Source organism: Emydura macquarii, unplaced genomic scaffold, assembly GCF_026122565.2.
Source record: "Emydura macquarii macquarii isolate MOO-44397 ecotype Brisbane River unplaced genomic scaffold, CSIRO-AGI_Emac_v2 contig_306, whole genome shotgun sequence".
Lineage (NCBI taxonomy): Eukaryota > Metazoa > Chordata > Testudines > Chelidae > Emydura > Emydura macquarii.
This window is the reverse complement of record NW_027130443.1, coordinates 821,020-1,082,711: the sequence shown is the minus strand read 5'-3', so window position 1 is coordinate 1,082,711 and position 261,692 is coordinate 821,020. Positions and strand designations below refer to the sequence as shown.

At 59.4% G+C, this 261,692-nt stretch overlaps 18 protein-coding genes and 1 long non-coding RNA gene across 34 annotated transcripts; 3 read left to right on the top strand and 16 right to left on the bottom strand.

The window, feature by feature from the left end:
• Positions 1 to 3,392: 3,392 nt before the first annotated feature.
• On the bottom strand, positions 3,393 to 13,744 carry FGF11 (fibroblast growth factor 11). The gene is made up of 5 exons (XM_067555850.1): positions 13,465 to 13,744; positions 7,907 to 8,017; positions 7,153 to 7,256; positions 3,885 to 4,083; positions 3,393 to 3,603 (listed from the first exon to the last, which is right to left on the bottom strand). The coding sequence occupies exons 1-5, from the start codon at positions 13,655 to 13,657 to the stop codon at positions 3,491 to 3,493; spliced, it is 720 nt and encodes a 239-aa protein (XP_067411951.1). The 5' UTR covers positions 13,658 to 13,744; the 3' UTR covers positions 3,393 to 3,490.
• A 4,550-nt stretch (positions 13,745 to 18,294) lies between these two features.
• TMEM102 (transmembrane protein 102) lies at positions 18,295 to 21,658 on the bottom strand. 3 transcript variants are annotated; one of them, XM_067555826.1, is made up of 3 exons: positions 21,349 to 21,658; positions 20,146 to 20,353; positions 18,295 to 19,891 (listed from the first exon to the last, which is right to left on the bottom strand). In XM_067555826.1, exons 2-3 carry the CDS (start codon positions 20,342 to 20,344, stop codon positions 18,810 to 18,812), a joined length of 1,281 nt encoding a protein of 426 aa, XP_067411927.1. In that variant the 5' UTR covers positions 20,345 to 20,353; positions 21,349 to 21,658; the 3' UTR covers positions 18,295 to 18,809. The 3 variants fall into 3 exon arrangements, with proteins under 3 accessions (XP_067411927.1, XP_067411929.1, XP_067411937.1); XM_067555828.1 differs by having other exon boundaries at positions 20,146 to 20,348; positions 21,349 to 21,358; XM_067555836.1 differs by lacking the exon at positions 20,146 to 20,353.
• A 7,576-nt stretch (positions 21,659 to 29,234) lies between these two features.
• On the bottom strand, positions 29,235 to 45,242 carry NLGN2 (neuroligin 2). The gene is made up of 7 exons (XM_067555790.1): positions 45,007 to 45,242; positions 40,824 to 41,434; positions 38,383 to 38,439; positions 33,766 to 33,915; positions 32,965 to 33,150; positions 31,995 to 32,784; positions 29,235 to 31,402 (listed from the first exon to the last, which is right to left on the bottom strand). Exons 2-7 carry the CDS (start codon positions 41,263 to 41,265, stop codon positions 30,568 to 30,570), a joined length of 2,460 nt encoding a protein of 819 aa, XP_067411891.1. The 5' UTR covers positions 41,266 to 41,434; positions 45,007 to 45,242; the 3' UTR covers positions 29,235 to 30,567.
• Positions 45,243 to 47,767: 2,525 nt separating this feature from the next.
• On the top strand, positions 47,768 to 207,281 carry TMEM256 (transmembrane protein 256). Of its 2 annotated transcripts, XR_010921307.1 has the most exons (5): positions 47,768 to 47,875; positions 48,279 to 48,316; positions 48,565 to 48,645; positions 49,264 to 49,498; positions 207,266 to 207,281. XR_010921307.1 is itself a non-coding variant. In XM_067555774.1 (4 exons), the coding sequence occupies exons 1-4, from the start codon at positions 47,794 to 47,796 to the stop codon at positions 49,405 to 49,407; spliced, it is 345 nt and encodes a 114-aa protein (XP_067411875.1). In that variant the 5' UTR covers positions 47,768 to 47,793; the 3' UTR covers positions 49,408 to 50,668. The 2 variants fall into 2 exon arrangements, 1 of the variants encoding a protein (XP_067411875.1); XM_067555774.1 differs by lacking the exon at positions 207,266 to 207,281 and having other exon boundaries at positions 49,264 to 50,668.
• Positions 54,014 to 64,876, top strand: PLSCR3 (phospholipid scramblase 3). Of its 4 annotated transcripts, none has more exons than XM_067555694.1 (8): positions 54,014 to 54,085; positions 55,122 to 55,223; positions 57,968 to 58,215; positions 58,711 to 58,753; positions 60,014 to 60,234; positions 62,483 to 62,644; positions 63,161 to 63,322; positions 63,727 to 64,876. In XM_067555694.1, the coding sequence occupies exons 2-8, from the start codon at positions 55,211 to 55,213 to the stop codon at positions 63,787 to 63,789; spliced, it is 912 nt and encodes a 303-aa protein (XP_067411795.1). In that variant the 5' UTR covers positions 54,014 to 54,085; positions 55,122 to 55,210; the 3' UTR covers positions 63,790 to 64,876. The 4 variants fall into 4 exon arrangements, with proteins under 4 accessions (XP_067411795.1, XP_067411821.1, XP_067411804.1 ...); XM_067555720.1 differs by lacking the exon at positions 54,014 to 54,085 and adding an exon at positions 54,502 to 54,607; XM_067555703.1 differs by lacking the exon at positions 54,014 to 54,085 and adding an exon at positions 54,627 to 54,674.
• TNK1 (tyrosine kinase non receptor 1) lies at positions 65,610 to 73,605 on the bottom strand. 2 transcript variants are annotated; one of them, XM_067555672.1, is made up of 14 exons: positions 73,524 to 73,605; positions 71,755 to 71,925; positions 71,575 to 71,648; positions 71,079 to 71,267; positions 69,640 to 69,792; positions 69,085 to 69,353; positions 68,754 to 68,880; positions 68,309 to 68,455; positions 68,047 to 68,141; positions 67,644 to 67,844; positions 67,199 to 67,275; positions 66,640 to 66,992; positions 66,327 to 66,422; positions 65,610 to 66,229 (listed from the first exon to the last, which is right to left on the bottom strand). In XM_067555672.1, exons 2-14 carry the CDS (start codon positions 71,915 to 71,917, stop codon positions 66,107 to 66,109), a joined length of 2,067 nt encoding a protein of 688 aa, XP_067411773.1. In that variant the 5' UTR covers positions 71,918 to 71,925; positions 73,524 to 73,605; the 3' UTR covers positions 65,610 to 66,106. The 2 variants fall into 2 exon arrangements, with proteins under 2 accessions (XP_067411773.1, XP_067411782.1); XM_067555681.1 differs by having other exon boundaries at positions 71,755 to 71,928; positions 73,524 to 73,599.
• Positions 73,972 to 76,926, bottom strand: TMEM95 (transmembrane protein 95). The gene is made up of 7 exons (XM_067553939.1): positions 76,541 to 76,926; positions 76,118 to 76,174; positions 75,921 to 76,001; positions 75,588 to 75,608; positions 75,093 to 75,173; positions 74,787 to 74,874; positions 73,972 to 74,549 (listed from the first exon to the last, which is right to left on the bottom strand). The coding sequence occupies exons 1-7, from the start codon at positions 76,815 to 76,817 to the stop codon at positions 74,522 to 74,524; spliced, it is 633 nt and encodes a 210-aa protein (XP_067410040.1). The 5' UTR covers positions 76,818 to 76,926; the 3' UTR covers positions 73,972 to 74,521.
• On the bottom strand, positions 78,828 to 82,723 carry KCTD11 (potassium channel tetramerization domain containing 11). The gene is made up of 2 exons (XM_067555660.1): positions 81,272 to 82,723; positions 78,828 to 79,798 (listed from the first exon to the last, which is right to left on the bottom strand). Exon 1 carries the CDS (start codon positions 82,285 to 82,287, stop codon positions 81,355 to 81,357), a length of 933 nt encoding a protein of 310 aa, XP_067411761.1. The 5' UTR covers positions 82,288 to 82,723; the 3' UTR covers positions 78,828 to 79,798; positions 81,272 to 81,354.
• Positions 84,085 to 90,683, bottom strand: LOC137158078 (asialoglycoprotein receptor 1-like). Its single transcript, XM_067555645.1, has 9 exons — positions 90,585 to 90,683; positions 90,244 to 90,327; positions 89,770 to 89,886; positions 89,068 to 89,163; positions 88,763 to 88,834; positions 88,372 to 88,458; positions 87,994 to 88,145; positions 87,578 to 87,684; positions 84,085 to 84,374 (listed from the first exon to the last, which is right to left on the bottom strand). Exons 2-9 carry the CDS (start codon positions 90,314 to 90,316, stop codon positions 84,224 to 84,226), a joined length of 855 nt encoding a protein of 284 aa, XP_067411746.1. The 5' UTR covers positions 90,317 to 90,327; positions 90,585 to 90,683; the 3' UTR covers positions 84,085 to 84,223.
• On the bottom strand, positions 93,651 to 146,160 carry DLG4 (discs large MAGUK scaffold protein 4). 4 transcript variants are annotated; one of them, XM_067555618.1, is made up of 21 exons: positions 145,779 to 146,160; positions 117,727 to 117,891; positions 108,276 to 108,329; positions 107,745 to 107,795; positions 107,342 to 107,466; positions 105,600 to 105,769; positions 104,046 to 104,182; positions 103,337 to 103,481; positions 103,012 to 103,150; positions 101,582 to 101,738; positions 101,368 to 101,470; positions 101,047 to 101,161; positions 100,481 to 100,657; positions 100,174 to 100,210; positions 99,373 to 99,400; positions 99,158 to 99,205; positions 98,897 to 98,998; positions 98,580 to 98,752; positions 98,322 to 98,431; positions 97,453 to 97,544; positions 93,651 to 97,033 (listed from the first exon to the last, which is right to left on the bottom strand). In XM_067555618.1, exons 1-21 carry the CDS (start codon positions 145,806 to 145,808, stop codon positions 96,927 to 96,929), a joined length of 2,265 nt encoding a protein of 754 aa, XP_067411719.1. In that variant the 5' UTR covers positions 145,809 to 146,160; the 3' UTR covers positions 93,651 to 96,926. The 4 variants fall into 4 exon arrangements, with proteins under 4 accessions (XP_067411719.1, XP_067411710.1, XP_067411729.1 ...); XM_067555609.1 differs by lacking the exon at positions 145,779 to 146,160 and adding an exon at positions 125,409 to 125,539; XM_067555628.1 differs by lacking the exon at positions 145,779 to 146,160 and adding an exon at positions 125,409 to 125,539 and having other exon boundaries at positions 117,826 to 117,891.
• Positions 151,349 to 153,426, bottom strand: LOC137156917 (uncharacterized). 3 transcript variants are annotated; one of them, XR_010920948.1, is made up of 3 exons: positions 153,359 to 153,426; positions 152,751 to 152,917; positions 151,349 to 152,000 (listed from the first exon to the last, which is right to left on the bottom strand). It is a non-coding gene; the product is annotated as an uncharacterized lncRNA (long non-coding RNA). The 3 variants fall into 3 exon arrangements; XR_010920946.1 differs by lacking the exon at positions 153,359 to 153,426 and adding an exon at positions 153,217 to 153,336; XR_010920947.1 differs by lacking the exon at positions 153,359 to 153,426 and adding an exon at positions 153,268 to 153,332.
• DVL2 (dishevelled segment polarity protein 2) lies at positions 154,679 to 166,810 on the bottom strand. The gene is given in 16 exon segments (XM_067555595.1): positions 154,679 to 157,373; positions 157,532 to 157,756; positions 158,225 to 158,401; positions 158,613 to 158,744; positions 158,840 to 158,974; positions 159,497 to 159,564; positions 159,829 to 159,905; positions 160,308 to 160,447; positions 160,853 to 160,922; positions 161,018 to 161,037; positions 161,040 to 161,107; positions 161,598 to 161,730; positions 161,919 to 162,028; positions 162,742 to 162,878; positions 163,153 to 163,222; positions 166,473 to 166,810. Coding segments are annotated over 16 exon segments (2,247 nt in total). The 5' UTR covers positions 166,658 to 166,810; the 3' UTR covers positions 154,679 to 156,873.
• On the bottom strand, positions 167,509 to 174,918 carry PHF23 (PHD finger protein 23). Its single transcript, XM_067555585.1, has 5 exons — positions 174,790 to 174,918; positions 172,934 to 172,965; positions 172,468 to 172,560; positions 171,074 to 171,677; positions 167,509 to 169,314 (listed from the first exon to the last, which is right to left on the bottom strand). The coding sequence occupies exons 1-5, from the start codon at positions 174,809 to 174,811 to the stop codon at positions 169,106 to 169,108; spliced, it is 960 nt and encodes a 319-aa protein (XP_067411686.1). The 5' UTR covers positions 174,812 to 174,918; the 3' UTR covers positions 167,509 to 169,105.
• On the bottom strand, positions 175,848 to 179,467 carry GABARAP (GABA type A receptor-associated protein). The gene is made up of 4 exons (XM_067555572.1): positions 178,879 to 179,467; positions 177,074 to 177,152; positions 176,520 to 176,638; positions 175,848 to 176,264 (listed from the first exon to the last, which is right to left on the bottom strand). The coding sequence occupies exons 1-4, from the start codon at positions 178,966 to 178,968 to the stop codon at positions 176,199 to 176,201; spliced, it is 354 nt and encodes a 117-aa protein (XP_067411673.1). The 5' UTR covers positions 178,969 to 179,467; the 3' UTR covers positions 175,848 to 176,198.
• On the bottom strand, positions 180,360 to 195,700 carry CTDNEP1 (CTD nuclear envelope phosphatase 1). Of its 3 annotated transcripts, none has more exons than XM_067555741.1 (8): positions 194,849 to 195,691; positions 188,343 to 188,409; positions 187,688 to 187,806; positions 187,216 to 187,287; positions 184,553 to 184,669; positions 183,969 to 184,080; positions 183,586 to 183,670; positions 180,360 to 182,594 (listed from the first exon to the last, which is right to left on the bottom strand). In XM_067555741.1, the coding sequence occupies exons 1-8, from the start codon at positions 195,629 to 195,631 to the stop codon at positions 182,534 to 182,536; spliced, it is 1,416 nt and encodes a 471-aa protein (XP_067411842.1). In that variant the 5' UTR covers positions 195,632 to 195,691; the 3' UTR covers positions 180,360 to 182,533. The 3 variants fall into 3 exon arrangements, with proteins under 3 accessions (XP_067411842.1, XP_067411834.1, XP_067411850.1); XM_067555733.1 differs by having other exon boundaries at positions 194,840 to 195,689; XM_067555749.1 differs by lacking the exon at positions 183,586 to 183,670 and having other exon boundaries at positions 194,840 to 195,700.
• On the bottom strand, positions 197,380 to 211,370 carry ELP5 (elongator acetyltransferase complex subunit 5). Its single transcript, XM_067555762.1, has 9 exons — positions 211,338 to 211,370; positions 201,120 to 201,193; positions 200,521 to 200,581; positions 200,194 to 200,274; positions 199,575 to 199,801; positions 199,216 to 199,409; positions 198,806 to 198,904; positions 198,184 to 198,284; positions 197,380 to 197,767 (listed from the first exon to the last, which is right to left on the bottom strand). The coding sequence occupies exons 1-9, from the start codon at positions 211,355 to 211,357 to the stop codon at positions 197,659 to 197,661; spliced, it is 966 nt and encodes a 321-aa protein (XP_067411863.1). The 5' UTR covers positions 211,358 to 211,370; the 3' UTR covers positions 197,380 to 197,658.
• A 2,291-nt stretch (positions 211,371 to 213,661) lies between these two features.
• Positions 213,662 to 221,194, bottom strand: CLDN7 (claudin 7). Its single transcript, XM_067555560.1, has 4 exons — positions 220,740 to 221,194; positions 216,038 to 216,202; positions 215,618 to 215,702; positions 213,662 to 215,110 (listed from the first exon to the last, which is right to left on the bottom strand). Exons 1-4 carry the CDS (start codon positions 220,960 to 220,962, stop codon positions 214,945 to 214,947), a joined length of 639 nt encoding a protein of 212 aa, XP_067411661.1. The 5' UTR covers positions 220,963 to 221,194; the 3' UTR covers positions 213,662 to 214,944.
• A 6,184-nt stretch (positions 221,195 to 227,378) lies between these two features.
• SLC2A4 (solute carrier family 2 member 4) lies at positions 227,379 to 240,177 on the top strand. Its single transcript, XM_067555377.1, has 11 exons — positions 227,379 to 227,660; positions 232,707 to 232,832; positions 233,108 to 233,268; positions 233,514 to 233,638; positions 234,112 to 234,227; positions 234,341 to 234,503; positions 235,335 to 235,522; positions 236,001 to 236,105; positions 236,211 to 236,312; positions 236,459 to 236,662; positions 238,061 to 240,177. Exons 1-11 carry the CDS (start codon positions 227,625 to 227,627, stop codon positions 238,262 to 238,264), a joined length of 1,530 nt encoding a protein of 509 aa, XP_067411478.1. The 5' UTR covers positions 227,379 to 227,624; the 3' UTR covers positions 238,265 to 240,177.
• A 4,618-nt stretch (positions 240,178 to 244,795) lies between these two features.
• YBX2 (Y-box binding protein 2) lies at positions 244,796 to 257,719 on the bottom strand. Of its 2 annotated transcripts, XM_067555420.1 has the most exons (10): positions 257,452 to 257,717; positions 256,210 to 256,273; positions 252,907 to 252,940; positions 252,181 to 252,270; positions 251,775 to 252,071; positions 251,454 to 251,566; positions 249,213 to 249,387; positions 246,945 to 247,124; positions 246,131 to 246,221; positions 244,796 to 245,763 (listed from the first exon to the last, which is right to left on the bottom strand). In XM_067555420.1, the coding sequence occupies exons 1-9, from the start codon at positions 257,594 to 257,596 to the stop codon at positions 246,171 to 246,173; spliced, it is 1,149 nt and encodes a 382-aa protein (XP_067411521.1). In that variant the 5' UTR covers positions 257,597 to 257,717; the 3' UTR covers positions 244,796 to 245,763; positions 246,131 to 246,170. The 2 variants fall into 2 exon arrangements, with proteins under 2 accessions (XP_067411521.1, XP_067411530.1); XM_067555429.1 differs by lacking the exon at positions 246,131 to 246,221 and having other exon boundaries at positions 257,452 to 257,719.
• Positions 257,720 to 261,692: the final 3,973 nt, after the last annotated feature.

Below are 261,692 nucleotides of genomic sequence, written 5' to 3'. Positions count from 1 at the left end.
TGGGGGTGGATAACGCCAGGGGGCCGGAGCCGGGTAAAGCCTGGAACCGGATTCCCTTAGGCCCTGGACCGGCGCCTGGGGCGGATTCCCCCCTCCTCGCCGGCGAGCCGGACGCCCCGGAACAGGAGCCGCGAACGAGGGGCCTGGGCTGGGATCCGCGGGAGCCACTTAGCTGGGAGACGGGGAAATCCCGGAGCTGGATTATAGCCGCCGGCCGGACGGGGGGGAACTGCTCTCCCCTCCCCCTGGGAATTAGGTAAATCCCGGCGCCGGAGCTCGGCTCGGAGCCCCGCCCACGGCCCCGCCCCCCGGGAATTGGGTAAATCCCGGCGCCGGATTCGGCTCGGAGCCCTCCACAGAGCCACATGGAGCCGGTAGGATCATAGAAATGTGGTTTATTCCCTTGGTTGTGCAGGTCGGGGGGCCCTTCGTACGGGAGGGGAATGGGGAAGGTGGGGGGAATTTATTGAAGAAGGGGGGAACTCATGCAGGGACCCAAGGGGTGCAGGGCAGGGCCTTATTGCTATCTGTGCAGGGAGGGCGGGGGCTATAAAGGGGTGGGACGTAAGAGGCGGGGCCAAAGAGGGAAGGAAGGGGGCGGGGCCAGTGAGAGGGAGGAGCCGGGGTGGGGCGGAGCCAGGGGAGGGGAGGAGGAGGGAGCAGGGCCGTGGGGGGAGGCCCAGAGGATATGGAGCGAGGAAAGGGGGAGGGACGCAGGTCCCTAGTTCCCCGCCCCCACCCCGTGCAGGGGGCGCGGGGCAGGTTGTGTCCCGGGGGATGGGAGCTGTACAGAGAAATACACAGTGTCGGTCAGGCGTGCAAAACGTGTGTGCAAGACAGATGGAGGAGCCCCCCAACCAGATTGTTCCCCCCTCCCTCCCAGCTGTGCATGTGACCTGAGTCCCCCGGCTCTGCCCCCCCCCCCACGCCCTCCCATGGCTCGATCCGGGGGAGCCAGCTCTGATTGCCAGGGGACAGCGACCCCCCCAACCCTCCCTCTTGAACCCCCCGCCACACACCCCTCCTGAGCCCCCTCTGCCTGAGCCCCCTCCTGAGCCCCCGAGGCACGTCCCAAAGGGAGAGGGAAAGCGAGAAGATAGAGGCCACTGTGTGTGTGTGTGTCTGCTGCCCCTGCTGGAAGGGGTGGACCCTGTTCTGTGTGTGTGTGTGTTTGTGTATCTGCTGCTGGCTGCACCCCCCACTTCTCCGCCCCCCCCCCCCCCCGCCAGACGGACTCACAACCTGCATAGCAGGGGCTCCACTCGCCAGCCATGTGGCTCCCTGGCCCACACTCCCACGCACCTTAAAACCAGCCCTCAAGGGGGCAATGGCCCGGGGGGGGGGGCAAAGGCCCCCCCAATATTCCTGAGTTCTTCCAAGCCCCTGGGGTTGCCTGTCCCAGGCAGAGGGTGGACGGGAGACCCCGGCTGCGCCCCGACCCCCCCAGGGCTTTACGGCTCTTCTGCCTCTCCCCCCAGCCAGGGGGGCTGCAGCTATTTGCCCCAGTCCGGCTCCTGGCAGGCCCAGCCCGGCCCGGCCCGGCTGGGTATTGCTGGCGGTGTCCAGGCCACTTGCCTGGCGGCACGGCTCGGAAAATATGGAAGCGGGCGGTGGAAAATCACAGCCTGAGACGCCGTGGCAGTTGGGTGCGGGGACCAAGGAGGGAAATTTGGGGACGGGACCCAGGAGTCCTGGCTCTAACACACCAGATCCCCCTCCCCTCCCAGAACTGGGGAAAGAACCCAGGAGTCCTGGCTCCCAGCCCCCCCTGCTCTAACCCCTAGACCACACTCCCCACCCAGAGTCCAGGAAAGAACCCAGGCATCCTGACTTTAGGAAGGGGATGGGGTGCATGGGCTATACTGGGAGTGGGGGCTGGGTGGGGCTGGGGCTCTGGGTGGAGCAGAGGGCGGGTTGGTCAGAGGCAGGGGGAAACCGCAGCCCGAACTTCTGGGTTCTCTCCGGGGGTGGTGGTGGGGACTGGGCGTCCAGACTCCTGGGTTCCCCTCCCTGGCTCTGGGAGCTGGATGAGACATGGAGCAGGGGTCCTGATCAGTCACACCCTGCACCATGGAGCCAACGTCCGGCCTCAGGGGACTGGAAAGTGGCTTCTACCCCCCCACACACATATCCTCCCCCCCCCCCCCGCCACTAAGCAATGAAATACAATAGGTGTTCATCCAGGATAGAAACCCCCCGCCCCCCGCCCCCCATTGTCCTGGTGTCCGGATCGAGAATCCTCGTCGCTGGCTTTGTTTCCTGTTATTGCAGAGCCATGTCCTACAGAATTTGGCATGTTCGAGAAGGAGGGGCTTGTGGGAAAAGGGGGCGGAGTCTCCTGGCATCCCCTTTCCCCTTCCCCAGATTGGCTTCTAATATCCGTCGAATGATGAAGAAATCGGGAACGGATGGCTATCGTTTTTTCTTCCCCTCCCCCTCCCCCTTTGACAATGTCACCACCCGGTGGTCGGAGAGGGTAGAATGCCCCGGTGGGCGTTGCCACAGAAGGTGATGTCTATAACACTCCCTCCTGAGGTGACAGTGCTGCCCCCTGGTGGGGAGAAGAGGGCGTCAGAATAGAAGGTGGCAGGTGGAACAGTCTTGTCCCAGTGTGGCAATGTTGCCACCCGCTGGTGGAAAAGGGGAGCACACATTTTATTGCAAGGGAAAGTGGCACACGGGATATTCGCTCCCGATGGCTGGCCGAAAAATGGCATCATACCAGGAGGCAGCCTGATGTCCAGTGTTGCAATGGAAGGTGACATGTAGAACATTATTCCTGAAGCGCGACAGTGTGGCCCCCTTGTGGCTGACGGGCATATCGCACCCAGCGTTGCCATGGAAGCGGGCGGGTGGGGATGTTTCTTTACCTGTGTCTCCCCCCCGGCGGGCCAAAAAGGATCCTGTACTTTTTGTGGGAATGGAAGCCAGCGGCCAGGCCATCCTTCCCCATGCGTCTGGGTGAGGGCCTGCTGGCCTCTTATTGTGGAAAGGAAGGTCGCACCTAGAACATCCGGGCCCAACATGACAATATCGAAAAGTAAAGGGTGCGTCAGGCGGGGCGAGGTTGACACCGTTCTGTCCCCATGTCGCCCTCTGCTGGTGGGAATGGGTGTGGCGCCCTGTTTCCCTCACAGTGGTGGCTGGCAGCCGAGTTGTCCGTTGCGGGTCACAATGAAACAATCTCCCCCCTCCTGACACACACACACACAATTGAACAGTGTTGCCACCTTCTGGTGGGAGAAGGCGGCGCCACCCATTGACTGCGATGAAAGCTGGCATAGAGAAGGGCATCACGCCCTCCGCTGACCTGGAAGACCATGGAGACGCCCGCCCATCTGATAACATCTCAATGTCGCCCCCTGGTGGCGGCGAAGGGTACAACGCCCTCCACGGCAGGTTCTTTTTTTTTGGTGAGGTCCAGAGGTTGCACATAAAGTAGGAGCACGTCCTGAGCAGAAAGGGGGCAGGGTCAGGAGGGTGGGGGGGGTTACGTCGTCGCGGGCGTGGTTGTCTCTTTGCCAGGGGGGCCGGCCTCGTCCGGTTTCCGGGCCGCTGATGGTTCCACCAAGTTGTGGAGGGAGGGCTCACGGTACAGGGCCACTGTGGGGGAAGAGAGGGGACAGAGAGAGAGACACACACAGAGTGGGGGACAGCTTGGGACTGGCTGCTCCCCCAGCTGCCCCATCCTCCAGGGCCCCGAAGGGGGCAGGGCAAAGACAGATAACCTGGGGGCATGGACTAAGTTTGCCGGGGCTGGAGGTGGGGTGGAAAGCAGGTGCAGGGATAGGGGGGCGCTGGGGACACATCTCCGTTACATGCCCCCTTTTGCTTTCTCCAACCCCCCTGCCCCCCGCTGGCCCCGGCTTCCTCCCCCCTCTCACCTTCCAGGAGGTTGGGCAGGAAGTGGGCGGCGGCTTTGGTCTTCTTGACTCGGTTTCCCTTCATGACCTGGCCCTCCCTGTTGATGCCAAGGTACCAGGAACGGCCAGACTCACGCTGGCGGTAGAGGGTGGAGGAGTAGGTGACGTAGTAGTTCTCAAAGACGCACTCCTTGAACCGGCACTCGAGAGTGAAGTGAGCCTGGGGCAGGGACATGGAGATGGGGTGAGTGGGAGAGAAAGAAAAAGTCTGTGTGTGTGGGGCGGGTGTGGGTCTGTGTGTATGTGAGGGTGTGTGTGGGGAGGGTCTGTGTGTGTGTGTGTGTGAGGGTGTGTGTGGGGAGGGTGTGGATCTGTGTGTGTGTGTGTGGGGGTCTGTGTGTGTGTGTGTGAGGGTGTATGTGGGGAGGGTGTGGGTCTGTGTGTGTGAGGGTGTGTGTGGGGCGGGTGTGGGTCTGTGTGTGTGGGGGAGGGTGTGGGTCTGTGTGTGTGTGTGAGGGTATGTGTGGGGGGGGAGGGTGTGTGTGTGTGTGAGGGTATGTGTGGGGCGGGTGTGGGTCTGTGTGTGTGTGAGGGTATGTGTGTGTGTGTGTGTGGGGAGGGTGTGGGTCTGTGTGTGTGAGGGTGTGTGTGGTGGCGGGTGTGGGTCTGTGTGTGTGGGGGGAGGGTGTGGGTCTGTGTGTGTGTGTGAGGGTATGTGTGGGGGGGGAGGGTGTGTGTGTGTGTGAGGGTATGTGTGGGTCAGGTGTGGGTCTGTGTGTGTGTGTGAGGGTATGTGTGGAGCGAGTGTGGGTCTGTGTGTGTGTGCGAGGGTGTGTGTGGGGCGGGTCGTGGTTCCCCCCCATGCTCCTGGCATCCTGGCACCCCCTAGCGCCCCCCGGGGCACTGCAGCCAGCCCGGAGGCCTGCAAAGCCGAGGCTCAGCTCATGTGGCCTCAGTTCGCCGTGGGGCAAGCCCAGCGCACGGGGCCAGGGAAAAGGCGTGGCTGTGCCGGGCCGCCCGGGGGCTGCTGTGTGTGTGTGTGTGTGTGTGTGTGGGAGGGAGGTGGGTTAGGGTTAGGTAGACGGATGGATGGGACCCCCCATGCCCTGACCACCTCCTCTGACCCCTCCTCTGTCCAGGGTTTAATGCTCTTTCTGCAGTCCAGTGCATAACGGGGGATGGGCAGTGCCGGGGGGGGGGGAGGGGAGGACCGTTTGCCCCCCCCAACCCCCACCACACTGGGGATCTGTCCGCCCGCTGCTGCCGCACTCCTCACCCCGGAATTCTGGAGACGAAGCCCAAGCTGGGAGCCTGGGGAAACGGGGCAGGTCACCTCCGTGGGTCAGCCCCACCCCACGATCCCCGCCATGGGGCACCTTGCCACCAGCTGCCCATGCAGGCCCGGGTCCCCGCCCCGGCTGGCATGCGGCCAGTGCAACCACAGCGTCGCTGGGACCGTCGCACAACCGCTGGCCACCATGCATCGGTGCACACCGCCCGCCTCCCTTGTGAACGGGCGCCCTGGCTTCACGCCTGCCCGTCCCGTCACTGTTCTCCTGCTGCGATTCCACATGCGGATCCCCGTGATTTTCACTAGCCGTGTCCCCTGTCACAGCACCACGTTCACCGTGATTTTCACTAGCCGTGTCCCCTGTCACAGCACCACGTTCACCGTGATTTTCACTAGCTGTGTCCCCTGTCACGGCACCACGTTCACTATGATTTTCACTAGCCGTGTCCCCTGTCACAACATGATGTTCACCATGATTTTCACTAGTTGTTTCCCCTGTCACAGCATTACATTCACCGTGATTTTCACAATCAGTGCCACATTCTACATTGTTATCCCTGTCGGCATCACATTGCCATATTCACCGTTATTTTCACTAGCAGTACCACATTCACCATAGCTTTCCCTATCAGCACAACAGTGTCACATTCACTGTTATTTTCACACTCAATGCCACATTCATGGTTGTTCTCCCTGTCAGTGTCATGGCACCATGTTCACCCTTATTTTCACTAGCAGTGCCACATTCACCATTGTTTCCCCTGTCAGCACCACATTCACCATTATTCTCCCTGCCAGTGTCACGGCACCACATTCACTGTTATTTTCACTAGCAGTGCCACATTCACCATTGTTTCCCCTGTCAGCACCACAGCGCCACATTCACCATTATCCTCCTAGTCAGCGCCATTATTTTCACAATCAGCACCACATTCACCATTATTCACTGTGTCGTTGAATAATCACAACAGTCACAGTCACACGGTGCCCCACACACCATTATTTTCACTAGCAGTACCACATTCACCATAGCTTTCCCTGTCAGCACAATAGTGCCATGTTCCCCGTTATTTTCACACTCAGTGCCACATTCACTGTTGTTTTCCCTGTCAGTGGCACGGTGCCACATTCACCCTTAATTTCACCACCAGCGTCACTGTGCCAGTTTCACCAGCCGTTTCACTGTCAGTGTCCCAGCGCCCCGTTCACCGTCACTTTCCCTCCTGTCATGCCATCCCCAAAGCCGAGGTTTGGCCCAGTGCCATGCGCCCACGCCCCAGTTTTCACCGACCTTCACGCCACGCCGTGACCCAAGGGTGTGTGTGTGTGTGGGGGGGAACAGTGGCAGGTCCCGGTGGGAGAAACACCTTGGCCTCTTTGGTGGAGGGTGATAGGGGAAGCGACGCAGAGACACAGACAGACACAGCATGCACGGTGGGGACACACAGACGGACGTGGGCCGTGAGGATAGGGGCACCCTGTCTTTGAGAGATGGGGGCTCAGTCTGGGGGGCGCGGCTGGTCGGTGTAGGACACTCCCTGCGGGGGAGGTGGCAGGTCCCAGTCTCCCCCATTAGGGGGTGAAGAAAGATGAATGTAAGGGGGGTGGGAGATCAGTGTTGGGGGGGGGGGGGACAAAGCATCTCTGCTCACATGATGGGACCCTGCTGGGCTGCCCGACCACTCTGCCCCCTGCTGGCAGAGAGAGGGCACCCTCTTCCAGCCACGACCACTGTGGCTCAGGCAGACTCCTGAAATCCCATGGCTAACACCAATGGGTGCTCTGTTCTGCCCCCCACCCCCTGCTCCCCCCACCAGGGAACACGTTGTCACCACCCACCACTCGCCCCATCTTGCAGGCAGCACCACCTGCGGGCAGCAAGAGGATCGTGCACCCTGCTGGCCACCTCACCGCCCCGACCACCCTGAGATCCCACTTCTCACACCAATGGGCACTGTAGTTGGGTGGGTTGGGGGCTGGGAGGGGGGTGATACTCACGGAGGTATAGAGGTAGCCCTCGGCGTTCATGGCGATATACTGCCCCGACTTCGTGCCCTGGATGGCGACTACGCGCAGGCCCACCGGGATCAGGTTAAAGAGGGCTGCAGCAAACAAGACGGAGAGATGGAAAGGCACCCCGGCTGGCAGAACCAGCAGGTGGGCAGGGGACACCGGGGCCTTCCCCCCCCCCCCCCACTCTAGCGGGCGCCGGCTCCGATCCCCATGGCCTGATTTTGCAGAAGCACTGCTCAGAGCCAGGACTTCTGGGTCCTTCTCCATACAGCTCCCCTCTCCTCCCCCTTCAGAGCCAGATTTTATTCTTCCTCCCCGTGTCAGCCCTTCTGGGGGGCGGGGGAAACTTCTTTGTAATCCTCCATGAATATTCAGGACTCTCCCAGACTGGAGCCAGCTGGGAGGGGGAGAGTGGGGCTAGGTCACACACACAAACACAACAGGTCCCATGTCCATTCCCTGCTCCCTGACCCAGCCAGGCGGGGTGGGATCTAGGGATCACAGAGGCGGTGGGGCAGGGATGGGGCAGCAGAAAGAAGGTGGAGGGGCAGGATGGGGGAGGTGGGAAGAGACGGGGGTGACGTGGGAGGGCTGGGATGGAGGGAGCCTTCTCTGCCCTCCCCAGCACAGCTCCTTAAGCTGCCCACCCCTCTCCCTGCAGCCTGGGAGGCCGCCCCCTCCATGCACCCATCTGGCCTAACCCCACTTAACCTCCTGGCCTTGCCCTGGTGTCACTCACTGAAGCTGTTGGTGTCTTCTTTTGTCCCGTCGATGTTGCCATCTGGGTGCATCCGGAGATAGAAGCCGTGTCTGCAGAGAAGCTTGGTGACGATGCCCTTCAACTGCGGCTCTGCGCCATCCCCAAGGTGGACGGATGGACGCGGAGACAGGGGCCAAGGAGGGGACAGAAAGCCAATTATTACCATCACTGCCCCAGGGGGAGTCCTGCCTTATCAACTTAATTACAGCTGAGAGCAAACATCAGTAACTGTAACTCTGCAAATGCAGAATTTTGTATGGCAAAACGAAGGCGATGCCTGAGACAAATCATGGGGCAATGAAGAATGGAACTTTAAATGATCAAATGTTGAAATTTCATACAAAAAAAAGCGAAAAAAAAATTCCCAGACATGACGCTTAGTTGGCGTCCAGAAAGCAGCAGTACATTAAAATCAATAAATAGAGGTGGTCAAAAGGAAAACTAAGGAAATTCCCGAACAAAAACTTCGTTAAGACTGAGAAGGCAGCAGTAGATTTAAATCAATAAACGTAGTCTTTCGTATAAAAAAACCTAAGGAGAGTCCAAACCCAAAACCTTGTGACTGTTGACAAAATATCAATCACTATAACATTTCATATGAGAAGCAAAGAAAATCCCCACACAAAAACACTTTGTTAGAGTCCAGAAAGTCGCAGTAACTTTAAAATAAATAAATATAAATATTCAGATGAAAAACTAAGGAAATTCCAGACCCAAAACCTTGTGACTCTTGACAAAATACTAGTGATGACGCAATTTCATCTGAAAAACAAAGAAAATCCCTAGACAAAAACCACTTTGTTGGAGTCCAGAAAGTATTGGTCTTTTCAAATCAGTAAGCAGGGCTGTTTGGAAGACAAATTAAGGAACTACCCAAACAAAAACTTTGTTAAGCCCGAGAAAGCATTCGTAATTTTAAATCAATGAATATCGTCTTTTTGTAAGGAAAAGTAAGGTAATTCCCAACCAAAAACCTTGTGAATGTTGACAAAATATCAGGCAGTATAAATCAATAAATAAGGAAAAGGAATATTAGCCAAGAACAGAGGAATTGCCCAGACAAAACGAAAACAAACCCTTTGTTAAGACTGAGAAAGTATCAGGAACTTTAAATCGGTAACGATTCACTTTCATATAAAACAAACAAACTCCTAGACAAAAAAACCCCCCAAAACAACTGGAATAGCCTTCATCTTCCAGATGTTCATCTGAGCCGCTAAAGCTATTCCAGCTGAAAAGCTTAGGCAGAGGACGGATCCGTAACCATCAAGCTGTAAATATAAACTGTCATATGAAAAAACGTAGGAAATTCCCAGCTCAAAAAACAAAAAAACTTTGCTGAGCTGAGTAAATCCTGGGCGCAGCTGAGGAAGGGTTCGTTTTAGGTCTGGAAGGGATAGAAAGAGACGGCGACTCTCGGGTCAGGTGCGCTCGAGATTTACTGCTGAGAAAGCCTGAGGACTCATTTTCGAGTTATATGATGTTCACCGGGACGACACGGTTTTCACGGAGGGACACACCGTGTCTGTGTGCGCGGGAAATTAGAATGAAAAGAGGCCCTAGGGACGGGGTGCGTCAATGCATCAAGAGGGAAGTGAGATAATTAGCCTTTATGCTCCAGAGGGATTTGGGCCGTCAGAGGATGCTATTGGGGGAAAACCATTCCTTGGCTGCGTGACAGATGGGGAAACAGAGGCACAGTGACCTGATGTGACTTGCTCAAGGTCACACATGAGGTTTGCGCCAGAGATCGGAATGTAACCCAGGAGCCCTGGCTCCCAGCCCCCCCAACACCCCTCATCCTTTCCTCGCCCCCCCAACTCTGGGCACAAGAGCCCCTTCCCCTGGCGTCCCCGAGCCCCCGGCAGAAGCAGTGTGTCCTGGAAGATGGCTTGTTTGTGTTGCTGTGAAGGGCACTGGAGTGAAATTAGCTCTGACAGGGCCCCCCATGGGACCCCGGAGACCGGGAGAGACAGCGATGCAGAGAGCGCGGCACGCAGATAAATAAAAGATGCACCATAAAGTCTCTCCTGTCCCTTTTATCCCAGAATCCTGCAGGGGTCCCAGCAGCCCCCCCACCCCACTCTAACCACTAGACCCCACTCCCCTCCCAGAACCAGGGAGAGAACCCAGGAGACTTGGCTCCCAGGCCCCCGCTGCTCTAACCACTAGCCCCCACCGCCCTCCTGGAGCGAGGGAGAGAACCCAGGCGTCCTGGCTCTCAGCCTGGAGCGAGTGAAACACGAAGGGACGCCTTAATGGGCTGGGTTTGTATAATTCATAGCCTGGCGCCCGGCCTCGATGGGAGATCTCTGAACCGGCCTGCAGAGCAGCTGCGTTTCGGCGTGCTGTGCACACGCGTGCGAGCCGTGTGCGTGCCGGCTCACGTGTGCGTGCTCCGCGGGTGCACGCCTGCGCATGTGTCGCGCTGGGCGGGCGCCGGGGACACAGGGGCGCTCTCCGGGCACGCAAGCCGCCCGTGCACGTGTGCCTGTCCGTGCGTGTGCGGGGGCTTTGGGTGTGCACGCCTGGCCACGTGTGCGCCGTGCGACTGTGTCCATGTGTGTGCCAGGGGGCAGGGCGTGGGGGGGGGGCGTGTCTCCACCCTCCCCTCCCCCCCGTCCTCTCCCCCTCTCCCAGCCTCCTCTGGGCTTTCCAGCCAGCTGCAACCATGGCCCCCCAGACCCGGCCTCCCCAGCCGACAAAGCTGGGGGGTCCCAGGGCCGGGCTGGCAGGGGGGCTGCGGGGCGGGAGTGAGGGGCACCGGTGGAGCTGGGGGGTGGGGTCCTTCCAAGCGTTTCAGGCAGGAGGGACTCTCTGAGCAGGCCCAGGTGGAGAATTTTCCCTCCTCTCATTTAGGAGCAGCCGGTTCCCAAGTGCCCCCCCCCCCGCTTGTGCCCCCAGCTGCGCTCCCAGAATGCCCTGCTCCTCGCCTCTTAATGTATGCAAATGTATTTAAATGCCTTTAATTTATTTGAATGTGCACACACTGCCTGGCAGGCTGAAGGGTGATTGGCGGCGGGGGGCGGGGGGGACTGCGGGCTGTTGAGTGGGTGCTAGGACGGGTTCAGGCAGGGCCAGGCTGGCAGGGGCTGCGGGTCGGGAGTGAGCGGCACCGGCAGAGCTGCCCACCCCCATCCCTGCCGGCCCCCCCCCGCCCAGACACAGCCAGGCCCGGCCCGGTCGCCTGTTCCATTTCCCGGCCCTGCCCCCTGCCGCGCAGTGCCCCCCCCCCCCCGAAAGCCACTCCTGGGTTCTCTGCCCGGCTCCGGGAGGGGAGTGGGGTCTAGTGGTTAGAGCAGGGGGAGGGCTGGGCGCCCGGATGCCTGGGTTCTCTCCCCGGCTCTGGCAGCGCAGGGGGGTCTCGTGGGCAGCTCCTAGACTCCTGGGTCACTGCGGCGCACGTGGTGCTTGGCCGGTGGCCACGGGCGCCGCGGTTGCCGGCAGCAAGGACGCAGGAGGACAATGAGGTGCAGGCCGAGGGCCAAGGTGGCTCCGGGCCCGGCGGATCCTCGTAGTAACTGCAGAGAGGGGGGGGGGGCGAGAAAGCTGCTGAGGTGACAGGAGGTGCTGGGGGGAGGGGAGGCTCTGGAATTCCAGCCGGGCCTCACTGGCCCAGGATAGACCCCTCTGTCCACCTTTCCCCCTCTAGGGGGCGCCGGCTCCCATCTGGCCCCATGGCGGGGGACTGGCCGGTTTGGAGTGGGGGGCTGGGAACGGGGCCGTTCCCCTCTAGGTCTGAGCTGGAGGGTGGTTGAACCGGGCTGGGGAGTGGGGAGGGTCAAGGGGGAGACGGTGCCCCCTGAAACCCAGCTGAGAAGCCCCCCAAAATGTTTGCAGGGGTGGGGTCGCCCCGCGGGCCTTGCAAGCGAAACCAAGTTGGCTTTGACCCAAGCCAGGTCCGGCAGGCACGGGGCCGGGGAAAGTGAGGAAGGACAAACAAACCCATGGGGAGGGGGAGTTGTCACACTGCGGCCCCCTGGGTCCTCTCCACCGGGACTCCTGGGTCCAATCCCTCGGTTAGCGCCCCCTCCCTCCGCCGCAGCCTGCGCAGCCGCGGGGCACATGGCTGGTTCCCCAATAAAAGAGTGGCTCCTCCCTCACCCCCATCAAATCCCTGGGTGTGGTTTATCCACAGGAAACAATGGGTCAGTCCCAGTTGTGCGCAGCAGGGGGCGCTAGAGGCTCTGTACAGACTGGTCTATATAAACACCACCACGCTGTAACCCCGCATCTCTGCCCACCTGGATTCATTTCTCCAAAGGAAATGATTCCTCAATGGAGGTGTTGCCCCACAGGATATTAGGGGGAGAACCCAGGAGTCCTGGCTCCCAGCCCCCCTCCCCCACTCTAATCACTAGCCCCCCCTCCCCTCCCAGAGCTGGGGAGAGAACCCAGTCACCCTGATCTTGCAGTAGCGGAGAGCAGCGTCATGCAACACATCCCAGTCCACAAATTTCCTCCAGGAAGCTGGGGGGGGGGGGGGCACTCTAGCCCAGTATGGACCAGTCCGTATAAAACATCAGTGTGACTGGAAACCACAGTGCTTCTCTCACCAAGGGAATGGGCTACTTCAAAACAGGTTTAATCCAGCGAGGAGCAGTAAAGTCCAATACGGACCAGTCCCTATAGCCCATCCCATGGTTTTAAACCCAAGGACCAGTGGGGGTTTAATCAGTCTCAGGGAAACAACAGTCTGTGCTCAGGGGAGGTTGGGGATGGGAGAGGGGGAGGGCATTATTACCCAGTATAGACCAGTCCATATAAATATCACCCATGCTGCAAATTAAACACTCACTGGCATTTCTCACTCTGAAAACAAAGATCTCAGGGGAACACACATTTTGGCCCGCAGGGGGCATCCTAAATTAAATACAGCTCGGTCCATATAAACATTACATTCTCTGTTTCTACATTAGATACAGCCCGGTCCATATAAACTCTATTGAAACCTTTCCACCTCCTACCCTGTCCCCCTCTGCCCTTGCACACACTAACTCCTCTGCAGCTAACCTGGGCAAAATGCCTCTTTTGCCCCCAGAGTGGCGGTCCATATACAATATTGGTTCATGGTTCCCTTTGCCGTTAGCACCCGGCATTGCAAGGAAAGACGGTCAATATGGGCAGTATATAGCATTATCGACTCGGTCAGAGCCCCCCCTGTTGTTAGCACCAGGCATAGCAAGAACAGTCAATATACGCAGTATATAGCATCCCTGGCTCAGTCACAGCGCCCCCTGCTGTTAGCACCCGTCATAGCAAGAACAGACAGTCAATATAGGCAGTATATAGCATTATCGACTCGGTCAGAAAGCCCCCTACTTTTAGCACCAGGCATAGCAAGAACAGATGGTCAATATACACTGTATAGAGCATCCCCAGCACCCCCTGCTGTTAGCAGCAGCCATTGCAGCCCGGGGCATTAACAGGAAATACCCCGAGGCTTGCACCGCACCCCGGCTGCTGGTACCAGGCCGTTACAAGGCTATACGGCCCCGCCCCACTCCCATGCCCGCCCACCATCGGCTCTCACTCACCGGGCGTTTTCTCCAGCCGGCCCTTCCGCCCGCCGCAGAGCCGGACTTTGGAAATCAAAATGAGCAGCTGCTTCTGGCAGAGGGACTTGGTGCCGCGGGGGCAGACTTTCCGCTGGGGGGCCACGGGGCGGCTGGCCACCGGGTCCCGAATCTCCCGCTTCTGCCGGATCAGCGAGCTGGCCAATGCCGCCATCCTCCCGCCGGGCCAGCCTCGTGGGGGGGGGAGTGGTGGTGGTTTCTCACACCGTGCTCATCCCAGTGAGACCCCGAGCATGCAGCGACGTGCTGGGGGGAGGGGGATTATACCCCTTTGGAGAAGGCAAATGGGTCAATCTCACAGCCTGCCTCCCGGCTTCGTTAATCTGCCTAACGAACTTCGCCCGCTGGCCAGCGGCCTGCCTCGCCTTTCCAGCAGGCCAGATCCCGGTTGAATAAATCCCAAGCGTCTCCCGCCGCCGCGTCCTGTCCCCCCCCGGCGCACGCCAGGGGGAGAGTCGAGTCTTTCTCGTCACGGTCCGAAATTTCTCGGTCAAGGTACCATGAAGGTCCAGCCGCTGGCGAAAAGGAGCCGGAGGGGAAGAATGACCGTGATCCCCGCTGGATTTCGGGGTCCGCGCAGGCCCCCCGCACCCTCCCAGCGAGACCCCACGATCCCAGGAGCGACGGAGCACGGGCAAGGGAGCCAGAGAAACCCCCCCCCAACCTCCAAAAATCATGCACCGGGGCTGGGTCGGCACCGAAAACGAATCTAATCTCTCTCCCCGGCTGGCTGGATCCGTCAGGGGCGAAGGACGGGGCGAGATTCACAGGGGGTCGAACTTCTTTTATTCCGTCCGTCCGTCCGCCACGGCCCTTCACGCTGGAGAAGGGGGTGGGTGGCTGCCTCCCCCCCCCGCGCACACACACACACACAGACACACACAGCCACAATCCCTGCCGTCCTTCAACTGGCGAGGTTAACTTGCCGGGAGAAAGGCTGGTGTGTGGAGTAGCGGCTGGAGGAAGGGCGGGGATGAGAATATAAAGGGATGGAGAAAACACACTGGCACACACACACACAGACACACAGACTCACACTGTCACACAGCCTCACACACTGACACACACACACACACACAGACACACACAGACATACAGACTCACACACTGTCACACACTTTCTCTCACATACACACAGTCACTGACTGTCACAGCGACGCGCACACACTGGCGCACACACTTTCTCACACACACACAGTCACACTCAAACACAGTCGCACATTGTCACGGACACACACAGAGTCACACAGTCTCACACACACACTATCACATTGAGACATACACATTGTCACAGAAACACACAGCCTGTCACACACACACACAGAGACACACACAGCCGTGAGCGTTTGTCTCCCCCTCTCCCCACAGCTGTGGGAGGGGTTTGAATACAGCCTTGAATTGGGGGGGCCCTCCTCTAGTTTAGCTCAGTATTGGGGTGCCCCTGCCCGCCCAGGCCGGGCTGGACTCGGGGTCCCCCCACTCTCTGGGCTGGCTGAGACTGGGGGACCCCTGAACCCCGCCAGAGCGAGCGCGGGAAAAGCGTGTCTGAGGTGGGGTGATGGGCGATGTGGGGGTCATGGCCCGAAAGCACCACAGCCCCCCACAATTCAGCAGGTGACGGGCTTGGAATGAGTGCCCCCCGGGACGCAGAGGTGGGTGAAAGCAGGACAGGGGGCTCCCGGTTTAGGGGTCAGGGCCCCCCCAAAAAAGCCCAGGGGCCCCCCAGTAGGGCACCCACCAGAACAGGGGTTTGCAGGGAAAATCCTCGAGCTGACCCCACAGATGTAGGGCAGGAAGCCGCCAGCAACGGCGTGAGCCCCCCCCAAACGTTTCACGCCTGCAACGACTGGGGGGGGTCGTCACCACCCCGGAGGAAGGCAGGACTGAGGGGGGCAGAGCCGCTGCCCCATCCCTGCCCCCCCCAGCTCCGCGGTGCCCCTCACTCCCGACCCACAGTCCCTGCCCCCCCCGCCAACTCTCCCGCTCATTAAATGTCCACGCTCCAGCGGGCGGCCGGGGGGGGCTCGGCTGGTGACACAGGCTGGTTCCCCCCCCCAGCCCTGGCGGCGAAGGGTGACATTTGTCGGGTTCACTCCGCTGCTGCTGCCTCGCTGGAAATCGGGCCCCTCCCCCCGGCAGCGAGAAGGGGGGGGGGGGACTCACATGCCAGGAGCTCGCCCCAGAGCCGGAGAGAGAACCCAGGCGTCCGGGCTCCCAGCCCCCCCTCCCCCGCTCTAACCACTAGCCCCCCCTCCCTTCCCGGAGTCCTGGCTCCCAGCCCCCCCTGCTCTACCACTGGCCCCCCACTAGTGCCTCATGAAGCAGGACACCGGGGGGGGGAACTGAGGGAGTGGGGGGGGGTCAGCAAGGTCGGGGGGGCAGAGAAAGGCAGGGGGAGAAGGAAGGAGCTGGGGGGACGGGAGGGGAAGGGAGCTGCATGGGGGAGGGGGACAGGAGTGGGGGCGGGAGGCGAAGGGGGAGATAGCGGGGGTGGGGCAGAGGAATGGAGGGAGCCGAGGGGGGAGAAGTGGGGGGAGGGGTGGCAACAGCGCGGGGGGGGGGCGGCTTCGCTCGGCTGGTTTCCTAGGACAAGCGCTCAAGGTTGCAGCAGGTATTTTTAGCTGCAGCGGCAGCGCTGCGCGGGGAAAGGGGGGTTCGTGGGGGGGGGGGCAGCGACCCCAGCTGGGCCGGGGGGGCATCAATGGGGGGCCACCTCCTGAGAAACAGGGAGCAAAGCATTTATCACCATAGCTGTGCAGCGTTCCCTGGGGGGAAACTGAGTCACAGAGACGCCAGGGAACCCAGGAGTCCTGGCTCCCAGCCATTCCCCCTCTGCTCAGACCCCCTAGACCCTACGCCCCACCACGAGGTGGGGACAGAACCCAGGCGTCTGGGGCAGGGGCCTGGCGTCTCCGCTGCCAGTGCCCGCGGGCTCCATCTGGAAGGTGTTGCTGTGGGTTGGTGAAAGAGCTGCAGGGACCCACCCCAGAGGTGGCCGCATCTGGGCACCAGTCGAGAGGTCCCTGTATAAACATCTCTGGGGTGGGGCGGCCGGTTATAGAGGGACCCCTCGCCTGGCGCTGAGATGCGACTGCTTCTGGGGTGGAGCAGCTCACTGCAGCGCAATGGCCCCTAGCGCCGCCCGGGGGGAGAGCGCCCCCTGCTGACCTCCACCCCCCCCCCCACACCCTATGGCACGGTGCCCCCTAGGGACAGGATTTGCTGGGGGGAGGGTAAGTGCCCCCTGGTGGCTCCTGGGGGGGAGGGGGGCAGCTTTTGCCCTGGGGGCTGCTTGGTAATGGGAGAAAGGGGCAACGAAGCTGGGGTTGGATCGGTGCTGCCACCTGCTGGCGGCTGGCGGTACTGCAAGGGCCTGGGAAATGACACACACACAACCCACAAGTGTAACCCCAGATGCACTGTGGCTACACGCACACAATTGTGACCGCAGCCCACCCTGGCCCATGGAATCCAACCCCCTCCCCCCAGCTTCCTCCCCCTGCCCCCCGAGTCCCAGCTGCACCCCAGGCTCCAGTTCATGGAAAAGGCACCTGGATCCTGCTACCGCTGGAAGTAACTTAGCCAGGAGATCACGCCCGGTGCTGAGATGCGGCCACCTCTGGGGCAGAGCAGCTGGTTATGCAGGGACCCCTCGCCCGGCGCTGAGATGCGTCCACCTCTGGGGCGGGGCGGCTGTTCTCCTGCAACATTCCCCAAGAGCAGAGGATGGGAAGCCAGGCAGCCTTGCGCTGCCCCAGACCCGGCAGCGCAGCCGGGGAGCTCAGTTGGGGGGGCAGAGCCTGCCCCAGCTGGGATTCAGCCCCGATGCCAGGGTTCAGAGCCCAACCATAGAGAGAAAACCCAGAGGGGCTTTAAAGATTACGGGTGAAAAGTGAGACCAAGGATTATGACTCATGGGGTGTCCCCCCCCAGCCCCACCACACTGCTTCCTGTGGCCCAGAGCAACCCACACGCGCCAGGCTGGCCAGTTGGGGGAGGGGCAGGGGGTCTTGAAACTGACTTTTCTGGCTCTGTCTTGAAAGCTGAGCCAATTTGCATCCTGATCTGCATATGCAAATCCAACCGCTTCATCTGCCAAGCCAGACAGAAGCCATTCCTGAGGCTTTAAGAGGTTCAGGATATTAATCTGCCTCCCGCCTCCCCCTCCTCCCCCAATGAGCAGTGATTGACAGCAGGGATGGGGGGAGAAGGGTGCACCCCCCCACACTCTGCCCTCCCACCTCGGCTGGTGCCCCTCACTCCTGATCCGCAGCCCCCTGCTAGCCCGGCCCTGGGACACCCCCTCCCCCCCCACTGCAAACTCCAAGGTTAGGATTTCCTATTATCATCAAAGTCACACGGAGGGGGAAAAAATATAAACGTCTCTTCCCCACAGCTACAGACGCAGCAGTCCCAGAAACACCCCCTAACCCCTCCCCCATTATCCTTCCATCAGGGGAAATATGCCCCCCCCCCCACTGTTCCCTCCCCTGAGAATCGCAAACCCCAAGAAGATCCTTCAGGGCTGCCAAAGAATTACCTGGTTTCATTCGCTTTTACCAAAAATCCCTCCGTGTCCCCCAAATTTAACGGGGGGGGGGCACTTTGCCAGGTCCACATCCTCTGGGAGCGGATCCAGCAGGGTCCCCTCCCTCCCAACCCGCAGCCCCCCTGCCCCACAACACGCCACCACCGCTCAGCCCCCGTGAACACCACACTTGACGGGTGTCGGATATCCAGTGTCCCAATTTTCCAGCATTCGCCCCCCACAAAACAGAGGAAAGCAAACTCTCTGAGGAAACAATGACGCTAATATTTTGGGGTTCACAGGCCACTGAAAAGAACTGAATGCATCCCACACCTCCATAATGCAGAGGTTCCCCCATCTGACAGCTCTCACATTTTACAAGCCTTCCCCCAACCTGGTAGTCAGCCCAGAAATGCTGTGCACCCACCGCTATCCAAGAGATGCAAAGCCCCCCCCTTGATCTGCCCCCACCCCAAATTCCTGGTTTCTTTGGCACATTTAAATGGCACAGAAAAAAAAATCAGTAGCCCAAGTTGGAGTTTTGAGTTGCCTGGGGAAGGCAGATTTTGATTGTAGTAGTAGCCGTCGGGCATATTTTCCCCCTGCTCTAACCCCTAGACCCCACTCCCCTCCTAGAGCTGGGGAGAGAACCCAGGAGTCCTGGTGCCCAGCCCCCCCTACTCTAACCACTAGACCCCACTCTCCTCCCAGAGCCCGGATTGGAACCCAGATGTCCTGCCACTAGCGTGTGAACAATGGGGTGGAAGTCCGTCCCCACCTACTCCTCAGCAGGGGGCCCCATGTCCAGGCCCCGGCCCAACTTGCTGGCCATCTTGGCCCTCTCCACGGCTTGCCGGAGGTGCCCAACGGGGTCCCCCCTCACAGCAGCGACCGCCAGCGCCAGGTCCGGCTCCGAGACCCCCTGCAGCCTGTTGCACCCAGGCAGGAAGTAGTTGGGACAAGACCCGGTGGCCAGGCCAGCAGCCATGTCATCCAGAAGGCCCAGCAGGCAATGGGCAGTGTTCTCCTCCCCGCCCAGGTAGCGGGCGGGCAGGCGATCGCAGGCCCACAGCACCCAGGTCCACAGGTGGTAGGGCCCAGCCTGGCCGCCCCAGGCTCCAGAGAGGGCGGCCCGGGCGGCCCAGTAGGCCTGGAGCAGTGGGGGTGGCACCACCTTCTTGAGATGAAGCTCACTCCGGGAGAAGGCCAGACGCCAAGCAAGGCCAGACGCCTCCCCCGGGCCCGTGGCTTCACACCAGCCTGGGCCCTGGGCAGGCAGGAGGTAGAAGCCCCCGGCCACATCCTCCTCCCTCAGCTTGCCATCCCAGAAATGGCCACGGCCGAGCCAATCTCCAGCCACTGCCGGCCACCCCTGGAAGGCCACCACGGGCACCACGTCGTAGAGCGCCCGCCGCCTCCCGTGGCTTAGCAGGAGAGTCATCAGGCCACCGTGGGGGGTCACCCGCTCCACGGCCGGCCCTCCTGGGTGTGGGGCGGCCTGGCTGGCCACGGCAGCCAAGGCCTGGGAGAACCACGCAGAGACCAGGCCCGGGGCCAGATAGGCATCGTCAACGTGCTTCCGGCAGCAGTCAGCCCAGCGGTGGCAGGCCTCGGGGCCAAAGGGGGCCACGGGGAGCCAGGCATGGCCCGGGAGGCAACGGCGCATGTCCAGGGTGACAGGACAGCCGCGGGCCTGCAGGACAGGCACCAGCAGGGTGTAGTCGGCGTCATAGTCGGTCCCCAGGGCGTAGCAGCCCAGGGCCCTGGGGTTCAGGTCCACTGTGCCCTGGCGGGCCCCACCAGAGAGCAGGAGGTATTCGTTGGGCAGTGGGAGCTTCCCATCCAAATCGTGCATTCGACCTGGCAGGAGAAAGAACGGGAGGGGCGGGGAAGGGAGGGGCTAAGTATATTAAAAAAAAAGGGGGGGGGACCCAGGAGTCCGGGTTGACTAATCCACTGGCAACCGCTGTACCCTCAGAGTGGAGGAGAGAACCCAGGAGTCCCGGCTCCCAGGCCCCCGCCTCCCCTGCTCTAACCACTAGCCCCCACTCCCCTCCCAGCACCGGAGAGAGAACCCAGGTGTCCGGGCTCCCAGCATGTCCCAGCTCACTCACCCAGCAGGGAGAACACAAAGTTCTTGAGCACCACCAGCTCTGGGGCGGCCCGGATGCCTGGGTCCCGCCCGGCCTGCTTGCTCAGCTCCTGCACCAACTGGTTGAGCTCCGTGATCCGGGCTCCCGAGTGGAAGTCCAGGTCCGTGAGGGGCTTGGCCGGGGACGGGCGGGGGGCAGCGCCCCCCTCTGGGGTGGCCATGAGCCTGTGCTGGGGAAGGGGAAGGGGTAAGAGGGGGCCACTGGGGGGGGGGAGGGCTCCCACCTTGCCTCCCTATTGCACCCCTAACCTGGACGATGCCCCACCACTACGGTCTGCCCCCTGCAACCTAGCCCCTAGCCTCCACCACCGCCTGGCCCCCAAAGCCTCTGCCCCATAACCTACTCCCTGCAGCTGCCTCATAACCTGCCTATATCCTGCCCCGACACGCACCCTGCCCCATAGCCTCCCCTATATCCTGCCCCGACACACACCTGCCCCTATATCCTGCCCCGACACGCACCCTGCCCCATAGCCTCCCCTATATCCTGCCCCGAAACACACCCTGCCCCATAGCCTCCCCTATATCCTGCCCCGAAACACACCCTGCCCCATAGCCTGCCCCTATATCCTGCCCCGAAACACACCCTGTCACCCTCCCGTGTCAGCAGTGCCCCTTGGGCTGGGTAGCAGGAGCTGCGGGTTGAGAGTGTGGGGCAACGGCGGGGCTGGGGGGTGCAGGGGGCTGCAGGTCGGGAGTGAGGGGCACGGGGGGGCAGGGGGCTGCAGGTCGGGAGTGAGGGGTACTGGGGGGGCAGGGGGCTGCAGGTCGGGAGTGAGGGGAACGGGGGGCAGGGGGCTGCAGGTCGGGAGTGGGGGGCACTGGGGGGGCAGGGGGCTGCAGGTCGGGAGTGGGGGGCACGGGGGGGCAGGGGGCTGCAGGTCGGGAGTGGGGGGCACGGGGGGGCAGGGGGCTGCAGGTCGGGAGTGGGGGGCACGGGGGGCAGGGGGCTGCAGGTCGGGAGTGGGGGGCACGGGGGGGCAGGGGGCTGCAGGTCGGGAGTGGGGGGCACGGGGGGGGCAGGGGGCTGCAGGTCGGGAGTGGGGGGCACGGGGGGGCAGGGGGCTGCAGGTCGGGAGTGGGGGGCACGGGGGGGCAGGGGGCTGCAGGTCGGGAGTGGGGGGCACCGGCGGGGCTGGTTTTTGGCAGTCACACTTTTTTTTACCTCCGAACTGTGCGTGTGACCCGCGCCGGACGCCTGGGTCCCCTCTGGAGGACGGGGTGTTTTGGGGGCTCACACCCGGGTCCAGCCCCTGGGGGGGGGGGGAGGAGGGGCAGGGAAGCCGCAGGTTTTGCCCCTGGCCAAATCCCGCAACAACTGGGAGCGAAACTCTCCTGCTTCCGCCTTCTGCCGCGCCCCCAGGGACAGGTAAAGCCCCGCCCCCGGCCAGGTGTGGGGAAGAGCAGCCCCTCCCTGCTGCCCCCGCCCGCGGGTGGGAGAATCACACACCTGGTGCCCCAGTGCCCCCTGGGAACTGTAGTCCTATCCTGCCCCCACTGCCCCCTGGGAACTGTGGTCCTGCCCCACTGCCCGCTGGGAACTGTAGTCCTGCCCTGCCCCACTGTCCCCTGGGAACTGTAGTCCTGCCCTGCTGCCACCGGGGAACTGTAGTCCTACCCCTGCCCCAGTGCTCCCTGGGAACTGTAGTCCTCCCCAGTGCCCCCTGGGAACTATAGACCTGCCCCTGCCCCACTGCCCCCTGGGAACTGTAGTTCTGCCCTGCCCCCACTGTCCCCTGGGAACTGTAGTCCTGCCCCAAAGCCCCCTGGGAACTGTAGTCCTACCCCACTGCCCGCTGGGAACTGTAGTCCTACCCCACTGCCCCCTGGGAACTGTAGTTCTGCCCTGCCCCCACTGTCCCCTGGGAACTGTAGTCCTACCCCACTGCCCCCTGGGAACTGTAGTTCTGCCCCTGCCCCACTGTCCCCTGGGAACTGTAGTCCTTCCCATGCCCCAGTGCACTCTGGGAATTGTAGTTCTCCCCCCCCTCCCCCCATAACTGCCTGGCCCAGTTGGGGAGGTAACATTTTCAATTCCCCATGGCCGTCAGCGGAAACCCCAATGCAGCCGATCCTGAGCCCTGCGCAGCCTGCGAGCGGACACTTTCTTGGGGGTGGAACCCTCCTGCAAAGCATCCTGGGAGGTGTGGTTCTTTGGTTTTTCCCCCACTCCCCCAAGACATTCCCATTGTGGGGTGGGGTGTGAGCTCCTGCTTCCCCCCCAATACACTCCAGTCTCATGGGATTTGCAGCCAGGACTCCTGGGTTCTCTCCCCGGCTCTGGGAGAGGTGTGGGGGCTAGTGGTTAGAGTGGGGGTGGAGGCCCCGGGCCCCAGGCACTCACAGACCACCGCTTGGGTGGCTTTGCTCTTTATTTTCCCAGCTGGGCAGGGACGGAGGGGCGGGGGCAGGGCTCCGCTTCACCCCGCTTGTTTCCAGTCCCACTGCGGTCCCTTGATGGGCCGATAGACCCAGTCCGCCGTGCTGGGCTCCTCCGCTTGGTAGTACCGGGCGCGGCCACCGGGTGGCGCCGTCTCCACCGCCCCATCACTGGTGTCGGTGGCCACCTCCCGGCCACGGGTGTTTCCCGCGCCCTCTTTGGGGCGTGGCTCCCAGCGGCCGGGCGAGGGGTCGCGGCTGGCGGGCGGTGTGGCAGGGTGGACGGGGTAGATGTAGACCTTGGTAGGCCGCGGGTTTCCCGATGAGGCTGGCTCATCCTGGTGGCCGGGGCGGAAGCGGACCCCAGGGGCCGGGCGGGCGTCCGTGCCGCAGGAGACGCTGGCCGGGCGCGGCTTGGGGCCGGCGTCTCGGCGGAGGGCAGATGGAGCCGAGGCCCGGGGGCAGATGCAGTTGTGGTAGGGCCCTGGGGCCCCGGGGCGGTGCTGGGGCAGCTCCCGGTGCAGGTTGACGTCCATGGTGAGCCGCAGGGGCCGCTTAGGGCAGAGCGGGCAGGACCGCAGCAGGGCGAGGTCCCGGGAGGGGCAGCGCCCCGCGGCCGGGGGGTGAATCGGGCAGCAGGATTTCCTGACGGTGGCGGCGGGCGACGGGGACAGGGGTGCTGTTGGGGACAGAAAGAAAGGACGGACAGACAGACAGACAGAGGGTCTGAGTGAGAAAGAAGCCACGATGAGCGCCCGCCTGCAGCCTCTAACCCAGTCCCTGGGGGGTGCAGAGTTCAGGAGGCCCCCCCCCCCGGTTTCCTTGCAGTCCTCCCGGCCCCACCCAGGTCACAGACCCACCCCCCGACTTACCCTTGGGCAGGAGCCTGTGGCCGAGCCCCTTGAGCAGCCTCCAGAGGCGGGCGCCGACCTGTGGAGGGAAAGCCAGGGTAGAAATGCAGCCACTTCTGGGGTGGCGCCGCTCCCCCCCCACCCCACTCCCCTCCGCATGGTGCCTCCTAGTACTGCCCTGGGGCAGAGTGCCCCCCCCCCCCGCTGAGCCGTCCCCCACCCACTGCAGCCCGGCACCCCCCCTGCTCCCCCGCCCCAGTGCCACCCACCGCCGCTGCGATCTTCAGGGCGACCTGCACCAGGACGCTCAGCGCCACCAGCAGGACGAGGGTGTCGTGCAAGTCCAGGCAGCAGCTGCCAGGCGGGAGGCAGCCGGGGCAGGGGGTCTCCCCCATCGGAGAGGGGGTGGGGCGGGGCGTTGGCGAGCCGGGCCCGGCATCCCAGCCCCCCACCTGCAGGCGCAGCTGACTGGGGAAAGCCGGGGGTGGGGATGGGGGTGTGTGTGTGCGGAGGGCGGGGGGGTAGCTAGCCCCAGCCTGGCGCATTGTGATGCAGTTCCCGGGGCATCCTGTAGGGGGAGGCAGATACCATTGTGACATGTTGGGGGGGGGGAGGCAGTGCTGCCCCCTGATGGTGTCTGGGTGTATGAGTTCCCGGCTAGCCCCACAGCGGGGCACCAGCTGGCTCGGGGAAGCGGGAGGGGGGCAGGAAATGGGGCAGGGGCCTTTCCCCTGTAGGGGGATCCAGCTCCCAGTCCTCCCCGGTCCAACCACTAGTCCCTCCCCTCCCCGAGCCAGGGAGAGAACTGAGGCGTCCTGGCTCCCAGCCCCCTGCTCTAACCATTACCCCCCCCCCGAGCTGGGGAGAGAACCCAGGAGTCCTGGCCCACTCAGTGTCACCCCGGCTGTATCCCAGGCTGTGCCACGGCTGAGTCGCAGTGGGGGGGAGGCAGGATGAGGGGCACTGGGGAGAACCGGGGGGGAGGGGGGCGAGAACAGCTGACTGGGCCTTGGTCTGGAAGAAGCCCTGAGCAGCAGCTGCTCAGTTTCTGCGCAGTATCACGGCCCCCCCAGGGCCTGGGAACTGGGGCACGTGGGGGCGATGCCAAAGCAAAAAGTCGGTGCGCATCCCCGCGGGAGACGGGTCGTATCCTCTGTCACAGACCCTGCCCCAGAGGTGGCTGCATCTTGGTGCTGGGCGAGGGGGTTCCTGTATAACCAGCCGTCCCATCCCAGAGGTGGCCGCCTCTGGTGGAATAGAGCCGGGGGGGGGGGGGGGCAGGGAGCCAGGACACCTGGGTTCTCTGCCTGGCTCTGGGAGGGGGGGGGTGATGATCTATCCCCTGCCTCCCCCTCGCGCCCTTTCAGGGACCCCCCGGCCCCAACTCGGGGTGATTTATAACCTGCCTGGGAGGGAACTGGTGCTTCCAGGAGTGGGGTGGTCTGCTCCCAGCCCCCCCCCCCCGCTGTAACCACCAGCCCCTCCCCCCCCTTCCGGCCTCAGAGCTGGGATAGAACCCAGGAGTCCTGGCTCCCCGCCCTCCTTTCCCCGCGTCCTCAAAGCTTGGGGTGGGGGGGGGAGTGAGCTCCTGGAGAACAGTGTTGCCATGGTTACCACTGCCAACCTCCTTACCCCCCCCCCCCCCCGCCGCCCTTCCGCTGGATTCGCCTGTGACGGGCGCGGGCGGCTAAATATAGCAACCGGGGACGGGGAGTGAATGTTAACGAGCGGTGCCCCGCACTCCCGACCCGCAGCCCCTGCCAGCCCTGGGAGCTGTGGGGCGGGCTGTGGCAGGTGTGGGTCAGGAGCCACTAACGCGGGAGGAAATTCTAGGCGCGGCATTAAATGCAGCTGCTTCTGGGCTGGAGCGGGCCTCGCCCCGCAGGGCACCGCCCCCTAGTGCCGCCTGGGGCAGCGGGGCGGCCCTGAAGCGGGGGGAGCGCGCCCCCTTCCCCCCCCCGCTCCCTGCAGCTGGCGTCACTCCAAGTTGCTGCTTCATCATCATCATCATCATCATCGCCGGTGTCTCGCTCCGTTTGCAGAAGTATCTAGGTCAGCGCCGAGCCCCGCTTCCCCCAAGGCGATGGGGTAGAGTGGGGGCGGGGAGCCAGGACTCCGGGGTTCTCTTCCCGGCTCTGGGAGGGCAGTGGGGGCTAGTGGTTAGAGCGGGGGGGGGGGGGCTGGGAGCCAGGACTCTGGGGTTCTGTCACCCTCTCCCCTGCCTGCAGAAGGCAGCTCCGCTGATTTGGGGGGGCCGCGGCGGGGCCCGGGGCGCAGAGTCTCTGACCCCCACCTGCCAGTCCCGGAGCGCAGCAAAGCTCAGAGGTGTCAGGGTGAAAGGGACTAGACCTCCCCCCCCCCGACCCCCACCTCCACAAGTGAGAAATGCGGGGCGGGGGTGGAGAGCAGCGAGGCTCCGCCCATCTTGTCTCTAAGCCCCGCCCCCTCCAGCAATATGCACCCCCGAGAGAGGAAAGGCCCCTGCCCCATCCCCCACCCCATTGCCTGCCCCATGGTCATTAGTCGGTGTCGTGGGTCCAACCCAGTTGGTGGGGTGGCGGGGGGGCGTGGCTTTGACCCAGGTCAGTGGAGGCTCTGATCGAAAGGTGGAGAGGGAGAGGAAAGCCGTGGGGGGCAGGGCAGCAGGTTGGGGGGAGGGGAAATGGAAGCATGGGGGGGACCCAGGGGGGCTGTGAGGTGAGGGGGGGGCTGGCTGTGGGAGGTGAGAGGGTGGGGGGCTGGGAGGTGAGGGGTCTGGGGCTGGCTGGCAGGTGGGGGGCTGGGATGGGGGGGAAGGGGAGTACCCCATGCCAAGTCACCGAGTCCAACCATTAAACGTTTTTGGTTTTATATTTACAATACGTTTCATTTCTTGCAATGTTTTAAAAATGTGTACAGCCCCCTGCACCCCACGGCTCTGCCCTCAGGGGGGCGGGGACATGCCACCACCCGCCCCTCCCCCGGGGCACAGTTCCTGCCAAGAAAAAAAAAGTCCCCTTGTCCCATCTCTTGTATCCCTCTGCCGGGCGCCAAATGAGTCCCTCAATCCTGGTTCGCGGAGGAGGGGGGGTGTATCCAAAATCTTGGGGTCTCTCGCTGGCAGGAGGGGAGGGGTAGGGGGGACCCCCAAAATAGCTGCCCCCCTTCAAGTCTCAGGAATAAAAATAGACACTCACTGATTCATGGGGAGGGGGCACAAAGGTAGGTGGGCGGCGGGGCGACTCCTCCCTCCTCTGCCTGTGGGAGTTGGCGTCCCTGGTGGCCATCTTGATTTTAGGTTGAGAATGGCGGCCATCTTGACTGTAGGCTGGGCAAAGGGCTGCAGGGGTGGTCATCTTGACTGTAGGCCGGGGAAATGGCCCCCACGGTGGCGAGGTCAAAAGATAGACTGAGGATAGATGGGCGGCCATCTTAGATTTTCACACCCAAAGTGCCACCTTTGATGATCGACCAAGGAGTGCTCGCCAGGGCGGGACCAGATCTGAGAATGGAGGGGCCCACGGATGGCCAGGGACACACCATAGGCAGTCATGTTGGGTTGTAGATCAGGAAGGGGGCCCCCCAGCCCCAGTGGCCATCTTGGATTTATGAAGAGGAAGTCCCTCCTTGGCAGCCATCTTGGATTTAAGAAAAGGAAGTCCCTCCTCCATGGCCATCTTGGAATTTAGAACACTGGCGGGTCTTCGGCCATCTTGGATTTCAGTCCTGGGGCAGTCATCTCTGATTGTAACGTACAAGCCGCCCGTCATGGATTTTTGCACCCCCGTGGCCATCTTGGGAGTTGAGCCCATGGGCGGCCATCTTGGCTTTCACCACCGGGGCAGCCATCTTGGAATTCACCGCACTTGGATTTCCAAACGAAACAAGTGTCGTCTCCCGGCAGACGCAGGGCCGGGTGGCTGGCGCAGCAGGGCATGCCAGGGCGGAGGGGGGCAGGGGTGGGGGGTGGGAGTGCGTCGGTAGAATTCCTCCCTGCCGGAAAGCCGGCCATCCTCGGACCCGTGGCACAGAAAGCATGAGGCCCAGCCAACTCGTGCCGCACGAGAAACCAACCCCTCCGACAAGAGAAGCTCCCCACTGGGAACGGAGGCCTCTGCGGCCGCCCCAAAGCTGCTGAATTTGGCACAGATTTTACAAAATACATTAAAAAAAAAACCCAGGCCCTTCCCCCCCCCCCCCCCCGATATATTAAAAAACCAAAGAGAAAGCAGAGACCCAGGTTTCCAGCACGGCTTTGTTGTAAGGAGACGACCCTGTCTTGAGTTACGGTCCCTCCTGCCCCATCGTTTACTGGCCCCGGTCCCCCTCAGCGCTAGCCCCATAGCACAGAAAAGCCCCCTCGGCGGGAGAGAGAAACGGAGGGAGGGCAGTCAATGAACAAGGTGCCTCTTGGATTGCATTCTCCCACTGCCGCTCCCCGTGGGCCTACGCCTTCTCTGGGCGTGGGCCAGGATGCAGAGGGGCGGTGTACAGCACTGAGCGGTGGACGTCAGGGCGACGGGATCTCACAGCCCAGCATGGGAACTGGAGAGAGGGGGAGACCCACAGAGCAGAAGGAAGGAAGGAGAAGCGTATGGCCAGCTAGATATGTACGGGAATAGACAGACAGACAGACATGTATGAGAATAGATAGACAGACAGACGTGTATGGGAATAGCTAGCTAGATATGTATGGGAATAGATAGACAGACAGACAGACGTATGAGAACAGTGGGCTAGATTGATAGCTATGCATGGTGAGAGATGGACGGATGGATGAACAGACAGTTACGCATGTACCTGTCCCTAGATGGCTAGACAGAGACGGGGGTGGGTAAGGTCAAGGCTCCAGGACAATTCTGGGTCCGGGTCTTACACAAACCTCCCCCACCCCCACGCACCTCCCCCCTTCCTCTACCAAACAATCCCCAGCAGCTCCCCCCTTGCACGTGCTTAGCCGTTCCCCTCCCCTCCATGGGCAGATGGCAACTCACAGCCCCCCGCCCCGCGACACCCCAACACGACTCTTTTCTCTTCTGGCAATAAAAACACACTCCCCCACCCGAGGGCTGTTTTGGCACCTTTTCATGAGCTTATTCCCTCGTTTCTGAGGCGGGGGAAGCGGGAGGGGGCGGCGGGAGGCAGGAGATCTGCCGGCCAGAAAAGGGAAGGGGAAAGCAGCCGGTGGAGGGATAGAAAGAACAACAGAGCGAGGCAGCCGCCAGCGAAGGAGAAGCGCGAGGATGCTGCGGCCGGGAAAGAAGGCAAAAGCCTCGAGCAGACCCTTGGCAAGGTGGGAAAGAGGGAAGGGAAAAGCAGCGGGTGGAGGTGAGAAGAAGGCGATGGGTGAGAAGCATAAATTGCTCCCCCCCCCCCATCTGCTTCCCCCCCCCCTCTGTTCTTTTCCTCGGTCCCTCCTTTTTTTTTTTTTAAATCATCGTTTTTCATTACCGGGTTTGGAACATGCAACGCGCCTGTTGGTTGGTTGGTTTTTTTAAAACAATTTTCCCATTCCTTCCCCCCCAAATGTCTCTTCATTGTTAAAAAAAAAAAAATTCACCCGCCCCACGTTCCCGACCCTCCCCCCCCCCCACCCAAAAAAATTGAATCTCAAGTCGTCATTACATTCAAAGTTTGGCTTGGACAAACTATTAGAATCATCCCCCACGCGCACACGGGAAATTTCCCCCCCCCCCAGTGTAACCCTCCCCCATTTCTGGTCTCCATGGGGCAGCTGATTTCCTTTCTGGAAACTCCTAGTATTGGTGGTGGTGGGTGGGGGACGTTGGCTCCTCCACCATGAGTTGGTTTCTCCATCATGGTTTCATCCATTGTGAGTTGGTTTCTCTCAAACAGCCTATACCGCCAATACCGCATGGGGAAAGGCTCTGGTTTCCCCGCCCTCCACCCTAAAGGATTGAAGGATGGTTGTGCTCTCATTAACACACCCCCAGGAAGAGCATTGAGTATCTCCATAATGCAGCCAAGACAAACCATGGGCAGTCGGCCTCTCTCCAACGCCTCCCGGAGTAGATGCAGTGTTGGGAAAGCCATTGAGCATCTCCATCATCCAGCCAAGATGAGCGACCAACGGTCGGTTTTTCTCCAACACTGTAGAGTACATTGGCAAGGACGTTGGGTGTTTCCCACCATCCATCCATGATGAGTGAGGAACTGTCGAGTTCTCTCGCATGCCTTTCAGTGCTGATAGCGTGTTCAAAAGGACATTGGCTGTCTTCACCATCCATCCAGGATGAAGGAAAAATGGACAATCTCTCTCCAATACCCGCCAATACTGATATTGCACTGGGAAGGGTCTTGAGTGTCTTCACCATCCATCCAGATTGAACGAAGGATGGACAATCTCTCTCCAATATCCCCCCCAATGCTGATATTGCACTGGGAAGGGTCTTGGGTGTCTCCACCATCCATCCAGATTGAACGAAGGATGGACAATCTCTCTCCAATATCCCCGCCAATGCTGATATTGCACTGGGAAGGATCTTGGCTGTCCCCACCATCCATCCAGGATGAATGACGGATTGGTGGTCCCTCTCCAACACCCTCCCATGCTGGTACCACATGAGAACGGATACTGGGCTTCGCCATCATCTATTCAAGATGTATGAATAACAGTCGGATTTTCTCTAACACTGTACAGTGCCAATACCACCTTGGGAAGGCGGTTGGGCATCTCCATCATCCATCCAAGATGAGCGAAGGACAGTCAGTTTTCCCCGATGCTGACACCCCATTAGGAAGGGCATTGGGCCTCTCCACCATCCCACCGAGAGGAAAGAAGGAGGGTTGGTTTCCCTCTAACACTCCCCAGTGCTGGCATCCCACTGGGCATCTCGGCCGTCCATCCCAGATGAACAAAGTACGGTTGGTTTCTCTCCAGCGCCCCCCAGTGCCAATACCGGGCTTGGCGTCCCCACCGTCCCTGTCCGAAAGGAACCAGTCAATTCTCACCGTGTGTGGGAGCCCTCCTCATCTGATGTCTGTCCGCACCCCCCCAAAATTGTTGTATAAAAGAACCCCCCCCTCCAAATCCTGGCAGCGTGACACAAAAGATGCCACGCTCCCTCTTTTCCCCTCCACGGTCAGGGGTGGGCAGAGAGGAGGGCCCTGCCCCTTTCACCCCAATTTCCCCGTGGCCGGGGTGGCAGAGGCAGCTATACCCGGGTGGTGGAGTGAAGATGGGGCAAGGTGTTATTGTGCCCGGTGGGGAAGGTGTTAAAGGGGTGCAGGGCCTGCACGCCCGTGATGGTACTGGGGATCATGGTGATGGTGTTGGGCGTCATGAGCGGCACGTCGTCCGGTGCCCGGCGCAGCGCGAGTGTGTAGTCAGGCGGGCAGGCCGGGCGCAGGATCTCGTGGGGTCTCAGCGGCTCCAGGTCATGCTCCGCGTGCTTGATCTGCAGGGACATGAGCTCTTCCTCCGGACTGCCGTGCACCAGGTCGTTGGCCGCGTTGCGCTGGGGGCTGAGCCGCCGCCCTCCTGGCCCACCGCCGGCACCGGCGCGCAGCTCGTGCCGCTTGTCCCGCTTATAGTAGAGGGCGGCGAAGGCCAGGATGTTGAGGAAGAGCAAGGAGGCTCCCACGGCCACGGTGACGCTGAGCTCGGTGGAATAGTCCCGTGAGTCCCCAGGGAAAGGGGCGTAGTGCCGGCGGTCGTCCGCCTCGTCCTCGTCCGGCGGCAGGGTGGGGAAGGGGCGGCGGGTGGTGCTGGGCCCCACGCGGGAGCCAGGGGGCCAGCGGGTGCCGTAGGGTGGGATGCGGGTGGTGGTGGAGGTGTAGACGGGGTCGTGGAGGTGGTGGAGGTGGGGCACCAACTCCAGCCAGAACGCCACCTTGTTGGCCCGGTAGTTGTCCCGTACGCGGGGCTTCAGGCCAATGTGCAGGTATTGCTTGTCCTTGGTGTTGAACTTGGTCCACACCACCTCCTCGAACCGGTTGGGCTTGGTATGGATGAATTTGGTGTCCTGCGGCACTGGCTGGTTGGGGTCCCTGCAGGGAGGGGAGATGGAGTTAGGGGGTGGGCTGGGAGGCGGACAGGGCCAAGGGGAAAATGGCATTCGAAAGGGTGGAGTGGATCCGGTCCGGGTGGAACCACAGGAGGCGTTTTCTGGAGGGCACCAGATCTTCTAGATAGATCGGGGTGCAAGATGTTCCCCATGACTGTCTGCCCCACATCCATCCGTCCATCCCCCCACATGCACCCATCTGTCCCGCCACCCATCCGTCCGTCCATCCATCCCCACACACCCAGCCATCTATCCAAACGTCTGTCCTCCCAGCCATCTGTCCATCCGTCCGTCCATCCATCCCCCCACCCATCTGTCCATCCATCCCCTCGCCTATCCGTTCGTCCATCCATCCCCACACACTCAGCCGTCCATCCAAACATCCGTCCCCCCAGACATCTGTCTCTCCATCCCCACACATATGCACCAAATGGTTGGTAGGTTTCACCCTGCGACATGCATCACATCCTCCCGCATCCCGCCGCCGTGGCCCCTCAGTGTCCCCCACTTCCCTGCCCCCCTCCCCATCTTCCAGCCCCCCCACTCCGTCCGGCCCCTCTTCCTGGCCCACTCACCCGGTCTTGGCAAAGTTGGTCCAGTAGGTCATCACCACTGCGCTCAGCATGACGTCGTTCTTGGAGAAGTTGCAGGGGAAGAGGTCGGTGGCGCCAATCATGGGCACCCCGAAGACGTAGGGTATCTCGTCGCCGTGGGCAGCATCGGCCCACTCGGGCCGGGTGTCGGTCTGGCAGTGGTGGTAGAAGGTGTAGAAGTAGACGGGTGACTGGTATTCGGCGTGGAGCTTGGCCGTGGCCACGGCCGGTGCGACCCATTGGTGGTCGGTGAAGAGGGCCAGGAGGGTCTTTCGCCGCATCTCCCCGTTGTCGCGGTCAGCCCAGTCCGTGTACATGAACTTGATGGTCTCCCGTAGGATGTCCTTCCCTTCCGGGTAGCCATACAGATTGTCCACGAAGTTGGAGATGGTGAAATCGAAGTAGCTGGCTGAGATCCCGTCTTCGTTCTCCATCGAGTCCTCCACGAACTTCAGCCCCTCGCCCTGGTTCACCCCGATGAGGATGTCGTAGTTGAGGAACTCTCCCTGCTGCATGAGGATCTCCGGGTCATCCGGCACCACGTCGCCGTCCACCACGGGTCCGAAGGCGATGTGGTAGCGGGCGGGTTGGATGTCCTGGTCCACCAGCTCCCGGTAAGGCTTTCGGCGCAGGCAGTCCACCGTCTCGCTGGTGTCCAGGTGGTCGCAGCCCACTTTGGCAGCCAGCATGCGGGTGTATTTCAAGGGCTGGTAGTTGACCGACCAGCTGGAGATGGCCGTGCCGCTCTGGGCGATGGCCTTTTGAAAGAGACCTGTGGGGGGGAGGGGGTCAGAGAGAGAAAGAGAGGAAATGTGTGCGTGCTGTGGGATAGATGGATAGAGAGGGTGTATGGGGATGGATGGATGGATAGAGGGGGTGTATGGGGATAGATAGACAGACAGACAGAGAAGGATGAATGACTGGCTGGCTCGGGGGCGGGGGAAGCAGGTACCTTCCGAATGGTGGGAGAGGATGAGGAGGTTGACGCAGGAGGCTCCGGCGCCGGAGCCAAAGATGGTGATGCGTTCGGGGTCCCCCCCAAAGTGCCCAATGTTCTCGTTCAGCCACCGCAGGGCCTGGATCTGGTCCAAAAGCCCATAGTTGCCTTTGGCCGACTGGTCCCCGGTGCTCAGGAATCCTGGGGGGACGGACAGACAGAAATGGAGAAGGGGGTTAGGAGCCACTCCCCCGTCTAACCAGCCACCCCACCCGAGGTGGGCGCATCTCAGTGCCGAGCAAGAATCCCTGTCTAACCAGCCACCCCGCTCCAAAGGAAAGGTGCTGTTTGTCGTCTTCTCTCACAGAGGGAGCCAGAGCTTTCAACAGATCTCAGGGCATTTTTGCCTCCCAAAATTAGTGTCCCCCCATAACAGAAAAATAAATGACGAAACATTAATTCTTTTGTCGTCGTCCCCTCACCCCCCAAAGCCCGGAGCCCCTCATTAGCGATCACAAGGCCTGGCCATTAATTATCATTAGCTCTGGAGGGTTTTTTCCCTCCCTTCCCTTGAATTAAATATTCATTCCAGCCACCGGTCCATAAATTTCACCGGAGGGCTCGGAGATTTTGGGGGGGGGGGAGGTAACCCCCCCCCCCTCTGCCTCCAGGGCAGGGCTGGGGTATAAGGCGGCGGGTGGGGGGGACAATAATCTGGCGGGGTGGATGGATTTCAGGGGTTATGGGGCTGGGTGGGCACTGAGATCCCAGCGGCAGGGGGAATCGGGGGGCTGCAGCAGCGGAGGGGGGTCTTACCCAGCACCCCTAGCCGGTAGTTCATGGTGACCACAATGACGTTGCCGTAGGCGGCCAGGACGCTGGCGTCGAAGAGGTTCCCTGTCCCCTCCATATAGGAGCCACCATGCAGGAAGAGCATGACCGGTTTCTTCCCACTGTCCCGGATATCTGGGGGGCAGGGGCGGGAGGGCGGGAGGTTGGGGGGCAGAGAGAGGCAGCGTCATCGGAGGCCACGATCCATGAGTCTGCACCTCCCCCCACACCCGTCCCCGTCCTTTCCCCAGGCTCAGACGGAGATGGGTCTGGAGGGATGGGGGGGGGGGCTCTGGATTGGCTGCTATGGGGCCTGGGGGGGGGTGTTAAATAATGACGCCCCCTTAAAAAAAACCCTACTAGGACCCCATTCTTCCCTGGCCCCCCCTTATCATCCCCACCAAAGGGGGGGTCTTTGCCTCGCCAACCCTTCGCCCCCCTCCTGCCCCGGGACCCCTATTCCTTTCCCCTCTCCCCCGACAGACACGGAGCTGGGGGGGCATCCTGAGTGGGTGGTGCTGGGAGAAAGAGCCCCCCGGGTTACATCCTGGTTATTGCTCAGTCCCCCCAGCAGGGGGCAGCACCTAGGGGCCCCAGGGTGGTGGGCAGAGCGTCATGGGGGTGACTGGTCAGTGGGGGGCGGGGTCACAGGTCAGAGACATCAAGCGAAAGGATCCAGGGGGGTCAAAGGTCCCTGGGGGTCAGGGGTCAATGGGGGGTCAGGGGTCAAAGGTTGCAGCTGGGGTCAGTGGAGGACAGGGATCAGCAAGGGGGCCGTCACGTCCCTGATTCCCAGATGTGGGGCTCTGGGGTCACCCCCCCGAGAGGTCACCGGGGGGTCAAAGGTCAGGGGATCCTGGAGGTCAAAGGTATCCTGGGACCAGGACCCCCCCCCCGGGTCAGAGGTCACCACCCGGACCCTACCCTGTTGCCATGGAAACATTCTAATCTCTACCCCCCAAAATTTTGGTTTCCTTTTCTAGGTCACATCCCGTCTCCATGGCAACCGGGGGCTTAATTAATTCTGTGCCAACGGAGAGCGTTAATTAGCCGCACGGAGGCCTTAATTAGCGTCTGCCGTGCGGCCCCTCTCCCCCTGCACTGTTTCCAAGGGGCGATTGGGGGGGGGGCTGGGACCACATGGAGGGGACCCCTCGCACACTCACTGCACCTGTCACACATGCACAGAGCCTTTGCACACTCACCAACCCCCTTGCACGTGCGCAGAGTCCCTTGCACACTCACCGAGCCCCCAGCACAAAGAGGTCCTTGCACACTCAGTGACCCTTTGCACACTCAGAGCCCCTCACACACTCACTGAGTCCCTTGCACAGGCACATCTCCCTTCACTGAGGCCCCCGCACACACTAGTCCTCTTGCGCGCACGCGCACACACACACACACACAGAGCCTTTCACAAACATGCCATTCCCCTCGCACATGCACAGAGCCCCTTGCACACTCATCAATCCTGTTGTATACACAGCCTTGGGCACTTGACAAGCCCATTGCACATGCCCTGAGATCCTTGCACACTCACCAACCCTCTTGCACATGCATCACCACTTGCACACATGCTGAGTCTCTAACATAGTCATGGAGCCCCTTGGACGTGCACCAAGCCCCTCTCAGACACACAGATGTCTTTGCACATGCATTGACTCAATTACACACTCACTGAGCCCCCTCACACACACACACAGATCCCCTTGCACACACAAAGCCCCTTGCACATACACAGTGCTCCTTGCTCACTCACTGATCTCTACACACTGATTACTTTGCACACTTGCAGGTCCTCTTCCACATGTGCATGGACCCACTCTCAGAGGCCCTTGCACACCTGCAAATTCTAGTAAACAAACACCGAATCCTCACACACTCACTGACCCCATTGTACTAGCACAGAGCCCTCTCTCACACAAAACAGATCCTGTTGCAGACCTGCTGAGCCCATCACATACACACCGATTCCCTTGCACACTCAGAGGCCCACTCTTGCACATCCATGGAGACTGTTGCACACTCACCATCCCCTTTGCGTGCACATGTAATTCACAGCACACAATCTGAGCCCCTCATTTGCACACACACAAACACCCTGACTCATATATCGCCCATGTTGCACACTCATTGACCCCACTGCACAACTTGTGGGTGCCATCAGACTCATAGGAGCTCTCAACTCACCCAGCATTTTGCTCATGCAGAGATGCCCTCTTGCACACCTGTGTGTGCTGACACACTCACACACTGCCAGTCCCATTCAGTGAGGTTCTCTCGCACACCCACCAACCACACTCTGCATGTCCTCTCTCTCTCACACACACACACACACACACACTGCCATCTTCACACTGACCTTGAAATGCACCAGGTCCTTGCACAACTGCCAGCCTCTTTGCACAATCACTCTCTACATACAACCCCTACCCCCCCCCAGCTATAACTGGCTGCACAACTAACTATATTCACATCAACTACAAACAGCAACTAAGGAACACTCACTTACACACACACAGATTAACTATCTGCACACTTATCAGTGCATATACTTTTGCGCACTCACCCTTGTAGACACAATACACACACAGATATAGATCTTCAACTGTCAACACAATTATTCAATCACACACCTAAAGGCACTTCACTTATAAAGAGAACACACCCATCTGTAGACACAGACATACACCTACCGACATTCACACAATACACATAAGCTACACACAAACACACACAGATCTGCAACTATATACACAACAGTCATACCACTAAACACACTAGCAGTTAGACACAACATACACACTTTCAATTTTCAATACACCTGCCCATATATTCAGTTACCCATTCACACTTAGAGACAACACACACACAGATCTGCAACTATCCACATAACTATTCATTCATACATCTGAATACACTATCACTTATAGACACAATACACAGCCACGCAAACATCTGAATTATCAACACAACTGCCCACATACACGCCTCCCCACATATAGACACAACGCATACACACAGAGACCTGCAACGATTGACATAACTATTCATTCACACACCTAAATACACTTCACTTATAGACATAACACGCACATCTTTACACACACACATACACACACACAATCTGCCACCTAGCCCCACAAATGCCCAGATACACAACTATCCACATTCATGCTCAGACACAATACATCCTCCCCCCCCCCACACAGAGACGTGTGCAACTATCAACCCACAGAGCCCTGTGACCCTGAGCACAACTACTCATCCACACAGCAAAACACATTGCACTGAGAGACACAACACACTCCCATGCACATAACACACACACACACCATCAACACAACAGCTCGGTTATGCAACGGCCGCAGTCACACATATAGACAACAACGCATGCACACACACAGTCCCTGGCTTACCCAGCCACCAATGGAGGCGTGCACAAGACACTTGCACAACCCCCCACCCCCGGATGCAAACGCTTCACACCTCCGTCCACACTTACCTACACCCCATCTATGTCCACACGCGCACCCCCACACTGGCTGGACACACCGGCACACCCACCCCCTTCCACCTCCTTCCTTCGCACAACTACCCACACACCCATTTACACACACAAGCCCTTTCAGACCCCTTTGCACACCCGCTGGCGGAGCGGTCTAGACGTTACAGCCACCTGCCTCTCCAGCCCCACACTCACACCTGCCCTACACTAACCCCAGCCCCCCCACGATCCCCTGACTAAGGGCCCTTCCCCCCAAACACACACTCCCCCTGGTGGCAGGGGGTGGAAATGACAGGACAATGAGGTCAGAGGCTCAGGGGAGGGGTGGAGATGGGGGGGCAACCTGGGATTTATTGGGGGGGTCCTCCCTGTAGCCCCCCATTCCAAGAATCACCCCCAGAATGGCAACCCCAGCTCCCCCTGCCCCAGTGTTCGATTTAGTGACAACTTAACCAAGCCTTTGTCAGATCCTGCCCCAGATTAATTCACTGCCGAGGTCTCCTGCCCCCCCATTTCTGCCCCCCCATTTCCCCTCACCTGTGTCCCACTTCCAAATCTCCCATGGCCTCACAGACCCCTCCTGGCCCACCCCATCTCCCCTGGCCTGTATCCCCTTGGACCCAGAGCCCCCTTCTCTAGGGTGTCTGGGAGCGGGCCCAGAGGCTGGGGTAGATGGGCCCATTGTCAGACACCCCTCCTTTCCCCACCAGCTTTACGACAACCCCCTCCTCCCCGTTTTCATCCGTGAGGTGGCGTTTTTTGTTCTGTTTCTTTTCCAAGAAAAAAAAAAAAGTAAAAACGTCAAAAGATCAAGAAACGGGGCAAAAACCTTGTGTTAAAAAGTAGCAATTGGGGGAGTTTGTTTTTTTGTCAGGGTTTGGTTGGGTTGTTTATTTGTTTGTTTTTTTGAGGTAGAAAGACGAAGATTTGGGTGAAAAAGAGCCGACCCCGGATCAAAAGAACCACCCAAAAAAATGTTATTTTTAAGGTTGTTTGTTTGGGAAGAAAAAGAAAGAAAGAAACGGGGGGAAAAAAAGGAAAAGGGGGGGAAAAAAAAAAGCAAGAAATGTTGTGAAACATGCAGCCAAAAATACCTTCGTCTCCCGAGGGACTGTTTCCGGCCGTATCATCGCGTTTTTTTGTGAGTGGACCTAAGACCAAGAAAAAAGAAAAATTTGGAAAGTGGGGAAAAAAAAAGATAAAAAAGACAGAAAGAGAAAAGATCAAAAAGAAAAAGAGATTTTTTTAAATTTTTTTTTAAATGGTTTTTTTTGCTTTTTTTATTTTTTAAGAAAAAAGGAAAAAAAGAAGAAGAAGAAAAAAAAAAAACCACCAAAAACCAAAAACCTTTCCCTGAGAACAGAGAGAGACGGAACTAGCGCAACGCAAAAGGCAACGGGTTTTTTTTTCCCCCTCCCGGAAAAAAAAATGGGCACAGAGACACAGTGAGATCAGCTGTTGAGTCAAAGGTGGTTAGATGGGGGGGCTGGGGGGCTGGAAGTGGGGGCACGGTAAAGGTCGATGAATGGGGCCCCACATCTCAGAAGCCCTCCTTTGTGAGACAGGCAGGGGGCATGGATGGATGGATCGATCGATAGATAGATAGAGGGGGCATAGGGAGATGGATGGGGTGCATGGGGACAGACAGACGGATGGATGGATAGGTAGATAGAGGGAGCGTAGGGGGATGGATGGGGTGTATGGGAACAGACAGACAGACGGATGGATGGATAGGTAGATAGAAACGCTGTGGGGGGGATGGATAAAGGGAGAAAACGGGGGCTGGATATGGGGCTGGATGGGCCCTTGGATTGGATCTGGGGGAGCAGGACAGGGGGTGGGTGCCAGGGTTGATGGGTCCATGGGTCTGACTGGGGGTGGGGTACCAGGATGGGATGTGACCCCCTTCCCCGCCCCCCCGAATACACCAGCCATCTCAAGGGGTCAAACGAGCCTGCGGTGGGGGGGGGGGGAATCAGGGGGTCTCCCCCCGTCCCACTGCAGTGTTCATAGGAATTATTGGGCCCTAGGGAAGGTGTCCAAGATGGGGGGCCCCTGTCACACTGGGCATGGCACAGGTCCCACCCCCCCCACCTGAGATCAGGGCCCCTCGTACTGGAGAGACACACCGCAAGACCCGCTCTATCCACTAGCCCCCACTGCCCTCCCGGAGCCAGGGAGAGAACCCAGGAGTCCTGGCTCCCAGCCCCCAACCTAGCGAACGACACACGCACACCCAGTTAATACGCATGTGTTATTCACACCGGGGCCCCTAAGACGCGGCCTGGGGGAGGGTGATGAAGGGGTTGGAGGGCGATGGGGAGGGGGCTGTGTGGGGGCAAGTGTGATGAGGGGCTGTGGGAGGGCCTGATGGGCTCTGGGGCAGCTGTGGGATGCAGGGCGGGACGGGGACAGAGGGATGAGGGGCTAGTTGCGGGGTGTGGGGAGATGAAAAGACAGTGAGGAATGTGGGGCTCTGGGTGGGTCTGGGGGGCTGAGAGGGGATGGGATATGTGGGGGTCTGGGGGCTGGAGGCAGTGGAGTGTGGGGGAAGATTTGGCAGGGTTCTTTCCTTTTCTTCCTCAGTTTCCCCAATTAACTGCCTATTTTTGACACCCCCCCTCATTTCTCCCCTTGTTGGCATGGCAATGGGCCTGGACTTTTCTGGGGGTGGGGAGACCAGGGCGACCTCCCCCTTCCCATCAGGCCATGAGGGGTCCCTCCCCCTACAGGGACCTCTGCCCCCTCACCCCAGCTCTGCCCCTCACCCCAAGTGGGAGGGATGGTAAATGGGGGGCCTTCAGCACGCCATAGCAGGCCCTGGTCAGGGTGAAGGGGGAGGGGGGGCTGAAGGGTGCAGCTCAGAGCACCCCCAAAATAATCCTGGCCCCCCCATCCCCAGAAGCACCCCCCAACACCCGGTTACTGGGGCCCATCCTTCTCCGAGCCCTTAGACAGCGATTTTGGGGGGGAGGGGTGAAAAGTGTCCCCCAAGCCTCTTTAAAAACTGGGCTGGGGGGGGTCCAATCTGTCGTGGGTGAGGGTATTAGTGGGGCAGAGGTCCTGGGGTGGGGGACGAAGGGAAGCACGGGGGGGGAGGGGCCCCGAGCGTCACAGTCTCCATCTTCCTCGGCGCCCCGGTGGCGGCACCCCCAGGGGACCCCTGGTTCCCAGGACAGCTGCCCCCAAATTACCCCCTGGCATCTGACCTCCCCGCTTTACCTGCCAGGCCCCCCTTCTCTAGGGCCCCGATGACCCCCCCATCTCATCACTCCCCCCCTCTTTTCTCTGGGTGCAGCCATCCCCCACTTTACCTGCCAGGCCCCCCTCCTCTAGGGCCCCAATCCCCCACGACGCTCCCCCCCGCTTCCCGCCCCCACTTTTCTCTGAGTGCAGCCAAGCCTGGCTTTACCTGCCGCCCCCTGTTCTCCAGGGCCCCGATCCCTAGCGCCGCCCTCCCCACCGCTTCCCCCAATCCCTGCTGCCCCCCCCCCAACTCCCTCCGGCCCCCGCCACCCCCCCCCCGGCCCCTTACCGTCCTCCATGGGCACGTAGAGGTTGAGGTAGAGGCAGTCCTCGCTCTGGTTCTGCACGTACCCCGCCACCGCCTCCAGGCTCTCGCTGAACCAGACGGGCAGCATTATGGCGGGCAGGACCCCGTGCACGTTCTGGGGGCAGACGGGGGCGAAGGCCGTGGCGTTGCGCACCTCGGCCCAGGAGGCCGGGGCCTCGGGGGGCTGGAAGCGCCGGTCGCCCACGGGCGGGGTGGCGTAGGGCACCCCCAGATACTGCACCACCGGCCCCAGGATCTCGTTGTTCAGCTCCTTCCGGACGCCCCGCAGCTTCCCGTAGTTGGTGCTGGCCACGGGGTGCTGGCGCTCGTCCGCCTTCGGCCCCCCAGCGGCGGGGCCCGGCCCCAGGGCCGCGACCCACAGCAGGACGGCCACGCCCGCCTGCCAGCCGGCGCCAGGCGGCATGGTGCCCGCTGGGCCCGGGGCAGCGACGGCGGGGGGGGTAGAGATGCGGGCGGGCGGGGGACGGCTCAACGAGGGGTCTCTAACGGCGCCAGGGGGCAGGCGGGGCAGCCCGGGGCTCTCTGTTGCGTTCCATGGTGGGCCGGGGGCGGGCGGAGCATGGGGGCCTCTCCTGCAGGGAGAAAGAAAGAGAGAAAGATGGAGGGGTGGGGTGGGGGGGGGAAGGGAGATGGACAGACGGACGGACGGACGGAGGGCATGGGGGGGATGGATGGATGCATGAGTGGAAGGGTGTATGGGGACGAATGGATGGATGGATGAATGGACAGATGGATGGAGAGGGAGTGGGTTGTGTGGGGATGGACAGACGGATGGATGGATGGACAGATGGACGGGTGGAAGGGGTGTATGGGGATGGATGGATGGACGGACGGACGGATGGACAGGACGGGTGGATGGATGGGTGGATGGATGGACGGATGGATGGAAGGGTGTACGGGGATGGACGGATGGATGGATGAAGGGGTGCACGGGGAGGACGGATGAGGAGAGACGGATGGACAGACAGACGGATGGGGGACAGAGGTTGTGTGGGGAGGGGGACGGGTGAAGGGAAGGAGAAAAGACAAACAGCAGCACAAGGCAGCGGGGGCAGGGTGATGAAAGGGAGGCAACAGTCAGCATCGGGGAGGACAATAAACCCCCCGATTCCCCGACTCACCCCACAGCACCCCGATCCCCCCCATGCCCTAATCCCCCCCTCCCCGAATCCCCCTGTGGGACATGCCCCCAGAACCCCGAGATCTGCCCCATGGGGTGGGGGAAGAAGAGAGCAGGGCAAAGGGAGACAGGGAGTGACCCATTTTAGGGGAGAGGCAGATCTGGGGCCCCCCCAAAATCCACCCCTCCCCGGGGCTCGTCAGTTGCAGGTCACTGTGACAGAGGGCAGCGGGGCAGCTTGGGGTTGGGGGACTCAGGGCTGGGCCCCCTCAGCTGTGGGGCAGTGAGGGGGCTGGAAGGGACCCCCGGCCCGGACACACGGCCTCCCCCCCATAGCCAGCCTGCCCGGGAGCCCCCGGCACTGAGACGCGGGCCGTCCGGACGGGATCTCCCCTGGCGGGAATCTCCCGGCTTCAGGCGGGTCGTTAATTAAATAACTGGGGAGTTTTTCCGTCTCGGCTGCACAACCCGGCAATTATGGGCCAGGAACCAGTGATTAGCCCCTGTCGAGAGGCAGAGTCGGGCTGGGCCCGGCTGCGGCCTCCTTCAGGGGGGATGGATAGACAGACAGACGGGGTGTAGGGGGATAGATGGATGGATGGATGGATGGGGTGGGGGGATGGACAGACAGACAGACAGACAGGGTGTAGGGGGATAGATGGATGGGGTGGGGGGTGGATGAGTTTATGGTGGCAGTGATTGGTGGGGGGCAGGGTTCACGGATGGGTTTTGCTGCAGGGGCTCAGTGCCCAGCCCCCCAAGGGGAACCGGGGCAGCACGCAGGACATCAGCCTGTCACGTCCAGGGTTAAACACGGTGCCAGGTGGATCCCCCTCCCATCCCACCCCCAGCTTTGCCGGTGCCCCTCACTCCCGGCCCGCAGCCCCTGCCAGCCCGGTCCTGCCCCCCCGCCAGCTGTGTCTCACTGCGGTGGGGAAGGGAGGGGCGGGAAACGATGGATTCCAGCCTCGCTACTCATCCTTCTCGTCTTCCTCAAAAACCACTGCCCCGTTGCTGTGGCGATAGGATCCGGTCGCCATGCGTCTCCCTGGCAACTGGAGTTCCGGAGCAGGGAGATTCTGCTTTACTCACTGCGCGAAACCCCTCCCGCACCGCCCCCCAGGGCAGGGGAGAGAACCCAGGAGTCCAGGCTCCCAGCCTGCTCTGCTCTAACCACTATGCCCCACTCCCCTCCCAGAGCCGGGGAGAGAATCCAGGAGTCCCGGCTCCCAGCCCCCCCTGTTTTAACTACTAGCCCCTGCTCCCCTCCCCAAGCCAGGGGGAGAACCCAGGAGTCCTGGCTCCCAGCCCCTCCTGCTCTAACCACTAGGCCCTCTGCCCTCCCAGAGCGGGGAAACAACCCAGGCGTCCATCTCAAAAGCAGATACATGGGAGTTGGACAAGGCAGAGAAAAGGGCACCTCCGCTGATTCGGGGGCTGGAGAAGCAACCCTACAAGGGGAGATCAGCGTGGCTGGGACCATGCAGCTGGGAAGAGAGGCCTGGGGGAGATGCTGGAGGTTGGTGAAATCACGGCCGGGCTGGAGGGAGTCAGCACAGGTGTGTGATTTATCCCGTCTCCTAACACGACAACTAGGGGTCACCCAGTGAAACGAACGGGCAGCTGCTCGGAAACGCACAAAGGGAAGTGTTTCTTCCCCTCCCCCCTGCCCGGCCAACCTGGGGAACTCCTCGCCAGAGGATGTGGCCACAGCCAAGCCCATCACAGGGCTCAACAACCAGTGAGGTGAGTTCCTGGAGGCCAGGTCCCTCAGCGGCTATTTGCTGGCTGGTCAGGGCCGGCCAGAGGCCGGGTGACGGGGTGGGTCTAACGATGCTTCCCTGGTCCATCCATTCCCTTGCCCGTGCCTGGTACAGGCCATGGCGGAAAGCAGGGCGTTGGGCTGGATGGACCATTCGTCTGACACCCCCCTGCTCTGACCCACCAGACCCCACTGCCCTCCCAGAGGCGTGGAGAGAACCCAGGTGTCCTGGCTCCCAGCCACCCCTGCTCTAACCACTAGTCCCCGCTTCCCTCCCAGAGCCGGGAAGAGAACCCAGGTGTCCTGGATCCCCCTGCCCCCGGCTAACCCACTGGAATCTCTCTCTATCCGTTCCCTGGCTCCCCCCCCACCAAGGCCGCAGTCTCTGTGTACTGGGCCCAAACGGGCCCCACACATTTCACCCTCCAGTCTCGGGGTGGGAACTTTTCTTTGGGGGCGTGAGGGACATTCAGCTCTCCCCCACCTCCAGAGCACCCCCACCGGGTGGGTTTCCCATGTCCTCCATACAGCCCCCCGCCCGGCACAGGCGGCAGTGAGGGGTCGGTGGAGGGCAGTCCCCGGCAGGGGGGGTCAGGGAACGGAGGGTGATGGGGAAGAGGGTGAGACAGAGAGAAAAGCCACCAGCCATGGGGGGGGGAACAGGGGGGGAAGGGACAGGGGACAGAGTGTGAGGAGGTGGCAATAAAGTACAGTAGGGGGATGGGCAAATGGGGGGATGGAGGGGGATGGGCAGACGACTCCCTGGGGGGCTCTCGCTCTGGTGGGGGAGGATTCCCAGTGGGTCAGAGCTGGCAGGGAAGGCAGTGGGGGGGGGTGGGGGGGCGAGGAGGGGGGGTTGACGTTAGGGGGAGGAGGAGGCAGCGGTTGTGGGGCTGGGATGTGGGGGAGGGTTGGTGGTTGGGGGGGGCAGGGCCAAGGGGCATTTTTGGCCTTTCAGTGGCTGGGGAGGTGGGGGGGAGCGGGGGAGGTGGAGGGGCAGGGCCGGGGGGGCGGAGGGGGCTGGATGATGGAGGCGGGATGGAGTGGGGAGGGGGATGGATGGAGGAAGGGGGGTGAACGATGGAGGGGGGCTGGCGGGGGGAGGGGAAGGGAGGATGGAGAGGAAAAGGGGGAGGGGGGACGGAGAGGGACAGATAAGGGGGGTGGAGGGGGGAAGGCGGCAGCACCCCCAGCGCCCCATTCGCCCTCCCCCCCCCCCGGCCGGGCCCCCGGGCCGCGGGCGCCCCCCCCCCCCCGCTTACCTCTCCCAGGTGGTCCGGGACGGGCCCCCCCCCCGGTGGGCCCAGCCCCCCCGGCCTGGCGCCGGGGGCCGGGCGGGGTCTAGGAGCGAGCGCGGCCCCCCAGCTTCCAGCGCCGCGTCTGCCGCAAAACGCCCCCCGGGCTCCGCATCTTCTCGGGCATCAGGCGGCGGCGGCGGCGGCCATGGGGCGGGGAGGAGGGAGGCAGAGTCGCCCGGGGAAGGGGCGCAGGGGAGGCCGGCGGGGGGAGGGGCTGCAGGGGAAAGGCGCGGGGGGGGGGAGCGAAGAGGAGGAGGAAGGAAAATGCAAAAGGGGGGGGTCAGGAGAGCAGGGGGGGAAACACCTGCCCCCCCCCCGAGAGAAAATGTGGAAGAAGAAAGGGAAAAGCCCGGAGGGAGAAATGCAGGGGGGGGGGGTTGCGTGTGTGTGTGTGTGTGGGGGGGGTCAGATCAGAGGAAGGGTTGCAGCGGCGGGGCGGGTCGGAGCAAAGATTGCAGCGGGGGGGGGGTCGGATCGCAGGAAGGGTTGCGGCGGGGGGGTCGGAGGAAGGGTTGCGGCGGGGAGGGGGTTGCAGAGAAAATAATCCCGACGGAGGAAGAGCGCGACGCGAAGCCGATCGAGCCCGGCTGCAAAAAAGCCCAAGCGGCCCCTCCCCGGGCCGGGGCGCTGCTGGGGGGGGGGGGCGCACCGCGGGGGGGGGCGGAGTGGAACCGGATCGTGTCGTTCAAGGGGCGATTTTCCCTGTCATCGCTTGCGAGGAAGGGCGGGGGAGGGGAGGGACCAGCTGGAGTCGCCCGGGGCTGGGGGGGGGGGGGGGGTCGTGAGGGGGGCTGGGTCTGTGGCTGCTGCTCCCCCCCCGTATTTTAGCTCCCCCCCCCGTCCGGATGCAGCACAGCCCCCGTCACGGGGTCTTAAAGAGAACTCGTCCCTTGTGGCCCTTCTTCACCCCCCCCCCGGCAGGAGGGGGAGATTGGGGAGGGGGGGGGTGGAAAGAGGGGATGAGAGAAAAAGATGGGGCAGGATGGGAGCCCGGACTCCTGGGTTCTCTCTCCGGCTCTGAAAGGGGAGTGGGGGCTAGTGGTTAGAGCAGGGGATAGGGCTGGGAGCCCGGACTCCTGGGTTCTCTCCCCGGTGCTGACACAAGCTTTTATTTTTCTCTCTGTGACTCTGCAGGGCCTGGAGCACGATGGGTTTGGGGGGGCAGGGCTGGGCTGGCAGGGGCTGCGGGTCGGGGGTGAGGGGCCCCAGCGGAGCTGGGCCCCGCTGTTCCTGTGTGCACTCAGACCACAGTAGCTCTGACCCCTTCCCTGGATCCCAGGGGCTCCCCCACGAAGGGGCAGCGGGTCTAGACCAAAGAGAAGGAAACGTTTCCTCCCACCAGGCCGCGGGACGCCTGGAGAACTCCCTGCCGGGGGACGCAGGGAGGTAAAATGGGGTGAGAAGAAGCCAGCGGAGAAGTTCCTGGAGGATCGGTCCCTCCTTGGCTCTGAGCCAGAAGGACCAGGATCGTGACCCCGGCTCCCGCTGGCCCTGAAACTCCGAAAGCTGGAAGCTGGGACAGCGGATGGGTTGCTTGATAATTGCCCTGTTCTGCTCAGTCCCTCTGACGTGCCGGCACTGGGCCCCGTGTAACCAGCCACTCCGCCCCAGAGGTGGCTGCATCTCGGTGCCGGGCGAGGGGTCCCCATATAACCAGCCGCCCCACCCCAGAGCTGGCTGGATCTTGGCACCGGGCAGGGGTCCCCATATAACCAGCCGCCCCACCCCAGAGTGGCTGCATCTCGGCGCCGGGCAGGGGTCCCTGCGTAACCAATAACCAGATGTCTCGCCCCAGAGGTGGCTGCATTTCAGCGCCAGGCAAGGGCTCCCGGTTTAAATAGCTGCCCTGCCCCAGAGACACCAGGGGGGATGGGTTAGCGGAGGGACCACAGTGTAGCCCCCCCTCAACTCCCACGCACGCTGCCCCCAGGGGTCGCCTGGGAGCCCAGGAGGGCGGGACAGGTTCAAGGGACCCTGCCCGCCTGGGCCTCTCTGTCCAAAAAGGGGCCCACGTCCCGGGCCGGATCAAAGCCGGCATCCGCCGGAGGGGTCAGGGCCCATCCCCCCCAACCCCCCCCGCCCCACATGTGCAGGCTGCCGCAGACGTCAGGCGTTTCACAGCCCGTCCCGAGGTGCGGAATTTTGCACCTTCCTGACATCAGCCGCCCGGTGTCACAGCACGAGGTGGCGGATCAGTCCCGGCGGGGGCTGCACCCGGCCCAGCCCCTTCCCCCAAGGCCATGGGGGCGGGGTGAGGGGCAGCCCCGAGCAGGGGGCCGGGGCCGGGTTACCGGGCTGCGGGTCGGGAGCGAGGGGTACCGCAGAGCCGGGGGAGGGGCGCAGGGCTCCAGTTGTCCTCTGCCGCCCCCTGGTGGCGCTGCGTGAGCCTTTACCGTATATATTCTACCTTGGAGCCACGTGGCCCTTGCGGGCCGCAGCAAGCACAGGCTGAGCCTGACCGTAAAGCCCCTAAATAGGGCGCAGAAAACTTCCCCCCTCCCACTCTTCCGCCTTCAGGTGGGAGCCGGCTCTGGGCTGTGATTGGCCGAGCTCTGTGCGTGACAGCCCCCTTGTCCAATCGGCGGTGAATGAGAAGGGCCGTTGGGAAGGAGGGGAGAGAGGCCTCACTCTCATTGGCCACCTCCTGGTGCCTTCTGCTCTCCTGCAGGCCCCCGCCCGCCTCCCATTGGTCTGGGCGCGGGGTGGGCGGGGCCAATTGTTGGGGGGGAGGGGCAGTGACACGGCCCAGCCATGGCGGGACTGGGAATCTGGGGCCGGGTGGGGGCGCTGAGCGGGGCCGGGGCGCTGGGGGCCGCCGCCTATGGGGCGCACGGTGAGGGGAGCGGGGCCGGGGGGGCCGGGGCGGGGCTGGAGGGTGACCTGATATCCCGATTTAGGGACAGTCCAGACATTGGGGCATTGTCTGGGGTTAGCCCCTCCCCCCACCGGCGGGGCAGGGGGCGGAGCCATAATGGGGGGAGGAGCCTGGCGGCAGAAAGAGACTGGGGGCGGAGCCAGGAACAGGGGGAGGAGCCAGGTGGCAGATGGGGGCAGGGGGCGGGTCTGGAGGGGGTGGAGTCATGGGGGAGGGGTCAAGGGCAGGGTGGAGGCTGGGGTGTGGGGAGGGGTTGGGGTTCAGGGGGAGCACGATGGGCTGTGGGGGGGAGGGGTTGGGGGAGCGGGGCTGGGGGAGGAGCCCCCCCCGCCAGATTAACCCCGCCCTCTCTGTGCCCCAGGCTTTCGGCGCAGCGACCGGGAGGAGTACCTCAAGGAGGTGAGGGGTGTGTTGTGGGGTCCCTGGGTCAGCAGCTGGATGGGAGACCTCCAGGGTGTCAGTGGGGGCTAGTGGTTGGAGCAGGGGGGTGGTGCCTGGGAGCCAGGATGCCTGGGTTCTCTCCCCCCCAGCTCTGGGAGGGGAGTGGGGGCTAGTGGTTAGAGCGGGGGGGGGGGGAGTGCCTGGGAGCCTGGACACCTGGGTTCTCTCCTTGCTTGTGTCTCTGATGTTTCCCTCTCTGCCGGCAGCTCTACAAGACGGCGAACGAGTACCACTTCCTGCACAGCCTGGCGCTGCTGGCCGTGCCCCGGTGCCGCCGCCCCCTCCTGGTGTGTAGCCTGGGGGTGCCCCCCATCGGGGTGGAGGTGGGAAGGTGGACCCAGGAGCTCGACTCCCAGGGAACCCCAGGGGTCTTGTTTGCCCTCTCTGCGGCCCCCTGCATGGGTGGGTTGGGGGTCCCACTCAGATCTATGGGTCTGCTGAACCCTGTACCCCCCAAAACTACCCATGGGCCCCCCTTGCCCAGCCCTGAACCCCACCTGCTGCCCCCCACACAAGCACCCATGTTGCTCAGCTAGAACCCCCCTCCACCCCCAGGATCTCCTCCCTACCTTAATTCCACAGGCCCCCCCTACCCTACTCCCCTTGATCTGGCCCCCCCATATTCCCTCAACTCATGAATGCCCTCCCATCTCTAATACCACCCACCCGGGGGGGGGCGGGGGGGGTGGAGCCACAAGCAGGAACCCCAAGACCTTTCCCCCTCCCTCCAACCGAGGGAGCAGCTCCCTCCGCTGGCGGTGGTAGTAGGGCTTTTATCTTGTTGTGCTTAGCCCCCCGGGGGGTGGAATACGTGCATTGAGCCAGCAAGTTAACTCAGACACACCCTTCCTCCCCCGCCCTGGGACTCACCGGGCTGACGCTGTCCCCCTTTCTTCCCCCCACAGGCTGGCGCACTGCTCACCTCGGGGATGGGGCTGTTCTGTGGACCCCTCTATTACCATGCTTGGAGCGGGGACCCAGCCTTCAACAGAGCCGCCCCCGTAGGGGGTACCTTCCTCATCCTTGGCTGGCTGGCGATGGCGCTCTGACCCCCCGCCCTCCCACCAGCCCTGGGGCTGCTGGCTCCACCCCCCAGCCTGAATTATCATAGAATCAGAGAGTTGGAAGGGACCTCAGGAGGTCATCTAGTCCAACCCCTGCTCAAAGCAGGACTAACCTCAGCTATATCATCCCAGCCAGGGCTTTGTCAAGCCGCAGCTTAAAAACCTCTAAAGATGGAGATTCCCCCACCTCCCTAGGTAACCCATTCCAGTGCTTCACCACCCGCCTAGGGAAAAACTTTTTCCTAATGTCCAACCTAGACCTCCCCCACTGCAACTTGAGACCGTTGCTCCTAGTTCTATCATCTGCCCCCACCGAGAACAGCCTAGCCCCATCCTCCCTGGAACCCTCTTTCAGGTAGTTAAAGGCCGCTATCAAATCCCCCCTCATTCTTCTCTTCTGCAGACTAAACAAGCCTAGTTCCTTCAGCCTCTCCTCATAAGTCTTGTGCCCCTACCCCCATCCTCTAGATCATTAATCCGCAGCCTGAATTATATAGTCACATAAGTCCCGCCTCCTCTTTGGGGGTGTGTGGCTTCCTTCAGCAGTCATTGCCCATTGGCTGGGGAGCTTTGACTGCACCGATCACCGTTGGGTTGGACCAATAGGAGAGCTGGGCTTTACAGGTGTCCTTCACTGATTGGCCAGGCACGAAGCGGACCTGGATCTGCAGCCAATGGTCAAGCAGAGGTTCCCCCATTGGCTGAGCCGAGGGCCAATGGGGAGGCTGCGTGGCTTTATGGGCAACAACTGAGTTGGTGGGGGTGTGGTTACCTGTGCTTCCCTCCCACTGGCTAGGCTCAGATCCAATGGGCATGCGGGATTTTACTGCATTCCCCCTCCATTGCTAGGTTACAGCCAATGAGGGAGCTGCATAGGCTTATGACCAATGAGCAGCTTTTTTTCTCCCATGCCTCTTCCTCATAGGCTGGGCTGGTGGCCAATTGGAAGGCTGTCTCCCTGGCCTGCTTCCATTGGCCAAGGAAGGTCTTCCCAGTGACCAACTCTCTAGCCAATGGAAGGAGAGCTCTTCATTCACTGGCTGGCTGTGAGGGGTGGGCGGGCACTAGGCGAATCTGGTCCTAAAATTGGGGGCAGGATCATTAGCCAATGGGAGCCTGCGTGGGTTATGATTGGCTGGGTGGAGTGCCTGTAAGGGAATGGGGGCAATCTGTTGATTGGGCAATTTTCTGCCCATATTTTTTCTGTTTTTTTAACTCACGAATCAATAAAGGCTAATTTCTCCTCTGAGGCCTTGGTTGCTGGATCCTCTTTCCCCTCTATTAGGTGAATTGTGGCAGGGCGAGGGGAGGCACTGGGAGAGGCAGTCCCTGCCTCCAGCAGCTTCCGGTCAAAACCAGATGGAGGCTGGGAGGGGAAACCGAGGCACGAGATGGTGAAGTGACTTACGATCACACGGCAGCTCAGGGGCAGAGCTGGGGAGAGAACCCAGGCATCCTGGCTTCCAGCCCCTCCCCCCGCTCTACCCACTAGCCCCCACTCCCCTCCCAGAACTGGGGAGAGAATCCAGGCGTCCTGGCTCCCTGCCCCTGCTGCTCTAACCCCTAGACACTACTCCCCTCCAAGAGCCAGGAAGAGAACCCAGGAGTCCTGGCTCCCAGCCCCCCTGCTCTAACCATTAGACCCCACTCCCCTCCCAGAGCCGGCTCCCATTAAATGGCTTCAGCTAACAGCCGAGGATTACAACTGAATTGGAAATGAGGACCGGGCAGAAGCGGGGGGACTTCTGGGGGTGCCCCTGGGCTTGGTCCTGCGCTCGTTAACGTCTTAGTCGCAGCCTGCATAGGACCCCTCACCCGGTGCTGAGATATGGCCACCTCTGGGGTGGGGCTGCTGGTTATACGGGGACCCCAGCCCCAGCGCGGAGATGCGGCCAAAGGAGGTTTTGCGGGGCGCTCTGGTGGGAGAAATGGCCACATTGGCGGAGATGCCCCCAGGCGCCCATGGATAGCGGCAGGGACCCTGTGCTCTGCCAAGACGGAGGGCTCGTATTTTTAGATCTCAGTGGTGAAAAGGAACAGCCGGAGAAGGAATTGCTCCAAACAAGCAGTTTATTTAAATACAGAAGTTATACGGCTTCACAGATTTTGCAGAGAAACCAAGCCAGTTATAGACACCACTAGGACACCTATCACAAGGACTGCCGGGGGCTCACTGATGTTTAAACATGGGAGTGAGAGTACTTACAGAAAAGCCAAATTACTATGGACCAAGCTGTCAGGAACACGCAGATAGTGCGGATACCAGGATTGCTCGGGGGCCCATCTGTATGGGCCGTAGGGTATCGTGGCTACGCCCCATGCCTCCCAAGAGGGGAAGAAAGGACTTACCAGCACGAGGTTGAGGAGACCCATGCTTCACCCTCTCAGACGAGTTGCAACCAGGGAACCGATCCACCCGGGCATCCGCTAGCGCCTCGCTGGAGTCTCAGGCAGGGTGGCTCCCCTGATATAGCCCTTTTCCCCTAAGCCTTACAATGAGCTTTACTTAGCGATAAATTCCTAGATCTCAATCCCCTTAGAGACTGGGCCTTAACGCTTGTTTTCTGTTAGTCTCTTGGCAATTCGCTAGGGGCCACCCCAATAAGCTGACGTTGATCTTCAATAGCAGAAGCTGACCTTTAATGTTGGCCTCGTGGCTAGTTCTTTTAGCAGAAGCTGGCCGTTAGCTAGTCTAAAACTGACCTTGTGGTTAGTGCTGATACTAGCCAGGCTCTTTCCAGACCCGGAGCGGTTGGTTCCCCTTAGCCTTTAAAGGATATTTCCGAGCCTGGCCCATAAGGGGCCTGTTCACGCTCATAAAGTCTTTCATGGATTTTAGGCTCTTGCTAAGTTATCCTCGCGTTACAATATTCTTGTGCGCCCTACAGACCCCCCCGACCTCTCTGGAGCACCCCCCCCCCCGGCCCTGCGCCTTGGTGCCGGGATTGACGGGCACGGCCCAGGCTCAGCTGCGCCCAGCCCTGCTCTATAAATAACGGAGGGAGTCACGGGTCTCCCCCCATGACCCCCCCGTCCTGTCCCGGCTGAGGACAGAGACTTCGCCCCAGGGATGGTGGGGGCGGGATCTCGGGGGGCCCAGGGGTAGCGGCGATGGACAGGGAAATGCAGGTGTATGTGTGTTCAAATATGTGTGTGGTGTGCATTCATACTGGGACAGGCACATAATGGCGCGCTGCCACCCACAAGTACACAACAGCCCAGACACACACACCACAGGGTGATCAACACACACACGCCCGCTCGCGCAACACAAACACAACTGCACAACAGACAGACACACAAGCACTCCCCCCATACAACATACACACAACTGCACAAAAGACACACACGCACTGCCCCTCGTACAATACACACACATAAAAACAGATAGACATGCACATACCAACATCTTGTCCAGCACACACACACAACTGCACAATAACAGACATACATACGGCCTCCACCTGTACAACACACACACATGATTACACAATAACAGACAGACACACATTCACACACCCGATGTGGTCATTTGCTGTGTAACAGACCCAATTGCGCACCATACGGACACACACCCAGTCTCACCTCCCCTTTGGTTGTCTCTTGTACAACAGACACAACTGCACAGTAACACACACGTACTGTACAATACACACAACTGGACAATAACAGACACGTAATCATACATCCCATGTGGTCATCTCCTGTGTAACACACCCAAACTCACACACCCTGTCCACATCTTCTGTACCATACACACACAATTACACACCCGTGGTCCTCTCCTGTATAACACACAATTATACGCAACGTCTGGAGTCATCTCTTGAACCACAGACTCACACAATCGCACAATAACAGAGACACCCGATGACATACAGACAGCATGGTGTCATCTCCCTGTGCACCACAAACAGACACACACAACACAAACACGCACGCAATCACACAGTGCCACAGATCCACTGAAACACACGTAACCACAGACACACAGCTACGCAGACACAAGCACACAGCTAACAGACACACACGATCACCCACGCTAGAGACACACCATCACACCTCCCCAAATGGATACACCGTGCAATCTCACATGCACACACGAGACACACAATCACACCAGCGCCACACAAGCCTTCTCTCTCACACACACACACAGACCCACAATCACACTCCTGCTGCCTTCATCCTTTGCACAATTCACACACATTGCAATCACACACACACACACACACACACACACACACGGAGCTCCCCCCCCCCTCAGTACAGAGGCAACAGAGAAGAGGGGAGCCAGACCCCTCCCCCCAACAACACCCCTGCTCCTACAGCCCCTCTGCTCCCTGGGGCAGGCGGGATACCGCGCTAGATGGGCCCATGGGGCTGATGGGGGGGTGCAGGGAGTGGGGGGACACGGGGGTGGTGTTGGGGGTCTGGAGCAGGGGGCAGAGGATATTGAGGGGCGACAGTGAGTGGGAGGTACGGGGGGGTGGGCCTGGAGCAGAGGGCGGGGGACATTGGGGGGCAGGGAGTGGGGGGGACACGGAGGGCGGGCCTATGGGTCTGGCGTGGGGGCGGCTATTCCGGTTTCCTTCCTTTTCCCATCTCGCCTCTTTCCTCGTCCCCGCCCGGCGCTTCTCTCTGCACCCGCCCTGCCCCCGAGGTACGGGGCGCGGGGGGGCTGGGAGCCAGACCAGGACTCCTGGGTTCTCTCCCTGGCTTGTGAAGGGGAGGGGGGGGGGCAGTTGGGAGCCGGGACGCCTGGGTTCTCTCCCCGGCTCTGGGAGTGGGGGTGGCGGGTTAGAGCGGGGGGGGGGGGGGGAGACCACTGTGCTGCCCTGGAGCTCAGCTGACTCCGGGGGGGGTCGGGGGGCGCGGGATCTGTGCGGGGAGGGGTGTCTCCCTCTCCGGCCCCCCTTCACCGACCCATCCTCCCCCCTTTGCAGCGGCGGGGGCTGGGAGCTTGGGGAGACCCTTCTGAGCGGGGGGAGGCTCTGAGTCGGGAAAACACCCCCCCCGCATGGGAAGGGCGGGGAGCAGCTGGGGAGGGCATCTGGCGGTGGGGAGGGCCCATCCTGCCCCCCTCCCGGAATGGGGGGCGGAGCCGGGGCGGGGCGGCCGCGTTCCCCGGGATGCCCCGATCACGCCCGGCCGGCCCCGGAGTCGCTAAGGAAAAGCCTTTTACGTAAGAGCCGCTGCGGGGGGCCGGACGCCTGGGTTCTCGGGGGTGGGGCTGGCGGTCAGCGTGTGGGGTAGGGCGCCGGGCCTGTGGGTCGCGCTGGGATCGGGGGCTCTGAGGTGTCACGGGCCTGGTTGTGTGTCAGGGTGTCCCTGGGGCGCTGTCCGTCCGTCCGTCCGTCCCTTGGCAACGTTTCTGCCGCTTGCCGGGTCCGGGGGGGGGCACACACACCGTGTGTGTGTGTGTGGGGGGGTCTGAGTGTATCTGGGGGGACCTGGGGCTGGGCTGGGGGAATCAGACCCGACCCCCTGCCGGTGCGAGGAGGCAGCGGGGTCCCCCCCACCCGAGGGGGGGTAACCCCTCTTCTCCCCCCATCCACAGTTCCCCCCAATTCTCCCCCCATCCCCCTCCGGTTCCACCCATACACACAACACCCCCTGGGACTGTCCTCACCCCAGGTGACCGGGTTCCCCCTGCCCCCCAGCCTGACCCCCCGTGACCCTCCCTCTCCTCCCCACAGGGCCGTGGAGGAGCCGGGGCGCCGAGCCGAGGGAGACGGACACAGAGAGAGACGCGAGGGGGACGGGCCACGGCTGAGACCCCTCCAGGATGGCAGCCCCAGGTAGGCGGTGGGGTGCGGGCATCGCCCTAGGCTGCCCCTCTGTCTGTCTGCCCCTCTGTCCATCCCTCTGTCCATTCCCCATTCCCCCCACTCCGTCCCTCCCTCTGTCCAGCCGTTCATCCATCTCTCCCTCCACACACCCCCTTTGTCCTTCCAGCCCCCCCCCCCCATCTACCTCTCCCCTTGGGCCCCCTGTCCACCCCTCCCTCCTTCCAGCCTCCCCTCCCCCCAGACACCCCTCAATGGGTCCCTCCGTCCATCCCCACACCCCCCCCTCTGTCCATCCGTCCATCCTCACCCCCCCCCACATCTCCCCTCTGTCCATCTGTTCATCCCCACACACCCCCTCTGTCCATCCATCCATCTATGTATCCCCATACACCCCTCTATCTATCTCTGTAGACACCCATCTACCCCCCCCCCCCCCCCCGTGTCTGTCTGTCGGTTTTCCATCCATCCCCCCCCCCCCCCCCCCCCGGCATGGCTGGTTCAGCAGATCAGAATGTGGAGAATGCAGCAGAGGAAGAAAAGACAAAACCCATTTCACGATCCCGCCCCAGCACGGGAAACCGCGGGTGCCCCACCCATGCCTCAACCCGGCGCAGGCTGGCGTGGGGCCCCGCCCTGGCCTCCCCACCCCTCTGCCGGTGCCCCTCCCTCCCAACCTGCGGCCACTGCCAGCCCGGCCCTGGCCCCCCCCCCCGCCCTGCCGATGCCTCTCACTCCCGACCCGCAGGCCCCCCATTCCCCATGCACCCTAAGCCCGGGGGTGAGTCACGGCGAGGCTGGGCGAGGATGCCGGTAGCTGGAGCAGACCGGGGCGACCCTGAGTCACTCCCTCGCCCCCAGCCTGCCTCAGATGGGCTGAACCCCAACACGCTCATTGCAGCCTCAGCTGGAAAACAGACCTCACCCACCCCTTCACAGCTTCCTCCCTCGCTTCCCTGGGGTGTCACGTTCCTGCTTTCCCGGCTACCCCCCCAGCTCAGCAGCTCCCTTCTTTGCCCCCCCCCCTCCTCTGGTGCCAACCCCATGCCCCATCCTGCTGTCTGTCCTGCCCTCCCCCGGCCCCAGCCCTTCTCCTGCCGCTTTCCAGGCCTGAGCCTTGGCCTGGGGGCTTCTGCTCTGCTCTTTCTTTCTTCCCATAACACCCACCCACTTGCCACCTTTCTTTCTCTGCATTTCCACATTCTTCCTTTTTCTCTGTCTGTCTCATTTATCTGGTTTTTTTCACACCATTTCTCTCACTCGGCCCTTTTTTCTTTCTTCCCATAACTAACTAACTTTCTTTCTTTCCTACTCATCACCCTTTCTTTCTTTTTCTTTCTCTCTCTTCCTTTCTTTCTTTCATTCAACATTTATCCTTTTTCACCATCTCTTTCTTTTTTCCTCTTTTCCATTGTGTTTTTTCTCTGTCCCTCATTTCCACAGCCCTCCAGTTTCTCTTTCATATTTTCACCCGTGGGAAAAACGTCTGAGAGGAAGAGGGAAAGGATGAATGTGAAAGAAAGGACCCGTCCTTCCTTTCTCTCTCTCACACTCACCTGTTTTTCTTCACACTCTTCATTTCACTCGTCCGTTGTTTTTCTTCTTTTCTCTTTTCCCACACCCTTTCTTCTCCCCAGCCCCTTTCCTCTTTCTTTCTTTTCCCACCCCCTCCCGGCCAGCCGCTCCCCCTCCCCACAGGTTCACATTCAGGACTCAGCGCCCGGCCTGCAAAAATCCCAAAATTGTCTTTAGAAGTCATGAGATTAAAAAAAAACCCCACACAAACAAACTCACCTGAGCTAGGTGGGGCTTTTGTCATTTGCCTGCTGGGTTTCGGGGAGTCTTTAGGTCACCCCCCAGAGTCCCTTCTCTGGCTTTTCCCTACGAACACGAGGGCGAGAAAGTCACATTGTTTTGTTAAACAAGAGCCAAAAATCTCCCAAATCCCAGCATTTAAGGGAGAAACTTCCCCCACCCAACTCTGGCTTCAGGGAACCCCTTGTTGTTCACAGGCTTTTCTAGGTGCCAAGTTAGGGGGTGCTGCCCCCCAAGGCTCCCTGTGGAGCTGGGCCCCACAGCTGAGCCATGTGGGCAGAGAGGGGCTGTTGGGCGATGGCTGGGAGGGGGGTAGAGCTGGGGGCATGGCAAATCTTGGAGGTTGGGTGTCAAAGTGGGGGGGGGCATCTGGGGCCCCCCATTTCTCCAGGGCTCAGCAGCATCAGATGCTGAAGGGGAGTCTGGCCCCCAGGGCACTGGAAGTCACAGCCCCATATCTGGCTTCCCTCTGGCCCCTAACCTCCCAGTCCATCCCGCCCCCAGCAGTTCAGGCCCCAGCCCTCCCATCTGGTGCGAGGAGTGGGGGGTCAGAGCCCCCTTGATCAGCTGTGCTCTTTAGCTCCCTGGCCCTGCTTGAAGAGGGGAGGGCTGTGTGGGGAGAAGGGTGAGCTGGCCCTTTAAGACAGAGTCCTGGCCCAAGGAATTCTGGGATTTGTAGTTCCCAAGGAGCAGAAGGGTGGGGAACCACAGACTGGGCAGCAAGGCATTCTGGGAGCTCTTTATCGCCTGTTCCACTTTCCCAGAATGCCTGGCTGCCCTGTTCTGTAGTCTCCGCCCCTAATCCCTGGGAACTACAAATCCCAGAATGCATTGGGGATGGACTGAATTGCGTTCTCCCCTTAAAGGGGCAGTAACATTTGGGGAGGGTTGATAGGAGGGTGCATTGATTTTTAACACCTCCCCCTCTCTTTCGTTCACAGGTTACCCCCAGACTACATACCCCTCTGCCCCTACTGTCCCATACCCTAGCCCCCACCCTGCCCCCCCAGTTCCCACCCCGGGATTCAACGTCTACCCCTCCTCCACTCCGGCAGCAGGACAGATGGTCCATCCTCAGTCCCCACCCCAGGCATACGGGGACCCCACCACGCAACACCCCCACTCGGCCATCACACCTTATCTGCCAGTGTCCACCGGCATCCCCTCGGGGCTGGAGCACCTGATGCAGGTGAGTGGGGTCTGAATGGCAGCCGTGCCCCACCCCAGAGGTGGCCGCATCTCAGCACCTGGCGAGGGGTCCCCGTGTAAACAGCCGCCCCACCCCAGAGGTGGCTGCATCTCAGCACCTGGCAAGGGACCCCCGTATAACCAGCCGCTCTGCCCCACAGATGGCTGCATCTCAGCGCCAGGCGAGGGGTCCCTGTGTAAACAGCCGCTCTGCCCCACAGATGGCCACATCTCAGCACTGGGTGAGGGGTCCCTGTGTAAACAACTGCTCCGCCCCAGAGGTGGCTGCATTTTAGTGGCAATGAATGTAAACAGGCAGGCAAGTAGTCCTGAGTGGAGAAATAAACCTCTGAAGAGGGCCTAGTTGGCTAGAGCAGGGGGTGTGGGAGGGCTGGGAGCCAGGGGGTTAGTGTGTGAGGTGTGTGTGTGTGTGTGTTTCTCTGTCTCTCCAACCCATGCTCACCCAGCTTCTCACCCTCCCTTTGGCTCTTTTCAGATCGACCAAATCTTCATCCAGCAGAAAGTGGAGATGGTGGAAGGTGTGCGAGGGAAACACCGCACAACACACAACACACACAGCATCCTCCCTCCTCTACACAATTCCCCCTCACAACATCCTCCCAGCCACACACAACATGCACACATCCTGCACCCATACACTATCTCCTCCCAGCTCCACATAACACACTATCCTTTCAGCTATACACACCCACACACCGCACACACCATTCCAGCCATACACACAATATCCTCTCAGCCACACACAACACATCACACAGGACGTCCTCTCAGCTGTACGCATTGCACACAACATGCATACCAACGCCACACAAACCCCACACATACCAACTGCACACCACAACCCAACTACACACACCATAAATGCCCTGTCCTCTCACCCGCACACAACACAACACACACACAGCCCTACACCCCACTCAACAGCAACACCGCAACTGTAGGCTCTCCCCATCACACACAACATCCATCCACCAACTGCTCCTGATATACACACACCAGTGGCACACAACACACTCCCAATCACTCGCAACACACCGGGTGCGCACACACGCTCCCAGACCCTACCCCACAGAGCGCTGGGGGTACTGAAGATGGAGGGATGGACAGGGGCATATGTGAGGGAGGCAGCCATGACGGTTGTCATCGGCAACACTGACTGAGGCAGCCATGACAGTTGTGGCAAGCCACTGAGGTAGCCAGGGCTGTTGCCGTTGGCAACAGTGACCAAGGTAACCATGACGGTTGTTGTTGGTGCTGCTGGTTGCTGGAATCAGTTATTGAGTCAACTGGGACAGTTGTTGACATTGACTAGGGTGGCCATGACAGTGACTGGGGCAGCTGTGATGGTTGGTGACGAGGGTGGTCATGAAGGCTGGAGACTAGGGCGGCCATGATGGTTGGTGAGGGCAGCTGAGGTGGCCATGACGGTTGGTGACTAGGGCAGCCATGACAGTTGGTAGTGGCAACTGAGGCAGCGATGACGGTTGGTGAGGGCAGCTGAGGGCAGCCAGCCATGACAGTTGGTAGTGGCAACTGAGGCAGCGATGACGGTTGGTGAGGGCAGCTGAGGCGGCCATGATGGTTGGTGAGGGCAACTGGGGTGGCCATGACGGTTGGTGATGAGGACGGCCATGACAGTTGGTGATGGCAACTAGGGCAGCCATGACAGTTGTGACAGTGACTGGGGCAGCCATGACAATTGGTGACAGCAACTAGGGCGGCCATGATGGCTGGCGCTGGTGTCACTGTGGTAACCGTCTCACCTCCTCCCCTCCCAGCCTTCACTGGCTTTGAGGGCGCCAACAGGTACGAGCTGCGGGACGCGCAGGGCCGGCGGCTCTTCGAGGCTGAGGAGCAGAGCGACTGCTGCACCCGCAACTGCTGCGGCTCACTGCGCCGCCTCCGGCTGAGCGTGACCGAGCCGGGGGGCCGCCCCGTCCTGCGCCTCCTGCGCCCCCTCAAGTGCGCCAGCTGCTGGTGCCCCTGCTGCCTGCAGGAGGTGAGGGACAGGTGCTCGCCGAGGGGACCCCCCTGACCTCCTCCCTGGGACCCCCCCAGTGTCCTCACCCCAGCCCTCACTGCTTCCCCATGTCCCTCCCCCACCCCATAGCCCCCCGTGTCCCTCCTGCACCCCACGTATCCCTCCCTCAGGCCCCCTCTGCACCCCTGTGTCCCTGCACTCCCCCATGTCTCTCCTCCAGCCTGGAATTCCACCGCACCCCCTCCATCTCCCCTCCCACCTTGCACCCTGGTGCCCCAATCCCCTCCCCAGCCCCATGGCCCCCCGTGTCCCTCCCTCTCTCCCCACCCCAACAGTCCTCCCTCACCCCACCTGCCCTGATCCCTCTTTTCTCTGCCTAGGCTCCCCACTGTGATGACCCCTGCACTCAGGGAACCCACTCCCTGCCCTACGGCGCTGCCCTGGCTCCCCGCCCCCAGGGAGGGGTTCTTCCCATGACCCCTCCCTAATCTGGGCACCCCACTGCCTTCTCCCCCCACAACCTCTGGGACTCCCAGCCCTGCTCCCAGGACACAGAGTGATGGCTGGCTCTGGCAGAGGGTGGAAACATGGGGCGGGTGGGGTGGCATTGGGTGTGGGCCTGGTGGGGGTGTTAGCCTCTCTCATAGACTCTAAGGTCGGACGGGTCCAATCTGATCATCGCGTCTGATCCCCTGCAGGCCACAGACCCTCACCCACCCACTCCTGTAACAGACCCCGAACCTATGACTGAGTTATTAATGTCCTCAGATCAAGACTTTAAGGTACCACCAGCAAGTGAGCCAGAACCCATGCTACAGAGGAAGGCGAAAACCCCACAGAGCCTTTGCCGATCTGTCCTGGGGGGAAATTCCTTCCCGCCCCAAACATGGCGATCAGCTAAACCCTGAGCATGTGGGCAAGACTCACCAGCCGGACACCCAAGAAGGAATTCTCCGTAGTAACTCAGATCCCACCACATCTAACATCCCTTCACCAGCCATTCGCCACAGTCAAAGATCCGTCAATTGCCAGACTAGGCCGTCCCGTCAGACCATCCCCTCCATACATGTACCAAGCTCAGTTTTGAAGCCAGCTCGGTTTTTTGCCCCCACGGCTCCCTTTGGGAAGGCTGGTCCAGAACTTCGCTCCCCCAATGGTTAGAGACCTGCATCTAATTTCACGCCTCAACTTCCTGATGGCCAGTTTATGTCCATTCGTTCTTGTGTCCGTGTTGGCGCTGAACTTAAATAACGCCTCTCCCTCCCTAGCGTTTATCCCTCTGATGTATTTATACAGAGCAATCAGATCTCCCCTCCGCCTTCTTTTGGTCAGGCTAAACAAGCCAAGCTCTTTGAGCCTCCTCTCGTAAGGCAGCTTTTCCATTCCGCAGATCATCCTAATAGCCCTTCTCTGCACCTGTTCCAGTTTGAATTCATCTTTCTTAAACACGGGGGACCAGAACTGCACACAGTATTCCAGATGAGGTCTCACCAGCGCCTCGTATAACGGTACTAACACCTCCCTAGCTCGCTGGAAATACCCCGTCTGATGCAGCCTAGGACTGAATTAGCTTTTTTCACAGCCACAGCACATCGGCGGCTCATAGTCATCCTGTGATCAACCAGTACGCCTGGGTCCTTCTCCTCCGTCAGTCCAAGTGATGCGTCCCAGCTTATAGCAGAAATTTTTGTGATTAGTCACTAATCTTGCACTTGCACTATTACATTTCATCCAATTTCTATGACTCCAGTTTACAAGGTCATCCAGATCCCCCTGTAGGATATCCTGAGCCTTCTCTGTACTGGCAATACCTCCCCACTTTGTGTCCTCCGCAAACTTGATTAGCACACTCCCACTTTTTGCGCCAAGGTCAGTAATAAAATAAGATCGGTCCCAAGACCGGTCCCTGAGGAACTCCACTAGTAACCTCCCTCCAGCCTGACCGTTCACCTTTCAGTATGACCCATCGTAGTCGCCCCTATAACCTGTTCCTCATCCACCTTCCAATTTTCATATTCATCCCCAGCTTTTCCCATTTAACTAATAATTCCCCAGGTGGAACCGTATCAAATGCCTTACTGAAATCTAGGGAAATGAGATCCACTGCATTCGCTTTGTCTAAAAAAACACCTGTTCTCTTCTCCAAAGAGGAGACCAGGTTGGTCTGGCGCGATCGACCATTTGGAAAGCCACGTTGTATTTTGTCCCAAGTACCGTTAACCAACGACTTTCTCTTTTGAAATTTGTGTGTCTCCCCCCCGCCTAGCTGGAAGTGCAGTGCCCCCCCGGGACCACCATCGGGCACGTGGTGCAGACCTGGCACCCCTTCACCCCCAAGTTATCCGTCCAGGACGCCGAGAAGCGGACGATGCTGCGGGTGGTGGGACCCTGCTGCGTCTTCCGCTGCGGGGGGGACGTCAACTTCGAGGTACTGGGTGTGGGAGGGTGGGCCTGGGGTTGGCATCTCAGTGGAGGGGGAGCATTTGCGGGACAGGATGGGGGCACGTCTGGGCCTGGGACTGGCATCGCCGAGTTGGGGGCCAGGTGGGAGGAATATGCCTCAGCATCTGGGAGGCGAGTCCTGGCAGGTGGTTGGAAGAGAGGACACCGTGGGGGGGGGGAGGGGAGATGAGGTCGGGGAGGATGTCTTAGATGGGGGACTAGGGGCACTTCCTGTATCGGCATGACCTACTGGGAGGAGCTATGGGGGAACGTCCTGTATGGGAACTGAGCATGGAGGAGGGACTAAGAACAAGGGAGGATTGGCACTTCCTGTTCAGGCTCCGCCTAGGGGGAGGGACTTCCTGCATTGGGCACCCCCCAAAGAGCATTGGCCTACAAGGGTCAGATCCTTAGCCCTGGGGGGAATGGGGCGGGTAATAGTCTCTCCTGGGCCCCACAGGGCAGGGTCTGACTCATGTTCTGTGCTGCCCCCCTTTTGCAGGTGAAGACGAGCGACGAGTCGCGGGGCGTGGGCCGGATCAGTAAGCAATGGGGGGGGCTGCTCAAGGAGGTCTTCACCGACACCGACACCTTCGGCATCCAATTCCCCCATGACCTGGACGTCAAGATCAAGGCCGTGCTGCTGGGGGCCTGCTTCCTCATTGTGAGTGCCTGCCCCCGTCCCACCTCTGGCACCAAGCAAACCAACCTCCCCATCCCACCACCGCCACCAACTGCCTCTCTCAACCCCCTCCCCCATTTCCACCCTAACTCAATCAACCCGCCTGCCCTCCCTCGTCCCACTGCTTCCCCCCAGCCACCCTCTTCTGCATACCACCAGCTCACCCAACCTCCCCCCACCCATCCCACATCTCACCCCACCAACCCGCCTGCCCTCTTCCCCAGTTCCACCATCACCCAACCAACCCTTCTCATTGTCGGAGCCCCCAGGGATGCGGGGGCCGGTTCCCGTTTTCTTCCCCTGGCAATCCCACCCCATGACCTGCAGATTGGAGTGCCCTAGACTCTGTGTCTGACCTGAGCCTTCTTCCTCTGGCCCCATCCCAGGATTACATGTTCTTCGAGAAGGCGGGCGAGCCCAGCCAGAGGAGCACGGTGCTGAGCAGCTAGAGGCGTCTCGACCCTCCCCCCTCTTGCCACCTACGGGGGCTCCCATCCCACCGCTGACACCAAGGAGGGGGTCTCTGTGAATGGGACAGTGTGTTTCCGGGTAGTCAGGGCTGGGTGGGTGTTTGGGCAGTGAGACTGTTTACAGAGGTGGCCAGGAGGCCTGCAGATGTGTCAGGGTGTGTCCCCCTCTCTGGGTGTGCCCCTCACCATGGGGCACAGCGAGTAGTGTTGGGCAGACAGCATGATGGGATTGTTTCTGAAGAACATCAAGCCCTTAGGACCTTCACCCACACAGGAAACTCCGGCCTCCACTGGTTGCCAAATTTCTTGGGCCTTCATGGTGGGAGCCCCTCCCTGTTAGCAGGGAGCCCCTTTAACACCGAGCCAGTGGTAGGAACATACCCACCATCAAATCTCTGCCTAATGTTATTTCTCATTCTGTATTTTGTGTATTTATCGCTTATACCAAAGTGTCTTATGCTGAACTTTAAAAGAGGGGCGGGGGGAGCAACGAGGTGCTTTCTAATAGGGTTCCCCCCACTCCCCGCCCGGTTCCTCTGAATTCCTGACGCTGAGGGAGGAGAGTCAACCCGCGGTGGAGGAATGTGGGGTTGGCTTGACCCACGGAGGAGCAGTGGCCAGCGTGAAGTCATGCCAACCCACGGTGGAGTGGTGTGGACCAAGAGGGAGTTGAGCCAACGCAAGACGGTGGGTCCTTGGCCAGGATGGATTGGAGCCAACCCAAGCTAGAGGGCCGTTGGCCATGATGGATTGAAGCCAACCCAACGTAGAGGGCCGTTGGCCATGATTAATTGAGGCCAACCTAAGATGGAGAGCCATTGGCCATGATGGATTGAAGCCAACCCAACGTGGAAGACCCATGGCTGAGATGATCATGAAGACAACCTTGGCCAACTCCACTGTGTCTTTTGCCTGAACGGGAGCCACCCTCCATGGGGTGAGGGGATGGGGGAGGAGAATGGAGGGAAGGTGGGAGGAAGGGAGTGGAAGGGAACTGGACCGCGTGTCTCGAGGGACGGCGCCACGTTCCTCCACGAGGAACCCAAAAATAAAAGGCTAGACTCTGGTCGTACAAGCGTCCTCTGTGCCTGCTACTCGTCTGCCAGCCCCTGCCTCGTTCTACCTCTCCATCAGCTCCACGGCGAGCCTCTTCCTCTCCGCCCCAGATAGCCTTTCCTCCTCTCCCTCCACCCCTCATTGTCCCCCAACATCCAGGTCCCTCTGCCCCCCCACAATGCCTTTCCCCAGGACCCCGACGTCCTTCCCCAACAGCCCCTCATTTCTCCGCCTCCCACCTGTCTTGTTCTGCCACAGGTAAGGGAGGGCAAAGGTCACAGGGCCAATTCCAGGTGGGGTGAAAGGGGGGACAAAAGAGGGGGCCCCCCATGGATGCTACCTGGTACGCCATCCTCTAGTTCACCTTTATTGCTTTGCACAATATATACAAGATAGTACAACACCCGTAATGACTGTACAGTAGGTACACACAACACCCTGCCACGCATATCACACCACACTGAAACACACACCCAGCACAACCCACCCCCCCAGCAGTCACACAGCATGCTACACACCTTCATGTGCAAGTCACACGCCCCTCCTCCCACGCTGACATGGCTTTGCACGCCCCTGTGACTCACACCTGGCCGCAGACTAATCCCTGCACAAGTCTTGTGAAACTCCTGAACCCTGGGAAGGTGACAGACACAGTCACACGCCACAGACACCCAAGCCTCCCCCAATCTGTGTACACACGCACACACACACACCCCATATGCACAAGTGTGCCTCCCCGTGAAACACACACAACGGTATAATCTACACAACCAGACACAAGCCGTACAACCACACACCGGGGAACACACAAAAACATGCACACTTGTGAAGCCCCCTGAAACACGCCTGCACATACACACACAACCAGCCACTTTCATACACACATCCTAAGGCACCTCCGTAAACACAGACAAGCTAGGCACACCCAGTCACAGGACACCTGGGTTCTCTCCTGGCACTGGGAGGGGAGTGGGGTCTAGTGGTTAGAGCAGGGGAGCCAGGATGCCTGGGTTCTATCCTGGGTCAGGGATTGGAGTGGGATCTAGTGGTTAGAGAAAGGGGGAGCTGGGAACCAGGGGGGCTGGGAGCCAGGACACCTGGGTTCCATCCCCGGCGCTGGGAGGCTGGCGGGTCCAGGCCCGCGAGGGGGAAGCAGGTGCTTCAACGCAGCCAGGCGGAGGCAGGAAGCACAGTCAGTTTGTGGGCCCCGCTGGGAGTGGGAGCTGCCCCCCCCCCCATTTCAGGCCCGGAGGCCACGGCTCAGGACGTAACGGGAGGCCATGGCGAGGTTCCAGCGATGCTTCTCCAGGATGCGCCGGCACTCGTCCCGGGAGTGGGGGCTGACGTGGAACAGCTGGTCAACCTGCCGGGGAGAGGGGCACATCAGGGACCTTCCCCTCTGGGGGGCACCGGCTCCCAGCCAGCCCCAGGGCGGGGGTTGCCGGGGACGGAGCTCCTACCTTCAGTGCCTGGACCGCTCTCTGGGTGTCCCAGCCGTACAGCCTCAGCGCCTCGCGACACTCCTCCACCGTCACCCCGTGGACCTTCTCCTCCACCTGTGGTGGGACAAGTGGGCGAGAGGCTGAGCCCCCAGCCTCCGCTGGCCACCCGCAGCTCCCTCTCCCCTCCCCCCCCCACAAGATGCCTTGGAGAGGCACAAGGGCTCAGGATGCCTGGGTTCTCTCCCTAGCTCTGGGAGGGGAGTGGGGTCTAGTGGTTAGAGCGGCGGGGGCTGGGAGCCAGGACTCCTGGGTTGTTTCCTTAGTCACTCACCTCTTTGATTTTCCGCTCCATGTCGCTGCCGCCCCTTTGCCCCCCAGATGGGGTCCCCATGACCCCCACAGCAGCCCTGGGAGCCCCCCCAAGGGCCTTCACCCCTCCTGCCTCCCTTCTGTCCCTGGCACCGGGTTGCTGTGAGGGATGATCTATCCTGGGTGGTTGGCCGGGCCGAGGGGCAGGCCGTGATTTCGAGGGCGTCTCCAAGGGCCGGAGCCCCGTGTCCCAGGGCATGCGGGGCGGCGGGTTGCCGAGGTGATGAGGCAGGAAGGCGAGATCATCACCCGGACGCCGGGGTTTCATCCGAAGGACGCTGAGATCTGACACTGACTCCAGGCTCTTAGAGAGACCTAGGAAGGAGAAAAGGGAAACTGAGTCAGAACTAGCCTCCTGGGTTCTCTCCTCGGCTCTGGGAGGGGAGTGGGGGCTAGTGGTTAGAGCAGGGCGGGCTGGAAGCCAGGACTCCTGGGTTCTCTCCCCATTCCCTTCCAGCCCCAGTGGCAGCAGGAGGGTCGGGACTCCTAGTGCCCCCCCACCTGGCTGACCAAATACTCACGCGTCAGCCGGAGAAGCTGCTGGCCCCCCGGCTTGGTCCCGGCAGGATCTTTAGGGTCCCGGGGCTTCCCCTTCTGCCTGGGAGAGGGGGAGGGACAGATGGGCAGGGGAGGGGGACAAACAGAGAGGGAGGGTAAATTCCTGGGGGCTAATTCCCAGATCCCTTCTGGCCAGGGGGGGCAATTTGGGGGGGCCCTGCCCCAATTCATAGCCCACCCCCATGTTTAGAGGGTGTCATGGAAATGGCAGGGGGGGGGAAGACAGCAGAGCAGGGGGCTGAGGATAAGAGGAAGGCCCCTCCTCCTGATACAGGCCCCCCCCATCTGAGCAAGTTACCATCTGTCCCTACACACAAAACCCTGCCCCCATCCCACAGCCCCGCCCTCATCCATGACCACGCCCCCTCCCCATCTGCAGAGACACCACCTCCCTGCCCCACAACTCACTCCTCCATGCGGTCAGGGGCACCCCAGCTGCGGCCGGGGTCCAGGTCACCGTGGCCCAGGTGCTGGAAGCTGTGGCGGACGGGGAGGCTGATCCGGGGTACCCCAGCAGGGGACGCTTCCTCCGGGCTCACCACCGATGCCGGGAAGATCCCGACCCGCAGGGTCCGCTGGTTCTGGCCCCGCCAGGTCGGGGACTCGGGGCTGCAGGGACGGGAGCAAAAAGTGTGAGAACGCAGAAATCCTGGCTCCCAGCCCCTCCCGCTGTAACCCACCCGACCCCCCCACCCCTCCCGGAGCCGGGGAGAGAACCCGGGAGTCCCGGCTCCCAGCCCCCCCTGCTCTAACCACTAGCCCCCACTCCCCTCCCAGAGCCGGGGAGAGAACCCAGGCATCCGGAGCTCACCTGCCCTCAATGACAGTGATGATATCGTTGGCTTCCAGTTTCAGCCACCCTGGGTCGTTCAAGTTCTGAGCCGCTCTGACCTCCTGTGGCTGAAGCTGAGAATGGAAAGGAAAGGGTTTACCACATTCATAGGGCTGGGGGGGGCAAGTTGCTGGCCCCCTCCCAGCAGGAGGCACGGTGGGGAGCGGGGGCAGGAGCCACCGGCAGTGGGGGAGGGGGGACACCAGAGCCAGGGGAGGGGCGCGCCGTGGCCATCTCTCACCTCCTGCAGCTGGGCGATGATGTCCCTGAAGTGGGGTCTCTCCTCGGGGTTATGGGCCCAGCATTTCAGCAGCAGGGCATACAGGCCCCGGGGGCAGTCGTCGGGGCGCTCCAGCCGCCCCCCTTCCCGGTCGATCTTCAGCATGATCTGGGGTGGGGAGAGAGGGGGCAAAATGGGAATGTGAATGGGCAGGCGTGAATATTCCCACCCTTCAGCGCCCCCTTCTGGTGGGTTAAAGAATTGCAGCCCCCTCCGGGCCCCCCCCCCCCCCGGGTGTATTACCAAGGGCAACCCCTTGAGGCTGAAGGCCAGGACTCCTGGGTTCTCTCCCTGGCTCTGGGAGGGGAGTGGTGGCTAGTGGTTAGAGCAGCGGGGGCTGGGAGCCAGGACTCCTGGGTTCCGTTCCAAACTGCCCCACCCCAGGCAGCGCCTTCCCCGGTCTCACCTGTCGCCCCGAGAGCCCCATCCAGGGCTCCTCGCAGTAGGAGAACATTTCCCAGAGGGTCACCCCAAACATCCAGACGTCGGAGGCGTGGGAGAAGGCTCCGGAGCGCAGGCTCTCGGGAGCGCACCTGGGCGCCGGGGGAAAAGAGGTCAGCGATGGAGAGAACTGGGGGGAGGAGAACGCCCCCCACAGAGCCCTGCCCCGCTCCCTGCAATTCCGCCCTGCCTGCCTGGAGAGAGCGCTCCCTATAATTTATTCCCAACGGCTCCAGCCCCGGCCGCTCCCATGCGGAGGCTGGGGTGGAGGGGAAGGGGTGGGTGGGTGTCCTCACCAGGCAAAGGGGATTTTGCGATGCGCAGACATGATGTACCGGTCCCCCTTGCTTGACAGCGCCCTCATGAGGCCGAAGTCTCCGATCTTGGCGTGCTCCTCTGAGGCGAGCAGGATGTTCCGGGCCGCCAGGTCACGGTGGATGAAGAGCTTGGACTCCAGGTAAGCCATGCCCTGGGCCACCTGCAGGGCGTAGTGCCACAGCCGGGAGAGGGGATACGGCGGGCGCAGCTGGTCATACAGGGACCCCAACGGGGCCAGCTCTGTCACCTGCCAAGAGGATCACAGTAACAAACGGGGGGCAGAGAACTCAGGCGTCCTGGCTCCCAGATCCCCTTGCTCTAACCACTAGACCCTACTCCTTTCCCAGAGCTGGGGAGAGAACCCAGGAGTCCAGGCACCCAGCCCCCTGCTCTAACCACTAGTCTCCACTCCCTTCCCAGAGCCGGGGAGAGAACCCAGGCGTCCTGGCTCCCAGCCCCCCCTGCTCTAACCCACCAGACACCACTCCCCTCCCAGAGCCGGGGAGAGAACCCAGGAGTCCGGGCCCATTCACCATCTTGACCGGCTGGCTGAGTACGACCCCGTAGAGACGCAGGAGGTTGGGATGGTCCAGCCCGCTCATGGTGTTGACCTCATTGAGGAAATCAACCAGGGCACTGGGGTCGGTGCAGACGTCGGAGCGGAGCGATTTCACTGCCACGGAGAGCTGGGGGAGACAGGGCTGGGGTCAGTTCCTGGGGAGGAGATCTGTGAGCATTGCGGGGGAGGGTGGGAACAGACGGCTGGATAAATAGATGGATGAGGGGAGGGAGGAATAGATAAGAAAGAACAGAAGAGGAGAAGCAGCAGTCTGAAGAGAAGGGAGATGAGGTAAGAAATCATTCCACCCCCACACGTGTTGTTAGTTACTATGTTAGACTCCACCAGTTCGGTCCAAATGACCTTCAGCTGCCCGCATTCTCCACCATTCTGCTGTTATTATGGCCATATGGCCCGGGAATGGGTGACCCAGAGCCCTAGCGTGTGAATTGGGGATGGGTAAGTGCCTTTCCCCTGGAGCACTATGGACTGGGAAGGGCGGGGGGGGGGAGGGGGCTTTATCCAGGTTATGCCTTGAGCCCTACAGATTGGGGTCAAGGTGGGGTGCCCTAGTGGGTGGGGAACAACACAGAGCCCCGCAGCCTCCAACCTTTTTCTCAGACTCCAGGACCCGCAGCTGGGGGAAGGCGGTTGCACCCCATATATACTGCAGCTGGGAGAAACTCCAGGCCACTTTCTAATAGAGCGAGGGCTTGGCCTTCCTGGGTAAAGACCAGACACGTCCAGTCCTCGCCACGGGGACCTTCCAGCTCAAAAGCCAGATGGAAAAGAAGGTGTGTCTACAAACGGGGGTGAGGGGGTGGGGAGGAGTTGGGTTTGAAATCACGAGATTCAAATGAGCCAACGATCTCTTAATTGCTGGAGCCACTCTTGAGATTTCCTGTAGCTTCTCGAGCTGATCTCGAGATTTATGGCACTCATCTTGAGATTCTTCCCCCCCCCCGTGATTTTTTTTTTTTTAACCCTGAGAACTGATCTTCTGATTTCTGGAGGCCACCCGCAAAATTATTCCTGATTTCCGGAGCCTGTCTCATGAGGCTTTGGAGCTCATTTGGCTCCGAAAATCACGCCCCAAAAAAATCACCAATCTCCTGATGCTCTCCAGATTTCTCCCTTCCCAAGCCAAATCCCGTGATTTCCACCAGGCTAATCCTTGGGATTCATTTCAAGCCAAATCTCATGATTGTCACCCCCACCCATCCAGATCTCGCAAGAACCAACCACCCTCAGCTGAATCCACCCAATTTCCCCCCGTCGCCGGAGCCCAAATTGTGCGAAATTTCCTGGCAATTCCTGGGAGATGTGGAAGCCTGGGTGGGGCAGGCTGACCCGCGTCTCCCCCACTCGTGAGGCCCCGGACGGATCCACGGACCCTTCCCCTGGGTGACTCACAGTGCCCCCGCTGGGTGGACTCCACTCTCCCCGGTGCACCACCCCGAAACAGCCATCGCCCAGCCGTTCCCGCAGTCGCAGGTCCCACTCGCTGATCAGACACTTCAGGGAGCTGCCTGAGTCTGGGCGGGGAGCCGGGGGGCGGGACGGCCCCTCCCCAGGCTCCTGGGTCCTCACACCACCAACCATCTGAAAAAAGAGAGAGCGTGCAATGTGGACAGTGCAGGAGTCCGGGTTCCCAGCCCCCCACTGCTCCAACCACTAGCCCCTACTCCCCTCCCTGAGCCGGGGATAGCACCCTGGCGTCCGGGCTCCCAGCCCCGCCCCCCACTCCCTAGGAGTGTGAGTTGAAACCCAGCGATCTCATAGAACACCTGGCCATCCGGTGGGGGGGTGAGGGGACTCTCTTTTTCTCCCAGACACCAGGGTTCCTGTGACAATGGAGGAAAGGGAGGAAAAGTTGGGGGGGCAGAGGGGGAGAAGGGAGGATCCAAACCTTGTAAACCCAGGATTTGGGGCGCGACCCCTGCTGCTTCCTGCGTTTGATGGCGTCTTCCAGTCTCCGCTGACCTAAATGGGAGAGCTGGGGGCTTAGAATGAGGAAGTTCTGCCGGTGCCCCCCACTCCCGATCTGCAGCCCCTGCCAGCCCAGCCCTGGGCTGCCCCCTACACCTACCGGGGCGCCCCAGGCCGATCTGGTCCAGGTCAGAGGGCTTGACATAGTCGAAGTGGCCCAGGCGGGTGACGTGTAACTCGTCCCGGATCTTGTGGTAAAATTGCTCCAGTTGGATTTCGGTCAGGAGCGTCAGCAGCCACTGGGTGCCCTCATCCGGGGCCATCAGGGCACCTGCTGGGGGCACAGCCGCGTGAGACGCTGCCTTGGGCTTCCCCACAGAGACACAGAACCAAGATCCCGCTGGGTCACCTCCACTCCCAGCCTCCTAGAAGTGGGGGGCAGGGGCGAGCTGGGGTGGGAGGGGGTTTACACATCTTCTGGGCCACTTCTCTCCCACAGCCATGGATAGAACCCGGGAGTCCTGGCTCCCAGCTCCCCCCCCCGCTATAACCACTAGCCCCCACTCCCCTCCCAGAGCCGGGAAGAGAACCCAGGAGTCCTGGCTCCCAGCCCCACCTGTGGATTTTGCAGTGTCAGCACCCTGGAGCCAGGATTCCCAGGGCTGTTTTCTTTCTTCTCTAAGCTGCCCACTCATTGTCTGGTCTTGTCTTGTCTTCCCACGCCCACACCCACCCTATGGCCTGTGGGACTCCCTGCCACTGCGCCAAGCAGCCTGACAGCTCTGCCTCACCCCCAGGGGACACATCCACAGCCCGCACCCAGACCACACACACACCTCAGCCCAGCCACTCTAGCGGTTAGAGCCGGGGGGGGCTGGGAACCAGGATGCGGGGTTCTTTCCCCGGCTCTGGGAGGAGCGGGGGGGCTGGGAGCCAGGACTCCTGGGTTCTCTCCCCAGCTCTGCTGCATGCTCCTTGCGTGACCTTGCAAAAGTCCTGTCAGTGCTCCGTGCCTCAGTTTCCCGCTCTTTGAAATGAGAATGCTAATCCTCCTTTTCTCTGCCTAGGTCCTAGCTGGGCAGGGCCTGTCCCAGCCTCTGTGTCTCTTCATCGCCTCCATCTCAGTCGAGAAAATCAGCCCCACAGCCGGGGGTGGGGAGTCGGGGGGGAATTTCCAGGGTGCAGGTTCAGGGGAGGGGGACACATTTTTGGGGGGGGAAGGGTCAGGGAGGCTGGGGTGAGTTGGGGGGAGGGTTGGGGGGATCCCCACATTCTCTACCCCCCCATACACACTTGGGGAGCTGTTAACCCTTTCCTGGCTCCACGGGCTGAGTCCGTCCCTCCCCACCTCAGCCGCCCTAGAGCGACAGCCGGGGCAGAGTTCGAGGCTGATAGACAAATATTGACACAAGCGGGTGTGAGACGCGGGGACCGGCCTTGTCCCAGCTCCTCCCCCTGCTACAGGCCTTCTGGGGGCGCTGGGCCCAATCCGGCCCCGGGGGGGGGGGCGCCCGGCTAGTTCACGGGGTCAGGGAATGGGGCAGGGGGCTGTTCCCCTCTAGGAGGTGCCGGCTCCTATCCAGCCCGAGGATGGAGGGGGTCCAGCTGGTTCAGGGGGGCAGGGAGTGGGGCACTGAGCCAATGGAGGTATAGGGGGCACAGGGGAAGGAGATAAGAAGAGAAATAAATGTGGGGAAATGAAAAGAGGGGCTGGGGGGGGGAAGGGAGGAAAGGGGGGGCAAGGGGGAGAAAGGGGGACCGGGACGAGCGCAGGGAGGAATGGAGAGAATTGTGGGGGGGGGGAAAGGAGGGAGCGGGGGGGAGAACAAGGTTGGGGGCAAAGACCCGGGGGAGGCAGGACGGAGGGGGAAGGAAAGGGGGGGGGGGTCCTTGTGCTCCTCCAGCCCCTCCCTTCCAGCAGAGGCTCACCTGGGATGGGGGAGGGGGTCCCCGTCGCTCGCTCGCTCGCTCTCCGCTGCCTCTCTCCAGGCTACCCCGATAAATTCCCCCCCCCCCCCCCCGCACACACCTGGGCGGATCCCGCTGGGCCCCATGGGACACCTGGCACCTGGCCGGGCAGGCCCCGCCCCCTGGGTGTCACGTGGGCCCACAGCCGGCTGGGGACATGTTAGAAGGGGGGGAAAGGGGAGGGGAACATGTGCCGGCCGGGCCCCCTCGCCCGTGTGTCACGGGGGATGGGGGGGTACGCAGGGGAGGGGGGGTGCGTGTGAGACACGAAGTCACGGGTGGGGGGGAGGGGGCCCACGGTGCCGCATCATACGTGCCTGACACGCGGTGCCTTTCTGACACGCCACGCCACGGGCAACGCCCTTCTGACAGGTCTGGACACGCCTGAGCCGGGCCCGTCACGTGTGTGTGTGTGTGTGCGCCCCAGCCTGTTACAACAGGGCTGATATGGGGCCCTCACATGTTATATGTCACACGGGATTCCCTTCTAACACACCACGACACGGATGGTAGCAGCTCAACCCGTGTCACAGCGTGTTCTACCGTGAGCACGTTTCACGAGGAACAGCAGTCCCCCCCCCCCCACACGTGTCCCCAGCGAGGGGTCCGGTTTACACCATGGCCTGGGATTCCAGGCAGGATGCCAGTGTTCAGAAGCTCACACATGGGCTTGCACACGCGTGTGAAAAGGAAAACATGCGCGGCACGCCCAGCTTTGCCCGCCACACCTGCTCCCGGCCCAGGGGCTCCCGTTTCCGCCTTGGGCACGCCTGACCCTCGCACACCCCCCCCCCCCAAGTGTCCTGAGCCGTGTATGCCCGTAGCACGGGGCGGTGGGGGGCGTGCGAGCGCCTGTCACGCACGGTCCTGGTGCGCCCTGCTCCCAGCCCTCATGCACCCCCAGAGACGGCAGTCCGAGGCCTGGCGGGGAAGCCCATTTATTACGGGGGGGGGGGGCGTCACTCGGGCACCAGGCAGAACCGGAACCTGCCGAGAGAGAAAGTCCAGAGGGTCAGCTCCGTGGGTCACCCCCGCTCCACCGGACCTCGGCCCCCCCCCACCACGTGGGCCCCTCCCTGCTCCTGCGCCACCGCCCCCCAGTCCTCCCGCCCCCCAGATCCCACTACACCCCCTCTGCCTTCCCCTTTCCCCACCCACAGCTCTGCCAGCCCTTCCCCCTCCTGCGCCCCCTCTCCTGCCCCCCATCCCGCCCCCACCACTCACTGCAGGGCGCAGGTGATAAACCCCACAAGGAGGCTGGAGGCGGACAGGAAGCTGAGTAGCACCACAGAGTCCTGGAGATCTCTGCGCCCTGGGGGGGGGCGAAGGAGGAGATGAATGGGGGGGCGAGGGAGTCGGGGGGGGGTTAAACCAGGGGGTGGGGGCAGGAGGGTGGAGAGGGTGAGGGGAGTGACGGGGACCCAGGCACGGCCCATCTGTCCCTGGCATGTGGGGGGAGGGTGGTTAGGGCTGGAGGGGTGGAAGAGGGCAGAGAAGGGGGGCAGGCCGTGGTGGGGGGGGGGCCCTCACCTGGGTAGCATTTCTTCAGAGGCCAGCAAGGCACCTCCCTCTCCTTGCAGGTGGAGCAGTTGACAGCTGAGGCCGACCCCCCTGGAGAGGGACCAGGGGATCAGCGTGGCGGGGGGAGGGTCATGGCGGGGGGGGGGGGCAGGGGTACCCATTATCCCCCCACCTCAGGGTGTGGCCAGAGGGGGGGAGAATGATTTGCACAGGGATGGAAGGACACGGCGAGGCCGGGCGCTGAAATGCAGCCACTTCTGGGGTGCAGCGTCCTCTCCTGAGCCGCCCGGCCGTGGCACAGTGGCCCCCTGGCGCCGCCCTGGGGGCTAGCCCTGACTAGAAGGTGAGAGCGCCGCCCCACCCCACTGCGCCCCCCCTAAGCCTGGAGCGTCTGAAAGGGCAGAGCCTGGTGGGATGATACAGTGGAACTCCCAGATTATTTCGGGGGGAAGCCCACAACACTACAGCTCCCCGCTCAGCCCTCTCCCGGGGGTCGGTACTTACGGCAAGCCGGTGGGCACAGAACTGTGGGGGGCAGAGAGAGAGAGGGTGAGGTCATCACGAGCTGTGCTTGGGAGGGGTCAGCCTTCCTGCACCCTGCCCTGCCCCCGCTACATCCACTGCTTATGGGGCAGGGGTGGCTCTGAGCCGCAGACATACCCCGAATCCAGAGATGGGGGGCGTGGGAAGACACCCCAATAGGGGCTCTGGGGGGGTAGAGCTGACTCCCCAAGGGGGCCCTGGGGACTGGGGGGGCAGGGCTGACACATCAATAGGGAAATGGGGGGCAGGGCTGACACCCCAAGAGGGGCCCTGGGTTCCCAGCCCCCACCGCACCCTGCTTGCTGTATTCCAGTAGCTTCACTTCGTGCAGCCAGTTCCAGAACTTGGGCAGGTCCGAGAGGGTCCGATTGATCTCTGTGGGGACACAGACACGCCCGTTAGATGCCAGCCCGCCCCCTCCCCTTGGGGGTGCAGCGTTGTCCCCGTTCAGTCTATGGGGGACAGCGGGGAGGGGAGGGGGAGAGAATTACCAATGAGACGTAAAACTCGGTGGGTTTTCTCAGTCACCTCCTCCATGGCTTGCTCATCTGGAAGAGGAAGGGAAAGCATTGCGGGAGGAGGGGCTGGGCCGGGAGGGGAGGTAAATCTCTGGGGCACGCTGGGATTCTGGCTCCCAGGGGAGGTGGGGGAAGTCTGGCACCCTGGGTTAAACGGTGTGGCCAGGACAGCCTGACTCGTGCGATTAGGAAAGAGGGTGGCCGTCAGTAGGGTTCAGAGTCAACAAACCAATCTGAAGCTGGGCAGGCCTCACCCCTCCCCAGCACTCCCATGCTCTGAAGGTTAGTAGAACCCAGGAGTCCTGGCTCCACCCCCCCCCCCAACCCCCGACTCCCTTCCCAGAGCCCAAGAGAGAACCCAGGAGTTCTGGCTCCGCTGGAGGACGGGGACCCTACCCAGGGCGAACCCCTGGAAGGACTCTGGGCCCCAGGGGTGCGGGGCACAGCCCGGGCTGCCGTAAACCTGGCGGTGGCGGGCACAGAGCCGGGCAAAACGGGCCGGGATCTTTTTGCCCCGCAAGCGACACTGGACGCAGGCCTGGGCTGGTGGGGACAGGAGCGCTAGGGCCAGGAGCAGCGGGGCAGCCAGTGTGGGGGGCAGGGCCGGGGAGGCGCCCCAGGGGGCAGCTGCTGCCAGGGCCGGGGGGGCACCGGTCCCCCAGCCTAGCGCCATGGGGGGAGCGGGGGCCAGGTCCAGGAGGATTGGGGGAGGGAAGGATCAGGATCCCGCAGGACCAGTCGGGCGGCCCCTGGGAACCGCCAACAGCAGGTGGGGGAGGAAAGCGACGGGGGGGGGCGTGGCTTCTGGAACGCTCGGTAGCCAGCTGTTTGTCCCAGCGTTCCGAACGCTCCGCCCCCTGGCTGTTTTTAAAGAGCCCGCGGGCGGGAGAGGGCGCATGAGTTGGACTCCAACTCCGCCCCCACCGCCAGACACAGGGTCCTCACGTCGCCCTTGGCAACAGCCCCACCGAATACCTCAACATTCTGCTCTTAAAGGGCCACACTCCAGGAGAAAAGGGTCTTTAGGGAGGGGGCTTATCCTGATCTCACTGCACCCACGTGCTGTCCTGTGGTGAGCATGCAGGTAGAGATCGGGGGGTGTGTGTGTACACAGAGAGAGGGGTGGCGGGTATGCCAGGCCCGGTATGTGTCTGTGTGCATGCAATCCTTACACACATCCCCGCAGGCGTGCAAAACACACTCTCCCCACACCGCTTTCTGTGCACAAGCGCTGCACCATAGGGGGGTGCGCGCGTGTCCCGAGCTCTGTACGTGTGTGTACACAGAGATCTGCCGGCGAGCGTGCCCCAGAGGGGGGGGGGGGGGTCATGCTGGGCACATTGGGGGGGGGGGGGGTTTGTCATGTGGGTTAACATCCGTGTGTCTAAATCACAAATATTGGCATAAGATGTGCCATGCCGGGTACTGTCAGAAAGGTTGTAATGTGCTGAGTCGGCTGATAACACTTACGTCCACGTGTAATGGGTGAAAAGGAAGTTGGATCTATTTGAGACTTCTGGATTTCAAAGCGTGCGCCTGGGCAACATCTCAGACAGGACGGCGGCAAGACGATAGCCCGCTTAATGGCCCATTGAGACACTCACAGAGGCAAGGGGCCCAGGAAGAAACCCCAGGCACACCTGAAGAGTTACCAGGACTGGCCCACGTGACTCCGGACTCCATTTTAACTCGTGACTTTCCCCAGGCCGCATGGCCAGGGACAGAGGGTTTGTAAGATCAAACCAGAGGATCCATCTTGTCTTTGCTCCTGTCCAGTCTGCAGACACACACCGACCTCTGGACCAGTTCATCTTGCAACTGCACCGAAGGACTCAGACCCATCCAGGTACTGGATGTGAACCAGAGGGAACTACACAAGCTGCAACTCCACAATTCCTCCAGAAACCTGATGTACATGGAATTCAATCCTTTGTATATCTGCGATTGCTCTAATCCTTTAACATTTCTCTCCTGGTTTATTTCTTTCTTTCTACAATAAACCTTTAGTTTTAGTTACTAAAGGGTTGGCTGGCAGCGTGGGATTTTAGGTAAGAGCCAAACTTATATTGATCTGGTAACTGTGGTTGACCCCTTGCAGTCAGAGGGAATCTATTTAGTAAAGAGCAGAGAGTTTAAACAACTGGTCTCTTTACTGGACCTCGTGCTGATTTGGGAGCCAGGAATGCAGTGAAGGGGGCTGTGGGCATTTGTGGACTGGCTTCTTGATATCCAGTGTGGGGAATCAGAAGCAGTTCGTGGCTGGTTGGGAAGCTGGGCTTCAGTGTCACCCACCAGCGTGGGGAGAATCCGCTCTCCTTTTACAGCCTGCCCTGACCTTGGCATTCTCAGGTGGCTGCCCTGGGCACGGCCGGGTCACAGGGGGCATCTGGAGATCAGTGTGTATCCAGACAGAGATCACCGTGGCACTGGGTGTGGCATAGACGGTGTGTGTGTAGCTCAGCGTGGGAGGGGGGAGAAGTGCGATGTACTATGTGTGCAAAGAGATCTCCGGCTGTGACAATAGATCAGTGTGCAAGGGGGGCAGGGCATGTGTGGGGGACAGCAGGGGTTGTTTGCCAGGCCATGGGAGGTCACCCCCCTGTGCAAGTCTGCACCGGGCACAGCTTTTGTCAGCAAGTCTCCATGCGGGGGTGGGGGGTGATGGGGAACTCCCCCCCCCCACAAAAAAAACCAGCTCCACACCAACCCGTTCAGGACATTCATTTGTTCCACACAACTTTGCACCGATACAGTTACAGACAGGTGTGCAAATCCACTGGGCCCGAGGTGGGTCCCAGGGCCCCACAGCCACTTACACTCCCCTCCCCCTTTAATTCTTTCCTTTTGTCCAAGCCAGGCGGCCCCGTGACAGACGCGTGTGCAAAGATGCTTGTGCAAATGCAGGGAGGCCCTGTTAGCAGCGACCCACGGCGACATGGGGGGGAGGCAGCGGGGACCCAGCAGGGGGCATACACTTGTGCAAATACGCTGGGGTACAAGGTTTGTGCAGAAACACTTGTGCAAAAATGCTCGTGCAACTGAGCAGGGGGAGGGGGGAGGCCTGTTATCATGGGTCCCATTACACACTTGTGGAAATACAGGATGGCTTGTGTCAAGTCCACCCCCTTCCTGGCTCCATACTACACACTCGCAATTCCCCACGCTGCCAGCAGGGGGTGCCCCCATGCTCCACCCCCTTCCCAGGAAGCCCCACCCTCTTAAAGCGACAGCAGTACAGAAGTCTGACACCCCAGGCAGATGACTCGTCCTTGGCAGACATGAGGGATTTGGGTTAGAAAGTGTGGGGGGTGCTATGGCCTAACACCCTCCCCCCACCCGCTGCCCAGCAGAGATAACTGGGATGCTACAGTTGCGAGCCTGGTACTGAGCTCTGACCACTAGACCCCACTCCCCTCCCAAAGTCAGGTAGAGAACCCAGGCATCCTGGCAGGAGAGCAAGTTCCAGCGGGGGGGAGGCGGGGGGGAAGCTAGAATTCCCTCATGACCCCTGCTTGGGTGGCTGGTTCTGATCCCAGGGGCTTCCCTCTCCCGGCTATGGGGGGGAAGCGGGTCAGGTCCTGGCTTGGTTCTGCTCCCCGCAGGCCCAGGCATCCGAGCGGTCCGACGGATCCATCCGAACGCAGAGAATCGGTTCTGGAAAGGGGAAAGAGCCAGTGAGGAGTCAGCACAGCTGTCTGGAGCCCCACCTCCGACACGCGCGGAACCCAGGAGTCCTGGCTCCCAGCCCCACCTCCCCCTGCGCTACCCACTAGGCCCCACTCCCCAGCCCCAGCCCATAACAAAGAAGGGCATTATTGAACCTCGCAGAGCGGGCCCCACAGGGTACAAAGCCAGCGTTGTGTCTGCAGCGAAAGGCAGAGATTCACCCTCCCGCTTCCCTTCCGCAGCACCCCGTATCTGTGGGGTGGGATCCATTCACACACCCCCACAGAAACAGCCGACCCCAGTCCCCCTCCCCAATGCACACAGCAGTCCCCACCTCCTGAGAGTCAGGAGGCCCTACGAAAATAAAAGGTACCCTCCCCTGTGCCCCAAAATATACAATGATCTATGTAACCAGAAGGTTCTACCTCAGCCCCCCCTAAATACTCAAGGAACTTTCACCCCCTTATAATAAATCCAGGGACCTCAAATCTCCCAGGGACCCCAGTGCTCAGGGGTAAATGAAGGGCAGCCCCGCACCCCCAAATCACACCCACCCTCTCCCTATGCCCAATCCCAAGCGCACCCCAGTGGCCATTTGGGGAGTAGCAGGGGCTCTTCCCCAATGCCCCGTCCCCACATCCCACCGCTCCCACCAAGCTAGTTTCCCCACCCAGCCAGCCATTCTCGACCTGGGATTCAGCTACCGCTCCTCCCACTGCCCCATCCCAGGATCCACTCTCTCTGCCCCACATCCCATCTACCCCTCATCCCCTTCCTACCATCAGCCACGATCCCCTTTCATACACCAACTCACATGAAGAGGTCCACACCCATTCTTTCCACCCTCACTCCCAACCTACTTCAGAAGCCATCCATGCCCACCCACCCCATCCCACTCTACCCACTAGACATCACTCTTCAGCCAGCAGAGAGAACCCAAGAGTCCTGGCTCCCAGCCCCCCTGCTCTAACTGCTAGACCCCACTCTCCCCCCAGAGCCCTGCAAAGAACCCAGGTGTCCTGGCTTTTCCCCAACCCATCTACTCCCAGCCTTTTCCTATCACCAATCCACCATCCATGGGCGCCTGCCGTCTTCACCCCACCTGCCGCTTCGCACCCCCGTTGCAGTCCAGAGACAGCAACAGCCATCTCTGCCTCCCCCCCCCACACACGCCCCCCCCCCCCCACCTCCCGCTACCACCAACACTCAGGACTTCATCCAAACCCCACCATCCCCTGTCTCCCACCAATCGCCATAATTTCGGGATCTTCCCCGTCCCACGACCCCCCCACCATCCATGCACCAATCCTCTTTCCCCCCCCCCCCCCCACACACTTACCAGCCCCATTACAGTCCAGGGGGAGCAATGCCCCACAACCACTCTGCCCCGTCACCATCTACATCTATCCCCTTTCTGCCACCAATCACCATGTCTGGGCACTTCCGTCCCCTGTCACTTACCAGCACCCACCACCACTGCCAGGCAACAGGAGTCCCTCCTTCCTGGTTCCCTGGCCGGTTCTCTCCCCCCACCCCCTCCGTGGTCAGTGCCGGACAAAGCGCAGTGAGCGCGAATTGAGGATATCCTCCGGGTCGGGAAAGATGGCATCCACCCGGAAACCTTGGTCCAGGGCCATCTTCAGCACCTCCTCCAGGAACTCCGCCGCCGTGCCAATCTCACGCCCATTGGGTGGCGCCATCCGGAGGGGGCGCACTTTCTGCTTGGCGTACTCCGCTTCGGGTAGGTCGGGTGGCCGGGGGGCCCACTCCAGATGCACGTGGTGCCGGCTCTGGCCTTCCTCCGCCTCCTCCTTGCCGGGTTCACAACGGCCCAGCCCGCGAGCGGCTCCCCACTCTTCAGCGGCTCCAGATTCCTCCTCGCCGGCAGCGTCGGCGGCTTGGCCCAGCCGGCCCCGCAGCAGGGCCAAGAAGTGCCCGTCGGTGCAGAAGACATTGGCGGCGAAGAGGCGGAGCGAGCAGGTGCTGAGGCCGTAGTTCTGTGGCCCGCCCCGCACAGTGAAATGTAGCAGCCGTTCCCGGCAACAGACGTCGGCGTGGAGCACGGCGTGGGTCCGGCAGCGCCGGCGCTCGGCCGCCAGCTGGCTCAGCTCGGCCAGCAAGGGCCGGATCTGGTAGAAATCCGCCTCGGCCCAGAGCAGGGCCAGCTCTGGGTAGCCCTCGGGCAGGTCCAGGCGGCCCAGGCGCAGGAAGTTGAGGATGTGCCGGAAAGCTTTGCCGTCCCGGTCGATGAAGTAGTGGCCATGGCGGTCGGTGCAGGCCGGCCGGGGCCCCCGGAACATGGCGCCCAACATGGAGTCGGGGAAGCGGGTCAGGGTTTCCAGTGTGGTGCTGTAGAATTTGCCCCCCACATTCAGGGTCACGGGTCCCACGCACAGGCCCGGGGCAGCCCTGACGGGTGCCGGGGGGGCTCCCGCCTCAGCTGCCACCTTCCTCTTCTCCTCCTCTTCCTCCCCCATCCCACCAGGCACCCGGAGGGGTTTTTAAGAGAGGGGCTCCTCCCCCACCCCCTATGTTGGGGTTCTCTCCTTCTTGGACACCTGGGTTCTACGGCCCCAGGTTCTCTCCCGGACACCTGGGTTCTTCCTTTCTGCTCCTCTGTCCCAGCGTCTGGGATTGTCTCCTGGATTCTCCCTTTCTGTTTCTCTGTCCCAGCAGCTGGGGCTGTCTCCTGTCTCCCGGATGCCTGGGTTCTCTCTCTCTCTCTCCTCCGGACAGGGGAGTTCTTTTCTGCTCTGACGCCGGGGTTTTCTCTCTCACTTATCTCCCCGGACGCCTGGGTTTTCTCCTGTACATGCACGGGGGGGCCGGGAGTGTCACTCACATCCCGCCCCCCACAAGCCGGTGCCGCCGGCCAGCCCGGCCCGCCCCAGCCGCCCCCAGGAAGTGGAAGGAAGAAAGGCCGGACGGCGGGAGGGCAGGGCACGGTCCCTTTTATAGGGAGGGAGCAGCTGGAGAGGGGGCGGGGCCAATCCCTCCCCCGCCGGCTCGGCCGGTCCCTGCTCCTCTCCCAGTTCGTGAGTTCGAGCCCCGCGCCCCCGCCCCGGCCGCGATCGTCGCCGGCTCCCCGTTGCCCTTCAGCGGCTGTGTCCCTCCCCCCTTTCCTCTTCATCCCTCCCCCTCCTCTTCCTCCCCCTTCTTCATCCCTCCTTCCCTCCTCTTCCTCATCTTTTCCTTCCCCCTTGCATGCCTTGCTCTGCTTTTACGCTTCCTTGGCCTCAATGTGTGTCACGTACATGCCCGGCCAGGTGTGTCAGTGTGTCTGGGTGTGTCAGCGCGTCTGGGCGCCTGACTCAGTGTGTGTGTGTGTGTGTGTGTGTACGTGTCAGCTGGAGCACAACCCAGCACCCACATCTCACGCAAGTGCAGTTTCTCCGTCTCTCCTGGATGCCTGGGTTCTCTCTCCGGGGTTCTCCCCCTCCCGGACACCTGGGTTCTCTCCCCAGGGTTCTCCCCCTCCTGGATGCCTGGGTTCCATCTCTCCCAGAACCTGGGGTTCTCCCACCCAGACACAAGGATTCTCTTGACCCAGGCAGTGTTTTGACCCTCCTTGCACCAAAGAACTGAATCTGCCAGGTGGCAAAACAACCGGGAGAACTTGACTCACCCGCTGACACACCCATCCATCACGGGGTGCCTCTCTACCACCAGCGGCCGCTGTCAGAACCGCAATTAGCTCCAGTGTTAATTAGCTAGGGACGCCACCCAGGCCTAGACAGCAAACTGGATCTGCAACAAACTGACTGACTCAGAGAAACATGGTGGCAGCAGCAGAACCGGCCTTGAGAACCCGGGCGTCCTGGCTCCCAGCCACCCCCACTCTAACCACTAGCCCCCACTCCCCTCCCAGAGCTGGGGAGAGAACCCAGGCGTCCTGGCTCCCAGCCACCCCCCACTCTAACCACTAGCTCCCACTCCCCTCCCAGAGCTGGGGAGAGAACCCAGGAGTCCTGGCTCCCAGCCCCACCAGCTCTGACATCTATTCAGCAACCCAGACGCCAGCTAAAATCCCCAGAGGTCTGGAACGTGCTGAGTCAGGCACTGCTCTGGGGCTGGCACCTCACAACAGGGCGGGGAGCCTCATGGGATGATGGTGGCCTCAGCCACCCCACAGTTGCTTGGAGGTGTAACAGTCACACTGGGGAAACAGCCGCCCCACCCCAGAGGTGGCCGCACCTCAGCGCCGGGCAAGGAGTCCCGTATAACCAGCCGCCCCGCCCCAGAGGTGGCCGCATCTCATGACACTGCACCATTTATCAAGTTGTTTATTGGTTGGCTCCCGGTGCGGACACCTGATTGGGTAACACTAACCCAAGCCACGCACTCCCCCCGCTCTGTCCCGTCCTGGGGGAGGCATGGTTTCCCAGGCCTGGCTCCGCCCCCCCCCGGCCGGTGTTACCCCTTTATCTCCTCCTCGCACACCCAGCGGTAGTGCCGGGAGCAGTGTTCGTCGTTCCACAGCCCATCATCGTGGAGGTGGGCGCAGTCCTCCCCGCCCCCAAGTCCGTGGCCATAAAATTCGTCGGGCTGGCCTGCCCTCCAGTCTCTGCAATGACAACCACAGGGAGGAGGGGGGGCCCATGTGAGATGGGAACGGGCCCCCCCCCCCTGCAAAGAGGGGGGAACCCAGAAAGGGAGATGGGCTTCAATTTGGTTAGCATGGATGAGAATTGAGTTTCTCAGATTAAATTTGATGGGATTAAGATGGATTAAGATTAGGGGGATGGGAGGGGCTAGATAGAAGAAGATGGTGACGAAATCTCTCTTCCCCGCCTGGAGCCCAGCGGTTCCCAAACATCTTCCCTGCGCAGCCCCGTTTTTCCGACGTGGCATGTCCCACCGCCCCAGCCAGCCCCGGGCGTTGCCGTGTAAAAACGGTGCCCTCCCTTCCGTGCGAAGCTCACACGCCCCTGCATGGGGGTGCCGGTTTGTATTTCCCCTGGGCCGCGTGCGAGGTCACGTTGGCCGGAGGGCGCCCTTTTGTGAAGCACAATTAGCCTCCCGCCGCCATGCGACGGGGAGTGCCCCCGTCTGCTGATGTGACTGGTGTGCTGGGTTTGATTGGGATGGACGGGTTGGGTTTACACTGGACTAGTTGGCGGGGGGTGGGGGGGGGCGGAGCTGAGTGGACGAGCCGGGATTCGCTGAGGCTACATTAGGTGCGAATTAGCTGGTTTAATTACACTCCATAAACTGGGTCAAGCACAGGTTAGACTATGGGATTACATTGGATCAGAAGAGGTTATACTGGGATTAGATGACCAGATTAGATGAGCCTACAATGGGTGTGGACAAGATTACTGGATTAAATGGGATTACAACAGGTGTGGCTGAGATTATCAGATTAGATGAAGCAACACTGGGTGCGGCCGAGATTATCAATTTAGATGGGATTACACAGGGGGTGGCTGAGATTAAAGGATTAGATGAGAAACCGGATTAGGGGGGTTTACACTGGGCGTGGCTGAGATGACTGGGTTAGAGGAGGCACCGGATTAGGTGGGTTTACACTGGGCGTGGCTGAGATGACTGGGTTAGATGCGGCTAGCCGGGCGGGGGGGGGGGGGGTGAGCTGACCCGGGGCCCATCGCAGCCAGCCGTGCTCCGCGCCCCCCAGCGTTAGCCGTGCAGCGGCCGTTCGCACACCCAGTGGTAGAGGCGGGAGCAGTGGTCGTCATTCCACCGCCCGTCATAGTGGTACATCGCACAGTCCTCCCCGCCCACCAGGCCGTGCTCTGTATAGTCATCAGGCTGCCTCGGGCTCCAGTCCCTGAAACGACAGCAGAGTGGGGGGAAGGGCAATGAACCCTGCAGAGCTGGGTGGGGGTCAGGGGGGCAGTGAGTGGGGGGAAGGGCAATGAACCCTGCAGAGCTGGGTGGGGGTCAGGGGGGCAGTGATCCCAGGGTCCTGGAGGAGAGGAGATTGGATTGGGTAAAGATCAGATCAGATCGATTTTGAAGGGTCTGAAATCAGATCGGATCTGGATTCAGATTAGCACAGGGCTGGATTGGGTTAGGGTTTGGATTTGAAATAGATTATGGTAGACTATGCGGATTATTAGATTAAATAACTGGGAATATAATCTGCAACACACGAACCCTGGCTAACCTACTGGTCCCCTTAATCTAACCCAGCCCTAATCTAGCCTGTTTGCACTGAACGTTCCACCTTTAATCCACTTTAAAGAAGAATATTAAAGCAGACAAACAGGATGATTAGATTTAGACCAACAAAATTTTAGCCTGGGATAGGCTGAATTCAATAAACCAAATAGGATTTGAGTTAAAATCGCCTGATTTTTGGACTGCCCTGGAGGAAATAAAATTCGATGGCATTAAATTAACCTGGTTTCAAGGTGGGTTTAGTCCAAATTAAAGTTGACACCAGAACTGGTGCAAGAGATCACATGAAACGATATGAAGGAGCACGCTGAAATGAATTAGCAGGAATAGCAGATTAAATGAACCAGGTGCAGATTAGAAAGGCGATGGGAGAGGAGACACAACATCAAATTGGAATAGGTTGGATTGGATGAAATATTGGAAGAGAGGATTTAAAACAGCTGATTAGGTCATTATGGTATTGGAAGTTGTTATACGGAGGGATCATCAGAGGTGCCAGTTATTTAGACTGGCGCAGACAATTATGGTAGCGACAAATTAGAAACACTGATTCGAGCACAGCGATGATGCATATTAATACTAGAGGTCATCCCCGTGTAGACGGAATTCGCTGATCAGACGGGGGGAGATTTTCCTTTAGATGGGAACAGATCAGATGAGGGAGGCTATAATATTAATCTGGAGTAGATCAGATTGTATAAGAGTCGCTTGCTGGTGGATTCTCTGTACCTTGAAGTCTTTAAATCGTGATCTGAGGACGTTAATAACGCAATCATAGGTTCGGGGTCTGTTACAGGAGTGGGTGGGTGAGGGAGGGTCTCTGGCCTGCGTTGTGCAGGAGGTCAGACTAGACCATCATACTGGCCCCATTTGAGTTTAAAGTCTAGGAGTCTCTGAGTATGAGATGACAGAACAGGCTAGAACAAATTGGTTGAGAGGGATAATTCGACTGGATTTGAATCCGTTAGAGCTCATTAGCGCTCATTAACAGGAGATGTCAGATTAGATTAGCAGGGCAGTAAAGTCTCTGATCCTAGATTAGGTTAAATTAGTTGCTAGGGTAGATTATCGGCGAGTTGATGGTCCTTTGAGATGCGGTTGGCACAGATGAGCTGTGGAGTGGACGCTGTTTTAGATTATGGACTTCAGAGGGATTCTTTTAGTTCATTTGAGGAGCACAGTGCGCTGAATAGACAATACGAACCTGGACAATACAGAGCAAACATTAGATTTGAACTGCTTCTTTGCAGGAGTCATTAAGGCACACAGCAGGAGAGCTCAGAGTGGCACCGCCGACGGGCGATAAAGCAGCTGAGGCTGGATTAGATTAAAGTAGCTGACGGGAGATGAGCTGAGATCAGATGGAGGTTTTCGAGGAGGTTGGAACTGAGCGGTTTAAAAGGCTGAACGCGTTAGATCCGAGCGGATCTTCGCTGAGATAAGGGAGGTAACCGGTGTGATGTGACCAGATCTGACAGGATTACAGGGCAGATGGGATCGGCTCATTCGGAGTAGATCGGCCAAGGAGAGCGAATGCAAAAAGGTGGCTGGATTGAAGATTAACGTGGGTCCTGGGAGGCCGGACAGACACGTGGGGGGGGGAGGGCCAATGGGTGCCGCACTCACCGTGAATTCATGGTGTAGACGGTGCCGTCCACCCATTTCCACTGGCCGCTGGTGTCGGTCAAACCGATCCAGGTGTACAGCGGGACCGAGCGCCGCTGCACGTACAGCTGCGAGGAGAAAAAAAACAAAACCCGGCAGGATATTATTTGGAGCACGGGTTCCCCCCCCCGCTCTCCGGCTAGGGCTGCTCCCCTCTCCCGACCACCCCTGTCCCGCTGGGAGAGGAGCCAATGCATGGCAGGTGCCCAGGGCCCAGGACAAACTTGGAACACGGGGCCCCCCCCACCCACACACCCACCCGTGGAGATTGCAGCCTGGGCCAGGCCCCCTCACCCCCAGGGCCTCTGGCCCTGGTGAAGTTTATCCTTTCCCGTCCTCCCCCCCGCCCCGTCCCCATGTGGGGGCCCTGCCTGTACCTGCTCTTCCCGGCTGTTAATGATAACCAGGTGCGAGTCCTGGGCAATGCAGTAGCGGCTGGACTCCTCCCAGGTCTTCTGCTCCCTGGAGAACCAGTAACAGCTCCGAGCAAACTGCTCCCAGTCCCTGGGACAGCAGCCGGCCCGGCTCCCTGCGGGACAGGGGAGGTCGGTGGGTGAAATGATTCGCCAGCCCCCCTCACCCCACACCGCCCCCCCCCCAAAGACAGAGCGACCCCTGGTGGGAGAGGCGGGGAATGGGGCAGCAGGGAGTTCCCCCCTGCCCCAAAAGCCGGCGCCCCTGCCCCCCTGTGCGCCCACCCCCCCACCCCATGCAGGCAAAGGGGGGGGCCCCGGCCGTCCCCGCCGCGCGCTCACCGTTGGATTTAAGTTCCACCAAGTCGCAGTTCATCGCGGTCACACTGTCCCGGAGCACCCCCAGCTGCTCCCCCAGGTGCTGCTGAGCTGGGGGGGCGGAAGGGGAGAAGGGGTGTTAGAGAGTGCCCCCCCCGGCTGGAGAAACTGCCCCACGTGACATGGGCCTGCCCCGGCTGGGGAACCCCCCCACATACGCACACGCCCCTCCCCCCCCCGGCTGGGGAAACCTCCCCCCCACGCGCGCACAGGCATACACACACGTGGGCCCCCCTGGGATGGGGACACTCCCCCACGCACACGGCACTTCCCACTGGGGAGCCCCGTCCCCACAGCCCCCCACCAAGCACCCCCCATCTGGGGGGAGCCTCCCGCCCCATGCACCCTCGCTCACCTTGGATTGAATTTTCCTTTGCTTCATCCAGGGACCCAGCCAGCTGGGTCAGCTTCTCCTCCAAGGTGTGCACTGGGGGGGGGGGGAAATGGGGTGCTGAGGGGGGGTGCCCCTGCTCCCTCCCGGTCATCCCCCTCCCCCTCTGATCACCCCCTCCCCCACTCCTCATCACCCACTCCCATCCACCTCCTTCCATCCCCCCTCACCTACCCCTCCACTCCCTCTTCTCCCATCAGCCCCTCTCCTCCCCTCCCCCACCACCCTCCCCCCTCCCCACCTCACTCCAGCCCCCTCCCCCACCTCACCTCTCTGGTGCATCCCCTGCATCTCCGTGGCCAGGCTGACGTTCAGGTCCCCCAGGGCCCCCTGGATCCCCCGCTGCTGGGCGCCCAGCCTGGAGCCTGGGCGGGGACAGTGAGGGAGGGGCAGTGAGCGCCAGCCCCCTCTGTACCCCCAGCCCCACTGCATCCTCCCAGCCCTGGGGTGAGGTTCGAACTGCCCGGCCCCCCCCCCCCCCCCGTGAATGCACAAGGATCTATGACAGTGACACGCAAAGGGAGAACGCGGCACCACGGGCATTCGTCTGCCTTGCACGGGCACTCCCGGCCTTGCACACTCGCCCCCCCCCCGGCCTTGCATGCACATTGCCGGCCTTCCACATGCACCCGTGGCCTGGCACAATACCCCCCCCCTCCCCACCAGGCTTACACACTTACTCCCAGTCTTGCACACCCACCCCTTGCGTTGCACACGCGCCCCCTCGCTTTGCTTGCCCCCCCCAAGCTTGCACACTTGCCCCCCCCACAATTCACCCTCTGCGCCAGGCTCGTATGCTCACGCCCCCCCTTGCACACTCAGCCCCCCCACACCATTGCACGCTCACCCCCCTTCACACTCAGTCTCCCCGCCTCCTCCCGCCCCCCCTTCCACGCCCAGCTCCCCCGACATTTGCACACCCTCGCCCCTGCCCTTGCACGCGCCCCGCCCCCCCCATCCCCCGCACTCACTGCTGACAGCCAGCACGATGGTCCCGACAGTCAGCCCCGCGCACAGCCCCAGCAGGATGTAGAGGGACCGCGGAGGGGCGCACAGCCGCTGCCAGCCCGCGCGCTGGTGGGGTAACGCTGCGTGTGGGTGGGGGGGAGACACCATCACTGCGGGGCCCGGCCAACCCCGATCTCCCCCCCCCCCCATCCGAGGGACCCAGGAGTCCGGGCAGCAGGAAGGGGAGTGGGGAGGGGCAGGGAAGTCGGTAATCTAAGAGGAGAGAGTTGCGGGGACCCAGAAGTCCGGGGGGGGGGGCAGTGGGGTACCCAGGGGGCTCAGGCTCATCTCTGAAACCGTCCCTTCCCCCGGTCCCCAATCCCCCCTTGGTTCTTGGCCTGCCTTTCCTTGCAGACCCTCCCCCCACCTCTTTCATACCCCCACACCCCTTCCTTTGCACCCCAACTCCCCCCCCGCCCTTCCACCCCCCATCATACCTTGCCCGATAGGGGCCCCGGTCTCATCTTCCACCACGTCCAGCGACTGGAAATCCTCATAGCCCTTGGTCATGGTGGGGAGACCTGCGGGAGGGGGCAGGTTGGGGGAGCCTGGCCGCCACTTCTGCTTTCCTTCCTTCCCTCGCTCCCTAGGCCCAGGGGGCTCAGCCCCGCCAGGCCCCCCAGGGTCTGCGCCTCCATTTCCCTCTTCCCTCTCCAGTGCCCCCCGCCTCTGCCCTTCCATTTCCCCCTCCAGTGCCCCCCCAGCTCTGCCCCCCCCGTTTCCCCTCCCCTACGTCTGTGCCTGGCAGTGGGGTTCCCCCCCAACCCCCTGTCCTCACCTTCCCTTGCTCCCCAGCACAGGCGGCCTGGACCCCTCGCTGGCCCGTCTCCCCTGTCCAGGCCAGGGGCACTTTGAACTGTCAATATTGCGCCTGTGTTGAACTTGGCCAAAAAAACAGGCCGGGGGATGGGGGGTGTGTGGGGGGGGGAGAGGGGGCAGGGGTTGATCTCAGAGGAGGGGGGTCAGGATTAGAGGGGCAGGGAGAGGACCCAGGCGTCCTGGCGCTCTGACACTGCCCCTTTCCCTAGTCGTGAGGGGGAAAGGGGGGGTTGTTAGGGTGCCAGGACGCCTGGGTTTGCTCCCCCCCCCCCAATCCTGACCCATCTCGCCCAGGGAGAAGGGGGCTCCGGGGGGCGGGGGGCAGCTAAATGGTGGGCAGCCTAGAGGCACCCATGGGCCCGAGCCGGGCCAATTCGTTACCTTCGTGCCTCCCCTCCCCCCCCCCCCCCGTGGAGCGACGCCTCACCCGCAGAGCCGGCGACCAGGACACAGGGACCTCCCGGCGCTGGCGTCCCAGGGATATAACAGGGCTGCCCGCACCTCGCCCCGATGGCGCCGCCCACAGGGCCACTGGCTCCTGGAAGTGGTGGGAGCCTGTTTCCCTTTTCTCGCTAATTCGGGGCCGAGCCCAAAAGGGAAAACAGGAACTGAATCCATTTCTTGGTACTCGGCCTCCCCCCGGCCCGGAACCAGGCCCCGCCCGCCAACCTCAGAACCGCTGACTGGGCTAAGTGGGCCCAGATCTGGCCAGTGCCTCGGTGACAGACCAGGGCTAGGGGGCGCCAGGGAGCAGGGGTATCTCTAGGGGGCGCCCTCCCCTCCCCCGGCTGTCATCACCCCATGACCCCTGTTCCCACCTAGCCCTCCCCGTGTCCAGCCCCAGGCACACCCCTGTGTCCGTACGTCTGTCCCTCATGCACACCCCTCTATCTGACCGTTTGTCCCGCATGCCACCCCCTCGATCCATCCAGCCGCACCCCACCCTGTGCCCACCCCCACCCATCCAGATAGCCGCCGTGCTCTCAGCCAAGCACATAACCTTTTTAAGCAGTGACCGATTCCTGGCCCCACGCTGGGGTTTCTGCACCGGGGTGTGTGGAGGGAGCATCCAGTTCCCTAAACTATGTAATCCCCTCCCTGACCCCCCACCGGGTGGGACAGGGTGACCCCCCCCTTTCTCGCTTACAATGCATGGACAACGTGGTGGTGGGGAGGTGCTCTCCCCTCACCCTCCCCCGCAAGGAAGAGGGGCGGGGGGGGGGGTGTATGTGGAGGGGGGAGATTTGCTTTTTCAGTGAATGATGATAACGAGTCACCGTTTGTAAATTCCGGGTTGCTTTAATCTGTTGTTTTATTTTGTGGAAAGCTCTCGTCTGCTTTTCGCATCTCTGGATTTGTTTTATGTTTATTCCTCTATCTTAAGAAAGTTTCTGTGACTCTTTAAAATATAAAGTAATCTCTTTTTTTTTTTGGGTGGGGGAATACGGGAGAATAAAAAAATGCAACAGAATAACAATAATCTGTCCTGACTCCCAGCACCCGCCCACCCCCCCCCCCCAGCTCTAACCACTAAACTCCCCTCCCGGAGCCAGGGAAAGAAACCAGGAGTCCTGGCTCCCAGCCCCACTGGCTCTAACCAATAGACCCTGCTTCCCTGCCAGATCTGGGGCAAGAACCCAGGCAATTGCTCTGTGTTGTAAGAGTCCATTTTGCTGCGCCTGGGGAGGCATTAAGCCAATATGTGTAGGTGGGGGTGGAGGGGTAGATAAATTGTGGTCAGGGCTCCCTTGAGGTGAGGGAGGGTGGGTTGTTTTCTTGCCTCAAACCCAGATTTCTTGGGAGGCCCTAAAAGGGCCATCACCCCGGCACACACACGCACAGTCAAGGATATAGGCTAGTGCCAGGAGGGCCGGCTGCTTTCCAAGGACGGGTGGAGCATGGGACTTGACAGAGGGCTATGCCTGTATTTCATAGACTGAGGCTGTTTTCTGGGGTGGGAGGGCACCATGGCATTAGACGGTAGAGTGATGGTTAGGGCACGGCCTTGGATGCTTTAGCGCACAGCACTGGACAGTAGGGTTAGCTGTTAGGGTTACGGTTAGAGCACAGTGTTGGACAGTTGGGTTGGGTGGTAGGGTTACGGTTAGAGCACAGCATTGGATGGTAGGGTTAGCTGTTAGGGTTACGGTTAGAGCACAGCAGTGGACGGTAGGGTTAGCTGTTAGGGGTATGGTTAGAGCACAGCGTTGGACGGTTGGTTGGGTGGTAGGGTTACGGTTAGAGCACAGCGTTGGACGGTACGATTAGCTGTTAGGATTAGGCCGTGTCTACACCACAGAATTAAGCTGACCTAATTTACATGAGCATATGGCCAGAGCAGTTATTAAGTTGCTTATGCGTGTGCAGACTTTGCTCCTTGTTGGGGCTGCGTGTCGCCACCCCGCAGTGGGCTGTATCCCATGCCTGTCCTTGCAGGGCATTGTGGGACAGCGCCCCGAAAGCCAGTAACACTCAACGTAAGCAACACAGGATCTATGCTGACACGGCTTTGAGCTAACTACACCCACCGTGACTCTCCACCGCCCAGGGAGGTGGGTGTGAGGAAATCTGCAAAGAGTCGGCACACATTTAAGCGAGGCTACTTCCACAGTAGGCCGATGCACGGCAACTTACGTTGACTGCCCCACGTAGCATAGACCCGGCCTGCGGCTCAGGGCACAGCATTGGACAATAGGGTTAGCGGTTCGGGTTAGGGCCCAGGACGCAGGTTTAGGGTTAAAGGTGAGGATTCAAGATGAGCAGGTTAAAGGTCAGGGAGAGAGATGGGGAGGTTTGATCCCCCACCCCACCTCACCCACCAAGTGGGATTCCAGGGCCAGGTGTGGCATGGGGAGGGGTGAGGGAATGGATTAAGGTTAGGGAGACACATTGGTGCCATGTGATGCTCCCCAAAACAACCAGGACTGCATCCTAAGTCCTTCTCCACCCCCAGTCTCTCCCTCCACCCCAAACTGGGGACTACGGGCTCTGGGGAGCCTGACCCATCCCCACCAATCTGGGCCCATCTGCCCTCCACCTGAAGCAACAAGCCACTCCAGGCCAAGCTCACAACTTTTACCTTCTAGCCTTCCTTGACCAGGATGTGTGTGTGTATGTGGGGGGTGGGGAGGTTGCACAACATTGAGACAGAGTTGGGGGTGGGGGAGGCCTAGATCAATAGACCCCAAGAACCCCAACAAAGGGACATTACCCCCCACCCCTGGAAATATCCTGGTTCTCCCAGAAGGCCAGATGCTGAGAGGGGGTCAGATGTGTGAGCGGAGAGGGGAGGATTTCTGGGTGCTTGCTATAACGTGCAGCTGCTGATTGTCTATTGATGAGGCGGCCTGCCATGCGTCTGGCTGGCACGGTGCCAGGGATGGGACCCAGGAGTCCTGGCTTCCAGCCCCCTTCCCCCCCTGCTCTAACCACCAGTCCCCACTCCTCTCCCAGAGCCGGGGAGAAAACGCAGGGTCCTGGCTCCCAGGCCCCAAGACCCCCCCAAAAACACATCCAGCTCGCTGTCTCTGTATGCAAATATATAGTCACAGTGTGAAACAATCGGGTGTATATATATATATCTATATAGAGTCAGTTTTAATTCTTATCTGCCGGTGGCAATATTTCTATGCAAAATACTCTTTTCTTCCCCACATTCCCAGACCCTTCCAGGAAAAGAGACGCCATTCCCTAAACCCGATACAGTCCCAGAGGTCAATGCGCCCCCATGAGGTAATTCCCACCCCACTCCCCAAATCTTTCCTGTTTCCTGTGCCTGAATTACAGGAAAGACCAGGCTCAGGCTCGCTGAAAGCTGACTGCTGAATTGCCTCCTTGCATGGCAGCTGGCAGCGGTGGGGGCGGGTGGGGGGGGGCAAGTGTCTGGCTTTCCCAGGATATTAACTGCAAACGGTGTCACCCTCGTGGTTGGTCATGATCATCACAGAGGCTGAGAAAGGGTGTTTGGAGGACAGAACCCAGGAGTTCTGGCTCCCAGGCTCCCTTGCTCTAACCACTAGCCCCCATTCCCCTCCCAGAGCTGGGGGGAGAACCCAGGAGTCCTGGCTCCCAGGCCCCCCCACCTCACTCCCAGCCCCACCCCTGCTCTAACCACTAGACCCCACTCCCCTCGCAGAGCTGGGGAGAGAACCCACGAGTCCTGGCTCCCAGCCTTCTGGGGTGGAGGGGATATCTAAGTTGGGGGGCTGGTGGAGAGGGGCTCTCTGGGGCCTTAGCCCCACACACACACTCTATGGCAGAGGGCCGGGGCGATCCCAGCTGATGAAACCAGGAACTGACTCAGCACCCCCTTTCCTGACACCAAACTGGCTCAACTGGTCCAGCCGGCTGCAGTGCGGCAGCTGGCCTGGCAGAGACAGGCAGCAGCCTGGCGAAGGCAGGCGCCCTCCTCTTCCTCTGTCCCCTTCCCTCAGCCCTTCCCACAGAGCACAGCGGGGTAGAAAGCAGGAATAGTGCATTTGGCACAGCCGGGGAGAGAACCCAGGAGTCCTGACCCCCAGCCCTTACTGCTCTCACCACGCCTTCCCTTCCTTGGGCAGGCTGGATACCAGGGGGCCAGATGGCCCCCTTGTTTCTGACATAGGAGAGGTTGGAAAGGAGCAGGATTCTGTGCTAGACGGACGCCCTGGCTCTGCTCCGTGCATCGTTATGTCTCCACGATTAAAGGATAGGAGTCTATGACTCATCACTTCTTTCTCCTCCTCATCTCTCTCCCCCACTGCCTTCTCTTTCCCACACTCTGCTTCCCCCTTCCCTGGGGCGGGCGGAGTGCGATACCTTCCTAAACCCACCCCGTGGCTGCCAGGGGGAGCTTGTACTAGCGATGTTGGAGGAGGGAAGGGGGACCAGGGCTTCTTCCTGGCAAGGGCCAATTCAGCGCGCTTGAGTTTATATACCAAAAAAAAATATATAAATAAATAAATAAATAAATAAAAAGCATCCTCATCATAATTAAGAATATCTCCCAACGAAAATGTCCGCAACGAGAAACAAAAGGAGAAACGCCCACCCACCCCCGGTTTCATACAATCACGCACAGCTGCACCAAAATACTTGATAGGACCCCGGAAAAAAAAAATATTCACAGAACGTCAAAAAATTCCATTTGTTTCTCCCCCCCCCTCACCCCGGTGTCTCTTGTCTGCCCCACCCACGCCTGGAAAGAAAAATATAAATTGCTGAACCAGCAAAATGCTATTTCTTTTCTTTTTTTTTTTTTTTTTTGTCACGTTTTCCTGTTATGTTTTTTTTTTTTTTTTTTTTGAAGCCACGTCGTTCACCATGCGCCGAAAAGGAAGGAGAGTCAAGTCGATAAATAAAAGGAAATGAAAATAAAGGATCCGATCCGTTTGGAAACGTGGGGGCGGGGGGGGGGGGATAATCAGCGAGATTTCTGCCTTTCGGACACAGGGTGCCCAGATGTCTGTCTCTCTTTCTCTCTCCATAGAGCTGATGCTCCCTCCCACAGTGTTTTAAAAATAAAGTTTCCCTTCTGTTTGGTAGAAAGATAAAGAAGGATCGTGAGTTATTTTCTCCTCTGTCCCCAACCAAGAAAGCAAAAAAATAAATAAGACGGCTCAGAAGGGGGTTTTTTGTATCCGTTTTCCCGGCGTTCCCTCCTTTCACTCCATTAGTTTTTTCCATGGTGATCATCAAAATAACGCGACCAATCCAGCATGGATTTCACCTGCTTTGGTCCGAAAATAAACAGGGTCTGATTTGATCTCCGGCTGAAAAGCGAGTGGAATATTTTAGACAGATAAATCCTCCATTTCCTGTCGTTCTTTCCCTCCCTTTGGAGATGAGTTTATGTCCACCCCTCTCTCTCTCTCTCTTTCTTCGTGTGTTTTGTTCGTTCCTTTCCTCCCTGCTTCTCGTCCTCGACTGGATCCCAGGTCCGGATTCGGGGGGAGGGAGGGCAGGCGGAGGCCGGGAAAAAAGCAATTGCCAGAAGCGTAGACATCGCAAGCCAACATCTCCCGAAAAAATACAGCATGCACGGAGCGCTTTCCTCCAAGCGGATGGGCTGGTTGCAAAGAGACGGGGGGAGGGGGGGGCCGGCTCTTGGCTCGGAGAGGGGCAGGTTTGGGGGGGAGCAGGGTGAAGAATTGCGAGAAAAATAAGAAAGGAGAAGAAGAAAGAAATAGATCAGAACCCTTCCCCACCCCAAAACCTCTTCCCCGAAAAGAAACCAAACAGCTACGGTCCGTGTCAAAGATCGTTTTGTTCTTGTGGGTCAACCACCGGCTCCTCACGGTCCAGAGAACTATCCGTGGGTTTCCTAAAGTCTCTCACGGGCCGGGACCCAGATGTACGGCCCGGAGAGCTCCTCAATCACCCGTTTGATTTTGTGGTAGATCTCTTCGAAGCTGTCGCCTTCCACAATGGCTGGGAAAGAAGGGCAGAGGGTCACGGGCGGGGTCGTTGACAGAGCAAGACCCTTTGGGCAATGTGGCTGGTGATGGAGGGGGAAAAGCCCCCGCCCCCGCAAGGTCCTTGCTCGGAGCAAAATTCCTCCTCAGTCCCAGATCTGGTGGCTTGTGTGAGCAAGACCACGCTGGCCAGGCAACCAGCAGGAGGGTTTCGCTGGGAGAGAGGCAGCGCCACCGCGTCTCCTGGATTCAAATCCCCAGCTGCAGGGAGCGTAAGTCCCATTGGAACCGGCTGGTCCCCTGGTCCCAGGATTTGGGGTGTGAGGGGGGATAGTTTGGGACCGTCCCAGCCCCACTCAGGTGTCAGAAGAACGGGCCCTGGGGGGGGGAGAAGGTTGGGGGGTCCCGGGCAGGGGAAGGTTGGGGGGATCCTACCGGAGAAGCACTCTGTGAATTCTTGCTCCAGTTTGACGGCGCGATCGAAGGCTTTCCTCGCCTGCTCCTCCGTTATCCGCTTGCTGACTTCTCTGCGGGGGGGAGGAGGGAGAGACCCAGGGTTAGCGGGGGAGGGAGGCCGTGTGTGCAGGGGGGTGATTTCTGCCCCCAGGGCCGGGCGTGTGGCGATGATGCGCTTAGACGCGGACACCAGGACATTTGTGCGCACACCCGGCACACGCCTGCCCCCTCCCCCCCCGTCTGTTACTGGGCACCTGCCACAGTGACTGGTGCTAACCACTAGAGGGAGACATGGCAACCTAGACCTCACCCCCAATCATCTCTGACCCTGCCCCCATAGCCCACCTAGACCCGGCCCCATAGCCCACCTAAACCCCGACCCCTACCATCTTTTACCCCGCCCCCACAGTCCACCTAGACCCCACCCCAAACCATCTCAGACCCCGCCTCCACAGCCCACCTTGACCCCACCCCAACTATCTCTAACCCCGCCCCCATAGCCCACCTAGACCCCGCCCCCAACCATATCAGACCCCGCCCCAACCAGTTCTGACCCCACCCCCTCAGTCCTCCTAGACCCTGCCCCCACAGCAAACTTTGACCCCACCCCCAATCATCTCAGATCCCGCCCCCACAGCCCACCTTGACCCCACCCCAACCATCTCTACCCCGCCCCCACAGCCCACCTAGACCCCACCCCCAACCATCTCAGACCCCGCCCCAACCAGTTCTGACCCCGCCCCCTCAGCCCTCCTAGCCCCGGCCCCCAACCATCTCAGGCCCCACCCTCAGCCCCCGCAGAGCCTATCCCTCCCTGCCTGTGGCCAGGGGTTGGGGCCCGCACTCACAGGACGTTCTCCAGGGAGCGGGGCCGGATGAAGATGGCGATGGGGTGGAGCTGGGCGGCCTGGAGCCGCCGCACGGCGTTGGCCGAGACGTCCAAGATGCAGTGCTTGCCCTGGGCGGGGAAGAGGGTTCGTGAATCGCCCACGGACCTTCCCCCTCCTGCCTCCTTCACCCTCTGACCCTCCTTCTTGCACCCTCTGCCGTCCCTCCCCTCCTGCCCCCCCCACCAGCAGCTCCCACCCACCCTCCGGCCCCCGCACCTGCTCGGCCACCTCCCGGACGGACTGCACGCTGGTGCCGTACAGGTGGCTGTTGTACTGCCCGGCCTCGATGAACTTATGGCTTTGAATATCCTTCTCCATCTTCTCCCGCGAGGCCACGAAGTGATAATCCCGCCCGTCCACCTCGTACTCCCGCTTCGGCCGTGTGGTGTCTGGGGGGGGGGGGGGGGAGAGGGCAGGGTCAGCCTCCTCCCTCTCCGGCAGCTCAGCTCCCCCCTCCCACACCCCACAGTCGAGCTCTCCCCCGCCCCGCACAGCACGGCGCCCCATAGAGGTGGGGGGGGGGGGGCACTCACGTGGGACGCAGGATCCGAATTTGTCAGGGAATTCAGAGAGCAGATCGTCGTTCGCACGGTCCTTGGTGGGCCCCAAAATAATGATGGGGCGAGCGTAGTGCACTGGGGGGGGAGAGAGAGAGAGAATGGAGATGGGGGGGGAAGAGAGCGATCCCCCCCCCCCCACAGACACAGCGCCCCCTGCTGGGAACGCCCCAACACACACACACACAGACAGCGCCCTCTGGTGGCAGACAGACTGACAGCCGGACAGACCCTCACCTTCCATTTGCATGACGGTCTCATAGCTCAGGACTGAATCTTCCCGACCTGGGAGAGAGAATCCAAGAGTCACCGGCAGAGCTGGGGGGCAAAGGGGGGCTGGGAACTCAGGCCTGGGGGGGGCAAGGCCGGGCTGGCAGGGGCTGTGGGTCGGGAGTGAGGGGCACACGGCTAACGAGATGAAGGAAGTAAAGGGACAGCGGGAAGAAACCCACCTTGAGAGCCCGATCCTGGAACCCGATCCTGGAGGTGTGGGGGGGCAGGCAGAGAGAGAGAAAGAGAGTGAGACAGACAGACAGGGATAGACAGACAGACTGGCAGACAGCCAGACAGTCGGTTGCCTGCATCCCTCCCTTTCTCCATCTGTGGGGGGGTCCAATACAGCCTCCGTTTTCCGTCTCCCCCCATCGCAGGCAGGGGGAGGAAGGGATTAATGGCCTTGATTTACAATGGGACCGGGGGCGTGGGTCGACTTCAGGCTTGTGCTGGGGCCCGGACCGGCCACGGGGAGCGTGTGAGCGAGGGTGCGCTCGGCCTGGCTGCAGAGGCACGTGGGCGTGCGACGGCCGCCGTGCGCAGGCTCAGGGGAGCGCACGGGGAAGGCAGAGCGAGCTGTGCTCATGGGGGGCACAGGGCGTAGGGAAGGAAGCCGGACGTGCAGGGATGCAGCCGTGGGGGGCGGGGGAGGGGGCGGCGTGCAGGATGAGCGTGCGAGCGCCCGTACCACCGTGCACGCACAGGGACCCAGCAGAGCCGTGGGTGTGCCCCGGCGGCCCCGTGCGCGGCCACGCACCCGTGGAAAGGTGCCTTCACGGCAGGTGTGTGAGCGCACATGCAGGGGAGCCCCGGCCCGGGTCGGCGGAGGCAGGCGCAGGAGCCAACTCCTGCCATGGTACACGTGCCCAGGCCGGAGCCCCAGGAGAAAGCCCCGCCCCTCGACTTTCACCTTTGCTTTGCACACCCAGCTTCCCCCTCCCCCGCCCTCCGGGTGTGTGTGTGTGGGGGGGGTCGCTCACCTTGGCTTTTAGCCGCGTCCATTCCCGGCGCTCCACCCTGCAGGGAGATGGGAAAGTCAGAGACAGCCCCACCCCCTGCCCCCACCCCCTGCCCCACAGCCCGCCCCTTCTCCCCTCCCTTTGCCCCGCCCCCACCCCACAACCCCACCCCGCCCCACGGCCCCACCCCTTTCCCCCTCCCCCTACCTCGGCCCCACAACCCCTCCCTTTGCCCCTCCCCCACCTTCCCAGCCCCACAGCCTCTCCCCCCACGTACCGCCTTCCCACAATGCCCCTCTGCTCTGCCCTCTCCCCCGCCCCCCGGTACCGTCGCTTGCTGGGCACGAAGCCGATCTCGTCGCCCTCCCCGTCCGGGTGGACTCGCCGGGCCTGCCACCACTCGTCGTCCGAGGCGTCGACCACGTGCAGCACGTCCCCAAAGCGGAAACTCACGGCCTGGCTCAGGAACCCGCAGTCCTTCGTCTTGTCGTAGTCGAAGAGCGCCCTGTGGGGGCAGGCAGAGTCAGAGAACCCAGGCGTCCGGCTCCCAGCCCCTCTGCTCTAACCACTAGTCCCCAAAGCCCTCCCAGAGCCGGGGAAAAAACCCAGGTGTCCGGGCTCCTGGCCGCCCCTCCCTCTGCTGTAACCACTAGACTAGACTGTAGTCCCTTTCCTTGGAGAGGAGGGAAATGGGGCAGATGGGTGCACGGATATGGGAGGGAATCATTGGGGGCTGGGGAGCTCGGGGGGGGTCATTGAGGGGAGGCGGGGTCTGGGGGAGCAGGGAGGTCTGGGGGGGTCAGTGGGGGCAGGGGGCTCAGAGGGGGGCAGGGAGGTCAGGGGGGGGGTCTGGGGGGGGTCAGAGAGGGTTGGGGGGGTCAGGGGGGGCCTCACCGGATATAAAAGCCCCGCTTGGAGTTGCTGCGCAGCGACGCGGTCCCGGAGCCCAGGCTGCTGTTCATCAGCTGCTCCCGCAGGTCGTGGATCTTGGCCTCAAAGCGGCTGTACTCTGGGGGGGGGGGGTGCGTGGGGGGGTGTGAATGCCAGGCGCCCCCTTGGGCCTCCTCCTCCCCCTCCCCGCCCGGTCCCCCAAACCCACCCGGCCAGTGAGACGCCTTCCATCCACCCACCGCCCCCACCCACCCACACCCCACCCCTCCCTCCACACCCCTCCCTCCAGCCCCCCCCGCCCCACCCCTCCTGGCTGGGACTCACCGTCGGGTTTATACTGGGCAATGATCGTCACTGTCTGCCCGGCGTTTTTCAGGGCGATGGCGGCTTGCTCATGGGTCGCGTTCCTGAGATCCACCCCATTCACCTGGGTGGAGAGGTTGAACCCGCGTCAGGGGTGGGGGCGGGCAGGGTATGGGACATGGGGCCTTTCCCCTCTAGGGGGGCGCCGGCTGCTTTCTGGGGGACAGGTTCTTACCGAGAGAATCTGGTCCCCTTTCTGCAATTCCCCACTCAGGTCGGCTGGCCCCCCAGCCAGGATGAAGGAGATGAAGATACCCTCGCCATCCTCACCCCCGACGATGTTGAACCCCAGCCCGGTCGAGCCGCGGTGGATGATGATCCGGCGGGGCTCCCTGGAAGAAACAGGGGCAGAAGATAGGTCAGGAATCCCCCGGGCCAGTGGGACAGACACCGACGGAGTCCTGCAACACCCCACCACACACACCGGGTGCACCGGTGTAACGCACGGCTGTATTGACATCTGCAGGTGCCGGTGTGCGGCTGGCGGGGGTGCCGGTAGCTTACATAGGTGGCCATACGGTGGTGTATTGTCAAAACTGTGTGTGTGTGTGTTTGTGTGTGTGCCTCATGCACCTGTATGCTACAGGCGTGCTCTTGAACCTTCACTGCATGTAGGCGCCTGTACTTTCACCAGCGCCTGTACGTGCGTGCCAGTGTCCCTCTTGTTCACCTGTATGTGATGTGTGCGCCTGAACCTTGCAGATGAGCCCGTGCACCTGTACTTCATCACGAGGCTGTCAGAGTCGCACGCACCGACGGCGCGCCTGTAACTTATCTGTGGGCTTCCAGCCACGCGTGTACCGGTCACGGAGTGTGGTCACAGAGCCACGCACACGCACTCCTAGCTGAATACTTTGAATACTCCTCGGTGGCATGTAGGTTGTACGTGCGGCTGTATGTCACCTGGGTGCCTGTGTGTCACAGTGCATGGCTGTATGTAACATAGGCACCTATACGTGCCGGTGCACTGCTGTATGTAAGCTGTGCGCCTGTATGTCATGGTGCACGGCAGTCCATTATCTGTGCGCCTGTATGTTACGCTCATGGCTGTACATTACCTGTATACCTGTATGTCACAGTATGTAGCTGTATGTAACCTGTGCGCCTGTATGTCACGGTGCACGGCTGTATGTAACCTGTGCGCCTGTATGTCACGGTGCACGGCTGTATGTAAGCTGTGCGCCTGTATGTCATGGTGCACGGCAGTCCATTATCTGTGCGCCTGTATGTTACGCTCATGGCTGTACATTACCTGTACACCTGTATGTCACAGTATGTAGCTGTATGTAACCTGTGCGCCTGTATGTCACGGTGTGCGACTGTATGTAACCTGTGCGCCTGTATGTCACGGTGCACGGCTGTATGTAACCTGTGCGCCTGTATGTCACGGTGTGCGACTGTATGTAACCTGTGCCCCTGCATGCGGCTGTCTGTTACATGTATGCCTGTCTGTTACGTGTGTGCCTGTCTGTCTCCCGCACTCAGCTTCCTTATGCTGTCACTGGACAACTGCGCGACCCCTTGCAGATGCCATTTCGAGGCCACAGGGGGGTTGATCTTTGTACCCGCCCAAATCACACCTCCGGGCAGCAGGGTCTGGCTCACCTGGGTATGTCCTCCTCCCCCATCATCTCCTTGGGTATGGGGGAGTAGCGCCGGGGGGAGGTGGGGGTCATGGCTTGCGGGTAGTCGGTCCCCAGGTAACTCTGGTGGCTGATTTCATTGTCCAGGTGCTGGGAGTACGCTGCGGGGGGGGGGGGGGAGAAAGAGCACGGTATTAATGGCTGAGATGCGGCCACCTCTGGGGTGGAGGGGTTGTTTACACAGGGATCGTGCCCCACATCCCAGCGCCCCCTAGCACCGCATGGGGGCCCCCCCCCCACCCACCGCCAGCAGCCTGGTGCCCCCTCCCCCCACCGGCCGTTCTCACAGGTGGTGATGTCAGGCGGGGCGTAGGAGTCGCTGAGGTACATGTTGGCGGGCTTAGCCACCCGCAGGTACACGACGTCGTAGGTGTTCTTGAGCGCAGCCACCGCATCCTCGTGCATCACATCCTCCAGGCTGACATTGTTCACCTGGGTTGGTGGGGGGCGGGGAGGGGAGAGGGAGGAGATGCAGGTTCAGACCTATGGGCCCATCTACCCCAGTATCCCACCCCCTTCCCGCTCCAGCTCAGCCCCATGGGAATGCTCTGTCCATGCCTTGATTGGCCCTCTGGCTTCTGTAATATCCAGTGGCAGGGAGTCCCGCAGGACAATTCTGTCCTGGGGACACTCCCCTCCAGCTCCACACCCCTCTGCTAAACCCTGCCCACTCAGCTGCCTTCCCTCAGTTAAGCTCTCCCACTCAGCTAAACCCCTCCCACGCAGTGCTGTCCTCTCAGCTAAGCCCCTCCCACTCTGTTATGTCCTCTCAGCTAAGCCCCTCCCACTCAGCTAAACCCCTCCCACTCAGTGCTGTCCTCTCAGCTAAGCGCCTCCTACTCAGCTAAACCCCTCCCACTCCATGCTGTCCTCTCAGCTAAGCCCCTCCCACTCAGTTAAGCCCCTCCCACTCCATGCTGTCCTCTCAGCTCCCCCTCCCCCTGGGTCTCAGTGAAGCCCTGCCAGACTGGGTCTGTACAGCGGGCGCAGACTCACGGCCAGGATCTTGTCTCCGATCTGCAGCCGCCCGTCCTTGTGGGCGGCCCCCCCCTCGATGATCTTGGTGACGTAGATGCTGTTGTCACCTGGGATGTGCTGGTTGCCCACGCCGCCCGCAATGCTGAAACCCAGACCTACGGGGGGGAGGGGGAGGGAGGAGGAGAGATTCAGAGGGGGGGGACTCTTGGGAGGGGTGGAAGAGGGCAGGTGGATCTGGGGAGATCCAGAGAGGGGGAGATTATGGGGTTCCATGGATCCCAGGAAAGAAAGGGGGAGAACCTCTGCTCTGGGGAGGGAATCTCCTGGGGGAGAAGAAGGGGGCTGAGGGAGCAGAGAGCGCATGTGGGGTGGGGCAGTGGGGCGAGGGGTCCCCGGTGGGGAGCTCAAGGATCATTGAAAGATTTTCTCCGGGGGGGGGGGTTTCCTTTGGTAGTGGGGGCATCCATGGGGGGTCCCTGGCTCTAGGGGCGTGACACTGAGCACCCAGCAACTAAAGGCCCCCCTCCCGCAAATCCAACCTTCAAAGAGTTTCCCCCCAACCAGCCGCACTCGACGGGCCGGTGCTCCGAAGCGTAGCCGCGGCTGGCCGGAGACGGGGCCCCCCCTTTCGCCCCCCCACTTCAGAGATCAAACGGGGGGGACCTATCGACACCAAGAGGCAACATCGTTGTCCGGGGGGGGGAGGGGTCTCATCGCTGGGCACCGGCGACTGTGAACTGAACGGAGAAAGCGCCTCCCCCTCGTGCTGGCGACCGCGACCCTCGGCTCCGTCTCCCCACAGGGACCAGGCAGTTTTACTTCAAAGCCACAGTGCAGATCGCCAAGCCCACACCCAGGGACCAGCTGCTGCCTGCAGGCTTTCGATGGGGCCGGTCGGAGACCGAGAACCCTGGTCGCTGTGGAGAGCTTGCCCGCTCCAGCCCGGATAACCCTGTTCTCAGTGGGGGCAGGTGACAGAACAAGGAGCAATGGTCTCAAGTTGCAGTGGGGCAGATCTAGGTTGGATATTAGGAAAAACGTTTTCCCTAGGCGGGTGGTGAAGCACTGGAATAGGTTAACTAGGGAGGTGGGGGAATCTCCATCCTTCGTGGTTTTTAAGGCCTGGCTCGACACAGCCGTGGCTGGGATGGTTTAGTTGGGGTGGGTCCTGCTTCGAGCAGGGGGCTGGTCCAGACACCTCCCAGGGTCCCTCCCAACTCTCTTCTTCTAGGATTCTTGGGAGGGGCAGAACTTTCCAACGGGGCAACACCGGCTTTAAATCATCCGCACCGGCTTGGCCGGGGCTGGCGGGGTGGGTGGGAGCTCAAGATGGCTGAAAGCGGGTTGGTGCTGCTGGCTGCTGAGTGACTGGCCAGGCCTTGCAGAAGTGGTTTTGCTGCTGGCTGGGCGAATCTAATTGTTAGGACAAACCGCCGGATTTGGGGACTAGCTGCCCCCTCCTTTGCGGGTCGCCCTGATTGAGCCATCTCAGGCTGATTGAGCCATCTCAGGCTCTTAGGGGGGCACGGGGGGAGGTGCGAAGGGTTGTTCTGACCACAAGGCATCTCTAACCTTTGGGGCCCTTGATGAGCTTCACCTCCACGACCTTCTCAGCCAGGGTCTTGCGGCGCATGACATAGAGACGCACAATGCAGCCGGCTTCCTTCAGCGCCTCCACCGCCGTGCTGTGCGTCACCTCCCGCACGTCCACGTCGTTCACAAAGAGGATGCTGTCGTTCACCCTGGTGCAGGGACATGGCGGGGCAGGGGAGGGTCAAGGGGTTTCACAAGGGCGGCGCGGCCAGGGGTCTGGGCGCGCTGGAGCGTGTGGGCGATTGCGAGTGGCGGGGGCCATGCGGGGCGGTGTGACGCGTGCGCATGAGTGAGCATGCGTGCAACGAGCATTTGTGAGCCACAGCAAGGAGCCACTGTGCAGTGGGTGAGCCAGGAGAGATTGTGAACCATGTGCCATGAGCAATTGTGCAAGGAGGGATTGCGTGTGCGTGCCATGGGCGAGTGGGTAATGTGGTGCAAGGAGTGATTGCATGGTGAGCAACTGTGCAAAAAACATTTGTGAGCATCTGCAATGAGCATCTGTGCAATGAGTGTGTGATGAGCAATTGTGCAAGAAGCAATTGTGTGCTCCATGAGTGATTATGTGATGAGCATGCAATGGACAATTGTGCAGCAAATGACTGTGAACATGTGCCATGAGTGACTGTGGGATGAGTGTGCAATGACCAACTGGGTGATAAAAGATTGTGCAACAATTGTGAGCGTCGGCAAGGAGCGATTGTGCAAGGCGTGATTGTGACTGAGTGCCTTGAGCAACTCTGTAATGAGTGTGCGAGAAGCGATTGTGCAGTGAGAGATTAGGAGAGTTGGCAATGCACAATCGTGCAAAGAGTGATCATAAGCATGTGCCAGGAGCGGTTGTGCAATGAAGAATTGTGCAATACATGAGTATGAGCATGGGCGATGAGTGATTGTGCAACAAGTGATTGTGACTGTCTACAGTGAGCGATCTGGTGCATGTCCCGAGTGATTCTGAAATGAGTGTGCAATGAGTAACTGTCAATGAGAGACACAGCGTGCGCAACTTGTGGTTGTGCAAGAACCTGTGAGCACTCAAGGAGCGATTGAGCCCATGAAATGAGTGGTTGTGCAAGTCACTGTGAGCATGTGCAAAAAATGTTTAGCAAACTAGTTTGTACATGTGCCATGAATAATTGTGCGAAGGATTACGCATGTGTACAACCAGCAATTGAACGTGCTATTCTGAGTGCAATGCAATGCGAGTGTGCAAGAGCTGTGGGGTGGGTGTGTGTGTTCAATAAGCCACCGTGTGAGCTACAAGGTGTGCACTTGTGCATATCTGAGGGTTTGTGCAAGTGGCGGGAACGTGCAACGAACAATCACATGAGCACATGTGCACAATCAGTGCACAGCCACACAAGCACTGATTGCACACTCACTCATTGCACATGCTCACACTCCCTTGCACCCCCAGCACGCATGCTCACAATCACTTGCACACTCACTCATTGCAGATGCTCACACAACCTTGCACCCCCACCACACAGGCTCACAATCACTCATTGCCCCCTCCCCACTGCCCAGCCCCCCTCCCCCCCATTGTCCCGCACTACCCTTCTCCCCCAACCCTTCCCCCACTGCCAGCCCCGCTCTAGTGCCCCTCCCCCACTACCCTTATCCCCCAATGCCTCCCCACTGTCAGCTCCCCACATTGTCCCCCTTTGCCCAGCCCTGACCCCTCTCCCAATCCTCCAGACCCTTCTTGGCCCCCCATGTACCTGAGCCGACCGTCCTGAGCAGCTGCTCCCCCTGGGATGATTTTGGTGATGAAGATGCTGGGATCGTCACCAATGTGGGGGTTATCGGTCCCCCCAGCTATGCTGAACCCCAGTCCGGAGTTACCCTGGAGGAGACACCCCCAAAACCTGTCAGCAATGCCCCTTGGGCCAGGCTAGTAGGGGCTGCGGATTGGGATTGAGGGGCACCAGCAGAGCTGGAGGGGGAGCCCCAGAGGCTATGGGTTGGGAGTGAGGGGCACCAGCAGAGCTGGAGGGGGAGCCCCAGAGGCTATGGGTCAGGAGTGAGGGGCACCGGCAGAGCCCTTGGCAGGAGGCATCTGCCTCTGGGGTGCGCTATGCTGAAATTCACCCACAGGACAGAGACGGAAACATGGAGTCTCACCCGTTCCAATGTGATTTCTTCGTACTCCATCTCCCCCTCCGTCCCATTCACCTGGATGGAAAAAGGAGAGGCGGGGCGTGAGAAGAGGGGGGGGTCCCCCGCGTGGCCGAACGAAGGACAAGGGAGGAGAGGCACCCGTGACCCCAAGAGCGAACGGAGGAAGTCAGAAAACGGAAGGAAACGGGGCATCGAAATGGCAGCTGCCAGGAGCCCGAGATCCATTTCCCTGCCTCGAGTGAGACCCAGCACCCCATGGACTCCCCACACAATGGCCCAGGGGGATCTTCTGCCACCCCCCTCATCGACCCGCCCAACCTGGAAAACGGGGCAAGACATACAGACAGGCGTCTCTAGGGAACCCAAGTGGGGTTGGGAGAAGATTTGGGGGCCGGGGGGGAATATGGAGGGGGTTTTGGGGGGATGGCTCCCGGAGATCAACACACACCTGGGAGGAAGCTGCATTGGGCCAGAAACGAGGTGTCACCCCAGCCCCCCAGATCCCCCCGGGGCCCCCCCCACTTGGCTACTCACATACGCCGGTGCCTCCAGCGTGTCCGTGTTGACGATGATGGGGGGGGAATTCGCCTGCCAGAGAGAAGGAGACGGGGGGGTCCCAGCGTGAGGCTGAAGGCAGCTCAGCGGCTTCCCGGCGGCCCCCCCTGAGATACCAGACCCCCCCACGGCCCCTTGCTGCGCGGTGCCAGGACACCCCAGGATGCAGGGCATGGCCCTGCCCACTCCCACCAAGGGGGTGAACGGGTGGGGGGAGATCTGGGGGGCTTTCGGGCCGGAGGAAGAAGATCCCTCCCACTTTGCACCGCGCCCCAGAAGCAGCCGCATCCCAACGGGGCTGGGCAGCCCATGACTGATGGAGGCTGTACCCTGAGGAATCCAAATCGAGCCCAGAAATAGCCCCACAGCCCCCCCAATATCCAAGCCCCAAAATGTGACCCTCTTAAATGTCCCCCCCAATGATACGGCAGCCCTGAAGCACCTGCGGTTTCGCCCCCTCCCCAAATCACGATGCAAAACCAGCCCCCCACGTGTACATGACCCCGTGTGAATCTCCCCCGTACAAAACGATCACCCCAAATATTCACCTGCACCCCCAAAACCAGTGCACAGAACCATCCCCGGACACACCCAGAGCCCCCCCAATTTCACTGCCCCAAACTGACAGCCTCGAAATGCCCCGACCCCACAGACGTGACACCCCCAATGCTGCAGGCTAAAACCTATGGCCAGGCTAGCGGGGGCTGCGGGTCGGAAGTGAGGGGCACTGGCAGAGAGCTGGGATAGCAGCATAACTCTGGATAACCAGCTGCCCCCCCCCCCCAGAGCTGGGCGCATCTCGGCACCGGGGGAGGGGTCCCCATGTACCCAGTCGACCCCACCCCAGAGGTGGCCGCATCGTGGGGGAGGGGAAATGGCCACTCTTCCTTCGCGGGCTCCGCTCCCTGGCGGAAGACGCGACTTTCCCAGCTTCCCCCACCCAGCTCCCCGCCTCGGCAACGGTCACCATGGCGATGCCAGGGAAACGGGACCAGGTACCGCAGGGGGAGGCAGTCGTCGTAGCAACAAGGGCCCCCTCCGCTCCAGATCATGATGCTCTTGGTCCGAGTGCTGCGTCAGCTGATTGAAAAGGCCGATTATTGGGGGGGGGGGGCAGGAAATGGGACATGGGGCCTTTCGCCTCCGGGGGGGTCCACGCTAGTTGCCATTGACCCCCCCCCCCCGGTTGCTCCCCAGCAAGGAGACCCGTCGCTGCTCAGAGATGAGATGCTCGGACACCGGGAGGCGGTTGTGGGGGGGGGGAGATGTGTGTGTGGGGGGGATGTGAGCTGCCAGCCCGGCCCTGGGCCCCCCCTAGATCTGCTGGTGCCCCTCACTCCCGACCCGCAGCCCCGTTAACCTGGCCCTGGGCTCGCTGGCGCAGGACTTTGGCTGGGTGCCAACCCACTAAGAAACCTCCCATCAGCTGGGCTTTTCTGGCAGATTTTAATGTTAGCCTCTTCCACATTCTCTGTCCTCAGCATCTGGCCAGCTTCACCGGGCAGCGAGGGATGCTGGGAAACGCACCTATTTAACTGACTCCCCCAACCCCGCACCCCCACCTCGTCCTGGCTCCCACCACCCCATCCCCAAGCCAGAGAGAGAACCCAGGAGTCTGGGCTCCCAGCCCCTCCACCCCCCCCCCGCTCTAACCACTAGCCCCCGCTCTGCTCCATCTCTGAGGTCGCTCCCAGCGTGGGAGGCTGCATCTGAGAGGAGGACAGAGGGGAAATTTAAAATTCACAGTGTTCCTCACGGAGGTTTCGGATCAATTATTCAGAGCCACTAATGACTCTGTCCTGTTCTCCAGCCACCCCACACAGCAGATCAAAAATACCCAGAACTACACTTCAGCACCGCCCCAGAGGTGGGCGCATCTCGGCGCCGGGCGAGGGGTCCCCGTATAACCAGCCGCCCCCACCCCAGAGGTGGCTGCCTCTCAGTCCACAGTCAGACTTCATGTGCTCTGCTGGCGCCCCTCACTCCCAACCTGCAGCCCCCGCTAGCCGGCCCTGCCCCCCTCAGCTCCGCCGCTGCCCCGCCTCCCAGCCAGGCACCATTAAGGGCCTTTAATGAGCTAAATGGGGCAGCTGGGCTGGAGGGTCCCAGTGCACCAGGCATGTGGGGGGGGAGGGGTTGCAGGGCTCAGGGCGGCCCCGCAGCTTCCCCCATTCATAGGCAGGGATGGTGACGTCAGGGAGCCATCCCCCATGACGTCATGACGGACGCCCCCGCCCCTCCTCCATTCATGGCTCCTCACTCCCGACCCGCAGCCCCGCCCCTCCCTCCTCCCCCGGCTCCGCCGGTGCCCCGCACTCCCGACCTGCAGCCCATCCCCACAACGCTTCCCCCGGATCCCTCAGCCCCCCCAGATTACCACCCGCCGCAGCATTCTCTGCTGCCCCCCCACGTTCCTCTCACCCCCCATGTCCCCACAGCCCCCAAATTGCCCCCGTCCCACCCCCCCTTCACCCCTCCAGCCCCCCCATCCCTTCCCATTGCACCTCCCAGCCCCCCCCCCCCACTGCAACCCCCCCAGGTACCGGCAACCAACCCCCACCTCCCCGACCCGCTTCTCCTCTGCTGTCCCCCACCCCCGCCATCCCTCCCCTCCCCCTTCTGGTCCAGGCCCCCCCCCGCTACCCCTCCCCCCAGCCCCCGGTACCGTGGCCCGGTTCCGCTGCTTCTGGGCCCTGCGGACGTTGCTCAGCAGGCGCCGGCCCATCTTCTTGGCGTACCAGACCGACACCAACATGGCCCCGCTGGGGAAGGGAGTGAGGAGGGGGGGCGGCTCCCCCCCCCCGCCCTGGTCCAGGCCCCCCCCCTTGCAGCTGCCTCAACGGGGGGAGGGAAAACCAGCGCGGGGGAGATTGCTGCCTCCCCCTCCAGCGACCTGGTCCCCCGCCTCCGCGCTCCCCACCCCCGCCGGCTGCAGAGACCCCCCCGCGGGCAGTGACAAGCGCTCGGCGGGGGAGGCGATTTTTCTACCCCTCCATCCGCAGCGGCCCCGGCTTCCCCCCGCCCCCGCCCCCCTTCCTCTATCGCCCCCGCCACGGGGACCGTCGCAGGGACGCGCCGGTGCGATGCTTCTCCCCTCCGCTGTGCGCGGAGAAAAATCCGCTCGGCGGCCGGGAGGGGGCGATTTTTCCGCCCCTCCGTCCCCGCCGGCCGGTCCGAGGCTTCCCCCCCTGCTCCGCCGCCCCTTCCCCCGGCCTCCGAGCCCGCCGGGGGGCCGGGGAGAGACGCGGATCGCGCCTGGATCTTCCCTTCGCGTCTGACGGAGAGAGACTCTCCTGGCACAAGATTGAGCGACGAGGGGGGGGGGAGCGCTGGGGGGGAGCGCTCCCCGCCCCCCCCCCCAGCCCAGCCACCAAAGCCACCCCCGTCCTGTTAACGGGGAATCACAGCCTGGGGTCCCCCCCCCCCCCCGGCCGGGAATCCAGAAGGATGGAATGTGGAAGGAGGGGGGCTCGATTGGGAGGGGGCAGGGAGCCAGCCCCCCAGCTTCACCAGTGCCCCTCACTCCCGACCCACAGCCCCGGCCAGCCCAGCCCTGCCCTGCCCCCCCAGATCTGCCTGTGCCCCTCACTCCCGCCCCCCAGCTCTGCCGGTATCCCTCACTCCCGACCCGCAGCCCCCCACTAGCCCGGTCCTGACACCCCCCCAGCTCTGCCGGTGCCCCTCACTCCCGACCCGCAGCCCCTGCTGCAATTTCAGGGATCCCTGGGCCAGCGCTGAGATGCAGCTGGCTCTGGGGCGCAGCAGTGCGGGAGATGTTGGTTAGGGACAGGAAGCGAGGCAGGTTTTTGTCTCCCATTGACACTGTGTGTGTGTGTGTGTGGGGGGGGGGCTCTCTAGCAAGCCAGACTGGTCCCACCCAAGGGGGAATTGAGCCCGGACACCAGAGTCCTGACACGTGAGCTCCTGGGACAATTAGGGGAATTTAACCAGGACTCCTGGGTTCTGTGCCCGGCTCTGGGAGGGGAGTGGGGGCTAGAATGGGGGAGGGGCTGGGAGCCATGACTCCTGGTTCCTAGTCGTCTATACGTGCCTCAGTTTCCCCTTCTCCAACATGAAAATGGTGTTAATCGCTCGTAGTCGGGGCCGGAGAGAGTCCCGTGCGGTCCCCACAACGGCCGCGCGGTGGCGCCAGCGTCCCGCAGGTCGCGGCTGCAGGGATCCCAGCCCCATTCTACCAGGGCTTTAAGGGAAAGGCCTAGTGGAGGGGGGGCGCCAGCTGGGGTTGTCTGGGAATGTGGGTGGGGGCGGGGGACAGAGCTGGGGGGCAGAGGTGAAGAAAGAAAGGGGGGAGGTGTATGGGGATGCATGGACGGACAGAGGGGGTGTGCGCGGACGGATGGACGGAGAGCAGGAGGGAAGCGAGCCCCGGCTGAATGAAGTGGGGGGGACACTGCTCTGAGCAGGGCCGGGCCGGACGCAGCCCCCAACGTCCCTCGTCTTGTGCCGAGCAGCAGTGACGCCGGGACGGGAACGTGGGACGCCGGGACGGGGAGAGGCCAGGTAAAGGAAGGAAAGGGGCTGGTTGGACGGGAGAAGAAATGAGGGGGAGGGAATGAATAACAGCATGAAAGAAGCCCAGAGCAAAGTCACAGACAGACAGACAAGGATGGACGGACAAGGACGGACAGACGAGGCCTGGCCCATGGGAGAGGCTCTCATCTGTTCCCGCCACTTCCATCCTAGCTTATTTCCTGGGCGTGGGAACGGAGGTCAAGGGCCGGGGGGGGGGGGAACCCCTGCTGCCCCCCACCCAGCGCCCCCCAGCCGGCTGCTTCTGGGCCGCGTCCTCTGGCAACCCTTGGCCAGTCGGGCCCTTAATTGGATTGAGGCAGGAAGGGATTTTCGAGCCGCTTTGGGAGGCTGGGATGGGCTGGCTACGTAAGGGGATGAGAGAGGGCGGGTCAGAACAGCCTCCCCCAGCTCCGGGGGTCCCCCTCACTCCTGACCCGCAGCCCCCGACAGCCCAGCCCTGGGCCCCCCCCAGCTCTGCCTATGCCCCTCACTCCCGCCCCGCAGCCCCTGCTATCCCATAACCCTCTGGAGGACAGGCTGCTATTTTGGGGGTCCCCTTTAGTGCGAGGCCTGTTGTCCTGGCTGCAGCATCCCCACGTAATGAGTGGGGAGCAGTGACAGTGCACCCCCCAAAGCTGCAACAGATCCCCCCGGGGGAATGAGTCATAATGTGTCACTGCACTTTATCCCCCCCCCAAAGGAGCCCCCAAATTCCAAGCTTCACCCCAAGAGCCGTCATCACAACACCCCCCCAACTGTACCCCAACATTTCAAACCTTCAGCCCCCAAATCAAGCCTCAAAAGCCCCCCCAGATCCCATCTGGAAGGGATTTCCCCTGCGAACCTGAACCCCCAAAGTTCAGTCCATGTCCCAGAGGACCCCCCCAGATCCTTGTTTGGCACCAAACCCTGTCCTGAAGCCCACAGTTTCCTTGCATCTCATGCAGCACCTCCAAAATCTCATCCCAGCTGGACCCCCTGAAATTATTATCCCGCACCCCAAAGAGAACTGACCATCTTTTCCCCCGGAGTCCCCCAGTTTCATCTCATCACACCCCCAAAGTTTGCTCCCAACCCCCCCGACTGATCCCCCCAGATTCAAACTGCCCCCCCAAGTGAAGCCCCTATGGCTGCCCCAAGTGCCCCCCAACTCCCAAGCAAACCCACAAACCTCTCCTTGGGTTTGAGACGCCGGCGTAGAAATCTCCCCGTATCTCTTGGTCAAATGCCCACCTCCACCCTTCCCTGGGTCACCGATGCTATTGGGGGGCTGTGCCCCCCACATTCCCCCCTCCCCCCAGCCAGAGTCTGTGCCCCCCAGAAATGGGGTCTGACCCCCCGAGCCGGGACGTGCTCCCCACCCCCATTATAAATACCTCGCCATGGGGTGGAGTGGAAGCTGTGCAGGGAGGTGGTGCTGGGGGGCACAGGGGGGGCGTGCATGGGGGTGGGGGGAGGGAGGGAAGCAGGGTACAGAGAGAGAGACACACACACACAACTAGACACACCCGTCCAGCATTCGCACACACCTAGACACACACCCAGTGAGAGATGCATAAGGTAGACACACACACACACACACCATGTAAACACACAGCTAGACACACACACACTGGACACACACAGCTAGACACATCCGCCCAGCGTTCGCACACACCTAGACACACACCCAGTGAGAGATGCATAAGGTAGACACACACACACAGCTACACACACCCACACCCACACCATGTAAACACACAGCTACACACACACAAATAGACACACACACACACAAAATGCACACACCCATGCTACACATCATGCATACACACAGCAGGCACACCCACACCGCACACAGTGTACACACACACACACACACAGACACAATCTGCCCGCTGAGACACGCGCACACACACTAGGGCCCCGCACCACAACACACTGGTACCCACACAGAAAGACACAAGCCTCACACATACATAGGTCAAGACGCACACGCACACACACATACACACACACCTCTCCCAAGGCAGACTTCCCTAGGATGCCATGATTTCCCTCTTGCCCCTCCTGGGGTGTATATTTCAACACAAGCCCCCAACACCTGAATTACTGCCCCGGGGGCCGGGCGATTCTCCCCCCTCGGCTGGGTGGTCCCATTACCGGGCTGGCTGCTTCAGGCAGGGGTGGGAACCTGGGGCTCTGCCCCAACAGACCCAAATAACCACGCTGCCACACACACGGGCTGGGGTTAGCCCCACTCCTCACACTGACTCACTGCAGGCAGCGACTGAATACAGGAGTCCTGGCTCCCAGCCCCCTGCTCTAACCACTAGCCCCCACTGCCCTGCCAGAGCCGGGGACAGACCCCAGGCGTGTTTATTGCTGATTTTCTCCTGCTGACTAGTAACTAGTGCTGTGTGTGTGTTACATTTCCCTCCACAAACCTGTGAGCACACACACAGGCACACTCAGATACACCCACTGACACTCACACACTGACCCAGACCCACACTGACAGACACACACTGACAGACTGACAAATGCACACCCTGACGCACACTGAGCCTCATACACAGATCCACTGACACACACACAGATCCACTGCTGCACACATACACACAGTGACACACACAGACCCAGTGACACACTCCCAGAGAGCTAGTGGCACATACGCACTCGGGCACACTCTTTGACACCCCTCCACACTGATACACTCACACACACACTGACCCACACACTGTGAAATGGACACACAGACCTGCCCCCACCCCTCCACAGCAACAACTCAAAGGCATACCCTGACACAGGCTGAAGCATGCACACAGGATCCCCTGACACACTCACAGAGAGCTAGTGGTACGCACACCCTGACACACACCCAGGCACACAATGACACATACACATTGCCCCAGATCCACTGACACACACAAACACGCACACAGCAACAAACAAATCCACCGACACACACAAATCTGCTGAGACACACACACAGAGATCCACTGACACACACACACACACAAGTCCACTGGCACACACACGCACGCACACACACACACATGCACGCACACACACACACGTCCACTGGCACACACACGCACGCACACACACACACAAGTCCACTGGCACACACACACACACACACACACACACAGAGCGACACACATGCAGATCCACTGACACACACACACAAGTCCACTGGCGCGCGCACACACACACACACACACACAGATCCACTGACACACACACACACACACAGAGCGACACACATGCAGATCCACTGGCGCGCACACACACACACACACACACAAGTCCACTGGCACACACACACACACACACACACACACACACACACACACACACAGAGCGACACACATGCAGATCCACTGGCACACACACAGATGGATGTGTGATGCTGTCTGGGAGAGAAGGACCCGCTTATCACAACACTGGGCTCAGTACTGCAAAGCCACAAGGAACCTCACACACCAGCCGCGTCAGGCCCCCTGGGAATGGGGGAAATTTGCCAAATCCAGTAACGTGTCCCTGTGTGCATCCGTTCTGCATGCTGAAAGACGTCCGGGATGTCTGCATCTTGAGCGGGGGCCGTATTTCCGGGCGATATCCCAGACAGGACGGCAGCAACCAGCGAACTCAGCATCGGCGCAACGCACTCCGGGAGAGACCCCGATGGCTGCACCACGTGAGTGCCCGGGGCGTGCATATGGACCGGGCCTTTGCCAAGATGCCCGTAAAAGATGCCCGTCTTGTACCCGTTCCCGCTTCTCCCTCCGGATCATCTGCCGGGAAAGCCGGGAAACGAAGGCCAGAGCCCCAGCCGGGTGCTGGCTGTGCACCGGACAAGCTGGCAAATGCCGCAACCCTGGCGGGAAGCTGATCGATGCGGGACGTTACAGCTGCTCTGACCGTTTGACGGCTCTCCTCTCGTTCGCTCCCTTCCTTTTCTAATAAACCTTTCGTTCCGTCGCCAAAGGACTGGCCAGCCATGTGGCGAGGCGGCTGGCCCACTGGGGGGATCAGGAGAACAATTTGGTAAAGGGAACAGAGGTTAAATAACTTCTCTCTTCACCGGGCCCAGTTGCTGACGGGGAGCCAGGGACAGAAATGGAACTGGGGGCGGCGGGTGGGGGCATGTAACACCTTGGTGTAGTTGCACAGTCACCAAATCGGAATCCGGTCTGGGACGGGTTGGGGAATCCAACTGCAGCGCCAGCGCCGGTTCCGGAGCGTCTGCTGCTCTCTCGCAGCCGGCCCTGACCCTGGCATCTTCAGGGGGTGAACTTAGGCATGGCCGGGTCACACCCCTGACACACAAGAGTGACACACATAGATCCACTGAGGCACACTCACACGCACACAGAGACATGTGCAGATCCGCTGACTTGCGCTCCCAAAGAGCTAGTGATTTGCACACTCAGACACACACCCAGGCACGCCCACACGGATATACTCAGACACACTAGCGCACACACACTGACACACACAAATCCGCTGACGCGCACTCCCAAAGAGCTAGTGATGTGCACACTCAGACACACACCCAGGCATGCCCACACGGATATACTCAGACACACACTGACACACACACATTGACACACACAAATCCACTCATGTACACTCCAAGAGAGCTAGTGATACACACACCCAGGCACGCACTCAGACACACACTGGCACGCACACACAGATCCACTGAGGCACACTCACACGCACACAGAGACATGCACTCTCAAGGAGCTAGTGATGTGCACACTCAGACACACACCCAGGCACCCGCCCCCGAGAGGCAGGCCCAGGTGCGGGCTCAGGGAGGGGAGGGCATGGCTGGCAGGGTGGGGGGAGCAGGGCTGGGCCGGCGTCCCCCTTTGCTGGCCGGGCGCCCCCCGCCCCCTCTTCCTACCTTCATGGGGGAGACGTGGGAGTGGGACACGTAGCCGTGGACGCTCTCGATCTGGGACAAGTTCTTCTCGGAGACGTGGACGAGCTCGGGGGCCTTTACCTGGTTGGGGAGGTGCGCCGGGCTCTGCTCCAGGGGCGGGCTGTCTTCATCTTGGTAGCGATATTTCTGCAGGGCGACAAGCCAGCGGTGAGCGCCCCCTGCTGGTCCCCCCTGCACTGCGCCCCTTGCCGGCCCCCAGCCACGCACTGCACCCCGCTGCTCTCTGCCACACAGTGCCCCCCCCCGCTGACCGCCTGCTGACCCCCCGCCGCGCACTGCCCTCTGCTGCCCAGCATCCCCCCCCCCGCTGACCCTCTGCCACGCAGCAATCCCTGCTGGCCCCCCCGCCCCTCCCCCTGCCGCACAGAGTCCCTTGCTCCCCCCCTCCCCCCACTACCCACTGCTAGCCCCCCATTGCACAGCACCACCTGCTGGTCCCCACCGCACAGCACACCCTGCTGGTCCCCGCCGCACAGCGCCCCACTGCACACCCCCACACCCCTCCACACACACTCCCAGCTACTCTAAACACACAGCCTATCACACAAACAGCACAGCATCTCCAGCCACACCCCCAACTCGTCTCCCTCAGCTCCCCAAAGCACCAGCTCCCTCACCCAGCGCCCTTTGACGAAGGGGAGGGGCTATTTAAACCCAACTTCTATTTTGCACTTCAAATAGCGCGGTTCACACTCGGGGGTGGGGGACCCATTGCGCCAGGTGCTGCACAGAATGAGAGATGCTCCTTGAAGAGCTCCCAGTCTAAACAGACAGCAGGCAGGAGGGGAAACTGAGGCAGAGAGTCAGTGACTTGTCTCTGGTCACACAACAGGCTCAGTAGCAGAGTGGGGAGTATACGCCGGGCTTCCTGGGCCCTGGACCAGTGGCTGTTCCACTAGACCCCATAAAGAACCAGGTATCACCGGCGATAAAAAAGGTTGACACTTTGCGTCTCCCCCAATTTTTGAACCCCTCTAGCTCAAAACCTCTACGCTGCCGAAAGCCAGAACTATACTGACAGCCGGGGCTCAGCGAGCCTGCTGGGGTTAGCCCATTATTTTGTTAATCAAGCAAACGAGAACAAAAATCATTAACATTGTTCCTCACAGGAAAACTTCCACGCTCAGTGAATCGGCCAAACGTGTTCGAACCAGTGGCAAGATGGGATCCCGCCCAGCCACCCCTCGTCCGGCATGTTCTGCGCACACAAAAATCGGAAGCGGAAAACGGCACATGGATTTTGCTAGTCCCGCAAGCTCGCGTCTCGCCATTTTTTGAACATCATGAGCTTAAAAGCTACATGCTGTAGAAAGGCTCAGATTTGTCCCCAGTGAGAACTCAGGACCTATCTGGAGTTAACGTGCTATTTTGTTAATTAACGAGAAGAGAAATAAAAATAAGTAGCTCTTTTTCATAAATAACCCCCCACACAATGGCCAACCGGTCAACCCATTTTTAGTGGCTCAGGACAGAGACACAATCCAGCCATCTGCCCCCCAGCAACGTTCCCTGCATTTGAAATTGGGGGGCAAACACGAGGAATGGATTCTTCCAGTCTGGGAATATTGCGTCTCACCATTTTTTGAACGTATCTACTTTAAAAACACCATAGAGTAGACAGCCAGAAACCTGCATCTAGCAAGAGCTCTCAGGTCTCTCTGGAGTTAGCTTGTTATGTGGCTCATTAACATAACGAGAGAAAAATAATTAGCAGACTGCATCATAACTGAATTCTGCCATGCAATGGTTTTCAGATGATATGGTAATCGCCCTGGTATAGGATGTTGAATAGAATGATAGAGTACACAAGCCCATGTCTTTTTCTGACTGCTGTAGAAAGGGAATTCAGCCCCACTATTTCTCAGACACCTTTCAATATCCTGAACTCTTTGGAAATCTAAATCGCTAGTTTTTGGTGCCCAAGAGGGAGCAGTGTCTGTCTGAAATTACAGCCCTAATAATTTCAACACAAAACAGCAGCCACCACATTAAAACAGAAAACCAGACAAATAGACTACCTGACCCCATTTGGCAAGCCACCACCCACTGCAAAGAACACTCAACGCATCCACCTAACGCAAAGATGACCCATTACAAAGACAATTCAACACAGAGAAGATCCAGTGCAAAGACCCGACATAAGGATAACTCAACACAGAGATAATCCACCACAAAGATGCAATACCAAGATGACCCAAGGAAAAGACCCAACATAAGGATGACCCAACACACAGACAACCCAATAAAAACGTCCAGTTCCAAGACAACCCAACAAAAAGATCCAACACAAGATCCAATACAAAGACGACCCAATGCGAAGACCTGACATAAGGACGATCCAACACAGAGACAACTCAACACAAAGATGACCGAATGCAGAGATGACCCAACTCAAACATCCAATATCAAGACAACCCAACGCAAAGAAAACTCAACACAAAGATGATCAACTAAGGGGTAGAAGGTTGAATTTCCAGGGCTCAGTCAATCCAATGCTAGTCAACATCTTTGTCGACGATCTGGAGGAAAATGATGGGGAATTCATAGATCCATAGGCCCAAAGAGACCATCAGTTCTTGTTCTGCCTGTCTCCACTAGATTCAAGAGTCCTTTAGGATTTGGGATTTTCTCTCCATGAAGATACTGATGCCTTGTAACCAAGTCACCTCTGGAATGATTTTTGGAGAAGCTAACCAGATGGAGCGCCTTCAGTCTAGGGCATTTTCTCCAATTCTCTGATCATTTTTCTCTCTCTTCTTGGCACGCTCTCCACCATCTCTTCTTTGTCTCTGCCCAACCTACCCTCCAATCCAGATCACTCTGTATAAGGGCCCTCCTCTTTGCTTCCCACCCCACCAGCTGTTGAATCGCCTGCTGACTCTCCAGGCCAGCATAAAGATGACTCAGCACAAAGACCACCCAACCCAATGATCCAATCCAAAGATGACCCAATTGAAAGGTGACTCAGCGCAAAGACTACCCAGGGCAAAGACAACACAGACACCACCCAGGGCAAAGACAAAGTTGCCCCAGTGCAATGGTGACTCAGTGCAAAGACTCAACAATCAGACGACTCAAAATGTTCCCATCTAAAAACTGCTTTTTAAGTTGTGGACAAACCATTTCTCATTCGCCCCCTTTCTCCCCGGCTGGAGCGTCTCTGCTTCTCATGGGAAAATGGAATGTTTTATCAAAACGCCCGATGCCCAAAATCTGAAAAAAAAATGGGTAATGGGGGAAAAAATTCTATCTGGAAATGCCACCACAGTGCCTCATGAGAGTTCGAGTTGAGAGGCCTGATTCTGGGGTTCCCCAACTGGACTATTTCTCCCACAATGCACCACAGGAAGTCCCATGGTGGCACAGAAGGCGTGGGGGAAATGTGGTGCATTATGGGAGGGGCTATAGAGGACAATAGGGGAATGAGTCATCTGATCTACAGCTCCCATGAAACATTTCCGAATTGAAATAGTTTGGGTTTTGGTCAAGGTATTTCAGCCTGAGATCAGGGCTTCGCTGTGCCAGGTGCTGCACACATCAGTTGTAATAACTAGACCCACAAATTGACTCTAAGTGTGAGTGAAAAGTGAGTGAAAGCTCAAGAATGTGTCACAACAACCTGTAACAACAAATGTCGATTGGACAATGGGTGCAAAAGAGAGACAGAAAAACAGAAGTAATCCTAACAGAAAGGCCTCCTTATGTAACTCAAGGACTGCGGTGAAGTCATGCCTGATAAAAAAGAGAAGCGTGGGATCCCAAATCAATGGGTCAAAATTGGTTTGTTGGAAATTACGCCTAATTAGTGGACAAAATAAGGAGGGTGTGGGTTATTCCACCCATCGCACCCTTTAGGGGTTCTTAAAAGGAAAGACTGTGGGGGAGAAATTAGCAGACGCAGCAGCTTTCTGCCAACAACCACAGCAGCAAATTTCACCACCATGGCTGTTATCCCCACCATCTCCTGGGACCCTGGGATCTATCATCATGCTGTTGGGCTCGGAAGAACAGAGTGAAGAAAGCCACACAAACAACCTTCCTGAACCCATTTCCCAAGCTGCAACCTAACAAAAGGATGACCCAACACAAAGATGACCCAATGCAAAAAGCCAGCATAAGGATGGCCCAACACAGAGATGACCTAACGCAATGACCGAACATGAGTATGACCCAACACAAAGACGACCCAATGCAACGACCCAACATGAGTATGACCCAATACAGAGATGACCCAATGCAATGACCATCCGATGCCAACACTCAACACAAAGACGACCCAACACAAAGAGCCAACTTAAGGATGACCCAACAGACAACCCAACAGAATGACTCAACATAAGGATGGCCCAATACAGAGAGGACCCAACGCAACGACCATTCGATGCCAACACCCAACACAAAGATGACCCAACACAAAGATCCAACGTAAGGATGACCCAACACAGAGATGACTCACTACAACCTACCCATAGCACCACTGAGTCTGCAAGATCAGAGTGAAGAAACAACACAAATATACTAGCCAACCCCATTCCCCAAACTGCCACCCAAGGTAAAGACCACCCAACACAAAGACCACCCACAGCAAAACCCAACACCGAGAGGATCCAGTGCAACCCCCCACTGTCTACTGGACCCCTAGAATTTATCACAACACTGATAGGCCTTGCGGATCAGAGTGAAGAAAACCACACAAACGGACAAACTGGCCCCATTCCCCAAATGGCCACCCAACACAAGGACCACCCGATGCAAACACCCAACGTAACGATGACCCAATGCTAAGACCCAACAGAAGGATGACCCAACACAGAGCCAACCCAATACAAAGATGACCCAGTGCACAGACCCAAAACAAAGATGGCCCCCTGCAACCTCCATTGTCTCCTGGGACCTCCTGAGGTCCCTTCCAACCCTAATCTTCTATGATCTGTCATAACACCCTGTGAGATCAGAGTGGAGAAAACCAAGCAGAGACTAGCTGACCCTATTCCCCAAGCTGCCACCCACGCAAAGACCACGCAAAGACCACCACGCAAAGACCACGCAAACACCCAGCACAATACATCATCCTGAGCCTGAGGTGTCCTGACCCAACCGGGCCAAGAGAGGGACCCAGATGCCCGAAAAACCAGGGCTGTGAGACTGTCACCTTCCTCCCCGTTTGTGTGTCCTTTTCTTTCCACACCTTATTTCTTCGCTTTCCTATCCCTTCTTTTGGCCTTCTGCCTAATCAGAACGCGGCTCAACGGGCCAGGATGGTCCATTTTGCAACGCTGCCCGAAGCTGCCGCTCATGGCAAAGCCAAGGCCCCAGCCAGCCCAATGCCGGTACAAATTTGCCGGCTCTTGGACTGGCCAACCAGACAGTCGGCTGGGCCGGTGTTTAATTTCCAGGTTGCAAGGGAAAGGTGGCACCAGAGACTGTTTCCTGATCTTTTCTCTCCCCTCCTGCGCACACTTGTTTTGTTTCGGCCATGTAGGGAACGGGCTCGGACTTTAACAGCAGCAGCGACGACGCCAGCTCAATCTCCTGCTCATTCCCCCCCCAAAAGGACAGTCATTACCATCTTTAATCCCAGCTAAGCAACTGTCAGATGAGAGATTTCTCCGGCTAAAGGGACAGGGAACAAGGGATGTCGTTCAAATTACAGCTTTACTTAATACTCGATACTTCAGATGTTGCAGCTGGTTTCCCCACATCATTCCGGAGCCCGAACCCTGAACCTGCTTCACACCTGTTTCATGGCGGACAAGTTTTGGGGTCACGTTAACACCTTCGGCTCTTTGGGCTCCCTGAGGCCGTCTAAATGAACGCCACTGCTTCCCCCCGACAGAGCTCGCACCCTGCCCCCAAATGGGGCCAGGGGCTGCCCGGCCCCATGCGGAGCGACAATCCTCGCCAGGAATGGCTGGCACAAAAGGCTGGTGGGGAAACTGAGGCACAAAGAAGGGCCATGTCTAAAGGCAGACAGCAGGTCAGGGCAGAACTGGGAATCGGATTTAGATGTCCTCACCTCCCCTCCCCCCCAGACTTCACTCCCCTCAAAGAGCCGGGGATAGAATCCAGGAGTCCTGGCTCCCAGCTCCCCCTGCTCTGACCCACAAGCCCCCATTCCCCTTCCAGAGCCAGGAAGAGAACCTAGGACCCCTTCTCAGAGGCAGAGAGAGAACCCAGGAGTCCTGCCTCCCAGCCCTGTCCCTGCTCTACCCACTAGACCCCACTGCCCTCCTGTAATACACAAGCGGCCCCCTGCACTGACAGAGGAAGCAGCGGTTCCAAGTATTAATTCTTAGAAAGACGCCAGCAAAGCATCTCCCTCCTCTGATCTCATGTCACTGTGGACCCCCCCCCCAAATCCCACACTTCCATCCCCACCAGCTCAGGTCACGCAGGGGCTTCTGCCTCCCCCCGCCACAGCTCCGGTAACCCCCTTTCTCCCGGGCCCTGCACCCCTTCCTTCACACTCCTGCCCAGGAGTGAGGGGAACCAGCAGTGATGGTGGGGGGGGGCCCTGGGATGGGGGTGGCAGGGAGCTGGCCCCCCGTCCCCTCCCCGCTGGCCCGCCCCGGGTGGTTCCCACCCAGCTTTGCTGGTCTCAGCAGATTAGTTTCTCTAATCCCCGACGCACGGGCGCTCCAGGACGGTCTAAGGACGTGAAGCCAAGATTGAACATAGCTTGGGAACTGCCCTGCCCCCTACCCCAGCCCAGAGAGCCCTCCAGCCCCCGCTCCCCGCCCCACAGCCTCCCTCCCTTTGCCCAGAGCAGCCTCTCCCAGCCCCACAGCCTCCGCCTTCTGTCCCACAGCCCCCCGCCCCCAACTCCGGCCCCATCCCAGCCCTGGGACCTGGCTGGGGGGTTTGGGGTGGGGTCGGGGGGGCTGTGGGTCAAATTGAATTTCCAGCCCGGTATCCAGAATCTGGCCCCAGTGACTTTCCCAAAGTCGGAAAACAGCCCAGAACCGCTGCTCAGCCGGTACCAGAACCGCAGCCAAACTGGTACCAGAACCGCTGCTCAGCCGGTACCAGAACCGCAGCCAAACTGGTACCAGAACCGCTGCTCAGCTGGTACCGGAGCCACAGCCACACTGGTACCGGAACCGCTGCTCAGCCGGTACCAGAACCACAGTGACACTGGTACCAGAACCGCTGCTCAGCTGGTACCAGCGCCCCGGCCAAACTGGTACCAGAACTACTGTGCATTTGGTACTAACACCCCAGCAAAACTGCTACCAAAATCACTGCTCCAACACTACCAGTGTCCCAGCCAAACTGGTACCAGAACCAGGCCCAAGACATGCCAGGCCCTTGCCCAGCCCGGATCGGCTCTGTCTCTGTGCCAGGTGGACCCGGCGCCAGAACCCCAAGTCAGCACCAGGCCAGAGCCGCAGGGCAAGAACAGAGCCAGAGCCCACCCGGATCAGAACACGGGGCCTCAGCCCATGCCCCAGCCTGGGACCCACGTTCACCCCCACTGCCCCCCACTCCCCAGCCTCCAGCCCCCCAAACCCTCCCCCAGGATCCCAGTTCACCCTCCTCTGCTCCATGCATCCCCCCAACGAGGGTCCCCCATCCCCCCCTTTACAATCCACTGCCCCCCCCACACACCTGCAGCCCCCCCCCACAGCCCCCCCGGGGGGTACCTTGCACCCGAACATCAGGGACAGGGTCCGGTTGCTGCAGATCACTTTGCACTGGCACATCACGGGGGGGAAGCAGCCCAGCTTTCTGAAGGGGGGGGACACGCCGTTCAGCCCCATGGCTCCCGGGGGGCGGCGGGGGGGACTCGGATCCTCCCCCCCCCGGCACCGCAGCGCCCCCTACCGCCCCCTCCCCCCTTGGCCGGTGGGGGGAGGGTCCCCCGGCATCTCTCCGCCTTGCACCCGGCCCCAGCCCGACCGCGATGTCCTTCCAGTGATCTTCGCCCCCCTCCGGCCGGGCCGGCCCCCTTCCCTTCCCTCCCCTCCTCCAACCCCCCCACGGCCCTCCCCCTCCTCCCTGCCTCCCCTACGTCCCTCCCCCCACGTCCTTGCCCCTCCCTCCCTCTGCATCCGTCCGTCCCCCTCTGGCCCCCCACAGCCCTCCCCCTTTCCCCTCACATGCCCCCTCCTCCATCCAGCCCTGCCCCCAGCGGGTGACGTTGCTTCACGGGCGCCGGGGACACTCACCCCAGCGACACCCCAGAAACTGGGCCGTGGGGGCTGTTCCCCTCTAGGGGGCGCTGGCTCTCATCTGGCCCCACGGCGGGGTCCCAGCTGGCGCAGGGAGAGGGGCGTGGGGGAAGTTGCGGGGGGCCCACCCCACCCCGCTCGCCTCTGCCCGCCCTCCTGCCCCCCAGAAGCCAGCCGGCCAGACCCGGATTCAGCTCAGCATCCAGACCTGCCCCCCCCCCACCTGGGGCAGCCCCCCAGTTTAACCAGAAATAGGGGCAGCGCGAGGGGAAGCACAGCCCGTGCCCCATTGCAGCGGGCAGGACAGAAGCACGGGGGGGGGGGGCAGGCAGCGCCCCCTGCTGAGCCCCCCACGTCCCGCAGCCCAGCGCCCCCTAGTGCCTGCCAGGGGAGAGCGCCCCCTGCTGAGCCCCCCACGCCCTGCTCCCCACATCCCAACGCCCCCTAGTGCTTCTGAATTATACTTAGATAGACAGACAGACAGAGGGGGTGTATGGGGATAGGTGGATGGATGGATGGATGGAGGGGTATAAGGGGTGGATAGACAGACAGACAGACAGAGGGGGTGTATGGGGATAGGTGGATGGATGGATGGGTATAAGGGATGGATAGACAGACAGACAGAGGGGGTGTATGGGGATAGGTGGATGGATGGATGGGTATAAGGGATGGATGGATAGACAGACAGACAGACAGACAGGGGGTGTATGGGAATAGGTGGATGGATGGAGGGGTGTAAGGGATGGATAGACAGACAGACAGACAGGGGGTGTATGGGGATAGGTGGATGGGTGGATGGATGGAGGGGTATAAGGGGTGGATAGATGGTTGAAATATCAACCCCACCCCAGCCGCCCAGCTCGGATTCAGTCCCACCAGCATATCCCAGTACATCCCAGTCTGGCTGTGGGGGGAGGAGCCGTCTCATAGCTTGGCCTGCAGTGCCCTCTAGGGGACTCATCTGGAACACACACCGTGTCCCTCCCATTCTCTATAGCAAACTGGGGGTGGGGGCCCCCACATCCCTCCTCCCCCAGATCCCTACTCAACTCCCTCCTCCATCTTCCCCCCTCCTACACTCCTGCCCCCCAGATACCTCCACCCATCACTCCCTTACGCCCCTCCCCAAGCACTTTTGCCCCACCCTCCTCCCTATCTGCCCCTCCTTCCCCCCCCCCACCTGCCTGGCAAACAGCCCCCTTCCCTGCGGGTCTTGCAGGCATGCTCACCTCTAAACTCCAGCTCTAATCAGCTAACTATGAGACAGGGCCAGGTACCATCCCCTCCGCCAGCCCCACAGGACCCCCTTCCCCTGCTCCGGCTGAGTCCTGGCTCCCAGCCCCCTGCTCTAACCTCTAGACCCCACACCCCTTCCAGAGCTAGGGAGAGAACCCAGGCCCCCTGCTCTAACCCCACAGCATCACACACTCACATTCCCACCAAGTCACACTCGTTTACCATCAGCCAAACACTCACCCATTCAAGGAATAAAGCACGTGGTTAGTGTCACGCCCCCCCTCTCTCTCACACACATGGGCACACTCACAGGAATGTACACACACTTCACAACACAATGCCTCTCACTCCCTCACACTCACATACACGCAGAGACACAATCCCAAGTACCCACACATACTTCACACCACAATTCCTTCCATGCGTACCCACACCCCGACACAATTCCAGCTGCACACATATACCCTACATAATGCCAGCCACACACACACACACACACACACACACAATCCCAGATGCATGCATGCACACACAAAACCACAATCCCAGGTACACACATACACTGACACAACAATCCCAGCTACACACACGCCAGCACAGTAGGACACCCTCGCAACGCATCCACCGCAGAGCAGGGAGCACCTCTCAAGCAGGGCACCCTGTATGACCCATCGGTTCCCCACTAACATGCCCAGGCCCTACGAGCTAGAATCGATGGGTGTCGAATACGACACCATGTCATGCCCCAAACCGGGGGGGGGAAGTGTCTCCTCCCGGGTCTCTCCGGCCAGGGAACTAGAACTGGCAACCTTTGAATCCAGCACCACAATGCCCTAGAATCTGACAAGAGCCACTCCACTGACTCAGACACCCGTAATGCACAACCAAGCCACTTGGGGGAGACAAAACTATGCCTTGTCCCCCTTCCTACATTAGCTACTCTAATCCGAATTCTCTCCACAAGGACGCTTAAAGACAGGTGTCAGCTATTTAAACCAGTTTTGTTAACTGGCTACGTCGGTTTGTTCATTGACGTGTTTGTCTACATGGGAAATTAATCCAGATTAACAGAAGGTGGGAAATTAATTCAGGTGAACAGGAAAAGAGGGATTTAATCCAGATAAATGGACATTAGAAATTTACTATGGATTAATGGAAAATGGGAATGGAATCCAAATGATCAAAAAGTGGGAATTGAGTCTAGATTAAGGGAAAGTGGGAATTTAATCCGGATTATCAAATGGTGAAAATTGAACCCAATTATCAGATGGTGGAAACTGAATCTTAATTTTCAGAATGTGAGAATTGAATCCAGATTAAAGGAAGGTTGGAATTTAATCCATACTAATTGAAAGTGTGGATTTAATCTGGATCAGTGGAAGGTGTGGATTTAATCCATATTGACAGAAAGTGAGAAAACAACATGGATTCTCAGAATGTGTTCATTTAATCTGGAGTAAGACCATCCCATGTAGACACTCCCATTCATTCAGGTTAGTATAATTCACTTCCAAAGCAGAGGAATTCTAAAAAAGTCCAATTGGTTTTGCTTTCAGAGTAGATTGCACATCTGAATGGCCACTGCAGACAATTTCTCCATGTAATCAGTGAATGAGCTCAGTGTTGACACGTACAGCTCCTACCGTAACAGAGCGCTGACCTGTGATATTTCAGGAGCTATCACAATTGAAACAATAAATCATAATCCTGTATTGACAGCAGGATAAATAAGGATTGAGGTTTGGTAGAAAAATTGGAGGTGGGGGGGGTTCATTCCAGATTGAAAATAAAATGAGTAAATTTTTGGTGAATCAAAAAGTTGAAAGAAAAATCATTGCGTGTCAAGGATTCCAATTTTGAGACTTTTAAAATTTTTCACACAGTTAATACATTTCAAATTCAAGGATCTTGCAGGGGAAAAAGTAAAGCTGAAGCAGAAAGATTCAAAAATGCCACAAAACCTTTTGATCTTTGCAGAGTTTTTTGCAGATTTTTTTTTTTAAATTTTTGCAGATTTTTAAAAACGTACATACTGGTTTACTTTATTTTTTGCAGCATTTTTCTGTATTTACGTTAGATGCATTTTATTTCACATTTGCAGGTGCTTTTTTTCCAGAATGTTTAGTTCATTTTTGCCATTTCTTTGCAGATTTCTTCATTTATTTTTGCATACCTTTTATTTATGTACGTCATTTATTCCTGCAGATTTTTTATCTTTGCAGAATTATTTGTTTACTTTCTTTTTATTTAATTTTCACAGATGATGTATTTATTCTATTGCATTTTTGCAGATTTTTAAAACTTATTTCATTCTCCTTTTGCATAATATTTGCAGAACTTATTTATTTGTTTTATTTTTGCAGGTTTATTTTTTTTCAAATTTGTTTCATTGTATTTTTGCAGATTAACTTTTTGCAGCATTTCTTTATATATAAAATGTTACGTTTATTTTACTTTTGTAGATTTTTAATTTATTTATTCCATTTTCTTTTTGCCTTTATTTTGCTGATTTTTTAAAAAACATTTTTATTTTTGCAGGTTTTCTGTCTTTATTTCATTTTCTTTCGCAGATTTTTTTTGCATTGTTTTTATTTCTTTTCCTTTTGCGGATTTTTTTTCCAGAATTTGTGTCTAGGGTTTGTTCATTGTTGAGGGTTTTTTTTCCCCACCCAAAACAATTCAGAAAATCCTCCAACAGGCAGCTCGCGGGCCAAATCCAGACCATCAGATGCTTTTGAACGAACCCCAAAATCTTTTCATGTATTCATTATCATTAATTATTATTTTCTTCTCTGGAATTCCAGATCTTGACTATACCTGTACCAAGAAATTTGGACCTTGACAACAAATAATTGACTAACTACGACCTACACACAACCACAAAACCATTCAGCGTCATTGAATCTGTATTTTTCACTGAAAAAACCCCCCAAAATCCAACTTAAAAATGTCAACCGGCCCGTCATCATTTAAATTCACGCAGCTAAGTTTCCAGCGAAAATTCAGTTGGGTTGCAAGGGTCATGGTGGATTCTCCACCGCAGGCAATTTTTAAATCAATAGTGGACGGTTTCCTAGCAGATCCGCTTTAGGAATGAATTCGTGGAAGGCTGCTGGCCTCTGTGATCCAGGGGGTCTGACTATATGATCTGTTGGTGCAATTCCTTCTTTGGGGCAACTCCTGCACATATCAAGAATACATCAACTCACTGTTTTGGGGGAATTCATCCTCAGTATCTTATTCCGGCATAAGCTTCCCAGGTGGACGCTTCATTCTGAAATCAACATCAGTTTTATTTCGCTGGAATTCCTCTGCTTTGGAAGTGAATCAAACTCAGCCGAAATAATGGGGTGGCCACACAGGATAATCCAGATTAATTTCCTCCGTGTAGACGGAATTTTTGGTTCTTTGTGGAAACGTCCTTTGCCTTCCAACATCTAATCTGCGGAGTTAGAATCGAATTGGTCATAGCTTCTCCAGTGGAATAAAGCAACTGAAGGGGTAGAAAAATGTTTCTTCTTTCCCAAGCTCTCTCTGGATTTTGTACCTTTAATCCCGTGGAAAAGAAGAGGTAAGAGATCAAGGCAAAACGGGGATTTAAAAAAATTTGGGTAATAATAAAATTAAAAAAAAAATCTCCGAAACGGTAGGCTTTTTTTGGGGGGGGGGAGGTGGAGGGGGGGAAACCCCCTACTCATAAAACAAAAAAAAAAAGACAAATTTTGTGGATTTTTTTTTTTTTTTTTTGCTCTGAAAAAAATTAGTTTCCAGTGGAATGGTGCATTTCAGAAAAAAGAAATTCCTGGGGGGAAAGTGTGATTGTTCCTACACCAGAAGAGAGTCTCACCTATTAACTCACACGCACAGATGGGAAGAGGTAGGCAAATAAATACCATTCACCTTGTTTTACAGCCCTAGGCATCTGACACTTGGAGAGAAGTTTCACTCAGTGAGTCCCAGTAAACATGGGGATAGAAACCAGGAGTCCTGGCTTCTAGCTCCCTGGCTTTGACCACTAGGCACCACTCCCCTCCCAGAGCTTGGGATAGAACCCAGGAGTCCTGGTGCCTAATCCTCCTCCCCCTAGTGCCACACTGGGGTATTGGAATCAGCTCAGACCTCCAAGGGAAAGTACGTTTTGATTGTCTTGTCCCCGCGGCTGCTGCAACTCAAGTTAAGTTACCAGACTTGGATTGACCAGGGAAGAAAACATATTTAAGCCACGTGCAAAAATTGCTGCGGGCTGGCTCTTGGAACAACCGACCGGCCAGAACCTACCGTCTTGATTCAGTGACGCTACGGGCCATTCGTGGCAGCTGCGGATTTGGTTCCCATGAAACTATGCCAATTTATACAGGCCGCACTATGCATCCATGCAGCACCCAGCACAAAAGGGCTTTGATCTCGGTCTCAGGCAGGGTGAGTGGGAAACTCTACGGTAACTCTATGGCTGAATTGAAACGGGACCAGGTCTGAGGCCTTCTTACTACTGAACGGTGCAGGTAATGGTGAGAAATTGCTAATATTTCTGGCACAACAGCAGCCTAATATACAATAGACGGCAATAATAACTCTGCAGGCCAATACGTAACAGATGGCAAGATAAGTTCCCTATAACAAAAAATTAATGGAAGTGTAAATGATCGTAAAGAGAATCCACCACTAAGTATTATCAGTAATAAATAGTCTAATGCAGTGTTTCTCAATTAAATTTGGCCATGGAACCCTTTTGAACTCGATAAATAATTGCGGAACCCCCCCAAATTCTTAACAGTATTTTTACATATGGGGCCAAAAAAAATGTCGAAATAAGCAAATTATATACCAGCGTTTCTCAATTAAATTTCCCCGCGGAACCCTCTAGGCTCCGTGGGGAAATTACACTTACACTCGATACCCTCCGCCGAAAAATCCGGGACATCTTCCCTTTTTCGGCGGCATGGAGAACAGCTGTTCTCGGCGGCGCAATGTCACTTTCTCGCGGAACCCTAACAGAGTTCCTGAGGAACCCCAGGGTTCCGCGGAACTCCAGTTGAGAAACACTGATCTAATGCAATGCTAAGTCGCAAAGATTGCAAAAATATTAACATAATAAGCACCTAATAGCATGATAAACGAATGCTAATTAACCAAATGCAATAATATTGACAAAAAATGGTAGGATGTTCTAATCAATATGAACGCTAATAAACAGATTGCAAGAATATTAGCATTATAGAAACAGAATACAGTAGGTTGACCAGGTAGCAAGTGTGAAAAATCGGGACGGGGTGGAGGCGCCTATGTACGACAAAGCTCCAAAAATCAGGGCTGTCCCTGCAAAATCGGGACATCTGGTCAATCTAGAATCCAGTAATAAATTATTGTAAATTGAATGCAATAATAAATATAGATCACACACAGAAGAAGGCAGTAAAATACGAATGCCGATAAAAAAATAGAATGATCAATATGAAAAATAATGCAATGATAATATTATCAATAATAAATAGCAGAATGCAATCGTAAATATGACTGCTAATGGACTGCTGGAATATGACATAGAATAAAAGCAGAGTGCACTAAATGATCATAAATAGTATGCAATAATAAATATTGTTAATAAGCAGCTAGGTGCAAAAATAAATGTGAATGCGAATAAATAATTGAGTGCAAAAATATTAAACATAATAATGCTGAACGCAGTAAGAAAGTGTAATAAGAGAATGCACAAATCAATATTATTGATACTAAATAGCAGAATGCAAAGATAAATATGAATGCTAATAAATAATTGATTATAATAATATTATATATAATAAAACTGAATGCAATAATACAAATAATCAAGAGAATGCACTGATCAATATTATTGATAAGATAGAGCAGAATGAAATAATAAATATGAACACTAATAAAAAGAGTTTGAAAGAATATTAAATATAACAACATGCTATAATATAGAAATGCTCCTAAGCAGAGTGCATTAATAAATATTACTGATCATTCATAGCGGAATGCACTTATAATGAGAAGAGAACCAAGAGAAATATTTTGGCTCAACTTTTTTCAGCTAAAAACACAGACTTAGCAAGAGCGGAAAGTTTGGAAAATTCCCGTCGCTTTCGCCCAATGGTCTGAGAAAGAAAAACCAACGTATTCCGCCGATGCGGAAACACTTTCAGTCGTTCCATTCGGTTGCATTTCTGTTGCATTTTTTTTTTTTTAAATTAAAAATGCTTTTTAAAATACCGCTTGCCCTCCGAACCGGTTCAACCTGAACTCAAAAACCCTGCCTTTGGATCATTTCAAAAAAGGTTGATTCCCCCCTCCCCTGAATTTCCACCAAAACCCACTGTGTGCCCGGTTCTGGAGAAGGATGTAGGACCGGAAGCTAACTTGTAGGCCACGGACGCCAGGTCCTGCTATCACAGTCCCTCATGCAACTAATCTGATCAAACTCCATCTTCAGACTACTTTGCACACCTATTAGCACACCTATTGGCACGCCTATTGGCACGCTTGGCACACCTATTGGCACGCTTTCCCAGACCTTCACCCCTTGGATGTTTAGCAACTTGCTTGCTGACTCCATTGATATCTCGTCCTTTTTATCCCCACTCCGCTATTACCCGTAATAAATCTGAACGACCCTAACGCTTGAGTGCAATAATTGATATTCTTGATGCTACAGAGCCTCGTGCAATAAGCAGTGTTATTTTTAACACGCAGCAAAATGCTCTACAAAAACGTGACTGAATAGCAATCAAATGCATTGATAAATATCATGAATGAGAAGCGGGGAATGCAATAACCATAGTACTAACGAGCAGAATGCAATCATGGTAGTACGTAGAATGCGACAGCAATTAGCATTGGTAATCAAGAGGAGAAGCCAATAAATGTGGTTGGTGACATTAAACAGATCAATGATTATTGCTACTAAAGGGACGAATGCTCTAATATTGGTACTAGGGGAATAAAAAGGCAAATATTATCTGTGACCAATAGGAGAATGAATTAATATATGGCCATGAAGGTGCAGAATGGGATGATTATTCGTGATGATAAACAGGAGGGTGTAATAATTATTGAGAATAGCTAACAGCATGATCAAGGTTCAAAAGTTACCAATAACCAATACTAGGCGAATGATATGAGGAGAAGAATTAATAATGCAGTAGGGGAATGAAATAGCAAATACGATTTACGCCCCGTAGGAGAATGAATTCACTCATAGTCGTGACATTAAGCGGCAGCGTGTGATAATTATCCATGCTACCAGAGAGGAGGGTGTAATAACGGTTGAGAATCCGAGCAGCAGGCAGTCAGTGTAATCAATAGCGAAGACGCAGGCCGCACGAATCGCTCGGCACGATACAGAGCAGGGGGAACGGGAGAATAAACGGTATCGACCCGGGAAAAGCAGAAAGTAAAACGTCAGGGCCGGCCCCGGTGAAATGCAGCCCTAGGGACGGCCACGGATAAAGGAAAATGCCACCGGGAGCCGGGACGGACCCTTCGCTGGAACCGACCCGGTCGCAAAAGGTTCAGCTGCCGTCCAGGGCTCAAGCGTAATTTTTTCAGGCCCCAGTACAAACTTGGAACATGGGGCCCCCCTCCCACACACATGCCCCGTGGGGGTTGCAGCCTGGGCCAGGCCCCCCCACCCCAGGGCCTCCACGCCCCAGTAAAGTGCATCCTCCTCTCCACCCCCCCATGTGGGGGCACTGCAGCAGATCCGGGCCAGCCCCGGCTCGGTCCCACGGGTCTCAGGCAGGTCCCGCAGGGGGGGGGAAGGTGTGATCTGGGGGGGGCTCTGGGTGAGTCTGGGTATGGGGTGACCGGACAGCAAGTGTGAAAAAGCGGGGCGGGGGGATAATTGGGTCCTAGGGGAGGGGCGTCATAAAGTCCGATATAAGCCCAGTCCCTCTAGTCCAGGGGTCCTGATAGGGGGCATGGCCCCACCTTCCCCCCCAAAGAAATCTGCCCCAGATATTGATAGATGAAATGCAAGCGCCGCAAACCTGCCAGTACAGACCTAGAGGGTATATGGACTGCCCCTGGGGGGGTCCTGGGTGCCAGGATAGAGGGGGGACGGAGGCTTGTCTGGGACTGGGGGTGCCCAGCTGCTAGAATATCATGGGAGGCCTGGAGGTATCGGGGGGGGGGAAATAAGAGGGATCTTGTGGGGGGCAGGGACACAGCAAGGGGGACCCAGGGGGAAGGGATGCCACAGGGAGAGTGGGGGTGTCCCGGGGGGCAGGGACACAGCGGGGGGGGGGCTGGGATGCCACAGGGGGAGTGGGGGTGTCCTGGGGGGCAGGGACACAGCGGGAGGGGGCTGGGATGCCACAGGGGGAGTGGGGGTGTCCCAGGGGGGCAGGGACACAGCGGGGGGGGCTGGGATGCCACAGGGGGAGTGGGGGTGTCCCAGGGGAGCAGGGACACAGCGGGAGGGGGCTGGGATGCCACAGGGGGAGTGGGGGTGTCCCAGGGGGCAGGGACACAGCGGGGGGGGGCTGGGATGCCACAGGGGGAGTGGGGGTGTCCTGGGGGGCAGGGACACAGCGGGGGGGGGCTGGGATGCCACAGGGGGAGTGGGGGTGTCCCGGGGGGCAGGGACACAGCGGGGGGGGGGGGGGGGGCTGGGATGCCACAGGGGGAGTAGGGGTGTCCCGGGGGGCAGGGACACAGCAGGGGGGCTGGGATGCCGCAGGGAGAGTGGGGGTGTCCCTGGTGGGGGGGGCAGGGACACAGCAGGGGGGTGGAGGGGGCTGGGATGCCGCAGTCACGTCCCGTTGCTGGTGTTTTCCTCACCCATCCCTCCCGCACTGCAAACCTGGGATCCCCTCCTCCCCCCCCCCACACACACACCCCGTCATGGCCCCGGCCAGGACCCCCCCTCCACAAAACATGCCTGATGTGGGGGGGGGAACGGACTCTCCTGGTGCAGACTGGGATGATGTCCCCCCCACCCCCTCCCCGACCTGTTGCCATGAGAGATGCAGGGCGATGGAGTGGATGGGGTTAATGGTGGGGGGACGGGGGACTGGGGTGTGTGGGGGGGGGGGCGGAAAGAGACAAGAGGTGGCACCTACCACGCACAGACACATGGATGACAGCTTGGTCCTGCCCTTCATGAGAGCGGCTGGGGGGGGCGGGGAACCGGCCTGGGTGGGGGGAGGGGAGGATGGGGGGGAAGGAGAGGAAGGGGTGGGGGTGGCCGGTCACGATAGATGGAGGGAGCGTGAAAGGGCGGAGGAGGGAGCTGAGGGGGAGGGATGTGTGGTGGGGGGGTTGCGGCACACGCGTGTGTGTGTGCGCGTGTGTGTCACACTGTGGGGCGCGGGGATTCGGGGGGGGGGGAAGCGTCTGGCGGGGGCTGGGTCGAGGAGCTCCTGGGATGGAGGGGAACGGGGGAGGGCGGAGGGGGGCGGGGGCAGACAGAGGGGGGTCCTGGGGTGTCTCAGGGAGGGTCTCTATGGGGTAGGGGTGGGGGCAGTCTGTGGGGTGTAGTGTCCAGTCTCTGGGGAAGAGGGGGGGGTCTCTCAGAATGGGGGGCTCAGGGGAAGAACTGGTGGGGGTAGGATGTGGGGGGAGGACTCTAGAGGAGGGGGTGTCTGGGGTTTGGGGGGCAGGGATGGAGATCTGGAGGTGTCAGTGATCAGGGGCTCTGGGGGCGAGGTGGGGGGGTCAAAGGATCTAGGGGTCTCTGGGGAGGGAATCTGGGGGACAGGGGATGGAGGTTGGGGGCAAGGAATTGGGGGTCTCTGGGGAGGGGTGTTGGGGGGCAGGGAATCGGGTGGGTCAGGGGAGGGATGTTGGGGGGCAGGGAATCGGGGGCGTCTCCTGTGGGCCGAGATCCCCCCCCTCCTCCTCCTCCATCCCTGCCTCACCATCTGCCGGTCGCTTAGCAACTGAGCCATGGGGGCCCTGGGGTTGTCATAGCGACCGGCTCCGAGCGCTGGTGAGGGGGGTGGGCGGAGGTGGGGAGGGCCTGCGACATCGGAGGAGGAAATAGGGGGGCAGGGGGAAGGGAGGGGGCATACTGGGAGGGGGAGGGGCAGTTGGGGAGAGGAAAGGGGGGATGAGGGAGGGGGCAGGGAGATGGGGGCAAGAGGGGGAGGCCATGGGTGGGGGGGCGAAGTGTTGCTAAGGGAAAGGAAGATTCTGTACAAGGCATCCAGGGTTCGCTTTACTTCCTGTCCTAAACTCGGGAGGCTGAAAATCAGCCGCCCCACCCCAGAGGTGGCCGCATCCCCATAAATGCAGGTATCTGCCACCTCCTGTCCCACGCAAGCGCTGACCCCTGCTGGATACATCTAGCCCTGCATCCAATCTTCACGCAACAGGCCTGAGGCAGACAGCTCCCTGCCAGCCCCGTGTCCCTGCCCCCTTACCACACTCACTGGGGGTCCGTGGTGGGGGACGGGGAAGAGCAGCCAGGAGCTGCCCCTGTGGGTCAGGAGAGGACGCAGCTTCCTGGGAACACATGGTGCAGCCATTGGGTTGCTATGGTGTGTTCACGCACATACACAAAGACACACACACAACAGCATCTCACACACACATCACATCACACACATACACAAACACAACACAGCATCTCACACACACAACACAGCAATGCACGCACATCATCACACAGACACAGCATCTCACACACACAGCTCTCTCTCTCTGTCTCTCTCACACACACACACACACACACACACACACACACAATTTGTCAGTGCTGGCCCCGGCGGCTCCGAGACCAGAGCACTGTTTGCTGTCACTGGGCCAGTGCCCAGAATGCCCGACCCAGACCGGGGCCCCATGTGCCAGACGTGGGGTGAGCTGCTCCTCAGGGCCCAGGCTGGCAGGGGACCCACACCTGGCCTGTAGGTCAGAACCCTTCTGCACCCGGACCCCCAACTATTCCTGCCCCTCTGCCAGGGCCTATGGGGTGTCAGCAAAGCTGAAGGCCAGGCTGGCATGGGGCTGCGGGTCGGGAGTGAGGGGCACCGACGGAGCTGGGGGGGGCAGGGCCGGCTGCCCCTCGAAGTCGCCCCCTCTCATTGTGTTGCTCTCATACAGCCATTCACTTCCGGTGTGTCAGTGTCACACGCACGCGCTCCCACACAGCCATTTCTGTCACCGGGAGTGAGAGAGACGCACACACAACCTCACACCAACACACTGAGAAACAGACACAGACACACAACCTCACACCCAGACAGACACACACACACACAGATGCACACGCAAACTTCCCCCCCACAACCTCACCCAGAGAAACAGACACACAGACACACAACCCCACACTCACACCCAGAGACACACACATATATATTCACACAGATGCGCACACAACCTCCCAAAAACACAACCTCACTCACAGAGACACAGACACACAACCTCACACTCACACCCAGAGACACACGTACAACGGCACCCACACAACCTCACCCTGACACACGCACTCCCTGGCACATGGAGGGACACAAGTGTAGCGTTGCACAGATACTCAGTGTCTCTCTCGCACACACCGCTCAGACACATCGCCAGCGTCACACATGCGCCCCCACACCCACCCACACAACTTGGGGCAGAACTTTCTCCTCGTTCCTTTTATTCCTTTACACTTCACTTCACCCCCAAACCCACACACCTGTCCCCTCAACGTCCGGACGGGCCACAGAACCAGAACCAGGACCCACGTCCGGCCTGAGTCCAAACCAGGCCCCCCTGCCAGGATCAACCCTGCCTGCGGCACGTCCCTCAGGGTCAGAACCGAATCCCGACACCAGAACCGACACCGGCACCTGCGTCAGAACCAGACCCCAAGCCAGCATCGCAGCTAGCTCCAGAACCGACACCAGAACCGAATCCAGAGTCAGCCCCGGTGCCAGACCGGCTCCCAGAGCCTGAAGCAGAACCCAGAAGCTAATCCAGAATCGGAACCAGCACCTGGGTGAGAACCAGAACCTCACCTAGGATCCGAACAAGCATGACACTTTGAACCAGAACCCGCCTTGCACCCACAACTGGGTTCTAACCCAGCATCAGAGCCAGCACTGATACCAGAACCAGAACCCAGACCCAGACTGGACCCAGAACCAGGCTCAGCCCCAGACCCGATACCCAGAACCAACCCAAACCATGTCCGGAGACCCCAATATCCTCCCCCCCCCCCGACCCCTGACTTGCCCCCTCCCGCCCCTAGGGGGCAGCGCCTGAGCCCCTCCCCCACACCCTGCCAAACCAGCCCCCCCATAACTATGGGGGGGCAGGATAATGGTGCAGCCCTGGAGCAAGGAAGGAGCAGCCTCAGACCCCCCCCTTATCTCTGCCCCCTGCCCAGCCCCCCTTGGATGCTGGCTGAGCACATCTGAGGGCGGTGGGGAGCAAAGGGGGGGGCCCCCATATGGCTATAAATAGAAGGTGGTGCCGCAGCCACCCACAATGCCGGGGAAGCCGCCCACCTGACTGCACGCGCCTGTCTGTCCGTCTAGCCCTCCCTCCCCGTCTATCCATCTGTCCATACGCACCCCTCCATCCATCCACGCCCCTCTGTTCACCCCTCCATCCACCCATCCATCCGTCCATTCACCTGTCCACACCCCCTGCATCCATCCGTCCATACACACCCCTCCATAACGTCCTTCTGGCCATCCACCCGTCCACACGCACCCCTCCATCTATCCATCCGTCCCCTACGTGGCCCTCTGTCTATCCATCCACCCCCTGCACCCCTCCATCTCTCTCCCTCCACCGATGCCCCCCCCGCCACCTATGTCATGACCCCCCCAGTCTCACCCCCTCTCTTTTGCTAGCCGGGAGCTGGACTGCCCCAGCCGGCCAGGAGGACGCATCCCTTTCTGCAGATACCTCGGGGATCTGATATCTCCCCCATGGCGACTGACCCCCAGGCTGGAGGGGAGCAGGGGGACATGGGGGACGTTCAGTGCCCAGAACTCATGGGGTCCCCGAGCCGGGAGACCCGACCCTGGGGGAGGGGGCATTTGTGTGAGCCACAGGGTGCCCCCTAGTGCCGCCCTGGGGCATTCCCCCCCCCTGCAGCCCAGCGCCCCCTAGTGCTGCCCTGGGGAATTTCATCCCCCCTCTCTGCAGCCCAGCACCCCCTAGTGCCCCCCTGGGGCAGTGAGTCTGGCCCTGCTGAGCCCCCCCCCCCAGATCAAAAGAGGACTGGGGGGGCACGGAGAGCTGGGCCATGCCAGGAAAGCAGCTGCACGTTCTGCCTTTCCTTAAATAATTCCTCGATCAAGGGATGTGTAACGAGTTATTCCCTGGTTGCCATGGCAGCCCTCACACAGATGGATGACGGAAGTGGGGTGGGGGGAGGTGAGTTGCAGGCATGGGAGGGTGGGGGCGATGGGGGGGAAGGGAAAGACAGGATGACGGAAGGGGAGAGATGGAGAGAGAGAAGCTGGAAGGAGGGAAGGTGGAGATGGGAGGGCTGGGAGGAGAAGAGAGGGTGGGAGGAAGGAGGGATGGAGACAGAGCGGGCACTGCCGGGGCAGAGGAGAGGGAGGAGAAAGCAGCCAAAGAAAGAGTGGATTGTCGTCCCCCCCCAGCCCTACAGAGGGGAGAGAGAGTGATGGATGGACGGATAGTAGGGGTGTATGGGGATGGATGGATGGACGGATGGATGGGGTATATGGGGATTGATGGATGGATGGATGGACGGAAGTTGTGTATAGGGATGGATGGATGGATGGACGGATGGACGGAAGTTGTGTATGGGGATGGATGGATGGATGGACGGATGGATGGATGGATGGACGGAAGTTGTGTATGGGGATGGATGGATGGACGGACGGACGGACAGTGTGTATGGGGACAGACGGACGACTGGATGGAGTGTATGGGGATGGATGGAGTGTATGGGGATGGATGGAAGGATGGGGATGGATGGAAGGACGGAAGGTGTGTATGAGGATGGATGGATGGATGGATGGATGGACAGACGGATGGAAGGTATGTATGGGGATGGACGGACGGATGGATGGGTTATATGGGGATGGACGGACCGAAGGTGTGTATGGGGATGGATGGACGGGGTATATGGGGATGGACGGATGGATGGATGGGGATGGATAGAAGGACGGACAGAGGGAGGGATGATCCCTCACGGTCTATGGAAAGCTGCTAGGGGATGGAGCAAGGTACAAGCGGGGGAGGAAGGGATTTAGGGTCTCCTGTTGTGGCCAGACCCCCCGTGACCAAGATCGGGTCGCGCCAGGTGTTGCCCAGACAAACAGCCAGAGCCAGTCTCGGCCTGGAAGATCTTCCAAACGACCCAGCCAAGGGCCAGGAGAGGAGAGATGGGGGGCGACTGCCTGAGCTCACCCAGCAGGGTGGGAAGGAACCAGGTGTCCTGACCTCCAATCTGTAGCTCTCACCACTGGGCTGCACAGCCCAGGGAGCCAAGCCGGCTGGTTTGGGTGGGACACCCGCAGGGCGCCGGGCACCTGGGTCCTGGTAGCGTCTAGGGTGAAATGTAGGGCTGGGGGGCAGCCTTAGGGTAGAGGTGGGGTGGGGTGAGGGTTAGAGGGCGACGGGGATCAGGGGGAATCATGTGTGTGTCTGTGTGTAATTCTGTGTGTGTGTGTGTGTTAATCCTTGTGTATGTGTAATTCCGTGTGTGTGTGTGTGTAATTTCCTGTGTTAGTCTGTGTGTTAATCCCTGTGTGTGTGTGTGTGTAATTTCCTGTGTTAGTCTGTGTGTTAATCCCTGTGTGTGTGTGTTATTCCTTGTGTTTGTCTGTCTGTCTGTGTGTAATTCCCTGTGTGCGTGTGTGTGTTATTCCCTGGGGGGGCGTTTGCGCCTTAGCCTGTGTGTGTGGTTCTGTGTGGACGTACACACCCATACCCCTCGTCGGCGTGATCCGCCCTCTTATCCCATGACGCAGGGGGGCTCCCCTGGCCCACCCCCGATGGAAATTTCCCTGGGGGACGCCCTCCCCCCCTGCGCCAGCAGCCAAGACCTCCCCGCCTGGCTCTACAACAGGTTCCTGGCAACCCCCGAGACCGACCGACCGCCAGCTCTGCCCAAAACGGCCGCTGCCTTCCGTGAGTTACTGGCACTGGTGGGCACCAGGCCACGGGGAGGGCCCCGGCGGCGGGAGGCCCCGGCAGGCCAGGCCGTGGCTGTTCACACCAGCCGCCGCCCTCCCAGGTCACCCTGCGAGCCCTCGGCTTTCGATGGTCCCGAAAACGCCCCCAGCAAACATGGCTGCAAAATCCTCCCCCCAGGCCTCACATCGCTAAATCGGCCCTCAGTTTCCTCAGTTCCATGGGGCGCAGCTCACGGCGCGGTGGGAAGGGGGGGGGGGCTGCTGTTAGGGGTACGGGTGGAAATGTCTCCCCCAGGGCTCTTCCTCCGGGGGCTGTGAACCGGGTGCGAGGTTGCAATGAAATCAGCTCAAACTTGGCCTGGAGGCCTCTTCATCCAGAACGTACCTCCAGATCCTCACCCCTCGGTGACCCAGACCCCTCCAGAACGTACCCCCAGATCCTCATCTGCCTCCAGAACATAGCTCCAGTCCCTCATCCGTCGGTGACCCCTCTCCAGAACCTACCTCCAGATCTTCATCCAGAAATCCCCCAGCCATCTTATATTCCCCCCTGCTCCCTTCACCCCAAATCAATTCCCCCCTCCTACTCCTGCTTCCGCCTCCCCATTTCACCCAGCCCCCCAGCCCACCTGTGCACACGTGCACGCACACACACGCACGCACGCACACACACACGGATCATCGCGGAGTGTGTTTTCCCCAGCTGAGATGAACAGGGGATTGTGCGCTCCTCTGGGATCCCAACCTGGCCACCCCACTGCCACCTGCATCTCCCCCTCCCCACCAGGCTCAGACCCCGCTGCCAACATCAGCACCGGGGTTAGGCTGAGGGGCTAGCTAGGCCAGGGATGCCTGTTAACTACACACCACGGGGGACAGGCAGCCATATGCATGTACTCAGTCATAGCCGTCCACCCACACAGCCACAGCCATCCATACAGCCATCCACACCCACAGCTACAGCCATCCATACAGCCGTCCACCCACAGCCACAGCCGTCCACCCACACAGCCACAGCTGTCCACTACAGCCGTCCACTCACTCAGCTGTACACACATACAGCTGTCCACCCACACAGCTGTCCACCCACAACCACAGTCGTCCACCCATACAGTCGTCCACCCACAACCACAGTCGTCCACCCATACAGTCGTCCACCCACAGCCACAGCCGTCCACCCATACAGCCACAGCCGTCCACCCATACAGCCACAGCCGTCCACCCATACAGTCATCCACCCATACAGCCGTCCACCCACACAGCTGTACACACATACAGCCGTCCAGACAGCCACAGCCATCCACCCACACAGCCACAACCATCCATACAGCTGTCCACCCCCACAGCCGTCCACACACACAGCCACGGCCGTCCACACACAGCCACGGCCGTCCACACAACCGTCCACACATACAGCTACAGTCATCCACCCACACAGCCACAGCAGTCCACACAACCGTCCACACACAGCCACAGCCGTCAACACATACAGCTGTCCATACAGCCGTCCACACACACAACCACAGCCGTCCACACAGCCGTCCACACACCCAGCCATCCACACATGCAGCCACACAGCCCCACACAACCACGTGCAGGCACACGCACCTCTTCCCCCAACTCTCCCTGCGCCTTCGTTAACACCCCCTTCCTCCCATTGACACACCGGCTAGCAGCCTTTGGGGCTCTGACACACACCCACACACAGCACACAACCCACACGGCTGCGCGAACACCCCTCCTCCTTCCGCCACCCCCACCTGCTCCCCAGCCCACCTCCTGCCAGCCCGGTAAACCCAAGAACCTGGGGGCAAGGTCCTGGCCTACCCTGGGGGTCCAAAACCACGCGATCAGAATCCCTCACCCACCCCACATGCTGTTCCTGCCATCTACCCCCCAGCCCCGAGAAACCTCTGCCATCTGTCTTCACACACACACACGCACCCCAGCCAGGGCAACACAACCACACAGACATACATGCCTGCACACACAGACACCCCCCCCCCCGTAGCGGCAACCCCCCATTTGCACACTCACAAAGGCACACGCACTGCGCACACGAATTTGCACACCCCAGGCGCACACAAATATGCCGTCTCCCCGAGTAGGCACGCTGTATGAGCGCATGCACACACAACCACCTCCCCACAGACACACACACGAGTGCACACGCACATGCTGCCCAGACACACAATTTAACACCCACAGCCACACGCAGCCAGGGGGCACCGAAATGCCGGGTGGATTTTCAGGGGTGATCCCCAGCCCCACTTCCCCTGTGCCCCGATGAGGTGGGGCATCTGGGAGAGCGAGCGCCCCCAACCACCCCCCAAATCTGGGGCGGAGGTCACGTACAACACACACACACACTCCAGGCCCTCCCAGCCTCCAGCCAGCAGAGGCAGCATACAGGGAAGGACCAAGTGTAGGAGGACTGGCTAGGCAGTGGGTAGCACACCAGAGCCCCTAACATTCCCCCAGCCCCATAGGGAGCTCCCAGCCCCCCCCACCCCCCACACACACAGCACTAGAGCCTCACACACAGCCCCATAGAGACCCAGCACCCCCACAGCCCCATAGGGAGCTCCCAGCCCCCCCCCACAGAGTCCTAGAGCCCCACACACAGCCCCATAGAGACCCCAGCATGCCCCACAGCCCCATAGGGAGCTCCCAGTCCCTCCTCAGAGCCATAGAGAAAGCTCCCCAGCCCCCAGAAATCTGACAGCCCCCCCAGCCCCAGAGAGGGCCCCAGTCCCTCCCACAGCCCCCTAGACAGCCTCAGCCCCCCCACCACAGAGTCCCAGCATGGTGAAGTCCCCCAGCCCCCCCCAGAACCACAGTGAGTCCCCAGTCCCCCATCCCAACAGGGCTATTGAGTGTGCCAGCCCCATAGAGAATGCCCAGCATCCCCTCCCAGCCCCATAGAAAAATCTTGGCAGCACAGCACCACAGGGAGCCCCCAGGCCTCCCCAGCCCCATAGAGAATCCCCCAGCATTCCTCCCAACCCCATAGAGAACCCCTGGCCCCACAGCACCACAGAGAGCCCCCAGGCCTCCCCCACGTGCCATAGAGAATCCACCAGCATCCCCTCCCAGACCCATAAGGAGCCCCTGGCCCCACAGTGCCATAAGGAGACCCTGCCCCCCCAGCACCATAGGGAGCCCCCAGGCCTCCCCAGCCCCACAGAGAATCCCCCAGCACCCCCTCCCAGCCACATAGAGAACCCCTGGCCCCACAGCGCCATAGGGAGCCCCCAGGCCTGCCTCCCAGCCCCATAGAAACATCCAATCCCCCCCAGCCCCATAGACAGTCCCCTGCCTGCCCCATAGAGACATCAAGAACCCTCAGGAACTCTCCCCCCCACGCGCCAATACCATGGAGATCTTCAGTTCCCCCCCCCCCCCAGCATCACAGAGACCCCCCCAGTTCCCTTCCCCCCTCCCGACAGCACCATGGAGATCTCCCTCCTGCCCCTCTGTACCTTGGAGACCCCCCCCGGCCGCCCATCTCCCCCCCCCCAACCCCATCTCCCTCCCCTACCTTGGTGGTGACAATGCAGAGACAATCCATGGCTGGGGAGGAGAGAGCAGCGACGTGGGGTGGGTCTGCAGCACATCAGATATTCCGGGGGGCTGGGGAATTAATTGCCCCCACTCGCCTCCAATTGCCCCCCCTCCTCCTCCTCCTCCACACAGGCTCGCTGCCCCCCCACCCCCCACCACGCCTGGCTCCGCGGCTGCTGTCGTGCGCCCCAAGGTGCAGGTGTGGGGGGGGCGGAGGGGGGGTCTGCCGAAGGCAGAGACGGATGGAGGGATGCAGGCGGCGGGTGGAGGAATAAGGGGGGGGGATGGAAGGAGAGGGGCTGGTGGAGGGAGAGGGGGTCGGATGATGGAGGAAGGCAGGCGGTGGAGGAAGGCAGAGAGCGGTAGACGAGGCAGAAAGGGGGGGCGGAGGAAGGAATGGGGTGGAAGGAGGAGGGGGGGCCCTACGCCAAGCTGGGGGGTTCCATGGGGTGGGGGGGGAGCAGGGCCGGGGCCGGGGACCCGGAGAGCAGCGGGCAGGGCCGGGCACCCGCCCCGTGCGGCCAGCTGGGTCCAGGCAGCGTGTGGGTGCCGGGTGTGTGTGTGGGGGGGTGTTAACCCCCTGCGTGCCGGGAGGGACTGGATTGGGGACCGAGGAACATGCGTGAGTGTGTGGGTGACAGAGACACAATCTGTGTGTGAGTGAGATAGAGAGAGATAATGTGTGTGTGTGTGTGACAGAAAGACACACACAGAGACACAATCTCTGTGTGTGTGTGTGTGAGTGTGAGAGAGAGAGAGAGAGAGCCACAATCAGAGTGTGTGTGTGTGTGTGTGTGTGTGTGTGTGTGTGTGGAGACAGATACACAATCAGTGAGTGTGTGTGGAGACAGACAGAATGAGTGTGTGTGAAAGAGAAGAACACAGTGTATGCATGTCAAAGAAACAGACAATCAATGCATGCGACAGTGAGAGACACAATCAGTGTGTGTGTGAGAGACATAGTGTGTGTGTGTATGTGTGTGTGTGAGTGAGAGAGAGAGAGAGACACACACAAACAGAATGATTGCCTGCCAGCCAGCCAGGGACCCAACGAGTGTCTCTGACCGTGTCTGTGAGACCCCATTGGTACCTCCCACACTGCCCCCCATTGGGACAGACCCCCCACCACATCATCCCCCTCCCCACACCGCCATTGGTACCTCCCACTCCCACACTGCCCCCCATTGGTATAGACCCCCCCCCCAAAAGCTCCCAGGCATTAAATATTCCCCAGAACTCCCAGTCCCCGGGGTCAGGGCCTGAACCCAGGAGTCCTGAGTCTCCCCCACCCCAGCACAGTCACTAGCATCTCGGCACCAGGCGACAGGTCCCCGTTTAACCGGCTGCCCCACCCTAGAGGTGGCCGCATCTTCGCGCCGGGAGAAGGGTCCCCGGGTAACCCGCTGTCCCACCCCAGAGGTGGCTGCATCTTGGCGCTGGGTGAGGGGTCCCTGTGTAACCTGCCGCCCCACCCCAGAGGTGGCTGCATCTCGACGCTGGGCAAGGGGTCCCTGTGTAACCTGCCGCCCCGCCCCAGAGGTGGCTGCATCTTGGCACCGGGCGCAGGGTCCCTGGATAACCTGCTGCTCTGCCCCAGAGGTGGCCACATCTCGGCGCCGGGCGAGGGGTCCCCGGCTAACCAGCCCCAGACGCACTGTGGGGGCGGGTCCGTGGGTTACTATTCGCTCCTTAGGGCGACACGAGGCAGGTGACAGACGGAGCCGTGTGGACACGCTGCGTGCAGCGCCGGAGCGGGAAGGGGGACGGATGGACGGACGGACAGACGTGGGAATGGCTGGAAGGGAGAGGTGTAAGGGGATAGTCCTGCGAGGGCAGGGACGGACGGACGGCCATGTAAGGGGAGGGACAGGCGGACGGACAGGCCTCCCCGAGCGCCGTTTACCTTGGCCCGAGCCCCGCGGGCCGGCAGGGGCCGCGCGTCCGTCACCGCGGCCTCGTAGAACTCCTGGATGTCTGGGGGCAGAGACGGGAATGTGTTACCGGGGGGGGGGGGGGGGGGGACGTTCCCAGCGCTCCTGCCCCGCCCCCCCAGCGTCCCCTGCTGAGCTAGACGGGCCCGGCCGCTGGGGGAGGGGGGCAGGGCGGCGCCGGTCCGCCTAAGCCGGGCCCAGACACTTAATGCGGATTTAAACCCTAATTATAGCCCCCAGGTCTCCGCTTCCGCCCCTTCCCCGGCTGCCCACACGTGGGGAGGGGTGGGTCACGATTTAAGCACCGCCCCCAGGCCCTAAGCCCAGCCCCTGCCTAGTAAACCCCTCCCCCAGACTCCCCCCCCCATCCACAGTCCCTACGCCCCTCCCCTGCTCCATAATCCTCCTCCCTAGTCAGTAAGCCCCGCCCCCCAGGTCATTAAGCTCCGCCCCACCCTTATACCCCTCCCTTGCCTGCCCGTTCTCAGCCCCTCCCCACCCAATCCGTGAGCCCCTTCCCCGCTCCCTAAACCCCGCCCCTTCTCTGCCAGACCCGCCCCAATCCCTGAGCCCCCCCCCCCCCCCGCTGTGTCGGCCTTGCCCCCCAGTCCCTAAGCCCCGCCCCCGTCCCTAAGCCCCGCCCCACACACAATCTGTGAGCCCTGTCCCTGCCCCTTCTCTGTCCTCCCTGCCCCCAGTCCCTAAACCCCGCCCCTGCTGTGGCGGTCCCGCCCCCAGTCCTTAAGCCCCGCCCCCCAGCCAGCACCTACCCAGCAGGGCCTGGAAGAGGGGGCTCTGGAAGGTGCTGAGCAGCGTCTGGGCCCTCTGGCGGAAGCTCTGCTCCAGCGTCTCCTCCATGGGGCATAGGGCAGCCTGGGCCTCTGGGGAGGAATGGGGGGGTCAGGCAGAAGGGCTTGTTTCCAGGGGGACCCCACGATGGGGGCACACACAGGCAGGGGAGGTGTTTCTGGGGTGACCCTGGGTTGGGGGTACATGTGTGTTTTTGGGGGGGTTTCTGGGCCAGCCGGTTTCTGGGCCCCCCAAATTTCCAGGGGGTCACAATAGGGTGTGTTTCCAGGGGCATGCCAGGTGGGGCACATTTTGGGGAGAGACTGGGATGTGGAAGTAGGGGGGCCAGCAGTGGGGTGAGTGGGCGCACGTGCCTCACCTCTACCCCAAATACACCCCTGCCCTATTCCACACACACACACAACTCACCTCTACCCCAAATACACCCCTGCCCTATTCCACACACACACACACACACACAACTCTACCTCTACCCCAACACACACACACACACACACACACACTACCCCCAAATACACCTCACACACACACACCCTGCCTGACTCACACCTCCACACATTCTAAGCCTGACACCACAACACACACACACACGCAACTCACATCACCCCCTCTCACAACTAGACACCCCAACTCTCTCTCTCTCACACACACACACACACACCTCATATAGCCCCTCTTCCCAAAGAGTATAGCCCAGTTCTCACATACACACCATTGTATCAACGCAACCTCCACAACACCACCGCACACTGCCTCTCAAACTCTCACACCTCAACACTTACCACTCTCCCACGCAACCCACACAGCACATAACTCTACACACCACACAAACGCTCACGCCATCACACACGCCATTCTCCCATGAATCGCTAGTACTACACAACACACACTTACACACTCACCCCTCACCTGCCTTCTCTCCCACATAACACAACACATGAACTCCCACCCCTACATCCACACCTCTCTGCCACCCAGCCCCACAACAACACAAACTCCCATACCTCCACACATGCCTCTGCCATCCAGCCCCACAACACAAACTCCTACACCTCCACACACTCCTCTCTCCCACCCAGCCCCACAATGCTACACAACACACAAACTCCCATACATCTACACACACCTTTCTCCCACCCAGCCTCTCAGTGCTACACAACCACAGCCCATGAAGCAAATCCCCGACACCCACTTGTTCACCCCCCAGCCCCATTGCCCCACATGGCTCCTACTGCCCCAGGGAGGAGGGGGGGTGTTGGGGACACCTCTGCACCCCCTCCGAGCTATCCCGGGGGCACCGACTTGGAGGGAGCCGGGGGAGGGTCCCTCACCTTTCTGTTTCCTTAGCATCCCGGCGGTTGGGGGTGGGGGGCGTGCTAATCCTGTAATCTGCCTTCCCGGCTTAAAAGATCGGGGCATATCTGGGTGCCCCGGAGCATTGTGGGAAGTGTAGTTCTTGCCCAACCCCCCCCCCCCCGGGATAAAATCACGCCCCCCCCAAGTCACCAGCTGCGGAAAGTTGGCACCAACAATGCCATCCCCACCCCTGCCAAGGGCCATACGGCGCACACCTCTGTGAGGGGCTAGCCCCCACTCCTCTGCCTGCCCCCCCACACTGTGCCCCCCCAACACCAGCCCTCTGTGAAGGGGCTTCCTGGCCCCCCCACCTCCCCAAAGTCACGCGCCCCTCTGACACAGCCTTGTGGGGCGAGGGGGCCAGACAGCACACCTGACATGGGGGAAGGGCAGGCAGAGAGTCCCTGGCTTTGAGGGGGGGCACAGAGCCTCTGGCATGGGGGGGACCCTGGCATGAGCTGGGAGGGAGCACACAACAATGGGGAGTTGGCCCTGGTGGGGGAATGGGAATGCCACCAAGACGGGGCAACCCTGATGGCCTCTGGCCCCGCTCCAGCATCGCCACCGGCCCTTTCATCGGCACATGCCTTTGCTGCTGCCTTTCCACAAGGGGCAAATCCCGAACTGGCCTCTCGGTGGCCGGGAAGTCAAGACGTTCGCCTGCGGAACTCCTGGCTGCATGATTCTGAAGCCACCACGGGCTGGCGACTGCCCATCAGACCCCGTCTCTGTTTGCTGTTTACCTGCAGGACTCGCCGCCCCATGATTGTGGCTGAGCCCAAGACAATGAGGAGCGATTAACTCGAAGGACTCCCTGCCACATGATGGCTGGGCCCACTGTAGGAGGCTTGCACAGATCAAGAAAACCTTGGTTTGACCCTCAAGCCAATTAATTCAAGCCAGGACCAAAAGATGGGGGATTGAAGAGGGGTGGAAACGGCTGGGATTGGGCAGTGACGGGATACCGGGCTAGATAGGCCCATGGGTCAGACACAGGATGGGGGCAGACGGGTCATCAGGCCATTTATGCCCCACCTCGATTTCCTTCTCCTTCCAGCTCCCCCCCCCCCAGAGACTTGTCCAGAAGGGGTCGTTAACCAGCAGAACTCCCCACCCCATAGGTCACCCCCCATGCAAGCGGAGATTTCTTGTCTCCTGCCAGGCTCCTTCATGCACTGGAAATAAGTAGCTCCCCCTAGGACTCGGGGGCATAGCTCCAGGGGGGAATCAGGACATTCTGCTCTAACCACTAGCTCCCACTCCCCTCCCAGAGCAGGGGAGAGAACCCAGGAGTCCTGGCTCCCAGCCCCCTGCTCTAACCCCCCCCCAGACTTGCTCTAGGCCTGAGCCAGCTCTTCACCCAAGAGTTTGAACTCCAGATGGCCCCCCACATCTGCTGCCTAGCCCCGAAAGCAACGGCGCAGGGACATCCCGGCTCGAATGCGTCCAGTCATCCAAACGCTGCCATTTATTATTGACAAAGAAACACCCTCAGCAGTGAGACCCCCCCTGTGTGGCCCACGGACCCGGCTGGCTGGGATGGGGGCAGCCCTGTTTCTGGGGGGAGGAGGGAGGGCACCAGTGGCAGGGTCCCTGGTTTTCTTCCAGAGGTGCGAGATTTGAGGGCAACCCCCCACCCCAATGCTGCCTGGCTGCTGGGGGGATACATCACGGCTGGGGCTAGTTAAAGTTCAGCCTCGTAACTCACGTTCCCCTCCCCTCCAGGGCAACCTTGAAACGAACATCCCCCCGGCTGCTCCCCCCTTCCTTGAGGGAGCCTTGAAACACCTCAGGGAGCCTCGAAACCAATATTCCCCTCTTCCTTGGGGGAGCCTCGAAACAGACATTCCCCCCCTTCCAAGAGGGGCACATTAAGGCATTTCCACAGCAGATGAGCTCCGTCCCAGAGGTACCATGTCACGCTGGACATATTAGGGGGAAGTGGTACAGCACCCCACTATTTGACCTGCCCCTCCTCCTGTCCCGAATCCTTCAGTGAGGGGGCACGACGCCGCCCATTCTCCACCAGGGCCTGGGAGATGCGGCGCAGCTTCTGGAAAGTCCCGTGGGTGCGGAACCAGGGCCATGAGATGGTCCCAGGCCTGGGGGGGCAGAGACAGAGAAAAGGGTGGGTGAGATGGGCACAGAGACTCCCCTCAAAATCCTGTCCATCCCCCTCCCACCCAGCTGCCAGAGAGAGGGAGGGAGACAGAGGAGTGTCAGGGGAAGGGAGGGGAAGGGAGTGACTGAGGGGGGACGGATGGAGCAGTTTTGCACAGCAGCTGCTCATGTGGGGCAGTGATGGGGGTCTGGGTCAAGGAGCGCGATGCCCTGGGGTGGGGGAGGATGAGCTGTTAGAGCTGCCCCCCCCCCCCCGAAATGACCCCCCTTCCACTTTTCTCCAATGCACCTTCATCCCCCCCAACCTCCCTCGGGGCCCGTCACTACCATGGGAGAACCCCCAAACGGACACAGGGCAGCTCTCTCCCCCTCGGTTCTCAGCTCATTCTCCTGGCTCCGTCCCTGACCCATTCGTTTCCGGACCCCTCCCATGGGGTTCCCAGCGTCCCTCCTGTGACGGGGCGCCCTGCTCCACCAGGGCACGGCCCTGCACCGAAAACACGTCCCCGCAGGGCTTCCCGGGTGCCAGCCCCAGCTACTCTGGCGCCAGGACGCTTCTTGTGCTGGGCCCTCCTCCCTGCCCCACAACCTGCCCCATCCCTGCCCTCCAAGTTCCCCACTATTCCGATCCCTCCTCTCTGCCCCCAACCTGTCCCCCAAGTCCCCTACTATCCCCACCTCTCTGCCCCATCCCTGCCCCCACCCCAGAAGCATCCCCTTGCGCCCCTCACCTGTGGCCACACAGGGCAGGTTTCTCTCCCTCTGCTGGGCTGAGCCGCAGGGCAGCAGCCCCTTGAAGCCCCCAGCGGGACCCCCACAGCTAGGTCATGGTGCCCCACGGTCTCCAACAGCCGGGGCGGGGCAGCTGCTTATCCAAGGAGCCGAGATGCAGCCACCTCTGGGGTGGGGAAGGGCAGCTGTGAACATTGCTGAGCCCCGCCCCACACCCCACCTGCAGCACAGCATCCCACAGCCTGCTGGGGAGAGCATCCCTTGCTGCCGTACGGGCAGGTGCCATGGGGTGAGGGGGCACGTCGGGGTGGGGGCCCCCCAGAAGCTGGGGGTCAGCATCAGGGGCCCTATGGGAATGGAGTAGCCCCTTCCCGCCCCTGCTCTGCTCCCCCCATTGGTCCCCCCACTTCCCCTATGTCCCCTCCCCAGCTCCCCCCACCCTCATAAGGCCCCCGGACCTCCCACCTCCTGTCCCCCGTCATCTCCTGCAGCTTCTCTACCCCCTCCCCCACCCACCGACCGGGCCAGGGGCCGCCCTCGCTCCCAGCATGGTCGGTGTGTGTGGGTCCCGTCTGTCTGTCTCCGCCCCCCTCCAGGTCACCCTCACCATCGGGCCCTTGGCAGCCCCTCCCCCCACGTGATGGGCGGGGCCAAGGGGAAAGGGGCGGTGCTTCCGTGGGACGGGGAATCCTGGGAAATGTAGTTCAGGTGGGGGGTGATGATGTCATAAGGGACACGTCACCGCCCCCCCCCTCCCCCGAGACTCCCTCCCCGCTCACAAGTTCCACCTCCGGGATTCCCCCCTACAATCTATTCCCCTCCCCCCCACCTTACACCCTCCCTACCCAGGGATCCCCCCATAGTGTATCCCTCCCACCGAGGGAGAGCTCCCCCCACAGTCGACCCCTATCCCTACAGGGCTAGACCCCCCCCCAAAATATATCCCCTGGTTCAAAGACCCCCCTAATACACAGATCCCCCCCCCAATAATTCCCTTGGGGAGTCCCTTGGGTCTCCCCAGCTCACAACTCCCCCAACCACCAGAAATCACCCCCCCACCAGCTCATTCATGCTCCCCATGGGAATTCCCGTCCCTCGGGTATCTTCAGCCTTTTCTGACTTGTATGCAACATTTATTTTAAATTTATGCAAATTAGTTCTCAGGGTGTGCCCTTAGCCAAAATGGCCACCAACTCTCAACGCCCTCAGTGGGCCTGAAGCCAGCCTGCCCTCCCCTAAAATGGCCACCTCCTCCTATTACCCAAAGAGGAAGAAACCAGGCTGCCCTCACCTAAAATGGCCACCAGAAGCCAGGCTGCCCTCACCTAATATGGCCACCCCCTCCCATTCCCAAAGGGGAAGAAGCCAGGCTGCCCTCGCCTAATATGGCTGCCCCCTCCCATTACACAAAGGGGAAGAAGCCAGGCTGCCCTCACCTAATATGGCTGCCCCCTCCCATTACACAATGGGGCAGCAGCCAGGCTGCCCGCACTTAAAATGGGCCCCCTCTTCCCTCTCTATAGGCCAGATGGCAGGCTGCCCTCAGTTAACATGGCCACCTCCTCCCATTGCTTTGAGGTAGCCTGACGCCAGGACGCTATCACCATGGTAACCGGGCCTGCCTCAGCCCAACCCCACTGCGAACCATTTTCCCCATGAAGCAGAATAGCCCCCAAATCCCACGGTCCCCTCCCAGCTCCAGCGAGAGAACCCAGGCGTCCTGTCCCCCACCACCCGATCAACCATGGTCTCCACCCCAAAGCGTCAGAGGGCTCCACAATCTCTTAGGCCCAGCTCTTGAAATACTAAGTCCCAGGTCCCACCAGGGTTTGAGGCTCCCAACTCCCCTTGACAGGCCCTGAAAGAAATCTGAGGCTCTGGGGCCCGAACCCCAAGGCTGGAGCAAACAGCCCCGGGGAAGCCAGCAGTGACAGGTGAGCCGAGCTCAGGGGAGCCCCCACGGTTACAGCATTGCCACCCCAAGGAGAGGTGGGTTCCTGCCCCAGCTAGGTTGCCATGGGGTGGCCCAGACAGGCGTGGGAAATCAAGCCCAGGCCATCGTCTGCCAGGATCTCGTAGCCAAAGGGGTGGGGATGGAGTCCGTTGTCCCTTGGGCAAGCGGCGCGGCCGCTCGGTGCCTCGGTTTCCCGCTCTGGCGGTTGTGGGGCTAAATCGGGGAAGGGCAGGGGCTCGGATACCAGGGTGAGGGACACCGAGTTGGGCCAGGCGCGGCCCTCTGAGTCCAGGCGCTAGCGTATCGAGGAGCCCAGCCACCGCCCCGCGCACCCCGATTTTCAGGGAGCCGTTTGCTTTCTTTTTTGTTTTTATTTTTAATACACAAAGAGCTAAAAAATAAATACATTATTCAAAATAGGAGTCTGCTCCCTCTCCCCCCCAGCAGTGGGGGGCACTGCTAGAGAACTGGGGAGCCCCCCCACCAGCACCATTTAAGGTGGGGTACGTACCCTATGTGGGTGCTAGAGAAATGGGGGATCCCCAGCACCATTTATGGGGGGGTAAGTACCCTATGTGCGAAGCTAGAGAAACGGGGGATCCCCCAGCCCCATTTATGGGGGGTAGGTAGTGTGTGTGTGGGGGGGCTGGAGAAGAGGAACCCCACCCCATTTTGGGGGTACATAGGCTATGTGGGGGCTGGAGAAAAGGGAACCCCAACCACATTTTTAGGGTACATAGCCTCTGTGGGGTGTTAAATAAATGGGGTATCCCACCAGCCCCCTTTATAAGATATGCAAGGCCTATGTGGGGTGCTAGAGAAATGGGGATCCCCCCCAGCACCTTTCATGGGCCAGGTACATAAGCTGCGTGTGTGCAGAGGGAAGAGAACTGCCACCCCTTGGGGATGATCCGAGCCAACTGGGAGCCCCCCAAGCAACACACCCCTCCAATTTCCCACCTTGAGTGGTCTTGGCTTCCCTAGCAGAAACCCCAAGATTGACCTCCTGGGCAGACAGGGCAACATCAGCCAGGTGCGTGGAGTGGGGTGACTGCCCCGTAACAGCAAGTTGGGGGGTGGAAAGGAGTGAGTTGATGCTGGGGGAGAAACTGGGGTGATAGCTCACTGGGGGGGCTGTATTTTGACCCCCCACTTAGGGGAAGTGGGGGGTGGGGAAGTTAAAATGACCTTTCAAAAGCTGTCCGGGTTTTTTTTAATACAAAGAACGTTTATAAAAATGTCTCAAAAAACGTGTTTTTCTTTTAAAAAAATCGATAATAGAAAAGTTATAAAAAAGGATCTTTTTGGAACGGAAAAAAAAAGATCTTGTCACTTCATCCACACCGGTCTGTGGTCGTCGCGAGGCTGGGGCGGTACAGAGGAGGGGGAGGCGGGTCCGTACCGAACCAGGGGGGAGGGAGGGGAGACGGTGGTTTGGGCCAGTACCGCACAAAACCGGAGAGGAAGCCCAGGATTGAGCCCCCACAGGGGTCAGGTGACCGCGGGAAGCTGAGCGGTTGGAGGTCACGGGGGCCCGCCTGGCCACGTGACTTTAAGAGAGGCGTGGCCCCATGACATGGGAAGGTGGTCACCTGGGGTCACCTGACCACCCGTGGGTCGTGGTGACATCAAGGCAGCGCCAGGACAGGGAGACTGAGGCACGTGGCCCACCTGTGGTCACATGATGGCGGAAGACTTGGTCGATAAAGCTCGTGTGACGTGGGTCACGTGACCACGGGGGGTGAGAGGAAGTCAGTCACATAACCCCAGAAGGCTCCATGGCTGAAGGTCACGTGATGTCAAGGGTCACGCGGCAGAGGAACACTGAAAAACTCGGGGGCTAGAGGTCAGGAAAGGTCAAGGCTGCATCACGTCACCCCAAAAGGCCGTGTGGACAGAGATCACATGATGGCAGGGCTATGTCACATGGCATCATCACATGACACGGCAGGTCACATGACATTAAGGCAGACACGGATGGAGCCACGCGGCCAGGGGTTGGTCACATGCCAGCAGGCGGCTCCACGGGTGGAGGTCACGTGATATCAAGGCAACCGCGGATGGAGTCATAGGGCCAGGAGTCGGTCACACGGGCAACAGCTGGCTCCGTGGACGGAGGTCACGTGACACCAACACCTAGTCACGTGACCCCTGGCAGCCAGGGGGTGTCACATGACGTCGACGAAGAACTCGCTGGGGTTGCCCATGGCCATGTGGAAGGACTGGCGGCTGGCGGTGAGCTCGGGGGGCACGGAGGCCAGGTCACGGACAGGGGGGGCGCCGGGGGGCTGCACGGAGGCTGGGCCGGTGCTGGGAGGGCCGGGAGGCATCATCATCACCATCATGGGGTTGTAGGGCAGGGGGACGCCGGGGGGCCCGTAGGAGTGGAGGGAATGGTGGGAGCGCATGCTGCTCACCAGACTGTGGTGACTCCGCTGGGGGGCCCCGCCTGCCTCGGCCCCGCCCACTGCTGGGGCGGGGCCTCCCCCGCTGGCCCCGCCCCCAGGCTCCACCCGCCGCAGGCTGCTGCGGGTGGAGTACTCCGATTCGCTGCCGCCGCTGCCCGACTTCGAGTCAGGCGCCGCCTTCTCGTCCTTGGGCTTCCCGCGGCCACCCCCGCTGCCCCCCCCGCCTCCGTCGCTGCGGTTGGATCCGCTGCTCCGGCTCCCTGCAACGAGATGGCCGGGGGAGGGGGCGGTTAGTGACCCCAAAATCCCGTGGGAGCACCCGTCACAGAGCGAACCCAGGAGTCCTGCCTCCCAGCCCCCTCCCCTCCCAGAACTGGGGATGGGACCCAGGCGTCCGGGCGGTCCCCGGCTCACTCACCCTCGCTGTGCTGGCTGCCGGCGCTGCCCAGGCCGTAGCTATAGGACGAGAGCTCGTGGTAGGGCGGGGGCTGGGTGCTGTAGGGGTGCGGGGCCGGGTACTGGTAGGAGAAGGTGGGCAGCAGGGGCCAGGGGGTGGCCCCCGGCAGCGGGAGGGGGGCCAGCGTGTCCTGGTCCGATGCCCCACTGGAGCCGTCGTTGTCGTTGAGGCAGAGGTTGGCCATGTCTGGAAGGGAGAGGAGGAGGATCAGCCGGCCAGACCCCCTGCGTCCCTCCCCAGCTAGGGGGCTCGGGGGGGGCAGGGAGCTAAGAGAAGAACCCAGGAGCCCTGGCTCCCACTCCCTGTTCGTCTCTCCCCCACCGCACCTCCCAACCCGAGCTCAGGGATGGGATATGGGGTGATCAGGGCGGGCACAATGATTGACAGAGCCCAGGCTGGGGGGGGGAGGGGCAGCACTCCATTTACACGACCCAGGTTGGTGTCAGCAGCTCTGGTGCAGGGTGGCCTGGTGAGCGCCAGCCCCGTCGCCTGGAACTCGGGCCCACCGGCTCCGTCGCCCCACACGGCTCCGTCCCAGGGACCCTGGCCACCTGGCTAGTCACCACGCCCCACATCTGTGGGTCGCCCACCCGCCCAATCCGGGCCGTGACAACGTGGGGGGACAGGCGGGGGGGGGGGGGGGGGCCCGCTCACAGTTCTCGCAGCCGCGCAGGTCCCCAAAGACGTAGTAGCACTGCTCGGAGAAGGTGATCTTGTTCACCGTGTGCCGGATGAAGCCGGCCTTCAGCAGGTTGCTGGCGTATTTCCGTGCCTCGCGCCGGTCCTGGAAACCCTCCACGTGGTGATACAGCCAGTCCACGACGTCCGAGCCTGGGGAGGGGGAAAGGCGGGACTCAGCGGGGCGCCAGGGGGCACCCTCCCTTGGCAGGCAGGGCTGGCACTAGGGGTTGCTGGGCTTTGGGGGGACAGGGCCACTGGGGCGCTCTCCCCTGGCAGGTGGGACCAGCCCCATTGCCCCAGAGCAGCGCTAGCGGGCACCGTCCTGCAGAGAACCCTCTCGGGGCTGACCCCCCGGACATACCCAGGAAGGCGTTGGGGATGGTGATTTTCAGCCACATGCGGTCACGGACCTCCAGGCCCGACTCGGGGGAGGCCATGGCCTTGGTGACGGATGCCATGTCCGTGTGGACGGACAGATTGAAGTCGTCAAAGCCTGCGGAGAAAGGAGAGATGGGAGCACTGGCTCCGAGGGGGGTGGAGGCGGGGCAGGGGGCGGGGCCTGTCCCGCCCAGGGATGCCGGTACTCACGCTCAGTCTCGGCGACGGAGCTGCTGGAGGTGATGGTGCTCATGGAGCTGCTGACTGGGTAAGCGGCGAAGGCGCCGGTGAGGGCGGCCGAGTGGGAGACCCAGGCGGCCGGGTCGATGGGCTGGATGGGTTCGTCTGGGGGACAGGAAGAGCAAAGGCGGAGTCGGCTCTCGAAAGCCAGCTTCCCCCTGCCTCCCTCAGTACCCCCAATCCCAGACTCACCCTGGACATGTACGTTGTGGGTGCTCCCCCCCCCCGATATACAGACACAGACCCCCAAAGAGCTGGAGTACCCTCCCCTGCTAGCTACAGACCCCCCCATACACAACACCCTGACCGCAGATGGGGTACCTCTTCAGCACCCCCAGTCCAACCCCACCCCCTCAGCCCACCATGAGGCACCCTCCCAATTCCAGACGCAGGAGGTCATCGACCACCTTGAACCCCAGCAACCCCCACACATCCCCCAGAGATGGGTATCCCAGCAACCATGACTGCAAGGTGCAAGTGAGCTTCCCTTTCCTAGGGGTAGGGGCTAGGGCATCCCTATACTTTGGAGGGGGCAACCCGTTCACCCCCAAACTCCCAGTCAGCAGGGAGACTTGGGTGCAAAGGGCAGGCACCTCCCGGAGCTGGTTTTGGGACGTCAGTACTTACTCCTGGGCAGCGTGAAGTAACCCTGAGGGGACGGGTCCCAGCACTTAGCCACTGTCAGCACGATGGGGCTGTAAGAGAAAGGGGGGGAAGTAAACCCCCAACGCCCTCACCTGACACTGAGATGCAGCCACCTCTGGGGTGGGGCAGCTGATTATCTAGGGACCCCTCACCCGGCGCTGAGATGCAGCCACCTCACGGTTGGTTACACAGGGAGCCCTCGTCTGGCGCCGAGATGCCTTAGACACGGCCCATGCCCAGAGTGGCTCATTTAAGGGGTCCTGAGGCATCTCCCTGTCCTTGCCCGCCCAGGAGGGCAGGAGCCCCCCACTCACCCCGGCTTATGGACGATCTCCCTCAGGACTCTGACGGCATCATCGTTACTCATGTTCTCAAAGTTAATGTCGTTCACCTGTGGGAAAAGCACAACGCAAAGTGACCCGGATCCTTCCTAGGCAGGGTGAACAGCAGAGCCCGGACACCTGGGTTCATTCCCTGGCTCTGGGAGGGGAATGGGGGCTAGTGGTTAGAGCGGGGGAGGGGGGGGGGGGCCTGGGATTCCTGGGTTCTCTCCACAGCTGTGGAAGAGGAGTGTGGCCTATCGGTTAGAGCCAGGCCTCACGCTCAGGCAGCAGAGTGGTGGTTTGTGCAGAGCCTGGCACAAAGGGGCCCTGATCCTGGCCTGGGACCTTGATCTTGGGACTGTGCGGAGGGTCTGTGCAGCGCCCAGCACAACCAGAGACCCCCACACATCCAGTCTCCCATCCGAGCAGTGACCGGTACCCCCGGCTGTGGGGGAAGGGGGGGGCCACACCTGGAGCAGCATGTCCCCTGGCTCGATGCGCCCGTCGGCCGCCACGGCGCCCCCCTTCATGATGGAGCCGATGTAGATGCCCCCGTCCCCCCGCTCGTTGCTCTGCCCGACGATGGAGATGCCCAGGAAGTTGTACTTCTCTGCCCAGGAGAGATGGGGAGGGTGGGGTCAGCAAGGGAAGCTCCGCCTCCTCTTGGAATCTTCCCATCACCCCCCCACCCACTTGGAATCTTCCATTCTCTCCCTCCCATCTTCTCCCACTTGCCATGGTCCACATTCTCTGCCCCCATTGGAATCTTCTATTCTCACACACACCCCCTCACAGCTCCATGCTTGGAATCTTCCATTCTCATCCCCCACACACTTGGAATCTTCCTTTCTTTTCCCCTCCTCCATTTGGTACCTTCCATTCCACCCCCCCATGGGACCTTCCTCCAAATCCACCCTCCCCACCCCTATGCTAGCCACCCCCTCCCCCACAGAAGCTGCTCCTCTTCCTCCCCATCCCCACGCCAGCTGCCCCCCACTTCCGCCCCCACCCTTACCCATGTTGAGTGTCACCGTGATGATGTTCAGCGACATGGTGGAGTCGGTCACGCTGCTGAAGGAAGATGTCTGAAACGGAGGGGGGGGGGCAGTCAGTGGGGGCGGAGGCCACGCAGCCCCCAGACCTGCTCCCCACCCACCCCAGCCCATGGCCAGGACCTTACCCGCTCCAGGCGCGGGGGCGCTGCTTCCGCCGCCTCCGGTGGCGCTTGAGGAGGCGGGAGGCGCTGCTCTGTTCCGTGGAGCTGCTGAACCTGGGGGGGGGGGGGGAAGCAGAGGTTATGTCTGCGGCTGTGGGGGAGAAGGCTCTTGAGCCTGCGTTGGGGGGGGGGGGGACACACGACTGGCTGCCCCTCCTCTACCCCTGCCTTCCAGCATCCTGGGGCCTATCCCACCCCAGGGGTCCCCCAGTAGAGGGAAGGGCCTCGGGGCAGGTTACCCTGCCCCCGGATCCCTCCGCTACCCAGAGGCCCCCGCAATTCCCTGCCCCACACCACCAGTATCCCACTAGCTTACCCTGCCCCAGATCCCCCCACCATCCAGGGGACCCCCCACTCCCTGCCCCACACCACCAGTATCCCACTAGACTACCCTGCCCCTGGATCCCCCTCACCCATGGGGACTGAATCCCCTTCACCACCACCAGGGTGACCCCACTGGATGACTCCACCCCAGATTCCAGCCCACCATCAGGGATCCCCACGGGGTTTGCCCCTCATGCCCTCCCTCGCACCCTCCTCAGACCTGCTCATGGTGTCGTCGTCATCGGAGTCACACAGGCTGGTGGTCTCAATCTCGCTGGTCAGCAGGGTGGACGAGCTCTCGTACCCGGCCAGGTGCCGCTCCAGCCGCGACTGCCCGTTAAGCCGGTGCCCGCCTGTGGCGAGGGTAACAAGGGCCAGGGTCAGGAGGTTGAAGTGACGGCCCCACAGCCTTTTCAGAGCCAGGGAGAGAACCCAGGAGTCCTGGCTCCCGATCACCCCTGCTCTAACCACCAGACCCCACCCTTCCCTCCCAGAGCTGGGGAAAGAACCCAGGAGTCCTGGCTGGTCCGGGTGCTCTCACCACCATGCTCCGTGCTTTCCCGGCGCCGGGGCCTCTCCCTCCGCAGCGAGACAACCGACTCAGTCTCGGTCTCATGATCCAGGTTCTCCCGGCTGCCCGAGATGTTGGGGCTGCAAAGACCCAAGGCTGGTTACTCCCGGGGTCCACGGCTGCTGCCCTCCCATCATGGGCAGATGGCCCCTTCCGCCTCCCCCGTTTAGTCAGTGGACTCTTGCACTCTGATCGACTGCAAACAGGTCTGGGGATTATACCAGATTATGCTCCATCCCTCACCCCATATTCGCAGGTGGACTCTTCCACCCCTCACCTGGTGATGAATGATTCCCCAGTACAGGAAATTGAATCCTTCCACCCTACCCGTTATTGGCAGGTAGACTCTTCCACCCCCTCCCCACTCCATGATGAGTGGTTCCCCCCATTACTGGCAATTAGACTCTTCCACCCTCAATGCAGAGAATTTAACACCTCCCAATCCTGGCAGGTAAACTCTTCCCCCAAGCCCTCTCCCCCACATCCCTGCCACAGGATGAGTGGTTCCTCCTCCACCCCATACAGAGGATTTAACACCCCCTCCAGCATGGCAAGTGGACTCTTCCACCCCTTGCAGATAGACTCTTCCACACACCCCAACCATGATGAGCAATTCCCCCTACTGGCAACTGGATTCTTCCACTTCCCAATGCACAAGATATAAACCCGCCCTGTACTGCAAGTGTACTCTTCCACCCTCACCCCCTGTCTGTGTGGACTCTTCCAGCCTCCAATGCAGAGGACTGACCCCCCCCAATACTGAGAAATGGACCCTTCCCCCCACAGCACTCACTGGAAGGAGGGGGGCCGGGAGTCCCCGATGCCGCTGGTCCTCTCCACAGGCAGGGGGGGTGGCGGGGGTGATGGCTCGGGTCGGGTCTCCACGGGCAATGGCACTGGCTCGGGCTGGGGGGTCTCCGAAGACACCAACTGGAGGGGGGGGAGAGACGGGACAAAGGATGCGTGAGCTGCCTTGGACTGAACCATCCCACAGCCCCCCGGAATCAGAAACACCCCCCCACTCCTGGAAATAGTCTGATCTGGGGGGGAGGGGCTAATACCAGGCTGGGTGGGCCCACTGGGCTGATCTAGGACAGCAGGCGGGATGCCGGGCTAGATGGGCCCATGGATCTGATCCGGGTCAGGCATTTCTACGACCTAGTGCAGCTTCCCACCGCACGGAGAATGAGCCATGCTGTCATACCCAGGAAACGACTCTCCCATTGAAACACGGCAGCTTCGCGTTGTCATCGGAAATCTCCTCTTTCACAACCCTATGACGGAGAGAAACGGGAACAGATTAGAGCCCCCCGAGTATCCAGGGATACCTCGCCCGGAGCGGTGTTGCAGCCACTTTTGGGGAGGGACACAGAAGCTCTTTAACAGCCACGCCGCAACACCACACAACCACGTTCTGTTCGTCCTGCACCTAGCACGATGGGATCCCAGTCCGTGGCTACAGCACATGACGCGGACAAATAATTACACTAACTCTCACGTACATTCGGGGGAAATTTAAGGAGGCTGAATGGGAAGAGCAGTGCTGGGAATTCAGCCAGGACATCGGCATTCAAATCCCCACAAGCTATTTATGCACCACTCAACATCTATATTGTGTTATTTTATACCCTAAAATCTATGTTTGCTTAATAAAAATAACCCAATACATAGATAAATGTGGTGTTATGTATAAAGTAAAATCAAGGTTTGATTATAATTAATAATTATTAGCCTAATATTTATATCTAGGCTTGGAAGGATTAGATTTTTATCAGTAAATGTCCATAAACATTGATTTCACAAAATCAAAATACGTCCACTCATGATCATCAAAATTTACAGATAGGAAAAAGAAGAAAAATGATCCTTGAGAACCGAGTATAAGGCTATTGGCGTTTTTTATTTGGCCACGTGATGTTGACATTTTCTGGTTTAACAGTTATAAAGTTTTAACTCTTTGAATCTTATCGCTGGCGGTCATTGAATAATTACTGTCCGACCCGCCCCATGATTTCCCACAGTCAAGAAAGTTTAAATCCATAAAAATTAAAACGGGCTTAAAACCCACCGTTTAGCACAACTGTGACAATTTAAAATGGATAACAATTGGGAAAAAAAAGCTTAAGATGCATAATTTCACACCACTGTGGCAATTTCTAATGGATCAAACTTCATCAAATTGCTTCAATCCGACCATTTTACGCCACGGTGACAATCATATTGATAATAATGAAAAACACTTAAATTTTGCGCAAGTGTGAAAATTTAAAATTGATACAAACTGAACGAAATACACTTGAATTTACAGAGATGTTAGCCACCAAAAGCATTTTTTTTTTTAAATCTAATTTTGCCAAGCCTATTTACTCAATGTTGGCATGTCTGTATAACCCAGCACTTCACATCTTCTCATAAATACTTCCACGCCCAGATGTTCTTAATCCGTAATCCATACTGCACGATTTGTCATTTATGACCGATTTACGCATTCACAGTGGCCACTGTTTATAGCCACAAAGCTGTATTGTATTTAGCCTCATGGCGATGTTATTTGTAACACAAGCCAGGTATGTTGTTGGTCATTTATAAATCAGCGCCGACTCGGGATAATTATAACCTCCCATCGATTAATTCTGACCCACACCGACAGATTAATGACAATTTTGCATTGCAATTAATCTACGTTCTGTTATTTAGCCCCTGCTCTTTATGGGTCACCGGTTCTGGTCCGACGCCCATTGGGGATTCTTACTGATCCCATGCCGGTGTCTGTGTAGTGTTATTAATACACGCACAGCTATAAAATCATAAGAGTTGTAGGACTGGATGGGACCTCGAGAGGTCATCTAGTCCAGTGATTCTCAACCACGGGTACACGGCATATCCCTGGCAGTAGGCAGAGGTCTTCTGGAGGTACATCAACTCATCCAGCTATTTGCCTAGATTTACAACGGGCTACAGAAAAGGCACTAGCAAAGTCAGTGCAAACTAAAATTTCATACAGACAATGTCTTGTTTACACTGCTCTATAAACCATACACTGGAATGTAAGTGTGACATTTATAGTCCAATTGATTGATTTTATAATTAGGTGATAAAAATGAGAGTCAGCAATTTCTCAGTCACAGCGTGCTGCGGCAGCTTTGTGTTTTTATGGCTGATTTGGAAAGCGACTCGTTTTTAAGCGAGGTGAAACTTGGGGGTATGCAAGACACATCAGACTCCTGAGAGGGGTCGGATTGAGAGCCACGGATGTAGTCCAGTCCCTTGCACTCGTGGCAGGGCGAAGTATTATCTAGAGCATCCCTGACAGTTCGTGTTCTTTAAAAGCGCCATTGAGGGAGATTCAACCACCTCCCTGGCAATTTATTCCAGTGCTTAACCACCCTGAAAGGAAGTTTTTCCTAATGTCCAACCTTTTCCCTCGCTGCAAATTAAACCCATTGCTTCTTCTCCTAGCCTCAGACATGAAGAATGATTTTTCTCCCTCCTCCTTGCAACAACATACTTGAAAACTGTTACGTCCCCTTTCGGTCGTCTCTTCTCCAAACCTGATTTCTTCCATCTTCCCGCACAGGTCGCATTTTCCGGACGTTGAATCATTTTGGTAGTTCTTCCCTGGACTTCCTGCAATTTATCTGCATCTCCCCTGAACCACAGTGCCCAGAACCGGACACGATACATGGTGATCGGCGCGGAAGAAGGACTGATTTTGCGTCGATTGGAGCGAAGTGTGATTCTGAGCGCCGCGTCTCAGGAAAGATGGAGGAAGTCCAGAGAAGAGCGGCCGAAACGATTAAAGGTCCAGAAAACACGACCTAGGAGGGGAGATTGAAAATAATTGGGCTCATTTGGTCTGGAGAGGAGAAGACGGAGAGCGGCGTGTGACGAACATTATTAATCTACGACAGCGCCCTGACATCACCGTCCTGTTTCCAGCTCCACGCCCTGGAACGTATTAGTGACAAAGCCGCCTGTAGGGATATCTACCCCCCCCCCCCCCCCGGTGCCCCGACAGCAGGCTGGTCCGGATTTGGCCCGCCGTCCACCTGGTGACTACCCCGGCCAGATGCTGTCATTCCAGCGCTGCAGCTGGAGAGGGTGGGGAGGCGCAGGAGTCCCGCCCCACGGCTGGGACCCCCGTGGGGACCAGGGAAAAGGGGATCTCATAGAGGCCAGGGTCCCCCCCCCTCCCCAGGGCAGGGGTGGGGTTGGACGGGATCCTCTGGACGCCTGGGTTCCCTGTTTGGGATGGGAGGCAGAGTCCCCCGGACGCCTGGGTCCCCCGCCGTAGTGGAATGGGGGCAGGGTCCCCCGGACGCCTGGGTCCCCCCCCGTAGGGCAATGGGTTCCCTGGATGTCCGGGTCCCACCTAAGGAGGGGAACGGGAGTGGGGTCCCCCGGACGCCTGGGTCCCCCCCGGGGGATGGGGACGGGGTCTCCCGGAGGCCTGGGTCCCCCGGATGCCTGGGTCCCCCCCGAGGGATGGGGGCGGGCTCTCCCGGACGCCTGGGTCCCCGGTACCCGAAGTCCTGGTCCATGCTCTTGAAGAAGTACTTGGCGCCGGGCCGGCTCAGCGCCGCCTTGACGTGGCCCAGCGTGATGCGCTCGGCGGGCACCGGGATCTTCACCAGGTAGGGGGTCTCCTCCTCGTCCAGGTGGTAGATCACCTTGGTCTCGCCCGCCCCCCCTGCGCCGGTCGCCGCCATGGTACGGCCCGGCCCGCCGGCGCGCCTGCGCCTCCGCCGAGCGGCCCCCCCCGCGCGCGGGAGAGGGGGCCGGACGGGAACGAATCAATCCCGGAGAGGGGGAGTTGGTGGGGGAAGGGGAGGCCCCGCGCGCGAGCCTCTTTCTCTCGCACTCGTCTCTACGGCTACGCGGGTGGGGGGAGGGGGCGGGCTACGCGCCTCCGCGTCAAGGGGCGGTGCGCGCGGCTCGGGGCGGCTGCGTGCGCACCGCCGGCCACGTGACGGGGAAGGCGGGTGGGTGTGGTCTAGCGCGAGAGGGATTCCTGCCCGCGCGCGCGGGCTGACGTCAGCGCGTCACTACTAGAGTGCGCAACATCCGGGGGAGGAGGGGCCCCACGGGGAGAGGAAAGGGAGTGGGGGAGCCACGGACAACGGGGGGAGGGGCGGGCAGGAGCAGCACACTGCGCGCCGCGGGGGGGCTGCTGCTGTCTGCCCCGTTAGCCTGGGGGGGGGGGCAGCAAGGAGCGGCTCCTCCCGCCTGCCTGGGGCGTTGGAAGGACGCAGGGGGCCCAGCGAGACCCCCCCAGGCCGCCGCCCCCTCCCCAGGCAGACCAGGCGCAGCCGCTGCCTGTGACACTGCTCCCAGGTACTCCCACCACAGCCCCCGGGCCCCAGGGGAAACTGAGGCAGAGCGCGCCTCCCCCCAGGCAGCCTGGGGCAGAGCAGGGAATCAAAGCCCTTGTCTGCTGGGTTAGCTCGGTAGGGCCGCCTTTTGCCTGTTTCCCCATCTGTCAGAGGGGAATAACAGCCCTGAGAGCTCCGGGCACCTGAGTCCGCCAGGGAGGGGGACTGTTTTGGTTCTGTCTGGGCGGTACAGGGGACTGGGGGGCAGCCTGAGACCCCAGACGCGTGCTAGGCGCTGCTGCCATGCAGAGAACAAACACTAGCAGCTGAAAACCATCCCTCCCCGCAGGGGCTGCTGTGGGGAGTGGGGCAGGAGCCCTGGGTGTGTGTGTGGGGGGGGGGCACCCAGCTACACCAGCCTCTCCCAGCAAGTGGTGCTGGGGAGGGGGAAATTGCTACATCCCTGTCTGTCCATCCTACCTGAAACATGGGACATGTCGGAGGGCTGGAGCCTGGCGAGCCGTGGCATGGGTTGTTTACAGTAGGTCCTACACAAACCAAGATGCTGACTTTCTCCGTGAGGGATCCAACCCCCACCTCTTCCTGGTCGAGGGCCAAAGCCCCGCCGAGACCAGCTCTCCCACACCCTTTGTGTGCGCTTGACCCCCATCTGCCCTTTCCTGGGGGGCAACAAGGGGGGTGCAGCTGGGGGCACCCCCAAGGGGAAACTGCTCCACCCCACTGCACATTAGAGCGGGCGACTCCCACCCCCTTAGGGCCGAGAGAGGAAGCAGAGAGATACCCCCCTAGGAGGGAAAGGCCCCCATAGCCCACCCCTGACCCAGGCAGGCCCCCCCGTGATGGGGCCAGATCAGAGCCAGGAAAGCCCTGTGGACCCCCCCCTCCGCAATGGGGGAACAAGGTCTCCCAGAAATGCCCCCCCCCCCGACACAGAAAAGAGGGCGGCCCGATTCTCCTGTACAAACGCAAAAGGGTCCACGTTATTTATTTACATTCAAGCTGCAAAATATTATTAAAACAAAGAGGGGGTGGGCTGGAATGCCCCCCCCCCAAATAAACGCAGATTAAAGAGCCGTCTAAAGGGGGTGGGGGCCATGATCTGGTTCCCTGGTTGGGGCGGGGGGGCCGCTCCACTGTCCCCACTCCCTGGAGGGAGGCAAGGTCCTGGCCCCCCCGCCCGGCGCAGCACCCCTGCTGTTCAGTCCCCGTCCCTCTCCGCAGAGCCCCCCGGCCATATCCCCCAGCTGACCCTCGCTGCTTGGAGGGGGGGGTGTGGGGGGTATTTTGAACCTACAGGCCCAGCCCCTTGCTCTCCGGCCAGCAAAAAAGGGCCCTTGGTGGGAACTTTGCCGAACACACCCTGCATTTATGTTGACTCAGCTCCCCCCCCCTCGCTGCACCCCACATCCACGTCGAACTGGGGAGGGAGGGGGGGAAGGCAGGATTAAAGTCTCCATTTTAAAAAGGAAATGGGGAGGGGGGGGTAAAAAAAACCACTCACAAAATAAACCCCTCCCCCCATCCGCTTTCCTTCTATTTACAACCGGGGGGGGAGAAGCACCCCCAATTTCCTCCCCCCCCATACCTCTCTCCCCACCCCACCCCGGGGCTGGAAAGAGCAGCAGCTTCATGTTACACACACACACCCCCACGTGTCAATTTCACACACCCCCACATCAGCCAATGGGGGTAAAGTGAGCACGTAGATCTGAGGGTGAAGTGGGAGATTGCGGGGTGAGGGGGGGTGTCTGAATCCCCGAAGCCCTCGGCACTTAGGGCGAGGGGGTGGAGCCCCCCGAGGGAGCCGGGAGAGCAGGGCAGTCTCTAGGGCTCCCCCCCGCCCCGGGGGGCCGGTGCGGCTTTCCGCGAGCTCTCCCTGCACTTCTGGCAGTAGAAGATGTCGGGGACGTTCGTCTTCTTGATCTTGGCGCAGGAGAGGTGGATCCAGGTCCCGCACTGGTTGCACTCGATCATGGGCCGCCCGGCAAAGGGTTTCTGGCAGTAGCAGGTGATCAGGTCCCACGAGTCGTCCCCTGTGGGGCAGGGGGAAGGAGGCAGAGAAAAGCTGGGGGTCAGGGCCTGGAGAAGAGCAAGGCTGCCCTGCGAGCCCTGCCCCTGGGCATCACAACTCCAGGAGCCCCGCCCCTTCACCCAAAACTAGCCCCGCCCCTTGGGCATCACAACTCCGGGAGCCCCGCCCCTTCACCGCCATACCAACATTAGCCCCGCCCCATTGGCATCACAGCTCCACCAGCCATCAGGCCCTGGTTGCTCCCCAGCTGCTCAGGGCTGGTTTCCTGTCGCCAACGGGGGCTTGGAGAGCAGTGTAGAGACACACCCAGATGAGCCCTAGCCTGAGCCTGCACTTCCCAAAGCCAGACTGGGATGCAGGACGCCTGGGTTCTATCCCGGCTCTGGCAGGGGCGTGGGCCAGAGCAGCACGAAACGGGGGCGTAAAGGGATGGGAGGCTCTCCCAGGGACACAGGTGCGAGCTTCAGAAACTGCACGGCTCTGTCCGCTCCCCAGCCACTCTCTGACGGGCGAGCTAGACAGGAAGGTTTCCACTGCCCATTTCGCCGGGACCGAGTTACATCGGGGCTCGGAGCTGGGCTGGAATGTTGTTCTGGACGAGGCGCCAGGTGCGAGGGAAGCGACCCCATTTCTTTGTTTAACCCTCCAAAGACAGCAGTGGGCTGGGACCCCCGCCGCAGACCCCTCCCTACCAACCGGAATGGCAGGAGCATTTTGACTGGGCTCTCCAGGCGCTCACGACACAAAAATAACGAGGGGTTTCCTTCAGTCCTCGATTTCAAGGTAGAAGGGGGCAACCGAGGAAAGCAGTCGGCCCTTCCGCCTATCCCAGGCCAGTGCGCTTCAACCCACTCTGCCTCGAGCCCTGCCGGGGCGTGGGGGACCAGAGCGTCTACTGTAATCAAGACCCCTCCTGATCGTTTCAGTCCAGTCTCTCTCCGCGCTGTCTTTCTAATGACTAGGTGGGAGTTAGCTCCAATGAAGTGACACAGAAATGACTTCGGTTCCCATTTCCTAATTACAGTTCTTTTTCCATGTCGCTGGAAACAAGCCCCCTTCGTTAAAGCCCCTCGGTAATTAACAGTTAACGAACTGCCCACCTCTCGGCCCCAGGCTTGCTACCCCGGGGGAAGGAGATATTTATTCAGCAGTCAGAAGGCCAACCAGACCCCTGCCATGGGGCTGGATGGCAGCCGGCGCCCCCTAGAGAGGAAAGGCCCTGCCCCTGTCCCAATCCCTGCCCCTGAGCCAGCCCCACTGTTTATCTTACTCCAGTGCAAGAAATTCAGCCAACTGGTTTCTGTTCCACAGAGCGGGGTGGCAGGGGAGGAGAAGAGCCTAATGGTTAGAGCAGGGAGCCAGGTTCTGTTCCTAGCTGCAGGAGGGAGGTGGGGGCTAGTGGTTAGAGTAGGGGGGTTGGGAGCCAGGACTCTTGGGTTCTCTCCACAGCTCTGGGAGGCGAGGGGGGTCTGGTGGGTTAGAGCAGTTGGGCTGGGAGCCAGGACTTCTGGGTTCTCTCTGGGAGGGGAGCAGGGTCTAGAGGTTAGAGCAGGGGGCACTGGGAGCCCGGACTCCTGGGTTCTCTCTCTGGGAGGCGAGAGGGGTCTGGTGGGGGGGCTTGGAGCCCGGACTCCTGGGTTCCATTCTCAGCTCCAACCTGTGGGAGCAGAGGCGGAGCCGCATTCCAGCCAGCCCCCTCCCACCCTGTTGTGACTCATGACTCAACGCCCCGCCCCCCAGAACAGGCCCCACCCCCTCACCTGACTCCACCATGATGTCTTCGTCCATGACCCGCATCTCGCCCTCGCTGGAGCTGCCGTCACCATCCTGGCTGGTCTCGGTGCTGCCGCACTCCTTGCCCTCCCCGCCCCCCAGTTTGCCCTCAGCCAGCAGCTCCTCGGCGGAGGGTGGCTCCTCCCCGGCCCGGCCCGGCCCCGCCTCCTCCTCAGAGTCCGTCTCACTCAGGGAGGCCTTGAGCTTCTTCTCGGCCTTTTTCAACTTCCGCTTCTTGCTCTTTTTGATGCGCGAGCGTTTCTCGCCCGCCGAGTCCCCCCGGCTGCGCCGGCCCGCCTCGGGGGCCGCCCGCCGGCTGCGCTTCTCCTTCTTTTTGTCCCCCGGCGGGCCCGCCTTGGGCACGGCCGCCGGCGGCTGCAGGTCGAAGAGCGAGTCCTTCAGCTTCATCTTGTCCAGCAGGGAGCTGTCCGCCTTCAGGCGGCGGAAGGCTTTTTTCTTGGAGGACTTGGCCTTCTTGACGAAGGTCTCAATGGTGTGCAGGTCCGAGTGCGTCGACTCCCAGCCGTCGCTGTCCGCCACGCTCTCCGCCCGCAGCGGGGAGCTGGAGCCCGACGGCGTCCAGTCACTCTCCTGCCACGGGGCAAGGGCAGGTTAGGGTGAGGTTCCGTCCGGGGGCGGGGTGGTGGCCGCCCTCCCAGCATGCAATGGGGCCCAGGCTGGGGGCGGGGTGGTGGCCACCCTCCCAGCATGCAACGGGGCCCAGGCTGGGGGCGGGGTGGTGGCCGCCCTCCCAGCATGCAACGGGGCCCAGGCAATGGCTGCCCTCCCAGCATGCAACGGGGCCCAGGCTCATGGGATGCAAGGAGCAGGTCTCTGGCCTGCTTACTTAGACTACAGCTCCCATTCGGCCATGTGGGCTGGCAGGTGCCAGGAGGCCTCCAGGGCAGAGCTGTGCATCCTGGGACACGTAGTCTCACCCGTGCTGCACCTCCGCCCCCCAAGACGCCTTGTGGAGAAACCAGGATGTGCTGCCAAAACAGCACGTTCCAGCATGCAACACTCCCAGCAGCCGGGCCCCAGGGCCTGCTGGGATGTGTGTGTACACGCACACCTCGGGGCAGCCGGAGAGACTACAACTCCCACCATGCAATGCTTCGCAAGAGGGCCCCCCCCCTCCGAGCACGCACTGAAAACACTACAGCTCCCACAGTGCCACATTCCAGCCTCTCCTCCAAACGGCCGAGCTGCAGGGCATGCTGGGACCTGTAGTTTTCAGAGGCCTGTGGAAAAGCCTACAGAGCCCAGAACCCCCTGCTCCAGGGAGCTGCTGGAAAGGCATGCTGGGACACGTAGTCGCATAAGGGGCCCCTGCCCCCCCCCCATGCCCCGCCATGGGCCCCTCCCTCCCCACCCCGCTCACCTCCTTGCTAGACGGGATGTAGCCAGCGTAGGCCAGGACGAAGCTGCAGAATTTATTGAAATCTTCAATCGTTCGCCGCCGCTTCTCGGGGGGCTGGGAATAGAAAGCCATGATGGGGAGGAGGGGGGGCTGAAACGCCACCGCCCTCCAAGTATAGCCGACCCCTCCCACGCCCTGGCATCAGGGGCTCACAGGTGAATCGCACCCGAATACCTGGGGGGTGGGTTAAAGCAGGGGGGGGCTGGGAGCCAGGACTCCTGGGTTCTCTCCCCAGCTCTGGGAGGGGAGTGGGGGCTAGTGGTTAGATTGGGAGGGGGGGGAGAACTGCTGCCGCTCCACATCCCTCCCCGAGACCTTCCCCTACCCCGAGGCATGCAAGCTGGGGGTCGGGACCCCAGGCAGGAAGGGGTCATCGGCCACCCCACACTCTGTGGGACCCGAGGTGGGGGGCGGGACCAGGACTCACCTGTGTTTCTGCTTTCAGGTTCGGAGGTGGGTCTGGAAAATAAAGGGAAAAGGATAAGTTTGGGGGGTTCTAAGCCCTTCCCCCTCATCTGTCAGGGGGCAGCAGAGGCCTCCCCCACCCTCTTTGCCCTTCTGCCCTCCCAGCCCCCTCTCCGATCCACCCCCCCAATGTCCCACACTTGGGGGGCTGGATCTTTATCCCCCCACGCCACGTTCTCATTTGAGGAAACTGAGCCCCCATGTTTGCTCACCCTCCACTCCCCCCATGAGAGGCACTGACCCACACTTCCATCCCCTCCCCAGACACACACACAATGCCACCCACCCTCCCCGAGAGAGACCCCACCCCAGCAAACTTGCTTCTCCCCCCCAGAGAACGACTCTGATCCTGCCACCCCACCCACGCAGAGAGGACACTGACCCCCCCCCACCTCAGCCCCCCAAGTCACAGATCCTGCCCCTCCCACTCTTGTGAGATGCCAAATCCACAGGAAAGAGACTCCACCCCCACCCGTGTTCCCACCCCACTTCTCCCTCCCCAGCCCCCCAGGTAGAGCCCACAGCGGGGGGGGGGGGGGAGCACGGAGATGAGGCCCCGCCCCTAGGGAAAGGAACCTGCCCCTCCCCCCAGCCAGGAGCTCAGGGCGTGGCCCGGCTCCCTCCCCCCAGCCTTCTCCAGGCTCCTCCTCCCCCCATTGGATCCCCGCCCATCCCCCTCCGGCTCCCTGAGAGCTGCTCCCCCCTTCACTGCCAGCTCCTCCCCCACTCGGCCATTGCTCCCCTCCCCCGCTGGTACTGCCCCTCCGCCAGCCCCCTCTCCCCTGCCGGTACTGCCCCTCCGCCAGCCCCACTACCGCCACCGCCTCCCCCACGCCTGTACTGCCCCTCCAGCAGCCCCCTCCACTGCCACCACTTCCCCCACCCCCACCCCAGCCAGCAACAACCAACCCCCCCGCCCCGCCAAACCACCCCCTGGACTCCAGTTCCCAGCCCCCCCCCCCCCCCCAACTCTTAGCCTCCATGGTGCCCTACCGGCTCCAGTTCCCTCTCCACAGCCCCCCACCGAGGTTCTCACAGCCGCTTCCCTCCAGTGCCCCCCTCCCGAGTCCTCGCCCCCGGTTCCTCCAGCTTCCCCTTCCTGCCCCCCCCCCCGCTGCAACCACCCCCCTCCTACTGCCAGCCCCGGGGGCCCCCCAACCCCGCTCCCCCCTTTCCCCATATCCTGTCCCCCCCGGTTCTCGCAGCCCCCCCGTCCCACCTTCCCCGCAACCCTTCGCCTCCCGCAGCCCTCGTCTCACCCCCCCCCGGGCTCTGCCCCCCAAACCCGTCTCACCCCCCGGGCTCTGCCACCAGTTCCTCCCTCCCCATATCCCGGCCCCCCAGACCCTCTCGGTTCCCTTACAGCCCCCTGACTCCCGCTCCCTCGAGCCCCCACAACCCTTCGCCTCCCCCCCGCGGTGCCCAGCCCCCCCGCCGCACCCGTGCCCCCGGTGCCCAGCTCCTCCCGCCACGCCGGTCTCGTCCCCCCCCTCCCAAGTCCTGCCACCAGCTCTTCCCTCCCCATATCCCAGCCCCTCTCGGTTCTCTTGCAGCTCCCCCCCATGTACCCCGGCTCCCCACTGCTATGCACTCCCTTTCCGCCACCCCCCCAGCTCCCGCCCCCCAGCCCCAGTCCGAGCCTCCCCCCCCGGCCGTGCCCCCCAGCCCCAGTCCGAGCTCTCCCTGCCCCAATCTCTTCCCCCCTCAGCCTTACCCTCAGCCTTCCCCCCCGGCCGTGCCCCCCAGCCCCAGTCCGAGCTCTCCCTGCCCCCCAGCCCGGCTCTGCCCCCCACCCCGGCCGTGCCCCCCCGCACGCACCTTCCGGGCTGGGCTCCGCCATGGCCTCGCCGCCGCCCCGCGCGGGGCTCCCACCCCGGGCCGCTCCGCTCTCTCTCTCCCTCCGTCCGGTGCCGCCCGACTCCGCTCCCCGCCCCGCCCGGCCCGGCCGCCCCCTTCGCTCCCCTCCCCACGGCGGCGGCGGCGGCAGCAGAAGCGAGGCCGCGCTGCACCCTGGGAGATGGAGTCCACAGCCCCGCTCCCCCCTGCCCGCGCGCGGCCGGCCCGGGACTCCAGCTCCCGGCGGCCCCAGCGCCGGGCCTGCGCGCTCGACCTCCGTGCCCCCGCGGGGCATGCCGGGACATGGAGTCCTCAGCTTATGCCCCCGGCGAACTTCCGGTCTGGAGGACGCTGGGAGTTGTAGTTCTCCGGGGACTGGAGCTCGTATGGAAAGGACCCTGCCGGCTCTGACCGCACCCCAAACGTGGCTCTGATTGGCTAGGGTCACGCTGTTACCACCAATGAGGTGGACCCCCACCATGACCCCTCCCATCCCAAGCCCAAGGTGGGGGAAGGGCAGGATGCCTGTTTTCACTTCCTGACTCTGGGAGAGGAGTAGGAGCTAGTGGTTAGAGCGGGCGGGCTAGGAGCCACTACTCCTGGGTTCTCTCCCCCCAGCTATGGAAGGGGCAGGGGCTGATGATGGGCAGGGGCAGCAGAGGCCCGCCCACATAGGGCTCCCTAGCCAAGCAGCGCATTTAGGGCAATCCAAGCTGGTGCCACCTTGGCTCATTACCCAAAACCTCCAGCTGCCCCCAGCCACCCAGTGGCAGTGGCCTCTGCTCTCTGCCATGGGCACATCTCTTCCTCCCTCCCCCCCCCCCCACAATGTCCTACCCTCAGGGAGCTGGGAGCCCCTTTGTATGTCCCAGACTCCCCCCTCCTACCATCTTCTGCCTACCCAATTCCCCCAACAGCTGGTATCTAAAAGCCAACCCCCAAATAGCCCACTGGGGAACCAGCAGCCACACCCCCACGCACACAAGTCCCCCCACATGGGGGCAGTTTCCAGCCCCCAGAAATGACACCCCACCAGACTCTGACTTTTCTTCTCATTTTATTAGGCCCCAGCCCCCAAGTTACAAGCGCGGCCAGACAGGGCCCCCTGGGGGCAGGAGAAGCCGGCGATACTGGAGGTGCAGGGGGTGGGGGGACCCATCATGGCAAGAAATGAGAGTGTAGAGGGGGGGGGGGGGTTAGCCAAGGAAACCCAGGCAGAGCAGGGAGGGGTGGTTACATGGGAGGGGTGTCACAGGGAGGAGGGGTGCCCACAGCCAGACGCCCCCCCATCCCTGTGGCCACAGGCTCTTCTCGAGGAGATCCACCAACCAAAGGGGAAAGTGCAGGTCCCGTCGGGGAGGAGGGCGCCCCCGGTGGTGGGGGGCGGCGCCTCACATGCCGTAGACGCTCTCATCACTGTAGGCGATGTACAGGAAGAAATCTTCCTCGTGGTGCTCCTGTAGGGGAGAGGGGGGAGGAGAGAAGGGAGTGGTTATTACCAGGCAGAGCCAACAGGGGGAGACAGGGCAGCAGCACTCACTGCCAGGGGAGAGCGCCCCCTAGTGCCACCCTGGGGCATTGGGGCCAGGCCCACCTGCTGGGGGAGAGTTCCCCCTGCCACCGCTCCCACCCGTTCCCAGCAACCCGGTGCCCCCTGGAGCCGCATTGGGGCCAGCCCCGCCTGCCAGGGGAGAGCCCCCCCGGCACCCCACCTGGTAGAGCTGGCCCATGGTGGCGCTGGTGGGGGGGATGACGTTGTTGACGAAGAAGAACAAGGCGTCCTCAGCCCGTAGGTGGATTCGCTTCCGGATCAGGAAATAGAACTGTCCAACTGGGGGAGGAGAAAGGCAGGGTCAGGATCCAGCACCCATACACTGCACATCCTACTCTCCTCCCCCTTCCAAGTGTCCTTCGGTCCCCCCCTCGGGGCTATGTCTGCACAGTCTGCTGGAATTGGGGTGCCCCCAGTTTTTTCTAGCCCTACTGCCCCCCAGAAAACCCCCCTCTGTCCCTTTAAGAAACTACCCCAAGTCCCCCCATTCATCTGTTCCCCATGATCCCAGCTCCCACAGAGAAAAGACTTCCCCTCCCCACAGATCCAGGCACAAGCCCCACCCGCAAGAAGGAGCCCTGCCCATCTCACTTTAACAGACAGGTGTTATGGGGTGAGCCACCCCCCTCCCGCTGGAAGGATCTGCCCCCACCCAACAGCTCCCCCCCATGTGACGCCCCCACCCGCACGGCGCCCCGTGGGGGCGGCACTGACCTGTCAGGTCTGACGGGACCAGGTATTTCTTCTTGTCCAGGTCTCCTATCCGGGCTTTGGGGGCCTTTTCCACGATGACCTGGGGGACCGGGGAAGAGAGGAGACATGGGGGGGTTAGCTAGGAGCCCTCCCAGGCACTTGGGGGGCTGGCAGTACAGCTCCATGGGGGTGGGGCAGGGTAACAGGTGGCAATGGAAGAGGGTCGGAGTGGATCCTGGTATGCCACCAATGGATAGGGTGAGGTTATGCCCATGAAGAGCTCAGCTGGGCGGGGGCATGTCAACACTGAGCTCTGGGGGTTAGAGGCTACCCCAAAATCCCAAGGTGCCCCCTGTATCAGGGCTGCTCAAGACCCCATAGCCCAGTAAGGGGCTAAATACCCCCCCACACACACCACACAGAGTGGCATGACCCAACCCCACCCCACAAACACACAGTGGTCCAACCCAACCCCCCCACATACACACACAATGGTCCATCCCAACCCCACCCACGTACACAAAGTGGCCTGACCCGGTCCAACCCAACCACCCACACACAGAGTGGTCCAACCCAAACCCCATGCATGGGCACTTTGGATCAGGCCCCAAGTTCCCAACCAGGGAGACACTCCCACCCCGGGAGGGGAGGGCGGGAGGAATACCCCCAGGCAGGGTCCCGGGAGGGGCGGGCGGGAGAAGTACCCCCAGGCAGGGTCCCGGGAGGGGCGGGCAGGGGCATCCAGCAGGCTTTTCGCATCTGCTTAACCCCACAACGGGGGGCTAATCACATCCACAAGGACCAGTCCCGGCTCCCCCCCCCCCACAGGGTCCCCCCGTCAGCCATGGGCCACCTTAACAGGGGGTCCTGCCCCCCACAACCCCCAGCTTGCCTACAAGTCTGGACTGGGGGGAGAAACACTCCAAGCTCCCCAAGTTGTTTGCTGGGAATTTCCCACCTTTCTGACCCTGCCTGTTACAGAGGAAAAGGGGGAGATCTTTTTTGAGGGCGTTGAGACTTTTAAGTCCCCGATAAGGAAGAGACCCAGAGCAGGCTAGTCACCCCCACTCAGAATATTCCCAGGTCCACAGAGCTAGAGAAACAGACACGGGAGTTGTTCCACCCTAACCCTTCCCCACGGCATGGCACCAGCCCCCCACCCCCCGGCTCTCGGGATGGTTAACCCGCAAATGACCCCACCCCACATCTGCTTTACAGATAGGGAAACTGAGGCAGGAAGAGGGAACGTGACTCATCCGCTGAGTCATTCGGTACCACCAGGAAATACCCGAGTCGCTCCTGGCTCCCAGCCCCCCCTCCCCAAGCTGGGGAGAGAACCCAGGCGTCCTGACCCCAGCGCCCTCCGCACAGACCCCCCCCCCCACAACTGGGCGTTCCTGGGTGTGCTCTGCCCCCCGACGTCCTCCTGGGGGGCTGGGCATCTCCTAGGGTGTCAACCCACAGGCTGCACACCGGGGGACCCCCGGGGGGCCACCCGCTTCCACGCAGTGCGTTTCTCCGGGGGGGGGGGGGCACGGTATGGCAGGGCCCCGGAGACCCACAGTCTGGGGACTGGGGGGTGGGGAGAGAACAGGGGCAGGGGCCCAGCGCCCCAGGGGGCAGGTGGGGGGAGGGGGCTGTCAACAGACCGCACCCCCGTTTCGGGGGGTGCCCGGGGCGGGGGTTCCCACCAGCGCCTCCCTGCGGGGGTGGGGAGCACCCCACATTGGGACCCGGCCCGGGGGGGGGCGGCTCTAGGGACCCCTGTGGGGGGGGCGGGTCGGTGCGTGGGGGCTCCCGGGGGCTGGTCGGGCCCGGCCTCTCACCGGGACGCGGTCCGGGTACTTCTTGCGGATCTTCTCCCCCTCGCAGCGGCGGCGCTCGAAGGGCTGCTCCTCCTTGTAGGCGAACTTCATGGCCGGGCCGGGCCGGGCGGACACGGCAGCGGGAGGGAGCCACCGGGCAGCTGGTGCCTGCGAGTGCCTGCGCCGCTGGCGTAACCGCCGCCCGCCCTGCGCCGCCGGCGTAACCGCCGCCCGCCCTGCCTCAGCGGCGCCTGCGCCACCGGCGTAACCGCCGCCCGGCCTACGTACGCCGGCTCGGCTGCGGCTGCGCTACGCCGACTGCACGCGTCCCAGCCCGACCGTGTTACGGAAAGCGCGTAAGCCCTGCTTCGGGAGGCCGGGAGCGGGCAGTGGCAGTGTGGCGATGTAACCGCGGAGTTTCCCACCCCACCCCACTCACACTTATGGCTGCGTCAGAGGCGTACGTTAACTCCGCAGGCTGCTCGGGGAGCGCGCGGCTCCCCGCCCCACACGCTATTTGCGTACCTCTCGCCACGCTCCTCGCGGTCAGCGTACGTCACTGGCGTACCAGTGCCCCGGGCGGCCGGAGAACCACGCACTTTACGTAAACCCCCCCTCGGCTCAGTCCATCCACCACCACACCCCGAGGGAGATACGCGAAGCTGGGATTCACAGAGCCCGACGTTGCGCAAACTGCGCCAGCTGCGTGGCAGTTTGACACCAAAACAAAGTAGTGCGGGGAGAGACGAGGCCGGTCCGGGGGGCGCAGCGTCCGCCGGGAGGGGGCCATGGCCGGTGGGAGAGGGGGGCTCCGCGTGGGGGACGGGTGGGCGGCCGGCCGGCCATGGCCGGGGGAGTCGGGCCCCCGGGGGGGGGGGGCGGAATGATCCGGCGGAAGCGGACCGTGAGATAGTAAGGCCGTGTGACGTGTCATGTGACTGATGTCACGCAGGAACGATTGTCACGTGCCCTCCAGAAAGAAGATCCGGACAAGGTTGTCCGGTAAACAACGTGATATCAGGAGGGGGCGTGGCCTGGAGCAGGTAAAGAGACCAATGGGAGGCAGGGGCGGGGCAGAGGCGGGAACAATGTAGTGAGGAGGGGGAATGATTGTGGAAGAAACCAAGGGGAAAGGTGGGAGTCCAGGAGTTCGCAGCGTTGGGGTGGGTGAAACCATCGGGGGAGAGAATCCATGGGGAGGGAGAGTCCATCGGGGGGGAGAGAGTCCACGAGGGAGGGTGAAACCATTGGGAGGGTTCTATGGGGGGGGCCCCTGAAACCACGGAGGGCCGAAGCCAGGGGGCGAAGAGGCCATGCAGGAGTGGGGGCTGGGTGCAACCACTGGGGAGGGGCAGAGACCCTGCAGATGTGGAAGGGGGAAGAAACCACTGCAGGGAGGGGGAGGAGAGTCGGCATGGGGCAGTAAAGTGAGGAGGGGGCTCAGGGGGGAGGCACAAGGAGCAGCCCCCCCTCCTCAGGGCAGTGGGGCAGGTGGGGGAGGGTTCTCCGGGAGGTGCCATGGCTTTTCCTATGCAGAGCAAAGCAAGGAGGGGAGGGGGGCTGAGAGCCCGGACTCCTGGGTTCTCTCCTGGGCTCTGGGAAGGGAGGGGTCAGAGGCGGGGGGCTGGGAGCCCGCACTCCTGGCTTCCCCTTTCACTCCCACCTCTGCCAGGCCCAACCCAGCTCAGCTCAAACCACAGGGAGGTAAGTCAACCGCAGCAGGACACAGATTAGCACTGAACCGGGAAAGGCCTGGCTTCAAACCGGCTGGGAGAGGCGGCCACCACTGGGGCAGAGTGGCTGCTTAGACGTGGATCCCTGCCCCAGCCCTGAGATGCAACCACCTCTGGGGTGGGGCAGCTGGTTAGATAAGGATCCTTTGGCCTGCATTGCAGCAGCTGAGCACCTCTGGCGTGGTACAACGGGTTATACAGGCAGCCCTGGCCCAGCACTGAGATGCAGCCACCTCTGGGGCAGGGCAGCTTGTTAGACAGGGATCCTTCACCCAGCTGCGGCGATGCAGCAGGAGCCTGTACCCAAGCGAGCTGTGTCTAGCACCCAAAGAACAGTGCCACCCCCCCACCCGCACTGGGACGGAGGAAACCTGTGATTCATTACAGCTGAGCCAGGGAACTGAAGGAAGGCTCCCAAAACAGATTGTGGTACCTACCGCCACCATTTCCTGCCCCTGGAAAGTACCTGGAGCCTTGTGAGGTCCCACGCACGCTATTTTATGCTTCCTCCCGCCGAGGGACATCCCCGACTGCCAGCGCAGAGCAGCCCCTGCCCCACACCCCTAGCAGCAGATTAGCCTCTTCTGCTCACCCAGCAGAGAGGTCAGAGGCCATTGCGCAGCCCTACAGCACAAGAGAGCAGGGGTCAAGATGTCCCCATCCCACCCAGAATGGGAGGCTGGGAGCCAGGACACCTGGGTTCGATGCTGGCACAGGTGGGGCTGATGGTGCAGTGGTGGACCGCAGCCATGCCGCAGCTGGCTCTGTGTGGGGCTTCAACCCCCCAAAGAGGCGGGGGGGGGGAGCGAGCCACCTCTCACTCCCCCACTGCCAGAGAAAAGCAATGAACCCCAGCCCAGGGGCACTGGAGCTGGGGAAACTGAGGCACAGAGGTGAGCCAGCAGGGGCATAGGACCTGCTGCTTGTGAGCGAAGTGGGACTGGGAGCCAGGCATCCTGCCAGTCCAGGCCACAGCTTCCCCTGGGACTCCAATTCCTTCTAGCTCCCCACCACCATTGGGAGGCGAAAGTCCTGTGACCCATCCCCCATGTGATAAACCCCACTTCCCTCCCAGGGCTAGGGAGAGAACCCAGGAGTCCTGGCACCCAACCCCCCCTCCACCCACTCTGATCCCTCACCCAACCCTCTGCCACGCTGTGCGAACAACCCAGGCATCCTGCTGTACCAGACAATCGTACTTCCACACTTCCATCTCCCCCCGCTCCCACCCCCCCCCCCGGCAAAACTCCAGCTGTTGAACATCTGTAACTAGTTGTTGCGGGGGGCTGGGGGACCGGCCCCCCAATAAGAACTCTGCAAACACAGCTCCGTTTCCGGCCTTGCTTAGCGGCTATAATTGTCTCCTGGGTTTTCCTTCCCTCCCCACCCCCCGCAGTCTGAGAAAAGAAACGAACCGAGGGGGCATCTGTGGGGCACGGATCCGAGACACACACCCCCCCTCCCCCCCCGGGCAGCAGACAAAAGTATCAAGAGGCTCCCGGCTGCTAATAAACTAAGGGGAGCCAGCGAAAGGCTGGTTCCTGGTTAGCCCGGGAGAAGGGGGGGGAGAGGGGGAGAAAGAACGAAAAAAGAAAAAAAGAAAAGAATGAATGAGGTCTTTGTACAAGGCCAAAGGCCTGAGCGGACACATCCAGCCGTGCTTCCCGAGCGGCTCCTACGTTTCACACCCCCTTTCTTTGTCCAGCTGCCAGGTAAGCTCCGCCCCCTCCAATTCAGTCCCCGCCCATTCCCAGCACAGGTGGGCTGGGGGGGCTCGTTTGTCGGTGGGGAAAAGGGGAGGGGGGCTTCTTAACACCCCTCATCCCCCCTTCTGCTCTCCAGAGTTCACAAACGTGCGCAGAGTCCATGTGGCGGGGAGGGGCATGGTGGCAGCGGTGGGATGAGGTGGCGGTCGTGCCGCCTGAAGAAAGGAGGTGCCGATGTCACCAGAGGCGGTGCTGGTGGAGGTTCCGGCTCAGCACAGATCGCACGTCCGCTGTAAACCTGCCGGAGGGGGAGGAGACGGTGTTAGGATAGGACCCAGGAGTCCTGAATGGCGCCTGCTCCAACCCACTAAAACCCCTTTTACCGAGGAACCCCTTGGTACAGGGGCTGCGTCGGGTTTCAAGGAACCCCATCGGCCGCATCTCGACCACATGGCTCGAACGGCTTCAGGAGAGATTAAAGAGACGGGGCTGGCCAGCTTAAAAAAAAGAGACAGCGCAGAGGGGAGATGATGGAGGGGTCTAAAATCCTGACGGAGGTGGAGAAAACGACTCAGGAAGGGCTCATTTCCCCGTCACATAATCCCCGGACCAGGGGCCACCCGGCAAAAACAACAGGTGATGGATTTAAAAAACGACAGGCGACAGGTTTACAAGAAGCCAACCGGCCGTCCTGGGTCATCCAAGGCACTGTCGACCTGTGGAACTCCTCGCTGGGGACACGGGGAAGGCCAGAAGTGCGACAGGGGCTGGAAAAAGAACGTGAGGAGTTCCCAGAGGGCGGTCCTAGGCCAGTTCGCAGCCCAAGCCGGGGCAGATAGAGAGCCGGCAAAATCTGCAGGAGGAAGCGAGCTGGCCTCCTGTGGTTGGATCAAGACAAAAGCTCTGGCTGGGCTCAGTTGGAGGGCAGAGATCTCCCACTGAGGGTCCCGGCCAGGAGGCACTGCAGGGATTTGGGGTGAGAGACGTTCGGCCGGGCACTGGCATCTTCTCGCTCAGGCTGGGCGGCCCAGGGAGGACATTGGATCCAGAACCAACAGGTTCAAGCGCTTCTGCCTGCCATCGCTTGGGTCTCCGGCTCATGGGGCCCATACGCAGATCTGGGTACGGGATGTTATGCAGAGCCAGGGAGAGAACTCAGGAGTCCTGGCTCCCAGCCCCCCCAGCTCTAACCACTAGACCCCACTCCCCTCCCAGAGCCAGGGACAGAACCCAGGCGTCCCGGCTCCCAGCCCCGCCAGGAGGGAACCCAGGCATCCTGGCGGTGGTACCTCAGCGCGTCCAGCATGGGCAGCAGGTTGAGCAGCGCGGTGTCACTGGGGTCGCTGAACCACGACTTGATGGGGATGGCGTTGTCTGCGGGAAAGGAACAGCCGGACAGCTCTTACAGGGGTGGTGCCATGCAGGCCAGCAGAGGAAGGGGAGGTGTAGGCTCGCCCCCCCACCCCCCAAGACTACCAGATAGTTTACAAAGTAAGCTAGGTTTACACAGAGAGTGGGGTGAAGTGGTTAGAGCGGGGGGGCTAGGAGCCAGGACTCCTGGGTTCTCTCCCCAGCTCTGGGAGGGGAGTGGGGTCTAGTAGTTAGAGCAGGGGGGGCTGGGAGCCAGGACTCCTGGGTTCTCTCCCAGCTCCGGGCAGGGATGGGCTCGTACCTGGGTGGCTCCGGTAGGCCCCCGGCGAGTTGTCCAGGATGACGATGCTGGACAGGTCGCTGTGCACCACCGCCAGGTCTTTAATGTAGCTGCCCAGCTCCAACGTGCAGTGCTGGGGAGGGCAGGGCAGGGCAGGGGTGAGCGGCTGGGAGCCCCCGGGGTGTCCCCCCTGCCCCAGTGCCCCATCTCACGCTCCTCGCAGCCAGGCCTGCCTGCCCACCAGCTGTGAGGTGGGGGGGATGCAGAGTCCCTGCCCGAGGGGGATCAGGGAGCATGGGGAGGCCACACCCCCGCCAGCCTGAGCTGCCGGTCTACCACCCACCAGCTCTTCTATCAAAAGCCCCGCACCCATCTCTCTCAAGCACCGCCCCCTCAAACCCTGCCCCCAGCTCCCCCAAGCCCAGCCCCTCCATTCCCCTCCCAGCTCCTGTCACAACCCTACTCTCCTCAAGCCCTGCCCCCAGCTCCCCAGCTCTGCTCCCCTCCCCCAAGCCCCGCCCCAGTTCTCTCAAGCCCCGCCCCTCCTTTCCCCTCCCAGCTCCCTGTGGCAACCTCACTCTCCCCAAGCCCCGCCCCCCACTCACCTGTCGGTAATACCGTCTCTTGAGGATGCACCTGTTGTTGTCCAGCTTGTCAGCCACGGCGGAGCCATAGATCTCCATGCTGGCCGTGAACACCACCAGCTCGTACCACTGGCTCACCTGGGCGGGGGGGAAGGGAGGGTGGAAAGAGAGGAGATCAGTGGGGGGGGAGCCAGAATGCTCCACCTCCCACTGGGGGCGTGAGAACTGCCAGCCAGTGGACCCCGCCCCCCCACAGCCTCCTGAGATGGGGGGGAATGGCAGCATCATAGAGCTCAAATTTTAGGGAAGGGGGGTCTAGTGGTTAGAGCAGTGGGGGCTGGGGAGTGGGGCCCAGTGGGTATGGGGAGAAAGTGGTTGGGAGCCAGGAGTCCTGGGTTCCCTCCCTGTCTCTGCCCTGCTTGGGCAAGCCCCTTCCCCTCTATGCCTCAGTTTCCCCTCCCCACGCTCGGTCTACACCTGAGCATGGAGCTCATGTCTTGTGAGGTGTCATTCGAAATGCCACAAGCGTCTGAGCAGGAGCGTCCCGTTAAACTGCACGTGCCAGCATCGTATACGGAGTTATGCCACTTCTGCTCTGCGATTGTTACTCAAACAGGCTGGGAAACGCCCTCCCCCGACCACCTCCTCCCCATCCACCAAGCATGGACCACGGGTGTGAGAAACCTAGTCACTACTGAAACCACCGTTCGCCATCGGGGGGGAGGGGGAAGTGTAAACGAGAGATCCGCCGAGGCATCATCCCAGCAGAGGTCTCCAGCCTCACGTGCACAGAAGGTGCGGACGAGAAATTTCCAGGCCTGTCGCCCGCATCCCCGCTGGGGGTAAATCTCAAGGAGGCAAGGGGCATAAAACCCAACGGCCTTTTACACCTTTCTCACTTAAAACCCACCCCTCTGTCTCGCTAATAAGCTCGTTTGATGGCGTGGTGGAAACCACGGAGTTTCCGCTGAAGCGGTTGGGGGATTTCACTTGCAATAACAAAGCTGGCGCTTGAGCCCTTGGGGAAATGATGAGCAAATCAACGGGCTAGCGGCGCTCGGCCGGACGGCGCATGAGAGGCACATCTCGGCAGGGCAAGGCTGGGGTGTTCGCAGGGTGGGTCCTGGCTGAGAGCCAGGATCAAGCAGGAGGCGGCAATGGGCGGCTACCGCCTGGCTGCAACCCCGGGACACTGGAGCCCGGCTGTGAGCCAGGACCGGGCACGACGTGGGTAGCTGCCACCGGGCTCAGAGCCAGGAGCTGGCCGCCCTCTGTGAGCCGGGAGCCGCTGGGACCGGGGAGTGGGGGGGCAGCCTACGGGGAACCCGGGAGGGTCTGGAAGTCAACCTAACACACATCAACAACATTTTTCAGTGTAGACAAGGCTTGAGGCAGAGAGTGCATTTAAGAACCTAAGAGCTGCCACACTGGACCAGAGCGACGGTCTCTCTAGTCTGCTATCCGGTCCCTGCCGGCGACCCGGCCCAGACAGGAGCGATCCACGCTCGGTGGTTTAGGGTCGCCCCGACCATCGTATCGTGTCCTTCGCCTGTCTTGGCTAATAGCCGCTGACGGATCTATCCCCCCAGGACTGAGCCGGGCCTCTTCTCAACCCAGCAGCTGCCGCACCACCCACCCCCCACCTCCAGCAACTGTACGATGCCCACTGCCCGTTCATTTCGTCGGGGGGGCCCCGGGGTTTTGGGTTTCAGGACAGGGTAACCAACGCTTCCCTCCACCCCGCGCACGATTGTCCGTCCTCTCCCCATCCGCGGTTGTCTCTTTTCTAAGCTAAAAAAAAAAAATCAAATAGGGCCATTCCCCCACGGGACCCGTCCCTTCCCCTTCTCTGAAACGTGCCCCGTTCCACCAGATCCTTTTCGAGATGGGGCAGCCGGAACCGGCTGCAGGATTGGAGGGGTTTATACAGTGGCGCCGGGATCTTTCCGGTCTCATTTTCTATCCCTTTGCTACTGTCGCGGTCGCCTTTTTGACCGCTGAGTAGAAGCTGGCAGAAAACAATCTGCTGTACACAGAGTCAAAAGGGGGGGCTGGGAGCTAGAACTCCTGGGTTCTCTCCCCAGCTGTGGGAGGGGAGTGGAGCCTAGGGGTTAGAGCAGAGGACGCTGTGAACCAGGACTCCTGGGTTCTCTCCCAGCTCTGATGGATCACAGGCCATTGAATTTCCCCAGATCCCCCTGTGTGAAGCCCGGAGACACAACCAGCAGAGAACAGGAGGCATCGAGATGCCTGACTCCCCTGCGACGGCAGGGAATGGACTGGTTGAGCCGTGCCCAGCCCACGAGCTGCACCCCACGCCGCAGAGGAAGGCAGATGATCCCCAAGGTTGTCTCTGAGCTGGGGGGTGGGGTGGGGGAGAATTCCTTCCCGCCCCACAACCTGGCGCTCGGTTGGGCCCCGGGTGTGGAAGCGAGACGCACCGGCCAGGGTTTATCGCACCCGGCGTCCAGTCGCTGGCTGGAGCCGATCTGAGGAAGCTGCCCACCCGAGAGCCCGCCGCAGCCGGGAAGCCAACCAGGCTGCTGGAGCGAGTTGTTGCCAGCCAAATTTCATCAGGGGAGCTCTCTGGGGAATAGCGGGGGGGGAGGGGGAGAGAGGGAGGAGGAGATGGGGGTGCATCCCAGCATGCTCTGGGGCACCAGCTGTTGAAGGAGGGCACTTACCACTTCTAGGAAGAAATCCACGTGTGGCCTCTTATGTACAAAAAAGCGGACGGGGTGTTTGTCTATGACCACCTGCAGACGGGAGGGGAGACGGGTAAAATCTGGGTGCAGGGCGGGTGCCGAGACCCCGGAGCTGCTCATCGTCCCATTTCCTGCCCCCCCCCCACCGGGCCAGCCAGCCCCCGCCGTGGGGCCAGGTGGGAGCTGGCGCCCCCTACAGGGGAAAGGCCCTAGATAGTTTGGGTTTTCTGCATATGGTCCCCACACAAAGGCATTTCCCATTGCGTCTGCCCCTTACCCAAGGGCAGGCTGTGGCTAGAAGGGACAGGTGTAGGACCTACATTATTTACCTAGGATTTGCACTGCGGAACCCCCAACATGCCTACACACCCCGCCCACCTGACCTCCCCCTCTTAACCTCCCCCCACCCGCCAGGCAGAGTTAGCCCCTCGGGGCCCGGCCCCCGTCTCACCTTGAGGATGAAGTCGGGGGGCGTCCCCGGCCGCACCGTGGGTCGCAGCACCCCATCGTGGTGAGAGTGGATCAACGTCTCGTCCAGGTCTAGAACCAGGATCTTCCGCTTCACCTGGTCTGGGGGGAGGGGAGTCATCAGAGGGGGTGCTGAGGGCCCCCAAAATCCCCCCCCCCATCAAAATCAGCCAAGAGTAACAGGCTTCCAGCCCTCCCCCGCCTGCCCCACGGCAGGGCCCCGTCAGCCTCACCTGCCGTAAGACAGGCACCACGCCACCCCTCTGCACCACCGGGGAGACAGCCCATATTCACCTGGGGAGCCCTTCCTGCTCCCCAGCTCTAGGAGGGGAGTATAGTGGGTTGAAGTGGGGAGGGAGTGAGGGTGCTGGGAGCCAGGTTGCCTGGGTTCTCTGCCTGGCTCTGGGAGGGAGTGGGGTCTAGTGGTTAGAACGGGGGGGGCTGGGAGCCAGGACTCCTAGGTTCTCTGCCTGGCTCTGGGAGGGGAGAACAGAATCAGTACCAAAGTCGGGACCAGAACCCAGGAGTCCGAGCGGTCGCCACTAAACCTCCCCTCTGCCATCTCCACGCTGGCGGCCCCAGGTTGCTCCAAGGGCCCCCCCGCATGGAACCTGCAGCACCGGGGGGCAGATACTTACTGAGCCGGTTCCGTGAGACCGGGGAGAGGGGGAGGACGTCGTACCGCACCGTCTGGTACTGGATCACCTGCCGTGAGAGCAGAGCGGGCCGGGCTGTCATAGCTGGGAGGGCAGCTCAGCTGTTCTCCCCCCCCCAACAATCCTGGCCCCACACACAGACACGGGGGGAAGCCTCTGCAATGACCTATGACCGGGGTGCCTCTCTGCAGCCCCCCCTCATTGGCAGAGGCTCTGGGCACCCCTCCTTCCTCCTCCCCCTCTGTGTCGCCATCCCTCCTTCCCCAGGCCAGGGGCTCTGTGTGCCCCCCCATACCCCACAATGGGTTAGAGCGGGGGGCGGGGGCTGGAAGCCAGGACGCCTGGGTTCTCTTCCCGGCTCTGGCAGGGGAATGGAATCTGTAGGGTTAGAGCAGGGGGGGCTGGGAACCAGGACTCCTGGGTTCTCTCCCCAGCTCTGGGAGGGGAGTGGGGTCTGGTGGGTGAAGGGGGGGAGCTGGTGGCTGGGAATCAGGACTCCCTCGGTTCCACTCCCAACCCTGACAGCATCCCAGCTTGCACAGGAAGAAAGCACCGTCCCGTGCCTCAGTTTCCCCACCCGAGACACAAGGCTAACTATCTGGTCCATTTTGACTGCGAGGGGCAGGGAATGCCCCATACTGTGTTACGGCCCAGCCCGGCACTCCCTGTGCCCCCTGCAACCAAAGTCTCTAGATGCCAACGCAAGCCCCTGAAAAACATTCACCCCACTTCCAGATGAGAGCGGGCCCTTCCCCTGCAGCCCCCCTTTAAACACCACCCCTGTGAGCACATGGTTGCCCCTGGGGTTGGTTTTAACTCAAGGCAAACATAATTTTTAAGACCTTGCCCTGAAAGCGAAACTGACCGTGAAACTGACTCGGGACAGCGGGATTGTAACCTGGGCCTTCCTCATCAGCTCAGGTGATGAGCCAGGAGGAAGAGGACAGGGGAGGGCACCAGAGGCTCGGGAGACCCTGGTTCTGTCCCCGCCTCTGCCAGCAGTTTCCAGTGGGCTCAGTTTCCCTCCTCTGACAAAGGGGGGGGCAAAGCATTTCCCACCCGCAGGAGCCCGGACGCCTGGCTCTGCCCTGCACTCACTCCTGCCTCAGAAAGTTATTTCCCCTGTTGCATCTATGCTCCTGCCCTGCTCTAGCCACCGGAGCCGAGGCGAGAACTCAGGAGTCCTGGCTCCCAGCCCCCTGCTCTGACCACTAGACCCCACTCTTCTCCTGGAGCCAGGGAGAGAACCCAGGTGTCCTGGCTCCCTGCCCCCCATCGTGCCTTTTTGGCCCCCAGCGTGTCCTGGCCTATCACATGTCACGGCCCATGTAATTCAGGCACCTGCCATTGCTGGAGATGCCTGGATTAGATTTGCCAAGGCAAATCCCCCCACCCCCACCCCATGTGTCTCCACCCCACAACAAAGGGGGCTGTCCAAGGCACCCCAGCTCCATTGGCTAACCTGCCCCCGCCACGCCCTCGGCCTCCCCCACTCTATTTTAAACCACCCATCTGCTTCCCCACATCAAACCGCGCCTGAGTCACGGTCCCCGGCACCTGTTGTCCCTTGGCAAGGGCACAGATCCCCCCAGCCCCACGGGTCACGCGCCGCTCGCCCGGCTGGCTCCGGAGGCACCAGGACACGACTCCTGGGCCAGGTGCAAAAATAGCTCCCTGGCCTCGTCGCCCAGGGCCGATCCGATCTCCTCAGGGCGCCAGGCCGCCTTCTCAGCCTGAGATCTGGCAAGGCCTGACACCACAGGAGAGGTAGCAGCTTCGGAGGATCATGGGAAGGGTGGGGAGAAGGGGGCACAATCCCAGCGGGCAAGGAACACCTGCCCTCAGACCGGGCTCTGACGCTGGGGTGACGGAATGCCAGGGCCTTACTCTGCCCCCATCTCACCCCGGGCAGCAGGACGGGAGCCAGCCAACAGCTGTGAGGAGCGCCACAGGAGATTTGATTTCAGAACAGCCCAGGGAATGGGGCAGGGGGTCTTTCCCCTCTAGGGGGCGCTGGCTCCCATCCGGACAAACAACCCTCCCTGCTAGTCCCGGGGGCTGCCCTCCAAGGGCAGGCCCCCACGGCAGGCAGCTAGGAAGGACTACAGATCTGGGCCAGCCGTGTCATGGCTTCCTCCTGTGGAGCAGGCCCTATCCCCAGGGGCTTCCTGACCCGCCCCCAACAGAGAGTGGAGGGGCAGCGAGCGGGGAGGGGGTTCTGGGGGCCCCATGGCGGCGGGAGAGCGACAGAGATGTAAAGGCGTCGCGCAGGAAATGCTGAGTGGGAGCAGCTGCCCTAAATCAAGGTGGAGAGGGGCTGCCCGCACAGCCCTCAGTCCTGTGCCTCAGTTTCCCCACCCGGGACACAGAGAGGCGTGCGGTCAGAGATCTGGCGACACTAAGCAGGGGAGCACCCGCACCGCACTGAGCACCCGGGGGGGAGGGAGGGAAACAGCCCTTCCCGGCAGCCCAGCACCCCCTAGCGCCGCCCCTGCCTGCCAGGGGAGAACGACCCACAGAGCCACCCTGGGGTCAGCACTAAGTCCAAGGCGAGAGTGAAACTTACTAGCCCCACGCCAGGGGCCACGCAGGACACCACCTCCTCATCTGAGATCGGGGGACTCCATGCCCCAAGAGCTTCAGGACAGGCAAAGGGCTGGTGGGGAAACTGAGGCACAGAGAGGGGGAACCCTGCCCCAGTCCAGGGACTTAGTCCGGAACAGAACCCAGGAGTCCTGGCTCCTATCTGCCCTGCTCTAACCCACTAGACCACCCGTCCCTCCGGGCCCAGCTGGGTCAACCAGCCTGCTAGCAGCTCCTGAGGTGCTGGAGGCCGCCGGGATCTGCCCCCTGGCGGGGAGGGGCCTGGCAAGCCAAGAGTCCCAGGTGCACCATCGTGGCGGATACATCGCCTCCTCGCTCTGTGCCTCAGTTTCCCCCACCTGCCATTTGGCTTGTCTCAGGGGTAAGATCACGAGGGCAGGGACTGCCTCTTGCTGTGTGTCTGGGCAGTGGACAGGGCAATGGGGGATGCCAACCTCAGCCGCCACGTCTCCAGGTGGACGTCTATGCAGCGCCCAGCCTCATAGGGGGTCCCCCGATCTATCAGCCTCTGCGCCGCTCTGGGCACAAGGGCGGGACCCCCTGATCTCAGCTGCCACCTGTCTGCACAGCACCCCGGCCAATCAGGGGCCCCGCTGCCACGTTCATGCAGCACCGGGCGCAACGGGGGAAACCCTGAATCCAGCAGAGGCCTTGAGCCTACGAGTGACTCGGTTTCAAGCCAGCCCTGTGGGGCAGCGCGCTGGCGAGCCAGGGGTACCACAAAGGGTTAATAGCTGGTAGCAGAGGGAGCCCCCTGCCATCATAAACCCCGGGAACACCCTCCCCACATACATACTTAACCCAGCTGACCAGATCAGCCGGAGCCGCTCTATAACCCCAGTGCATTGAGGGAGAGCCCGGCCATCCTGGGCGCACCAGGGGAATTGTGGGAAGGCACTGGAGGTCTAGCATCTTAGTCAGGCTCTTAGGAGGCCAGCTGGTCTGAGTTCAAGTGCCAGCCCCAGAGGCGCCCCCCCAGGGGTTCAAATCAGGACTAACGACAGCCCCCGATTGGCGCCCAGCCACTGTGGTAAGAGAATCAGCAGCGCCCACCCACCAGGACGTGCCCAGACCCACGGCACGGGCATTGACCTCCTTTCCCCTCGCCCGGAGGAGGCTGCTGGGGTTGATGCACGGTGCCGAACAGTATTTTAAGCATCCCCACGAGCAGCTGTGCCAAGACAGAAGCAGGGCAAAAGTTGGGGATGACAACGTGAGACCCATAGCCCTGGATCCCCCGTGCCAGGACACCCCCAGGGTCCCAGGTCCCCCACCCCAGGAGGGAGTCGGGGATGCCCCTGGGGTTCCAGGTCCTCTACCCCTCCAGATGGAGTCAGGACACTCCTGGGTCTCCTCCTGTTCCACCCTCATCCCCCTAGACGGAGCCAGGACGCCTGGGTCCCATTCCCCCTACCTCGCTGGGTAAGGCCTGGGTGCCCTCCGAGCTCCAAGGGGCAGATGGGTCCTAGGGCAACTAGCCCGACGCTGAGAACCAACGGATCACCCACGGTTTAGACCCGAGATCTACAGGATAGCAAGCCGGACGGGCCGCCTCGGTGTCTCCACAATAGCCCCTAGAGGGTAACGGCTGCGTGCCCCATTCCCCAGCCCCAGGAACAGTTCCAGGACCCACCGAGCCGGGGGTCACCCCAGCCGCTGGCAGAGAAAAGCGGATCACCAAGGCTAGACAAGCGACACATCATGGCCAGGCTAAGAGATGGCACAGCCGAGAGGTCAGGATTCCTGGGTTCTGTTCTCAGCATGCTGGGGCATGTCCCTGTTCTGCGCCTCAGTTTCCCTATCTGAAAAACCAGGGAGAACGCTCCCCGCCCGTCTTTGGAAAGTGCCTTGAAATCTACAGACAGAAAACGTGCTAGGGATTATTCCACCGTTCCCACAATCCAAAAACCATCTGGAGCCCATCACCCTGGCATCTGAGCGTCTCCCGGTCGGCGGCAGGTCACCCATTTTATAGCCAACCTCTCTGGGCCTCAGTTTCCCTAAGGGCTTGAACTCAGGCCTTGTCAGACAGAGCTAAGGGACATGGTTTGCCTAGAGGCCTGACGGAGATGGGGTCCCCTGCCGGGCCTGGCACAGCACAGACATCCTGTCCCCCCCCTTCCCCCCAACACAGAGAGATAACCCTGACCCGAGGAGCTTCCAACCTAACCGACAAGGGGAATTTCCCCCTGGTTTAAAGATGGGGAAACTGAGGCATGACAAAGCCATTTTCCCAGGCTCACACCAGGAGGCAAATTAGCTGAATCCAGACACCACAAGATTTAAGCTGGCAGGGCCCCTTTAAAGCTGGCAAAACAAAGATGGGGGGGATTGGTACACTTCATTTCTGCTCATTTAACTGCAGGGACAAAGGGACTAGTGGTTAGAGCAGGGGGACTGGGATTCAGGACTCCTGGGTTCTGGCCCAAAAGTCCTCCCAAGTCCCTTCCCCATCCGTGCCTCAGTTTCCCCACCTGACAAGGAGGCGCAGTCCTGTTTTCCCTCCCAGGGGATTGCGAGATGAGGCTTTCACTGAGGCAGGAAAATTTCATGGTCAGTTTCCTTCCCCTTTGGCATCTGCTACTAGCTCAGACCCTACCGGCTTGTGGGGGGGGTGAGGGGGGGTCACCACCCGAAGAGCACTGGAGCTTTTGCACTCACTTTATGGGGTGTCAGATCTTTGCTCCAATCAAAGACCCGGATGTTGCCTGCCTGCAAACGAGCTGGATCCCCCGACAGTCTCAAAGCAGCCGCAGGCGGGGAGAAGAGGGTTCAACTCCAGAACAGAATTGGGGGGCAGGACCCCACAGACCCTCATCATACTCCGAGCCAGCTGCTCCCTCCCAGTCACTGTCCAGGACCCCCCCCCCCCCCCGAGCCCACCTCCCTCCTGCCCCCCGTCCCTGTCCAAGGCCCCAGTCCTTTGTGCCCCTGCTGTTCTCCCCTCTAGCTGCCCCCATTGCTGTCTGGGGGGCTCCATGCCCCCATCACCCCATCGGCAACCCCACCCCAGGTACCCTCAACTGCCATCCCTACCCCACAGCCCCCTCCTTCTGAAATACTTCCCCCACTGGCCACGAACCTCAGGCGCCCCCCAAGACTACTCTGAGGCTCCAATCACTCCCAGAACCCCCTTGGCTACCTCCCTCCACCAACCCCGGGGTGCCCTGCGCCTTAGCTGCCTGCCCCTCTTAAATCCCTTTGCCCCCCCCGAGTCCCTGTTGCCCCAGGTGACACTCAGATTTCCCCATGCCAGCTGCCCCGAAACCTCCATGCCAGTCCATCCACTTGCCCCCAACTGCCCCCATCCCCCCAAACCGCCCACAATCAGCCTGTGATCCTCCCAGTCCCCCCCACAGCCCCCAAGATCCCCCACACCAGCCCTCCAGAGCCTGCCACTATCAGCCCCAGTTGCCCTCCCAGCCCCACCACACGCCAGCCCCCCAATCTCCCCCAGCCACTCCACCACAGCTCCCCACTACACCAGTCCCCCAGAACCCCAGGACCAGCCCCAGTCCCCCCCGATACCCTCAACCAGCCAGAGCCCCAGATCCCCCTAGATCTCCCCCAACAGCCCCCAAGTCCCCTCCATTCCAGCCCCACAGTTCCCTGACCACTCCACGCTGATCCCCCAACCAACCAGACCCCCAGGTCCACCCAAAAGCTCCCAAGTGCCCCTCTCAGATACCCCCAGCCAGCCTCACAGATATCCCCCAAGTCCCCCCTTTGCCAGCCCCTCAACCCCCCCAGATACCCCTAACCCAAATGAAAGTCCCCCAATCACTCCCCTGATCCCCCCACCCAGCCAGCCCCCCAGGTCCCACCCAAGTCCCCCCTATGCCAGCTCCCCAGATCCCCCCAGCCCCGGCACTCACGGTGCGGACCTGCCGCCGCAGCATGTAGAGCAGGAAGCTCCATAGCTTGGTGGCGAAGGCCACGAAGGTCCGGAGCCCGAGCAGGCACTGAGTCCGCATCATCCCGGCCCCGGCCCCGGCCCCGGCCCCGCCGCCCCCCGCCCGGCCCAGCTCCGCCAGCTTCGCTCCCGGGCCGGGGGGGAGGGGCGGCGGGGCCGGGCCTGAGTGGGGGCGGGGGGAGGAAAGGGGGGGAGGAAAGGGGGTCCCCGGGCCGAAGGAGGGGAACGGGTTACTCAGGCCCCGGGACGGGAAGGGGGGAGTGGGGGGGAAGGTCCCGGGTCGGGGCCCGATCCTGGGGGAAGGGTGGAGCGGGACTGAAGGGCGGAAGCGCGGTGGGGCCCTGGGCCGGGGATCGCTTGGGTCCGGCCCGGCCCAGGGGGTCCCGCTAGTTGGGGGAGGGGCGCTGGGGGGGTCGGGTCGGTCTCTCGCCTGGCTCCGGATCGGGCTCAGCCGTTGCCGGGGCCGCCGCCCCTCCCCCCGCCTGCGCTCCCTGCCTGGCTCGGGCTCCGCCGGGCGGCGGCGGATCCGTTTCCGGTCGAAGCACTTCCGGGTCGCGCGCGGGCCGCGGGGGGAGGGAGGGACCGAGGAGCGCGCGCGTGCGGCGCGGGAGTAGGAGCGGAGCCGCGAGGGTGGCGTGGGTGGCGCGCATGCGCCAAGAGGCGGGGCCTTCAACCTTGAAGGCGGCTGGCAAAGAGACAAAGGGGCGGGGGCAGAGAAAGGGGCGTGGCCAAATGGAGAAGTGGGTGGGCCCATCAGGAAGAGGCTAAGGGAGGAGCCAGGCGCCAGTGGGCGGGACCGAGGCGGGGCCACAGGGGGAGGGACTGGGGAGTGGGCGGGGCATATCAGAAAGAGGTGGGGTCACAAGGAGGACGGGGGGGGGGGAGGGGGGAGGCTGCCAGAAACTGGTCAGAGACCCACACAAAGGGGCAGGGCTTGAGGGAGACAAGTGGGCGGGGCCAGGGGAAGAGGTGGAGTCACAGAAGCAAAAGGGAGGGGCTAGGGAGTGGTTGGGACGATCATAAAGCACCAGGGCCTGAGGCAGGTGAGTGGGCGGGGCCAGCAGAAGAGGGCAGGGCCTAAGGGAAACAAGGAGGCAGGGCCATGAGAAGTCACTAGAAATAAGAGGGAGGGGCAGACAGAAGGGGCAGGCGCAGAGGGCCCTCCCCAGACCTACGGGGGTGGGGGTCACCCTGGGTAACTCAAGCTGTCCCCCCCCCCCCGCTGCAGGCCCCAGCACCCCCCAGTCCCAGAGCCGCTGGACACTTGCTAGTTCCATTTCCGTGGGCCCCAGTGGCCCTCCCCGCTTGACACGCAGCCCCGGGCCCGGTTCTGGGGAAATTGAGGCACCATCAATTGAACCAAAGTGGATGAGCTTCAAGCCAGAGCTCCCCACCCGCCCGCCCACGGTGAGCTCGCCAGCAAACTGCCGTCCAACTGCCTTCCCCGGCGCCGGGCGCCCCATCCTCGCCGTGACGATGACACCCGCCCCCAGCCAGAACCCATTCCCATCCTTCAGTGAATTATTACGCCAAGATCCAGCACCCAGGTACCCCCACCCCCAGCGCCCCACCCTTCACCCCCCAACCTGGCTCTCCTCATCCCGCAGTCTTCCGGCGAGAGGCGCAGCCAGCCACATAAGGTCGAGGTTAGGTCAGGTGGGAGCCAGGGCCCGGCCCCCCCACAGCCTCCCTTCGGAAATAGTTAAGGAAGCTAGTGCCCCCCATTGCGGCTCCCCCCCCCCCCGGGTCTTCCTGGTGGCTTCTCCTCTCCCCCTCCATTTAGAGGGGAAAGATTCTGGGGTCCAGAGGATTACTGGAGCTTGGCTCTGGACTGGATTGGGGGGCCCCATCCAAAGGAACGATGAGGACCCCCCCTACAAAGCACCGGCCCCACACACCCACTATTAACTACCAAGAATCTCAGTCCAGTTGCTCCCGCTGGGGGCCCATGCCCGCAACTGGTAGAGCTTGGGGGACAGAGCCCAGGAGTCCCGGCTCCCAGCCCCCCTGCTCTAACCACTAGACCCCACTCTCCTGACACAAGATTTTCCTCTGCCTTCCCCCCCCCCCGTTGATCTGGCCCCCACCCACACCCCTTACACGGATATTAACACACTTCACTTTCATTTTTCTGCTGAACAAGGCACATGGTTTATAGGAGCCAGGGTACAACACCCAGATCTGGGAGAGGTGATGGCAGTTGGGTTTTTGTAGGTCCTACCAAACAGAGCCAGCAGCTAGTTTTAAAGGCGTGGGGGGGGGGGGCGCCTGTCGGTACTGATGAGGGAGGAGTCCTGCCTCTGCAAATTGAGAGGGGAATTAGAGTGTAAAGGCTCTCTATCTGATCCCTGAGGGGCGCTGGTTCCCATCCGGACACATGGCGGGGGGGCTGGCTGGCTCGGGGGGGGGGGGAAGGGCAGGGAATGGGGCCTTTCCTCTCTAGGGGGCCTGGCTCCAAGCTACCCCTAGCTCCTTGATGGAACTTTATTTCCAAGCTATGGGAGTGGTAAGGACTGTGGGGGGAGCAGAGTGAAGTTGGGGGGCTCATGTGGGGTGGGAGACAACCCCCAGCCTCCCCTCCCCCCCCGTGTCGGATAGCGACCAACACCACTCAAAAGTCCACCGGCCCGCGGGTGGGGGGCTGCGGAGATCTCCTGGGTTCTGCCCCCCTCCTAGAGACGGCGATGCCAGGTCCAGGGTCCCGCCGGGGGGGTAGAGATCCAGGGCTCCTTCGGGGCACCCTGGGGGGTGGTGTCTGAGCCCCACACCCCCTCCCGGCTCTCACACATCCAGGTCATCGTCCGGATCCTCCTCGTCCAGGTCGTCTGCAGCGTCCGGCTCGTAGTAGATTTTCCCCAGGCCAGCGGGTGCCTGCAGCAGCGAGGATTTCCTACAGCCACAGGACAGACAGACAGGGGAGGGGGGTCATCTCCCTTGGAACCAGTGATGGGGTGGCTGATGAGGGGTGGAGCTGGGAGGGGGAGGGCAGGACGGTATCCGGAGGGGAAGGGCAGGGCAGAGGCCAGGGTGATGGGGGCACAGGGGGCGTTTTCCCCCTCCAGGGGTGCAGAGTGGGGGGAACAGGGGGTGTTTCCCCCCGGAGAGTGCAGAGCAGATGCAGAGGGGTGTCTCCCTGGGGGGGGGGTGCAGATTAGATGAAGGGGGGCACAGGGACCATTTCTCCCCAGAGGGAGAGAAAGCAGGAGGTGGAGCAGAGCAGGGGCTTGTCCGGGGGTGGCTCCCCCCCAGGGGGTGCAGAGTGGAGGCAGGGGGGTGTCTCCCCCCCAGGGAGCACGCCCCACTCACTTTTGGGTGCTGAAGTGGAAAGGCAGGGGCACCCCCTCCCGGGCCTGGCGCTCTTCGTCCGACAGCCGCAGGTTGAAGGTCAGGTTGGCGGTGGGGTCCGCCTGCGGGTGTGGAGACGCCCGTCACAGACTGTCCGGGGGGAGCCCCCACCACAAGTCACCTCGCTCCATGAGGGGCTGCTAGGCTAGAGGGGGTCCCACAGTGGAGACTGGGGTTCTCCCCCCATAGCGCTGGAGCCTCCACTGCCCCCAGGCAACCTCCCACCCCGCACCCCCAATCCCATCCCATCCTCCACCCCATCCCACCCCATCCCCGCACCCCAAGATTCCACCCCCTGCCCAGAGACACCCTCCAAATCACCCCGCACCCACTGCTCCCTCCCCCCAACATCAACCCTGCCCCTCAAATCTCTGCCCATCCTCCAGCCCAGCCCCCCACCTGCCCCTTGGGTCCCCCCCTCAGTGCCAAGGGAAGTGGGGGGCCACTAAACTGGGATTTCAAAGGGAGCAGAATTTGGGGTGATCCAGATACCCGCTGATCTCCCCCCACCCCGTCCTCCTCCAGAGCCCACCGCAGTGAGACCGGGGACCCCGGCCCTCATGAGCAAAGGGGGGGGCCATACCGCCGAGTGGGGATCAGGGTCCTCATCTGGGGGGGCATCCCCCGCGGGTTCACCTAGGGCTTTCAAGGCGAAGCCAGCCAGGACTGTGAAATATTCCTCCTGGGGGGGCAGGGAGAGGATGAGACAGAGCCAACGTGCGCCCCGTCCCCCGATTGACACCCCGTCCCCCTCAGCCCCGGATCCACCCCAGCTTCAAAGGGGGGCTTGTCTCCCCTTGCATCACTCCCCCATCTCCCCCGCCCACCCCAGCTAAGTTACCCTGACCTGTCCATAGCCCCCCATTCCTCCCTGATCTAGGGGGTCCCTGCCCCCCAACATACACCCCTCACCTCCCTGCCCCCCAGCCCAAGTCTCCCTCCAGCCCCCGCTTCCCCCTCCCTCCTCATTCTTCCCCCTACCCCGGTCCCAACCTTTTGGAGGACCTTCCTGCTCCCCTTGCGCTGCAGGATGGAGGCCAGCCGGGGGGCATCCCCCCGATGCCCCACAGCCTCAGGAGCTGGCCCCAACCCCACCACAGCCTGGGCCAGGGAGCAGAGTGTCTCCACCAGGCCCGGCGGGTGCAGGTCGCCATGCAGCAGGGCCACAATCCTTGTCACACGCAGGCCTGAGCGGGGAGAAGCAGGAGAGATCAGATGCCCCAGAGCCGTGGAGAGAACCCAGGCGTCCTGCTCCCAGCCCCCCCTGCTCTGACCACTAGCCCCCACTCCCCTCCCAGAGTCAGGGAGAGAACCCAGGTGCCCTGGCTCCCAGCGCCACCGGGGCCCCAGACCTGCGTCGGCAGCCCCCCTGGGGATGCTCCCCAGTGCCTGGCAGACGACAGGCAGCGGCCAGTGCAGCAGAATCCAACTGAGCGAGTCCAGAACGACAGCGATGGGTCCTGCGGGCCCCCGGGCCAGGCGCCCGGCCACCCCTGGCCCCGAGAACTCCTCCGCCCCGAAGCCCCCGGCCTGCCCCGTCCAGCGCAGTGGGTCAACGAAGCCATCATGGTATAGCAACCTGGGGGGGAGGAGTGGAAGACAGGTCAAAGGTCAACCTGCCCCCCCAGCTGAGGGGGCCCAATCCATTTTCCGCCCCCTGGCTGCCATTTTCAGCCCCATTGATTTGGGGGTCCTGGCCCACCTCAGCCTCAGCAGGGGGTCAGGGAAGATCGCTGTTGTGCCAGAGGGGAAGGGACCCCCCCGTGCTGGAGAAGATGGGGCAGCTCTGCCCTCCAAGTCGGGGGGGATCAGAGTCACGGAGAGGGCCCCCAATTGCCCCCCAAATCCCCAGGTGGCTTTGCGGATGGGGGCAGGCATTGAGGGGGGGCCCGTGCTATGCCGGGTTGTGGGGGAGGATGTTGAGGCCAGGTGGAGCTGTGGGTCAGGTGGTGGGGGGGTTGGGGGACTCACCGCGCCGTCACCTCAGGGTCCAAGCCAGCCCGGAACCCTTCCTCAGGGATTTCGAAGCCGAAAACGTGGACGGATTCCCCCCTGGAAAAGCAAATGGGTAGGGGGGACATGGGGTGAGCCCAGCCCCTGGGGGATCTGCAGGCCCCTGGGGGAGGGGGGGCTCTGGGGATCAAGGGGGCGGTGCTGGGTTATGGGGCGGGAGGGCGAGTGGCTGGGAGACGGTGAGCCAGCAGGGGGCAGGCGTCACTCCCTGCTGCCCCACAGCTGGGGGGGGCGCGGGAGTGATGGGGGCAGGGGAGCGAGGAGGGTGGGGGGCTCCGTACCCACCTGCGCGCTGAAGCGGCCGCAAAGGACTTCAGCAGGCTGCGGCCCTCGCAGGCGGCGCTGTCTGCGGGGAAAGGTCCGGGGCCGGTGAGATGGGGACCCCCCCCCCAATCTTCCTCCCTCCCAGCTCTCCCGTCCTCCCCTACTGCTCCCCCCACAGGCACCCCGTCCCTCCCCCCCGCACCCCATCCTCCCCCAACTCCCCCTTCCCTCCCCCCCGCACCCCATCCTCCCCCAACTCCCCCTTCCCTCCCCCCGCACCCCATCCTCCCCCAACTCCCCCTTCCCTCCCCCCGCACCCCATCCTCCCCCAACTCCCCCTTCCCTCCCCCCGCACCCCATCCTCCCCCCAGCTCTCCCCCCAAATCCCCCCTGCCCCTCCGATCTTCCTCTTTCAGCCTCACCCCCGACTCCCCCCATGTCCCTCTCACAGGCACCTCCCCCCATTACTTCCTCCACTAAGGCTCCCCACCCCAGCTCCCCCCCTTACCCTGGATGAGGACGAGCCCCCCGCTGCCCCAGCCAGCAGCTCCCCCAGCAGCATCCCACCATGCTCCCCCCGCCTCGCCCCTCACTACGCCGGCGCCTCCCTATGACCTCACCGTACGGCACACGCGGGCGCGCTGGACAGTGCCTGGGCGGCGCCATCTTGGCACATAAGCGTCTCCCGCGCCGCCTGCACAATAATAATGGGGGGGGGGCAACAGAAGGTCAAGGGCAGCCCCTAATGACACACTGTGTGTGTGGGAGTGGGAGGGTGAGGTCCTTTCTATTGGTTTTAGGGCTTCATTTAGAAGGATTTTTTCAGGCACTGAGTTGGCCACCTCAGCTGCTGCTTGTCCCTTTATTGGCCAAATCTGTGCCCCCTGGGGGTTAGTTTAAGAGTCACTTGAAGCCCCCTTGGCTGCACTGAGGGCTGGCCTCCCTGGCCCCATCCCAAAGGGGCGAGAGTCCTCCATCCCACTCTGCAGCCTACAACCCAACATGGCGCCCACAGCAGCAAGGGGTCCGTGTCACACTTCGAGGACCCCTGTCCGGCCCGCTCCTGCGATCTCCCGCTCCCAGCCAATCCAGCCCCCCCACCCAGTCAAGTCTCCCAACTCCCAGCTCCCCCTGCCTCGTTTCCACCTCAAGGTCCCCATCGGCCTCGTCAACTCTCACGCAAAATTCCTAGAGCATGGCCATTACCGCAGCAACTCGGCTTTCGGTTAAGGCAAAACGAGGACGTGGCCCAGCATCCGCCTGCTGTGGTGCCTCTCTTTGGTGCAATGTCACAGCGCCGTAGGGCTGGAAGAGATCTCGAGAGGTCGTCTAGGCCCAGCCCTGACCTGGTTCAACAAGGACAAGTGCAGAGTCCTGAGCACTTAGGACGGAAGAATCCCAGACATGGCTACAGGCTGGGGACTGACGGCCTGGGCAGCAGTTCTGCAGAAAAAAACCTGGGGGTTACAATGGACAAGAAGCTGGATAGGAGGCAGCAGTGTGTCCTGGTTGCCAAGAAGGCTAGCGGCATATTGGGCTGCATTAGTAGGAGCATTGCCAGCAGATCGAGGGAAGTGATTATTCCCCTCTATTGGGCATTGGGGAGGCTGCATTTGGAGTATTGTGTCCAGTTTTGTACCCCCCACTGCAGGAAGGATGTGGGCAAATTGGAGAGAGTGCAGTGAAGGGCAACCAAAATGATGAGGGGGCTGGAGCATAAGACTTACAAGGAGAGGCTGAGGGAACTGGGCTTGTTTAGTCTGCAGACGAGAAGAATGAGGGGGGATTTGATAGCGGCCTTTAACTACCTGAAGAGGGTTCCAGGGAAGATGGAGCTAGGCTGTTCTCAGAGGTGGCAGATGACAGAACAAGGAGCAATGGTCTCAAGTTGCAATGGGGGAGGTCTAGGTTGGCGATTAGGAAAAACCTTTTCCCTAGGAAGGTGATGAAGCACTGGGATGGGTTACCTAGGGAGGTGGGGGAATTTCCATCCTTAGAGAGCTTTAAGGCCTAGCTTGGCAAAGCCCTGGCTGGGATGATTTAGTTGGGGTTGGTCCTGGTTTGAGCAGGGGGTTGGATTAGACACCTCCTGAGGTCCCTTCCAACCCTCATCTTCTGTGAGTCTATGAACCTGACCTATGAGGAAAGGTTAAACAAACTGGGCAGATTTTGTCTTGAGAAAAGACTGCAGGGGGAACTCGAGAACAGGCTTCAAATACGTTAAGGGCGGTTATAAAGAGAAGAGGGATCAATTTTTCACCAGGTCCGCTCAAAGGAAACAAGACATAATTTAGGTTAAATATTAGGGAAAACTTTCTGAGAGTAGTTCAGCTCTAGAACAGCTTTCCAAGGGAAGGTGCGGAAATCCCTGTCACTGGAGGTTGTTAAGAACAGGTTGGACAAACACCTGTGAGGGAAGGTCTTGGTTTACACTGCTTCAGCGCATAAAATGCTAAATACAACAGAGGATTCTTGTCATGCTGTGTTATAAAAGGCAGATGAACTGGGAAAGTTGACATTTGTCTCAATTCCAAGGCCACAAGAGACAACTGTGATCATCTAGTCTGAATTCCCGTACAGCACTGGCCGGTGAACTCCTAGTTAATTCCTAGTTGAAGTGGTGCAGGAGAATTTTTGTCTCCTTTCTCTGAAGCATCAGAGCCTTGGCCTGGACTTTGTCACCTTTCCCGAAAGTCCAGGCAAAAGTCTTTGCCGGGGCTAGGTTATTCTAGCCAAAACAGATTAAACTGACATTTCAAAATGTGAAATTCCATCAAAACTGGACGCTACTGAGAAGCGATGGGATGGGGCCAGTGTTTCTATCGCACATAGGTCACCTTGCTTTCCCATCCTAGAGAGACTCATAGGTAGGCCAGATATATAGATAGGTGGGGCGATAACATGCTGAAGGAGGGCCTTTCCAGCCATCTGTTTTCAACCCATTCTGTGCCAAGAAATTAGGGTTTCCAAGCCTTCCTTATTACCAGGGACATCTCTTATTTTTTTCATCTCTGTACAAGAAGATCAGGAGTTGCTGAGTGCTACAAAAAGCAGCAAGACATACTCCCTAGTGAACGTCGATGAGTCCTGCTTATTAATAAATAATAATAATATCAGGAGGAGGGAGGCAGGGGTGCTAAGAAAACAGTCCCTTATTTTTGAAATACAACATTGGCAAACCTACACGAGACGTAAGCGCCTCCGGCCCCATGGCTAAGCGCAGGTAGGAGACCTACTCCGCTGTCTATTACACTGTCCCCTGTATTGCCCCATGAGTTTAGGGTGACCAGACGTCCCGCTATTATTGGGGCTGTCCTGATATTTGGGGCTTTGTCTTATATAGGGGCTTATTGCCTTCCCCTTGCCCATCTCTCCCCTTTGAGTTTTTCACACTTCCTATCTGGTCACCCTTAAGTGAGGTCAAAATAGTTTCCCAGATCTTTTGCCTCCCCAGTCTCTCCAAAACCCCCAATATTTGTTGGGAATGGAGAGTCCATGAGCCATGCGGTTGCCGGGGTGGCAGGGAGCTGCTAACTCATGGCAGAGGCAGGCTGATCGTGTGGTTGTAGAGTTCCCCGCTTTGGTCATACGTTTCTCGGAAGATAAGTTGGTAAGTGGCTGGGGCATAGATGATCAATCCCGCCCAGCTTAGTTTTCTGCCCCTTTCTTCGGGGCGCAGGCAGTACTTAATTTGCACCAGGGTTGAGCCCCGGCCCCTCTGGGCTTGCCCTGTCAGTCAGTCAGTCAGTCAGTCAAGTAAAAAATTTCTTGAGCCACGGCCCCTCTTTGATGGCAAAGTAAGTACCGGGTGTGGGTTATTGCCTTCACAAACAGGAAAAAGGAGAACAGAGGAGCCCAGACAACAGGGTGGGTAGGGGGTCTGGGTAGGGGACTGGCTAGCTCCCGGCGAGGGCCGGCTAACCCCGCCAGACCTGCTCTGCTTCCACGAGATGCCTCTTTCCTGCTCCACCCCCTTTAGGAATGCCCAGCTGAGAGCCAGGGAGGCAACCCCATGCGGCTGCAGAGTTTGTGCCAGCTGATTCCCCGGCGCCAGCCTGCTCAGATCTCTCTCGGAGTCAGGCTTGGTTGGTCCCTGTCTCCCACACCCCCCAAGCAGATGGCCCCATGGCAACATTTGAGACGCACCAGTCGAAGACGCCATTAACAAACTCAACTAGCAACCCAACCCGTCGAAGGGTAGCTGAAATAGATCCGGGCCCATAACGTCCAGGGACAGCCTTAAAAATAAAAAATATATATATAAGCAAAGTCCGACACAGGAGCGTCACTCATCAAAATCCAAGCCTGCCCTGTATTGCATGGTGATAAAAATACGCATCTAAAAGAAGGTCAGATGGCGGCGTTGTGGCACCTCTGATGCGCCAGGAGGGCTCCCATGGCAAGGAGGACAACGAAGCCGGCCACTGCTAACACGATCAGCACCGAAACCATCCTGGGATCCTTCACCACCCCTCTGGGGAGAGGAGAGTTGGAATTGGCGCCACGAGCTTCCGTGGAGTTGACAGGACCATTGATCATCCAGTCTTATTTCCTGGCCATTGAATTTCGCCTTTTTCCCATGCATTGATCTCAATAAGCGGCGTTGGACTAACAAATCTTCCTGGCTGGATTGGAAGATAAACACCGATCATCTCATTGGCTTGTGAGAAGTCATCTCCGGTCACCCCTTGGCCAGTTGTCTCAACCTTCCATCAACCCCCTCACATTTTCAGACCTGCCCTGCTGTGCTTTCCCCCTTCTGCTCCTAGTGGTCTCTCCGTGAGCATCCCAAAGGGTCCTCCTTGGCCATGACGCCTCCAAAAAAACAACACGCCCTCAAGAGCTGGCAAACTGAGTCCACTGCGGGAGATATTAGGCCGGAAGGCGGTAATGGCTACCAAAAGTTGGTCTTTGATCCGTAGATGATCACGGACCTGGTTAAAGTTGATGGGTTGAGCCACTCTTCCTTCAGGCTGAATAGAAGGACCAATTAAGCCCCTTTAATGCAGTAGAAGCCACCACCCAAAGTACCCCAAGCCGGTTAAGCCAAGCATCACCGTTCCCACCACAAACTTCTTCCCAGGCACCCCACTTTGGCCTCCGGCCTCTATCTGTCATCTTTGGGAAGGCTCTGCAATTTGCTTCTTCGAGCCTGGGGATTTAAGCTGCACTTCGCCACGATTATCCCAGCCTCTGCCATCCATCCTGTTCTCTCTGGGACCACGACCAGGGTTAACCAGCCTCCAGCCAGATCCCGGGGAGCAAAGTACTGTTCGTTAAGAACAAAAGCATGGCAGAGAAAACAAACAATCCTGCCTCCGCCTCTGCCCACCTGTGCGGTTGTTTTGGGTGGAGGCTGCTATTGCTTGGTTGCATAAGAGAGTTTAATTGTTCCGCACACATCCCTGGCAAGGAAGGGTGGCTGCTCCACCCATCAGGTTTCTGGAAGTTTAACTCAGCCCATATACTTTGGAACCTACCTTGCCAGGAAGGAAGACGCCTTTTCCAGCATCTGGTCACAGATCTGTGCCTAGGGTGAATTTTCCTGGGTTGCCCTCTCCACGCCGCGCATTCGCGGTCGGGGGCATACCAAGGGTCTGAAACCAGGGTCAAACTGGGGATTGGAGCCACGAGTCAGCAACCAGAGACAGGCCAGGCCAGGATATTGGCAGCGGGGACGGGGGAGGAGGGGGACACAAAGGCAGGAGACACACTGGAGGCCTGGAACCACATGTATGATGCCAGAAGTCAAGCTGGATGCCAGGAAATCAGACAGCTCCCTGGTCCTGCTGCTGGCTTAGGCAGGGCTAATCAGCTGCTCTGGGACCCGACCCATCAGGCCACAGGGTCTCATGCTGCTGCCACGTGACCCTTGCAGCCCCAGATTCGAGCGCCCCCAGCCGTGGCCCATGACTGAGCTGCGCCGGAATTTAAACAGTGCGTCGCCTCCTAGCCCCACCGGCTTCTCAAACTCCTTGCAGCTCCGCCAGTCTTAGCCCTGCCCGGCCTGCCACAACATTGAGAAAAATCCAAGATCCCCAGAGGCGTCTTGTCCCTTTCACAGAAACGGCCCTCGTTTGCTGCCTGAGGACCCTCCCTGAGCACGCAGCACGGCCATGGCGTGCTAAGAGCACATGGCTAACGCTGTATTCATAAAGAGCAGAGGTTTCAGTGCCCCTCAGTTACAGAGATCAAACAGAAAACGGTCCCGTAACCCAACGGCTGGAAACTGGACAAATTCAGACAAGAAATAAGGTGCACGTTTTTTATCAGTGTGGGGGGGATTCACCTTTGGGACGACTTACCAAGGACTGTGGGAGATTCTCCGTCACTGGCAGACTTTAGATCAAGCCTGGGAGTTTTTCTAAAAGATCTTCCAACAGGAATTAATTCAGGGAATTTCTCTGGCCTGTGTTACACAGGGAGATCAGATTACTTGTGATCACAAGTGCTCTGGATTTCAGGAACCAATTGATCAAGGGGCATCTCTAGCTTCCACAAATAGACACTTGATCTCCATTTAAAGAACCAAATGCAGATCAAGGGTAAGGCCTGGTTTCTGGTCTGAATTTCTCCGGCTTCCACCCAGTCGCACGCTGCCTTTGTCTGCCAGATGAAGAAGCCCTCCTGCTATCTCATTTCTCCTCTCCAAGCCTAAAGTAATTCTAGACAGCGATCAAGTTACCTCTTAACCTGCTTTTTGATTAGCTAAGTAGATTGAGCTTCCAAAGTCATAGAATATTAGAGTTGGAAGGGACCTCAGGAGGTATCTAGTCCAACCCGCTGCTCAAAGCAGGACTAACCTCAGCTAAATCAATTAGTCTTTTAATGGCATGGCAGCAGGTGCCACTAGGTGGCACTGTCAAACAGTCTGGCATATTTTTTTCCCAGCTTGCGAGCAAGTGCTCAGTCTTGGGAGAAATACAGCATTGTTGCTATAGGTGGTTTTTTTTGTTTGCGTTTTTTGCAACACACACTTTTCATGGGGGGCAAGCTGTTGAAGACAGCAAGAATATTTGCTTTCTGCCTTGATCTCTGTAATTCCAATCAGTTCTCAGGGCAGAATTGCCTCCTAGAAGCTGGGAATCAATGTTCGAGCCAAGATTTCTGCACAATGTGCCATTTGAATGCACCTCTGTTCAAGGACTACGTGCAAGGCCTAAGCAAACAAGCTTTTGCAGATTTCAGCAAGGTGGCAAACTTTGCCGAGGATACAAAATGTCTCAAGATAGTTACGTACAAAGCTGACCGTGAAGAGTTACAAAGGGAGCTCACAGAGCTGGCTGACTGGGCAACAAAACAGCGGCTGAATGTCGGTGTTGATAAATGCAAAGTAATGCACACTGGAAACCATAATCCCAACTATACATACTAAACGATCAGGTCTAAATTAGCTGTTACTATTCAAAGATCTTGGAGTCATTGTGGATAGTTCTCTGAAAACTTCCGCTCAGCAGCAGTCAGAAAAAAAAAAGCCAGCAGGCCGTTGGGAACCCTTAGGAAAGGGATAGATAATAAGATGGAAAATACCATAATCATACCACTAGATAAATTCACGGCACTCCCACACCTTGAATACGGCATGAAGTTCTGGGTACCCCGTCTCAAAACAGATCTGTTAGAATTGGAAACGTTACAGAGAAGAGCAACAAAAACAATGAAGGGTAAGGAACATCTTCCGGATGAGGAGAGATTAAAACGACGGGGCCTGTTCCTCTTGGAAAAGAGACAACTCAGGGGGGGAGATACGATAGAGGTCTATAAAATCATGAGTGGTGCGGAGAAAGTGAATAAGGAAGCGTTCTTTACCTCTTCACATAACACATAAACCAGGGGTCACCCAATTAAATTAATAGGCAGCAGGTTTAAAATCAAACAAAAGGAAGTCCTTCTTCACCCAATGCACAGTTGACCTGTGGAACTCCTTGCCAGGGGATGTTGGGTATGACTGGGTTTCAAAAAAGAATTAGAGAAGTTCATGGAGGATATATTGGCCAAGATGGTCAGGGATGCAACCCCCATGCGCTGGGTGTGCCTAGCCTCTGATTGTCAGAAGCCGGGATTGGACGACAGAGGATGGGGTCACTCTATGATTGTCCTGGTCTGTTCATTCCCTCTGAAGCCCCCAGCACCGGCCAGTGTTGGAAGACCGGAGGCTGGGCTAGATGGACCATTGGTCTGAACCAGTATGGCCATTCTTATTCTAAGCCCATGTAGCCTGCCCTCCTGGATATCACAGGCCACTAAAGTTCAGCTCCCGGTACTGAGCCTAAAAAAAGGCATGCCGAATGGAAGCATTTTCTATGAAGGGCATCTAGACGTAATCTGAAGCCATCCAGAACGAGATGATCCACCGCTTCCCTTGGGAGTTGGTTCCCGGGGCGAAAACCCCTTGCTGTGAAACATCGCCCCCTCGTTCCAAACTTGAATTTGTCCAGGTTTCACGACCGCCGTTGTTCTGCCACCAGAACCAAAAGTCCTTTCAATGCCCTCTGCGAAGGATAGACTGTAATTAAGTCCGTTCTTCTCAAGGAGCTATAGAAACTGAGCTCCTCAAGGCATAACTTTCCCCCCAGCCCTTGAGTTATTCTAGCTTTTTTCTATCCCAGCTCTCCAATTTTTCCACACACACGCACAAGAAGAGGATGCAGGCTTCTAATCTTTGTCTCCTGCATGCCGTATACTGGAGTAAAATCCTCTCCTTACTAGATGTAGAAGGAAGGATAACGCCAAAAAGGTAAGCCCAGCTCCTCAAAAGTATTTACAGATTCATATATTCCAAGGAAAAAAGGGACCAGCTATTCGGATCTTGTGGCAGACACATGCCCTGAAATAATTCCTAGAGCAGGTCTTTAAGGGGGGAAAAAAATCCAATCTTCATTTAAAAATCATAGAACTGTAGAAGATGAGGGTTGGGAGGGACCTCAGGAGGTATCTAGTCCAGCCCCCTGCTCAAAGCAGGACTAACCTCAGCTATATCATCCCAGCCAGGGCTTTGTCAAGCTGCACCTTAAAAACCTCTAAGGATGGAGATTCCACCACCTCCCTAGGTAACCCATTCCAGTGCTTCACCACCCTCCTAGGGAAAACCTTTTCCTAATATCCAACCTAGACCTGCCCCACTGCAACTTGAGACCTTTGCTCCTTGTTCTGTCATCTACTACCACTGAGAACAGCCCAGCTCCATCCTCCCTGGGACCCCCCTTCAGGGAGTTAGAGGCTGCTATCAACGCCTCCCCCCCCCACCCTCATTCTTCTCTTCTGCAGACTAAACAAGCCCAGTTCCCTCAGCCTCTCCTCATAAGTCGTGCTCCAGCACCCTCATCATTTTCCTTGCCCTCCGCTGGACTCTCTCCAATTTGTCCACATCCTTCCTGTAGTGGAGGCCCAAAACTGGACACAATACTCCAAATGTGGCCTCATCAGTGCTGAATAGAGGGGAATAGTCACTGCCCGTGACCTGCTGGCAATGCTCCTCCTAATGCAGCCCCATTTGCCGCTAGCCTTCTTGGCAACCAGGGCACACTGCTGCCGCCTATCCAGCTTCTTGTCCACTGTAACCCCCAGGTCCTTTTCTGCAGAACTGCTGCCTAGCCCGTCGGTCCCCAGTCTGTAGCTGTGCATGGGATTCTTCCATCCTAAGTGCAGGACTCTGCACTTGTCCTTGTTGAACCCCATCCGATTTCTTTTGGCCCAATCCTCCAATTTCTCTAGGTCGCTCTGTATCCTCTCCCTGCCTTCCAGCGTATCTACCACTGCCCCAGCTTGGTGTCATCCGCAAACTTGCTGAGGGTGCAATCCACCCCGTCCTCCAGATAGCACTGCCACCCCTCCAGGACTGAAAAGTGAATCTTTAAGTAAAAGTTATGTCATGGGATGACACCTCCATGAATACGTCCAGCCAAAATTGGAAAGCCCAGGTGGAGAATCCACCACGACTCTTGGGATATTGTCCCAGTGGCTAATTACACCCATGGTTAAAATTCTGCTTATTTCCCATCTGAATTTGTCTAGCTTCAACTTCCAGCCAGCGGATCGGGTTGGGCCTTCCTCTGCCAGACTGAAGAACCCGTTATCCAATATTTGTTCCCGTGTTGGTACTTACAGCTGTGGTGAAGCCACCCCTTAACTGTCTCTTTGTTATGCCAACTAGATAGAGATCCGTAAGTATCTCACTATATAATGCTTGAATCCTTCTCACGGCTCGTCTTTGACCCCGCTCCGGTTCACCGTCGTCCTTCTTGAATCGCGGAGAGCGGAACAGGACCCAGCATTCCAGCCGCGGCCAAATCAAAAGGTCAAATAACCTCTCTTGCTCCTACTCAAGGAACCCATTTATGCATCCCGGCAGTGCACGAGGTCGTCTGAGCCCAGCCACGCCCTGGGAGCTCACGGGTGGCTGACCGCCCACCGCGATGCCCAAAGCTTTGTCAGGAGTCCCCGCTTCTCACGATAGAGCCCCCCAACTGCTCCCCCCCGTACGGTTGGCTTGCGTTCTTCCTTCATAAATGACATTGAGCCATATTGGAAAACATGTGTCGTTGGTGGGCGCCCGGCTAGCTCCATATCAGTGGCCCATCCCACTCCCCTCCCCCCCCCCCGGTTTTGGGGTCATCCGCAAACTTTAGCAGATGAGACACAACCGTGGGCACCTGACACCAATGCAAATCAAAGGGAGTCATCCAATTGACTTGTCATCCGCTGGGAAGCTGGCCTGTAGGCCCCTTCTCACACCGCCATCCAGTGGTTGCTATTGCGGCAGGCTGGGGGCTGTTGGGAGAGCAGGGATCTCGATTGGAGAACACGTTCTAGGGCGGGGATCCCCTTTATCGACTCACCGGAGGTGGCAACTCTGCATATGGCCCACAGCTGGGCTGGTTCTGATGGCAGGTGGCTGGCTGGTGAGACCTGGGCTGTGGTAGGGCGTGGTGCTGTAGACCAAGGATTCAGGAACCCCCCCCCCGAAGGAATCAGGCACAGGATGGGGACACCATCTCCGGTGGCACTTAAAAAAACCAAAACGTTAGGCACGTGTCTAGGTCATGTGGGCTGGGGGAGGAGTTGCCCTCCATGTAACCGACTCAGCGACGCTGCCTGAGTTTGCCGAGAGCCTGAACCGATTGCTCAGCTGGTATGTGGGAAGGGATGGAAAGACAAGAGGGGGGTGTTAACTTCCTGCCCTACTGCTTTGGGGGGCTGCCAGCCAGGGGAAAAGCACACCTGCCCTGCCACCCCCAGCAAAGACACCCAGCTGCTGGGGGAAAGGCAGAGATCCCACTGCTCCCATTATAAAGGTGTGATCTTTATGAATCTCAGTGCCTATGGTCATTAAATAATTGTTTGAACACCCCTCCCACCCACTTCTAATTTCCTATTGCTGCAAAAGTTCAGATGGGGGGTGGGGGTAATTAAAGAAGCTCACCAATAAACAGTGATGTTAGCCATCCAAATGCTCCAGAAATAAAAATTGATCTCTGCCAGGCCTAAATGTAAGAGCTGAGATTAAAAACAAGTCAGGAAACACTTTTCACTTGACGGGCAATCCCAAAAATTTCCAATTTTTTGTCCCTAGTCAAAAAGGAAAGAAAAAAAAAATCCCAAGAGGGTCAGAATTTCCCCTGGAAATTCCCAGGTTCCAACTTTGGGGAAATTATATGGGGCCAGACATGAGCGCTGGTTCCGCGACCAGTCGCTTCTGATCCTCACGGGGAGGAGGGACGCAGAATTTATAAATCAAGGACAGGCCGAAAGGTTAGGTCGCTGCACCAAGGGGAGATATGGCTCCGCAGCCAGAAACTGCGGAGGGGATCAGAGCCGACAAGGGGGCAGGGTCACAGGGCAGCAGATTCAGAGGGCCCGAGAGATTAGGCCGTTGGGCCGAGAGGAGAAACTGGATGGGTTTGAGATCTTTCCCCAGGCTCGGGAGGATCCAGCCACGTCTCGAGGCTGGGAGAAGCCAACCCTTACCGTCAGCTGGCCCGCCCCACAGAAGCCCAGGTTGGAAGGGCCAGACAGGCCACGGGCAAGGAGGTCCGGCCACGCCTTCACCGGCAGTGGGTTGCTGTGCTGGGGGGGAGTTGCCATGCCCTGGCTCCAGGCAGAGGGCCGGGCTAATTCAAACATCACCACACCCCACAGCGGCCACAATCCACCCCCGTCTTGCCTCACTGCAGCAATCAAAGGCAGGGGGGGATGAACTTCGCCAACTCCTCTTATACCTCTGCTCGCACCTGGCCCAGGTAATTAGCCGGAGCCTGTGCCCTGGGGGCGGGGCTTAGCCCCCAGCAGCCCTGGGGGGGAGGGGCACCTAGAGGCATGAAGGCAGGGCAGCTGTGGGGCACAACACATGGTGGGGGGGGGAAGCAGCTGGACCCCCAGATTAGCACTGGGGCATGATGTGCTAAACTCCCCGGGGGGAGGGGGGTGTCCTGGCAAAATGCACCCAGCCCTCATCCCGCTTGGGCCAATCAGAGGAAGCAGGTGCCAGTGGTTAGAGACCCGACACCTGGGTTCTGGCCCAGAGCTAGGAGGGGAGATGGGCCTGGTGGTTTAGAGCGGGGGGGGCTGGGAGCCAGGACTCCTGGGTTCTCTCCCTGGCTCTGGGAGGGGAGTGGGGGCTAGTGGTCAGAGCAGAGGTGGGCAGGCAAGGCTGGGAGCCAGATCTCCTGGGTTCCCTCCACCTCCCTGCAGCACATTAGACAAGTCCTTGCCCTCTCTTTGCCTCAGTTTCCCCTGCTGCCCCTGCTCTCTGGAGGCATATGCAAGAACCATCTCTGACCGTCTGTCTGGGCAGCACCTGCTGTGTTGGGGGCCCTGATCTCGGTTGGGAGGGTAGGGGGAGGCTGGTGCCTGACAGGGGTCCCCCAAACACAGGAGCATGGGCTTCAGGAGAAAGTCCTGGGGTGGGGAGGGGAGCGGTTTGATGCCAGGGGGAGGGACAGAGTCAGCCCTGAAACCTACAGCCCCTGCAGCCTTGCTTTGTGCACCCCCACCCCCCACCTCCCACAGGACCCCTCCTCGGCACAGAGTCAGTTTCACACAGCCCCACCCCCAAGAACGACTGCTGGTGTGGAGGGGGCAAGGGTGTGGGATAGGGGGCAGGTCCCTGCACCCCTGTGATGGGGACACATTGGCCCTGTGGTGGGGAGGGGAATGGCCGCAGGCAGGGGGGAGAAGTGGCGAGCCCTAAATAGAGGGGGGCCCAGAGGGGCAGGGGACGCAGCCCCCCACCATCCTCCAGGGCGGGCATACCAGCAGAGGGGATGAAGTGTGCGAGATCCACACCCCACTGCCAAAGCCAGGTCCCTTCTGTAGGGGGCACAGCCCACATCTCTCCCCTCCCCCCTAGGGGCACCCCACCGCCATGGACAGATCTCTCCCATAGGGGGCCCCATTCGCCCACACCCCACACATGTGCACCCTTCCCCTCTAGTTGACACCCCCCTGCCAGATCTCTCCCATAGGGCGCACCCCACACACACACACACACGTATGTTTCCAAAACACACTGTTCTTTTTATTTCTGTACAAAAGGGGGGTGGAGGGGACCCACACGCACCCCAGCCAGGCACAGACAATTAGTAAAAAAACCCTAACGAGCGGGAGTGCATTTAAATAAAGAGCACCGGCCCCCTGGGATTAACCCCTTCCTTTCTGTCCCAGGGCCTCCTCCCTGCCCCCACTTGCAAAAAAAATACATATAAAATAAAACTGCACCACAGCTATTGGGGCGGGGGGGGGGGTATTAAAGTGGGAGTGGGGGGGGGTATTTTAATGACTGGACGTAAGATGGGGGGGGGGGATCTCCAAGATAAACCATCGGAAGACAGATCTTAAGACAGACCATGTCTGTTTTCCTGGGGGGGATGATAAAATGGGGGGAACCCCACCTAAAAAGAGATCTCCAAGCTGGTTTTGCCAATGGCTGGCAGAATTGCTACACAAAATCAGTGCCATGGGGGGGTATAAGTTCAAATATGGGGGGGTCGTTATCCTGCCATGAGCTACACCCCACGTGAACACACTCTGGCGGTGTATGCGCCCCTCTTGGGATAGTTTTGCTCCAATACACCCCACAAAATGCTTTATACCGGTTGTTTGTGTTTCAGGGTGTCCCCCCCCCACACTTACAGAATGAAAATCCATCTCTTCCCACCCAAATGAACTACCCTGAGCAGAATTTAGGGGCACCCCCTTATTCAGTGAACCCTCGCCAAGTATGCAGCACCCCCAAAATCCTACCGGCACCCCAAAAAGTGGGAAGGTTAAAAAAATCTCAGTGGGCATGAAAGCTTTTTTTTTTTTTTTTTTTAAAAAGACATCTATACAGAGGTTGGGGGCACCCCAACATTCCTAAGCAGGCCCCCCCCCCAGGATGCGAGGAGTTAACCCCTTCAGGGGCTCCAGGATGTCAGAGGGATGCGGGCCAAACAGCGGGCCTCAGTGTTAAACGTATTCCTTGTTGGTGGGGGCCCGAGACCCCGCTTTGCTCTTGGGGTACTGCTGGTTGTACCCCGATTTCCCAGGGCAGGAACAAGATAGGAGACCCCCACCCAGCAACACCAGGGCAGACCCGGCCCAGCCGAGAAAGATCGCAGATCCAAATTCGTACCTGGAAAGGGAGAGAGAAACAGACTGATCAGATGCGGGCCCGCCCCTTTCCCATGTAGCCCCACCCTGTTCTGATCAGCCCCACCCCTTGCCCCTCTATTCGAGAAACCTTTAAAATGCAGCCACCTCTGGGGCAGGGTAGCCGTTTATACAGGGACCCCTCGCTCGGCGCTGAGATGCGTCCACCTCTGGGGCAGGGGCTATTTAACAACCACCCAGCAAAACCACAAAGGAGCCTGGGGCCGGAGGCCAAGGAAAACATCCCGTGAAAACGGCAGGGACTCCATATTCCTTCCAAGAGACCAGGGTTCACACCAGGAAGCAGAAGCCGGGGATCTTCAATGCTCAGGACGTTGGGGAGGGGGAGTAATTCCAGCCAAACAGCTGCCCCGGGGACATTGGGGGCCAGACCCCGATTGCCAGGGGAGAGTGCCCCTCTCCTCCCCCCCCCGCTCCCACCAGCACAGTGCCCCCTTCGCACGGCACGCAGGAGAACCCCGCGACTCACTTGGTGTTCATGGGCACCGTGACGTCGTAGAAATCTCGGATGATCTGGTTCCCGTACCAGGAACAAGCGATCAGCGCCGCTAAGCCTGGGGAGGGGGGAGAGAGAGAGAGAGAGAGAGAGATGGGTTCCCAGGGCCATCCAGCTTGGTCTGGCTTAACAGCCCCTGGAGAGTGGGGGGGAGGGGACACGGGCCCCCCTCTCCCAGGCTCTGATCCGGCCGTTCTGGCTGGCTCAGGTGGGTGGGGAACAGAGCACAGGGGGCCCTTCCCCATCTGGGGGGGCACCAGCTGCCCTCGGGTTTCAGACATGAGGCGAATTGGCCAGGTCTCAGCCAGTAGTCCCAGCAAGGAGGCTAGGACAGGAAGGGCCAGGTCCGGGCAGGTGGAGAAGCACAGCGACAAACCCCCTCCACCGACTCACCTCCCACCACGAAGATGAGGCCCCCGGTCATGGCGATGCGCGCCTTCTGCACCTTGTTGTCCCCGCCACAGCGGGTGCATTTCATGCCCATGGAGGCCACGCCGATGGCGACCACGCCCAGCACGATGGAGACAACCATGAGCGCCCGCGTGGCCTGCAGGGCAGCTATCGTAGGTGGGGAGAGAAATGGGGTCAGGATGGAGCCCCACTGGGGCAAAGGAATGTAGTGCTGGACCTGCCCCCAGAGCTGAGCGATAGAACCCAGGAGCCCTGGTCCCCAGCCCTTCCCCCACACTCTAACCACTAGACCCCACTCCCGTCCCAGAGCCGGGGAGAGAACCCAGGAGTCCTGGCTCCCAGCCCCCCCCCCCTTCTCTAACCACTAGCTCCCACACCCCTCCCAGAGCCAGGGAGAGAACTAAAGAGTTAAGAGACAGGAAAAAGGGTCGAAGTAAATGGTCAGTTTTCACTGGGGAGGGGTGATGAGTGGATCCTCAGCTATCAGGCCAGAGGGGAGGTGACAAAACCCGCAGACACAAAGCTCCCCAGGTGAGTTCGGTCATGGCAAAGAGCGACAAAGGGGGTCTCACAAAACTGGGCAACTTGGGACAAAACGGCCGAGGAAATGCAATGCTGCCGGACGCAAAGCAATGGGACGTCGAAAATGACAAGGGCTGAGTTAGCCATTGCCATGCAAGGAAGATCTCGGCATTAGTGGGGAGAAAGTTCGGAAAACGGCCGCTCAATGTGCACCAGCCGCCGCCCAAGAAACAACCGGGAAGTTAAGTATCGTTAGGAAAGCACTGGATAATCAGACAGCAAACGGACAGGCAGTGCTGGTCTTCAGTGGAAAAGATACAGAGAAGGGCAGCTAAAAACACTGACAGGGATGGAACAGCCTCCAGAGGAGAGATTAAAAAGGCAGAGACTGCTGAGTTTAGCAAAGAGGGGATGTGACGGAGAGCTCTGAAATCACAGAGGGCATGGAGGAAGGCCCCAGGTCAGCCGATGAAGTGAACAGGCAGCAGGTTGAAAAGAAACTAGAGGCAGCGCTTTGCACAGTGCAGGCAACCTGTGGAACTCCTCGCCAGGGGATGGGCTGAAGGCCCAAAAGTGGAACGGGCTTTCACACAGCATTAGAGGAGCTCTGGGAGGGTGGGTTCATCCATGGCTATTAGCCAAGTGGGATCAAGGATGCAACCCAATGCCCTGGGTGTCCCTAGCCAGTGACTGCCAGAAGCTGGGACTGGATGCCAGAGGGTGTCCTGCCTCCTCACTCTCTCTGAAGCATCTGGTCAGAAGACAGGATACTGGGCTGGATGGAGCATGGGTCTGACCCAGTCTGGCCGTTCCTATGCATCCTGCCTCCCAGCCCCCACTGCTCTACCCACAAGCCCCCACTCCCCTCCCTGAGCCGGGGAAAGAACCCAGGAGCCCGGGCTCCCACTTCCCCTGCTCTTTCTCTTTTTCTCTCTCTCTCACACACACACACGCACGCACACGCACGCACACGCACGCACACGCACGCAGCGCTCCTCTACTCCAGATGTGAAGGGGTTAAATTCACACAGCCCTTTTATTGCCTGTTTTATTGCTGCCTTTCATAAAGCAGGAAAGTTAGACTTTGGAACCTGCAGAGTCAGAGCCGGGGAGAGGACCCAGGAGTCCTGGTGCCCAGCTCCTCCTGCTCTAACCACTAGACCCCACTCCCCTCCCAGAGCTGGGGAGAGAACCCAGGAGTCCTGGCTCCCAGCCCCCCCGCTCTAACCACTTCACCCCACTTTCCGTGTAAACCTAGCTTACTTTGTAGACTATTTGCCACCCACGATACCCTGCAGCTATGGATGCTCTGGGTTAATTACAAACTGGGTGAAGAGCGTTAATTGCGCCTTCTGAGGAAATCGAGGCTTACGGCAGGGGTGGGTCAGAGCCCGGATGCCTGATTCTCTCCTGGCTCTGGGGGCTGGTGGTTAAAGTAGGGGCTGGGCACCCGGATGTCTTGGGTCTAAACCCAGCTGTGGGAAGGGGGGTGACTTTCAGTTTCAATAACCCCCCAGGCTCTCGGTAGCAGGTTGAGTCTCAGTCTGTGGGACAAAGGAGAAAACTGAGATCACCTGGGTGTGGTGTTGACCTTCCAGTCATTACTGCTCTGACAGGGCCTGGCCCCATGTCAGCCACAGCCAGCCCCCAGCAATAGCCCCCCTGCTCCCCCTTCACCATCTTCTGTGCCCCCAAACCCAACACCACAGAACTATTCACACCTTTGATACCCTGTCCCCTCGGTGCCCACCCTGCTCTAACCACTAGACACCACTTCCCTCCCAGAGAGATTTCCTCAGTTTCAGTGAAACTCCCTGGCTTTTGTTGTCTCATCGCCACTTACTCCTGTCTGCGGGGAGGGGCCTTGGCCTGGGAGAGCCCGGAGGGTGAGGTTGGACTGAGATCAGACCAGTTCTGAGTCACCAGGGGGGAGGGTAAATCAGTGGTGGGAAGCAGGAGCTGGGGGGTGTGTTTATTTTTAAATTCATGCACCGGGCATCATGGGGACAAAGTCCCCTTCTCTGTCCCACCCCCCTCACGTGATGTGCCACATGGTAACTGTGGAAAGACTTAACCCCCCGCTGCTTTATAAATGGGGAAACTGAGGCAGAGAGTGGGAGAGGTAGAGGTCAGTGGGAGAACCCAGGGGTCCTGGCTCCCAGAGCCCCTGCTCTAACCACTAGCCCCCAATTCCCTTCCTCTCCCCTCCCAGAGACCCCAGGAGTCCTGGCTCCCACCTTCTGACCCTATTCCGCAGTCAGGGGTTGAATCCTACCCAAGCTCTGCCTGCAGACGTGGGGTTCCCTGAGGAGGAGGAGGAGGAAGAGGAGCTGAGGATGAAGGGCAGGAGATCAGGCATGGGGGGCAGCCCTGGGTTGTGATCCCGCAGGGCCATGGCCGCCATGACCCCTGCGGTTGTGGTTAAGTCTCCTATCATGACGGGCCTTTATTTTCCAAATGACGAAGCCTGATAAGATTAAAGTGGCTAGATTGTAACGCAGAATGGTTTATAAACTCCCTGCCCAGAGCCTGGAGAGAACCCAGGAGTCCGGGCTCCCAGCCCCCTCTACTCTACCCACTAGGCCCCTCTCCCCTCCCAGAGCCAGGGAGAGAACCCAGGAGTCCTGGCTCCCAGCCCCCCCCCCAGCTCTAACCACTAGCCCCCACTCCCTTCCCAGAGCCAGGGAGATAACCCAGGAGTCCTGCCACAATCCCAGGCGCCAACCACTAGTCTGCACTTCCTCTTAGAGGTTCGAGCTGTAACTTCCCGTTCGTCTTTGTGGCTGAAAACTTCGCTGCTTTGTCTGAGCTTCAATTGCTCTTCAAGTTGGAAAAAAAGAGGGGGGGGGCGGGAAAAGGGGTGAAGAAAGGGGGCAGAGAAAACAGGGGTGAGTGGGAAAAGGGGGAGGAAAAGGGGGCAGAGAAACTAGGGCCAAGCAGAAACGGAGGGAGGAAAACGGGCAGAGAAAATGGGGCAAGCGGGAAAAAGGGGGGCGAGCGGAAAAGTGGGGTGGAGATCAAAGGGGAGCGTGGAAGAAAGGCTGAAAGAAGTGAATGTGTTAGAGGAAGAAGGGGGGGCTCCCAAACCCCCTGGGCCCCGGATCTCCCCCCCCCCAGGGGATTATTTCCCGGTGGGGCTGGAACTCGGCCCCCGGACATTCGAGCCGGGCTGGTCACCCCAGGGCAGAGGGCAGGGTCCTTCTCCGCCCCCCCCCAGTGCAGGCCGTGAGTGAGTCCACCTGTGTGTGTGTGGGGGGGGGACATAATCCGTTCACGCCGCCCTTTGTCACGGGTCTGAGCCGCAGGGCGAGGCCCAGGAGTGACCCAACCGGTTCCCGACACCCGAGGCGGGGGAGCCAGGAATGAAACAGGGGAAGGGGGGGGGCGGCGGCTCTACAAAGCCAGGAGCGGGGCGGGGAGGCTGAATCGCCGCCAGCCCCTTTCCAGGGCAGGGGGGTCCCCGCTAATTCACGAATGGGAGGGGAAGGGGGGTCTGCAAAGCAGCTTTACACCCCCCCAGTCCCGTGCCCCCCCCCACTTTCCTTTAAATCAGGAGTGGCCTGCCCCAGCGCGCCAGGTGGGGATGTCTCTGGCCAGCACCCCCCGATGTAAAGGCACTTTAACAGCTCACGAGCCGGGGGCGGGGTGCTGGGGTTCATTGCCCCCCCCCCCCCCGATGCCTCCCCATGACCCCCCCCCAGGGAAATCCCCGCGTTTTGCGGTGTTCCCAGCTCGCACAGCCTGGAGTCTGCAGAAAGCGCAGCGCCTTGGAGGGGGGGGGGGGGGAGCAGAGGGGAGGCCGCGCGTGGGGGGGGGGCAAGGGGAGCCCCCAGAATGGAGCGGGGGAGGGCGGGCAAGGGGGCCCTCAGAGGCGGGGGGGGGGGCGGCCGGCGGTGGGGTGGCGAGGGGACAAGGGGGAGCGACCGTGTCCGTGGGGCGAGCCGGGGACTGTTTATAGAAGGAGCCCGGAGTTTATCAGCTAAACTTGGGCAAATATTGACCCTGGGAAGGCGGCGGGTGTGTGTGTGTGTGTGTGTGTGTGTGTGGGACACACACAGCGCGCTGGGAAGCGGGGACGGGGGGATCCGGCTCCCCAGGAGTGGGGGGATAGGATCTCCCAAAGGGCGGGGACCCCCCCTCCCCTGTGCCCGGCCCCACTCACCGCTGAGGTTGAGGATGGAGTCGTAGGCTTTGCACTGGATCTGGCCCGTGCTCTGCCAGGCGCAGGACATCCACAGCCCCTGGTACATGGCCACGGCCGTTATGATGTTGTCCCCGGCGTAGGACGACATTCGCCACTGGGGCAGGATGGTGGCGGCGATCAGGGCCAGCCAGCCCAGCAGGGCCAGCACGAAGCCCAGCAGCTGCAGCCCGGAGTTGGCCATGGGCGCCCGGAGCAGCCAACAAAACACGCGTGGAGGCGGCGGGGGACGGGAAGGCGCGACCCGAGGGAAGAAGGCGCAGGGCGGCTCAGGCGCGACCTAGCGGAGCGGGGCCAGGCGCGACCCTCCCGAGCGAAAAACACGCGTGGAGCGACCCAAACAAAACAGGCGGGGGGGGGGGGGGGCTCGATCCGTTGACCCAGCGCCGCGTCCAGCCGGCTCCAATCCGCTCCCTGCCCCTCACCTGCCGCAGGTGCGCGCTGCTCACCTGTATTTATGCCCTGGGCGGGGTGGGGGAGGGGACGGGCGTGGGGGGGGGGGGGAGGGAGGGGAAGTATCATGACATCAGCCCCGGGGCCATGGGGACGGAAGGAGAGTCGCTATCTAAGGGCAGGGCCGGTTCCGGCTGCGGGAGGGGGGGGGGAAGTCTGCCCGGTCTGGGCAGAACCCCCCTTCTCGTCATCCCCCTCCCCCACTGCCCCCCAACCCGGATCTGAGCAGATTCCTCCTCCTTCCCCCCCATCACGGCCCCCTCTCCTCCAGGGCCTTCCCCACACGTCAAATCCGCCCCCCCTCCCGTGACTCAGTTTCCCCTTCTGTTTACAATGGCAATAGTCAGGGGAGGGTCTCGTGTGTCCGTGCAGCACCTGGCCCAATGGGGTAGGGGGCCGATCTCGGTCGGGGAGGGGTGGGGGGGGGGAAGAAATTTTATCCCTGGGTTGTTCCCGGTCACTTCACATCCCATAGTGGTGCAGCTGGGAAACACCTGGGCCGAGGAGGGGCAGGTGCTTGACTGGACTGGGGGGGGACGCCCCCCATGCAGTGGGGGGGGGGGAGACGGGAAAGGAAGGGGGGTAGTGGCAGGGGGGAAGGGCACCTCTCGCTTGGCCTGTGTGACTCACTGTGGGAAGTGAAATAGAAACTCGCCTGTTTCCCCCATGTTAGAAGCTTTAGTGGTGACCTGCCCCACAGAATCCGCCTCTGCCCCACCTACTGCCCCCCAGTGACACCCTCCCTGCACCACCCTCTGCCCCCATGGGAGCCCCCCTCTACCCCCACACTCAGCACCATGGAATCCCCCCAGTGCCCGTCCACTCTGCCCTACACCCTGCCCCACAGGATCCATCCTTCAGCCCCACACCCTGCCCCACAGGATCCCCCTATATCCTGCCCCATGGACTACCCCCAAGTGCCCTCCCCTCTGCCCCTACACCTCACCCCATCCCTCTCCCTGCCCCACGGGATCCCCCAATGCCCTTCCATCTGCCCTATACCCCACCCCATAGGATCCCTCCCTCCCCCACACAGCACCCCCCATGACTCCTCCTCCCTGCCCCACGCCCCTCCCCTCCCCTTTTATTGCCCTCATGCCATTGATACTGAGAGTGGTTGAATCATGGGGGCAGGCCAGATCTCCCTAGAGATGGGGAGGGACCCAGAGAGTGAGACACATTCCCCGCCACCCCATCATGGGCGGACAGGGAAAGCCGGGGTGGGGAGAGCTGGGATTGGGTCTGTTCTATGTGTGTGTGTGAGGGGGTGTCTGTGGGTCTGCATGTTTCAGAGTGTCACCAGGTACAAGAGATATAGCTCCTGTCTGTCTGTCTGTCTGGTGTGTGTGTCTGTTGTGTGTTTGTCTGTCTGTCTGGTGTGTGTATGTGTCTATTGTGTGTCTGTGTCTGTCTGGTGTGTGTGTCTGTGTGTGTGTGTCTGTCTGTCTGTCGTGTGTGTTTTTGTCTGGTGTGTGTGTATGTCTGTCTGGTGTGTGTATGTGTCTGTCTGGTGTGTGTGTGTGTCTGCTGTGTGTGTGTGTGTGTGTGTGCGTGTGCTGACGTGTGTGGCTCATTACAACAGCCGGTAACACACCCAGCTGCCCGCTAACCTTTCATCGTCCACTTCATTTTCAGCGCTTTCCTGGAGCGCGTGTGAACCGCTTCACTTCACTTCACAACCGGCCCGCCCTGTGCACAGCTCCCCCCGCGGCTGGCCCGCCCCAGCCCTGAGAAAGGATCTGCAAGCGCCTGGCCCTTCAGCCACCAGGAGTTGGGCCGTAAAAGACCCATCTCCTCCTACACACACATAACACACCCGCCCCGGGGATCAGAGGCCCAGCGCCCGGGTGCAAGGGACACACACACACAGAGGACGGCACCTGAGTCCCTTCCCGGGGAGCTGGCGAAGAATCCAGTCCGGGATTCCCCGGAGTTCTCCCACCGGCCGGGAGCTCTCCGGAGCGGCCCTGCGCCCTCCGAGGCGGAAGGGGCATCGGGCCCATGGGAGCCCGGACTGGAGCACGCTGCTCCCTGGAAGGGACTCTCTGGACAGGACCCAGCATCGGGCCCCAGCTGTGTTATTCTGCAGCCAGCCGCTGGGTGGCAGCCTTTCCCCAGAGCTGGGCGTGCGGAGCTTCGGGGCTATGGGGAGGGCAGGGGGCCAGAGATGTGGTGGGGTGACGGGCCGGGGGCCCTGACCCTATGACTCCCCAATGTCTATTTGCACCCAGCCAGACCCCCATCCACACAGCTACCCAGCTACACGCACATCCAGCCACTTACACTCTCTAGGCCTGTGTACACCCATCATTCCTCCCTCCCTCCCTCCACTTATACCCATCATCCATACAGCCCTCCGTCTCTGCCTCCATCCGCATTCATCCAACCATCCATCCATCCCTCGATCCGTCCATCCATCCAACCTTCCCCTTACACCCGTCATCCATACAACCCTCCATCTCTGCCTCCATCCCCATTCACCCCTTCCAGCCAGCCAGCCATCCCCTTCCATCCATCCATCCCTCACTCCGTCCATCCCCTTCCATCCATCCGTCCCTCTATCCATCCAACCATTCATCCTTACACCCATCACCTCCCCCTCCATCCCCATCCATCCCTTCCATCCATCCCCTTCCATCCCATCCGTCCGTCCGTCCATCCATCCATCTATCCATCCATGCCTCCCCTTACACCAATCATCCATCCCTCCATCCACTGACACCCCATCTATCTGTCTGTCTGTCTGTCTATCTATCTATCTGAGACAAGGTGGGGGAGGTGGTTTCTTGGATTGCACCGTCTTCGGTAGGTGGAAGTGCCAAGCGTTTGCCGACCTCTTCCTCAGGGCCGGGGAGTCACCACGGGGCTGGAGCTGTGCCCAGGGTGGGCTGGGTTGTGGTTCACACACGCTCTAGGGGAACTCTGAAAATGAAGTGGGCAGTTGAAGGCAGGTTGTGTTCGCAGCTCTTGTAAGGAGCCATGAAAGCAGCATCTCTTTAAGCCCATGGTTTCTAGAGCCCTGCAGAGTTAGCAGGTGAAGCTCGCGGGCTTGGCTTTTGAAGGTGTTGTGCAGGGTTTCCTTTGCGGCAGGCTTGGCAATTTCCTGAGAAAAACTAGTTTACACCAGGAGGCTGGTGAATTCCAGCCGGAAACCGGGAAACCAGGGCAAATAACCGCATCAGCATCCAACTAGTTCAGCAAGTGCATAACAAATCACTTCCAACCTTGCATACACCCACCGGAGGAACAGTGTCCGTCCAGCCGCCGCAGGCCAGTTGGCCGTCCGCTCCGGGGCGCGGCAGGGCTGGATGGACCTGGACCGGGCGTCCACATCTCGACACGCTTTGGTTGCTTAACGCTTCAAGCCTTTACAGACTCGCCACGTTGGCCTTTCTCATACACTCGCCTGGCTTCGGCTTTTGTTCCCGCGATACTGAAACGCCAGGCTGTGAGGCCAGGCTGTGAGGCCAGGCTGTGATCCAGGCTGTGAGTCCAGGCTGTGAGGCCAGGCTGTGAGTCCAGGCTGTGATCCAGGCCTGCGTGGCTTCCTCGAGAGCCGGCCGCGCCACAATGGAGGCCGGCCTTCCGAGAGTCAGTGTTACACTCACGTGGGCTGGCGTAGCCCGCCACAGCTTCACTTCTTCTTTGTACCACCCCACGGTCACGTCCGGACCGACGGCCTCGTGTAGCCACAGTTAGCAGTAAGTGTGATGTGCCGCACGCGACGGCAACGGTTTGTGACAGAGAAAATACCTTCGACTGGCACCGGCTCGGGTTTGAGCATGATTTCACCTGCTACAAAGGCAAATACCGTGCCGTCCCTGCCACCACGGCTACAACAAACCTATCGAGCTATCTAGCTCCCCAAACCCTTCTGTAAATGCTTTGTTGGGGGTGTTTCATGTGTGTATAAGTTGGGTGTGTATGAGTTGAGTTGTGTGCATCTGTACATATAAAGTTGTGTTGTGTGTGTGGGTTGCAAGTGTGTGTGGGAATGGGTTGTGTTGTGTGTGGGAGTGGGTTGTGTGTGTGGGTTACGTGGGGTGGGGTTGTGTGGGTGAGTTGTGCTGTGTGTATGGGTGGGTTGTGTTGTGTGTCTTTTATGGGTTGCATTGTGTGTGGGGGGGTTGTGTGGTGTGGGGTGCATTGTGTGTGTGTGGGTTGTGTTGTGTGTGCTTTGTGGATTGTGTCGTGTGTGTGTGGGTTGTGTGTCCATGCCCAGCCCGGCTCCCTGTCTCTCCCCCGCACCCTCCAGCCTGTCAGGTCTCCTGGCTGGTGCCTGAAGGAGCCGGGACAGGTGGGTCCAGCCCCCTCCCCTCTCCCGCCCTGCCCCACGGTCCCAAAGGGCGCCGGATACCACAACAGCACAACACACGTGCCTCAGGCACGCACACACTCAGCAGCCTTCCCCGCTGTGACACAGCGCAACCCATGCACTGCCGAGCTGGCGGAGAACCCAGGAGTCCGGGCTCCCAGCCCCCCCCTGCTCTCACCACTAGCCCCCACTTCCCTCCCAGCGCCAGGGAGAGAACCCAGGAGTCCCGGTCTGTGCATCTGTGGCCCCCCGCCCCCCCTTTCCCAGCTGCAGATCCCCTCGGGTGCAGACCGTCTGTCCCGGGACAGATCAGCCTGTCCTCAGCGCGGGGGGAGGGGCGGGGGGAGGTCCCCATTCAGTGACTCAGACAGGAAAAGCTGCCCTGGCCTTTTAAATGCCCCCCCCAGACATTCCCCCCCCCAAAGGCCACACGTGTCTCACATTGACAGACCCTGACATCTGACAGCTGGCACGGGCTAAAAATACCAGCTGGGCATCACCGCCCCCCACAGCCCCCCTCGCAACCGCTTCCCCTCCCCCCGACCTTTCCCTGCTCTCAGCCCCTCCCTCCCCGATTCTCCCACTCCCTGCCCCCCGCCCCCCGGAATGGGGGGGGGGTCTATACCTAGACCCTGGATTCTCTATGGGCATCTATAGGGGGCGCCCCCCTCCCCTCCGTTTAGGGGGAACCCGGGCCTGATTCCCAATCCACCCCACCAGGGGGCGCTGAAAGTCCTGGCTCCCAGCCCCTCCCCCACACTAGCCCCCACGACCCTCCCAGAGCTGGTGGGGAGAACCCAGGCGTCCTGGCTCCCAGCCCCTCCCCCCCCCCCAGGGTTCCCTGTCCCAGCGTGGCGGGGTGATGATGTCTCAGTTTAATTTTAGGGGGTAACAGGTTCCAGTGGCCTCGTGAATAGCAGGAGGGCGGGGGCGGGGGGGCGCTGTCACGGGAGAGGCGGGGGGTGTCACGGGAAGGCAGGCGGGGGGGGCAGACAGGCACCAGGGCTCACCATGGGGTGAGCTGAGGATACTGGCCTGGCAGTGCCTTCTGTCCCCACCTCCCCCACCAGTGCCCGGCCCCCCAATATCCCCCCAGGCTGCAGCCTGTATCCCCAGGTCTCCACATCCGTTCTCCCACGAACCCCCCCCCCCCAATAACCCTCCCCCAGTTTTCCCATCAGGCTCCTCCCCCAAATCTCCCCTGAGGGCCCCGCCGCCACAGTTTCCATCAAACACAACAAAATCTCCCACGCTCCGTCCGGTGTCACCCCAGCAGGGGGCGCCCTCCCCCCGCTGCATTCCTCCGTCGGTGTGGGGAAGGGAACAGAACCCAGGCGTCCGGGCTCCCAGCCCCCTCCCACTCTAACCACTAGCCCCCACTCCCCTCCCAGAGCTGGGCAGAGAACCCAGGCGTCCGGGCTCCCAGCCCCCTCCCACTCTAACCACTAGCCCCCCCTCCCCTCCCAGAGCTGGGCAGAGAACCCAGGCGTCCTGGCTCCCAGCCGACCCCTCCCCGCGACGCTTCTTGGCTCGCAGGGAAATCATCAAACCGGTTCGGGAGCCAATCGGCGCGGCGGGGCGGGTGTGGTTTCCAGCGCCCTCAAGGACGCCCCGTCCCGCCGCCTGGCACAGGCGTCCCACCGGTGCCCGCAGCCGGCCGGACCCAGCACTACCCGCCTGTCCCCGTCTCCCTCCGACTCTGCCCCGTTCCCTTCTGCCTCCCCTCACCCAGCGCCTGCCCTCCTGAGCCTCGCTTCTTCCCTGCACCCTTCTGCCCTTCTCTCTTGCCCCCTCCGCTGCCCTCACTTTTGCCCCTTCCCCCTCGTCCCATTTCTCCTTTTCATTCCTTCTTTTCCCGGTCCCCCCTTTTCTGTCCCTCTTTTCTCTTTCTTTTCCCCTTTTTCTTTCTTTCTTTCTGTTTCTTTCTTTCACCTCTCCCCCCAGGGCCTGGCTTCAGTCTAACTGGTCTCCTGGGATTTGAACCGATTGCTCCATACCAGAAGTGAGGAGCTCAGACTCTCCGCCCCCCACACACAGACCCCTTGCCCCCCACCCCGGGGGGGTCGCTGTCTGCCAAGATGCCAGCAGGATTTCAGCAGATAAGCAGAGAGGAGGTAAAACTGGCCCGCTTGGAAGCAGAGCAAGAATAGGGGGGTCGATGGGGGGGCTGTGGGGAGTGATGGGGATCGTGGGTGGGGGGGCCGTGGAGAGATGCAGCTGGGGCAGTGAAGGGGGGCAGAGTGGGGGGCAGTCCAGGCCAGGGAGATGGCGGACGGTGAGAGAAACTGGGCAGTGGGGGGGGGGGCACTGCATTCGCCCCCATTCTCCCGGGGCTGTTGAATTTCAGAGGCCCGTCCCAGCGGACAGCATGCACCCCACATTTAATGTGTGTGTCCCCTGCCTTCCTGGCAATAAAATCCTGCCCCCCGGCGATGGCATTAACAAAGAGAACATGGGGCTATTTATACCCTGCTATTGTGTAATGTGGGGGGTGGGATGGGGGGACATCAGGACACATGAACCACGCCAGCATGTGTCTGTGTGATTCAGCTAACGTGCGTGTGTGTGTGGGGGGGGGCACTGTGGGTCTGGACGGGCATACATGACACGTGGGGGAGGGGCTGTCTGTGGGATAGAGAACACGCGTGTGGCCCTGCACACGTGTGGGTCCGCGTGACGGTTCAACAGCATGTACAGGGGGACAAGCTGTAGGAGAAACACACGGCTGTGCAGCCCGTGTATCTGGTCTGCGCTCCACAGCATGTGTTGTGTTAGCGTGTCGTGCAGTGCGTGTGGGGAACCTAGGTTATTGAGAACATGTGTGTGATGCCGTGTAGCTGGCCAGCGTCACACAGCTGCATTAGTGTGTCCGTTGTATAGCACATGGGAGGAATCTGTATGTTACACAGAACACGTGTGTGATGCCGTGTATCTGGCCTGCGTCACACAGCACACGGGTGCGTTGGTGTGTCCATTGTATAGCACATGGGATAAGTCTGCATGTGAAATAGAACACGTGTGTGATGCTGTGTATCTGGACTCCGTCCCACAGCGGCATTAGTGTGTCCATTGTATAGCACATGGGAGAGGAATAGTGGGCCTCTGTTATACAAAACACACGTGTGGCAATCTGATATGTGTTGTGTAGCACATGTGTGGGGCTAGCGTGTTCATAAGACACACGTCACAGTGTTTCCGTAACCTTGCACAATGGGGAAAGTGCGTCTGTTATACTGGACACGTGTGGGGCGCCTCGGATCTTGGCTACGTTCACACAGAACACACGTGTGTCGGTACATCTGTTACACTCCACACACGGGTGGGCTAAAGGGTCTGTGTTATGCGGAGCATGAGTGGGCTGTCGTAGGTCTGGTCTATGTTATATTGCACACATAGGGAGAATGGCATGTTATCTAGGACATAGAAGTGACACTGTCGGTTATACTGGACACGCATGTGACACTTTGTGTCTGGCTTGTGTTTAATAGCACACACGAGGCTGGTGTGCCTGTTACAGCACATACCTGTGGTGTCGTGTCAGAGCCATGTTCTGTAGCACACACGAGGGTAGCGTGACTATTATATGTTATCTAGCACACGCATGTGGTGTGTGTCAGGTCTGTGTTACCTAGCACACAAGTGTGTGTGTGTTGTGTCAGGTCTGTGTCACCTAGCACACGCGTGTGTTGTGTCAGGTCTGTGTCACCTAGCACACAAGTGTGTGTGTGTGTTGTGTCAGGTCTTTGCTACCTAGCACAAGCGTGTGTTGTGTCAGGTCTGTCACCTAGCACACAAGTGTGTGTGTGTTGTGTCAGGTCTATATTACCTAGCACACACATGTGGTGTTGTCAGGTCTGTGTCACCTAGCACACACGTGTGTGTGGTGTTGTGTCAGGTCTGTGTTACTTTGCACACGTGTGTGATAAAACATCTCGGTTCTGGAAAAGCTGGGGGTAACAACAGACAGTGATTGTGTCCCCCCCCCGGCAGTGACACTGAGGCACGGGTGGGGGGAGGGACGTCTGTCTCATGGGGGTAGTTGTGGGGCTTGGGGGCGTTGAACAGTGGGGCAGGGGCTGGTGATGGAGGCCTGGCGCTGGTCTGGGCATAGCCCCACCTCTCTGCCTGGGGCAGCGGAGGTGTGTGGGGGAGGGGCAGGAAGGAGCAGGTTTGTTACCTATGTAGGTATGGGGGATGGTGCGGCTGGAAGGAATTGGTGTATGTGTGTCTGTGTCTATGATGTGTGTGTGTGTGTGTGTGTGTGTGCAGAGTGCTGCCTCCTGCTGGTGGAAATCGGGCTGTGTGTGTCTGTGTGTGTGTGCAGAGCGCTGCCCCTTGCTGGCGGGAATCAAGGTGTGTGTGTGTCTGTGGGGTGTGTGTATCTGTGTGTGTGTGTGTGTGCGCGCGCGCAGAGCACTTTCCCCTGCTGGCGGGAATCGGGGTGTGTGTGGGGATGTGTGTGTATCTGTGTCTGTGTGTGTGTGTGGGGGGGTGTGTGTATCTGTGTCTATGTGTGTGTGTGTGTGTGAGAGAGAGCAAACCAGGCCTTGCATTGGGTCCGGCGCCCTCTGGGGGGCCGGCGTGCTCAGACGGGTGTGACCCATGATTTGCCTCCAGGCTGTTTGTATAAGCCAGGATTTGCATAGAGGCTGGCGCACGTGTGCATGTGTGTGAGAGAGAGACACACACACACACACACACACACACGGCAGGGGAGGGGCTATCTTTATTGGCCCAGCGGCTGGGTGTGGCCAGGCTGGGCATTGTGTGCACAGCGCTTTTCCTCAGGGCGGGGCTGGGGCAGTGCCCAGGGTGTCACAGGAAACACAATGTGGGGCAGGTTGTGTAGCAGGAGTTAACACAAATTTCCAGGGTCCAGGCGAGGTGGACAGTTAACACCCCGCAGTCGTGGGAGGGAGGTCCATGGTAGTGTGTGAGTTAGTGTGTGACTTGTGTATGTGTGTTTGCGTGACTTGTGTGTGTAAGAGACTGGTGTGATATGTGTGTGTGTGTGTGTGTGTGTGTGAGACGTGTGCATGCACATGTATGTGTGAGCCTTGTGTGTGTGTGTCTGAGTGACTTCTACGTGTGAGAGACTTCTGTATTTGTGAGACTGGCGTGCGAGTGACATGTCTGTGACTTGTGAGCACACGTGTGTGAGTGACTCGTGTGCGTGACTTGTGTGCGTGAGTGACTTCTGTGTGTGTGTGACTTGTGTGTTTATGAAAGTGGCGTGACGTGTGTGGGTCAGAGTGACGTGGGTGTGTGACTTCCGCGTACACATCCGTGTGCGAGGGACTGGTGAGTGTGCGACATGTGTGTGCACACTCGCGTGTGTGGGATGTTTTGCATTTGCACGGGGGCTGATACAGCCTGAGAGTGCCAGGGTTACCATCTCCTGCCCCACACCAGTCCCCAGCCCTCCAGCCAGACCCCCAGCCTGGGGCCAGATGGGAGCCGGCGCCCCCTAGAGGGGAACGGCCCCATCTCCATTCCCCAGGGGGCTGGGGAGGGGCAGCGGGGAGGCCGCTTTGCTGTTCACATTCCCTGGGCCTCCCGGCCGTGGGACTTTCCCTAATATGGGCCGTTTTCAGCCGGGCCTGTGTCCGGCCAAGGCTTTCCCGGGGCGGGGCCCAGCCCCAGCCCCTGCCCCGAACCCCGCCGGCCCATCGCTGTGCGGACCGAGAGGGGGATGGGAAGGGATCTACCCCCTCCCCCACTTTATAATCAGCCACCCCCCCAACTGATTGGGGGGGGCGCTAATCCCTGGTATTTCAGGGATCCCGCCACCAAACCCCATGGCCCCATCGTGTCCCTGCCTCCAGCACCCAGGGTGGCAGGATCGGGACTAGGTGGGGGGGCCACCCCCTCCCCCCATGGGGAATATGGTCTGTCCAGGGGTCGGCGCGGTTGAAATGAGAGGTGGGGTTTCTTTGGAGGGAGGGGCCGGAAGCTGTATCGGAGCAGACAGCGAATGAGTGAAACTTCAGCGTCCCCCCTCCCCATTTCACAGAGAGGGGGAAACTGAGGCATTTAAAGGGGAAGAGTCTCAGACCCGCAGGCAAGAACCCAGGAGTCCTGGCTTCCAGCCACCGCCCTCCCCCCCCCGCTCTACCCACTAGCCCCCACTACCCACCCAGAGCCAGGGAGAGAACCCAGGAGTCCTGGCTCCCAGCCCCTCCCCCCCCAGCTCTGTCACACTGTCTCCCTCCCTCCGGAGGTGCAGCCCGTCGCCACCTGCCCAGCCCCTTGGCTGCCAGCCAGGGACAGGCCCTGCCCTACAAGTCAGGAAGGAAGTTAGTGGGTTCCCGTCCGTCTCTTGCTGTGTGCGGCGCCCGGCGAGACGGGTATCCTGATCTCGGGCGGGGGGGGGGGCCTGGGCAGCTCCCAGCGCAACGGGGCCCCAATCTCAGCTGGGGGGCTCGGGAATATTGTCTGTGCATCCTTCTCCTCCCAGGTGCTCGTGACCCATCCCACTGACACACTGGCCCCAAAAGCGGGGTGCGGGCTGGCTCGGTCCCCAAATCAGCAGCGGGGTTGCAGGCGGGGGGAGGCGTCCCCTGGGGTCCCAGCCCTGGAGGGTCCACAAGGGAAGCCGACCCGTGTGCTGCTGACGGCAGGGGAAGCGACGGGGCCTGGCTGGGTCAGAGAAGAAGGGGACATGCCGTCTCGCACGCCCGCCCGCCGGGCACCGTGGAGCCCTGCCGTGTTTGCACGGGGCAGGGGGAGACCTGGCGTGCCCCTCTGCCAGCGTGCGGGGGCTGGGCACGTCTTGCCATGTCAGCACGAGGCCGGGCACTGGTGCACGGAGCTTCGCCGCACGCCCAGCGTTTCCATGAGGCTTTGCCCCCCCGCCCTCCACCGTGGCACCATTGCACGGGGCCGTGCAACTGCGTGGGGGTCGCGCAACACTCTCGCTGTATGCACACGACTTTGCCCCGCTGTCTGGTCACACGAGGGGCGGGGGGGGGGGCTGGGCGACGCTGTGCACCATTGCACGGGGCCGGGCAATGCACTCAGTGTTTCCCTGAAGCTTTGCACCGCAGCCGTGGCCCTCCCCAGGCGCTGTGAGCTTCCTGCAACAGTGCCCCCCCGGCGGCAGGTGCCGGGGCTGTGGGCAGCTCACCTGCAGGTGGCACCGCTCGCTTGTGTCTCCACAGGAGGAAGAAGCCGAGAGGGAAGCCAGGCCGGGCATCACCACCACGCTGGTGCTGTCGGTCTTCACGGCCGTGCTGGGGTCCCTGCAGTGCGGGTACAACATTGGGGTCATCAATGCCCCGCAGAAGGTAAGCGATCTGCCCCCCCACCCCCGTGTCCCTCAACGTTCTTCCCCCTCTAAGGGCAGGCACCGGCTCCGATCTGGGCGCCGGGCAGGGGACTGGCTGGCTCTGGAGGGGCTGGCGGGATTGTGGGTGTGCAGCTGAGAATAGTTTCAAATCAATGCATTTGTGTTGGAAGCGCATCTGCGGAGGGGAGGGGAGGCCAGGGCCGGCCTAGCCAGGGGCTGCGGGTCAGGAGTGAGGGGTGCCGTTCACAGCCCCCCCCTTTTCTCTGTCCCCAGATCATCGAGCAGAACTATAACGCCACGTGGCTGGAGCGGCACGCCTCGCCCATCGACCTGGCCACTCTCACCAGCCTCTGGTCCCTCTCGGTTGCCATCTTCTCCATCGGGGGCATGATCGCCTCCTTCCTGGTGGGGGTCGTGGCCGAGTGGCTGGGCAGGTAGGTAATGGCCCCTCCCCCACCCGCTGGGGGGCGCTAGGGGGCGGGGGTCAGCAGGGGGCGCTCTCTCCTGGCAGGCGGCGCCAGCCCCACGGTGGGCTAGGTGGCACAGGGCTGCAGGGGCTAGATGTGTGTGTGGGGGGGTCAGTAGGAGGCGCCCCCCCTGCCCCAGTCTGCTCTGGTGGGCCTGGGGCGCAGGGACTCACCGTGCCTCTCACCCTCCCTCCCCTCCCCCACCCCCGCAGGAAGCGGGCCATGATCGTCAATAACGCCCTGGCCTTCCTGGGCGGGGCATTCATGGGCCTGGCCAAGCTGGGCCGCTCCTACGAGATGATGATCCTCGGCCGGTTCCTGATTGGGGCCTACTCAGGTAACGGACAGTGCCCGGCGGCCAATGGGATGGCAGAGGCAGGGCGGGGGATTGGAGTTCCTGGGGCCCCGCCCACACGGGAGCGCAAGGCCGGGGCCCCGGCCTAGTGGGTGGGTGGGTGCCATGGCTGCCATGGGGGGGGGGTGCCCTGGGGGCTGGGTGGGTGGGAACTGAGTGACCGGGTCCCTGGGACCGGGATGGGGACCGTGGGGTCACCAGACCCAGAGGGTGGCCGGTGGGTGCCCTGGGACATCTTTGGGTTCTGCAGGTCACAGGTCCCAGCCCCGCCCCCCATTGGCTCTGTCATTAGCATACAAGCCCCGCCTTTTAAAGAGGGTGCTGGGTATGTGGTTGGGAGCGGGGTCACAACCCTCTGCCTCAACCCCCACCCCCCCCCCGACCTAGGCTCCGCCCCCCACTGATCAGCTGTCCCCTCCCCTTTCCTCTGTGCCCCTCCCCCCCGTCTCCCACAGGGCTGGTTTCTGGCCTGGTCCCCATGTATGTCGGAGAAATTTCCCCCACCCACCTGCGGGGGGCGCTGGGGACCCTGCACCAACTGGCCCTCGTCATCGGGATCCTCATTGCCCAGGTAACAGGGACTGAGGGGTGGGGGCACTGTGCTGCGGGGGAGGGGCTCGGCAGGGGGTGGGTGGGGTGCGCCATGCTGCAATTTCTCTCTCTCTCCCCCCCGCCCCCCGGCAGGTGTTCGGCCTGGACTCGCTGCTCGGCACCCCCGAGCTCTGGCCCCTGCTCCTGGGGCTCACCGTGGTCCCCTCCGCCCTGCAGCTGGTGCTGTTCCCCTTCTGCCCCGAGAGCCCCCGCTACCTCTACATCGTCCGCAACAAAGAGTCCAAGGCCAAAGAGAGTGAGTCCCCCCCCGCAGAGCGCTCTGCCCACCCAGCCCTCTGTCTGTCCGTCTGTCCATCCGCCCCCCGCGGAGCGCTCTGCCCACCCAGCCCTCTGTCTGTCCGTCCGTCCGTCCATCCATCCGCCCCCCGCGGAGCGCTCTGCCCACCCAGCCCTCTGTCTGTCCGTCCGTCCGTTCGCCCCCCGCGGAGCGTTCTGCCCACCCAGCCCTCTGTCCGTCCAACCGATCCGTCCGTCTGCCCGCCCAACACCAACCCATCCATCCACCCCCATCCATCTGTCCATCCGCCCCCATCCCTCTGTCCGTCCACCTGATCTGTCTCTTCTGCCCAACACCACTCCATCCATCCACCCCTCGTCCATCTGTCCATCCGCCTCCCATCCCTCTGTCCATCTCCCCATCGATCTAATGGCTCAATCCCGCCCAACACCGCCCCCATCAATCTGTCCCTCTCTTTATCTATCCACCCACCCATCCAACTGCTCTCTCCCTTCCAAATCCTACTTACCTATCCACCCATCGGTCCATCCCCTCCCCTTGAACCCTCCATCTGTCCACGCCCCTCTATCCATCCACGACTCACGTGTCCACTCCTCCATCTCCATCTATCTACCCATCCGTCTGTCCATCCCCGTATCTATCCATGCCACCGTCTCTCCAATCCATACCTCATCCATCCCTCCATCTCCCATCCATCCATCCATGCCTTCCCCTCTCTACCCATCCACGACTCATGTATCCATCCCCCCTCCTCCATCTCTCTACCCACCCACCCATCTGTCCATCCCTCTGTCCATCCTCACGCTCCCTGTCCCCCCATGCCGGCAGGTCTGAAGCGGCTGACGGGCTGGAACGACGTGAACGAGGCGCTGACGGAGATGAAGGAGGAGAAGCGGCGCATGGACATGGAGCGCAAGGTCTCCATCGCCCAGCTCTTCCGCTGCCGGGTCTATCGCCAGCCGCTGCTCATCGCCGTGGTGCTGCAGCTCTCCCAGCAGCTTTCTGGCATCAACGCGGTGAGCGGGGGCCTGGTGGGAGCAGCCTGGGGAAGATGGGGCGGAGCTTGGTGGGGGCAGAGCTTGGCTGGGGGAGGAGACTGGGGAAGATGGGGCGGAGATTGGAGGTGATGGGGTGGAGGTTGGTTGGGGGTGGGGTTCAGAGGAGATGGTGGGAGGAGCTTGAAGAAACAGAGGTGGAGCTTGGCTGGGACCTGAGAGCATTGGGGTGGAGGCTGCCGGGGGGTGGAGCCTGGGAGACGAAGCCTAGATGGGAGAGATGGGGGGCAGAGTTTGCCCGGAGACGAGGCCTGGGAGAACTGGGGCAGAGTTTGCTGAGGGGAGAGAGATGGGGGTGGAATCTGGCTGGAAGTAATGGGGGGAGCTTGGGTGGGAGGGGAGCCTGGGAAGGGAGCAGGGGAGACCCTGTGAGCAGTGGGATATTGGGGGGCATCCAGGCTGGCTCTGACCCCCCTTTTCTGTCCCTCCCCCTCCCCAGATATTCTATTACTCCACCAGTATCTTTGAGTCAGCTGGGGTGGAGCAGCCGGTGTTCGCCACAATCGGCGCCGGCGCCGTCAACATGGCCTTCACTGTCGTCTCGGTAAGAGACCCGCCCCCCACACCCAGCCAGCCCCTCCCGAGGGGTCCCTCCGCACCCCCCCCACATCGGCTTATTTCTGTCCCCCTTGTCTCTCTGCCCCCCAAGCTGTTCCTGGTGGAGCGGGCAGGGCGCCGGACGCTGCACCTTGTGGGGCTGGCGGGGATGCTGGCGTGTGCCGTGGTGATGACTGTGGCGCTGGTGTATCTGGTGAGTAGGCGGGGCAGGGGGAGCTGGGCCGGGGTGGGGGGAGCCAGCCCTGACTGCCAAGGGGTTCCCCCCTCTCCAAAGCCGCCCGCCCCGACGGCCAGGGCACCGGGGATGCAGGGTCTCAGCCCATCTCTCCCTCATGCCAGGAGCGGGTCCCGGCCATGAGCTACGCTAGTATGGTGGCCATCTTTGGCTTCGTGGCTTTCTTCGAGATCGGGCCGGGGCCCATCCCCTGGTTCATCGTAGCCGAACTGTTCAGCCAAGGGCCCCGGCCAGCAGCCATTGCCGTGGCCGGCTGCTGCAACTGGACCTGCAACTTCATCGTCGGCATGGCCTTCCAGTCGATGGCGGTGAGTGCGGAGCTGCCCGCTGGCGGGTGGGCGGGCAGGCGGGCGTGGGGGGACACGCCACAGCGCCGGTGCGCGCGTAAGCAGGTGTACGGCCCTGCAACGCAACCCTGTGTGTCGGTGTGCGTCCCACTCACCACGCCACGCGACCCCGGGGTGCCAGCGCGGGAACTGCAATGCGGTGAAACTTGGGGCGTATATGCATGCCTGTGTACTGCAATGCAACGCAACCCTGTGTGTGTGTGTGCACGCACAACCTCACGCCACTCTGAGTGCGCGCATGCACGTGTGCTGCAATGCAATGCAACCCTGTGGGCGCACACACGTATACTGTGATGCAACGCAACCCTGCATGTAGGTGTGCATGCACCCACAACGCCACACAGCCGTGTGTGTGTGTCAACGCACAACCCCATGCTGCTCTGTGTGTGCATGCACATGTGCTGCAATGCAACGCAACCCTGTGTGTCGGTGTGCATGCACCCACAACACCATGCAACCCTGTGTGTGCGTGCACGCACAACCTCACGCCACTCTGTGTGCGCATGCACGTGTGCTGCAATGCAACACAACCCTGTGGGCACACACACGCATACTGTGATGCAACACAACCCTGCATGTATGTGTGCATGCACCCACAACGCCACACAGCCGTGTGTGTGTGTGTGTGTCAACACAACCCCACGCCACTCTGTGAGCACATGCACGTGTACTGCAATGCAACGCAACCCTGTGTGTGCATGCAGGTGTACTGCCGTGCAACGCAACATCATGCGTGCGCACGCGTGCACCCACAACGCCCCACGACTCCGTAGGGGCACACACGTGCGTGCCCACAACGCCACGCCTCGACCGTGTGGTTAGAGTGGCCACGTTCGGGGAAGGCTGGGGGGGAGAGGTGGCGGGCTGGCCCCGGACGGCACAGACGTTGGATCCCCTGGTTGGGAGGCGGAGCTCAGCAATTCCTAGGAGTGTGAACGAGTGTAGGCACTCAAGCCTGAAGTTAACAAACCTGGCATTCTCCTGCTCCCGGGTGCACGTAGCAGTGTAGACGCAGCCCTGGTGCGGCAAGCCCTGGCGTGGGCCCTCGGCGAGGGAAAACTTTGCAGCCAGTGGCCTTCCTGGCCCAAGCTTCCAGACTCTGCCACTCCAAGCCTCCCCGGCCAGCTGCCCTCATTGGGTTGCCCACAGCCCGGCTCTGTGGAAGCCCCTGGTCCTTGATGAACTGGCATGAGGCCAGCGCTGTTGTACCGTGGCTTTGGCATGGCCAGTCGCACATGCCGGATCGAGCCAGGCCCCTGCCTGTGAGCTGGGCACCCACCCGTGAGCTCCCGCGTGAGGGAGCATCTCACCCGCGCGTGTGCTCGCTTGCAAAACCAGCCCTCCTTTCTCCTCTCCTAGGACGCCTGCGGGCCGTACGTCTTCCTCATCTTCGCGGCCTTCCTTCTGGCTTTCTTCCTCTTCACCTACTTCAAAGTCCCTGAGACGCGGGGCCGGACCTTTGATCAGATTGCCGCCGCGTTCCGCCGCACCCCGTCTCTGCTAGACCACGAAAGCAAACCCTCCACAGAACTGGACTGTCTGGGTCCAGAAGAGAACGCCTGACCCACGGTGGGGGGCAATCGGCCAGAGACACCCGAGGAATGTAACCGCAACCCAGCACTTTAACGACACCGCCAGGTTTAGAGATTTGTAGGTTAGTTGTTTTGTTTCTAGCCTTGATGGGTTTTATTTTTAAGACATAAATGTGTATATAGAGAGCGACGGGGTTGTCTGTCCGGGTATGGCGGGGGCATGGAGATAGGGACATGTTGGGAGCTGCAGAAGGAGCTTGGGAAGTGACAAAGGAAGGGGAACCCGGAGGAGAATCCAGCTCAGCTCAGCAGTCCACCGCAGCGTATGGCACTTGTCCATGCCGTAGGCTCCAGAACCATTGACTCCGGCTTGTTCTCTGCTGGCCTGGGTTGGAGTAGGTTCTGCGTCGATTCAGGGACAAGGGACTTTCCTGTTGATGAGACGATAGAAGGAGGATGCAGAACTGTGGCGGAGAACTTTCAATGCTACTGAACGGTCGTCCCCTGCCTTCCTCTGAAGCTTAGCAGAAGGGCCAGAATGAGCGAGACCGCCTCATGCGCTTGAACGCTGAGAGCTAGAAAGGTTTGAGCCGTCAAGCAGCCTGCACCCATCGCTGAGCTGCAAGGCTGCGACGGGCAGGAGTTGTGGTCATTGTCCGGTCTCCGAGAACGGCCAGCACCCGATACTTTGGAGGAAACCTTTCAGCGATACAGCAGAGTCATCTCCGAACTCCCCGTGGCTGGCAATTGACTCCTAGCGGCAAATATCATGAGATTGAGCAGAAAGGAGGACAGATGTTTCTTCCATCCTTCGCCGTCCAAGCCAGCAGAGCTGAGCTCTGGAGATGGGATATCCTAGGGTGCCCACCAGTTTGGGGGCTTGTGCCAAACTCTTAGCCAAAAGCCAAATCAGCTCACAGGCATGTTGTTTGATAAGTTGATGAGCAGGATTTCCTAGATGCAACATCCCTTCTCATCCATTTTCCGAGGTTTGTAGGCGGTCGGTGGAGATCTCAGAACTCTTCCTGGAGAAGGATCGCCATGAGAAGATGGTCGATTCATCTTTAGACAAGAACTGGTTGCTAGCTAGGGGCAGACGAGGGAGGGGGAAGCTATCGCTAGAGGAGGAGAGGAAGCTTTAGAGAGAGGGTGCATCGGGTTTTGTGAATCACAATCTGCCCTGGTTGCAAGTCAATGCAGAACTTGGGATATCCTCTCCACAGCTCACATCTGTAGGGGCAAGGAATTGCCAGATTGGCGCAGAACAGCGGTCCATCTAGCCTGCTGTGCTGTTTTAACAGGATAGCTTCTTCATCTTTGCACACTTATGACCTCCTAGCTACAACGGGGGCAGGCAGTCATGGAAAAGGACCCTCAAAGCATGTTGAACATGTGCGTTCATGGCCAGTAGAAGACAAGACACTTTACTCAGCACTCCAGGACAATTTGCTAGTTAAAGACAGTGGGATCATGGGTTGTTTGTTTGGTTTTTTAAGCTGGACATGAATACAGAAGCAGCCAGAACAGAGTAGGTATAATTACTGCTTTCCATTTCGGCTGCTAGACAACCGATGGAAGTCTGAAAACAGCCAGTTTAGATGACCTACAAAGACCTACCTGTCTAAAATTTAAGTGATTAGACCAGACACCCCACTGTGCCCGGTTTTTTTTTGGGGGGGGGGACGGACAAAAGAACCTCTTTAAAACAGATCACAGGCATGAGAGATCAATGGCTGTGCTTGAAGACAGTTTATGGACAAAGCCAGGACGCTTCTGAACGGTTAGTAGGATCTGAGAGAGTTTCTGCTTGTTTGTAATTAACAGAGGCACGTCTTTTAATGTCAGGGACACATGGAGAGGCATTAGCGCAGTATGTGACCTTTTGTATTTCAGCGAGAAGAATGTAAGTAATTCTTTGTATATAAAGGACGGAGTCAAACAGAGGCCACTGTGGTTGCATTTGCTTCATTCTAGACACTTATGAATCTAACTGTTCCTAAGGCAGAGGTGGGTGTTTTGAAAGAGAAATGGATTTCAGGGGGAAAACAGAGCTAAGGGTTTGGTTTTTTTTAACAAGGCTACGACCAGACAGATTCACTGTAGTAAAGCAAAGATGCCACTCTGAAATTCACACCCAGGTTTCTTGATTAATTATGCTGGGCCTTTGACAGCACCGTGGGTAGACAGTTTCATATTGACAAGGGAGCGACCATTTGTAGACAAGGCCAGATTTTTGGGGTGCCTAGTTTGACAGCCCTTGAATACAGACTGAGACCCTCTAGTTCATAGATTGCAAATCTAGAAGGAACCGTCGTGATGATCTAATCTGAGCTCCAGTATAGCGCAGGCTGGACAACTTCCCCAGGATCTAATTCCTAGATCTTTTAGAAAAACCTCCACTCTTGAATTTAGAATGGCCAGTGAGGAAGAATCCATCACCACCCTTGGTAAATTGTTCCAATGGTTAACTACCCCCACTGAGAACAAGTTTGCACTTTACTTCTAGCCTGAAATAAGTTCCCACGGGAGTTTGCAAATACGTGGAATCTCAAAACACAGAAGAGAGAGACAGACAGACAAGCAGGCTCAGATTGCATGTCTAGAAAGATTGCTTCCCCATTTTGGAGGATAGTATTTTTAGTCGTTAAATAGCTTTAAAGTCATTAGCAGCTGTTTGGGTTTTTGTTTTGTTTTTTTAAGGTGGATTTTTCAAGCCTCCCCTTCATTTTAATAGTCCGCTGCAGCCGTTGCAACAAACACATTGCAATTCACAGGGCCAGAAGGGACTGTTCACGTTTCTAGATTTATCTCACAGGCCATTCAGTTTCACATTTCCCTCTGTTTTGAGCCCCATAACTAGAGTTGGACTAATGCATCTTCCGGGAAGGCATCGTCTTGGATGTGAAGACATCAAGCAATAGAGAATTCACCACTTCCCTCGGGCGTTTTTTCCAGTAACGAATCCCGCCCCACCCTCATTGTTAAAAATTGGTGCTTTATTTCCAGTGGGTCTTGCTTCAGCTTCCAGCCATGGGTTCTTGCTGGGCCTGTGTCCACTAGACTAAAGAGCCCTTTGGTAGGAAATATTTTTCTCTCTGTGAAGGTAACGAGACATGGTAGGCAAGTCGATCTTTTGGAAAAAACGAACAGATGAAGGTCCTTAAGTTCTCTCTCGCTAAGACACTTTCTCCAGCCCTGAGCTCAGTGTCAGGTTAGTCATAACCTTGCACTGCCTATAGCAGACAGCATCCAAGGCTAAGGAAATTACGAAAGGACTCCCAGCAAACTTAACTAAGGCTAGGCCTATGCTTGAGAGAGAGACAGTAGGTAAGAGGATCTCTTTTATTGGACCAATGTCCGCTGGTGGAAGAAACACGCTTTCAAGCGACACAGAGCTCTTCTTCCGTTCTGGTGGGGCCGATTGTTAAGCAGTCGACAAAGGAAAAGTTACACCAATGTGAGCGTGTGTGATTGGTCAGGCCATATACCAATGAAAGTCCTAGGGTGGATGCAGTTATAGGGCATGTGGGCCTTTCAGTAGAACTGCTTATATTGCTGCTGACTCACCTCAAATTATACCCATATAAGTACTTTTATACGGGCAAAACTGCATTTACACTGCAGTGGTGTAGTTAGGATGTTCTTGTAGAGACAAGCTCTAACTTGACTTAAAGTTGACCACGTTAAACCACTGGAGAAAAAGTCTAAGACAGATGTTGCCGCCCTCAGACAAAGACCTGCATCTCATGCCCTTCTATGTCCAGGCTGGACAATTTTCTGCCTTCACTGCGTATGTCCCAGCAAAGACACGCTTCCTTAAGAGATGCATTTGCTTTCTCTTCAGAGACTGCTAACCGAGCACTGGCTAGTTAATAAGATGCCCCACCACTCTTTTGAAGCACGCCCACTTCATTCTTAAGCGCTGCCGAGAAAACATATTAAAAATGCCACAAGAACCTACATGCATGTTAATAAGTTTACCAGAGTTCATCCAACTTGAACAGGGACTCTGGGGAAAAGCAGTCTCCCAGCCCTACAATTTAATCATAGCTTCAGCTAAGAAAAAGCACCCTCATGCCATGTTTAGTCTGCCTTTTTGCCCAGCTTAGGGGTCTCTGATCTGACGTTTCCAGCAACGGGTATTTAGTAGACACTGGGTTTTCCTCCCCAGAGGAAAGGTTGGCTTCTGTGGGGAGGATGTGCACACAATTGCTAAGAAACCCATGTCAGAAAGACAGCAGAGATTGCATTAATCTCATCTTCCTGCTAAAGCAGCTCCATACAATCTCACCCTGCTACTGAAATATTTGCATTTCTCATACAATGCAAGCCGGAAGTATTAACATTAACCCTCATTCAATAAGGTTTAACTTAGTCTATTCGGGATGTTGACAGTCTGTCACAGCCACAATCTGTTTGGGTAACCTGCTCTATGACTCAGCTATGCGCAATTAGAGTGAAAGTTTTTCCTAGTCACCAACCTAAATCCCACTTGCTGCCAACACCTCTGATTTCTACCCTCATTGGACAAGGAGAACAGGTGCTCATCATCTTTAGTGTAGCTTAATACGCTACCAACTCAATTAAAACTTGTTCAACCCTCACATTTCCAACACCAGCTGATGATTTTAACAAGGGGTAGGGTTCCAGTCAGCGTGACCGCTGGGCAGAAGCATTGAAATCATGAGGACTGGAGCACTGAGGAACCATGGGTGAATACCTATTTTTAGCATTCCACCGAACACAGTCTTCCTACATGCACTTTGGCACTTTTCCACCAGTAATAGGACCCGCGTCACTCAGGGGGAAGTGGTTATCGGCTATCACCGCAGTCAGGGGCACACGCAAGGTGTGGGCACTTCACAGCACATGAAAGGATGGGCTGAAATAGTCAGTTTTACAAGTAAAACTTAGTTTAGCCCAGGCTGTAAATGTCTTGGCTTAACAATTTGCCAACCCAAGCTGAACTGGTATAAGCGAGGGGTTATACCAAGCGTAAGCAGTGCTTGGTCTGAAAAAAAGCATGTGACAACCTATGAGCAACATTGTTGGCACCCCTTAATTTTTACAGTGGCACCTCCCAGCACTGAATTGAAATGCATCCACCATTGGGGGTTTGCACCGGTTTTAAGACAGTAACTTAAGTGTTCCCAGTGCAACCCCAGCAGATAAGATCAGAGCTGCATTTGAGAGTGCAGCTCGGCTGAAGTTTGCAGCCTGTTCCCTGGAGCTACGGGCTCTGTGGGTATTAAAACAAAGCCAGTTGAGAATTTAACAAAACCGTTCATGAGCCAGGGTGGGTTTTTGGGTGACATTTTTCCCATTTGAAAAAATAAAAGTCACCCCCTTATCAAAATGTTTTGTAGAAACATTTTTGAAACAAAAAGATTCTGGTTTAGAGTGAGGGTGTCTTGATTTCTTATGAACGAGCAGTTATCCAAGCCACTCCCCCCACAGAAAGAGTCAGTAATGAAAGTTACAGCAAAGACGACCCAGTAGTTAGAGCTCCTCCCACGCTGATGGAATTGGATGCACTGGAAACTCTCCTCCAATGGGTTGAGGGGCATGAAAGCAGAAGTACAGTGCACTTTAGTGCAATTTACACACTGTACATAGGCAGGCATTTGTGATATTTAATTTTATTAATGCCTTCATTCCCCTTTAGTGTGTAAAAAGGGGATTTACTGTATTTTGAACTTTCAGTTAATTAAACCAGGGGATAAAGGGCAAAAATGTCTGAAAATTTGAGATTGTGTTTTTCAACTGATTCAGAGTGGTAGAAGTTTTTTTTAACTTAATTAGTGGGACGGGAAAACTTCCCCATCAGCTTTAATTAAGTCTCCTCTGTATTTCAGTGATAAGTCAAGTTTAATAGCTACTTGCCTGTCCAAGAGTTGGTATGAGGGGACAACCTAATTTGGCAATTAACTGCTATTTGACTACAAGTGGTAAATATGCCAATGGCCTGCAACAGGACAGGTTCTGAGTTAATACAGAGCATTCTTTCGTGGGTGTCTAGTAGATAAGTCATGCCCACAGGCTCAGGGTGTAGCTGAGCACCATAGGTGGGGTTGGGAAGGAATTTTCCCCCAGGGCAGATTGGCAGGGGCCTTGGAGTTTTTTCACCTTCCTCTGGAGCAGGGAGCATGGGTTACTTGCTGGTGGATTGAGGTAGCTTGACGTCTTTACACCGGGATTTGAGGACTTCAGTAACTCAGGCTGAGGTCAGGGGTCTATTACAGGAGTGGGTGGGGGAGGTTCTGTGGCCTGTGTTGTGCAGGAGGTCAGCACTGAGTCTAGCCCTGAAACACCCAGCTGTGAAAAGCACACTGGTCTGGGACCTGCCTGCACCGCCTGAGAGATCAGCTTGTTTGAAGCTAGCTCTCACCTGTGGGTCAAGTGGGGGAGCTTGAGTTTGAGACCCCCTCATCTTTAGGTGGCCAGTTCAAATCCAGCCCAGGTTGCAAGCTGTTAGGAGTCCTGCCGACCCCTATGAGAGGAGAGGGTGAGTTGAGGTCATAGCCGGACTACTGTGGTTAAGATTAAGTTAGACCTCTGAGAGCATGGGCAAAGCTGGTATTCCCCTCCCAGTTATGGGTCCAGGATGCCAGCCAGGCAGTGGAGGGGGGTCCTCTTACCATCTACAGATGGGGGTACAGGGTTCCTTTGATGCTCAAACACATGCTGCTCTCTGCAGGTTTGCGGGGGTAGCGGAGATTCAGGGCACTTTACTGAGGAAGACTTAAGTCTCGCTCCATCCTCAGGGGACAGGGAGGTGTTTTACAGGTGGGGAAACAGGCACAGAAGTGGAGGCCAATAGCTGGAGACGGGCCTGTGATTACGGACGCCTAACTGAAGGCATGTAAACGCTGAGCACCCACAATTGATCAGCAGGCACTCCGGGTGCACAGCACTTGAGGGGTGGGGAGAGGCTTAAGGCACATCAAATGGGAGAGGAAGATTAAGGCCACCGCTGCATGGAACCTGCACAAGATCAGCTAAGTAAGTGACAGAGCAGGGTACGACGCACGCTGCTCTAACCCACTAGGCCCCAGCCCCCACTCCCTAGAGAGATTCCTCCCAGAGCCAGGACACGGCCCAGCTCCATCCCCAGACTACAGGCAATGTCTAAGAGAGGGTCCCAGAGCTTTCCCATAGGCAGCTTGTTGGTCCCTCCGCACGGCAGGAAAGACCCGGTGACATCAGGAGTCTGTGCAAATTCCTTTACTGACACCCAAACTGCACACAACGTTCGCAAAAAGTGCTCTTCAAAAAGATCGGGGGGGGAGGGGGGATTAACTCAAGTTTCAACAGCCAGTTTCTCTTTGAACTGGGGAAGCTGTGGGACGGGGAGACTAGCCCCTCGAAAAAGTGGTTTTAAAAAAAAACCCAAAGATTGTTGTGTGTTGAGTCCCCCCTCAGGGTTCACATTCTTGGCTTCGATCAGCAGCGAGGGGGGGGACCGGGTGGAGTTTGGGGTGTCTGTGCAGTCAATACAAGGTAACTTGGGGATACAGGCATGATGGACACCTACGGGAGAGAGGAAAGATGGTGAGAGTCTGGAACTGATAGGACGGAAATGCAAAGGAGCTCCTCTGGAGGGAAAACCCCAGCACTCAGTGGGAGAACGAGACATTGACCAAGATACGTTTCACTGAGTGATGGGGTGAGGCAAGATCTGATAGGCTGATGGCCAAAAAACAGACTTGGACTGAACAATTATCTGGCATCTGCTCAGACCTACAGGCTGGCTGGACTATTAGCTAGCTGAAAAGATCTACTCACCCTGTTAGGCCAGTGTTTGAAACCCAGCGGTATCAAGCCATGGGCACCCAACCCAGCCGTCTCAGAGCTCACGCCAGTACACTCATCTTCCCCTACCTCCCAGAGTCCTTACCAGATTGCAGCTCTCTGCATCCCCTCACTGTGCAGGGTCATTACGCTAGCAGTGCTGGAGCGGGGGCCCCCCCAGGCTCGGGCGTCGAAGTCTGCAGAGAGAAAGCCCAGGCTAGTGACTGCCCTGCCAGGCCTCGCTGCTGCTGGGGATGGCCAAAGAGCACCCTTCCCCAGCATCGATGAGAGAAAGCCCCAGCACCGAGGGCAAGGGGCTGATTTCAGAGCATCGTGGAGGCCAGGTTGCCCACCGTGGCACCACACTGCACCGTCCAGAGCCCTCTCGTGGCAACGTGAGCGTATTGCAGGAGGCTCAAGGATAAGCCTCTCAGGAAAGTTGCAGTCTGCTAGTGGCTGCCTAGGGCACCCGAGAGGGGCCGTGTGCCAGCAACCAAGGAGCCACCCCCCACCTTGATCTCCTGTTGACCTCGCCACCCCCACCCCCGTGCTGGCCTATAACAGATGCCAGCGAATCGCTCTTAGGGCTCGTCATTCCCTAGGGGCACCGTGCCAGGACGGTTGGCAGATTAGGTTTCATCTAGCGCAAGTCCTGGCTGGCTCTCCCCTCTCATTCTTCTCCCTCCAACCACTCCCTGTAGCCAGGGGCATGGCCCCTGCTGCAAGCGCAGGTCAGGTGGATCCAGGAAGCGCCGACTGCTGGGACCTGCTCCCAGAGAGCTGGGAGCCATCGTAATGCCCCACGAGGATGCGCTTGTTTTTGTCCAGCTGCCACCTGGCAGCACTAGATTTTTGCCACACCGTGGCACCAGGTTATACCCACAGCCTCTTGCCCCCCGTTTGCAGATCAGGCCGCTTACATCCACAAGCTGTTGCTGGATCTCAGGCAGTGGCTGGGAGGGACCCTCCGGAGCTGGGGCAGCAGGCTTGCTGGCTTCCACCGCTGATTCCTGGGTGGTGGCCGGGGTGCTGGTAGCAGGGGTGTCTCCACCAGCAGCAGAGCTCAGAGCAGGCTGTTCTTTGGAGGCGGCAATGGTAGGCTAGAGTGGAGAGATCATATGGCATTTTATCCCTGAGTGCAGGGAGGCAGCTTCTTATTTCCACAGCACCCGGTTGCTGGGAGCCAGCTGAGAACAGCTGCTGTCGTCACCATGTGAAATTGGGAGGCAGAATAGAATAGCTCTGGGTGGAATTGGGCCAGCGCCCCCTGCTGTTTTGTGGGGGCATTTACTGATCAGTCAGGGCTATGCTAGTCAGACAGAGGCCTGGTCTACACCTAACTATGGACGCGTCACACCTAAAACATCGCTCCCTCTGACATAACTGCCCCGCTATGCGGCCTCAACGCCCCCTCCACGAGCAGCGCAGGGTCAAGGTCTGCGCAGCATCAGCCTAGACACTGTTGCTCATATTGACTCTTATGGCTTTATAGACAATCAATACAAGTGCACCCCAGTGACACAAGGAGCAAAGCGTGGACACTCTCACAAGCGATGTAATTACCGTGGGGGCTGTACACTGATGTGAGTCAGGCTGACAATTTTGTTGTGTAAACAGGGCCTGAGCTCAAAGATCAAGGGATGACTCAATTTGCGCAACGCTACCTGCATGGAGAGTAAGTGTCTCATACTAAGGGGCCGGATGTTACAGCCAGTCACATTAAAATGAGAAACATGGTACCCATTTTTAACAGTGTGGGGGAGCAGTCATTGGATCCAACTCCCAAAGGGAACCGGGTCATTCAGACTTCTAATCCTGACTGCACAGCCTTTTTGGAAGACGCTTTAGTCCAACACAAGTTATTGGGCCCAACACAGGGTGAAATTTAATGGCCTGGGATCTATGTATGAAGTCAGACAGACTATCCCTTCCAGCCTTAAAAATCCAAGTCTTGTGAAAGCTGGCACTTCAGAGCACCCTTAGCTAGGTGTTGGTTCAGGGCTGACTCAGAGGAGAGCCCCACCTACTGAGTCACCTACACCGCTCCCTGCGGCACAACACCCAAAGGGTTGGATTGCTTCTCCTCTCCAAGCATAGACCCAACTTTGTAACTTCCTTGATCTGATAAGATCCCATGTGGTGGCAGGGCTGCAGGAAAGCAGGGGACAGAGAACGAGGTAGTTATTGCACTGTGGCGGCTCCTAAGTCCAGGTAGTCGTGCTAGGGGGCTGTACAGACCTAATGAACCATTCTGCTGATAGGAGTGGCACGAGAAGGGGCGTGGAAGATTCTCCATCCCTGGAATCTTTAAATCAATATTGACATTAAATCTGCTCTAGCTCAACCGGAGGTCACGGATCTTGACACAGAAGTCACTGGCCAGCTTTCTGCGGCAGGGGCTATGCAGGAGGTCAGAATAGTCCCACAGGTCTTAATTGGAGAGATTTTCCCCTTCCCTTCCCCACTCAGAGTCCACAGTGCCCTGGACAGCCAGATACACTGGCAAGACCCTGAGCCACGTCTTACTGACCGTTTGTGCCCGCTCTGTGGGAGGGGCCAGTATAGTGCCAGTCTTACGGCTACAACAACATGTGGCCTGCTGCAGTTTAGTGTAAAGACACCAAGAAGCCAAGGTCTAAGCCTTGTGTTTGAAATCTTAACATCAGGGTTTCAAACGTCACTAGGCCCTTCACCTAGCGTACTTCTCCAGCCCCCTGTATCTGTAGGGTTTGAAGGCTTCACTATTTTCAGGTGTTTTCCCTCACAACATCCCTGCCTGTGAGGTCAGGCCGGTGTGATCTTCATGTTAGATGGGGAAACTGAGGCAGAGACTAAGTGATGTGCTCAAAGTCACAAAAAGTTGAGCAGAGCAAGACTTGAACCTACCGTATTTCCCCATGTATAAGACGCTCCTATGTATAAGACGCACCTTAATTTTGGGGCCCGAAATTTGAAAATAAATGTATTACGGTACATCACCGGTAAGTACCACTGTATAAGACGCACCCAGTTTTTAGACCCCAAATTTTTCGAAAAAAGGTGCGTCTTATACATGGGGAAATATGGTATGTATCCCAACTCTCAGAATGGTGCCCTAACCATGGAGACATCCATCCTCTCAGAGAAAACTCCCAAGCAGCTTATCCTCTAAGATTAGGGGGCACAGGCCCCCCCACCCCAGTTCTCACCTCCACTGCAGCTGGCCGGGTGCTGGCAGTTTGCTGCCGTCTGCGCTGGAAGTAGGGCCGGTTCCGTTGGCGCTGAGGTTCGGGGCGGATGCCGTCTGCTGGGGCTTGCGCCACTTTGATCTCGCCGTCGCCTCCTTCAGTGGTGGGTTGTTGTGGTGGGCGGGGGCGGAAAGGCCTGGATAGGGGTGGGGGGAAAGGAAGAGGGTTATGAGCAGGCCTCAGCAGAGCCATACAGGCTAACTTGGTTTGGCCAGGCGTCCAGAGAACTTTCTATTAGCACCACTGCTCCATGCCAGGAATGCTAATGCTGTGACTGTCAGCCTAAGCCTTCTGAATTAGCCAGATGTTCATTTTATCCAAGGAGAAGCAGCTTACCCAGAGCTGAGAACGGAACCCAGGCATCCTGGCTGAAAATGTCTCATTGAAACAGCTGATGGAAAATTGGGTTTTGATTAAATGAAGGTTTGACAAAAAAATCCCCAAAAAACAATAGTTTCCATGGAAAATGACCGCTCAGAAGCCAAAGAGTTTCTAGTTTGTGGTGGAAAGCCAGAATATTTCAATTCTGAAATGCCACTGCTGTGTCTCAGGGGAATTGTAGTTTGGCTGCTTCATATGCCCATTCTCATCTACCTGGACTCCTTGGCTGAATTACATCTCCCAAGATGCATGGCTTCACCATGAAACAAGACCATGGTGCATCATGGGAGATGTAGTCTGACCAGGACAACACAAGACACAAACTACCTCTCCCATGATGCACCATGGTCTTGCCTCAGTGAGGCACAGCAATGCATCATGAGAGATGGAGTTCTGCCAGGGAGCCCAGACCAGAGAGGAATGGGCACAAAGCACCCAAACTACAACTCCCATGATGCACCATGGCAGCATTTCAGAACTGAAATATTTTGTTTTTTCCCCACCAAAGACAAACTTTACAGTTGAGTCTTTTCTGATCAGTTCTTGTCCTGATTTGAGCAAGTCTCTCAGCCCCCTGGAATTCATTCAGTTCATATACTGCTCATCCACAGCCAAGGTTTCAGCCACCCATGCTATCCAGGGGGTTCCCAATCTCAGGCTGTGTCCACACAACTACAACAAAGAATTACAACCCTCCTAATCTGGATGCAGTTATATTGGTATAAAGGTGCTTCAGACTGGAATAGCTATTCCCAGAGGGAAGGGGAGTGGTATAGGCACCTTTATAGCAAAGTCACACACCTAACCAAGTTATATCCTAGTAGTCTGGCCTCACAGCAGCCCTTAGCACAGAGGTTGAAATTAGTGGGGGTGGGAGTTCATGAGAGTTAATTCAGTAGATTAGAAGTCTCTTCTTTTCAGGGCAACTTTGGCTATTCCTTTCCCAAAGGGATAGATATCTGGCCCACCTTCCATTATGAAGAGAGCCAAATTTAACCCTACAGCTTTCAAGAACTGGAGTCATTTTAGTGCATCAGAGCAAACCTCAGCAATGCTTGTTCCCGGTGTGCATACAGCAGCTACATGCAGGCCAGGAGATCTAGCTTTTAGATTGCTGGTCCCAGATCAGTGGAAAGCTGGCAGATACCCATCTACTAATCCTGCTAGGGCCCTTGGCAGGCTGGACATTCCTTGATGCCATTTTCCACCTCATCCATCATTATTCTAAGCTGCTTTGCTCCTGAGGGCTGGCCTCCCTGCTTTCAGTTGCATATTTGAAGGCAGAAATCAAGTTTTGATCAACTCTGCTAGTGGGATCACCAGCTAGGACAGCGTTGAAGGGGACAGTAATTGGTGGGCGCTCAGTTCACTGGAGTTTGAAAGGAACGCTGGGAGGCAGCACAGAATGGCTCCTCTAGCGGTACACAGCATCTCTCACCTGAACATATACAAAAAGATTCCACTGATCCCTTAATTGAGCCTGGCTTTTTCACTGCTGCACCTCAGGCCAGCAAGAATTCTACTCCTTTCAGTTTATGGTGGCCCCGCAGAAATGGTGCCTTCATTTTCCCCACTGGAACAGAGATTCAGGGTGGGATTTTGATACTTAACCCGTGTGGGGTTCAAGTTCCACCTTTGACAATCGCCCCCCCTTAGTTTAGAAGTCAGAGGGATTGCCACAGCGGGGAAGGGGCCAACCACACAGCAAGCGAGTGAGGGACCCCCCCGCCTGCATTCAGCACCAAGGCAATCACTCCCATCCATGCTGCTGGTCTGCGGGACGTCCCACTAACCAGATGAAATGGGCTTCTGTACGTTTACCTGCGGTATCTGGGCCGGAAGCGAGGGGCTGGAGCTCTCTCCCCAGCCTGGGCTGGCGGTTGCTGGTCTCCCTCGGGCTGGGTGGCATCTTTAGGTTCTGTGCCCTCCGTGCCCTGCAGCAAAGAACTTAGCATCACAAGATCAAGTGATCATACTCTCCTCTAAGTTAGATCTGTCTCTAAGAACGTAGCTGAGCTGTGCTACAGCATCATATAAACTCTGTGGTCTTCCAGGCCCAAATACCTCAATTACTATCCCACAGCGCCTGGGATCAGCTAGCGGAAACCAGGCCACTTCCCCCTTACCATGCCCAAGTCTCACCTGCACCAGCTGGCCTTGCTGCTGGGTCGGAGGCCGGGGCCCGCGCACAAATCTCCGGCGGAAGAAGAATGGCGGAGGGCGCCTCCGGCGGGGCTGCTGCTGCATGGCATCATCGACTCTCTCCCCCTCGCTGACCGTCTCAGCGGCTCCTTCCATTCTGGGGGCATCCTGTGGAGGCAGCTGCTGGGCCTGCCGGGGCCTGGGGACGAACCTGCGGAAGCGCCGGCGGTTGGGGGCATAGCGGCTGCCTTTCACCGGCACACCACCCGGGCCGGTGACATTGGCCGCCTCCGCGCCCTGCAACAGACGTGAGAAGAAAGCCCTGAGGAGGGGAAACAGATGCCCCATGATCCTGCAGGTCCCCTGCATGCGTCAGTCAGCCCAGCCTTCCCATGCTTCGCCTCACCTTCTCTCCTTCCACGACATCGAACTCCACTGTCTCCCCGTCACCGACGCTGCGCAGGAACTTCCGGGGGTTGTTCCTCTTGATTGCTGTCTGGAGGTGTTAGCAGAGAGGAAAGGTGATGGTGGGAGGGGTAAGCTTGCCCCAGAAGAGGGGTGAATTTGAAGCTATGCCCCATTGTCCCAGAGACTGCTAACAGAAGCAAGAGCTCCTCCCTTCCCAGCTCTTCATGTGGAGAGCAACCCAATCTAGGAACAAGGGGGCCATCTCCATGGTCTGTTCAACATCAGCCTCTCCGTCCTCCCAGTTAGGGCCAAGCATTGCACGCCACGTGGCGCTAGAAACCACATCAATTCCCTCCAAAACTGAGTGACCCAAGAGGGTGACTGCCCACCTGGAAACCAAGGGCACTACCCCAGTCCCCACCGCCACCACGCTCCCTCAACCCTGGGCAGCAGCTAGATCAGAGACCCACAGATTCACAAGTCACTCATGATTGGCAAGTCACTCATCCCCTCTGACTGCAGAGAAGTGAAGCCCCATCACCACCATGGGCTATCTGCAGATGCTGCTTCTCTAGGAACATTCCCAGGAACATAATGAGAGCCTGGGAGGCAGCCGTGCTCAGCCAAGGGCATGGGGAAGACCCTGTGGGTGTCTGGCATGCCAGATGCCGACCAGTTACTGAAACAGACGAGAACCACTCACGGAAACCAATCAAGATCTTACCTGGTGCACAAAGACATCCTCCTTGGTATCATTCCTGCAGGGACAGAGAGCTCTGAATGATCGCGTCTCTGGGTTTGACACAGTGACGGCTCATACACAAATCACCAGACAAGGCCCTGCATAATCCTGCCTCATTTAGCGCTCACCACCCCTAGCCCTGTACCTTCAGATTTCAGTCACCAGGCTTTCACCCTCTGCCTCACCCCCTCCTAGTGCCTGGCTTGTGCACTTTAGAGCAGAGGAATAGATTGTGTGGGAATTTACGGTGCTGGTCAGTGCCTGTCAAAGCCCTCAGCGTCCCCAACAGCACCTAGGAGTTCTGCATCGTTAGCAGTAAGACAGACAGCACCAGTAGAGACTTCAGCTGGTGGCACTAATACTCTGAAAAGGACCAGTATAGACAAGTAGCTGTAGTGTGATGGGTGCAAAAAAGGTCTGTCTCTGTCAGGCATGGTCTACACCTAAATTCAGGTCAATCCAGCTACATCACTGTGAAAAATTTTGTGCCCTGAGCATTGTAGTTTGGTTGACCTAACACCTGGGCGAGATGCAGCTAGGGAGACAGAATGATTCTTCTGGGGGCCTAGCTATGCCTCTGAGAGGCGGGTTAGCTACTCGGATGGAAAAACCTCTTCCACCAATGCAGGAAGTGTCTACACCAGGGCTTACAGATTTTAACATTGTCCCAGCGGTGCAGTTTTTTGGAAGGATGCCAGCGCACCATTGCCATTTGAGAACTCAAAATCCTCTCCAGTCAGCTTGCAGCCCCTTACTTCCCTCTTAGGCCAGTTTTACACAAGCTGCATCCTTCAGGAGATGTCAGAATGCCTGGAAATTTGAGGTGGCCGCCCAGGCTGAGTCTGTCAGATCCTGGCAGCTTCAGGAGTTCAGAGCACCTGAACATCCAGTAGAGGGCATTACGTCTAAGGCAATGCAAGATCTACAGCAGTACCGTTACAGCTCGTCCGAGGGCTTAAACGCTACACTCCGCCTATTATACAAAGAGGTGCATCACAGCAGAAAATTGAAGTCCACATCCTCAGCTTGGGGCTACGTGGACACCAGTTGAGGACCTGGCCACAGGCAATTTGCCAAGGTCGGAAGAGGGAGGGTTAGCATGGCTAAGATCAGACACACACCCTTCCTTGTCTTTTAGGGGATACCATGCCACAAGTTGCAATAAGACAAGATCTTTTTAGGTCAGGGGTCAAATCAAGGACTTTTAAGCCATTAAACACCCATTCTTTGAGCAGAAGAATATTAGCCAAGAGGTGAAACTGCCCCCCAGTATTTCCATGAGGTAATAATGCTGGTTATCATTCAGCTTCAGAGATAACTATTGCAGTGCTCATTTTTAAACACCTTGCTATTTAGGAAGTTGTTGCTGAAGAATCACACCCCATTCTGGTTCCAAAGCCCTATTAAGTGCAATGACATGTGACTTCTTAAGCGATTTTCCAGCAGCTTTTTGGAACCTCTGATAGACACAAAACAAAGATGACAAGCCATTTCTTCCTTTGCTGGCTAAAGGCTCGTATGAATTGAAGAGTGTTTTTTTTTTGCCTTGTGGAAAGTAGTGCAAACAGTTTGTTTAGACTAATCCTTAAAAGCATCAGGAATATCAAGTCTCATCTTTGCTGGATATCTCTGTGGAGGACTGCACCAGGATCTCAGCTCTTTGTCAGAGAGCCCATCACTGTTAGCCCTGAAGTTTTCCCTCCCTTGATTTGTTTAAGCACACAGTGCAAATCCTATTGCTTCAATTTTCATAGACACCAAAGAAGCTGCTTCAGTTTTATTAATTCTCTAGTCACTTAGATTATTCCAAGAAAAACAAACAAACAGAAAAACCTGGATTTCTAGTGCAAGAGAGTTAAAAACCTTTTAGGTTTTCATACATATCCAGTCCAAATCAAGTCAAAGTGCCGACCAATTTAAAAGGCAGCACTAGACATAAAAGTTTATTAACCCAGCAGTTATGTCTATCCACCCTCTGTGACAACTGTATTTTATTTGCCTGTCAAAAGAACTCTCCCTGGTCCAGCAGCATTTTGAAAGGGGTGGTCATAGGACTGGGAGGCAGGCAATCACAAACCTGTTTTTCTGATCAACTCACTATGCTTTGACAATCACTCTCCAGCTTTCCTCTATGTGATCCACCAGTTTAAATTAAAGGGGTTATTTTTTCCTAACAGTAGTGTGAAAGGCTGTATGGACACAGGCCTGGTTTCAACCAACCAATTTCAATTTTAGCTTCATCATTCAGGTACGGGGTAATTCAAAACATCTGGGCACCAGTTCCAATTAATTATTGCTCCTTGACAGGTGGGATTCACATGTCAGATCATAGAAGATTAGGATTGGAAGGGACCTCAGGAGGTTATCTATTCCAACCCCCTGCTCAAAGCAGGACCAACCCCAACTAAATCATCCCAGCCAGGGCTTTTTCAAGCTGCACCTTAAAAACCTCTAAGGATGGAGATTCCACCTCCTTAGGTAACCCGTTCCAGTGCTTCACCACCCTCCTATGGAGAAGTTTTTCCTAATATTCCTAGACCTCCCCTACTGCAACTTGAGACCATTGGTCCTAGCTCCATCATCTACCACCACTGAGAACAGCCTAGCTCCATCCTCCCTGGAACCCCATTTCAGGGAGTCACTACAGAGGAGATGTTTACTATGGGTGAAGTAGCTCTTACTGGTCTCATCTTGGCACAGGCTCTGCCCATAATCTGGGCACCATCTGCAGGGCGGGACAGAGGTAGGTATGTTTTTCCAGGGAGGGTTGGGCAGGTAGCTGATTGCCACAATCACAATTAATCTTCGCTCCCCAAGTCACTTACTTTTCCCTTTCATAAATGGGAAGGAAGAAAATCAAGATTCCCGATAGAAAGGAAATCTGTTTCTCAAGTTGCCAGAGGAGCCACACAACCCAGCCAGCGGAGTTCGAGGAGAGGGATCTTTCAGGAATGACTGGTCTCAAAGCTTTGAGATCCAACACTGGAGCACGTCCGAGGATTACCAAAGGAGAACTTGCAGTTGAGAGCTCAGATATTCTGAAATCACTGAGGTTTACCTCTAAGCGCCTCCCCAGGTGTCTCCTAAACTCTGTAGTTTGCTTGTTACAGGAGAGAGTTACCGCCTCAGCTCTGCTTGAGAAAGCCTGATCCCCAATGCAGACTTCAGGATACATTGATTGTGACCCACTGAATCTTCTCCCCACCAGCTTCCAGGCTCCTGTGTGAGAGCCACCAGCCTCAGTCCCGATGAGCCCTAAGTCTAAGCAGGGGGTGGAGAGCTCACCTGTTAATAAATCCATAGCCGTTGCGGACATTGAACCACTTAACTGTGCCCAGCACCTGGGTTGCTGCAGGTTGTTTCCCAGGGAAGAAAGTTGAGATGTTACAGATCAGTCACCAGCCTTCCTTAGCAGGCAGCCCATTACACTGGGCTGCTGGTGGAGTAGGCAGGGAAGCACCTCTGTATAAGCCCTAAAAGCCTAGGGAGCTCCAGCCCCAAGATGGAGATCCCACAGTACTCACCCCCAACCAGGGCCAGCTTTCTCAGCACACACCCCACACCCTCCTCCCCTTCACATCTCTTCCCTCCCCATGACCCACCTAGTTCATAGGCACCGATTACAAGGCCAGGCAGAGCCACTGATCAGCTCATGCTCTTCACCCTCTTCCCCCACGACCCATATATCCCATTCCCCCCTCAGGTCCCACCTCCCCTTTCCTAATGCTAGAGGCTAGTCTGTCTCCCACAAGCCATTCCCCTTCCTGCTCCCTCCCAAAGATAGTTTCCCCTCCACACAGACCACATATAGACCAATGCCCCCCACCCCCTCTGCCAGCCACCCCCTCACACTCAGAGCCATCACTCCTAGCTACCCCCATTTTCACCCAGCCTCCTGGAATTCCCTCCTTCACTGCTCAGAAGCCACTTAGACCCCATCTCCAACAGCTTCAGCGCTCAGGTCCCAGTTTGTGTTCCCCCACCCACCCCTAGAGGGACCCCTTCTCCCAGCCCCAGCCTCTCCTCGCACCCCTGACCACTTGGCCTTCCCTCATCTGTTTGGCCCCACTCCCGCCTAAGGGTTCCAGCCCACTCCTCGGCGTGCCCTCAGCACCTCTCTCAGCCCCCTACCCAGGAAGGGTTCCCTCACCACCCCGCCCCCTCTGCTCACCTGAAGAACTGCTTGGCCCCACCCCTCGAGGCAGTTGGCTCTACCCCCTCCTGCTCCGGAGCTGTTTAACCCCACCCTTAACGACCAATGATGCACACCACCCATTCCTCCCGGGCCTCGCCTGGCTCCTCCCCCCCCCGCCCAGGCCCCACGCTCGCAGAACGCGCTCAGCTCCGCCCACTGCCTCAGAACGCGTTGGGCCCAAGGCCCCGCCCCCTACCGCGCTTGGCCCCGCCCCTTCCCTTCACCTCGGAGCCGCTCGGCTCGGCTCCGCCCCCTCCCGCGTACGAGGCCCCCCTCAACAGCCACTAGGGGCGTCTTGCCCCGCCCCCCGAGGCCCCGCCCCTTCTCCTCACCCAGGACGCGCTTGGCCGCCTGCTGCCCGCGGGCCGGTGCCGGAGCGGCCACGGGCGCCTGGGGGGCCCCCCCGGGGCCGGGCTTGGCTGGCTCCCCGGCGGGGCTCTCCCCGGCGCCGGCCCCGCTCTCCGCCTCGCTCAGCATCCCCGCTCCGCCGCCGCCCCTCTCTCAGCCGCTGCCTCGCGCCGCCGGCCCCACCCTGCGCGCGCCGCCCAATCGGCAACCGCCCCGCGCGCGCCCGCCGCCCAATCAGCAGCCGGCTACCGCGGCCGGCCGGACGGCCTGCTTTTATACCCGCGCGCCGCTCCTCAGCGCTCCGCGCGGGTTGGCCGGTCGCGGGCCGCGCCCTCGCGCTCCCATTGGCCTGTGGCTCCTTCCCGGCCGTTGTGGACACCGCCCCCTCTCGCGCTCGGCGCCCCACGTGGTGCCGGTTGGAGTCCCGGTTGCGAAGCGGGCCCGTGCGCTGGGAGAGGGGAGCCGGCTAGCGGCCGAGGTCGGCGTTGATTTGCATAGGGTCATGCCTATTTGCATATCATAGGTTGCAAGCCCCGTTTGCGTATTTTGCATATATTTCCATATATTTGCATCGAGGTCTTGGTCCTAGAGGTGCCTCTATTTGCATATGGTTGCATCATGGGTTCCAATCCTCTGGATCATTATTTGCATATCTTTGCATAGCGGGTTGGTTTAGTCTATATGCATGTATTTGCATCTCTAATCTGTTCTTCTGGGGGCCTCAGTTTGTATACATTTGCATAGTGGTTTCTGTTCCTCTGTGTGCCTGTATTTGCATATATTGCATATATTTGCATAGTGGATAGTTTGTCTGGCCCTCTGAATATTATTGCATATATTTGCATTGTGAGCATCTCTCTGTATATTTTTGCACTGAGTCCTCATTCATTTATTTGCATGGTTGGCTCTATTCTCTCTGTGCTTCTAGCTGCAATTTTTGCATATATTTGTACATATTTACATATATTTGCACGTGTTTGCATATATTTGCATTACCTCTATTTGTATGTTTCTGCATGCTTTCTAGTCCTCTCTCTACATGTATTTTCATATAATTTCATTGTTGGTCACATTTCGCTATGTGCACATAGCCTATTTTTGGATGTTTACAGGTAATTGCACAGAATTCAATTTTTGACTTTCCTCTCTTGGTCCATACATTAGCATAGTTTGCATATATTTACATATAATTTAATCAATGTTTACTTTGTTCCTCTGTGTATTTATTAGCATTTTTCTAGGTATATTTAATATTTCATCAATGGTTTTATCCCTTCAAATTAATAAAATTGCAGATTTTGCATATATTGCATATATATATCTGAATATAATGTAATTGCCACCTTTATCCCTGTGAGTGCATATAGTTTCATATTAAGCTTATATTTACACACATTATTATGTGCTTCCATTGATAGTGCTTTTAAGCTATCTGCATCTACTTGCATATAACACAATGAAAACTATCTATTTTATTATATATGATCAGACATTTGCATATACTTTACCTTTTATTAGCTTTGCATTGCCATCTGAATATATTTGCCTCATCATTAATTATGCACTATTTGCATATATTATAATAGTCAGTAATCCCCACCACTGATGTGCATATATGAAAATTGCTTTCATTTTAGGCTCCTATAAGCATTATTCTGATTTCTAATTTTAAATGTTGCAATTTTAACACAGATGTTCTGTTTGCATAGAATCACCACAAAGTATATCTTATTTGCATAAGTTATAATTTTCTGTCATTACCATATATGATCATTCCTATGAAATATGTTCTGTTAGGTTCCCGTCATAGATTCTAAGGGCAGAAGGGACCCTGTGATGATGTAGTTTGACCTGCCAAGATCACAAGCTCTGAATTCCTTGAAATAATTCTTGATCAAAGTAGAGTGGATCTTTTCACGGCTCATCTTGATTTGCAAATTGCCAGTGCTGGAGAATCCACCACAGATCTGGGTAAGTTGTTCCAATGACTAATTCCTTGCCCTGTTTAAAAAAAAACCACCACTTTTTTTCCTGTCTGATTTTGTCTAGCTTCAACTTCCAGCCACTGACTCACGTTAGACCCTTATTTGGAGCTATTTATGCGGATATGCTATTAGTCTAAATAATTATTGCTATTTCTATTACAACTACCTGTCGTTGTGCGCTATGCGGTCCCTAGTGTGGCGATATTTGCAAATATGAGGCTTCGCATTGCAGACTATTTAATACACAGGCTTCAGTGTGAGCACTTGTGTCAATGGTATTATTTGTGTGCTTAAAATTAAATGTGTGTTTATGTGTTTGCAGGTATAAACAGCTGCTGCTCCCTACCCCAGAGCTGGCTGCATCTCAGCACTGAGCAAGGGATCCTTGTATAAACAGCTGCTGCTCCCCACCCCAGAGCTGGCTGCATCTCAGCAGCAGGTGAGGGACCTCACTAGGTTTACATTAAACAAACTTCACTGTACTCATTCATTTTCATAACATATACATGGCTATGCAGCATTCGGCTAAAGATCATTACAATCTGTGTGTGGAAATACGAGGGTTTATGATTCTTGATTGTGAAACAAAATGACCAATATATGCAAAGATAGTTTTTTATTGTACCCCCTCATTCGTAGATTACAAACCCTTTGGGGCACAGATTGTATCTTGGCATGCATTTGTACAGCCCTGGCATGATGCTGGGGGCTAGGGTATTGTAAAGATAAAATAATAATAATAATTCACCTTGTGCCAAAATGCAGCTGCCTCTGGGGTGGGGTACAGCAGCGGTATACACAGCAGCGGTATACACACTGCCTGTGAGATGCAGCCACTTCTGGGGCAGGGCAGCTGTTCCAAGGTGCAGCTATTTAACAGCCCATCACAACAGTTTTGGAAAGAAAGCAAAAGCTTCACCCCCCCACCCATATTATGCCCGTTCCTTGCTTGCTTGCTTCTTTTTGCTCCGGGGAGCGTGTGCACGGGTGGATCTTTTTGCAAAGTCATAGGTAGGCAGGTAAAAGTCCAGTGCTGCTCCCTTTAATCAGTAACGAAAGAGGTTGTGTTGTTGTGGGTGCGGAGCTGGGATTGAATCATGCCCCTGCCCACCCGCCTTCAGTATCTCTCACACTGATTATCTCCAGCAGAGGGCACGCATGCAGACGCATGCACACACACACACACTCGTATTCTGTCCAGCAGGGTCACTACAGTACTCACACACAAACAGAGATTCTCTCCAGGGTGGGCACACACACACACACACTCTAGCAAGGGGAACTACACATGCACGCACACTCTGATTCTCTCCAGCAGGAGGCACTGCATGCACACACACAGATTCTGTCCAGCAGCGGGCACACAAACACACACACACTGATTCTTCTCCAGTGAGGACCCCCCCCTCCCGGCCACTGTTTCTCTTCAGCAGGGGGCAGTGCTCACGCACACACACACACACTGATCCTCTCCGGCAGGGGGCAGTGTGCACACACACACACAAACTGATTCTCTCCAGCAGGGGGCAGTGCTCACACACACACACACACACACACACACTGATTCTCTCCAGCAGGGAGCAGTGCACACGCGCACACAACCACACACACGGGGGTGGGGGAGCCCGTGAGGTGGGTCCCCAGGTGTGAGAGCTGATTCTTTCATTTCCCATGATGTCGGGGGGCGACACCCCCAGGAATGGGGCGGGGAGGAAGGGGAGGGATGGCCCCATGTGGAGTGCGGAGAAACTGACCTGGGGGGGGAGGGGTGAGTGGGGGGAAGGGAAGGGAAGCCCTTGGGTGGAGGGGGTGAGCTGGGGGGGCGGGGGAGCCTTGGGGGGATTCCCCCGGGGGGTGGGGAGGAATGGAAGGGGTGACACCAAGTGGAGTGGGGAGGGGCTGACCTCGTGTGGGGAGGGGAGACCCCGGGGAGAAGGGAAAACCTGGGGGAGGTGGTGACCCTAGGGGGGAGGGGAATCCCTTGGGGGGAGGGGTGCCCGGGGGATAGGAATCCCCCTAGTACGCACGTATGAATTATTTTTCATATTTTTATTGCTCATTTCCCCTCATGAATATTAATAATTTGCATACATTTGCATCTCTACCTGCGAGAGAGTAGCAGTGACACGGTTGCTATGGTAACCAGGGCGGCCACCCGGCTTCCAAGATGTCCGCCGGGCTCCGCGGTGGGACGCTCTCTCCTCCCGGCTGCCGCTCTCTGGTTCCCCCGGTGAGTTGCG

Coding starts and splice junctions, on each gene's coding strand:
- TNK1 (XM_067555672.1), bottom strand. CDS start 71,917: ATGGCCCCGGATGAGGGCACCCAGTGGCTGCTGACGCTCCTGACCGAA. Junction 68,881..69,084: donor CGCAAAATCCCCTTTGCCTG/GTGAGGACACCC, acceptor CCCGGCGCCCAG/GTGCGCTCCCGAGAGCCTGC. Junction 67,276..67,643: donor GCCCCTGACCGCATGGAGGA/GTGAGTTGTGGG, acceptor CCCCTCTCCCAG/GCAGAAGGGGAAGCCCCGGG.
- ELP5 (XM_067555762.1), bottom strand. CDS start 211,357: ATGCAGAGTTGCCACCTCCG. Junction 200,582..201,119: donor GCGCCCGCGTGTGCCGTACG/GTGAGGTCATAG, acceptor CTTTCCCCGCAG/ACAGCGCCGCCTGCGAGGGC. Junction 198,285..198,805: donor ACCCTGATCCCCACTCGGCG/GTATGGCCCCCC, acceptor CCACACCCGCAG/GCGGACCCCACCGCCAACCT.
- SLC2A4 (XM_067555377.1), top strand. CDS start 227,625: ATGCCAGCAGGATTTCAGCAGATAAGCAGAGAGGAG. Junction 227,661..232,706: donor AGCAGATAAGCAGAGAGGAG/GTAAAACTGGCC, acceptor GTGTCTCCACAG/GAGGAAGAAGCCGAGAGGGA. Junction 236,663..238,060: donor TGGCCTTCCAGTCGATGGCG/GTGAGTGCGGAG, acceptor CTCCTCTCCTAG/GACGCCTGCGGGCCGTACGT.
- YBX2 (XM_067555429.1), bottom strand. CDS start 257,596: ATGCTGAGCGAGGCGGAGAGCGGGGCCGGCGCCGGGGAGAGCCCCGCC. Junction 249,388..251,453: donor TTCCGGCCCAGATACCGCAG/GTAAACGTACAG, acceptor ACCCCTATCCAG/GCCTTTCCGCCCCCGCCCAC. Junction 245,764..246,944: donor TCCAGCAACAGCTTGTGGAT/GTAAGCGGCCTG, acceptor TCTCTCCCGTAG/GTGTCCATCATGCCTGTATC.
- CLDN7 (XM_067555560.1), bottom strand. CDS start 220,962: ATGGCCAACTCCGGGCTGCAGCTGCTGGGCTTCGTGCTGGCCCTGCTG. Junction 216,203..220,739: donor CTCCATCCTCAACCTCAGCG/GTGAGTGGGGCC, acceptor CACCTACGATAG/CTGCCCTGCAGGCCACGCGG. Junction 215,703..216,037: donor CCTCATCTTCGTGGTGGGAG/GTGAGTCGGTGG, acceptor CCCCCTCCCCAG/GCTTAGCGGCGCTGATCGCT.
- TMEM95 (XM_067553939.1), bottom strand. CDS start 76,817: ATGGCGCTAGGCTGGGGGACCGGTGCCCCCCCGGCCCTGGCAGCAGCT. Junction 75,174..75,587: donor TCTGTGCCCACCGGCTTGCC/GTAAGTACCGAC, acceptor GTCCCTCTCCAG/GGGGGTCGGCCTCAGCTGTC. Junction 74,550..74,786: donor TTTATCACCTGCGCCCTGCA/GTGAGTGGTGGG, acceptor CTCTCTCGGCAG/GTTCCGGTTCTGCCTGGTGC.
- TMEM256 (XM_067555774.1), top strand. CDS start 47,794: ATGGCGGGACTGGGAATCTGGGGCCGGGTGGGGGCGCTGAGCGGGGCC. Junction 48,317..48,564: donor GGGAGGAGTACCTCAAGGAG/GTGAGGGGTGTG, acceptor CTCTGCCGGCAG/CTCTACAAGACGGCGAACGA. Junction 48,646..49,263: donor GGTGCCGCCGCCCCCTCCTG/GTGTGTAGCCTG, acceptor TTCCCCCCACAG/GCTGGCGCACTGCTCACCTC.
- NLGN2 (XM_067555790.1), bottom strand. CDS start 41,265: ATGCCGCCTGGCGCCGGCTGGCAGGCGGGCGTGGCCGTCCTGCTGTGG. Junction 38,440..40,823: donor CTACGTGCCCATGGAGGACG/GTAAGGGGCCGG, acceptor TCTTGGTCTTAG/GTCCACTCACAAAAAAACGC. Junction 31,403..31,994: donor ACCAACTTTGCCAAGACCGG/GTGAGTGGGCCA, acceptor CCCTCCCTGCAG/GGACCCCAACCAGCCAGTGC.
- PLSCR3 (XM_067555694.1), top strand. Junction 58,754..60,013: donor GAAAGTGGAGATGGTGGAAG/GTGTGCGAGGGA, acceptor CTCCCCTCCCAG/CCTTCACTGGCTTTGAGGGC. Junction 62,645..63,160: donor GGGGGGACGTCAACTTCGAG/GTACTGGGTGTG, acceptor CCCCTTTTGCAG/GTGAAGACGAGCGACGAGTC.
- FGF11 (XM_067555850.1), bottom strand. CDS start 13,657: ATGGCGGCATTGGCCAGCTCGCTGATCCGGCAGAAGCGGGAGATTCGG. Junction 7,257..7,906: donor AGAAGACACCAACAGCTTCA/GTGAGTGACACC, acceptor TGTTTGCTGCAG/CCCTCTTTAACCTGATCCCG. Junction 3,604..3,884: donor CCTGCCCAACCTCCTGGAAG/GTGAGAGGGGGG, acceptor CTTCCCCCACAG/TGGCCCTGTACCGTGAGCCC.
- PHF23 (XM_067555585.1), bottom strand. CDS start 174,811: ATGGCGGAGCCCAGCCCGGAAG. Junction 171,678..172,467: donor ACATCCCGTCTAGCAAGGAG/GTGAGCGGGGTG, acceptor GCCCCGTGGCAG/GAGAGTGACTGGACGCCGTC. Junction 169,315..171,073: donor AGACATCATGGTGGAGTCAG/GTGAGGGGGTGG, acceptor CCTGCCCCACAG/GGGACGACTCGTGGGACCTG.
- DLG4 (XM_067555609.1), bottom strand. CDS start 125,525: ATGGGGCTGAACGGCGTGTCCCCCCCCTTCAGAAAGCTGGGCTGCTTC. Junction 104,183..105,599: donor GCTCATCAAGGGCCCCAAAG/GTTAGAGATGCC, acceptor TCCCCCCCGTAG/GTCTGGGTTTCAGCATTGCG. Junction 100,658..101,046: donor AAGCGGGGCTTTTATATCCG/GTGAGGCCCCCC, acceptor CTGCCCCCACAG/GGCGCTCTTCGACTACGACA.
- KCTD11 (XM_067555660.1), bottom strand. CDS start 82,287: ATGGGGGAGGAAGAGGAGGAGAAGAGGAAGGTGGCAGCTGAGGCGGGA.
- GABARAP (XM_067555572.1), bottom strand. CDS start 178,968: ATGAAGTTCGCCTACAAGGAGGAGCAGCCCTTCGAGCGCCGCCGCTGC. Junction 177,153..178,878: donor AGTACCCGGACCGCGTCCCG/GTGAGAGGCCGG, acceptor CCGGTCCCCCAG/GTCATCGTGGAAAAGGCCCC. Junction 176,639..177,073: donor GGTCCCGTCAGACCTGACAG/GTCAGTGCCGCC, acceptor CTCCTCCCCCAG/TTGGACAGTTCTATTTCCTG.
- TMEM102 (XM_067555826.1), bottom strand. CDS start 20,344: ATGGCCACCCCAGAGGGGGGCGCTGCCCCCCGCCCGTCCCCGGCCAAG. Junction 19,892..20,145: donor CTTTGTGTTCTCCCTGCTGG/GTGAGTGAGCTG, acceptor TTCTCCTGCCAG/GTCGAATGCACGATTTGGAT.
- CTDNEP1 (XM_067555733.1), bottom strand. CDS start 195,631: ATGGGCCCACCCACTTCTCCATTTGGCCACGCCCCTTTCTCTGCCCCC. Junction 187,807..188,342: donor GGTCTCACGGAACCGGCTCA/GTAAGTATCTGC, acceptor CCCTCCCCCCAG/ACCAGGTGAAGCGGAAGATC. Junction 182,595..183,585: donor CCCATGCTGGACGCGCTGAG/GTACCACCGCCA, acceptor CCCCTCCGGCAG/GTTTACAGCGGACGTGCGAT.
- LOC137158078 (XM_067555645.1), bottom strand. CDS start 90,316: ATGACCAAGGGCTATGAGGATTTCCAGTCGCTGGACGTGGTGGAAGAT. Junction 89,887..90,243: donor CGGGGCCCCTATCGGGCAAG/GTATGATGGGGG, acceptor ACCCACACGCAG/CGTTACCCCACCAGCGCGCG. Junction 84,375..87,577: donor GTCTACACCATGAATTCACG/GTGAGTGCGGCA, acceptor TTGTCATTGCAG/AGACTGGAGGGCAGGCCAGC.